The sequence below is a fragment of the Colius striatus genome, chromosome 1 (genome assembly GCF_028858725.1).
Source record: "Colius striatus isolate bColStr4 chromosome 1, bColStr4.1.hap1, whole genome shotgun sequence".
Lineage (NCBI taxonomy): Eukaryota > Metazoa > Chordata > Aves > Coliiformes > Coliidae > Colius > Colius striatus.
Window position 1 is genome coordinate 60,618,973 of NC_084759.1, and position 230,571 is coordinate 60,849,543.

Consider the following 230,571-nt stretch of genomic DNA (forward strand, 5'->3'; position numbering starts at 1 on the left):
ATCCCTCAAAATGCTGTCAAAATGTTTTTGAAAGTTAAAGTCACTTTGTGACAACTAATAATTTTGGAAAAGAGCCTGGAGAATTATGCTCTGTAGTAAAACTGAGTTAATATTTCCAAATAGATGTTTCCTTTTTTTATACAATATCAGCTTTTCTTTAGGAGATTTGACCATATCTGGGTTCAGCATTTTAGAGCAAAGGCTCTTGATCTTTCTCAGCGTTAGATAAAGGAGGAGAGGGGAATCTATCAAAATAAGACACTGAATACAAATATGCTATGTAGCAGACCAATCCAAAAAGATATACTGATGTATTTTTAGGGATGTTATTTCTATAAATGTGATACTAGTACTGCACAAAAGTAACTCAATAAATATAGCATAAGTCAACAACAAAGCTCTACAAAGCATTGCAATATTGTGCAAGCAGGAATGACAAGGTAATTGGAGTTTTGTTATTCATTTTGGTTTGATTTGGGTTTTATCTAATTTATTCATAAAGCAATAAGGTCTGAGATTTTGAGGGTTTGTTTGTATTATTAACCTTATTTTGTTTACTCTTTTCCAATTATGCATCTTTCTCATGTCAGTAGTACCTCTCACAACTTTGTGAGCTGAAAGGCTCACAAAGGTTTGGGTTGTTCTTTTTACCATAGAGACAGCAAACCAGTTGGCAAAGGAGGAACCCATTCTTCCTGTGCTTTTGTTTTAAATGTCAAAAATATTAATAAACTGATAAGCAAATGTAATCTTGTGATTGTAAATACTAGCTGCATGTAGGCAATTTTCTGACAGTTTACCCTCTAAGGGGTCAGTCTGAAGATTTCTCTCAGTAATGCTTTTTAAAGTGTTTATTGATTTTTCTGCTCTCCTCTTGATGTTTGCAGAGTTTTTCTGATACTCATTTTTAGCTTTCCAATGAACTAGTCAAGAAAATGATGAAACTAGCTATATCTTTAGCTCTGTTAAATGTATAGCACAAACAGTTTCAAAAATAGAGTAAAACATTTTCATTTTATTTCCTGCAGGTGTATTTTGGGTATAACAATTGTAGCGTACTTCTGGACAAAAATGACTGCCAAGGTAACAATACCCCCTACATCTTGAGCTTCATCTTCCTACAAGTATTGGATGAAAAATTGCTATTCACTTTAGTAAACTTTTGTAAACTTTAGTAAACTATTGCTATTCACTTTAGTAAACCATTCACATGCATGAGACTGATAGTCCATCTCCTGAAGTCCACTTCATACCACCCCGAGCTTTTTTTCCATTACAATTCTTGAAGATTACTGACTTCATTTGCAGTATTAGGAGGAGTCTGTTTATATTACAAGACATAAGCAAACTTCAATCTTCTTAAAGAGTAAAACCAATTCCTGGTGTTCCTGCCTGCTACATTCTAGCCTGATGAATAATATCCCTTGTATCCAAGTTGGTGAATACAGTATTTTTCTCTGCTTCCTGCCATTAAACAATTGAATCATTTTGCTATGCCTGGTTAAAAAGCTGCCATCTCCTATTAAGTTAAGGGATGTAATAGATTGGTCTAGCAAAGTGCTTTTTAAAGCCTGAATTTACAAAGGGATGCACAAATACGAGTCCCCATAGCCATTAAAACATTGGTGGGTTTTAGCCAAAACATTGGTGGGTTTTATCCTTGTAAATGTCTTTATGAATTCAAGCCTACGTCACATGCTTCCAGGTGCTCAGGTCAGAGGATGCTATGGAATTTCAAAATACAGTTTATTCTTACCACTGTTCAACTGGTAGCAAAAGTGGGGCTATAGATAAAAAAAAAAAAAAACCAAAAGAGCAGCACCAGAGCTACAAAGATTTACTAGTTCTTAAGTGTGTGATTTAGCAGAGGAGCCATGTTAGGTTCCTATCTGCAGGGAAATTTCTTTGTCCTGTGGCAGGGTAGTTTTTCTATAGGTAACTTCTTTTGTGTTATACTGTTCAAAGATTTCTTAAATATAGTAGCTGGTGGTTTAGAAACGGATCTCAATATTTCTTTCTGAAAATCTGTGGCAGTTAAAAGCATATTCTAGGAGAACCAGGCTCCCAGAAACAAACACAAATACACTAGAGATATAATCAGATGGTAACTGAAGCCTTTGAGAATGAGGTTTGTTGATTCTATTTCTTGGGTTTCCTCTGTGTGATTAGATCAGCTCTTAACTGAGAGCCTATGTAGACATATCCCACATTTCTATTTATAATAACAGTCAGGTAACACCTTCCATCTCAGAATATCTGCCCCTGCACAAACATTTTTAGTATTCTCTGAGGCAGAAAAAGGTTAGAATCCCCTTTTTTTTTTTTTTTTTTTTACAGAATGAAATATGGAAATGTGGACAGTCACAGATGAAGCATTTTGCCCAACAAAATATCTGACCAGTCCAGGAATATAACCCAGATAATCTCTTTTTCTTATACTTTAGCCATGGAACCATCTTTCTTTCCTACTTAGAATGCTTTCAGTGTTTTCAAATGCTGCAATTATCTTTTGACTGCTTTCTATTTAAAGACAGGGATATGTACTCAGCATATCTCTAAAAGGCACACCAGCAACATACATTTGTTATGAACAGATTGCTCAGGTTTCCCAAACCTGAAGAAAGAAGTCATTATTATCTTTCTAACACCAAAAGCATTTTAAAAGTCAGAAAACCCTCTTATCCTCAGTATAAGAAAAAAATAATGAACACTATATTACAAATATTTTAGAAAGAAGAGTTTTTCTCATGAAGATTGGAATTCAGTGAATTATGATTACAGTTATCACTATTGCTTTATGAGAGAGAGGGTATAATAACAGCAACATAATCTTTGTGTAAAAGTCTTCTAATAATCTTGTTTCGGAATGTCTTTTCTCCAAAATGAGTTGCTAGTAATTTGAAGAAATTAGATTTGCCTTCAGTTATTTCTTTAGTCCTACAGAACTGAATAGCAAGGATTATTGTCCTGCCTTATACAGACACTATTGGACAACTACCTACCTAATCAAATAATTTAACAAAGCAGAGTTCAGTCCAGGATACCGTACAGGTTTATTTCATTTCCCAGGCACTTCCTCTGCTGGATAAAAACACAACAGAAACCAGAGAGAACTGTTTATCAAATGGTTAAGATGGAAAACATGACACTGAGTAATTCCAGAACAGTCTACTGTACTAAATGAAGAAAGAAGTTCAACCACAAATGTTACAAGAGCTAATACTTGAAAAATCAGTGTTACCTGAAAATCAGATTTTTTCTTGAATTGTCTAATATAATCATAGAATCATAGAATGGTAGGGGTTGGAAGGGATCTCCAAAGATCATCTAGTCCAACTCCCCTGCAGAAGCAGGTTCACCTAGATCAGGTTGCATAGGAACATGTCCAGGTGGGTCTTGAAGACCTCCAAGGAAGGAGACTCCACAACCCCTCTGGGCAGCCTGTGCCAGGGCTCCCTCACCTGAACAGTGAAATAGTTTTTTCTTATGTTTAAGTGGAACTTTTTGTGTTCCAGCTTCTTTCCATTACCCCTTGTCCTGTTGCTAGCTGCTATAGAAAAGAGGGATGTTCAGTTATGGGTACCTTAGGATTTCAGGTGCCTAGTTATGTTTTCCTAAGAGAGAGGTAGTTGTACTTATTGTGGGAAGACTTCACAGTCTGTGAAGCTGTTGGGGGGGAAAAAAAAGTCTGCCTGTTTAATTATAGAATAGCCATTATAGGTGAGGCAGGAATACTGCCATATATTCAGCCTTGGTTCAGGGTTCTCCACTTCCATTTGCTGTTACTATGTAAGGCACCATGTTTTAGGGAGTTGTAGCATTTAACAAGGACAACACCACCACTGCATTTATCTAGCCCATACTTATTACCTATGTTGCACCATTGTTGACTCTTTAAAGGTTAGGTAAGTAGGAAAAAATGCATGTTCCTTACAGCCTGACCTGTGCTTATCGATTGAAGTTTGCTGCAGCACAGCTGTCAAGCCTACTGCCAGAGAACCAGGTGACGCTGGTTACTTGGGAGTGCAGCATGGCTCACATCTAGGCCCCACACGATACCTAATTCTACATGGAAAGCCGGGTATAAAGAGGAGACCACTGAGCGCCCAAGGCTCTTCCAGTATGGAGTTAGGGACTTGGGGGCTTATGCTTGTGAGAAGTGACTCTTGATGTTCTATGTCAGCGTAGTTGTAATTCCAAATGACAGACTCCACATATCTTCATGCAAAGGAGTTCTGGGAGAGCTATCTGAAAAAAAAATATGTAGTAAATGATCAATGTTATTAAGTACATTCTAATCACCTATTACGTTTTAAGGATAAATCAATCATTGTTTGGAATGGGCAAAGTTTTCCAGAGAAAAGTAACCTTTTTAAGACTACAACTCTCATCTGGAAATGATGGAAAGAGCAAATAATCATCAAAGTCTCGTTTTCAGATGTCTAAAACCAGGTTGGTCTTCCATAATGTAATTTAATAAAACCATGAGGCCATTTGGCTGCATGATAAGAACAAGATACAGACTACTGGGAGAGATCTCTCCTGGTGAGCTCTCTAGATCATATTTCTGTCCAGGCTAGCTTCTGAAGATGCAGCTGAACAACTGCAACCTGAGAACACAAGAGGAGAAAGATAAAAGGGACAAGTAAAACACAAACACTGAGACATGACATTTGCTAAAACAAGCACCACAATCTGAATCTAATATTTTCTTGCTGTGGGAAACAGAACACCACTAAAACAGATCAGACCTCATGTATGATTGCACAGAGACATTTTCTGTTTGATACAGCAACATACCAGTAAGCTGAGTTACAAACCTGCTGCTACTATCAGTGTGAAACAGTAAAACTGGTAATATCAGTATTCATTTTGTTATAGGGAGGATGGCATAATAATGTGAAAGCAGGTTTATTTGGAATATCCAGCTGAAGTTACATGGCTAGCAGAAGGGACAAGAGCTTCAGTTAGCAGCCCATGTGCTTTTCCCCTAAACAGTGGACATCACTAGTTGTGTGTAATAACAGAAGGAAACGATGGTTGCATCCATGCAAAAGGTCGGACAGGCGCAATCATTCGGGTCTTCAGAAGATCTACGTGCAAAAGATCAGAGGGCCCCGTAAAAATTAGTTTTACATTCATCTCCATTCAAGGAACCGACGCCAGGTGGCACTACAGAAGGCAAAGAAAATGTAGCAGTTGTTAAAATACTAACGCTCACGCAGGCGACCTGTGTGCACCACTCGGATGTTCTGCCAAATGCAGGCAGGGGCACCAGCTCAGGGGTACTGCCATTATTTACTTTATCATTTATGTGAAGCAGCTGTTGCAGATCAGCAGATATGAAGAGAAGAGTTCACACCAGCTAGTCAATAAAGGTTCTGTATGATTTATATATATATATATATATATATATATTTAGCGCAGACTGCATCTCTCACTTGGAAGCAGAGGGCTGCTTGGTTTTGCTTTGCTGTTACAGGATGCATTAACTGTTTACCACATATTCCTGGTTTCTGGCCAGTGTCTGAGACTGCTGCTGTTCAGGCATACTCTTAAGACAGTTCAGACTTGTTCAGACACAAAACTAACATCCCTACATACACCTCAGGGCATGAGCTCTTACCAAACCTTTTGTGCTTCTGCTCAGGCAAACACAACAGCAGCAGTTTAGCTCTTCAGGCTCACACTTACTCATCTCAGCTGTTAACAAAAATAATCTGTGGTGCGGCAGGCGGATGCCTTTCTTTCCTTTCCACTATTGTTCATCTAAGGGAGGAGTATGTGTCATCCTCTCATGAGTGGACCAGAAACTTAGTCCCTTCCTTCTCTCACAGCAAGTCAAGCCAGGCTGATAGAGCAGACTGGAAGCCAGCAAAAATTCTGTTTATAGTGAGACTGCTTCAAAAGTTGGAGAATATATTGGAAGGGGAAAAGCTCTTCCTTCTATATAGCCTGCTCAGGGTTCTGCACTACTCTGCCTCACCCACCAAATCACTGCTTTTAAGGCAAAAGACAGATCTCATGGTGATCACTAAACAATGCAACAGAACCCAGGGACAAGGAATACATTAACATAATAGTGCAGGTTATTTCCCAAAGTGTGTTACACTCAGTGTCTCAGTAAATGAATACATAAAGCACACTGAAGCACACTTTCAAAGATTCAATACAGCCATGATCTAGTTTTTGTATTGTTAGGGCCCATCCACTGTATTACCTCCTAGCATGCCTTCTTCACACGCCTTCTTCACATGAATCCCTCTTTACATGCCACCTCTTCCAAATCTTCCCCAGGCTTCTGAGCAAAATCTCTGATTTACAAAATATCATATCAAAGGCTTGACAAATTCATGAGAGAATAGTGAGTTTCCTTGCATCAAAAGTGTGGCTTTAACCTGTCTGTGACTCGCTTTTGGGGAACTGCCTTCCCTCATGTCTGAGGTTTTGACTTGACAGCCTGCTGTTGGACCACACATGTGCTCTGCATGACCTTGCATTCTTCTTCTCCCCGAAGGCATTAAATATGGAGCAGTCCCATCTGCCATTCTGTTCTTTTGCCATGTATAATCCAGAATAACAGGACTCTGTGGCAGTGGAGAAGAACAGGTTATGAAAAGAGAATGAGCACAAAAATAAAATTTGAAGGATTAAAATTTGTTCAGAATCCAACAAATGTTCAGTGCTTCTTTCAACAGACACCCAAGACTTCAGCTTGTGACATCAGTGCTGGTTGGGTGAGATAATAACATTTAGAATTTAAATATCAAGAGGATATTCCATTTCAGGCATTAAAAAACGGGTTTGCAGAAGTCAGATCTAACTATAGAAAATATAAAACTGTACACCTCCTTCATCTGTTTCCTTAGATGCCTGATAAAATGACACGCTTCTTAGACTGGGTTGATCCCTTGAGTCTATCAATGCATCACATCCCAGCCCTTTGGGATCTGCAAGGGAGCTATGGAGGATTTCTTTCTTTCTTTTTTTCACCTAGATACAAAAATTCTCCAAGTGCATAAGAGGATATGACACTGGCAGGCACGCCACAAAGGAGCTATGTCAAGTCAAAAGGCACAATGTCACATTAGGGTGAACAGGACAAGGTATGCAGGACATCTGCTTTTGCTGGTCTGGTGCGTGAGAACCTGAGGGTGAGACAATAACCTTTAGGATACTCTGCAAGATTCAACTGCTTACCCAACTCTTTTCTGCAGGTGTGAGGGAGGGTCGTATGATTTATTGCATATGTTTTGATGAAGTTGGTAATTTTTTGGTGTGTGTGGCTCATCCACAGGATGAAATGGGTCTATGAAAAGTCAAAGTGTATCATTGCTTTCAGATGATGTGTTCCATCTTGAAATTTATAGCAATTTTATTTTCACTAAAAGTAAAGATATAAACCAGAATTGCATTTTATAACGTCTGGACTGTTATTAATTCTATTTGTACATACTTCTTAAAAACATTAATAAAATTGTGTAAAAAACTTTGATAATGTATTTGATAGAATTTGTAGGATCATACTTAATGTATTTATATTTCTACTAAGAGAAGAGATTTTGAATAAAAGCAGAGAATGCAGTTGGCTGCTGTGACACTAATCTATAAATACTCAAAAGTGATCATAAATTTGAGAAAAATCATAAAGGTTAATATAAAAAGAGAATTTAATATAACAATCGAATGTGAAAAATGCGTTATTTATGATGCACTATGTTTCTCCTATTTTGAAAATGTATTACCCAGTTAAAAGGCAAAGTATGTAGCTTAGATGATTCATTACATATATCAAAGAATAGACATCAGATTTGGAGTATAAGAATATTCATATACTGAAGCCTGTTTGGTAGGAAAAACAAAGCAGAAATACTAAAGGAATTCTTTAATTTTAGAGCAATATGATCATCAGCTTCCAGGATTCCTTGCAGGAAAGCACGAAGAAACAGCTTCATTAGCTCTACAATATAGAAAATTAACATTAACGTCAGATAGGTATTTTTCACCATTATTCACTCAACCACATCATCCAATTTTGAAGACACAAGTATATTTAACTGAGACACTTCCCACAGAATTAAATGCACACATCAATTAAACAGTCCTTAAAGTATCTTGCATGAGTATAACAGAGATCAATTTTAGGTACAGCTGTCAGCTTAACAAAAGAATCAAAAATATTGACAGATTTTTACTTTGTAGCTCATGAAAGTTTGTTTTCCGTTGACTTTGCTGTCTTCTGTGCATCATTGCTGCTTCTCTTTTCCAGAACAGGTCTGTTCTGTTCCAACATCTTTTGTGCTGTAAGATGCCATCGTAGAGCATCAGTATTCTTTCCAGTAAACAGATTCCTCCAGCTCAATAACACTTTTCTCTTGCTTTGTTTGATGAGGCCGAGGTCAGGAAACAAAAGGATTTTGTTCTCCTGATACGGGATATTGCATTGCTAGAGTTGCTTTCAGCAGTCTATCCCGTTCTCCTATTTCAAACCTAGATGAAGTAAAAACTCTCCCACTGTCATTCACAGTCACGTTCTCCCCACTGGTATTCTACAGCATTTTTCCATGCAAAATATGTTCTTCCCTGACATACATTTCCAGAAGTTCAGCGGGAGTTTTAATCATAAATGAAGTAAGATCTATCTGGCCTGCACCAGAGGGGAAAGAAAGTCTGTGCAGAACTTCAGACCTCATTTGGTGTTCTGTTGCTTACCCCCTTTTGTCTACTGACACACATTCACAAAGGAATATAGACAAGTTTGGCCACTTTCTCTACCTGCAGTCCATGTTAATTTTAGAAGCACTTTTACGCTCTTTACCTCACCTTGCCATGGAAATAAAAGTTTTCAGGAAAGAACTAGAACAGATAGATGGGATGGAAACTATTAAGCTGTCTTATTATAATCTGCTCACATTCAATGGGACCTGAACTCAGAGCTCCAGTGTGGGCATATGCTTCTGATACAGCCCAGACCATAGCACAGAGAGGCCGCAGTATGTACTTGTTATGTAACTCTCTGTGATATCTGGTTTGCAAAGTACTTCTTAAAAAGGATGCATCTTGAAACAGTTCATACCATGAATCTTTACCACCAAACTGACTAGTAGGAGAGAGAGAAACAGACTTTCCACAGTAATGCACAAAATGAAATCTGTAATAATATTAAATGATGTTTTAACTATTTTTCCTAAACTTTTCTAAAAACACATAGTTTAATGTTAACTGAAAAAACAAAGGCAACACCAACAACCACAGCCTTTGTACTTTGCTTTAAGTTCATAGACATTTGGAAATAAAGATCACAGTATGATAATAACACCTTCTTTTCCCATTGCAGTTTGACGATGGATTACTGTGCTCTATGCTGCAAGTAATCATCAATTATATCCTATCATCTAATTGCAAGCAGATCCTTCCTTAAATCTTTTGCCAGGAATTCTTGCCAGAGAAGCCTCTGAATCAATCATGCCAGGTTTAGCTCAGTGCTAACAGAATTGTGCAAGGCAGAATATGCATTGTATTCATTGTATGCTCTGAGTAACAGCTACGTGCATCTCAGTAGAAATCACAGAACCCTCTGTAGTTGGTCTGTATCTAGACAGCACAAGCATTATCACAGTGAGCTTTGGCAGCAACGCTCTTGATTTTCACAGGCTGAACTAGACAGTCTGCCATGTATTTGTTTCTATGCATATGTTTCTACTGCAATGTTTTGTTGTTCAGGATCTGATCACGACAAAACAAATTTAAATTAACAGTTAGGATAATCTGTTACCGTTTTCAGAACTTTTAGCAAAGACATGTTTTCCCATAGGGTTTCCATGGCAAAACAGATTCATAATCTCACATTCGCCTGCAGGCAAAGACTTTCTGGCTAAAGAACATCTCTGGCTTCCAATTGGAGAAGCAGACAGGAATGACAAGAACCTATTAGTTACACTTTGCAACGTACTATGTCCTTGTGTTAGATGTGAGATCTGCAAAGTAGTTGGAGAACATATCCTTTTAGACCATTATGCTAACCCATCACATCTCTGCATTCAACATCACTGGAAATGTACTCCTCCTCATGTGAATTTTAAGACTATTGTGTTGAATAACATAGGTGAAGTGTTACTTTATGGTCTGAAATAATCATGTTCTGAAGAGCAGTCATGTGCCTGCAAGAGAAAAAGTGAAACAGCTGACTGATAACAATATCATTGCAGATAAAAGCTTAGGAAGGAATTCTTTTGCCAAATCCTCCCTGGAGAAATAGGAATACTTTTTTTCTGGATATGTATTATTTTATTACTTTAATTATTTATTTATACTTGTTATGTTTCGCTAGTAGGAAAAGTAAGCAAGAATAAGGACAAAGAGTTAAAAGACCTTTAATTAGAGCTCACTGGCAGACAAGTTTTGATGACTCAGACACAAGATGAGCAAGTTTATTTACTGCTAAGGAAAGCTTCTCATCTGTTTTGCATAGTTGAGAGCCGTCCTTATAAAGACCTTGGCCATTTTCTGGGTACGTACAGCTGCTGCCATGAAGACTCTAGGTACTTACTACACAAGTCTGTTTTAACTTTTTATGGCACTGGGACTCTACCTCATTTTCTTTCATAGTCTACATGTAATGTTGAATTAACTCAATGGTGTAATTCTTCTCACTTATGCAAAGCACAGATATGGGCCATTCTGCCTGATTAAAATTCTGCTGTGACCTAATCTTCCTGTAAGGAACACCTCTGAAGATATGCATGTCTTCTGGAGTCTTCACTTCCATTCTGGCCCCTACAGATGTTTCTCTTCCCCAGCTTGGCCCTGGATGCTCCCTGATGGTACTGATGGTACCAGTCATTGCTAGAACACCACCATGGTTACTCCAAGGACAGCGAAAATCCTTGCAAAACTGATTCTGGTTTATATGTGTGTTTGTATTTTCTGGGAATCCTCTAGGAAACAACCTTGGAATGGTCAGAAAGACACTCTCACACACCCCCATCCCCTGTGCAGCATTATTAAAGCAGCATCACACAATGTCAACCAAATCTAAGACACTATTCCTGGGATTCCTACAAGCTGCTTAGATTTTAAACAATAGTAATGCTTCTGTCCTGTTAGAGCTAAGAAAAGACTGAGAGGAGTATCATTAGTCTTTAATGGAAAATTAAAACTGTTTTGAGTCAATCAAGGCACTGTTATGAATGCACTTTAACAGCCATGATGTGGCTATAGGCAAAACAGTCTTAATGGGATAGGCTGTGAGAAGAAAGATCCTTTAGGCCATCCCAATAAATCTTCCCCTGACAGATGACGAACAGATCATCTCTAACTTGGTTGTCTATTTATGACATGTCCTGCTTCAGCTGCCAACAGAAGAGCCTTTGCTGAAGTCTCATTTTGAAACACATCTGAAAACAGTATCAGCTATGATTTCCTAACTGCCAGGGGTGACAGGTATCTATTATTGATGGAAAAGATGAGCTGTGGCAGAACCATCTCTTAATATGGAAACGCTGATCCACATTCCATTAATTTAGAATTATAATTTCTCATATAAAATGAAAATGTTCTGCTCTAGCTGCTACAAGCCTGAAACTAATAATAAAGTTTTTACATTAAATTAATTCTGAACATCTTCCCATGACTATAATGATAGGATTTTGTACAATTGTACATCTAATTTATACACTTTGGAAGAAGACATGTTAAATCCTGTTCTGCTATATGAATTCCTTCCTGCCCTGGCCACACACATATACCCCACACACTACTCTAGGGAAGTTACATTACTCAGAAATACTTACTTCAGTCTGAAAATAGACAGAACAAAACCCATCAGTGAGAATAACTGTATTTTATGAATCAGGTCTCTTTTTTATAATGTAATATCTTACATAGTTCTTCCTATATGATGATCTACTGGAGATTTTTGTTTTCCATCCTTAAATGTAAAGATCAATTCTTAAATTTGGAATGTTTTAATATCATAATACATCAGGGTTGCCTTACCTTAACACCAGTATAGTTACGTTTTTCTGAATGACCTTATTTAACATCACTGTAAATGTGGTGAAACAAGCTGTCAGCTCAGCGCAGATGATTCGTAAAACAAGGTGGAAATTCCCCAAAGGACCTTGTTGTTCTTTTCCACTAAAGGAAAAACTTTGTCATAGGAGCCAGTACCTGCAGGTCAAATGCTTTACACCCTTTTCTGGAGGAACAGTAGTACTGCAGAACACAAGGTTCTAGCTCTCATATACACAGAAGCCTGTGGAACCCCACAGAGATCCTGCACTTTTGTAAGAGCTATAAGCCTTCCTGTTGCTCTTCTATTCCTACCTAGAAATGTAGTTAAAAGTACCAGCTATTCACTATAGATATCTGCATAACTGCATGCCTTTAAAAAGTTCACAGTGTGGGAAAGATATCAAAGGGAAAAAAAAATGTAGCATATGGTGATATTTTGGACCATTCTCCACTGTGTACCAGGAACAAGGTGAAATTGCTTTTTTTTCTCCTCTAAAACTGTATTCCCACAATATTTTTTTTTGCCAGATACAGATCAATTCAAGGAGTTAATTTTTACTTTGAAAACCTAGATTTAGTCACTTTTGCAATTCCTGTCCAGTTAGTTCTTCATAGTACCTTGAGATTCAGTTCTTTATGTTGGATCTAATTGCCAATAAACCAGTAGCAGAGAATGCATATTTCAAAGAAGAAAATCCACAAATTCAATATACAGGACTTTTTTAATGGTCCTAATAGTTCAACAGTTCCGTAACAGCAAATTGAATGCATTACATGGAAGTTTCTGGAGCCAAATGAAGGTGACCATAACTGTTACTATCTTAAATGTTGTATCTAAATGTTCTAACAAGGAGGGGGAACTTCTTTTTTTGCCTTGTGGCCACAGAGAGTCAACATTTATTGAAAAGGTCTTTTGATCCTGCAAAGTGCTATCTGAGTGCTCAAATTATGTTAATTGTCTTCATTCATGTATTAAATAGGCAAAATGTGTTTAAGTGTAAAGAAGAACCATATCATGTTAACATTAAATTAATACCAAGATTCACCTGCTACATTAGTGGTGGCTCTTGCTAGTGGTACATGTTAAGAAATTTTAAGCAGAGCTATGTCTTAACACTTAGTTTAATTCCTCCCCTATATTACGTTCATTTCCTAATCAGCTTTACACAAAGTCATTGAGTCAGGTGAGATGATCTTTTGACATGATGTGCATAAAACTTGTATGCTATTGTAACTCTAACATTCTTTGTGTTCCACTTTTAATCAAGATTTCAATTACTTGTCTATAACAGACATGTAGATGTGATGCTTAGGGACATGGTTTAGTGGTGGACTTGGTACTGTTAAGTTACTGGTTGGACTCAACGATCTTAAGGGTCTTTTCTAGCCTATATGATTCTGTGATTCTATGACTTCATTGCAGCCAGTAGCATTCCAAGGTGGCTCAGCTTTACCTCTAGGAGTTACAAAGATTTACAGTAATTTTCTTGGACTGTGTTAGTGTTTAAGCTAAGCAAGATCTGAAGAGTTTCTCCATTCAAAAAAATAGAAGGTGCCCTGGGATGCAATGAAGGAGCCCTAGCTTGGACAGAATTGTATCACAGGTAGAATACCTCAGGGCAAAAATTCAAAGTTTTTCATCTGTAAAACAACTTTTAAGTATGTGACATACAAACACCTAGATCATAAATCCATATGGTCGTATGCAACTCAGTGATATAGAACATATATCTTTGTGATGCACAGCAAATCAAGATGTATATTATGAAAAGGGCTAAAGTGGTAAATATAAGCTAAAACATCATATAATAGATTGATATTTAGAATGGATTAAGATGCAAGATAAAAAATTCATAAAATATAGTTACAGTAGAGCAAATATTTTAAAGGCTGCCCTGTATAGTACTCTTTTAAACACTTGAATGGATATTCACATGAAATTACAAGTGAGAACTCAGTTAAAATGCATGATCAAATTGACACTTGTCATGGAATTACTGTATAAAATGAATTAGTGGGCTCAATTAGTTTCACTGTTTTGGCATAGCTTTCATAATTCCTTTTTTTTTTTTTCAACTGCCACAGATGTCTATACAATATTATTCACGCTAGGCAGCTGCCTATGAGTTATAGTGGACAGGACAAAAATTTAAATAATTTTATTGTATTAAAGGAAAATTATTAAAATCAATTAATTTTGTTACATTTGCTATTGTGTTGGATTTCATCTCTTTTTAATGGGAGTTTTAAAAAATATATGCAATAAAATAAAAATAACACCAGCTTTCTCTCATGAATGATGAAGTCATTAATTTTATCTTGTTAAAAACAATACTCCAAACAAACATGTTTTTTTGTCTTACAAAACTCACCACTCTCTCAAGTGTCGGTATATATTTGCTAGTACGTGACTGACTTGATTTTAATGAAGAACTATAGGTATTGGATACAAAACTAATTGCACATTACAGAACCACAGAATCTCAAGGGCTGGAAGGGACCTCGAAAGACCATCTAGTCTAACCCCCTACCAGAGCAGGACCACCTAGAGAAGGTCACACAGGAACTCATGCAATTGGCTTTTGAATGTCCCCAGAGAAGGAGACTCAACAACCCATCTGGGCAGCCTGTTCCAGCACTCTGTCACTCTCACAGGGAAGAAATGATTCCTTGTATTTCTTTGGAATAGATGTGATTATTTCTTACTCTATTACATATCATAGCTTTTCAAATATAGTCCTTTTTAAATACTAGGAAAATAAGCTTATCCATCTGAAATATGGTTGGTTACATGGCCTTTACGATGACACATTCCTCTAGCAACAACATAAATGTTCTCCATAAAAAAAGATTCATGATTAATGTAGCTGATAAAATCAAGATGATTTGGTCCAAGACTCTATAGCCATACACTGTTATGTATATTTTAGAGCTTCTCTAACATGCAACTGGTTTTAAATCCAGCCTCCAGTGATTTAAATATCTATTGACTTATGAAGTAAATAGAAAAATCAGCACTGACAGCATGAAGTTACTTTGAAAATGGATTTAACTTGTACTTATCCTGCAGGTTTATACCTCGTTGCGATTTAGCCTCTTCTAAGGCAATGCGAGAGTAGATATGATAAACTCTGTCTTCTAATCTCAGCCGGTCAAGCAACTAAGGAAATAATAGCTTTTACATCTCCTTCTTCTGTAACTGAAGACATGGAACTCCCTTTTCCTAGTGCTAAGACAATACTTCCCCCTGTAAGAAAATTAGAAATTAGTTAGACTTGATTTTGAGAGTTAGGGAAGAATTTGTATGAAAGTATAAGAGAAAAAAAATAGATATAAAACTGATAAAAATTAAATATGTTGCCCAGAGGATTCTGCCACACATTCACATGCACAAAGTGCTATAAGCAGGGGCAATTATTGACATCTGAGAGAATACAGTAGCTCTCATGTTGAATGTTACTGTTTGGAAAGGGAAGAGGGGAGGAGAGGGGGAAAAACAGTTCCCAGTGGCTAGTTGAGAAATGAAGGGCAGATCCTTGGATGTGAGCATCCTCTCCATGACAGCTGGTAGCAGTCACCCTCCCGCTTTCCCTGCAGTGATGCTCCAGGGGACCTCAGGACCTGTCACAGGCCTGGCCAGCTGTTTCTGTGTATGATGTTGTAGGTGATGATTAGGGGGTTGCATGTTGAGTGCTCTGTGCTGACTGGTTGGTAAGCTTTGTGTGGTCCATTATGGGTTTCTTTGGGTCAACCAGCTGCTACAGCCGAGGAATGGGAGACAGGGGTGTGAAATGGTCAGTCTTGGCCAGGGCTGGCCACTATCCAGGAGAGCTCACCATCACCACAGCAGCGGGTTTGCCGAGATGAGGCTGTGGGAATAACGGCACAAGAACAACAGCATAGGGGAACCAAAGGAAATGCACAGAGGCTGTGGGGCAACTCCGGGACAGGACAACACAGCTGGGAGGAAAATGGCCACCAGGAGACCCTTAGAAACGGGAAGGCACCTAAGGCACTGTGCAACACTGGATGAACATAGATCATATACAATTGCATAAGTCACTTCCAAACTAAACTTCGCAAACCACCCATATCATCCTCTACTGCACAAAGTTCACACATTCCATTCACAGTTATCTCTCCATGCCCCTCCCAACCTAAGGCAGAGGTGTACCCTCTTTTTGTTTGCCTATGCTATAACCAGGATATAGTATGTTGCCTTTTCTCCCTAGATTGTGCAAACTTATCACAGAATCACAGAATCAAAATCACAGAATCATAGACTGGTAGGGGCTGGAAGGGACCTCCAGAGATCATCTAGTCCAGCCTCCTACTATAAAGCAGGTTCACTTTGATCAGGTCACACAGGAACGTGTCCGGGCAGGTTTGTCTGCCTTTAAATTTTTGAGCCCTGGCACAGGCTGCCCAGGGAGGGTGTGGAGTCTCCTTCTCTGAAGGTCTTCAAAACCCACCTGGCCGCATTCTTCTGTCACCTGATCTAGGTAGACCTGTTTTGGCATGGGGGTTGGACTAGATGATCTCTAAAGGTCCAACCTCTACTATTCTGATTCTATGATTCTATGATTCTCTGGTTTGGAAACCTCCAGAGAAAGAGACTCCACATCTTCCCTGGGCAGCCTCACAGCAAAGAAGTTTCCCCTCGTGTTCAAGCAGAACTTCCTGTGTTCCACTTTGTGCCTGTTAACCCATGACCTGTCACTGGACACTACAGAAAAAAGACTCAATCAGTCCTCTCAACACCTTCCCTGTAGATATTTTTAGGTGTTGACATGGTCCCCCTTTGTCATGGTTTAGCAAGGAGCAGCATTTTCTTGGTAACAGGGGGAGCGGGTTGCAGTGAAGACCCGGTAAAGAGTTTTTGGACTCTACCCCAGCTCCTGGGTTCAGATTCATCTCCGGCCCGGCTGGGCCAATCTGGCGCCTCTGTGATCGTTATTTAGGGGACGGGAATTTGAAGTGCTGGCGGGAGGTGTAAGAGTGATACAAGATGGAGGCAACCATGCAGACCCCACAGTCAGAGAAGGAGGAAGGAAGGAGAAGCAATAGACCAGAGACCCCTCTACAAGCTGTGGTGAGAATGCCTGCTGTACCCCTGCAACCCATGCAGGGCCATGGCAGGACTGAGAGCCACCAGCAGCTCCATGTGAGTGCACCTGGACGGGCGAGGGACTGTGTGGGGAGACGGCCATGGCCCAGGCCGTGTTGGAGAGCCTGCGAGCCGCAGAGCAGCCCCACATGAGAGGCAGAGAGGAGCTGCAGCCTTTGGGACAAATGCACATTGGAGCAGCCCGTGCAGGGTTGTCGTGTGTGTGAGGTACCCCAGGGACTTGCAGGGAGGACGGGTGTGGAGCCCACCTGTCCTGAGGAGAGACAAATGGCAGAACCTATCAGGAATCGACTGACTGAAACCCCCACTCCCTGCCCCCCTGGGCCATTCTAGGGGGAGGAGGTAAAAACCCCGGGATCAGGGCTCTGAGTCCCAGAAGAGGGGAAGTGTGGCAAGGTGTTCTTAAAGGGCTAGTTGGACTCTTCATGATTGTACCACTCTGTGTTGTTTTATTTTGGTTATGTTGTGGGGTTTTAAGGTTATGTTTTAGTTGATGTTGCATTAAATTATTTTCTGTTTTCTTCCTCAAGCCAAGTAGCCTGGTCTGTTCTGTCCTGAACCTTAAACGGTAATTAAGGTATCCCTGCCCTTTGGCAATCCTCAGGTACTTGAGGCTAATTGTGGTCTTTTGTTCCCTGATGGGTCTAAACCAGACACCTTTCTAAGCACCTTTACTTGGAATCATAAAGAACACATAATACTCATCTAATTATGTCTCTTCTAATTATGTTGTCTTGAAAGCATAAAAAATACGATGCAATTTCTATCCAATTTAAACTGAAGCAATACCCTGGATATCAACACCATCCATAGCACACATAGCAAACATATGGTAAGGCTTCTACCCTATACACATTCTTGTTTAGGCGGTCTTAATGGATTTTTATTCCATTACTTTTATATACTTTTTTAATCCTCAAATCGGCATGTGATGATGATTTCTGTAGTTAAACTTTATACCTTGTGAAAAGGTGTTCTTTGAAAGTTGCTCTGAACTTGCACTTCGGTACTGTCATCTGCTGTCACCTAGTTCTTGTGTCATGAGAATATATGTGAGAAATTAATATTGCTATGCATGAATTTAAAAAATTTTTACTACTCAGACATCTGCCATGCAAGCTGAAATGTCCTAGTGTCTTTCCACGACCTTCCATACCTTGAGTCAACCTCGTCATCCTTTTTTATATCTTTTTTAATACCCTTTTTGAGCTGAAGAAACCAGAAATGCAATACACATGTAAGCCTATTTAAAATGTTCTTCTAGACTTGATAAGTAGGAAAAGGTGCAAACATCACTGAGAACAAATCAGTAATTCCACCTGTCTTAATCTCTTCCTTCTCTCTCATCAAGTATTTTCTTTTTGTCACAGATCAATGTCCCTTAATAAAATGGCAGAATTAAAAATTAGGGCCACAAAAACGATGAAGGGGGTGGAGCAGGTCCCTTATGATGAAAGGCTGAGGGAGCTGGGCCTCCTTAGCTTGGAAAAGAAGACACTGAGGGGCAACCTCATTAATGTTTACAAATATGTTAAGGCCAGGTGTCAGGAGGATGGAGCCAGGCTGTTCTCAGTGACGTCCAGTGATAGGACAAGGAGCAATGGGTACAAGCTGGAACATAAGAGGTTTCAAAGAAACATAAGGAAAAAATTCTTCACTGTGAGGGTGACAGAGCACTGGCACAGGCTGCCCAGATGGGCTATGGAGTCTCCTTCTGTGGAGACATTCAAAACCCATCTGGACGAGTTCTTGTGTGACTTACTCTAGGTGGTTCTACTCTGTCAGGGGAGTTGGTCTAAATGATCTTTTGAGGTCTCTTCCAACCCTTAAGATTCTGTGAAAATTATTCCTGGTTCAATGAAAAGGGAGATAAAGAGTTAACAGCCAGTTCAAGCTTTGTTCTGATCTCATGTTAGTACACTAATGTACTTCAGAAAAATAAAAAATATTCATGAGACACTTCAATACGGGATCATCTAGGCATTGAAACATTAGCCTCAAAGTCTTCCCACATAACCTGTAATAATTCATGTGGATACAAAATCTCAAAGGAGTTCAGGGCCTGCCTTCCACGGGATCTGGTCTGAATCACTCTGTATACATTATTCCATTGGGCGGAAGGCACAGTAACGGCAAGAGTACTTCCTGACCGAGTTTCATTCCTTTATCTCCCCAGCTCAGTACATAACCTGTGACAACTTTTTTTGAAAGATGATGCAGCCTGAGGCTGGGCTACCTACAGACCTCAACTATCTGTGTCACATGTGATGTGGGCAACTTACACACTAGCCACTGACTCATCGGCTGATGTGTCCATTCTCAGTCAGCCACCTGCTGCACTGAAAAGAGCTGGTGCTGAATACTGTGACAGACTTGGATGGGACATAGTGACACCAGTATAACCAAGTGCACTTGGGGTTGCTTTAAAGCTTAGTCTAGTTCTACTTTTTCCCCTAGTCTGCTCTAGAGTTTACCTGGGGCAGGGTTCAGCACGATCAAGCTTTAGGTGTCTACAGTAACAATGTCTGCATATAGTCAGGTGTCTACAGTCCAGTTAAATCAAGGAGTCAGTACAAATGCATGCAGATTATCACAACTGGTCAAATGACACCTCTCTGAATTCACTGCCTGCATTGACTATCTCTCCATTGACTATAGTACTGACTATAGTTCAAACACTTTGTTCAGGTGGAGATTCTTACAGTGCATACACTTACAAAAGTGCAAGACAAATTGCACTTGCAATGTGCAAATGCACTCGCAATTGCAAGTGGTGTACACTTGCATTTAAATCATATGGAAAGTCTGAGGTAAAGTCGAGACAGAGAACACACATTAAACTCTCTGCAGATGTTTGTTCTCAGTTTCCTTTGGCAAGTAAGGAAAAAAATACATTCCAGACAATAAGAAAAAAATATGTTTCTCACCATTAAAGTATCTCTTTATAGATAAAAGGAACAAAAAAAGGAAGTTATTGAAATTTCTGGTATATTTTCTTAGTCTTTGCATGTTAAACAAAAGCTCATAGCATATAGATTTGGATGAACACTATTGGTTACCATTTATTGATTTTTCCATTAACAGCCTATTCTTAGGCTGCTACCATAGAACCTAATATTACAGTGCTATTGTTTGTCACTGCCAGGAGAGATAGAGTTAGCAGGCTAGCAAATTTCAATGCACTCTTTAAAGTATTTTTAATATAATATCCTGTGTTAGTGCTGGTTAAATCCTTATTTATGTCCTTTAGCCCATGCTCTTGTAACAAGATATTGAAGAAAGAGCACTTTTTTGTCTATTGCTTTTTTGTCTGATGCCAAGTGGAAGACATCACGGTTTAGTATCTAAGGTTTTAAGATTTAATGTTTTAAGATCTAAGCCTGTTAGAAATTGAGTGCTGTTTCCTGCCTGAAACTGTTCTACTTGTAAATCCAAAATACAGGAGTATTTTGTATATTTAAATCATTTGCACAAGAGAATGTTTATTAGAAGACTGAAAATACTGTTAGTTTAGAAGAAACAATACACAATGTATACTTATTCTGATGTCCATGACAATTGAGTAGATAGGTAGAAATTTGGATAATTTATAATGCAAAAACATTTCTCATACTTCTCTGTGTCTTTCTCTTGGTGATCTATCAATTAAAAAAAACCCAAAAATCCAAACCAATCTTTTAGGCAACTTTCAGAATTAGTATTCTGATCCCCTAGGACATCTAGTATCAAGCAAAAGAAAGAGTCTATAGTATCCAGAGACTCATATATTCCAGTCTTTTATACTCTATGAATAATTTTGAAGGTGAAGTTGTGAGAGTTCTCATCACCATATTAAAGATGCCAATCAAAGATTCTTCAGAATTTCACTAATACAATGTTGACCAAGAAATATTATTTGGATGAAGAAAAAGGTGTCTATGATTTTTTTTTATCACAGTCTTTTGCATTCTTGCCCACCTCTCTATCAGGGTCCTCTCTGCCCTTCTATAAGGCCTGAACAAATGTTCCAATTTCACCTCAACACAATCAAAGGTTTTAGGCCTCTTTGATCTTGCCTGCACCTGGCTCAGCATAAAAGAGCAAATGTTCTGGATCCTTATTTGCATGTCAGCTACTCTAGCATGCCATATTGGACAGTATCAAGCTCACTCTGTATCAAGCAACGGGATTTGATTTTTTTTCATAGTTTAACTAGATATGAACTGACAGACTCAAGTCTTTCTGTCACAGCAGGGTGACGGCTTGGATATAAATGTATTAGACCTCGTCTTCTTTGCGCTTGGAGCGTCTGGCCTGGTTGGCTTTAGGAATTTCTTCCAGTGGGGCCTTACCTGAATTTGCATGCTGAGGTGTGTCCGACTTCCTTCCATGTTATGCTGGAGCTTTGTTGGGAGTAGCAGTTCCTGGTCTTGCTTTTTCAGGCAATCATTTCCAGAATTACTTTTTTGAAAATTGTTGATGTGAAAGTACGAAGCTCAAGAAAAAGAGACACTCTGGAGCTCTCGAGTACTCAGCTAACTACAACTCTGACTTCTCCTGATTTCCTGTAGTCTTCACTGGCTATGGTCCATGATTTTCCCTCTCTCTATCCAGGCTTAAGGCTGCTGTTTCCCATGTTAAGCCCCAGCGACTTAGGCCTTTCTAATATGTATTTGGTTCCTCCAGTTTTCTTTTCTCTGAAAGGTAAGACAGCACTACACATGATCTTTAGCATTTATAAGTAATGGAGCATGGTGAGAAAGGAAGCATGTAAGAGAAAAGTAGATTTTAAACAAATTTTTACACAGTTCACAGGTATCTTCCTATTCAGGGATCCTTCTGGTCTACCTCTTTTCTACATCTTCCAGACCCTCTCCCTACTCACACCTTCAAGGGCCTGGCCAACATAATCAGCCTTCTTAGCACATAAACCAACTACTTCCTTATCAATGCAGACCAACAGGGCACTGGAAGAACATTAACCCACAACGAAGTTAGTAACTACATTAATAGCTCATTTGGTTTTCTTTATTAAAACTAGGAATATTTAGTTATGGTAAAGAACATTTGTTAAATTGTTACTTATTTAAGCTGAAGTGCACACAGACATAAAAAATATTATCAAATTCCAAGCAAGGATTGTTACCCTGAGTTTCTTCAAGCGTGTCTGTCTTGTATGACACCAATGTAAACCTTGCAAGTATATAAAATCATAACCAACTGAGAGAGGAATGATGTGGAAAGGTCACAAAAGTTTAAATTATGGCCTCCCAAAAATTAAAAGGAAAACCTCAATAGTATGCAAAGTAGCGAAGATACTCTAATTTTACTGACAGTATCAGCACATTTTTTGTATCAGTTTCACTGAGCTGTAGTTTGGCTGAAGAAGCAGGAATTTCTGAACTGAATTCAATTATCTAATTTTAGACAAACATGGTTGAAATCAAGCTATGTACCTGAAATAACCAAAATTTGTTGGTTTGGTATATCTTGGCTTGTGGATACAACATGAGACACTACAAAATAAGCTGCTTTGAAGGAAGTCAGTTCCCTTAGCTGCTCCTCATAAGATTTGTTCCCCAGACCCATCATCAGCTTCACTGCATGTCTCTGGACATGCTCCAGCACCTCAATGTCCCTCTTGCCTGCCCAAGTCCCTCTGAACCCGCCAGCAGATCAACATTCCTGCTCAATTTGATGTCATCTGTAAATTTACTGAGGGTACACTTGATATCCTCATCCAAATCATTAATAAAGATATTAAACAGAATTGGCCGCAATTATGAGTCCTGGGGAACAAAACTGGTGACTGGCTGCCACCTGGACTTCATTCACCACCACTCTTTAGGCCTGGCCATCCAGGCAGGTTTTAGTCAAGTTTTTAATCCTTTCTTGAACCTTAATATCTAGAATATTAAAGAATACAGAATATGTGAAAGTTGCAGCTATATGCTTAGCCTGAAATCTACAGAAATAGTAGAAGCAAAATTGGATGCAAATATTTCTGGAACAATGGAGTAATTGACAAGCAAACTAAGGTAAGTAGAAAATATGCATGTTTTCTAAAGTTGTACAGAAAGGAAAAGAACTGTCCTCTATATTTATACATTTGCTATGTTCATATGTAGAACAACTAATTTTTAAATTTAACTTATCAAAAATATTTGCTTTTATGAGTGCTTTCTATAACCTCTGAAATCTTCCCTGATGCAGAGATTTTCATAAAGGAAAGGATCTCAAATAAGACTGTAAACTCACCATAAACAATGTGAGTTCAGAGGTTGAAAAAACACATATATTTCTGGTCTTCTTCACAAATGCTGACTATCTCCACTCTTCAAGGAACAAGTTACTTTCAGCTCTTTGTATTTCCATCTCCAATCACTGGCAAAACCTTGGTAGCATCACATATGGAATCAAGGTGAAAGTTTGTAAAAGCAAGGAAATGTTATTTGTCTCTTAACTGTATGTTATAATATTTTATACGATTATTATCTGATAGCTAATATTCAATTTAACTTATCAATACACCTGTCTTTTCTAAATGGAACTTGTGTATTCATTCTGGACAAAGCACAATAGTATTTTCCAGTGATCTTTCCACACCAGCAACACTATGCTGGATTACTAAAATTCTATTTCTGTTCCTAGAATATTATTATAGAACTGACTCTTTCTCTCTGGCCTCAATCTAAAGATATGGTTTTAATTTGCATTTGGCCTCTTCCTGTCACATGAGAATCACCACAAAATTTAGCACAGATTTAGCATCAGATTTTCTAGTATACGGAATCAATTCTGATGGCCTCCTATAAACAATATTAGCACAAAGAACAATTTTTTCCAGGGACTGTAGTGCCTACCAGATGCCAGGAGGCTGTTTTTGCCTTCTTAGTGTTCCCTTCCATCAGAGATTTAAGTGATTCTATAAATCTAGTCAAGTCCTTTCAAGTTTTGTTGAGCTTGTATTCCTGGCTCTGTAATGCATCTCAGGGCTGTGATCTCAACTGGGAGTATCCTAGAAAGTCACTCAATTCTGCTGTCTACTGTGAAGATAGATTTTTGTTTACAATCCTTCTTCACAAATAGGACTGAAATGCTCTTTTGAAGCATTTCAAGAGTCTTCTTTCTTGTTACCTAAAAATTCAGATGATTTTGCTAATGCAAAAGATGACTTTTACTGAACAGATTTAGGGAAGCCAAGCAATTCTGAGACATCTGGTTGACCTTACTTCTTCCTCCCCTCCCATTTCAGTTTACCATTGTAGATAAGAACAGACTAAGCCTTTCTTCACCTGTTGAACAGAAGCTAAGCAACAACAAAGCAGGGCATTTGACATATTCTGCAACTGCTCCAACTGAAGTCCTCCTCCTTCACCCAGTCAAGTTGGTGCTGAATCCATCCTTGAAACAGATCATAAGAAATTAAACTAAATGTGGTGACATCAAATTATGATATCATTGATACCTACCTATCAGAAACCATACATGTATGGAGTTTTAGACACAACATCTAAGTGAGAAGAGTGCTGTTATGCCACTCTACAGCTACTTGCCTTTTACCATTAAACCCATGCAAAGTAACTGAGGTCTGCAGGGACACACATTCCTGTTTGCAATGCAGTGCTGTGCAATTCCAGGCTGTGCCATGGCAAATTTTTTAGCTTTTCATTAAAAAAGCCTTGGCATCTTACCAGTATAGGAAGAATAGCTGCAAGCTTATTGAAAAAGGAAAGGATATTTCCTCAGAAAGCACTTTTTTTACCTTAATTGTGAAGGAAATTTAATTGTCTTCATCTTTTCCTGGCAAACTTAGCCAGCTACATAAAAAACAGCACGTTTGGTTTTGTCAGTAGTGGCTGGAATATCTGGAAACTGTATATAGTGCAAGATGTTATGCAGAATCAGATCACTGTATCACAAAAGGGGGGAAATTGCTGGGCAGGAAGGAAGCACAGCTATGCTTTTCTTAGTGAAAATAATACATAACTAAAAGCAGCAATAAGTAGTATCTATTTCAAGTAGTAATGCCTGTGTATTTGAAATAGCAGTATCTTTAAAAGTGTATTAACAGTAGGGCAGCATCACGCTACCTGCTCTTCATTATTCTCTGTCCACTACTTAATATAAAATAAAAATCTGAGCTCCTAGACTAGAGTTTCTAGTGCATTTGTATAACATTACAGGCATATACAGCACCTCAAAACCTCTTTAGGCCTTTTAACATGACTATAGTTTTATTATTGTTACTTCCTTGCATGATGCAGTTAAGTTTTTTTAACAGTATTTTGTTTGTGATGAACACAAGAATTAACCAAATTAGTACTTATATATCTAGTAGTTTGCTATTTCACATAGTAAAAGTGTCAAACCCTGCCTTTACTGTAACATAAAATGTTTCTTGAAAAACCCAGATTCTTGTTGAAGCCCAATTACCTGCTTACTTTACTTTGTTGTATAAACATAGCTAAGTGTGTCCTGCTGATATGAGCAGATGTGCAGCCATGACATAAAATTCTGTTTGTTTGCTTTTAAAATGTTCCGAGTGTAACATAGTATTCCCACAGCCGCCTTTCACCTGCTGAGGATGAGACTCAATAGAAAGTACTATGGCTTAACAAATGCTTTTATTATTCAGGATTTCAGTGCCATTAAGTACTTGTCTAAAAACTACAGAGTTATAATGAAGCCATCCAAATTCTCTTTATGATCACTAGCCTGGGTACTGGCAGCAGTCTAGCCATGGAACTCAGACCTAACATGGGCTGCTTCTTGACTAAAATTAGCTTATAACTCTAACACTTCAGGAATATGTAATATAATGTAGTATTACAGTTGCAGCTACTGTATTCCAATTATTTTTCAGCAGTGAGTTCTTATTTTTTGATATGTAACACACAGCATATGTATATGCACTGCATAGTCCTGTATATATGAAACATATACATATATTTAATGCATCAGCCACTGGGTTATGCTGTATTAGAAAAGTGCCATGATTTTGTACCACCATATACATGTATACAGTGACTAGTACTAAAGAATCTCACTGCAATTAAAACATTAAACGGAAAACAGTTACTTGTATGCATGTGGCTGTGTACATATTTATTATTAATTAGGTCAGGAATTAATTGATAAAATAAAGAACCATTGAATATCCACTTTCTCCTTTCTCCTAATCTTTCTTCTTTCTACCTAGCAGTTACCAGGTCATATTTTTTCATAAGGCTTTGTTTCTCTTTCTACTATCACCATCTTTCACCCTCAAATCGGCTCATTGGGAATCTAACAAACTATTCAGATTGAGAATGTGTGCTGAATGTTTGGAGAAAATTCATTGCAGTTACACCCATGGTAGCCCCTGACATCAATGGGGCTACACAGTAGCAGGCAAAGATGAGAAGGGAGCCTAAGGGCTAAGTATTTCAAGGAAGGAATTCCTGACTCATGACCTTAAAGCATGAAAGCTTTCATAAATCACTTCTCCCACTACTGGATTCTTCCCTTAATATCTTGTCTTTGATGAGTAGCCTGAACCACCTCCTCTTTCCAAAGGGAGAGGAAGGGCACAGTAGGGAAGAGTGAGCCAAGCTGACATTTCTCTTACTCCCTTTTCTATGTATTATGAAAAACTAAGGCAAAAATTTGAAATTGCTCTTTACTCATGTATTTCTCAGTATAGAGGAGGCAAAGTGCTTGCTAATTGACAGAATTCCATTTCAACAGCAGTACGAAAACATAAACAAACCCTCCCACATCCAGTTATAAATCAATACCCATTAAACAACTCATTCCGCTGGGATGATTAGTTCTAGAAATGTCACACAAGCACATGCACTTCCCGGCTCAAATGCACCAGGGCAGGTCTGTGCAATTCAGGACAGCACTTGTACTTTATGTGGCTTTGAATCACAGCTGTATATCCATATCTAGGAAAAGACAGTTATAATCATCTTTCTGTGGTAACACTGAAGATCATCTGTAATGGTGGCATAATTTGAAGCAGTAAAGTGCCAGTAAACAGTCATTTTAAGAAGTATCCTCAAGAAGTAAGATGGTTTGTACTGTCCCACTTCATCTGAGGATGTTAAAACACTAGATTCGGGGGATACAAATCATGCATTTGTCACACTCTGGCCCTTGCTTTCCAGCACCAGCCAGCTTTGCAGGAGTAGTATCAAAATAGGACAAAGTAACGGTGGTCTTGACTGTTTTAAAATCAGTCAACATTGAATAGCCACTGCAGAACTCCCTTAGTATATGTTTCTGTTTACAGAGTATCAAATATTCTTGATGGCACTTAACCACTGGTATTTAACTTACTACCAGATACACCCCTCCTCAACAGTTTCTGGTAGTATTATCCACCTCTGCTGTAGGTGCCCTATCATTACACATCAGTTCCCCTGGAATAATTCCCAACTAAGAATATTTTATTCTGTCCGACATTTATGGATACTGGAAGGTCAAATTCCCTCTTTCAGCAGACTCTGCCTGGGTCCAGCAGTGACTTTCACTTACTGACAGGATGGTATGTGATTTCTCTTGCCACAGTAGCATACTCTAACAAACAGACATCTCAGGTTAGAATCAGTGTAAATACAAAGACAGGAAAAGCTTCCGTTTGCCTAAGCAGACCTTAAGCCCAGTTATATTGAAACATGAGCTTCCTTAGAACAGGTCATCCTGGTTTGCACAGACTAAGATCTCAGAAGAAACTGGTGCCTTGCATACCACAGTCTCCTGGTAAAATCTGTCTCTCAAACTGGTTTTGACCATCTCTCTTTCCTATTCAGCAGTAAATCAGGTGGGTTTCCTGCTTTCAGAACTGACAGTTTTGGAAGTATCATGACAAGGAATGGATGTTGTCATCATGGTTTACGAATCTTTTTCTAATTATCATAGAAGCCATACGCTCATTATGTGAAATGAAGTAAGACACGGAAAAAAAGCAAACTTCCAGTGCAATAAAAGAACACATATGGTGTGGCAGAAAGCTACTTTCATAGTCATACAAATCTAACTCCTCACTCTCAGCAAGCTAGACAAATTTTTTCTTCCTTACAGAATCTGTGAGGAGACCAGATCTCTGCTGCTTGATAGCTTTGCCAATTAATACTTCTGTCCATGGCAGCCTCTATACCAGCCCAGCTCCCCTTCCTGCTTCTCTCCACAGGATTTAAATGAGCAGAATGTTACAAAAGAACATGGAATTCAAGCTTCTGTAATTTTATACACTATAGAGATATTTTACAAGTCAACAGGCCATACTCTGGAAAGGAAAGATAAGACAATGAAAATGCTAATATAATTTTTATTTCTGGTGTTTTATGCAATGCTAATTTTTATTTTTATAAGCCCTATGGTAAAGATATAAATGTTTGTGTTAGTGTATCTCTGTTCTGAAGAAATTTTCTTCCTGGAATTATCAGTTACTTAACTGAAACAAGTTGGAAGAAATTTTTAACAGCAACTTTACTGAAATTATAGGCAAACTCCCACAGGAAAACAAAGCAATAGCTGTAGCCATTACGCATTTCATAGCACGTGACATGATGGAATTGAATGTTGTCATGGTTCAGGGATCTCATACACTTCACTGATTCTGTCTACAAAATGCTAAGTCTCACTATGTTCCCTCAGAGCAAGATTCCCAGTCCACACAATGCTCATCGTGCCAAGCCTCTGCAGCGCTCATCAAGATAAGCCAGACATAACTGCAGTAAGGGAAAACATAGCAGCATCTTAAAGAACTGTTTCTCAATCCAATAAACTGTGGCCATAGGATCAGGTTTTAATACTTGCTACATGCAAAGGAAAAACTTTTGTATAGAACATCAATATTGAAAACAAAGTTCAAAATTATTTTGAAAACATTTATTGGAATACTGGTAGTTTTGCTAATCTGAGAAAATGCTGATGCCTTTTGGACAAAGGAAGTGAAAGAGGTGCAGTCTGTGTCACCGTTATCTATGATTTCTGTACAGGAAATAAAAGAATATGGAAAGAGATGGACTGTGTCCATCCTATTTCCATCCCTGCTGCCTGCATGGAGTCAGCCACAGGCCTGGAGGAGTGAAGAAAGGACCTCCTCCTGGACACCCTCCTCCCACTACCACTCCATTCCTGCTGTGTCCACTCCCAGAGAGTGAGAATGCAACTTCTAAGAGTAACCAGGAGGGAGAGGAAGAGCAGAACGATGCAAATGTACATGGGCCCATTTCTGTGGGACAAGTCAGATTGCCCTAGACTGCAGTGCTGTGTCCCTTTCTTCAGAATTTGTCCTCCATCTGGTTGTAACTTTCAAACTGGAAAATCTGATGACTGTATCACTGTGTATCATTTTTATCTAAACAAAAAGGCTAATTTTTGTAGTGTTTAATACTCCTGGTACTTTATGTATTGATTTGTAACTACTCGTGCTTCCTAAATAAACAGTTATAAAACAAATTGAACACAGTCAGGACAAAAAGCAGATATTCTTGAGAAACCTGAACCACAGCTTTTTTGAAGCCCAAAATGATGATACTGCTATATTTAGTTCCTTACTTGGAGGGAAAGAACAAACCACTAAAAGATTTCTTCCAGCTTCGATTGAAGGCTACATCAGAATAAAAGTAATGTTACAGGTGATATTAAGGTAGCCAGAAAGTAACATCTTTTTATTTACTATCCTTTCAGAGGATCAGATGCTTGTTTGTATTGCTAGACAATATTGTCAAAAAGTATCTCCTAACCTGGAAGTATGTTCTGATGAATACCAGTTGCACTAATTAGTCCACCTAGTTATTAATCACGGAATAGGACAGAAATTTTCATGCATGTTTTGAAAAAGTAATATATTTTTTTTCTTGATATTTAAGGGGGGGAAAAGCATCCCCAAGACATGCAATTTCTTTTTAATTTGACAGTTTCACTCTGTAGAATTGTTAGATAGTTTGACAGGCTGATCTGAACAATGGAAAAGGTTAAAAAAATGGATGTGAAGGTGAGAATCAGACCTGTGAAGTGCTACCAAAAATAAAATGAAGTAGCAAAACAATGTTCTGTCCCTTTAAGATACCAAAAATAAACCTCAATACTTTCTTCATCTAGATCCTGATACTGCACTCAGCTCTACAGTCACAGGAGTCTGACTGTAGGGAGTTCATTGCCGGATTGAAGCACTGAAGTGTAAAATAGAGACATAAGGCAAGGCTAACATTAATGCAAATCCAAAGCATAGAGAAGACAAAGTTCACACAGCAGCAAGGACAGAATATTGTGAATAAAAAGACCTATAGATTCCAGCACTTTCTTTTCTTCTGTTTATTCGCTGCTCATTTGAATTTTTTTTTTCTCTTTGGTTATGCATGGCTGCCACTAATGAGGTTTGTCACTATTCCAACAACAAATATCTCTGAAGGTACTTGTGTGTGGTGTTTGAATGGGAAAAGCAGGTGAGTGAACAAGGAAGTAAATGGAAGATCACATTAGTAACCATAGCAGCCAACAGCATTTCATCCCAGAAGGAGCTTCCTCTGGTGGAGGCTGGGCTTCCTTGTAATGAGTTTAATAACACTGTTTCATAGTAATGGGGCAAGTCTTCCAAATGGCTCACATGATGGCACCTTCTACTGTTTTGTGTCACTAGTAAGACTTTTCTGAATGCCATGCTTTGCCTGATACAAAGGGTTAGTTTGCAGCAACCAGGGACTGGATCTCTCGCAAAGATGTATGTGCTAATGATCAAAATTTCTCTGTGATTCATTAAGTTACATATACTTAGGTAATGCAGATGGACAAATCTTGTTTATAATTGCAAAGAGCTGCCTGAACAGGCAGAAGACTGCAGCCAAATTATTTTTACCTAGGTGCATTTATTTGATTGTTGTCAGATACTTAGAAGCCAAACTCTGTTCTTTTAGAGGAGTTGGTTAAGAAGCTATAGAACAAAGGTGACCTTTGTTAGGAAGGATGTGGGAATTACATTTTGTCATAATGACAGTGCATTTAGCTTTGGAGTATAACAGAGCTCATGCATTATTGCCAGAAGTTAGAGAGGTCAAAGAGTCGGAGACATGTCTCATTTCCACATGTACTTTCTGGAAAAAAAGAGATGTAGACATAGAAGACAAGCAAAAATGATCTTCAGTCTCTAGTGCTTAATCCTCTGTCCTTTGGGCCACTCTACTTCTAATCATCCACTATGAAAATGATCATCACAGCAGTTTGATGATGGATATTTTACTTGTTTTGGCTTCACATTTTGGCTTTGCCCTCAATTTATTAACTGTCCTGGGTAGGTAAGTCCTCAGAGCAGCACAATAAACATTAATTACTTCCTTCTTCAAACGAAGTCCATCTATCACAAACAGGAGGCAGTGAAATGTTATTAAAATAAAACAAAGACTTCAAAATTAGTGTTGCTATCTCTTTGCACAAACAACATTCAGAACGATCTGAGAAAACAGTATTTGCAATAGATCAAAGCACAAACATCTAATCCACGGAGGGAATAATTTCCCTTGTTAATACAAATTGACTAGCTTAAATATGTGGTATAGACACAAGAAAGAGAAGAAGTTTTTCTTTTGATTAGCTTTTAAAAAATACAATAGAGGGAGCAACACAATTTAAAAGCGATATATTTGTAGGGGAAAAGCCAGGAACACTGCAGGAGAAGCAATTTCACTCAAAGCATGCACTGCTTTCTCAAGCAGATGAGTTGCATACAATTAATGACTCTTCAATCTCTGTCCTTTCCTGCTCCATATATGCTGTTTGCATATATGCCTACGTCAACTCTTACCACTTAACAGTTTTTTCAATAAGCATTTAGTCACTTTGGCCAGAAGTACAAGAGATACATAGTCACCAATGTAACAGGAAGAGTGAACCTAAACAGAGGCTAAACATCTTAAAATCTAGAACTCTAGTGCCTCTGATGTGCAACATATTATCAATGTATATTGTATCACCGTTGTGCCTGTGATCACCTTGAAATCCTGCCTTGCCACTTTCCAAAGCTGAGGTGGACTAAACCGCAGACTACCACTGCCTCAAGGAGAGAATTCATCATGAAGTGAGCTGCTGCCCTTGAATCAGTCTCTCAACATTTTCACTGTGATTACAAAAGAGGGTAACTCAGTAAGGATTGCAGAGTAGCAGAAAAAACAGCTGTACATGAGAAGAGTAAGTCTTTTGCACACTAACATACTCACCTTGATGTCTAATGCTACTTGAACAATGAGCAGAACATTTCAAGCAGAGCTGTACTGATATAGAATCATAGAATCGTATAGTAAAAAAAGCATAAAGGATATGAGATTCCGTGGTAAATAGATATAGAACATTTGATAAATCAGCTGGGCAGGGAGGAATAGGCTGAGGCCAGTGATGGATCAGAAGGAATCATTCCACAAGAGAGATATTCCTATCCGCATGACAGACAGCAATATTTCTGTACTACATTTGCTTGATTATTTCAAAATTGAAACAATTCTATGAATAGGAATAGGTAAGGAGAGCATACAGGTAATACTAGGAATTTATTTTCAAAATGAGAAATGAGGAGAAAAATAGTGTGAAGGTATATTCAAAGACAATTCATTTAATAAATTGCTTAAAAGTGAAATACTACATAATAGGCAGAACAGATCCATGACCAATATGATCAAGGTTACATTTTTGGCTTCACTGTTAAGTCACAGTCTGACCTTTAGCAAGCCAGTTCAGATGAGATCCAATAAAGGACTCAGGCACCTTAAGCCTGACTTTGGCAGATTTGAGGCACCTAAATCTAAAACTATGACCTAAACACCTTGCTCCATTGCTTACTAACCCTGCAGGAGCGTGTCACTCCAAAAAGGCATATATATCTGCTGTTTGGTTCTCTCCCTGCACAAACACCTCTCATTCGGCAAGGGTGGGCTATCAGCGCTCTTTCCTGAGCTGCACATTTTAGTTTCCTTTTTGTGGAAATTTGGGTACAAAGGACAGCTAAAGCAGGCTGGGATTTCACCTCCATATGGGCCCAGAACCCAGATCTGCTCCTTTTCTCTGTTTTTCTCAGCAGCATCATGCCACAGTTTTAAAGGGAAAGGTGGAAAAATGGCTCACCTTAGTTTAGGCAGTAGCCAGGAAATGGTAAACATATACCAAATCATGTGTGATCCTTTCCCCTACCCCTGACTGAATGCCAATGAGAACAGGAGCCATGGTTCCCTTTTCACCTAAGAGAACATAGCCAATCTTTGTACCCGCCTGGGATCTACAACCATGAATGGGCTCCAGGCTCTGGCTCTGAGGAAAATGTTTTTTGCAGCCTTGTCTTGGTTACCTAAGCTGAAGAGAAAGTAAGTAGCTCAGAAATATCCCCATGATGATCATGCTCAGCACTGAGCTGTTGTTAACTGTTACTCACTCATTGGGTGAATATCCATCCCATCGAAACCCTCTATATGGTGCACCAAGTAGCACCTCTGGGCACCACACACCATTAGGTTCCTCCATGGAAACTGTACAGATATAGCAGCTTAAAACCTGTGGGAGTAATTACCTGCTTCTACAAAGAAATGACAATTACATTGAAAATATACTATGGTATTCGGATGAAAGAAAGTGCTAAAAGTATTAAAAGAAATAAAATTTTTAAAAATAATTTTCTGCGTATTTTGAAAATCTGCTCTTATTCAAATTCCAGGTAAGAAGTAACGTCATTAAAGGCACTGCATTGATTAAATGTGCAGTCTGAGTAAAAGTGGAATAACTCCTAAAAAGATTTTAAAATATTAATATTCCATAGACTGTTTGGAAATTGAATGGTTAGACAGGGAAGTATCCAAAAAGCAAACAAACAATTTCCTGTTCCAGCCTTGCAGCTTGTGTATTTTGACATTACTACTTTATGTCCATGAGTTAGAACTACAGAATCATAGAATGGTAGGGGTTGGAAGGGACCTTTAGAGATCATCTAGTCCAACCCCCTTGCAGAAGCAGGGTCACCTAGATCAGGTCACATAGGAACATGTCCAGGCGTGTCTTGAAGACCTCCAAGGAAGGAGACTCCACAACCCCTCTGGGCAGCCTGTGCCAGGGCTCCCTCACCTCAACAGTGAAATAGTTTTTTCTTATGTTTAAGTGGAACTTTTTGTGTTCCAGCTTCATCCCATTACCCCTTGTCCTGTTGCTAGCTGCAATAGAAAAAAGGGATGTCCCAACCTCCTGACACCCACCATTTAGATATTTGTAAATGTTAATAAGATCTCCCCTAAGTCTCCTCTTCTCCAGACTAAACAGCCCCAGTTCCTGCAGCCTTTCCTCATATGAAAGACGTTCCATCCCCCTGAGTTTTGTTAACTCATGTAGAATTGCTCAGAGAAAAATTCCTGTCATTTCACAGCTCTTTTTTTTTCCTCTTTCAGTTTCAGTGATAATTTCTCTGAAACAAACTATAACCCCATGTTACAGAAGTGTTAGGTCTGTAAATAGGAGCATGAAAATGGGACGGTGCTGAAAAAAGAATATAAATTATTAGCAGTAACTAAGATAAGAAAATTGTGTTTCAGACCAACATCACTTTAGCACTTGAATAGCAACATTAGCTTGACCACACTGCACTTACTGTGCATTACATTATAAATTTTGCAGTCTAACCACTAATAAAAAATGCTGAACATATATAATGTACCTAAATTAAAGGTGACCTGTACAGAATTGGTCATATGTCCTGTCTCTTAGTATTTATGTGATCATCTCAAATAGTGCAATCTCCATTTTTTCCCCTGCATATATTAGTTGTATTAGAAATTCAAGTACTCTTTGGGTTCTGTGGTGTCCAGAGAACTACTGAATTGTGACAAGAACCAAAGGAATAAAAATTGTCTAGTTTTGCTAGATGATACAGAACGGCTTAGGTGATTACTGCTAAAGAAGAGAATGGATTTTCATAATTATAAAATGCTTTTGATTTTGTAAAAATAAACTTTTTGAGTAAAGTGCTGAAATTTATGAAATTAGCAAGTTCAAATTAATTTTGTAGAAAGTATTTTGCTTAGAGTCTCAATATTAAACTAAGGTGTGCTGAGCAAGTCACATTACCAGAGGCTACCTACAAGATTCTTGCAAAATTGAGTCCTTTTTTACGAACGGCATGAAAACACAACAATCAAGAAAAACGACAGTGTTATCTTTAACAAAAAAAAACCATGGAATAAAGACCCTCTTCTACTTCTGTCCACAGTTTTGCCACCTTCTGTGCATGCCCTCACCTGCAAGTAGTCACGTGTACTGTTTGCAGGGCTGTGATGTTTGGGTTTCAGTCACTAAGGAGAGATTTAACTGTGTCTGCTGCACTTTACAAACTTCCATCGGTTCTGCGCTCGGGCATCACACCCTGCGCCCCACTGCCTTCGCGTACCGAAACCGCTGCCCTTCCTCGCCCCGGCCGCGACGGAAAGGAACGGGTGCAGGGCTACGCGAAGGATATTTTGCCTTTCACTTGGGTTAGACTTGCCGTGAGGTGCCGGTCTCAGCTATTTATACCTATTTGCCGTCTAACAAGAGGCACCTCGTACTCCGGCGAGCCGCCACAGCACTGCGAGCGTTCTCTTCCTCCGGGCACGGACGGGAGAGAGACCCTCAGAGCAGCCCTGAGCAGAGCTTCCCAGAAAGGGCCAGGCAGCCGCTCCCTGTCTCTCTCCACCTCCTCGCCTTCCCCTCACAAGTGGTGCCCGCCTCGCTTCTTCCATCGCAACAGGCGGCGGGGCCGGAAGCGCCCGGGCCAGGGGAACTCGAGAAGGAAAGGAGCTTTTTTACACGCTCCTCTAAGCAGGCTTTACAGCTGCTAATCCGCCGACCGGCCAGCCGCCGGCGCGAGCAGCCGCAGCCCGGGCAGCGCTCGCGAGGGGGAGGCCCCACGCACCGTTGCCGGAGCCCCGCACGGCGCCGCGTGCAGAAAACGAGCGGGGAAAGGGAGGAAAGGGGGCGCCGTCGCGCGCATGCCCGCCCGCGCACTCGCCCGCCCCGCGTGACGTGCGCTGCCGGGGCCGCCCGGCGAGATCAAAGCGGGAGCGGCGCGAGCCGGGGCTGGTACCAGGCGGGTTCGTGCCCGTGAGGGGCCGCGGCGCGACGAAGGGGAACGAAACGCAGGGGGGCGGGCTCCTTTCCGCCCCGCCCGCTGGATAAACCCCTGGGCGGCCCGCACGGGGCGGGGAGAGCGGTGTGGAGGGCGGGCGCCGGGCTATCCCTGCGCGGGAGCCGGCCAAGTCGGCAGCGGTTGGCGGCGGCTCTTTTCTCCGTCTTCTCTCCGCGAAGGTGTTGTGTCGGCGGCGGGAGACATGAGGGGCCGCGGGGCGCCGCGCCGCAGCGGCGGTGGCGAGCACATGGTATAGCCGGGGACGGCGGCAAGTGCCTGGCTGAGGTAACAGCGGTCTGGCAGTGCGAGCGCGGCGCCCTGCATGTGGAAAGTGAGGCGAGCTAGGGAGCCCGGCGGCACCGGCGAGCACCCGGCGGCGCAGTCTTGAGTGCCCGGGCAGCGACGGCCGCCCGCCCGCCATGGATTGCAGCCTTCTCCGGACCCTCGTGAGCCGATACGTGAGTACCGTTGGCCCGTGCGGTCCCCGGCTCCCTTTCGACCGCGCCACAGCCCCAGCAGCGGCGTGGCCAGGGAGCTCTCCCCGGGGCTTCCCCTCAGTGCGCAGCCCACACTGCCCGCGAACGGGAGAGCCCCTGCCGCCCGGTGAGGCGGAGGGGAAGCGGCGAGGCTGCCCGCAGTGGGGAGTCGTGCGAGGCTCCGCGGAGTAGCCGCGGGCTTGCAGAAAGGGCTCGGAAGAAGTCGGTCGGTCCCATGACTCGCGCGGAGGCCGGGGCAGCCTGCGGGGCCGCTGCGCGTGATTTTCTCGGTAAACGGCAGATACAGCGGTTGTTAATGGGTTCCCTGTAGCTCTCTCCGAGGGCTCCCGGCTGCGAGGCCGTCCTTGGCTAAACCAGAACGGGTTGACCTAGGTTCAAAACAGTGTAATTTACAGCGTCTTGAGATAACGTAGTTATCAGGGCAGATAAAACCTCTAGTTTTGTTTTGATTTTCTTTTTCTTTCTCCTTGTTATATTGTTTCAGTCAAGCTGAGTTTTCAAATTCGATTCAAATACACGAACAAATGGCCGGAATAGTCCAAACTTTTTTGTAGGTGTGCATGAGAATAATCAAACACGCTGAACTTGCTGTACTTTGGGGAAAGAGAGTTGCTTTTGCTAGTCAGTCAGCACATTTTCCCCCACCCATACCTTCTGAAAGAGCAAATCAGTAGTGCGTTAGGGTGGATCCAGGTAGAAACGGAGGTGCATTAGTGACTAAGAGTCAGGTTTCACTGAACCCCTAACAAATGTTCAGGAGGATGGTTTTAGTAAATTGGCGGAATGCCATTGAGGGCTTGTACAAAACAAGGACTGGAAACTAGCAGTAGCAGGAAAGTGCAAATTTCTGCCTTTAGATGTACAAGAAACTTTTAAAAAATGAGGAGAGAGAACTAGAATTTCCATGCAGAAACTACTGTGAGGAAACATTCATGCTCTGACCAAGCAAAAGTAAATGCATTTAGGTTTCTGTGTGTCAAGAGCCATCACAGAATCTTAAGGGTTGTAAAGGACCATGAAAGACCATCTAGTCCACCCCCCCACCAGAGCAGGACCACCTAGAGTGTGTCTGTCCACATAATACAGACAGCAGCCTTTCTTCTTGAAGTATGAATGAAGAAAAATAGCAGAGGTTTAAAACAACTGTGGATTTTTTTTTTTTCTGTTTACAGTAGGATAGTTGTGTTGTATGAGGAGAGACTGGAGAAAGCTGCTTTCAGTACTCTATGTTTATGTGAACCTTAGAAAGTGACCCTGAGGGAAGGACAAGTATACTCAAAATATATTGAGATACAAGAGAAACAGGAGTCTCTGTGGATATGCAGAGCTCAGGTGAACTGTGCTGACATCTATTTGAAAGGAGGCAGGATTAGTTTGGGTGTTGTGGTCTGTCAGTGCTAATCTAACTGTTGGATTTAGTTTAAGGGGTGTTTTTTGTGTGCATGCTCAATTCTGGAGCCTATACAAATAGTACATTCATTGTGCATAGAGCATACTGTGGTTTCCTGATCTCTTCTACGTAACATTCTTGATAACCTCTCTTTCAAAGTAGGATTAAGCGTCACATGTGAAAGAAAGAGGCTTGAGAATAGCTACAGTAGTTATTTTAAAATATGAAGATGTACATGAGAGACCTTGAAAATAAAGCACTTGAGCTTTTAAGTTGTGGACTGTCATCACCCTCCTGCACTGCTGATGAGAGTAATTCAGTCTAAAAGCTAAATGAAACATTATTTTATCCCATGTGAGGAAGTGTTCCTATTTCCTACGTCGTGCTACTTTCTGTAATGTATGTGTGCCAATAGGCTATGTCTTAGATAATTGCCTGATTGTTCCAGGCTGCTTTGTATATTTTTCACCTGTTGCTTTTGCATTCATTCAGCTTCTTAGTTTTGAATCCTTTCTTCCAAGGAGAGATAATTTGGAAAAAAACCAAACAAAACACTGTAGTAAATTTCTGTTCATTACTGTAAGGCCGCTAAGATCTGCCAAGCTGATGCATATGTATGTTGTATGTTTTCTTTTTGTTTTTTTATCTCCATAGTTTAACTATTTTTGTACAGCTACAGCAATGAAAATGAAAATTAATAGTTTGAATGCTGGGCCTGACATTGCTGTACATGTGTAGCAGATGTATACGTCAGCAGTATCACTCCACAGCACTTCACCCAAGCTCTGTACACACCAGTAATGCCTTACAAGTGTAGATGTACTTTCCAAGCTGCTTACTAATCAGGGAGACAAGGCAGTGTTGCTTAATTAGGAGAGTTGGATAGGTATATTTAATGCTTATTCCAAGGTGGGCCTATACAACCTTGGGCTTAATCTATACAAAAACTATTCAATGATCAAGGTCCTAGAATCAAGAATTTTTGTTCTGCAAGTTGTGGACTTGTTCAGCTGCAGGTTATTCCCAGAGTAGTCTGGTGGCTGGATTATCCTGAGAACCCTAGCTGATGCAGTCTGGAGTTGTCCTTGTGGTAGCTAGGAGCTCTTACCAGTGGTATGGTATCATCTTGGGATAACAGTTGCTCTGTGGTGTACTAATGGAGGCGTCAAACAGGATACTTTCTAAGAGTTCTGTATATTTTTTTTTTTTCTTTCCTCATGCTATATGTTGTAGGACATAAAGGCAAAAATTCATAGTTGCGATCTTGTCTTGATTGTGAAGGTCCCCTTCCCCTTCATCTTACTGTTGCAGCAATGCAAAACATGGCCTATCTCCAAGGCCCCATGGAAGCATATCAATGACTGAGTGCTGTCCATTTAAGTGGAAGCCAGTCTCCTGGGTAGCATCTTCAAATACTTGTGTACTGTTCTATCTGCATCAAGTGTCATCTTTGTACCTTCCAGGCATTGGAACAGTTTAGTGAAGTAGGTTGAATAAGATACGTGTTCAGCATGCTAGTCATACTGTAGTTCGTACCCCTGCACTGAGATTGTACAGCCTCTTAGAAGGACAGAGGCAGCGGTGTCTATCTCATGTTAGATTTCGAGATTGACATTTTGTTGTTTCACCTCTTTATATCCATCTTGCAAATTTTTTTGAGTTTTTTTTGTTTTCCCTTCAGCTCTTATTTCCCCTTACCATTACATAAACAATTTATAGGACTGTTGGGGAAGAATAACTTTATATTTTGAAAGTGTTTGTTTCACTGCAGTGCAACTGACATGAAGTTCAATGTATTTTTCTAAATGCTTTGTGATCCTTAGAGCTGAAATACAGCAATATAATTTTTCTTAATTGTGTCTAATGAGATTATTCTCTATATTTTACTGCTTCAAACTGTGTGAGCTATAGTAGAGGCACCTTCAAATAATGGAATACAGACATCTTTATGTCCAGCTTTTCCACTATGTGGAACCACAGAATCTGAGTAAGTCTTCTACAATAAGAAAAATAAGGTGAATTTTGACAGCTGTATTGTTTAATTTACTTTCCCAAATGACAGCTACGTGAGGGTTATATGAAAATTGCCTTGGGGGGTACACTGTCACACACTCTATAAAAATATTATGTCTTTCTCTGGATATTACTTTTGCATCAGATGACATGCTTCTCTGTTTTCTCCTTGGATTGTTTGTGCATTCCCCAGGGGATGTGTGCTACCCCTGGGAGGGTGGCCTCACAGCGCACAGCGTGAGAATACTAGATTAGTGTGTACTGTCCTGTGTTAGGCAGAGCCTGCTGTGTCCTCAGTAATGAGGAACTTGTTAGCTTAATATTATGCAATATACTATTTAGGGGGAAAAAAACCCAAACATCCAAGCATACAATTATGAAACCATGTCCATAGTGAGTTTTTCTGTTTTATAGTTAGATTATGTGGGATGCTGTGTGGCTATCAAGTGATGTAGTCTGCCCATATAGCTGCAGTTGCATTAGTTTTCTCTGGTAACTTCTTGCTGATCTGGAGATTTCTAAAGTTCTTCCTCTTTGTGGTCAAGAGATAGTAAATCTTGATGACATCTTTCATAAAATGAATGTGTACTTTCCTTACACAAAATACACATGCACATGTTTTTTTATTTAAAATAGCTGTTTGTAGCTGAATGTGGATGTTCCTGAATATTGCGGATTTCAATATATCCGGGCAACAGGGAAAAATGACACTTTTTAGTATATACTTGTTTGGACACTAAATGGTTGCTAAAACTCTTGCAGCCTATGGTAACAGTCTGTTCTGTATTTGTAAGACAGCTGATCCTCATCAGTAAAATGCTCCTGCCCAGGTTGACAGCTTTGGGTTGTACAATAAATACTACTAGGTCAGAAGTCTGTACTACTGAACAATTTTGCCTGTATTATGTACTATATATAGAGATCCTGCTACTTTATTACTTCTCCTCTTTCAGGTTCTCCTATTACATCAGAATGACAAATCTGGATGTTAAGTATTCATTGCCCGTGTAAATATCTCTAAATGTGGATAGCAGCTGATAAGATTTGCTTCCAGAAGGACCAGTAATTCACTACAGCTCTTGCTTCTGGAAGGCTGCTGGTCTGTTAGTTCCGCAGGTATTTGTGAAAAATCCTTTTTTAGGAATTTGGAAGAAGTGAATTTACAAATGGATACTTTATTTTTCACTTTTGTAGAAGTAGGTCAACTTTAATCATAGTTTGAGAAGATAATTGACTAGCCTAACCAGAAGGTTATGTTAGGGAGTTTTAAGATGTTCACTACTAAATTTCATGGCAACCTGTGGCTTTTATTCATTGGTTTAGACAACTTTGTATTTTTGGTCAGTATAATTCCAAACCTGTTTTCTAATTAGATTTCCTAAGTATTTTACTTGTGTATTTATTCTTAGTAGACATAAATGGATATTGAGCTTAAGGGTTTTTTTTGCGTTTATTGAACTGTGATACAGAAAAGATTTGTAACAGCCTTGACCTGAAAGTCAGTGAAATTGTAAGCCTTGGTTGGTGCTTTGCAATTGTATGTGTCTAAAGGGACTGTCTATTTGTCAAGCATTTCAGATGACCTTCAGTTTTTAATTTAAGTGTAGTTAATACATTTGAGGGTACCCTAGCATTTCAGTTCTTGCTTTCTTTCGCATAGTTGGTAAGCTTCTGTACCCTTGCAAACCAATATCAAACTAGTGCTGTCTAGATGTTTCTTAGGGTGCCTGTTAACATAAACTCTGTTTTCCTAGCTTTCACTTAAGACAAAAGGTTTGTGGTGTTTTGGATTTTTTGTAATTTTTTTTTTTTGTTTTAAATTCCAAGTATATGTTAAAGTGCTTTAAATGTCATGGAAATATATTTATATAGGACTCTGTCTGCAAACTATCCTGATTGTACAAAAGATGCTCCGAGTGGGAGCTATGGATGTATTTACAGATCAGCAATTAGTAGATTGCATTTCTTAAGTGCTTGTTTCTCTCCCTGGTTTGTAATGCACATTTGTTATCTATTGTGCAAGTCAGTGGTGTCACAATGTTTTCTTGAAACTCAAGATGCTTCCTCATCACGTATCTCACATATTGGCATTGGGTACCAGTTTTTCCTGGGGTGGAAAATGCATCAGTGTGCATCTAACAGCAGCATGAGTTAAAACAGAATTCCTATTTCCCCAAGCATTGTTGCTTTATTACTATCTTAATTCCTTTTTTCTGGGGGAGAGGTGGGGTGGAAGAGTCTGTATGGAGTGTTACCTGCATACTTTTCAGCTTGTCATTTAAAATAGGCAAATTTTGAAAGCTTTACTTCAGAAGTTAGTTCTGCTGAACATTGAGTATGACTAACAGGATTGGCGCTTCTGGAAAGGTACCTACCACTTGCGTACTAGTAGTGACTCTTGTTGTGTTAATTCTGGTTTTGTAGTGTGCTCCTAAGGTGTTTCAGTATAATCTAAGGCTCAGAGAAACTCCAGAGACTCTCCTTTCCCCCAACAGTTACTTATTGCTGAGGGGTAATAAACATGGAGAATTGCATAGGCTTTGTTTTTTTTTTTTCCCCCCCTCTACCCCATCAATTAGTTAATTTACACAAGAAAAATATTATTTCCCATTTGAGAATAAACAAATGAAAAGAGGACATTGTGTATGTAAACCAGCTTACCTACCGGAAGCCCGAGTACATGTTAAGAGTTGGTTGCTATTGACTACAAAATATTGCTCATCTGAACTCATCAGATGCTCTCTGATAGCAGTAAACATTGCTTTGGGATCATCTAAATTGTAGAAGTATTTCAGTGACTTAAAATAGCTCGAGAACTTTTAACCCTGCCATTTTTAGCATAAAAAAATACTTGTCTGTTCAGAGATGAGAACTGCATAGCTGCTTTTGTCTTTTGATAGCATACTTTTAAAAAAATTTTTAATGTAGTTCCGCTTTTGTGCCTTTTCTAAAGCACCCCAGAGTATCAATTCTGAAAGCAGGAAGCCTTTTCAGAATCATCTCTGGGAATGGAAGTAGGCAAGATACAATGTAGCACAGTTAGAGCTTAACATCTCTGATCACTGTTTCTCATTTATTCTTTGCCTCTGTCATAAAATAGTAATTCAAACAAGAAAAGTGCTGAGGTGAGGTGCAATTTTCTAATGAGTCTGCTTTTTAAACCCCAGACACTTAGAAAACAGTAACTGGGCTGACAAATGTTCTACAAGGATCATAGCTCTCTGCTGTTTATGCCATCGAGATGGGGATAATAAGCTTATTTAACCTCACTAGCTTTAAATCTGACTAGAAAATAGTTGTGTTTTTTGAGGAGCTGTAACCTCCTTGATGGCAAGATACTTCCTCTGTCATATGCAGATGTGGCAGGGAGAGCAAACCAAGAGAAAACAGTGCTGCAGAAAAGACTGAGCAGATGTTTTAGCACCTGTTATGCAACTGGATTCAACTTCACTGTTTGGATGGGGTTTTTTTGAGCAAAATAGCCTGCCCCTCCTCATCTAAGTCTTTTAGTCAGATTACATTTTCCCAGAATAATGCTGTTTATTCTACTGGTTTCCCATTACACAAGATAATGTATTATTTCTATTTGTATAATTGTCAAGGGACATTTCAGTTGAAGTTTATCCTGAGCTATGAGGCAGAATGACACTAGAATACTATTATCTTCTCTACTGTAATTGCCATGGCAACAGCTGCAGGTAGACAAGGCAAACTAGGATTCTTTTTCTATATCATACAAACAGCAGTTGAGTTTTTTTGTTTCCTCTCAGTCAAACCTCTGAGAAACACAGACATGCTCTGAGTCATCATGAGAAGTATTTTGCTTATTTTTTTTTCCAATTTAATTTGAATTGTGTTGAATGTTGAGTATTTCTGATACTTTATTAAAAATATACTATCTAGGAAGAAACTGTCAGCCTAGCCCAGATTGCCCTAGGAGACTGATGAGATGAGCCAGTGGCTCAGGAGTTTGTTTGGAACATAGAATGGTAGGTGTTGGAAGGGACCTTTAGAGATCATCTAGTCCAACTCACCTGCTAAAGCAGGTCGACCTAGATCAGGTTGCATAGAAAGGTGTCCAGGTGGGTTTTGAAAACCTCCAGAGAATGAGACACCACACCCTCCCTGGGCAGCCTGTGCCAGGGCTACCTCACAGTGAAATAGTTTTTCCTTATGTTTAAGTGGAACTTTGTGTTCCAGCTTCTTTCCATTACCCCTTCTCCTGTCACCGGATGCAACAGAAAAAAGGGATGTCCCAGCCTCCCGATATCTACTATTTAGATACTTGTAAATATTGTTGAGATCCCCCCTCAGTCTCTTCTTCTCTAGACTAAACAGCCCCAGTTCCTGCAGCCTTTCCTCATAACAAAGATGCTTCAGTTCCCTGATCATGTTGCTGGCCCTGCGATGGACTCTCTCCAGAAGTTCTCTGTCCTTCTTGAGCTGGGGAGCATGGAACTGGACATAGGACTCCAGATGAGGCCTCACCAGGGCAGAGTAGAGGGGGAGCAGAACCTCTCTCGACCAGCTGGCAACGCTCTTTGATGCATCCCAGGATGCCATTGGCCTTCTTGGCCATGAAGGCACATTGCTGGCTTGTCATCCCAGAAGACCACAGGCTGATAAGGCATGTAAATATCTTTCTGAATCTGTATCTTAATTTCTTTGTGCACTCATCTGTCCTTAGGACAGGGATGAGATTTACATAGCTCTTCCATAGAGAGAAGTTGTAAGGGTAGTTTAATGCTTTCAGATAAAAAAATGACTATCACAGGAAGAAAACTGGATGGAGACTAAGTCTTTAATGACTGTCTTAAGGTTGTTATTATTCTTATTACTGAAGTGTTCTACACTGCTTCTCCTTCTACTAATTCCTATTTTAGCCATTATTCCTCTATTACATACATGCATATGCATTCATGTGCAGATATATGCACTTGTACTTCCTGAAATTGTATGCAATTCACTTCGCAATGTCAAGAAATAAGATTTACCGGGGATCCAGGTGAGTATTAGTTGTTTTATTTTTAAATTTTTTTATGTTTTATTTTTCCAAAAAAAAGCTGAGGTTGGGGAAATGGGCTTTATACTAGCTCTTCTCTGTGGTTACTGAGGTATACTGTGAAGCTGTTCTGGGATGCTTGTTCTTACTTGTGTTATCATGGTAGTTCAAGCCTGAAAACTTAAAAGTTTTGAGATTTCATAGGGACACTTTTTTTCTGCTTTTCCCTGTAGACTAATTTCCTTTTTTAAATAGGAAACTAGTTACTTTGTTTCCTTCATTTGTCATTAAACCCATCTGGGGTGGGAGGGGTATAGTGTTTCTTTTTCCTGGTGGCACTGACTAATCGCTTTGCTTCAGTCAAAAGAGGATTTCCTCTAACCTATTTTAAATAGAGGATTAAGGACAATTAGGCTCTTCCTCTCCACTGAGATAGGATGTTGTGAAAAACTCTGAAAAGCACATCTCCTGATGTGCCAGTTAAGTTTTGCAAAATTAATGTTAATCAAAATAGTTCTGTGCAGTAGCAAAGAAGAAACTTTGTGAGTGAAGTACTTGGTTGGAGAGAATTGTGTAGATGAACTGGGGAGAGGGAAGGAAGTGAATAGAAAAAAAAACCTGTTTAGCCAGTAGTTTGTTGTATCTAACACTTTTTACATTTTGAAGTAGACATGTAGATGAACTGAAATGGATTTCTTGTTTCTGAGTTCTTGTTATGTGAACTTGGAGTTCATATAGACCCTCATATTTTTTCAAAGTACTATTAACTAGTTGTTTGCACAAGTGATGATAATGAAATACAAATACCAGTGTCCATTATCTGTGCTTCTATAACTATTTTATGCCACTTACAATGAATATGTAGCCTCTCTTGAGGTGGATCAAAACCAGCAGTGGCATTTGATAGCTAATGTTAAACTGCGATACTTGTCAGGAGGTCATGAAATAAACCCATAAAAATATTGCTGTTATTGGAACAAATATGATGTGCATAAGACAGTACAGTGATTGATGTGAGGGGGAAAAATGGTTGTATTTTGGAGATGGCTTATCTAACAAGTCTCTTGTATGACTGGCTTCCATGAAGTGTGGATAGTACACTGTGAAGCTACAAAGATAACCGAATTACCTTCCTTTCTCAGAAAAACTGCTCTTGCAATCTTAAGTTTATTACTAGCAGTTGTGGCTAAGTTACTGACAATCATAGTTTGTTGTGGTTTTTTAGTTTTGTTTCCTGCAGAACACTAGAGAGTTTAATCTTACTTTTGGATGATACTACATCTGAAGAAGAGTGGCCCAGAAAAATAATGAACACTGTTTATTTCATTTTACTTGTGATATTACTTGGAATCAAATAAATTGTCATTTTTCAGACTGGTATAAACGTTTCCTGAATGAGTGATATGTTTGAATCTGATGTCACAAAGCTGACTTCAAGGAGAGCTGAGGACTGGCTGATTCACCGGAAGGCTGTGCTGCCATTCAATGGGATCTTGACTGGCTTGAGAGTTGGGCAGAGAGGAACCTCATGAGGTTCAACAAGGACAAGTGCAGAGTCCTGCACCTGGGGAGGAAAAACCCCATGCACCAGTACAGGCTGGGGATTGACCTGCTGGAGAGCAGCTCTGCAGAGAGAGACCTGGGAGTCCTGATTGATAATAAACTGAACATGAGCCAGCAATGTGCCCTCGTGGCCAAGAAGGCCAATGGCATCCTGGGATGCATCAAGAAGAGTGTGGCCAGCAGATCGAGGGAGGTTCTTCTCCCCCTCTCCTCTGCCCTGGTGAGGCCTCGTCTGGAGTCCCATGTCCAGTTCTGGGCTCCTCAGCTCAAGAGGGACAGAGAACTTCCTGGAGAGAGTCTACTGCAGGGCCACCAAGATGATCAGGGCACTGGAGCATCTTCCTTATGAGAAAAGGCTGCAGGAACTGGGGCTGTTTAGTCTAGAAAATAGAAGACTGAGGGGGAATCTTATTAATACTTACAAGTACGTAAATGATGGGTGTCGGGAGTTTGGGACATCAGTTTTTTTCCTGTTGTATCTAGCAACAGGACTAGGGGTAATGTGATGAAGCTAGAACACAATAATTTCCATTTAAATACAAGAAACTATTTTACTGTGAGGGAGCAGTGGAACAGGCTGTTCAGACTCCCCTTCCTTGGAAGTCAAGACCCACCTGGACATGTTCCTATGTGACCTGATGCAGGTAGACCTGCTTTAGCAGGGGGGTTGGACTAGATGATCTCTAAAGGTCCCTTTCAACCCTACCGTTCTATGATTCTATGAATGTGGTCTTCAGTTAAAATGCATCTGGTGTCTTCGCCTTTGGCTTTGGTTTGACACTATGCCTTTGCATGCCTTCTATCTTCAGATGTAGCTTTTAGGCTGTCATGACTTCAGCTGTGTAGAGGGGCCTAGTATCACAGAATTGCAAACTGTGATTCTGTACGGTATCAAACTGTACTGGTAAATAACAGAAACAGCAAACCAATCACTGGATGCATTTTGAGTAGACTATAAAAATTTGGAGGAAAGATTGTTGTGAAAGTTGATGTCCTATCTATTCAGCTTTTTTTTTTTTTTTTTGAGGAAAAGATATTAGTTAAAACTTAACTGCCATGAAAGCTCTTAAACCAAGCTGCCATTTAATCTTGCTATAAAATATGTCAGGTAGAATAAGACCCTTTCATTATGTGAAGTGTGATATGTATGAGACAGGATACTGCAAAGCCAGGCTGAAAAGTTAACTGACCCGTAACTTTTGTGCTGATGTTAGCAGAAATACATTGTAAATAAGTTCAGGCTGGACATTTGGTTTGGTCAAAAAGACTCCTTACACTGTAAGCAGATTTTCATTGATTAATGTTAATGCTCTTTAGTTTAACACTCAGCATTTTCTCTGTAAACATGGAATGTACTGAAATGCTGTTGTTGTTCACTAGTGTTCTGTGCATGTTATAGTATAGCTGCAACTTCTTTCCAATAAACTTGTGTAGTTTCCTTTTCTTTGTCAGGGGGTTACATTGTGTGATCTAAAGATTAAGTTAAATCTTTCACATTCTAGCCTCCTGACCACCAATATGAACTTGGGAAACTTTAATAAAACTCTTGTGTATGTATAGGCATAAAAAAAAATCACATTTCCCTGGTAACCTCAAGTACTTTAATGTATAAAAACCTATATATAGATTTTAAAATATTTTCCACTCTCATTTTTCAGAACATTCAGTACTTTTCTTCTTTACCTGAAGTAGTAGTCCACTCCTGACTACCATAAACTAAAGGAGTTCTAGGAGTTCTAAAGAAATCCACTGTTTCTTGTTGACTTGAAGGTCTTTGCAGGAATGCCTATCCTCTGTACAACAGATGTATAGCCACATAAATATATGACTGATCTTTAATACCATAGTGGGGAGAAGAGGGGGCAGGTGGGTTAAAGCTGAGGTAAGAATTTTGTTTAATGCCAGTCCTTGAGCACAACTACAAAAATATTTTGTAAGTTTAAAAAAAAACCCAACAAAACCAATCCAAAGCCAAACTCAAAATAACCCACAGGATTATAATAACTTCACCTGTAAATGCTGTATTGTTCATCTCTTAAACAGTGTTATCTGACTGCTTACTATTTACAGCTGTCAAGTGACCAGATGGCCTAATTGATTAGGAGATGCTTGTGTGCCTGTGGAGGGGAGCAGTGAAGGAAAATTATAGAAGCTCTGTCCTCATCCCTGAACTGCATGATCACTTGTGATGGTTTAGCTATGGTTGGATGCCAGGTGCCCACCAAGTGGTAATATCATTCCCCCTTCTAAACTGGACAGGAGAGAGAGAAATATATGAGAACTTTGTGTGTTGAGGTAAGGACAGGGAGATTGCTCTGCAGTTAGTGTCATGGGCAAAACAGACTCAGCTTGGGAAGAAAAAGGCTTGATTTATTAAATGAGCAGTAAGAACAGGGAGATGAGAAATAAAATCACACCTTAAAAACACCCCTCCCTCCTCCAGGACTCTCCTTTCTTCCTCCCCAGCAGCACAGGAGATGGGGGTTGTGGTCAGTTCCTTACAGATGGACTTTGATGCTACTTCTTCTTGGGGCAGGGCCTCCTCACACTTCTCACTGCTACAGTGTGAGGTCCCTCCCACAGGAGGCAGTCCTTCATGAGCTTCTCCAACGTGGGCTACAGTTCCTCATGAACTGCCCCAAAGTGGGTCATCCACCGAGAGAATAGTCCTTCTGGGACAGACTGCTCCTGTGTGGGTCCCCTCATAGGATCAGTGAACTCGCACCCCACAGACTCCTAGGTCCTACCAGGAACTTGCTCCAGGATGGGCTTCCCACAGAGTCCCAGCCTTCTTCAGGCAGTGGGTGGTGGAAAAGCATGTCTGTGTTGCTGCTTCTGGCTGCAGGCATCTGCATCTTGTCATTTCTTCCTTAAACTGATTAAAGGTGTGATCCAGACTTCTCCTCAGCCTCTCATAATATGTAGAAAAGACCAAAGCAGAAATGTTAAGCAGGCTGATGCAGCATCATGTAAGAGCTGTCAGAAGGGACTCTGGCAGCAGACAGAGATTTGCTCTTTTCCCTACTGTTTTGGATAGGCTGTTGGTGTGCTGATAGAGACATCTGCTTTACTTAACTCTTGAGTGGTAAACCATTGGCAATGTGGGTGCGTTCCTAAAAAGTTAACTATTGCTCTGAGCTTGAAGCTGAAATGGGTGAAGTAGTAGTAGCAGGTTTCACTGTGAAGGAGGGTACTGCCAAGTTCTAGACAGTGCTTCTACTTGGGATGCAGTGACATCTCGGAATGATGACTGAGTCAGAGCTGATTTGACAAGTTGCTGACATCCATGGAACAGTGGCTTGTTTTGTGGGTAGCATCTGGCATCAGAAATGGAGTAATTGGGAGAGGAGTGGGAGTTAACACTTTATATAAATGTTGAGAAGCTTTGTGACTTAGGGAATGAGGAGAAATGTCTGAGGGACTACATACTGGAGGGAATGTTACTTAGCCCACCCAACCAATGGGGAAACAACTCAGCTCCTCAAACTAACCCTGTGATATACACTCTCTTGTAGCACTCGTCACATGGCTTGACCTTCCCAAAGTTCTAAGTGCAGTCAAAACATAATGGCTTGAGAAAAAAATAGAACAGCCATTATATGCTTAGCATTTCCTCCCATGTGTATATTAGAACATGATTTATTGAAATAAGAATGCTTATTTCACAGGAATCCTTTAAGATTTTTGAAAGCCTACAGCATCTTTAACCCTTTCACAGGCAATTGTGGGATACTGGTAAAGGAAGATTTCTTTGGTGTAGTGTGAAGGCCACTGTCAAATGCTTAAACATCAAGGTTTTCTCTGTGTGAATGCAAGGTATGCATGATTGCTTTCACTAAGGATATTTGGAGTGAATTTGTTCTGAAAACAATTATTCAAATTTGATATTTCTAAAGCAGGTAACAAAACACGTTTGTTAATGTCAGAGTAGTCTGAAAATACCTCAATCTTTTTAATTACTTCCTTGGAAAGTGGCTAGATGATCTGAAGAGCTCCTTTCTAACCTGCATTCTGATTTTAAAATAAGAACTATTGACTTCTGCTTAATGTTAATTTGAAGGTGAAAATAGTCTCTTGCTTCTTTTGCAGCTGTCTTGGTTTTCATCTCTGAGCAGATGGTAGTAATAAGACAGTCTAGTTTAAAACATGTTCTGTGGATAAAGCTTAAATCTTAAAGTGATAACCTACAGACTCCACAGGTTATTGTTCTGTGCAGTAATCATACCGCATGGTGTGTTTGTTCATTCATGCTTTAAGATTGCCGTGACAGAGGTTCACAACAGCTTCCCTGTGTTCATCTGCTCAGTAAAAACTACTGTACATGGGGCCGAGACTTTAATAGCTGTGGACCTGACCAGTATGAAGTACTTCTCCTATCGTTCCAGTTACAGAAAACTATTGCAGTCAGCTTAGACACATTTATTATCATCGCTCCCTACTGGTTTGAATTGCTCATGTGGCTATTCGGAAACCTCTTCCATTAAAAATGGATTTTTCTTTAACTACTGAGTAATTTGTTAGGCTGACTGATTTGTGTTCCTTAATTCAGGTACTAATGATATTTGGGGAAGCCCTAGCCTTTATGAAAAAGGATGGTAATGAGTAGCTAGGTTGGGAAGGACCTGTGGGTGGGAAACTCTTCTGAAGCCTAGAGACGCCACGTGCATATAAATTTGAAAGCTGCTGGTGTGCAAGTGTCCTGAGAGGCTGGAAGAGAAAAGCTACTAGACTTTAATTAGTAACAAATAGTGTGAAAACACTTGTGCCCTTGAGACTTAAGCTGCCTGGTCTCAGCTTTCATGACAAGGTAGCAGTGTCCCTGTGAAGCACTGGCTGTGGGTGCATGTGCTCTGAGAAGTTATTCTAGAGCTGCATTTAGGTGTTGAAACTAATGTGTATACAGTTTGGGGAATGTGGGAATGGTAGAAAGCAGTCCAGAAGTATCATCAGCTAGCTCTAGATGTCTGTGTAAAGAGATCTACTTAATCGATGCCATTACCATAAAAAGAAGACTGGATCAGGATAATAGGCTGTAAGCTGTTCTTGAAAGACTTCTTACTGGGTTAAGAGGTGACAAGAGTTCTGGAAATATTCTGAGACTTTAAGTGGAGTAAAAGGTGGTAAGGATTATTTGATTATTGGTTTGGAAGGAAAGCATAGAAGTAAAATCTGTTTGATCACAGTGTACTTGACCTAGGTTTACTTAAAATAGTTTGGGGCATGTTAATGCAGTGGGTTTCTGTCTCTGTTTTAAAATACCAAAAGGAGAATGAAAAAAAAAAAAGCCATAAAGATGCAGATGTCAAAAAAAGAGATGGAGTCCTTGGCTGAAAGAGAAGCTCAAGCACTTGATATCACATGCTTGAAGTCATGTGTTTTAATAGGTCCTTCTGTGGTTTCTGAGCTGGTGGCTGAGGGAGACCAACCTATAAATACTTCTCTGTTCTCCACTTTTGTGGTCAATTGAAGCCTATTGAAACTTCTATTTAGTACTTGACCACTAAATTGTCAAATTAGGCCAGCTTTCCTGCTTCTGATTTGAGTTTGCTATTTAAAAAAAAAAAAGAGATAAAGTGAATTGACCAGCTTAAGTAGTTAAAATTCTGAGATGCACTTTTAACAGGTCTCTTCTAAAATGGATCTGGCAGCTTTGGCACACTACTCCAAGAGGAATATTTTTCTTCATCCTTTTAATCCCTTAGTATCATTGAAGAAGACTTCTTTTTCCATACTGGGCTCAGCTTTTCCATCTATTTACATAAAACAAGTGAGCTGTTGGTCTTTGCTAAAAATATTTGTTTTCCTTAACAAATGTTAAAACATCTGATCTCACCTTGCACAGTGCAGGGTTGTGCAGTGTAGCAGCCTTCAAAGCACTGGAGACCTTCCCAAAAAGGTTTAAATTCTAAGCCTGGGCTTTAGCTACAATTCATGCTAGAAACTATTAAACTCTTGTGTCTAACAGCCTCACGTGGCTTGCAAAAGTACCGGTCGTCCAGTTTTGCTTTCTCCGCAAGTGGTTCACGATGCTCTGGTCTTCTGAGTGCTATCTCAGAATAACATAATGGTCTTTAAGCTCGGATGCATCCCCTTCCAGTGCCTTAGAAACTTTAGTACCTCCTCTCAGCTCCCTTTAGTGACACTTAAGCTAGTCTTACTGTGGTTCCAGTCTCTTCTGAAAATCCTTTGTTACAGGTCTCTTTCTACTCAGATGTCCTGGTTCATTGTTCCACAGTTACCCTCCTTGAGCGTGTATTCTTACACCAGTAGTGTTTCCCTGCAGTTCTTTGCCCTAGCTTGTCTGCCTTCTCATATGCATCCTTTCTGAGAAATTACAGGAAATGATTGTAAACTCCAAATGAGTTCTCCTGGCCTAACAGAGAAATTCCCTCTCCGTTTCTCACAGTTGGATCTGAGTCATCTGATCCCCAGCTGACCAAATCAGCTGCTACTGGGTGGTGGGCCTTATGCATGAGAGAAACACTCATTCTCTCTGGTTTTGAAGATCCAATTGCCTTTGGTGCTTGGAGAACTAGAACCAACAAAACATGTTTTTGTTATCTCTCTCAAACTGAGCTGAAGCATATGATTCAAAGGATTATGCCATACTAGGTTACTAAATATATTTTTGCATGACTCTCATACTAAAAAGAAAAACACAATGATAGCCAACTCCAGTAATGATGGGAGTACCTTCTTTTGGTGGACATTAGTGCCAAGACTTTATTTTAGTACTTTCTCAAGTCATTAGTACAGAAAACAATGCAGCTGTCTTGGCAGGCTGTGCTAGGAAAAAGTGCAGTTCCTAATTTAGGGAGTATCTATCTGATTGATGCATTTAAAACTGGCCTTTCGGACTGGTAGCAAAAGAGGACTGAAAGCTAGTGCTGAGCACAGTAGTAATTACCTTATGGTAGCTTTGGGCTACTTCATTCTTTACAATGAGTAAACGTTGGTGTGTTAACCTGCTGCTATCAAGAGAAATGTATTGCAGGATGGTCAGTGTTGCTGCCTGGTTGCCTGTTGCTAGGAAGGGCGTTAGAAAATAAAGCGTCTTTTGAAAATGGTGCCTTGCTGTCCTGAGACTGAAAGCCTTGAAGCTTCAGCCTGGCCTACTAGCTGGAAAGTAAGCTTTGTACCTGTGAGAATAATCTGAAAGCTTTCACAGCCAGCATGATTTTTGTCTTGTCCATGTCTGTTCTGAAAGGTTTTTGTTTATCTGAAAAAAAGGATCTGATGCTTAGATTGAGAAATCTTTGTAGGAGCTATAGTTACTACTTCTTTACTTCAGACAAAACTTTAAATCTGGAAGCTTGTTATCACAGGCACGTGGCTTGCAGAAGACTGTGATACTTAATATTCCCTTCTAACAGTTTTACAGAGAGAGCGAGTGACTGAGGGAAGCATGTTCCTTTGGCATCTCATTAGAGACTCATGAGAAAAATAGTTGCATCTCAGATACCTGGGAGTCCTGGTTGATAATAAACTAAACGTGAGTCAGCAATGTGCCCTTGTGGCCAAGAAGGCCAAAGCCATTTTGGGGTGCATAAAGAAGAGTGTGGCCAGCAGGTCAAGGGAGGTTCTTGGTGAGGCCTCATCTGGAGTCCTGTGTCCAGTTCTGTGCTCTTCAGCTCAAGAGGGACAGAGAACTTCTGGAGAGAGTCTAGTGCAGGGCCACCAAGACTAGATAGAGCATCTTTCATACAAGGAAAGGCTGCGGGAACTGGGACTGTTCAGCCTGGAGAAGATGAGACTGAGGAGTGACCTTATTAGTACTTACAAGTATTTAAAAGGTGCATGAGGATGAGGCAACACTTTTTTCAGTAGTGTTCAGTGACAGGACTAGGGGTAATGGGATGAAGCTGGAACACAGAAAGTTCCTCTTAAACTTAAGGGAAAACTTCCTTACTGTGGGGATGACAGAGCACTGGAACGGACTGCGTGGGGAGGCTGTGGAGTCTCCTTCTCTGAAGGTTTCCAAACCTGCCTGGACGAGTTGCTGTGTGACCTGATTGAGGTGAACCTGCTTGAGCAGGGGGATTGGACTAGATGATCTCTAGAGGTCTCTTCTACCACCTGACATTCTGTGATTGCAGTGTCTGTGGAGTCCTTGCAGAAACCAGTGATTTTGGTGGCTATTGCTGTAGTGCGAGCTGTAGCTCTTGTCAATTGGAGTGTGCTTTTAAATCTGAAAATTGTAATAGGATTGGTAAGCCTCATTGTTGTGCTTGTTGCTTTGAGATATGGTTATATGACTACTGCCAGGACAGCCATGTAAAAAGTTAGTGAAACAGTAGATTTAACATAAGATAGTAACTTTCCTTTGGTGACAGGGGATGGGAAGACAGCTGTCTTGTGGATGCTACACTTGTAATTGTAGGTTTAAGTTTACCGTCCTGAAGGTAGAAATGTTGCTGGCAGAGGGGGATAGATGTATGTTTTTTACATACATGAGGTTTTTAAATACTTGTGACATTTTTAGATTTGTAACATGCTGATGGGCAGCTGTGTGAGGAAACGAGTTGACTGTCTTTTTGATTCATTGTAAAATGTTTTTACTTTTTTTTCCATGTAGAGACAAATGTTCACTTTATGGAAAACTACTTGATGCATGTTGAGCTTAAAGCAAAGGATTAAGCTGTCTTGTGTGACTACTTTGTCCTGGAAAGAATCAGCAGTGAAAGTTAGACTGTGAGCTTTATTTGCCTTTCCTAGCTATTGTCTGCTTGCCAAAATCCTTTAAATGTTTTAAGTGTAGCTTTTGTATTTTTCTAATGCATAACATTTGTATGCAGTGTTTCTTGTGATGATGCCAGAACAGCCATATAGTAAATATTTAATAAGAGCAGTAAAGATTTCTTGTTCTCAGTGGAATAAAGTTCTGATCTAAAGGAAATGAAAATGCCATTCTAAATTATTTATGAAATGCTGCACATAAGGAGATTGGGTTTGTTTGATTCATGATACGTAGATGTCAGAAGTAATGGTCTCAGTTTAGTTAAGACATAATTGGTGTAAGTAGGGTTTAAGCATGCTAAAAATCTAAATAATCCCACTTTTATGGTTGAGAGTGATTTATATCTTCATCCAAGATACAGTACCTGTTGTACAAGTTGGATGTTGGAAAATCTTCTGTTGCTCTGTACTGAAGCTGACTCAATTTTAGGAATGCTGGCTTTGTAATGCTTTTTTTCTGAGAAGCATGATTTGTTTGCTTGGAAGTCTCAACAATGGAACTGTCACTTAAAAAAGAAAAGATGGTAGACATGGCTGTCAACTTTCATGGGAACATGAATTTCCCTTGTGATGTACTAGTATTTAAAGATGACAATGATTATTGGTAAAGCTACAACTTCGGTGTAAGGGGAAAGTGCATGAAGGAAGTGTGGTTGATGCTTTGAGTACGTGTCTGAACATGCAAGAAGTATTCTTTCTTATTTGTTCAAATGGAGAAGTATTCAGACTAGTTGAGACTAGGGAAGGAGTGAACAGAAGTAGTAAGGTGTATCAGGTAAAGGAGAAAAACATTATAGAAGGAAGAAAAAAGTGTCGATGCCCTCTCTCTTGAGACATAAAGCTTGAAGTGCAAGCTCTTGAATGTTTAATGGTTTGAGGCACCTTGTAGCTGGCCCTTTTTTCCATCCTCACTATTACTATTCCACTTCTGTTGCATGGAATGTTGAGAGGAAACTGAGGAGAAATGTGAAGACTTCTTCAGAAAGTATAAGTTTACATACTTCTCACAGTAAGGGCCAACTGTTTGAGGAGGTAACTGTCTGCTGACAATGTGCATCTTTTCAGTTTTGCCATTTTTGTTCGTGGTTTTTTTTGTTTGTTTGTTTGGGGGGGGGAAGGTGTTTTATTTTAGTGATTTTTTTTGTTTGTTTGTTTTTTTTCTGGGGACCACAACTTTCTTCTGAGATGATAAAACTTTACTAGCACAGACTCAATTTTGGAATAATGGGAGACATGTACTGACATGGCCATTACCCAGGTCACGGGAGGTTTTTATATGTAATCCTGGCCTGGTGATAAGCCACTGTAGTTTTTAGAGCATTAAAAAAGAGAATGACCAAGATTGCTTGGCTAACAAACAAGGGCTGTACCTGAGAGGAATAATCCTCTTTTTAAAGTAAAACAAACAAACAAAAAAGAAACATGATTTCTTTCATGCCTCAACTCTGCAGTTTACTTTTGGTGTTGGGTTTTACTTTTATGTATTACAATTGATTTCCTTTCTTGCTTATTATACTCCAAACAAGACTATAAGTTTCCTTTTATAATTTTGGATGTGTCTGGAGTGAAAGTACATTATTATCTTTAAAAATACATGAATGTGTCTAGCAACTTTTAACATAAATATCTTTTATTTAACATAAAATATAACATATAATAACATAAAATATATCTTTTAACATAACGTATATCTTTTATTTAACATAAATATATAAAGGGTGGGTGTCAGGAGGTTGGGACATCCCTTTTCTCTATAGTAGCTAGCAACAGGACAAGGGGTAATGGGATGAAGCTGGAACACAAAAAGTTCCACTTAAACATAAGAAAAAGCTATTTCACTGTGAGGGTGAGGGAGTCCTGGCACAGGCTGCCCAGAGGGGTTGTGGAGTCTGCTTCCTTGGAGGTCTTCAAGACCCACCTGGACATGTTCCTATATGACCTGATCTAGGTCACCCTGCTTCTGCAGGGGCGTTGGACTAGATGATCTCTAAAGGTCTCTTCCAACCCCTACCATTCTATGATAAATTATCCAATTAACTGTCTCTTTAAGGTCTAAAAGGATAACTGTATACTGTGCATGTATGTATACATATATGTAAGGAAACATGTAGATACCAAGGATATAGATGTTCAGAAAAGGAAGTGGAACAGTGATCCATCTCTTTTAGACATTTCAAGTCTCCATATTCCTCCTCTAAATAGCCTTTCCTGTCTCCTTTATTTGAATGTGCCAGTTCTTGGACTTCTGAAATAATTTGTCCTTCTGCCAAATAACAAAATGTGTTTGGTTTTGTTTTATGGATTTTTTTTTTTTAATAATACCTCCTATGTCTACTGCAGAAAAAGCAAATGACTTAACAAAACAAACAACCAGTTTCTGAGTCTTGTCTGATGGAATTAATACTTGGGTTTTCCTGCTTTTGAATTTCTGAGAAAGCTATTTCTTTCCTGGATGTCATGCTGAAGAGCCTTTTATAAGCAGATGTTTGCAGTTCTCTGCTGTCCATTCCTGTCTGTATTTTGAGACATCCTCCTAGTTCTTTTCACATGCTCTGCTGTTCTCTTACCCTTTTGTAGGAAGGCTTATTATTTCCTCCACGCTGGAGGAAAATCCTGTATCTTATGTAGGAGCTTTCCTATCCAGGGCTGCCTTCAAAGCCCATTTGCCACTTGTTAAGCTAACAGGAGAATTGATCTGACTTAAGCTCTTAAGTGGTCTTCACTCTGTCGAGTTCCGAGTTTTAACCTTGAGTATACTTGTGATTCTTTGAAGTGCTAAAATGGGGTTGCCTGTCAGGAATGGAGTTTTATTCTGTTTATGTGCAAAGTAATTTCAGAATATGCTTCTCTTTTAGTGGAGCTTTTTTTTTTTTTGTAATAAAACTGATGTAAGAATGGAACACTAAAATAAAGTGTTTTTCTTGCTATGTTAAACTCCTTGAAATAAAGAGAGAGAAAAATTAGAGGGGAAAGTTACTAGCTTAGTTTTTTTGTTAAAAAAAGCATCTGAGAGGAAGGGTGATGAAGCAGATTTTTCCAAAATGGTTAATGATCAGCTTAGCTTGCTTTCAGTAGAAAGACAACTTCAAAACAGGTTCTGCAGTGAGCAAATGCTTTTCTTGTGGAAGGTGTTAATACTCTTGAATATTTTTTTGTTAATTAGTTGTAAGTGCATGCAGACTTCTGTGTTGTCCTTCAACTTTCTCCATGCTTTCAGTGGACTTATATGGTTGTAGGTCATAAAAACTGTTCTCATGGAAAAGCAGTAGGCAAGTGAAAGAGCTGCAGTTTGGTGTGGAGGAGGAATAGAGTGAAACTAAAAGTGATATAAGACACTCAGTTGTTTATCAAAGCACGTAATGTTGTGGACTGGAATTTAATTAATACTTCAACTAGTTAAAATGTTGGAAGCATTAAACACTTGTCAGTGTTAATTTTTAAGTTTACACTTAAACTGATTAGGCTCAAGAGACTGCCTCAGCCCAGGTCCACAGGTTATTTGTTAGGACACTTTTTGAAAGATGCTATTTCCTGCATGAAGAGGACTTACTCTTCTCAGAAAATCTGGAATGTACCAGGAGTTACGAAGTGTGAGAAACTAAGAGAAGGAATATTGCTTTCCTGGTTGTTTCTGTGGAAGTCCCTGAAGGCTTTTGTTGCAGCACAGTTTGTTTGGAAGATACCTCCCTGAAGAATACACCGTAAAAGTATGTTTTGTTTTCTTGATTAGCAATACTACTGTTTACTGCAGTGCTAACAATAGGCTCATCTACTATTACAGGGATATTGTTAAAAGCCTGATCAGTAGAGGCAACTGCTCAGTTGGTAATGGCTCTTTCCTACAGTGCCATATTTATAACATTATGTCCTAGAGTGGTGTGACTGTTGGCCTTATATTGCTGCAGTAAAGGTGGAGATAAATTGAGAAGGAAAAAAGCCTTGCCTGCTTAAAGAATTAGAAGATGCTTTCTAAAATCAGTTCATCGTTTCCTCCTCTTTATATTTTCTGAATTGAATGGTATTGCATACTGCCATGCCATTTAGTAAAAGGTAAATTCACCCAAGTATGGTTAAGTTGTCTGAGCTTAGAATAAAGCTTTGTTCATGTTCTTGGTAGTTACTGCCTCCTTTATTCAGTATTGCACTCTTCAAATTATGTTTTGATCTTAGAGGATGAATTTCTCACAGTGTATTGTGATGGTATGCACAGATGTTACTGCCTATTTGTATTTTAAAAAGTCCATTTTTACTGCAGAGATATTTCAGCATGTGTCTCTAACGTAATCTTCACTCCTTATGTGTACATGCGGAAGCTTTTATGTTGTAGGGCATCTTATATGCTACTGTTACACACTATGGATAAAGAAACTTAATTCTTTCTATTACTGGCATAGCTTTCTAATTTCTTACAGAATGTTCTTCCCTTTCTCTGTGCTCCAGCAATGTCTGTGAAGCATCCTTCCCTTTGACCTTTACACTGTGAGTGTAAAGTCAGCTTCAAGGGAAATGTGTTGCTCCCATTTCTCCAGTCATGAAACCTGTTACTGAGAAAGTGGAATATGACAAGTGTCTCTCAGTAACAAGTAAACACTTGTTCACTGAAATTTTTGGGTTTTTATCTGAATTGTTCTTGAATATTTTTCTTAGCTAAGTGTCGTGGTTTAGGCCCATCAGGGAACAAAGGCCACGATTAGCCTCGAGTACCGAAGAGGCTGAGGATTGCTCGAGGGCAGGGAGGGCTTAATTGCCGCTTAAGGTTCAGGACAAAACAGACCAGGCTACTCGGTTTTGGGGAAGAAAACAGAAAATAATTTAATGCAAAATCAACCAAAACATAACCAAAATGAAACAACCCAGAGTAATACATCAATGGAGAGTCCAACCAGCCTTTTTAAGAACACCTTCTTGCCACCCCTCCCCTCTTCCCGGGTTCAGAGCCCTGATCCCGGTGTTTTTACCTTGCCCCCCCCTGAACGGTTCGGGGGGGCAGGCAGTGGGGGGTTCAGTCAGTCGGTTTCCGAGAGCTTCTGCCGTTTGTCCCTCCTCAGGACGGGTGAACTCCACACCAGTCCTCCCTGCAAGTCCGTGGGGTAACTCACAAGCATGGCAGACTTGCACGGGCTGCTCCGATGCCCACTCATTCCAAAGGCTGCAGCTCCTCTCTGCCTCTCGTGTGGGGCTGCTCTGCGGCGCGCAGGCTCTCCAACACGGCCTGGGCCATGGCCATCTCCCCACACAGTCCCCCGCCCGTCCGGGCTCACCCACACGGAGCTGTTGGTGGCTCTCAGTCTTGCCACGAATCTCCATAGGTTTCAGGGGCACAGCTTGTATTCTCGCCACGGCTTGCAGAGGGGTCTCCGGTCTACTGCTCCTCGTTCCTTCCTCCTTCTCTGGCTGAAGGGTCCGCATGGTGGCCTCCATCTTGTATCACTCTCCACCTCCCGACTCGCATTTCAAATTCCCGTCCCCTAAATAGTGATCGCAGAGGCGCCAGATTGGCCCAGCCGGGCCGGAGGTGGGTCTGAACCTAGGAGCCGGGGGAGGGTCTTCACTGCAACCCGCTCCCCCTGTTACCAAGCTAAAAGCTGCTCCTGGCTAAACCAGGACACTAAGACAAGTGTAAGCTGCCAGAAATGAATGAAGGGCACTCAATGCTGTCTAACGTGTAATTTAGACTTCTAGAAGATGGGTTTGTACTGATTTAATCCCTTAAGAGTAAATGGCAAAAGCAAAGACTGAGGTATTGTGTCAGGTCTTCTGAGCATCTTAAAGCTGGAAATGGCATAAAACCGATCATTTTATAATCCCAAGAAAATCTGGTAAGTAGGATGACTGAAAAAATCTAAACTGTTAGACATTTAGTAATTATGAAACAAGTAGTTTTTTTACAAAACAAGGTTAGTAAATCATCAGTTTGATATTCTGATTGTGTCACAGTTTGTGGACTGAACTGTGTAAGAAGATACTTATTCATACGTCTGTATCTCAGGAGGCTAAGCTATCATATATACAATTACCATCAGAGAAATTAAAGCTTTATAGAAACAAATAGACACCACCCCAATACAGTTTGATATGTAACTTAATACATTGAAGAGTTCTCATTATTGTGACCTTGGGAGATTAATTAGATCAGTACTAGACATGCTTGAAGACTTATTAAACAGATACTGGTGAATTGCTGTCTTTCCAGATCTGGGTGGTGTGGACAAGTTTATTTCTTAAGCAATGTGAAGGTTAAGTTTGTAGCCTGGCCAGGGTCCTTCAAACTTTGTGGCAACAATGAAAATGTCAGTTTGCCTAGTGAATGCTGTCAATAGACTGGGCTTTCTGATAAAATGGGTCAACTAAAAATGGAGGTTTTAATCTTTCAGCAGGATCTGCTGTGCAGGGCATCAGCAGGTGGCTTGTCCATTGACAGACGGGCAGAAATGGCTGATGTGCTGCAGGGCAGATGAAGCAGTGATGGCAGTGAAAACACTATGGAGTTATTTACCTGTTGTGGTTTTCTTACTACTTGATTTACATTTAACCATTAGCAAGGCATTAGCACTGAAAAAGTCTGTACTTTGAAGACAAGAGAAAAAAAACACATATCTGCCTAATATTCTAAAATGGCTTTTAACCTGTGTTCAAGTTGAGATTTCAGATCAACTGCAAGTAACTTAACAGTGGCTTTCAAAGTGGCAGATGAATACCCAGTTCAAACTTAAGATGCCTAGGTCTGAATTGCAAGGTTTGAAAAGATAGATGGTGTGGTAGTCTAATTTCACTTGCATCATTGTATCAAAACTACTACACCATTCTAATCTCACATGTTCCTGGAGCCTTCAGGTTAAGATTTCAAAGATGAATAAACTGTTAGCTGATGCAATAAGAGCTTGTCTGCACACCCACGGAAGAGGGTAGAGAGACAATGGCAGTTAGAGATGCATGAATAGTACCTTGCCTGGCTGTATTTGGAGGCCCACCCTGGAAGGCATCAGCCTTTAAAGGCTCATCTCCACAAGCCAGCGGACGAACACAGAGGCAAAGTAGTGGGCAGGAAGAACTCAAATTTGGAAGGAACAGTAAACACTGTGCAGGCCTGTCCCAAGGTTATCCCATGAGACATTTGACCACATTGTCCAGAAGTGAAATCAAACAAAATGGATCACTGCCTGAGCACCTCTGGGACTGAGGACAAAAAACATATTGGGATAACACAGGACTTGCTATGGGATGTTTAGGGAAGTAACCAAAGATTCAGAAGAGAGATCTAGGTTATTTGGGGGCGGGAAACAAGTGTGGGGAAAATGAAGGGATAAGGGGACAAAGAAAAGCTGTTTGTGTGTAAACAGGGTGCTTGTTTGTATGCTTATCTGTCCAAGTCCTTCACTTGATTGGTGGAGCCTGTATTGTGTGGTAAATGACTTTCTCTTTTCCTCTGTGTATGAGGCCATGGGTGTAGTGACTGAACTGGGATCAGAAGTGGAAGGACCTGTGTGTCCATGATGCCAGCAACTCTAGGCACTGCAGTGAGAAGTGCTGGCAGCTGGAGTGGCACCTCAGATCACAGAGGCCCATGTCTGTTGTGCCAGTAGCTGTGGAGAGTGTGTGTGTGCTGGTGAGTGTGTGAACACTAGCAAAGTTTAAGCCTGGAAGAGAGATGTATGTGTCAAAGGGTGATACCATGGAATAAGCTGGTTATTGATGGGACCAGGGCAGTCCAAACAGCTGCCAGAAAGTTGGTGGGGTCTGATGTCTATAAGATACACATACCTATGTTTATTTTTGTCTCTAAGGGTGGCACAATAGGGATTTGGCTTCTGAGGGATGGGGAGGACTCCAGCCAGCTCTATGTATGGGCACATGAGACAGTCTGTATCAGCAACTGGAGTGAGACCATGATCTTTGGGGCTTTTCTCCACAGTTGCTGTCACCTGAATATACTGGGATCCTGGGTCTGGCTATTAGCTATACTGCTGGAGGGATCTGCATTGTACATAATGCATAGATATATCTTCTCTAGCAGACTTCTGTCTGATTCAGACTGAAAAAAGGCAGCTGTGGGGCTACTTGTGTGTGAGTGGTCAGTGTATCGATCAACTAAATAAGTATATACATGTATGTGTGCCAACAGGGAGTGCAAGCTGAGCTATCCTCCTGGTTGAACCTGGGGACTTTAAGCTGCGTCAGCCTTCCCTCTATTGGGCTACTGAATTAACCCCCTCACATTGCAAAGAAGAGAGGTATACTGTTATACAACATCTGTTTGTCTTCAATTGTGGGACTGTTCTTGTACATTAATAAGAAGGGAAAAACATCACACTTTGTGTCTTCATGGCATTTATCACGGCTCACTAAAACTCAGCTTCTGTTATTACTTGTTTTAAAGCTATGTCCAGTCAAGTGGGTGAATGTAGTCCTGTGATCTAAAACTATTTAAACTGCAGTCCTTCTGAAAGGAACATTACATCCACACCGAGGATTTATGTACTGAATTTAAGTGAAATGTTAGTAAAGGAGATAAATTAGCATCAGCTGAGCTGACCTTTATTCTGAAGGTGCTTTTGTCTGAAAAAACTCTTGGAAAGGTCCTTTCCAAGAGTGTTCTGTAATCTTGGGGATTTTAATCTCACTTTTGTAAACAGAGTTATCTCTATTGATGACTTTGCCAGAAAACCCGTGGTATTGTTTTAAAACTTTGTATAGCAAGATGTGACAACTCACACCTGGCCTTTCAAGAAACTGAATTTAGTAGTGTAGCTGAGTAGCATTGCGCAAGGAGTGCTACAATACAAGATTAGATGCTTCAAATAATTTAGAGATATTCAGGTTTGCTTTCCTACCTAATGCATGTGTTGTTCTAAGTGCACTCTTTTCCTAAATATCCTTGTAATGTTTGACTGATGCTTTATCTTCTTTATGTTTTTGTTCATGCTCATGCTAATGACTAGGATGTAATTAGAGCAACAAAACAAAAGCAGTTTATATTGACAAGAAACAAAAATGTGTAAGATGTACACCTGGTATCTTAGACATCTTCCTGATTTATAAACTGTACTTGGCTATCTACAGTGCAATACCTGTTACGCTTGGCAATATGGTAATGCAAAGAGTAAAGTATTCCCGTTTAACAGACGTTGAGCATTTAGTCTCAGCAGTTCAATGGTAGCTTTCTACAGAAGCTGCAAAAAGCAGTGAATGCTTCCATGGAAAATAACTAAGTTTTCCCTTCTCAAAAAATTAAGGAACTTATTTAAAGAAAGCAGTTCCAACCTCTTGTTTAGCTGTGTTTTTATTTGGTGGAGTGGGTATATCTTTGAGTTCATGGTTACCTTAAGAGACCTTCCTGCTGGGTGAGGCTCATCTGATTTGTTGTTTTGATTTTGATATCTAGTATAGAGGAGCCTGTGGTAGGCACCGGGAGCAGTCCATTGCCTCCTTTCAACTGCAGTCTGTGCAGTTGGTGAGCAGTCTGACTTTACTTACCTGCTAGGTAGTAGTATTCAGAGTTCATCTTTTTTCTTGTGACTGTTTAGGCTTTTCACAGGCTTGGGTGCAGGTTTTATATGTTGAAGCATGATAAGCTGTGTATGTCACCAGCTCTACTTGGAAAAGTATTTTTGCCGTAGGAGGGATGAGGAATAATAGTGCTCTGAGGAAAGCAGAAACTGGCAGGATTGAGCAGTGTGACAAGCACAATGAAGCTCTTCAAAATTAGAAACTGAGATTTCTGTTTGATTGCTTCTTAAACATTTTGATGCTCAAATATCTCTTCTGGTCACAAGAGAAAGCTGAAATGGAACAAGAATTAAAAAATGAGTTTAAACAGTTTAATTCTGTTTAGAAGCATATTTATTAAAAGTAGTTTGCTACTCATGATGGTTCTTGAACAGCAAAACCAAAAAGCCTCCAAACTCTTGGAAAATTTTTTCTTGCTTAAAGTTAGGCAAAGAATCTTATTCACTATCTTTCTAGAAGCAATTACTCTATAGTCTGACAAAAAATGAACATCCTGTAATCAAATATGTTGTTATTAGTGTAATAAGAAAGCTATTCCATGCTCTACTTGGTTTCATGCTATTAATAAAAGCCTGCCACATCATATTACTTAGTTTGTGAGCTGTGACTTACATTTTTCACCCTTCAAGCAGGCCAAATTCAGTGATCTGATGCCGACTATGTTATTTCATATACAAAGTCAGCTGAAGTGACAGAGTAGCTCCAGGTTATAAAACTGACATTTCAAGAAGATGCAGCAAAAGGCATCAAGAGGCTTTGACAGCTAGTGAACTACATCAAAAATGCCTAACAGAATTGAAGGGTTGCACTATAGTTCAATTTGATGTGATGATAAATGGAACACCAGTAATTTTCTATGTACTAACATTTTTTTATGGAGGCATACATTTCAATATGTAAAACCATAACCCACCCAGAGAGCATATAAGCTCAAATTGGTTCAAGATTGTAAGCAAGGATTATTGATTGCCATGTTCTTGCTTATCCTTAGGCATTTGCTAACAGCTGCTGTTAGTGTAGCCAAGTCTAATTTGCTCTGGTCTGTTACCCTAAGACATGGAATCACACAACCATTTGTGTTAAAAAAGAGTACAATTGTTAACCTAACACTGCCAAGTCCACTGCTAAACCACATAATAGGAGTGGTTATATTAATACTATGCTGTTTGTCATTTCAAGATCCCAAAAAGTTCAGAGATCTTTAATAAGACAGAGCAGCGTAGAAACAGGTGTCTCAGCTTGTCAATTTGAAGGGTTAAGCAATGATCACAGTAAAGGGATCAAAATTGAGCAGAAGGCATGTGTAGATTTGAGGCAGCATGCTGGTGGAGACACTGAAATGTTTAATGAAACATGTGGCTGAGGAAGAACTGTCAAGAGGCAGTATTTAAGAGATATGCTGAGCTGTTGGACTTCTCAGGAACTTACAAAGAGATTGAGGGGATTTTCAGTGAAGAGCTGCTGGGAAGGGTGGGAGGGAGTGGTGAATGGGTAGCTGAATGAATAATGTGAAGATTCCATTTAGTCCCAAAGATTGGAGATTCATTATACCTGTTGTGAAAATCTACTGTTACAAAATGTAAAAAGAATACTAGCTTAATTGTAAATGTTTTTGATTCCTTAAACTGAAAACAAAAACCTGAAAGCTGTAGAAAAGTTTGTGTAGATGATATTTTTCTGGATGATGAAAACCCAAGGAGGAAACTTCTGTCCCTTTTTCTCTCGTCCCTTATTGCCTGCATTTTAATGTATCAGCGAATTAAGTCCTCTTAAATAGTGCATATAAAAATAGACTAGCTGATTAAGTGCAGAGTCTTGTGTGCTTTTATTAAAATGTGTGTACCTTTTAAAAAGGGGAGTAGACTGAAATAACACTTAAAATGCTTATAGCGTCAGTGCGCTCATTTTGAGTAACTTGGTGGAAGGAAGATAATCAATGAGACTGCACTGTCTTGGATACAAATACCCAGGAATTGCATTAGATGACTTGCTTTAGTAGAAAGGTGCTGTATGATTAAGGAGAAGGGCATACAGTAAGATATGTTAATTGATGTGGATTGGAATATGCCTTAAAAGTGGATGCAGGGGTAGCTTGTAGCTGTGCTGTTGACCACATAATCAGAATACTGACAACGTTGTAAAATGCCACAAGACATGAAAGAACAGAAGGAAAAGGTTATCAATTTGCTCTTGAGGGAGCAGGAACAACAAATTTCATAACTCAATGTGAGGGAGAGATAGTTTTTTTGGTTTGTTTGGAAGGGACCTTTAGAGATTATCTAGTCCAACTCCCCTGCAGAAGCAGGTTCACCTAGATCAGGTTGCATAGGAATATGTCCAAGCAGGTCTTGAAGACCTCCAAGGAAGGAGACTCCACAACTGCCCTGGGGAGTCAGTTCCAGTGCTCTGTCACTCTTCTTTGGTCATCTGTCTCAATGAACAAAGAAGAAATTTTAATCTTAAGTATTGCAGAAGATCTGATTCAAGATGCTATTCAGCAGTCATCTCAACAGCACAATACAGATAATGTAATGCCAAGTAATTGGCATTTCTGTATGAACAAAAACATCCCCACTTTTTTGTTGTGGACATAGTCCCTCTTCCTAGAAACTTAAGCAAGCCTCAGACTCGGAGAAGCCAAATAAGAAGCAATGAAGAGGTTTAGCTGTGAAAGTGAGTCTTGCATATGTCATGGAAGCCAGCTAAAGACAGCAAACTGGAGACTTGAAAATAGCATGTATCCAAAAAAAAAAAAAAAGGTTTTTGTTTTTTTAAAAAATCTACTAGTTAAATAGAATGAAGAAGGCTGATGATAGTCCTTCAAAGAACAGAACTTTTATTTAAGAAAATAAGAGGAGGGAAAGTGTGGAAAACTTATTAAACCCCTAAGGTAATATCCCCTATCGCTGTTAGTGGTAAGCATGTGAAGAAGACTGTAGTCTGTTAAGTGACTGGCATGTCAGCAAGTTCTGAAGAAAGGTGCAGACAGGCCACAGGAGTTCTTTGTGGTCATGTTCACTGTGGAAGACTATAGAGTTCTCAGACTGAAGAGTTTCTTTACAGGTGGGATGAGGAGCTGTCTTTTAATTAAGCGTTGAGAGTAAATCAGTAGAATGAATAGGTGGACATCATCTAGACCAGATAATATTCATTCAAGTTGTAAAATAACTCAGATACGGAGCTGTCAGATTTTTAGTTTTAAGTATGTAATCTAGCTTTTTCATCAGGCTGTGTGTGCCAGAGGAGTGGAAGATGCAGCAAATGTGATACCATAGGGGCCTTGGAGAGAAGTGGAACTGGGAGTTTCAAGGAAGTATCATAAATTCTATAAACTCATAAATACAGTAAAGAGATTAAATCTTTTTTTAGCTGGAAATTGTGCTTCACAAAGCAGTTAAAATCCTTTGACAGAGGGAACAAGTATATGGCTGGTATAATGCACTTCAATTTATAAAAAGCATTTGACAAGACCTTCTGCCAAAGGCTCTTAAAGGAAGTCAGCTGTTGTGGATTAAGAGGAACAACTCCCTGATGTATTAATAACTGGCCAGAGAATGAGAAAAGGGTAAGACTGAATGATCGGTTTCCACAATTGTCTTTCCAGGGGAATGTTCAAGGATATGTTCCCTCAGCAGATTCATACATGTTCTAGACAAAGGAACAAAATATGCTGACATTAAGCTAGAAATACAAAAGCAGACAATCCAAAGTTATTTGTGAGATGTTCAAGAAGAATGTAAAAATACAAAGAAACTAGACAGCAAGTAGCTGATGGGATTCAACATTGATAAATGCCGAGTAATGCGAACTGCAGGAAGAGAATGAAGAAAGTTCTGCTTATATGGCTGCCTTAACAGAGTCTTAGTTAGCTGTGATCCTTTGGGAGACGTTTGTTGTTATTGTGGATGATTCTTTGGAAAATGGAAACAAAGGCAAAAGAGTTTAGAAGGTGGAACAGGAAACAGTGTTACTGTATACATCTTTGGTCACTATCTCAGACTCTGAGCAAACCTAGAAAGGGTGATTGGGATAATTACTAGGGCATGAATTCCAATTTAAGGAAATGCTAAACAGGATGAGTGTTGAGAGGAATGCTTGTGGGTAAAATTTAGGCAGGAAGTTCGTGTGGAAAAGAGACCCAAAGGATGTGCTTCTGTGCCTTTTTTCTTTTCTAGCAAGTTTCACTGCTTAATTGCAAGGGAATTTATGGAAAGTTACTTTACAGAATGAGTTTTATGGAGAGGGTTACAGAAGATCTTAGAGAAGAGTCCTGATTCAGTCTTTTCTGAGGGAAATAGGAAGCCCACTAATAGTATGGAAGGTTGGAATCTTAACAAGATACTGTGAGTTATGAAATGGAATGTGTTAGTTTTCTCAAATTACACTACCAGCCCTGAAATTTTCAGTTTTTTCCTGTTTACATTTTTAATCAACTAATATCTACTGAACACGTACAGAACACTTCTTCCTTCGTCTGACCTCTTCTCCCTTGTTACAAAAATGAGTGGTTCTGCATGTCACCTTCTTTCCCAGCCTTGGAGTCTGAAGTGGAGGTGTTAGGTTTTTTAAAAACTATTGGAAGGAGGATACTTGTGGGAAAAGAAATGTGTACACACACTGTTGTTAACATAAGAATAGGACTTTCTACTGATACACTTTTTAATTTTACCATATTGTGAGTAAATGTTTCTGGTAAATAAGACAACTTGAGAACAGTAAGCATATAATATTTCCACTGTGTCTCTCATTACCTTCCAATTGATTCAGGATTGAAAGAAAAAGATTTTGGGGACTGACAAGTACAAGGGTAATACCTTATAAAACACAAGACCAGAGTTAGTGAATAACATAAAAGAGAAGGTACCCAGTAACTGTGGTATGTAAATATAAAACCAATATGGACAGTGAATGCAAACTGATAAATGCCACACTGTAAGTCACTGTAGAGAGACAACTGTAGACACTTGCCTTTAGACTCCATGTTTTGGGGTTCTCTCTCCTCTTTGTTTTCAACTTTCTGTCTTTTTTCAGGGAACTGTTTAGGGTTCTTTCTTTTTTGATATCAATTTAGTACTCCTTACTTTTTGCGGAGTACAAGGTTATGTTTATAGTCAATGTTCTGTTTTTAAAAACAGAATTTAAAAAGGTCTGTTTTAAAATTCAAAATCTTGTTCCTCGTTTTTAGGAACTCTTTTAGGAGAGGAGGAGCAGAGAGAGCAGCAAAAAAACAAGAGTTTTGAACCTTAATAGGATGAAGATATGTGGAAGATGTCTTACTAGTTGCAGAAAGCACGGAAAATTATTTAAAGCAGATGTACTTAAATATTAAACCTAATGGAAGAGATTTCTGAACAGTCTTTAATGCATGAAGGGAGATAAAATGGACATCACTGGTTTTTTTTTGGTGAAAGGGAGAAAAAGCTCTAAACTAACTTTAACATAATTGAGGATAGTCTGGTTAAAAGATAATGCTATATTTAGACCACATACTACAAATTCAGGAAGGGAAAGTGAGGATTTTTATTTACCACGTTATAAATTGTATCCTAAGATAATTGTTTCTGAAAGATTAAAATCTGTTAAAAGAAATTATAATTTGGACTTCTGATGTGCTTGAATCGGTTACAACTGAGGTTATTCTGAAATTTTATGAACTACTGTGTTCTTTTTCTGTATGGAGTAAAATATATAACAGTAGAATGTAATTATTCAACCTAGATATTTTTATTTTTACATTTTGAAAATCTTGATACAATTTTCTGAGCAAATACAATAGTCAGTCTTTGTATCTGGAGATGAGAATTGACCGCCCTCCCTTCTAAACTACGGATGCACTGGGCTTTATGCCTTTAATAGTGAAAAGTCACCTAACTACTGAGAGATAGCTATATCTAGCTTTCTTAAGGGGTTTTTTTTTCCTGTGAAGTTTTCTGAAGGTTGTTATTTTTTAACCTATTTAAGGAAAACTCAAATATTTCCTCTGCTAGTAACCATGATTGGATTTTCAGAGCAGTTGGAAGAACAGTGCTAGTACAGCAATGCTCTTAAGCCTTTTAATGTGAAGAATTTCTTCAAGGCTTTCTGTTAGAGGGGAATTAAATTTCTGTTTAAAGCAGCCTAATATGTACCAGGTCCATATTTTTTGAATATAAAGAAAGTTTTGAAGTCTTTGTACTGTTTATTTTCTGTAGAAGTGATTTACAAATGTTGAAGGTCAAATATTCATTGCTATTCTGTTTTTACAACTTAAAATCTTCCTGTATGAAGATTTTGTTAGTTTGTGTAGGAATTTGGGTGAAATTAGCTGTGACAGGATTAAGATTGCAGAGGGCTGTAACAGGTTTGCCTTTAGGGACTATGACTGTTAGAAATTTAAAGGTAAAAGTGTTTGGCTTCATTTGCAGTTTGTGTGTGTGCCAGTCTTGCCTCTAGGCGAAGTGCTTCATGAAATCAAGGACTGATAATTCCTCATTTGTTTGAATGCCAAAATGTTTTAAATAATGAGAAATCCTGGTAGGTTTTTTTTTGTTTGGGAAGTCTGACACTGTTCTGAAACATGATCACCAAATTACTTCTGTTTATTTTGTCTTTTTCTTGTGGTTTACCATTTACACAGTAAACTACTTAATCCCTTTTCCTGCTTAAGTATTGTTAAAGCAGCTAATGCTGTGTAATGTGGGTCACTGGCTAAAATGATGTATGCAACCTAATTATTATCTGAATAGAAGGAACAGCATACGAAGTGTGGAAGATTGATACACTTTCTGAAAGGTAGGTTTTCAACAGTTTTTGCTTTCTTCATGTTTGGGTTTTTTTCCTTACCTTAAGGCATTGGATGCATTGAATAGTTGAGACTTAAATGCCAAATAATTTCATTTATGGACAGGGTTCAGACTGTTCCTTTTTTTCAACTCGGAGTAAGTCTTGGTGATTCTGTCAGTTTAAGCAGCCATATTATTATTGGGTAAAGCAGGTTTGCATGACTTTCTTCTCATGCCAGTGTAGTGGAAATTATCTGGATAATTTTGTGGTTCACAAAAGGATTAGTATTTCACAGTTAAGAGAACATCTTCTCAAAGCTGCTCTCACATTTAATGTGTGGGAAGAATGTGTGTTTGTATTATTTTTTGATCACTTCTATGGCCCCTTTTTAAAAGCAAGATAGGAAAACATCAGTGCAAGTGAATTGCAGTATTTGTAGCAATGCTTAGAAAAGGAAAACAACCACAGTTGTTGCAGAGATGTTGCTGTCTGTTTACTGGCACAAAACGAAACAAGTCCTTGGAAAATTACAGATAATTTTATAGACGGTTATGAAGTAAATGTCTTATCTGTGTGTCAGTGCTACTTCAAATGGATTTCTGTTGTTCTGTGTCAAATTCTTTTTTAATATGGCATCATATTTACCAAGAGCTTTATTTTGGTGATATATAAATGTGTCAGATTTAATTTAGAAGAAAAGCCATTTCTCGAAAGACTTCTCCCTGTGTTCTGTTTTCTATTTCATGACTTTTCCTTTCCTTCAGATTTTTTTTTCACTTCATTGCAATCTCTTTTGCTAATCAGTAACATGGTGCCATCTCAGATATTACTATTGCCTTGAAGGGCTCAGGAACTGAATGGAAAATAAGAATACTGAGCCTCTTGAGATGGTTCCCTTCCTCAATGTTAAATCTTTTGCTCAGTCTACACATGATGTATTTTTGTTACTGTGCCCATCCTAACCTATTTTCTTTGTTCAGAATACATTTTGTTGAAGCTTGATTTGAATGTCACATCTATTTATTCTTGTTTCAGAGGAAATTTTTCTCTCTGACTATCTCTGGTGAATAGTCATGTCTGAGGGGTGCTTAACAGTGCTAATAAAATTAGGCTGTGTTTTGTAAACTTTGTCTCAATTAAGGACTAAATAAGTTCGTCTGGAAATTTTTAATGGTAACTTTTATATTTGTTGCCATGTCCTCACAGTAAACTTACTGTCTTCCCAGCTCCCTTTGTCATACATACTGGTTTTATGCCTGGATTTGAGTGCGTTACATTCATGTTTGCAGTTAAGATAGTTTATAGGCTCATTTGCTCTTCAAGGCAACGTTCTGAGCCAGTCACGTTGCAGAGTAAGTGCATGTTAGGTAATCTTTTGGTGTAAACTCACATTTCTTAATCTTCTCTTTTGTCTGTTTACAGTACCCAAGAGTTGTACCACAGTCAATAACTCTTAAAAGTTTAGAGAGGTCTAAAACTTCAGCTATTCCTACCTGCAACTACTAGATAAATCAGTTTGGTGGTCTGTGAATCTGGTACTGTTAGAAGCTAGCTATTTGTTTCAAACACACTAGTTATACCTCTCAGTTTACAGATAGACCATTATTATAGTAGAGACTTTGGGAGACTGAATGTGTCTTAAAAACCTCTACCAAACATTATCTGTAAGTCTTCTCAAGGCTGAAGTATATAGCTTTCCATTAGCCATAGTTTAGCAAGTTTAGACAGGTAAGCAATTTCTTGCTCTGATTTCCTTCACCAGAATAACCTATTAACACTTAGAAAATTCAGTGACTACAGCACACACAAAATGTTTCCTCCAAGAGGCACTATTTCCTCTGAGACTGAAGAAACTTATATCTCTATATCTTGAGGCACGAGCTGTGTAATCAGAGCAAGAGCATGTAATGTCTGTACTTATTCCATGACACAATGTTGACTTGATCATACAGGATGAAGAATAGGAGTTGATTCATTTATCTATGGTGCTGCTACGAATGCCCTAACAGGTAATTGGGAAGGAATCACAGATTGCCTTACAGACAGTGATGACTCTTTTTGGGATGCTTCTAGTTCATCACTTTTTTATCCCTAAAAAGGTTCTGTAGAAATTCTGTTGCTAAAGTCATGTAATTGCAATGTAAGTGTAATTACAGGAAGATGTTTATAAGACTTCTGACATCATGCGTCATCCCTGGATGATACTATGGGGATACTCCCAGTCTCAGGCACTGTTTTCTTGGGCAGGAATCCATATGGTACCTTATGGCTAGGCTTTCATTTAAAGAAAGAAAGGCCATTTCACTTGCACTTGTTTTTAAATCTGAGCCTTTTTATTCGGTTGAATGCTTCTACTTGTCCAGGAACTTAAAAATCATTTCTGTAAAAAGGTTAACTTTAGTTGTGGTGGCCCTTATCACAATGGAGTATTCTCACTGGAAGCCACTGATACTTTAATAACTGCAATTATTGCTGTGCAGCTTGAAAACTTGCAAATTCTGGGATTGTGCTATTCTTTCAATTTATTTTACTGATTTTCATGATATATGGAACTGTTCCATAGCAATTAGAAAAAGTTGTACTACTTTTTAGTGTTGAAACAGTTTGGAGAATGTAAAGAAGTGTAGCAATCTTCAGCTTTTAGACTTCAACCTTCCAGTCTTAGGTAAATGAAATAATCCAAGTCTGAGCTGCTTCTTTTTTTTTTTTTTTTTTTTTGAAGAGAGCATTAGTTTTCAATTCTGATTTATTGCCAGTTCTGTTGTCTGCACCACAGATATATCCAGTAAACACATATAGATGACCTATAATCATCTATCTAGTCATATTTGTCAGCAAAAAGTCTCCCAAGATGGAAGAACTTTGTAAGTATAGATTAGATGATCAATTTGATGTTAAGTTTGGTAGAAATTTTCTAGCATAACAGGTATGTCAGGCGACTTTTCTAGGCTATGTTCTATGTGTCATATTTCAAGTGTTTATGTTTTATAATCAAAGATATTTTAGGAGCTTCACATTTTTCCTTTGAAAAAAATGTGCATGTTGGTGACAACTTAAATATTCTCAGCAACACAGCATGGGACTGTGAGTGAATGATTAGTAGTGCCTCTCTCCTCCTTCCTCCTTTGGATGCATTTACGTTTTCTCTTTCCATATATCTAGGTTATGCCAATTTAAACTATATTAAAGATTGAGCAAGTGACATATTGCATAAGATGCTGCTTACCGTGTTACATATGGGAGACTTAACAGCTTATACCATGGCTTAGTTTTCCTTCATGGAAAAGAAACTTTTTTTATTAATAAAAGCTCTTTCTTCTAGAATAACCCTGAATAATTCCAACCATGACTGCTTTTAGATAATGTTGCTTTGAATGATGCTGTAAGGGGAACCTTAAAACCAAGATGGCTTTTTTACCTTGATACAGTGTGGCACTATATTTAATGTGATGCTCTGATCGAAAAGTTTTCTGATGTCGAAATTAAAACTTGCAGTATTTATAGGTTTGTTTTTTGCAGATGAATAGACTTCTTTTTCTCTTCTTGCAAATGTTTATTACAGATTTATACATTAATATTAGTAGACCTTGTTTGTTCCAACAAGTAGGTCTTATTATCTATAACAGTGGTGAATTGTTAATGTCTAATCTCTTATTATGTGATTACTAACAGAGCACAGAGACTGATGTTTGAAATTCCAAGTACTTTGCTTTCTGAAGAAGAAAAAAACCAGTTTAATCCTGTAACAAAGCATTTGCGTTGAGCTTGTGTTAACACAGAGTGAACAGGTAGAAAGATTCTTTTAGATTTCTAAATGGAGCAGTATTTAGCAAATAGTCTGTATATAATAAAGTAACACTACGTGTATCTTGGAATACAGTACATGGGCTGGTGCTTTTTTAATTGTAAGGCAGCTGACTGAAGTATAACATGGACATGAAGTCATACTAGTGAAGGATGGATTTGCATGGGATGGTGGCAAAGCTCACTAGAGAAAGAACACCGTGTTTTCTATGCTGTCATATATATGAAAACCTGTTACTGCACTCTACACACTTTTGACTATGGATTAAGTCATCTTTGCTGCATCAGACTTAATAGTTTAACTGTTAAGGGAAGGAGGAATCTAGTCATAACCAGTTAAAACCAGGAATCTGAGATACAAGTTACTTTCCATCAGTACAGATAGGTCAGGCAGACTGTCATCTACTCTTCAAGAAGATATAAATGCTCATGCCACATTTAAATGAAGGTTGTTACAGTTAGAGGAGTGTTGAAAGAAAAATAATGATGGAGGAAAAAAGTTGCTGTGGTCTTTTTAGATTCTTTATAAATTAATTGATATATATATAGATTCTATATATATTATATATATAGATTCATCTATGATTCTATAATTTTATAAGATTTCTGAAGATACCTGATTTCAAGGGTGAAGTACTTCTGCTGATTGATTTATGTCTTAAACTAAATGAAGGTTTTGGTGATAATGTGGTTGCCAAGTCACTTTTCATCTCAAATATCTTGATTTCTCTCACCATAGTTTATAGGCTTAGATATGGTGTGGCATAGAAGTCATATCAGTTATATTGCTTGCTTTATGCATTTGGTGATGTGCAGTGGAAAGCCGTCTATGCTGATTTGACTTGTGGAAATGTCATTACATAGGTAAGTTTTTCTGATGACCAGCAAGGAATGAGAGTTAATATTGTGTCATCAATTGTCTTTAGAGAAATTCTAAGTGAAAAACTTCATATCAGATTTAATTTTGTCCAGTGGTATATGGATCCCTAGTAGAAGATAGAAGTGATTCAGGTAGTGTGAGGACCTTCAGAAGACTGAAGGGCTTTATCTGAGTTTGTAGCTATTGATGTTTTGAACTTTCCTGTTGTTGTTGTTGTGGGAGGTTTTTTTCCTTTTTTTCCCCCCCTGAGTTTATAGTACATGCCAGATACAAGGACCTTATGAAAGCACGAAATAACGTGTCATTCTATCTGTGTATGGTGTGTCTTCACTCTTGGTGTCATCGAAAAGTTACTCACATTTTGTCAACTTCAAATATGTTTGTTATTTTGTGTAACATGCTTCAGAACCTTCAAAATCCTAAGCAGAAACTAGAATCACTGAGCAGACAGGATTTCTGTGACAGCATGGTTCTTGGTTTGGCAAAGTCAACCTGCTGAATTTATATGGTTAGCTGTGATTTTGTAAATATTGGTGGCCAAACAATCTTTCCCTTGGAAACATCTCCTTTCCTGACTTCTGCTGGACTTGTCTCCTAGTTATGCTTGAAGGCTGGATATTGAAGGTCTTCTGACCTTGGAAATCGATCCACTTGAATTCTCTAAGTGCCTGAGCTAGGGAGCCATTAGATACTGCTCTGAGGTTTGCTTCCTCAACATGTGTAGTTCTCAGTTTTGGTTTGACGTGTCATTTCTCTGTAGTTGGCTGTTTGTGGGGTTTTTTTAATTTATTGGTTTTATTGGAAGGAAACTACCTAACAGACTGAGCTGCCCAAGTTATTTTTTGCTTTAAATGCCAGGCTGATGAGGTGGCTATAGGCACTGTACCAAAACTGTACATGCAGTGTTGGTTCTTGACTATGTCTGATAGTGGGAGAAACACAGGAAAGTATGTTTAGCCAAATGGAAGTGATGATGAAATTGGTGAATTTTTTCAAAAAAGGACAAAAAAGGTATCGTGTTTTTTCCTGTCATTATTTAAAGTTTCTAAGTAGTATTAGTGATTAAATGAGCTATTGGAAACACTTGTAAATACTTATCTTGAGTTTTGGTGTAATTCTAAGCAAGCTTAAGTACCTTTTCGTACTTTTTTTCCCATTTGTCTGAAGGAAAGAAGCAGCAACAGAGGAATTACGTGTTGGAAGTGCATTTGTGTTATCATATTTGGCTTACAAGACAGTGCTGATCTATAGTCTTGAATGTCGATCTAGGGAGATTTAAAGAGAATACTTGAACAATTTTAAAGGACTTGATCAGGGAAAGGAAAGTGTCCTAAAGTGGGCATCTGCTAGTCAATTTTTCTGTATGGAGGCTTGGACAAGTAGTAATAATATATTTAAACTAGCTTTGTATAACTTTTGGTTGATCTTATTTGCATCACTGGAAGTAATTGTAATTACAGGTAGCTTGCAAAGGCTGTGATCTCTTATTCCAACACAAGAGGATGGGACAAAATAATGGAAGTAATACATTTGATATTTAGTAATATCTATTACTTTCAGTGTCTAAAAGGAAAAGTATTTTAATGTGGACTTTCTCATTAATTTGTTCTGAGGAATTACCAAGGTGATTTCTTTTCTTAGTCTAGCCTTGTTCTATAACCTAGGGAATTTTTGAACCAAGGTGATAGGACAATCCGATAAATTTCGTCATTTGTCTGGATTTAATGTAAGCTTCCTGGAGCGGAACTTCTCAAATCAATAGATTTTAATGCTACTTATTTTTGAAGGAAATGGCACCACCCAATAATGACAAGTTAGCAATAAAAGAGGAATAGCCTTTTTGGAGAGATTTCAAAAGAACAAAAATGTTCTTAGATTTCTTTTTTCGGTGTGTGATTATTTTAGACATTAGAACTACTTAACTGATGTTGGAGAGACCAAAACAGAAAGCTGCCTAAATGTTTGAAATACGAGAAGATTTTAGCAAGATGATCTAAGATGCTATCTGCAGTTAAATGCATAGTACTTTAAAGTAAAATACAGTATCAGAAGAACTTCAAACTTTAATTTAGGGAGTTCATAACCTTGTGGCAATTTGAGTACCTGTACAAAAGACAAAGGTAATCTAAGAACAATATAAATGAGTTTAACAAGGCCATGAATACAAGTTACATGTGTTGTTTTAAAAACCCAAACCAAATTGTCCAAATGTCTATTGGGTAAACTGATTTTGCTTAAAGGAAAAGACTTTCCAAGAGTAGTAGTTACAGAGGGGTTTTTTTATAGGTTTGCCATGGGAAAAAGGAAGTAATTGAATCAGTGCAGCGTCGAGCATTGGCATCAGATGCTGAGAGAGGGTCTGCATGGTATTCTGTTATCCATTGTAGTATCCATAGTTTAACTGCTTCAGTGAACAAATCCTGCAGGCTGATGCTGAGATGGATTTGCCCTCTTGTATGTCTGCCTTGGCCATAGCGTGTTGCCTGTTCTCCATAGCCCTTTGGACTGTATGGATTTTTCCCCTGTGTGGTTGGGTTTTTTTCCTGTTGTAAGAGATAACATTGACAAGTTTAATATCTTTAGAGACAGCAAAACTTTTATCAGCTTTAGGATTCTTCCCAGGGACATACATGTTTCTTCTGCTGCCTATTAATTTGGTCTAACCACTTCAATATATAACCCTCTACTTGCTCACTCTTTGCTTTCTACTAGTCAGTTTTCAGTTTCCTTTACTTAGCAAATCCCATTGTGAATAAATTAGGGAAAAGTCTAAAGTGTATGTATTTCACATTCTTTGAACCGAAGAGCTTGTAGAGCTCACTAGCATGGGTGTCCTTTCCTCTGAGATATACCTGAGGTACACCAAGACTGTACTTCCCATGACATAGACACAAAACTATGTATTAGGAGAGTTAATTAAATTGAGAGAAACACAGAAAGTAATATTTCATGCCATGGAACCATAGGCAGCTCAGACAGTGCACATTCCATGTAATTGATGACCTAAAGCAAGTAGCATTAGTGTTGTGACATTAATAAAAGTCACTTGCTATCTTTAAATCCAGATCTGAGTCTATTTTAGACATATTTTGTGTTAGTGTATTATTACATGAGACTTAAATACCTTAAGAGTTAAAATAAATCTTAATTTGTTATGTTTTCAACTGTCAAATAGTTTTGGTCTTCAATGTAAAATAATTTTGTCCTTGAAAGTACTTCAGCCTGCTAAGACAAACTTTAGTTTGTCATGCCAGCTGTTCAAGTTTATATCTTCTCCTTCTTGTTTTATTGTACTCATGATTTCTTTTTTTTTTATGTGATAGAGTATCTGATGATTCCTGAAAAACCTCAAAACATAAAATATGCTTTTGTCACAGAATCAACAGTATTGATATAGCTTTCATTAACTTGAAAGTAGAACTAGTGATGAGAGAGTCTTGCAGGAAGTTTAATTTTAATGGACATCTTACCAAAAAGTACAAATTTGGAGTTTGGACCATTTATCCAGTTTGATGGAAATCAGTTAACCATGAATTTGGTTTTAAGACAATTTTAAGCTTCCTTAAATAATTTGTTAATCAGCTTTATTTAACCTCCTGCCTCGGTCACCAGTTTCCCTCTACTTCAAAGAGTGATTGGGAATATAATTGTTGCCTAGGGTATTAAATCTGTTACTATTGAAATATAGAGAACCTTAAAAATAGTCATCAGCATATATTTTAAAATGGTAGCAGGGAGAGGGAAAATTCTGTACTTCATCAATTGGAAGGCATGGATATCTGTTAAATGATAGACACTTTCTAGCACGGGTTGCTCTGTGGTACCCTGTCCCTTCTATCTCCATTGCCTAGCCTGCTTTCTTTTATGCACACATGAGAAGAGAACACTGAGCAAATGTAGAACACTGAGCAAGTGTAGAAGAGTTCTGAGAGTGATACTGCAAAGTTTTTTTCTGCCACGCACCCAAAGAGAAAATGATAATATGATTGTAACCTCTGTTTACTTTCAATTGATCTGAAGTAAGCATTTTCATCAGTTGGACATAGATAACACTGAAGAGAAATGGTATTTTTATTGTTTCTTTGATCTTGAGTGAAACACTAGTTATTTCACAAGCACTCAAAAGTTTAGCAGATTTTTATACTAAACTTACAGATGGTCAGCAAATTGACTTAACAGTAATTGCTGCTATAGAAATCTAAGCAACTTTCTAAGAAAAATATAGTTCCTACAGGACTACTAGGTCAATGTAACTTCTATATTCGAGACAAAGCAAGCCTTTGTCTTGGTAGTATCTCTTAAGTCTTCTGACTGTGTTGCTGTGTAATAAATGAAAGCACGCAGTTTATTTTGTATTTGTTCCCTCTTCCAGTTGACTTAAGATCTGTAATTTAGTTTTTGCATTGTTTTCACTCAAGATGTTGACTAATATATACAAGTAAAGTAATGGATGTTCTTTAGGAGTTGGTATTTTGACTCTATTTGAGGTACATAGAGTCAAGAGAGGATGCTGTCTAAGTGTATGTGTGCCTGCAAACAAACTCTGTCCTGGACCTGTCTCCAGACAGTGTTTTTATAGCATACTAAGATTATTTAGAGGTATAGTCCTCTGATAGGACTTTTTTGTAGGACTCTTAAATTCTTATAAATTAAAACTGTTACGTGCAAATACTTTCTTGGCATAGCTTCTATACTTTCCTATTACTTTTTTTTTTTTTAAATGTAAAAAAATTAACCTGCAGATGAACCCATTATCTGCTTAATAGGCTTCTGTCAGTGTCCTCACCAAAGCATCTGCAGGTCTTGTTTGCAGAAGTCAGCACTGAGTTTTCTTCTTTCTGTTATATCCTTACTGGAAAAATCCCAAATCCACCTCCAACAAACACCACAAGTCCCGCAGTGTTCTTGGCTCTTTTAATATTGTCTGTAATGTACCTCATTAAGAGTTACAAGCTTTCTTTTTATTCAAAACATTAGCATGTTTAACTCACTTGTGATAGAACTTGCCACGTGATATCCTTATTCCTTTGATATGTTGGGATTCCTCAAACTGGCTGAACATGGCTTAACCTGCCCTTACAAGGGAAATCTGTTGCCGTTTCCACCTCACAGTGCTCTGTTGACTAACAAAACATTCCGACTGCCACCGGATAGCCTCTTGCATAAGCACATAATCAACTTACATTAAGAAAAAAAGGAATAAGTAATTATCTCTTATCAGAACACTTATTCCATTTAAATTCAACTTACACTGGATAACTGACCCCTTAAGAGCTGTGTGTACTAGAAAAAAAATAGCAAAGTATCTCTTTCTCTGCATTAGACCTACAGCAGCTATCCACTTCCAGGGGCATGTTTGATATAGTAACTGATACTGCTGCAGTGGCAAGGGCTCAAATGCAGTCATAGTCTAAGTAGTAAAATACGTGTGAAAATATTTTCTAATTTCCTCACTTTTAGTCATAGCTGCTTATTTTATACAGCAAAATGGTGAGTTTCTCTTTTTCTTTGTACTATATGTCCTAAGACAATTCAAGTCAGAAGCTGTGCCTGCTAATTGCATCTGTATTTATTAACATAGTTCTATTTTATTTCCAAGGAATTGTCCAATAGAATGTTTCCTAAAACCAAGAAAGAGTAATTGTTTCTAGAAGGCAAAAGTAAATTACTTTCCCCTCCAGAAATTACCTCTCTTACTTATGGATTAAATCATCTTATATTTAAGGGGGGCAAGGGGGAAAGGAAAGTATTAGGAAGTAGACAGGAATAGCTCCAGTAAGACATTGTACTGGTGACCAGGGCACTGAAAAGGATTAGTTATCTCATTTGTATTAATACTCCTTGGGCTACCACCTGGGGTTTTATTTTTGGCACTATAATTTTGATGTCTTGCCCCATCTTCTTTGCCTGCAGGTCAACAGCTGGTCCTGCCTGTAGGGATACATGTCCTGAAGTGTGCAGCATATAGTGAAAAACATTTGGAAACATGCAGATTTTACAGAACTGGTAATATGCTGTTCTGCAGGAGTCAGACACTGATAATGAAGGAGGCATGTTTATTTGTGATAGGACTTACATAGGATTTATAGTTTCTTCTGTTACTTTACTGCATTTTGGGGTGGACAAATAAATGAGTCTAGAGCAATGATTTCTGACTTGATTTTGATATTTGCCTTTGGCTTTTAATGTTCTTAAAGGCTTAAAGTAAGAAACTACCTGATAGAAAACGTGTCTGGAATGCCTAGGCTTGTATTTGCAAACATAGTTGTTACTGAAATTCGCCTGGTACTCAGTAAACTTGTGTTAGCTGGTTTTAGATATAACATAAAATTACCTCTCCTAAAGTCAATGAATTGTAGGCATTTGTCTGGCAGTTGATGCAACCAATTAAAATTGGATGTGGAAGTTGTTTGTTCCAAACCTCTACTCAGGGTATGAACAGTTCTGCAGTTTAATTGAAATTTCAAGTCAGATGGTATTGCTTGATAAATCTAAACATTTGAGAACATCTATGAATAAGGAAGCATTAATCAAAGTACAGAATGATGATGGTCATGTGCTTTCCAAATAAGCAATATTTTACAATATGTTACAGTATAGCATGGATATTGGATGTTCACTGGAGACTTAATCTTCTTTTATTTCCTGGAAACAAGGATGTAAAAAAAAAACCATGACAAGCTAGTTCAAAATTTCTCATTGCTTTTCCTAATCCAATTTTGCAGCAACTGAGGATTTGCAATTTTCTTTTTTCTTCCTTGGGCTGATGCAGGAATTCCTAGTCAGAGGAAGAGACAGATAAGGGTGCAATCTTTTCTGGGAACAGATGAGTTTTATTGAGAATAAAGGCTAAATATTTGAAAAGAAAGTCTCTCTGTTGGGACTACTTTTGGAAAGATAACATTAAGAAAGGAAACAATGTATTAAAAATATTATCTTCATTGTTGTACTAACTCAGTTTCTTAAGTATATGTAAAAATTGTAAATAAAATGGAATATTGCTAAAGGAGGAAAATTCTGTGTATTTTTCTCTTTTTTATGATTACTTGTTTCAATGTATAGGTTCTTTAGCCTGTCATACACAGCAGATTAAAATACGTAATCCCAATGATTCTGTTTTAAAGGTTTTTAATATTTAAGTAATGCCTCAGGTATCCTCCTAATTAAAGATGAATTGGTTTTTTTCTAAGGTAATCTGTTGTAGAGGCTACCCACAAGCCTGACACCCTCCACTTGGTTCTTGAAGAACTCCTAGGGCCTGTGATGTACTCAATACATATGTGCTTTTTCAGGTTCACTAGATAGAGGTGTTTCCTGACAGCATGTACTTCATTATTTTTACTTATGCTATGGATTCCCAATAAGTGGAGAATGGGAGACTGTAAACCTTCTGTAAGCTGTTCTTGGCTAATGTTGATTTCCTTTGTGGTCTTCTGAGAAGATGATTTTCTTTGCTTATTGTTGATGAAGGGAAGGGATGGCGGATGAGACTTTGAAGTCCGAGAAACATTTCTTTAATCAATTGGTGAGCTAATCCCTAAAGATATGAGTTAAGACTGGGTTGGATATATTTGTTTAGGGAAAAAGGGTGGAGTTTTTTAGATTAAGATTCCTGAGAGAGTTTTATGGCAAAAGGTGACTATCATATCACAAGCTGCTTTTAGGGGATGATGTATTGTAACTGGTTGTCTGTCCCTCCCCACGTCAAAGAAATCCCTGTAGTAAATCAAAGCCTGGAATATAGGTGCCTTCTCTTGTCTTTATGTATGCTTTTGCTGCTGAAAAGAAACTCTCAACATCACAAGGTTGTTTGACCTTTTCTCTATCAGTGAATGGCAGACATGTGGAGGTTGAGATTAAATTTATCATCTCATCCCAGGCAAAGCTACGTAACTTCTTTTGCCTTTATTACCTAAATCACTGCAGCTCAGAATATATTAATCTCAATGTACAGTACAGTTCTAGATGTAATAGAAAAATCCTTCTTTAAAATAGCCTTGCTTTCTTTCATGAAGGACACACGATTTTGATACATTAAAGTGGAATGTGGATGTTTCTTCTACTATGTGTAAATAAAAGAAGATACATGGAATATTGAAAGCTTTCAAAAGCACGGCCCCCATGTTCTGTAATTGCGTTGATACCAGTCTCGTGGCATTATTTATGACCTTGCATACTGAGCTATAGGTAAATGGTGGAGCATGTGATAGAGATTTTGAAGTGGGAAGTAGCCACAGTGTTTACTAAAACAAAATTATTTGTACTTTCTGCTTCTGATCATGAGATGGTCATTGACATGGAGTCATTGTACTAAATATACTGGAACTTGACTTCAGATGTATTGGACATCCTGTATAGATCTTACTATGCATTCCTTGGCTATCATTAATGCTTTTATTAGTAGTATTGTACAAGTATATCATGTCTACTCAGAACAGCTAGTCATGATGAATCAACTTCTAGTACCTTACAGGTCACTGAATATATGTTGGAAAAAACAATGTTTTAAGTCTTCCTCACTTTGTTATATTGGAAGTTCCCTTTGAGTTATTAATGATATTTTGGTTTAAATTCAATGCAATCTTTACTGAACTATTTTAAGATGGTAAAACATGAAGTCTGGCCTTGATTTCCAGTGTCTGGTCTTGTTCAGTGATTATTTAGGTACTGGAGCTTCTCTGAATGTTTCAATGAGTTTAGTGTTAGAACTTCCTTTTCACAATTTTGACTACTAAGCATTTGCTATTTTGATTTCTGAAATTGGCTATTTATTTACTTGTATGATATATTCAAAGACCTTCTTGGAAGAATCTCATGGGGCAGGATTCTAGCTGGTACAAGTGCCTAAGAAAGCTGGTTGATCAGGCACCACTTCCCCTAAGCACAAGACAGCTGTGTCCCTACAAGTAGAAAATCAGGGAAAGGAGGCAAGAGGCCTACATGGATGAAAAAAGAACTGCTGGAACTACTCAAGGAGAAGGAAGAAGTCTATTTGAGGTGGAGAAAGGGCCTGGGTACTTGGGAAGAGTGCAGGAACATGTCCAGAGTACATAAGGACAAACTCAGGAAAGCTGAAAGCCCTTTTGGAATTAAACCTAGTAAAAGAAGTGAGAAAAACAAGAAGGGCTTTTTCAAATATATCAGCAGCAAAAGGAAGATTAGGGAGAATGTGAACGTACTGATGAATAAGAAGGGTGTCCTGGTGATGGAGGATGCAGAGAAGGCACAACTACTGAATGCTTGCTTTGCCTCAGTCTTCTCTGCCAAGGCTGGCCTGCAGGCCGGCCCTCCAGTCACTGGAGAATAGTAGGGTAGTCTGGAGAATGGAAGACTTTCCCGAAGTGGATGAGAGTGAGGTTAGAGACGTGTTGGGTAAGCAGACATTGACATATCTAAGGGAGCTGATGAGATGCACTCACAAGTGCTGAGGGAGCTGGCTGATGTTATTGCTAAGCCACTCTCCGTTATTTTTGAACAATCGTGGACAATTGGAAAGGTGCCTGCAGGACTGGAGGAAGGCTAATGTCAGTCCAGTCCTCAGAAAGCACAAGAGGGAGGACTTAGGAAACTACAGGCCAATTAGCCTCACTTCCATCCCTGGAAAGGTGTTGGGACAACACATCCTGGATGCTGGCTGAATAGATATGAAGGAGAAGATAGTTATCGAGGGAAGTCTACACAGATTCTCCAAGGGGAAATCCTGCTTGAGCAACCTGATAGCTTTCTATGAGAGTATAACTGGCTGGCTAGTTATGAGTGGATGTCATCTACCTTGACTTCAAGGCTTTATCCTCATAGAAAACCTCAGGCAGTGTGGATTGATTGGTGAGGTGGATTGAGAACTGACTGAATGATAGAGCCCAGAGGGTGGTGATCAATGTCACATAATCAAGTTGGAAGCCTGTGGCCGGTTCAGTTCCACAGGGATCAGTTCTGGGTCCAGTCTTGTTCATCAATGACCTGGATGAGGTGACAGTATACCCTCAGCAAGTTGACTGATGACACCAAACTGGGAGGACCCCTTCCAACCCCTGCAGTTCTTTGATATGTTCTGGACTTCTTAGTTTTTGGGGTGTTTTTTTTGTTTTTTTAATAACAAGTGGCACTATCTTCCAGCTGATTAGTTAATCTTATTTGACTATTTTTTTAGATGTTGCTTACATTTTTTTCTGTCTGAGTATTTATGACAAAGGAAATAGCTAAAAAATAATAATTTTGTTTTAATAGCAGACTTTAAAAGTACAACTAGTAATATCAAATACTCTTATAGTTTACTTTTTATGAATATTTGGTTAGAATATAGAAGTGTTTGTTCTGAAATCCTTTGATGTTTGTAAAGGTAAGAAGTTGTGCAATATTTATTGTACTTCATATTGTTGAGTTGCAAATCCTTAAATCTGTTCTTTGAGAGTGCAAGTAAATATTAAAAAGCTCAGTACATCAAAGGAATTTTCACATAATATTTAATCTTTCTGGAATCCACATTCTCCAAGTGCAGTGAAAGCAAAAGGGATTCTAAAATCTTGTGATTATTGGTGTCATAAAGATTTTTTATGCATTATGAGTAGTGTTACTCATAGTCCTGACATGGATACTCAAAGGTAATGAATGCCCTTCACACCATTTTTAAGTTTAAATCCCTTGTTTTTCATCAGCATAGATTTTAACTTAAGTCAAATTTATGATCCTGTTGTGTTTTGAAAAAATTTAAGTATCTTCATGTTTTTGCATGACGGCTGAATGTGGTATTTCTTCAACACCTGTATGATAGTAGGCAGAAATGTAGAATGCAAGTTGTGAGCTTTTACTTGAATTGAAACATTGCCTTTTCCTCCAAATATGCAACATAGGGCATTGCTTTATGGTGTTGAAGAAGTAATATTTTGTATTCATTTAGTGTTTCAGAGCTGTACTGGAATACTTTTGTATAGTTATATAAAAGTTCATAGTTTGTTGAAAGTCATTTTTTCAAATAGCTTAAAATAAGTGTTTCATAAACCTTTATAACCATCTGTTGTTAGGGTCCTTTCTAGTATCAAAGTACGTTTGTCTGTGGTGATGTTCACCAAACTGAATTTGCGTAGCAGTAGATCTGGTGCTGATGTGCAGCAGAAAGTAAGGAGATGAACAAAGTGCTAGGTAGCTTCTAGCTATGTAATTAATGACTTATTCTGAACAGCCAAGTTACTTTTGAACTATAAACACAAGGTTTCTTCAAGATTAAGTATGCTGGGTTTATGGTGTGACTTTGTAAATAGCTCCCAAAACCAATTACATGTTAAAAAAATGAGATATATAATTTGCAAATTAGACTTCAGGGAGCATGACAAAATTTAACTAAATTTGTCTGAGGTCATTTTGACTAATACCAGGGCTTTCAGGCTGTTGATAAATATACCAGTAATGCAGGAAAAGCTTGTCATTTCTGCCTTACCTGTTGATTTCTGTTGGTAGTTAGGGGGAACAAGTTGAGGACTGGAGTAAGTGAGCAAGATCTTAAATTACAAAATTTGTTCTTGAGGGTGGAAGACTAAAAGGGAGTAACTATGTTAATTGTGCTGCTTTCTGCAGCACTCGTGCTAGTTTTTCTCTCTCACCCTTTTCAGGAGGTATTTGCTTCTGATAAGATTGCAGCCTGACCTCAAGTATGTGTGGTAGCATAGCTACAGACAGAGTGGGAAGCTTATTTTTTTTTATAAGTCTTTGTGTGGCAAAATATTTAACACTTCTTGGTATGAAATAATTTAAGTAGCAAGTTGACACTGTAATTCAGTGTCCGCTACGTATAAATAAAAATGTAAAGATATATAGAGCAATAATGAGTTTACAATAAATATTTTGGTGAATCTCCAGTACAATTATGGAACCTAAGGACTAAAGCATTAGATTATTATGGATGGAACAGTTAATGTAACAGCATTTGAACATACTTTGGCTACTGACTCAGTGCCCTGCAAGACCAGCATTGTTAGATTGATTAGCATATATGATGATACCACAAAGTAGCCCCACTGTGCCCCTGTCAGAGTCATAGTTTCTCTAGCTCTGTATCTGCTTAGGAATGAAAGTCATTTTAAACTCTAACAGGACTGTCAGGAGAGTAAGTAGATACTGCTTGCGGTTGAACTTGTATTACAGATTTAAAAGTCATCACAAGGGTTAACAAGGAAGAAAGGAGATTTTTTTTAGCTGGAAAACTGCATTTCTTGTCATTTCTGTTTTTCTTCTAATTTGACTCTTCCTGTGCTTTTTTTGTTTAGGTGTAGTCATATCATTATTTTGGCCTGAGGGTCCGATAAGACTGTCACCATGTTGCAGCTAGGGCAGGTATAGCACAAAAATAGAGTTGTTCAGTTCTTGCTGGAAGAGCAACAGTTCTGAGTGGAACAGAGGATATGCAAATAATACAATGAATATTAGGTTTGTTTGCTACAATCCTTGTAGCAGCCTTTGTCACTCTGGCCACTTCTGATCATATCTGCATGAAGGCTGATGGTAGAATAATTTACTGCTCTAAATTTAAAGTGTATTTTTAGAATATGTCCCCTTTTGAATAACCTGAAGCTCCACTTTGGAATGACTTTTACTTAAATCTGATCTTTTCAATCTTTCCAATGCATACTGTTTCCATATGCATTAACTTTGGGCTTTTGAAAAGACTAAAAGCAGATATTTTTTCTTGATTTCTTTGTAATAGTTGATGATCTTCATATAAATGAAAACAACTAGTATGGTGTATCTGTGGCTTTATTACTTATTTTTGAATAAAATAAAATAATCTGATGCCTCCCTCCTGTCTCCTCTTTCTTTAGAATCTGTAAAAATAATATTTTGACCTGAAAGTTTTCTTATCTTAAGAATGTTTCTTGATTAATTACTGCAATAGAAGCATTTTCTGGCAACTAAGAGTGTAAAAATAAAGCCCTGCCTTCTGAAGTATCTGTACATCTCTCTTTAAAAGCATCTGTCTTTAAAAGTATCTTTACAGATACTCTCCGGGTTTGACTGGCAGTGCATGCAAAACTTCGTGGTGTTTAGTTGCCTTGCAAAAAATGAAATGGCTTTTATTGTTTTGCAGCTTTTATTAGCACCTAAGGAAGCTGTCGTTTTCACCACAGAGTTTAATTTCACCTGTTGTACTGGAGCTGTTTAGAAATAAACTTGATTTATAATTCAGATGCTAAGGCTGTCAAGTATCATGCGTCTTATGTGACACCTTCCCTTCTAGCTTCTCTTATCACTTCTAGTTGCAGTATAGTTTTTCTCATTTGCCTTTCTATTTGCAAGTGAGACACTCTTGAAAGGATTTCCATGTAACAGTTGTTCTTGACAGGGGCTAGGGAGACATGCAAGGCGGGACACTGTCTCCCTGTCCCACTGGCAGCAAGGAACAAGATGTGTAACAACCAAAGCAGTGGGAAAAAAAAAGAAGTGAATCAAAAGCATTTTTCTAGGTGTCCAATGATTCACATATTTCACAGATCTAACTTTTGCCATCATCCCAGTGATTCCTTGAAATGGTTTGAAGATTACATGTGTGAAAGGAGTAAGAAACTTTGATCTCTATAAATTTTATTGCTACTTTTTGTGGACATAGAGGGAAACTAAACAAGATTCTTCCTCTTGCAGAAAGTACAAGCATCACAAGTAACTGTACCTAATGGATAAATGTGTCAGCGGTATGTGGAATTTAAATTGACCATTTTATGCAAGATTAAGATTTTTCATAACTTGGATTAGTTTTTCTGCATTTCAAACTAAGAATTACTCTTTAGGAGTAACACAGATCATTGGCCTTGTCATCCATGAAGGCAGATGAATCTACTGCTCAAGTATATAGTATGTGGAGTTCAGTCGAAGGTGTGCATCTAATGACATCCCTTACCTGAGATTAATAAATGATGTAACCTGTTAGAAGTAAATAATGTTTTTTCTCTTTTTCTCCTCCCTCTGCATATATTTATGTCCAACATTTTGTGGTTTGTGAGCAATTGTAGTGGTAGAGAATTGTTGGGAGAGACTTGTTTGGGGCTGTTTTTTGTGGTTTCCTCAAGTGCTGCATTTTGGTATTCCATTAAATTAGTGGTTTGATGACATATGTCCATATAGCATTTAGATGCCTGAAATCACTTCCTATTTATGGTAGCTAATAATGAGGTAATCCTTTTTCAGACTATTATACCTGATAGGGGATTTATTCGATAACTGTATGTTTTAATTATTTTGTATGTGCCATTCTGTGTTCCTATGAAACATACAAAAACAGTCTTAACAGCTTTTGAAGTTACATTTACTCTTTACTCTGAGCTTGTTGTATTAATATGAAGGGCTGAACAAAATATGAATGTCAACCGCTCTATATAGTTCTTAGTGAGCTGTGTAACATTTGAAGTCTTACTAAGATCCTTTAAGTGGATGAGAATTTTGCCCTTTATCTCCACAAAGAAATACATGTAAGTTCATGAGATCTTTTTTCAAAGTGGACTATTTAAATTATTAGTCCCTTTCACAGACTGACTAGCAAATATAATGTTATTTTAAAATTCTTTGGAAGGATTCTGCTTTTTATGATTTATAGGTCAGATCTGTCCTTAAAAGGACAGAGCATTTGATTAAGTTTGGAAAGTTCAGATAAAAATTTGCACACTGCAGCACTGTTTGCATAGGGAGATGGCTGCACATTTACCAATGGTGCAAAGTCAAGTGTAAAAGAACAGTTATTCAATACTTTTGGTAAGTGAAGACAAAGATGAGATTATATGATCTTACAGCTTGGTGAATAGCATAGGAGAAATAAAGAAGATAATTTGCTTAAGATATTAGAATGGAAAATTAGTTCTTTTTTTTTTTTTTCAATATAGTGAATTATAGCTTCCTAAGATACTGGTTTCACTCCACTGAATAAAAAATTAGAGAATGATAGAATTTTTTTAGTGCAGAGCTGTTCTAATGTATCCAATTAGATACAAGCAAAACATTCTGTATGTGAAAGTTTTTTCACACTATGCACAATTAGTTCTTCATGGAGATTTTGAGTGATAATACCTGTTGGTATGTTATCCTAAAACTCCAAAGTGAAGGAGCAGCTGTGTTTTTGTTAGTTTGTAATGTTAACAGTACTAATTGTTTTATTCAGATCAAGTAGTAGTGTTTTACAGAAAGAACAGTAACTCTGCAAACTCTTAACAAAGCCTGTAAGGTATCGTGTCAAGTATTTTAGTGTGAAAATTTGAGTTACAGCCTGGGCAAGCAAGACTATATCTGAGACTGAGAATTCTTTGCTGTCAAACCGATGGTTAGAGTGTACCGTCCATTTAATACTCTTTCTGAGAAAGTGTTTAGGAAAAAAGTAGAAGAGAATATTATTCAACAAAGTGTACTCACTGCCTGGCCAGGGGAGATTTTTAGCTGAGTTTTCATCTGCACTTAATGCATATGAACTTATTTTTGTGGTGTTTGCATTTACATTTGTTTAGAGGGAGAATATAGCAAAGACCATTGCTACTAATTATGTCCAAATTACTAGTTCAAGTGAATAGTCAGGAAATGTCACTCAGTGTTTCCATTGATTTCCAAACCATAAGTCAAATCTCTTTACTAAAAACACTTGGAATCTTTCAAGGTCAGTTACTTTTCCAGGAGCTACCATTGACATCTTTCCATCACCCTTTTGATGTTACCTGTTGAATAGTATACCCTCTGTCTTTTCAGTTAATATATTTTATTTAAAGGAAATGTAGATAAAAATTAGCAGAGTTGCATGAAGGTGAACTTCAGGCTAGTTACAGTTGGATTTTTAAATTATAAATAAAAAGCTGCATGACTACTTGAACTCATACATGCGCTAAGGTATAATCCTGTTAACTGGCTCTATGTAGTGTTATGTAAAGATGACTTAGTCTTTGCAGGTCTTTGATTTCTCTATTGCTGACCCTGCTTGAAAGAGTAAAAGCTAAGTAACCTTTCTTCATTGATGTGCCAATGAAAGTAGGTCTCGGTACATTGAGCTTTATACTATAAATAGAGATAGATAATGCAAAGGCTTATTTATGGTTTCTTGGACATATCCTTAATGGACTTAAGTAATAGAACTTAAAAGAAAAAATATAGTTCCTTTTTTTGGCAGGAGCATCAGATTGTTTTTTTTCAGTTACCCTGATGTCTTTCCATAAATGATCTCTTATGTGAGATACTTGAATGTTAAAAGATTTGTTGGATCAACATGTTCGGCTTTGTAGGTTAGGATTAGCAGATATTCTGCTGGTGTTTTGATTTCTCCACGTAGCATACATCCTGACTTATAGGGCTATTTTCTTAAAAGCATCTTTTCCTGCTTCATGAAAGTGAGTTTCCTTGTAGTCATTCTGAATTATGCATGCTACTTCTTGCATTGCCCTGCTACCTTACTGGAAAATGTAGCTTTGTTCTTGCCTACTAAACTTTTTTACACTTGAACTGTGAATGTTTTAGGGGTTTGAAGATGTTGAATTAGATTAAAGTACGTTTCTGTAACATATTGAAAAATAAATTATATTCTGTGCTAGCAGTTAAAATTAAGTAGATATGGTTTTGTGCTTTTGTGACAAATTTATCAATCCATGATAAAACCAAATCCAATGGAGCTAACAGAAGAGATTATCTTGACTTGATGTCCATACTTAAAGTCAATTTTAAAGAGCATTTCTCTAGGTATACAAATTCTAGATTGCAACAGAAGCTTGGTTTACTTAACACTAATACAATGGTCCAACACCATGAGACCTTTAAAACTGATAGTAATGTGGGAGAAGGCTGATAAGGCTCTCTTTGGTATTTTCTGGCTTGACAGGCAGTTTTACAGAGGACTCTTTCAACTGCGTCATGATAAAGACACAGTCAATACTGTGAATTTAAAATGCTATTTTTTAACTAATAATGTCCTTGTTGAGCTGTCTTAGATTAGTTCATAATAAATATCCGAGATAAATTGTTGGTCTGGACCTGTATGGAGGGAAGTTGAAACTGAGGGATTTTTTTTTCTTCTTGTTCACAGATTCATATGTTGAATTCCCATCAGGCCTTAATGCCGTTGTTTCTCAGACACTTAATTATATCAGGAGTAGTCTTCATGTTGCTTTTATGTCTGGAATGTCCTTCCTAAGGAAAAATTAATAAATTTCGTACAATTTAATCTACTACTTGGGAATATCTCACCCTGTCTTGCATTTCTAGGAGTATTATTTGGCACAAGTGTCAGTAAGTCATTGTTGTGGATTGTACATTTAAGTGTGCTGACAAGGTAAAATACATTGTGTTCCAATAAAGTGATTAAAAAGATCCCTCTATGCTAAGAATAAAGTGGGGTAAGTGGAATATGGAAACATTTCCATTGCTTTACTTCCAAAAACATTTTGGCTTGCTGAAAGAAGCTTCTGGTTGTCAGATGCACACTGAATGGCAATTTGTTTTTTGAGTTGTGACAAGACCAGTCAGTGATATAGGAGGAGTTGTCTCGCTAGAAAATCCATATAATTTTTAAGCTAACCAACATTCTTATTTCAGGTCCACACTGGAAGGATGTGATGTGTGAGAAATGTTATGTGTATTCCCAATGAGTCAGGGACAATTACGAGTTTAGCATAAGTTGTGACTAGGCCTTTAGTGTTTCTTATGAACAATTGTCACTTTTACTTCCTTTTTAAGTAGCTTGTCTTCACATAATATTTAAATGTCTCTTTCAAATTATTGGATAGCATATTAAAATGGCTAAGAAAAACCTTGAGTTAACTTTTATTTTTAGTTTCATGCCTAATTTGGAAATTTGGCCATCAGTAGCTTCTAAATGTAATGTTGTCATTTTTCTGTAGTGTGCAAGAATAGTAATGATGCAGGGTTCTTAATTAGCTCTAGTATAAATGTCTGGGAAAGCAGAAATTGCTTTTCTTTAAGTCTCTTAGCATTTTACTTCATGACTACTCAGCTACTCTGTGATTAATAGTTGGAGTTGAATGCATTTTTTTCTGTATTTTTTATGTCCCTTCTTATAGATTTAATGGAGTTTTATTATGCAAAACTATGAACATTTTAATATGGCTCACTTTCGTTTTGCTTGCAGACTCAGCTGTCATTAAAGAGCAAGAGATCTGAGTGAGCAAGCTGAGGTCTTCTCCTGTCAGTCAGAATCCCTGAGCTTGTTCTTCTACTGGTACTGAAATACTATTACTAGTATTTCAAAGAACAGTTTCACTTTGCTGCAAATAAAATACCAAGCTATGGCTGACCGGTCTTAGAGATGAGATATACTTGTCATATCTATATAAACGTTTTAATTATAACTGATTCTTACCACCACATAGCAACCACATAAACACTTAGGCCATTCTTCTTTTCATTTATGAAACTGAAAAGTAAGAATAGTAATTTTAATGGATTTCCTTTTTTGCCTTTAGGGAAAGTGAAGTGTAATTAAGGTGGAATTTTGGCAATTGAGTTAGTTTTATGTGTTTTAGTGGTCTTGAGATTATACCAGGAAGTGTGAGGGACCAGGCGCTGATGGCTATTTGTGTTGATGGTGAACCTGTTTCTGCAGCGGGGTTGGACTAAATGATCTCTAAAGGTCCCTTCCAACTTCTACCATTCTATATGACCAGAGACGTCATAGTTAATTCAGTGTGTGACTCATCTTACTGAAGAAATACTGAGTGAACTGAAATGGACTGTTTTTCCCTTAGTGTGCTGGAGAAGAGAATTGGGTGGACAGTCGGACTATTTACGTTGGGCATCGTGAACCACCTCCAGGCACTGAAGCATACATTCCACAGAGATTTCCAGATAACCGAATAGTCTCATCAAAGGTATTTTCCTTTTCTTATTTACAGAAATCAGCTTAAGTTATTCTTGTTTTCAGGTGTTCTTGTGCTTGTATTTCTTCTGATAGTTTCTATATGTTTCTCAAAGTATTCTCCTATATATGTTTTCAATATATTCTCATATGTATTTTCAGTATATTTCTCATGAATGACCAAGGTAAAATGAAGCTATCTCAAGTGTTTACTGTAGCATGTAGTGGAGTCTTAGAGTTGGACCTCTACTTTTCCACAAAGAAGTAAGAAGGCAAGTTTCATGTGGAACAGCCCTGAAGTAAAGAAAATATTCCAAGGAAAGACCGGCTTTTGTAATCTAAAGCAATACTTAAACTCTAAAAACAGTATGGTCATGTAACAAATGAAGTATCTCCACATTAATAGCACCATTCCCTTTTAAATGCCTATATTGACAGAACTCCATAGAAACACTATTGTTTGAACATATAGAAGTCAATAATTCTTAACTTCCTAGTATTATTATACATTTGTGTCCTTTAGAAACCTTCTGCTTGTCCTCACGCGAACTAGTAGATTTCTCTAAGTTTCAGCAGCTGTGAGCAGTTGGATTGTTGGACTGGCTTGCTTTAGTCAAAGCTTGATACTGCAGTGGCATGTAAACTGAACATTTGCAGCTTATTTTATGTCTAACACACCAAGAACACCAGGTTTTTAATGTGCTTAGGTTTTAACCCTCATGAGCACACATATTCAGCCAATTATACCTTCTCTTCTGGGAAAACTTTCTTTTTGAACAGTGACTGTTCCAATCCAGAGATTCACTTTAAGAACCTTAAGTAGCATTGTGATCTCAAGGAACTGAGTGCTTTTGCAGATCTGCACTTGCCATCCACTAATATAGCAGCAAAGCTGTAATAAAAGCCACCCTTTTCTTAAACTGTGTCTCAAGTTAAATTTTATATTTTACTACCTTCCTTCACAACTTCTTTTTGTACTTCATTCAAAGACAGTATAATAATAAAGAACGCAGTATATAAACATTTTTATTTAGAATGTTTGAGAGGTAGCACAGTAAATAATCCAGGTGCAACACAATCAAACAAGTGCAGTGGCAAATCCTGTGCTGTATATATGAATTTGGGTTGCCTTTTGGATTACCGAAGAATAAATATGTTTTATGGAAATGTTAGTCTCTTGTGACACTTTTTTTTTTTTTTTCATCTTGTATGTCTCATCTGGGATGTGTGTAAATAAAGCAATTGAAGTCATGGGTGATAGTTTTTGAAATTAAATCATCCTACTCAACTCTGCAAGATGTTTGACATCTATTTGTTATGACGTAATTAGTGAATTATGACTTAAACCTGGATTGAATTGAGGATCCCTACTAGCAATTAGTAAATGTGACTTCAACTAGTTCAGGAAAGAGGCTTCACTACGTTTTTCTTTGGATATAAAGCATGTTCAGTTAAACATTTGAGATATTAAAATCTTTAGTTGTGAACTGTATCTGTAAACGATTTTCCATAGAGGATTATTAGTTGATTTTTAAAATTTATATATAAAATGTTTATCAATTTTCCTGTTTATTGATTAGACTTCTTATGCTTAAAAATAAATTGTAAGTCATCTTTATGAAAGTAAACACAGCGGTGATATTTTAGCAGGGAACAGAGGTCATATAAATGCTTTGTAATGTGGAACAGTTCCTTAGACTGCTGAAAGCTCAGTTTTAATGGTAATTGTCTTTATATGAGAACTTTCTCTGTTATGTTGCCTGTACTGTCCCTTTCAGTTATTTCAATGGTCCATCCCAAAGAGCCTGGGCTAAGCACCATCATGACTTGACTTGCATTCATTCTGGTTCTGTAAGCTAGCTATCTCTTAACCTTTCATGCTGTCCTTGTCGCGTGCTCCATTGTAAACACACTGGAGTGGCACCTGCCACAGCTTAGGAAATGCAGATGTAAGCTTCCTGAAGAATGACCAAATGTACAAAATTAAGATGGGAATTCTCTAATTGTTAGAGTAAAATAAAGATATATGCATGCAAGCACACTGTAGAATGTTACTTCAACCATGAAGGATAGTTCCTTTGTCTTTCATCTGTAACTTTCAGCTATGCTTTTATGGGCCTTTAATGCTTATGTAAGAAAATACATGATTGTTCTTCAAGGATGAGGAACTCTGAACTTCAAAGTACAGATTTTGCCAATTTAAGACTGATTTTCTAAAAAGAGTGATTTAATACCATGAGAAAACATCATCAATTAGACTCTCTTTATGTTGCTATGCTAACAAATGTCCTGTCATAAAGCCCTGAAAAAAGACAGCAGCCTGAAATCCTTAGGAAAGTCTAAAGTTTGTATTATTTCCTTCCAAAGGTAAACTTGACCTGACTATGCTTCACCAGAAGTTTCCTGGTGTCAGCAATGTAATAATTTGATTTCAATATAGAGGAATATTTCTTCTATATTGCAGTGTCACTGTGGAGTGTGGTTAATGCTCTGTCTGTTTAGCGACGTATTCCTGACCACAAAGAGTTGTATCTATCTAAACAGAACTTGGCGAGACCAAAATGCTCTTTTTATTGTGTGAATTCAGTTATGATTTTAACAATGCATTACAAAAAGACTGCAGTGAAGTAATAAAAGGCAAAAATTTGTGTCTTTTGAATTGTACATGCAGTTTCCTTATGTTCTAGAAGAAATGACCTTTATAAGGTGGATCTTTATGTTGATCTAACTTTTAGCTACTTCAACTGCCTAGGGTGTTAGCCTTTAAAGTAGCTGTTGTGTGCCCTTGATTGACTTTATCCTATGACAGTGGTGTAGCATGGCAAAATATCATCCGGTAGAAAATCCTAGTGTTTCAATTAAGAAGAAAGAAAAATTAATTTAGTTGGCAGGGAGGTTGCTTGCTTCATTTTTTCCTTAAAAAATTACTTGCATTATGAAAGTATTTACTGATAAATAGACTTGCTATGTTAAAAGGAAAATATGAGAGACTATACAGCAGTAGCAGTTAACAGAAGACAGTGAGAACAACTTCTTTTTCTGAAGCAGGATGGCAAAAGGTTTTAATCTTTAAAGAATGATAAATTACAAAATGTTTTAATACAAAACTTTGATAAGATCCGAACTTTGTATTTTTGTGCTGGGAGTATCCCAGTCAGTATGCTAATCAGAGTATTTGTACATGAATAGTAGTATGTGGATGTACCTGACCAGATAAGAATAGCTGGAGGTCCATCTGGCACAGTATGTTGCCTGAGGAAGAAAAACTAAACATAGAATGGTACATAGAATGGTACAAGTCAGCAAATACCATTTGGTATTTGCTGACTTGTGACTTAGCCATTTGTGAGCCAAAGGTAATTATTTTGTATTCAATAAGTCTTTAATGGATTTCTTCTCTGTGAATTTCTTCAACAGTTTTGGAGCCCATGTCAATTTTCACAATACATACTTAAGGCACAGTTAAACAGTAGAAATGTTTGCCAAAAGAAGCTGTGAACCTTTATTTTTACAACTTTTACTTATTAATTTCAGTTCGTTTTCTAACTCCTGAGTCTGAGAATTATTTATCTTCTTTATTTTGTTAGTGATCTTCCACCATATTCCTTTCCAGACTGACTAACCTTAGTCTGTTCAATAATTGCTTATGTGAAAGCTAGTTCATACCTCTGCTCAGACTTGATTTGTACCTTTTCCCATGCCAGCTATAGAGTTTTTAAGATGGAGAAATGCTCAGAACATTCAATCTATAGGCAAACTGTGCATTTCCATAGTGACATAATGTTTTTACTACTTTTTTATTTGTTAATAATTTCTTGTGTTGGAATTCCTCTTCCTAAACTTGATCTGGTATCTTTATAGAATTGCTATGTTTCAGTGGTCTCATTCAGTAGAGATTTACATCTCCTGTTCTAGCTGAATCAATGATCTGAAGACTAATTGGATGTGTAAATATGTCTCTTGAACAGAGGGGAAGATGCATAGATTTATTTTTTTTTTAAGTGACAATAGGAAGTTGAAAGCCACAAAATGTTTAATTACAGCTGCTTACTGCTTTTGACAGACAATCTAAACAATGAGTCACAAAGAACCAAAGATTTCAGAGATCAGGAACAGCCTGTTGAATGAGATCAGAGACTTCCTGGTGTATCAGAGATGGCTCACAAACTTAAAAACTCCAGGAGCGTTCTGCAGGAGGGCTGTGGTTTGGGGTTTTTTTTGCATAGCACCCATAGAGAAAGCTGGGTTAGAGACTTTAAAAGTCTTTTATTATTTGTTTTTTCAGACTGTGGGTAATCAATATATAGTATTTTGCCTTGATCCTGTCTAGCTGCAAATTTTTACTGTCATAGTTTCATAAAGAGAAATTTTACAGCTGAAAACCCACTTGTTGTCTAGGTCACTAGCATAAGTGAAAGCAGTGAGGCTTCAGCTCTGAGAAGATGAAACCCAAGAGCAGCAGGATAGGACTCAAGTGAAATGCAAAATTGAATCTACAGTGGATGTAGAGTTGTTACTTGAAGAATTTGCCCTAAAATAAAGAGATTTCATTAAAATTATGAAATTCTGACTTGTACTGTAGTTTTATTTTCTGTGCTTTTTATAAAGAATCTAAGGTGAACTTAGACGGGGCAACAATACTATTATTAACAACTTTGAAATGATGTGCAGCTATATTCATGGACCATAAGTGCTCCCGGTTTTGTTTCACAAATAATATTATCTGCTGTTGTCTGCATGTTTCCTTGGGACTTCTCATCCAATACTGATGCAAACATTGATATGTATGAGAATGGCCTGAAACAATGCTGCATGTTGAGAATCCTGTAAATTGCAAGGGGAACTCTAGCTACCTTCAGTGCTAATCTGTTTAATTGTGAGTCATCTCAATCGCAGTGACTAATAGTTAAATAAAGTTAAGTAATTCTGACGTTTTTCAGTGGATGTTGTTGAAATGTTCCTTACTTCTAGCAGAAATTCATGCCCTTGTGCTATACCTCTTCTCTGCAGCCCTCGCTCTGAGTGTCATAAAAGTACAAAGACTGGACCAGGAGGTTTTGATATCTTGTTTTGTTGCCATATTTAGAAGAAATGTTAACGTTGAATCTTAAGGTAATCCTGAAATGCCTCCACCAAGATGAGCCACTTGGAATCCAGAGGAGATTTAGTTTGTCCCACACCTTTCCAAGGTGACACTTCATAACTGGAAGAATTTGTCTTCCAGTCTAGGCCTGTCTAGGATACTGACATAGATGTTTCAAGATTAGTGCAAATACAGCCCTAAGCCATGACATTTGAAAGTATAAAAAGCATCCAAATCCCACAGTGGGAACTGACGTGGTCATGTGGTTGTGAAGTTGATAAATATTTGTATAGAATGCCATGTGGGGAATCAGACAGAATGGCTAGACAGAAATGTACGTGGGAAAGGTACCAATAGAGGAAATGTTGCATGTGCCTTTTAGTGTAGACATACTGATCTGCCCTCATGAGACCGCATCTGGAATACTGTGTCGAGTTCTGGGTCCCTCAGTTCAAGAGTGCAGGGAGCTACTGGAGAGAGTTTGACACAGTGTCATCACTATGATAAAGGCAGTGGAGCATCTCCATTATGATGAAAGGCTGAGAGAGCTGGGACACTTCAGCTTGGAGAAGAGGAGAGTGAGGAGTGATCTTATTAATGTTTACAAATATGTAAAGGGTGGGTGTTGGGAGGATGGAGCCAGATTGTTCTCAGTGATGTCCAATGATAGGACATGATAAGCTGGAACACAGGGTGTTCCAAAAAAAACCATAAGGAAAAACTTCTTCACTTTGGGGTGACAGAGCACTGGCACAGGCTGCCCAGATGGGTTGTTGAGTCTTCTTCTCTGGAGACATTGAAAACCCACCTGGATGAGTTTCGATGTGACATGCTCTAGGTGGTTCTACTCCGGCAGAGGGATTGGACTAGATGATCTTTTGAGGTCCCTTCCACCCCTTGAGATTCTGTGGTTCTGTAGCACACAGCTTCTAGCTTCACCAGGTAATCCACTGTCTCACAGTTGTACTGGCTGAAGGATAATGTCAGATCTGATGCTTTAAGTGTTAAATAGTTACATTTATACAGGCACACCAAAGGAGTGGGAGCTACTAGTAACAAAGAAGAGCAAATCTCAAATGCTTCTGAATCAATTGGATTCTTATGCCAGCTGAGAGATAGCAATATCTGGGATGTGAGTGCATGAGCGTGCAGTTTTTCTACTGGGCACAATAATACAGCTTGGTTCTGTGGACAACTGCCAGCACTTAGAGAGAGGAGGAAAGATCTTGGTGAACCTCCTCAAAGTGGGATTTCCAGGGCAAAGACTCTCTTTAGCTCCCTTGTGTCCCCAGAAGAAGTTGTCTACTCTTCCCCTAACTCAGCCCAGAGTTAAGAGTGATCGTCTGTTCTCTTCAAACAGAGCCTTGAAGTTATGTGCATACATGTGCTGACATCTGTAAGAATGTATTCTTTTGGTAATTGATAGGTGCTATAAAAAGCTGTACATTAAAAATATTGGTCTCACTATAGACATTTTCAAGTTTTGTCTATGTGTTTCAGTCTTTTAAAAACATTGAAGAACTTGAAGTGATTGCAAGATTACTGTTCAATTTTTATTTATTCTTCCCTGAGTGTATTATCCTCAGGGTAGTGCTTTGCAGAAGAGATGAATATCAGCTTATCAAATCTCTACAAACCAGGGCTGAAGCAATGTTTTTTGTTAGACTAGTTTTAAGCAGAAAAAACCAGTCAAAAAGAAAAGGAGTGAAATCAGAGCAGATTAGAAGAGAGGGAGTGACTACTTAAGACAAGTAAGCTCTAACTTAAACCAAGGGGTTGACAGACCTCAATAATGCAACATGAAGTGCTTTTTTCTTACAGCTTCAGCTTTTGATGTTAAGTGATTACTTAAGCTCTCTTTTTACTTAAGGAAATATGTGCCTCTTAAGTAAGAAGGAGAAGCCTGAAATGTGAGGCAAAATTCTGGCCTACAGATACCTAATGAAAAGTTCAAAATGCAGTGTTTAAAAAACTAAACCATTGTTAATATGACCCTATTTAGTATTTTTTGATTTATGGGACTGGTTCTAACAAGGAGGTGTTGGAACTAGAAGCAACATGGCAGTAGCAAGGAGGATACAAGAAGTGGTGAGATGGAGCAGGGGCATCATCAGGAATACTGCTGAGGTATGCATAGGTAGCATTGATCTGGTCATAGTTGTCTGATGTTTTCAATAACTGGAAAGATTTTTATTTTGTTCCTGGCTAATTAGGGTACAGAAACTGCCTTAAATGCAGTTGTAAGGCAAATCTTGTCCTGAGTGGCAGGACATATTCTTGCTTCTGGGAGTGATTATGGTGGTTAAACATTAATCGTCTGTTTGTAGATAACTACTATGAGCTACTGATGGCTGGGGCAGCAGGACATCTGTCTAGACATCTTACTGATCTGTCTTTCTTGCCTACACTCCTTCAAAAATTGTTAATTCTCCCTTTAAGAAGGAGCAGAATAAAGATGTTCTTGGTGTGTCTGAAGCCCGTTGTAATAAAGTGCTAAAAATCTGTCAGGCTGGTTGAAAATTAAGTTGTAACAAGTTCTCTGTGTTAAAGAAGCATTCATTTTAAGTAATACCTCTCAGACCATAAGTAATCTACTCCTAGCTTATTCACATTTATTCAGGTAAGGGAGTTGCTGAGCAAAGGTGCAATGAAAGACCACTGCTTGACAAGGAAAGTAGTGAACTGAAGTTGGGCCATGAGGAGGATCAGGTACTAAGGGTAAAGATGACCATTCAACCTTTTTATAGATTTTTATCTTAACTAATTTACTTGACTTCCTCAATCAAATGTTTGAAACATCTAGTATGACAACAATATGCTGTTGCCACACAGACAAATTAACCCTCCAGGAGATTTAAGCAGGAAGTTATTGCTTAAGGGATTCCATTTTTCTTTTATGAATGGTAATTTGGAGAGATTGTATAAATCACCAGAATTTAACAGTCAGCAAAACCATTTAACATGGAAGAAACACTTGTGCTATCAAAAAAGCTAAAAAGAAAAATGTAGACACAAGATTTTCACTGAATCCTGTATTCATTTTTCTTTCTGAGCAGGCAAATTCATAAGAAGTAAATGCAGAAGATTAGAAGAAAGATAATTTGCCTCATACATTTAATTATTAAAATATAAAATTACTATTGTAGAACAGAGTCTGTATTGTCACAGCAGCCGCTTTGAGTGATCAGGACTGTTGTGCAAGGAAAAATAAGCAAGTCTAACCAGTTCTCATTTGAAATTCCAAGATAAGTAGCAGGGTAGTGGGCAGTGCAAGTAGCATTCCAGTCTGATGAAAAGTATTCTGATTGCAAGATGAGAGCACTTGACTTACCAGCTGTTTCATGTATGCCTGCCTGAGTTTTGTCTTGCTCAGAGGTGATTTAATATTGATGTAACTACTAAGCAGGATAAGTGTTTACTTAAGGCATATTTAGAATAGGCAGTGATTTTTGGCATATGATAAAAAAAGAGTATTTCATTCCTATGTCTTACATATGTCCAGGCTTTAACCCCAAACAAATAAGGGGTTTGTGTGCAACTAAGGCAAGCTTCTAGAGGATCCTTTTCATCTGCAGATGTAACAGAGGTATTTTCCTTCTAGGGCTCTGGCTGTCTTTGCTTTCAAAGCCAAATTCAGAAGATATGTAACACGTGGCATAATTTGCATATCAGCAAGTATCAGTGCAATCAGCCAAAAAAAGGCAAGACACCCTTGTACCAGACAAATTAAGAGAAGCTTCTTAGCCCATCTCCTTTGAAACGAAAGTTACATTGAACTTGGCATTTTATTGTGTGTCCAATGATAATTTGGATAATGAGATAATACAGTGTTAGTTTTCTCAAGGTATTTTTTTCCCTCACCTTTTCATACAGTTTTAGCTGTCATTTTTTTAATACATTCCAATAAGCAATCCTTTTTTGAGCCACAGTAAGCTATCTAAAAAGAGTATGGTTTTACCTGTTGCACGGCAGGGGGAGGGGCTGGTTAACATAAGGTCATTTGTCACTTTTATACAGATTTTTTCCTGTTGAAATTTTTACATTTCTGAAGTTACTTTTATATACTGTTTCTTATATAATTTTATTAAACTTTAAGTAATTTATAAGATTGACAGAGAAATATACAGATCTTTACTCTTGTTCACTGCTATAGTTTAAGGGTTATGTTTTTGTCAAAGCCAAGGAACTGAAGAGGAACTGACAATTTTTGTTTAGTCTGAGTGCCACCACAAAATGGAAGTGAATGAGAAGTGCTGTTTGATGTGACTAAGATGTTTTTAGAATTCGTCGATGCCTTTAAATAAACTGCTCTGTAACGATCTCTGAATGAATGTTGTTGCTAGTCAAAAATTACTTCAGTCCCTAGTAGCAAGATTATCACACTGTATTGATACAATTCCAAAGACACGTGATTGTCAAGTTAAGATTCCCTTTCAGTAAATTATTAAACAAAGTAACAAAAATACTGCTGCTTCTTGTTTAATTGAATTTTCACCTCTCAATTATGAATTTGTTTGGGTTTTTTGAACATAGAACACAAAGGGTATTTCTCCCACAAACGCTCATAATCCATGCATTTGTTTTCAGTACACGTTTTGGAACTTTGTACCGAAAAATTTGTTTGAGCAATTCAGAAGAATAGCTAACTTCTATTTCCTCATCATTTTCCTTGTTCAGGTAAGCTATTGCCACTTTTCAATAGATTTCTGGACTCTTCCTAAAAACCAAATAGTTGAAAAAGTTCTAAAAATGCACTGATTTTGATGACTGAAGAGGTAAAGGGTTGACTTTGACAGCCTTTTAGACTAATGATATGACAAAAGGAGTTTTATTTCATTTCCAAATTGGAAATGTGCATCTAACCTAAAGAGGAATTTACGTCGTCACTGATTTGATGGCAAGGCTTATCTTGATCAAATTGAAAAGAATGTGATTTTTGTTTTTATTTTGCATTGAAGAAACATATAGATGAGTAAGCCTATTATTATAAGTTACTTTTATGACAATTTTTGGTTAGTTTCACTTAATATTATGTTGTTTCTAACGGAATGATGACTTGGCAGAAGTTTTCCAACAGCACTGTCATCAAATCCTGTAGAGAAACTGCAATATAGATGCTTATACAATGCTTATTTAGAGTGGTACATAAATATTTAGTTTTGTAATTGTTAGATAACTAGTTTGCTGCTTTCTAGGTGTCTTCATTCTTAGTCTTTCACAATCACTGAAAGATATTAAACAACAGAAATCTAATTTAAATGCCAAGAGACTTGGGGAGGAACAAAAAAAGTGTGGGCTGTATAATTAGATGGTGAGGTGTATTGTTAACTGGTTGAAGGAAAGAAGGCAGAAAGTTGTAATTGATGGCGCAAGGTCTAGTTGGAGGCCTATGTCTATTGGAGTCCACCAGGGATTGGTGCTGGGACCAGTACTGTTGCGTACATTCATTAATGACCTTGATGAAGGAACAGAAGGCAATGTCAGGAAGTTCGCTGATGATACTAAACTGGGGGGAGTGGCTGACACACCAGAAGGCTGTGCTGCTATCCAATGAGACCTGGACAGACTGGAGAGCTGGGCAGGAGAAATCTAATGAAATTCAACAAAGGCAAGTGTAGAGTCTTGCATCTGGGAAAGAATAACCACAGGTACCAGTACAGGTTGAGGAATGAACTTTTAGAGAGTAGGATAGGGGAAATGCACCTGGGAATCCCACTGGACAGCAGATGATCATGAGCCAGCAATGGGCCCTTGTGGCCAAGAAGACAAATGGCATCCTGGGATGGAGTATATCCTAGAGTGCTGAGGGAACTTGCAGGGATGCTTGCCAAGCCACTGTCCATCATTTATCAGCAGTCCTGGCAGACTGGGGAGGTCTCATTTGATTGGAATTCAGACAATGTAACACCCATATATAAGAAGGGATGGAAGGATGATCCGGGAAATTACAGGCCTGTCAGTTTGACTTAAGTGTCCCAGAAGCTGATGGAGCAGGTCTTCCTATGTTCTATTATGCAGCACATGCAGGACAACCAGGTGATCACACCCAGACAGCATTGGTTTATGGAGGGCAGGTCCTGTTAAACAAACCTGATCTCCTTCTGTGACAGGGTGACCTGCTTGTAGGATGGAGGAAAGGCTGTGGGTGTTGTCTGCCTTGACTTTAGCAAGGCATTTGACACCATTTCCCACAGCATTCTCCTGGGGAAACTGGCTGTTCTTGGCTTGGATGGGCATACACTTTCCTGGGTGAAAAACTGGTTAGATGATTGGGTCCAATGAGTTGTGGTCAATGGAGCTAAATCCAGTTGGCAGCCAGTCATGAGTGGTGTTCCCCAGGGCTCAGTACTGGGGACACTCCTGTTTAATATCTTAATGATCTAGATAAGGGGATAGAGTGCACCTTTAGTAACTTTGCAGATGACAGCGGAAGTGTTGATCTGCTTGAGGGTAGGGAAGGTTTACAGAGAGACCTAAATAGACTGGATGGCTGGGCCAAGGCCAGTTCCATGAGTTTCAATAAAGCCAAGTGCCGGGTCCTGCACTTGGGCTAGAACAACCCCCAGCAGTGCTACAGGCTTGGGGAGGAGTGGCTGGAAAGCTGCCAGGCAGAGAGGGACCTGAGAGTTGGTTGACATCAGCTGAACATGAGCTGTCAGTGTGGCCAAGAAGGCCAATGGCCTCCTGGCCTGTATCAGAAACAGTGTTGTTAGCAGGAGGAGGGAGCCACGCCTCGAATACTCTGTCCAGTTTGGACCTCTCTCTACAAGGACATGGAGATGCTGGAGAGGATCCAGAGGCGGGCTACCAGGGTTGTAAAGGATTTGGAGCATGTCTCCTATGAGGAATGACTGAGGGATCTGGGGCTGTTTAGGCTGGAGAAGAGAAGGGGAGACTTTATGGCTCTCTGTAACTACCTCAAAGGAGGTTATAGTGAGGTGGGGGCCATCTTTTCCCCTTAGTAACAAGCAACAGAACAAGAGGAAATGGCCTCAAGTTGCACCAGGGGAGGTTCAGGCTGGATATTAGGAGGAATTTCTTTACTGAAAGAGTTGTCAGGCATTGGAACGGGCTGCCCAGGGAGGTGGAGGAGTCACCATCCCTGGAAGTGTTTAGGAGATGGGTGGATGTTGCACTTAAGGAAATGGTCTAGCGGTTGATAGGGCTAGCCCTAAGGCTGCACTTGGTGATCTTAAAGGTCTCTTCCAGCTGAAACAATTCTATGATTCTACATGAAAAGCTGTAGTACTTTTTACACCAAATTATGTAGAAAGAAAAACTATATGGCTTCCCAGGACAGTTAAGATTTTCTTAACGTTTGAACTCCCTCTCAGGATTCTACTTGTTTGTAATTATAGAAGTCACAGTTGAGTATTTCAGGGTTTACCTCTTGCATGTATAAGAACAGCTCTTTTTTATAACACATGAAAACAATGACATGCTAGTTTCTAATGCTGTTCAGTAATTTTGCCTCCAAAGCCTGATACTTAGTTAAATTCTTGCAAGCAAGCATTTTTACTAGGTATTAATACCTAAATATTAATGTGATCTAATATGGTATTGTGTCTTGTTATAGCATATAGTTATTTTTCAGATTTTGTTGATATAGTATATATTCTTAAAATTATATTAAATAAGAAGTTCCTTGGCATTTTGTAAGATAGCGGTGAAGCGTCTTGCTTGAAAAATTGGCTGCTTATATTCACAAAAATATAACCAGAAAATATTTGTTCCTTTTGCAGTTAATTATTGATACACCTACTAGTCCAGTTACAAGTGGACTTCCACTTTTATTTGTCATCACTGTAACAGCTATCAAACAGGTGAGTAATTTAGTGAGCAAAAGGAAAACTGAAAAGAACATTATTGTTTTGCATGTCAATTTTTCTTACCTTACTGAAGAATGCCTAAAGAATGATTGTGGTGAGTTTTGAGAGTAATTTTGGTTTTGTTTCTGTAGCTTAAGTAGGTTGCTATATGATGATGTCTCACTAACTCAACACCTTCTATATTATTTTATAATTTTGATGACCTTGTCTTCCAAGAAATTGTTTACATTATTGTGTTGACTCAACATACCTGTGTTGTTTGTTTCTAAATAGCTATCAAGATCCTATTCTGTTTTTCCATGATGACTGAGAATTAGTTTAGTACTAAACTACAAAAACCTGTAAGAGAAATCTGCTCATAGTTTTTGAGGTTTCTTTAGCCTTTTAGGTAAGAACAGATAATAAAAATTACTTTGGTTCAAGACTTCAGTATATTTGTTTATTATCTAGAGTTCGTAATGATAGCTGTACTGCTTTCTATAGGCTAGTCTTTAACGCACATTATTGTATTATCTTGTTTATAATGTGAAAATTAATCCATAAAACAAGTATTTTTTTTAAAAGCTAGTTCTTGCCACATCATTGAGTATAAAAAAATCCTAATAGAAGTTATGTCAAAACAGGATTGCCTAGTACAGGTATAGAATTGTACAGGTTTGCCATTTTGCTTTCAATTTAGTGCTACCAAAAGGAAAAGATTAAGGTAGTTTTTCACCTGCTACCCTAACTGTGCTACAGATGGCACAAGCCCTTAATTGTGGATGGGAGCTTATTGAAAGTAGCTGACTCTCAGATGAATATGGCATGTTTTAATTCACACTGGGATATTACAGTCATATCTGCTTATTATCAAAACTTCTGATAGTACAAATTTGGTCCAGATCAGGAATGAGCTCATGATGTTGATTTAGCCAAAACTGAGTTTGTTGACTTGGTGCTTTTCAAAACATGACATCAGGCCTGCTATAGGAAGATGGAGGATACCTGATCTTACATAAACCTTGCTAGTGCGAAGTTAATTCATAAAAAAATTTAGTAAATTTGAACTAGCAAGTGTGTTTATAAGCAGCCCTTTGCATTTGGTGCCTATAATACTATTCTGCATTTACTGGACCATCTCACTATAGCCACAGGGTAGTTTCTGAAAATTTGGATTCTGAAAATAAGAGTCACAAACAATTGTCTTTACAGTGATTCTGTTATGTGTTTGACTTTTTGCCTTCAGTCCGTTTTAATTATGTTTGCTCCTGAAGGACAGCTGTCAATGTAAGAATTCTATGGCACAGTGAGTTCCCTTTCATGGTTCAGTCATCACTATATCTTCTGGTCCAGACACCAGCCACTTCTTTCCTTCATTTCAGTGAATAGAATGTGAGTGCAAAAGCAAAATCTGCACAAGCAGCTTGACTTTCAGCATCTTGCTGGGCTACTTGGAGGAGTTAGCACTATTCATGGGCACGTGAAAGATCTCTCCTGTAATTTAAAAAAAAAAAAAATGATTTCTGCTGGAAAAAAAAAATCCATGAAGTAGTTGAACATCAAGACAGATTCTAGGTCGGAGTGCTCCTTATTTTAGCTCAAAACTTGTAGAGGGGTGTTTGTTACATACCCATAATAGACTATGATGATTAAAACAACTAACAAAGATGAGGACGTGGTGTGTTATCCTTGACCAGCAGCCAAACACCTAACCAGACTCTTCGTCACTTCTTTCTCCTGTGGAAAGTAAAGGGAAGGTGAAAAGACCTGTGGATCATGTTTGTGATGTTTTGTTAGAGAAAGCTATGCATAAAAGGCAAGCAAAATAAGGAATTTCATTCGCCATCATCAGGCAGATGTCCAGGCACTTCCTGGAAAGCAAGGCCTCAGCACATGTAATGCTTGCCCAGGAGGACATCAGCACAAATGACTGTATTCTGCTGGCTTTCCCTGATATTTTTCGTGCTGAGCACAATGTCACATGGTGTGGAATATTCTCTTGTTCAGCTTGGGTCTATTGTCCAGGCAGTGTCCTCTCAGAGCCTCTTTCCTACCCTCAGCCTAGTGGGCATTTTTTGGGGTGGAGAAAGGTTGGAAAGAAAGTCTCGATGCTGTGCAAGCACTGTTCAACAGTAGCCAAAACACTGGGCTGTTGTAACCAACATTATTTTAGCCAAAAATACAATATAGGTTACTTTAAGAAACATTGTTCTAGCCAGACATAGAGGGGAGGGTAATTTTGATTGTCCTGTAGTAGGATAACTGATTACTTTCACAATCTTTATGTGAAATACAGACTTTTCCTTCATTAGTTTTCAAAGAAACAATAGAAAGCTGTGTTTCCATTTTTTTGCAGTGCTAACTATACACAATTGAGTATAGTAGAATTCAACTCCTGCTGATGAGTGAAAGTTGAGATGCAAATAATAGCTAGTATTTTAGGTATGACTTTTCCACTCTTTAAGATCTTAAATGTTATACTTTAAAGTCTTGTCATTTGGTAGTGGCCTACCAAAGCCAGGATTATGATGTGCTGTGCCTAGTACTTCAGTACCATCTCTGAGTTTTTCTCTCAGCAACTGGTGTAGACTTTGGGACCTGTTTGAGGAGCTGTTCTAGCCCCTGGAAGTACACTGCACTAAGGTTATAAAGACTCTGAGTTTCCAGATTATCTCTGAGAGCATCCAATACAGTGATACTTTTGTTCTACACTGAATTTTCAAATATGCTCCATTCAAAACCCACCTGGGTGAGTTCCTGTGTGACCTACTCTAGGTGGTCCTGCTCTGGCAGGGGGACTGGACTAGATGATCTTTCGAGGTCCCTTCCAACCCTTAAGATTCTGTGATGCTCAGGAGAGTTAGATGTAAAAATGCCATGGGATACAAGTGGCATTTTCCATTTCATAACCACTGGTGTCTTTGTCAGATCATTTTTTTTGAAAATAACTTATTCTGCAGTCTCTTGAAACAAAAATCTTGAGGACTATCTATGTTGTATATAGAGTTTAAAATTTTGACGTAATTGTGTGATAATAAGGACATATGACCACTTTCAGTCATGTTGTCACTTTATCGTCTTTCAGTATGAAGTCCCAGTCACTCAAATGTATTTCCTACACTTTTATCTCCTTAGCGTCTGCCTCTGTAAGTACTTTGCACTTATGCAAGACTCAGTAGACCATGAGCAAGAGGCAATCACTTAAACATCAAAAATGGTTCTACACATTATGAACATCCTTATGCATCAAAATATCTTCATTAAAAGATATGATTTTATTGCCTAATTGTAGCCGTAAAGACTCTTCCTCATATATGTCCAATGTGACTGTGTTATTGATGTGTATCACAGTTTCATTTGTTCTAGTGAGAATATTTCCTCTTCTTCCTTTTATCTTGATCAAGGATAATTGTTTAAAATTTCTGTTACAAGCTAGAGCTATTGTGTGTCTATAACCAAATGTGCATCACTGCATCATCCCATTTCACTGTTTTCTAGGGTTACGAAGATTGGCTTCGACATAAAGCTGACAATGCAATGAATCAATGCCCTGTTCATTTCATTCAACATGGTAAATTGGTTAGAAAGCAAAGCCGAAAATTAAGAGTAAGTAACTATGACTTAACAGATTTTAGGAGGCAGGCTTTATTTCACACTTTTTGTAAAACAAATTATACAGAAGTGTAGTATGATGATGTTGTAGCATTTGTTACATTTAATGGAGTTTAGACCTACAATGTACTAATTTTTAGTTTAAGGTCTCCAAATAAAATTATTTTTGAAGGTGGGTATGTTTGTGCTTTATCTTTGCTTTAACTCCTCTTGTAACTGTTCTGTTCCATTTCCAGTTGTTGGTTTGGAATTTTACTCATGATTTGTCAATTGTCTTTTCTTCATTTTCAGTCCTCTGTTGTTATGCATATTAATAATTTAAGCTTGATTATGACAGTGAATGCTAATGATTTGTCATCTTTATACAACATATGTATATGCATACATACACATAAAACACATTTGGAATAATTTCTTTATTACACATCAAATCACATCCTCTTCATTGGCCTTAAAAATGCTGCGTTCCCTTACTAGTATTTTGAAAGTGACTTTCAGAAAGTAATTTCTACAGATTTTTTGGATTTGGGAGTTTTTTGTGAGCAAATGAACTTTTCATCATTATTTTCTTTAGAACTCAGCAAATTTTAAAGACATTTGTTTGAAATTTTCTTTCTTCTGTTATCTATGTTAGGGATATCTTTTTATGTCCTGCTTTGTTCAGGCATAAATGACTGTCTACAGTGTTCAGAACCTTTCTGCTGTGACCTTCCCTTTGATTGTGATAGCTTCTGCCTAGAGTTTCCTGGTAATAAAAAGTATTAAGACAATCACGTCCATTTGTGTAACTAAGCAGTCAAATATTGCAAATAGAAATAATAAAGTACCACATAACTGGAATTTGTATCCTGTTAATCTGCTGTTTATATTTTTTCAATTTCTCCCTTATTCTTTCTGTTTCGAAGATGGTATTTTGAGCAATGCAATGGTAGGGGAGACAGGCATAGGAGATATTTGCATAGAAAGGGATATCTGTATGTATGGGTAAAATTGTGTATTATGCAAGAAAACAGACTAGATTGTATAAAGATAGATTCCTCTGCACTTAAAGTCCGTGGACATAAGATTAAAGAAAGAAAAATTAATTACTAAAACACAAAGTTTCTTTTTCACAAAACCATATAGTGATTGAGCTTGGCAGGCACCTGTAGAGCTCATCTGGTCCAACTCTCCAGCTCAAGTAGGACCACGAAGAGCCTTGTTGCTCATGACCATGTCCGGACAGATTTTGAATATCTCCAAGGAGAGGGATTTCACAACCTCCCTGAGCAACCTGTGCCAGTGCATATTTGCCCTCACAGTGAAAAGGAGATGGACCTTCCGATGTTTCAGGTTTGGGCCTTTTGCCTCTGGTGCTGTCACTGGGCACCACTGAAAAGAGCTTGTCTCCATCCTCTTCGGACCTTTTACGTTTTATTAAGATGATGTTCTTTGCTAGTACTTCTAATCAATTTGATTATTTTTGCTTATTCCTGCATTTTTTTTTCTTTTGCAGACTGTTTATTAACTTCTGTTTTGATAGGCTGTTGTCTTATAGATTGCTTCTGGCTTACAGGGTGACTTGTATGCTGTGGCTTACAGAGAGACTCTTGCTAGATTAATTAGTAAATTGTAAGGATATTTCAACGCTAAGATCTGTGACAATCAAAAGTAAGAGGACTCTTTGTCTTCAAGAGTTGGACCAAAAAACTTTCTGTTATGTAAATGTTTTTGGTGGCAACTTAAACTCCATGCATAGTGAACATTTTTTTGATCATCCTTGCTCATGTTGTGACGTGTTGTTGTGAGGAGGGATTTATTCGCTAAACTGGCCTCCTGACTTTGTCCACATTCAATGTTTTGAAGAATTCTTATTTTTCCCTTTATGCATCTGTAGAGGTGATTAAACTTGCAGTAATATTGCTGTGTTTTAGGTAGCTGATAGTTAAATTAATGTTGTTTTCAGTGGTGAAGAAAGCTAGTAAAATCAAAATGGTTATGTGGTATTCTTACAGTTCGTTCTAGGAATAGATGGAATCTGTCAACTAACAATTTATTCAAGATAATTCCCTACCAATGGGTTTTTTGGGTTTTTGTCAAGATTTTCACTTTGAGAGCTTGATTATAATTCATCATGTCACCATCTTTCATAATTAATGATTTTGTAGCAAAACAGCATATTCTCCTGAGGATGCATCTTGGAAGAAAATGCAATTTGAGCAGTAGTCTGGTCTGTCAGGGTCTGCTGCAGTTTTGGGATGAAGGCTCTATGTTGTTCAGGCTGGCTCCTGAATATTTGCCCACTCCAGTTCCAAAGCCACCCCTTCTCTGTCTCACTGTGTATCCTCAATGGGTCTGTGGAATGATGCATGAGAAGTCATTTAATCTAAAGGAGAAATACATGAAGAAATTATTCCTTTCATAAATTTGAACATCCTAACCCTTTTTATTCTTGGTTAAATGTGCAGGGTTTTTTTCCCTAGAAGTGGAAATAGAATCAGTGGAATAGAATTTTTGTTCAGAGACTGAAAATTTTTAAGCTGTTTTAATTTTCATACCTGATTGTTGCAGGTATGCTCAACAACTTGCATTCTCCAATGCAAAATGTACAATCTGCAATTTTTCATTGCTAATGGCTAAAAAAAGCCCTTTTCATATCTACAAGAAGTTAAATCTCATTTATTGTCGTCATGCTAGTTCTTAATATGTGTTAGTAAATCTTATTTAAACGGTCACAGTTTTATGTTTAGATGTTATTACTACTGATTATCATACTATTTTCTTAACTCGTGTTACCTGCCTCCTGCCAACTGCTAAGGATTTGGGGATTTAGCTTTATAAGTGTGTCATGAGAGCAATGATAAAGCTGAATCTTGTGATAATAAGTTGCGATAAGCAAGTATATTGAACAGATGTTGAGCTACATGAAAAGCTGCAAAAATAACATTCTGGTGGGATTTTCATTGAAACTTGAATATGCTTAAAGCATATAGTGTATCTTTGCCATTTGTTAATTTCTTTTATACTCCTTTGAAAAGATGACTTCCAAAAGTGTATCAAAGGTAATTTTTCTCAGTGGTTTATAGTATTACTTTGATTGTCTAGTTTGTTTGTTGGCTGTTCTGTGACAATCTAACACACTCGAAGATATTACCTGTGTTCACATGAATAAAAATTAATTTTTCTATAATTTTTCTTTTTTCTACAGTAGCTAGTAACAGGACAAGGGGTAATGGGATGAAGCTGGAACACAAAAAGTTCCACTTAAACATAAGAAAAAACTATTATTTCACTGTAAGGGTGACAGACCAGTGGCACAGACTGCCCAGAGGGGTTGTGGAGTCTCCTTCCTTGGAGGTCTTCAAGACCCACCTGGACATGTTCCTGTGTGACCTGATCTAGGTGACCCTGCTTCTGCAGGGGGGTTGGACTAGATGATCTCTAAAGGTCCCTTCCAACCCCTACCATTCTATGATTCTATGATTCTGATTTGCTTGCCTTTAAATGTCAAAAAAAAAGGATGGACTTCTAGTCATAAATTCTGCTGAAAATGTGTCCTGTTTTCTGTGGCAGACTTGGAATTCTTAGCATTTTCAATTGTCTCTAATTATAATATTTGGAGATAGATGCTTATCTCCAAGAGCCAACAAGAGTAGCTCACATCTCGAGCTACTTTTGAAATGTTTTGTTATATTTAGTCTTAGAACAGGGATAATATCTTCCATTTCTCAAATAACATTGCAAAACTTAATAAGATAGTATTTGAAAAATTACTATCCTGAAAGAAAAGGTAGTACGTGATAAACCTCAGTCATTCCATAAGGTGTAATTCAGTTTTTCAGAAGTATTCCTGTAGTTCTTTACTCTTGTGGTAAAATCCTGGTGTAAATAAAAATTGATGAGTTTTCAAAATACTTGAGTGAACTTAAGTTTTGGTTTTGAAATCTGGTTTGGGCTGCTACATAAATGATAAATACATCTTATTGATTGTATTTTTTCCCTAGGTTGGAGATATTGTAATGGTGAAAGAAGATGAAACATTCCCATGTGACTTAATATTTCTATCAAGTAGTAGAGGAGATGGAACATGTTTTGTTACTACAGCTAGTTTGGATGGGGAATCCAGTCATAAAGTAATTAAATGTTCTGCATTTTCTTTTTAAGGCAAACATGCCTTTAATTTTTTGCACATAACATATAACATCATATAAACATGGCTTCGTGTTTATATGTGTGAGCAGGTACACTAATGTGTCACGTTTGTACCAGTTGACTTCATTTCTCTGTAAGTGTCATTATTTTATGGAAAGTTTTAAAACATATTTATTTGTGGTTTTATCTGTGTCCAGTATAGGCATACATATGACAGAGATAATACATACATTTTTTAAATACTTAAATGCTTTCCTGGTGGCCTGATTTGTGAGTACGCTGGAAGGTACTTGCAAGTAATATGATACCCAGTTAAGAGCATTTAAAAGTGCATCTCATTTGAACTATAAGCTCTTACATAAAAATTTGTAAATCTATATCATGCTAAACTACAGTATATGTGCAGATTAGTGTTTTCTGTATCTCTCTGCTTTTTTTATTTGCACCTTTTTATTTGTTCCAGACTTACTATGCTGTTCAAGATACTAAGTCATTTCACAATGAGCAAGAAATCGATGCACTTCATGCTACCATTGAATGTGAACAACCTCAGCCTGACCTTTATAAGTAAGAAAATAACTCTTAACAACAATTAAATATAAGTATGTCATAATAAAAAAGATACTGTCTGCATCTAGTAGTCAGGTCAGTCTTCCATCCATGCTCCTTTCCTGCAGGTAGTTCACTGGTCTTCTCTAGGACAGTGGTCTCCAAAGAGGGATGCACAAGATGATGCGTTGGGGTGTGTGACAAAAATTTTAGAGCTTCTATTTCGTTTATTAATATAAAAATAATAAATAAATTAAGCTATACTAGTGTTTACTTCTTGACACTGGTAGTCTGAGTCAGTATGTCAGAGTTCCAAGTCACATACAGTTCCCAAGGAGACTCTGAGGGAAGACATGGTGTTTTACAATGCTGAGAGGTTGCCAGTGGGATGCCTCACTTGTTCCTTTGCTTGCATTTTATTGTGAAGTTTTGCAGTTCATGTGTGTCAAGTTGAGTGGATTTATGGATTGTGTTATCTAGTTTTAACTAAAGTAACCTTCACTAAATGGTGAAGTGGCTTTAAAAGGTTCCTGTAGAGAAACGGTGAAGATAATGCTAACAATGCAAGCACAAGCGAACAAGAAAGTGGCAAACATTTCCACTCTCGGTAAAAGCTCTTCATCAACCACATTACTACGTAAAACCAATATCAATCTAATCAGATCTGATAAGAAGTCATCCAGAAACATTTTAAATTGTCAAGACTATTTGAAATGTGGATTTACATCTGCTATGGTTAGTGATGAACCTCATCCCAGGTGTTTTGAGGTATTAGCTAATGATAGTGTGAAGCCATTATGATTAGAAAGACATTTAAAAGATCTGTATATATTTTTAAAAGTAAGAGTAATTTGCTTTGGTTTTGAATATATACATGTGTTATACATATCTGTATGTAGAGATAATTATATGTTCAAAAACCCCTGAAATATTGGGATATATATGCATGAGGATACACAAATTAGCAGTGCACTTGAACTACTTGTTTATTTCTCTTGCAGATTTGTTGGTCGGATAAATGTTTACCACGATAGGAATGAGCCTACTGCAAGGTAGGGAAAATACAGAGTTTCTACACGTTTAAAAACTCTCAGGGTTGAATGAGAATCAACAGTGAGGATTGCCTTTGGTTCATGAAAATTGTGCTGCCTGATCTTACTGGTAGAATATTTTTCTCTTGGAAGTTTGTAGACAGTTATATCATAGATCATAAATATTTCATCTTTTAAATCAGATATATTTCTCTTATTTTATATTTTTATATCTTTATTCAGCTTTAAGTTTTGACATGCATTTAATTTATAAATGATGTTGATAGGTTTTTGACAGTACTTGTACAGTACTGCCCCATTCACATGGGATCTTGGTAACACACTAAATAATAGGAATAGTATCACTTGTGTAGTTCTCTCATTTTTCTTTTTAGAAATTTAAGAGCTTGAACATGCCAAATACCATGTTCAGTTTTACTAGAAGTGTTTGTACATTTGTCTAAAATGTTCGTAATATGTGTGTTCAGGAAGGCAGAATCGAGGGAAATGAATTTTTTATGTAGTGTAAGAGATGACGATCTTATATCTGGCATCTAGAAGGGTGTCTGGCACCTAGTCTGCCTTCTGTGCAAATAGGTTTCATCCTGAAAGACTGATTGGTTTTTTTTCTGCTGAAGGAGCAATCTGTAGCCAGGGACATTCCTTGTCCAGTAAATAGAGGAGAAAAATTAAGCAGTATAAAAGAGGCATGAGTCTTCCCATCTCTTCTGTCTAGGATCTTCTATCTACCAACAAGGAATAGACTTGCTGTACCTGATTTTGTTCAAATCCTTGCCACAAAGAGGCAAAGTAATAAGAGGGAAAGCTTCTTGCTTGGATGATTGATACCCTACACCCCAGCATATGGGGAGCTACTCCATTCCAATGAAGTGTATTCCCTAACTTCAACATGTTTGTAGATAGGTGATTTTTCTGTCACAGTCTGATCTGCAAATTCTGCATGCTGTCTGTCTATGAAACAGTCCATGGTTTTGCACTTACATGGTGTTTTATAGTATATATCATTCTCCAAAGATTTTTAAACTGCACAAGGAACCTTACATTAATTTATCTATGCCTCAATAAAATATTTTACCCATATTTATCCTGATGACTTAAAATGTACACAGTAAATATTAAACAATATCTTATATGCAAAAATACTAAATTGGAAGAATATATTGTCCTATAAGTAATTTTAACGTGCAGAATACTATAGTTATTTTAAGGCTAAAATTGCTTGAATTGGTATTTTTTAACAATAAGCGTCTTACAGTTAGAATAATTAGTTATTTAGCTACATACATATGTTGTTTAAGACATGAATGGAGGAAATTTTGAATTTAATTTTAAGCATCTATATATACTTTTTAAATTTTCACTTAAAACCTTTAAAAATGTCTAGTAATTTTGTTACACAGAATAAAAATATATGAGTAGAACTAATTTCCTGTTTTATGTGGCTTCCACTAGGGTCTGCTCTTTTTCCTCTTAAATGTTTATATTTTTTACTACTTCTCTTTTGCAGGCCATTAGGATCTGAAAATCTGCTTCTTAGAGGAGCCACTTTAAAGAATACAGAAAAAATCTTTGGTAAATATTTCTACTGATTATTTAAATGAACTCTGAAATAATAAGCAAGCATAAAACAAGGTTACAGCTCTACTGTTACTACCAAGCCTATGATTTCTATTGAATAATTTGATTTACGTTGTTTTAATAAGGTTTACTGTTGCTGTAATTTCAGTAAAGTAACTATTAATGATGTACAATGACTACAGACATTTTTTGGGAGGAGGATTGTATAGTTTAGTCTTCAAGGATTAGTGAAAATGACTCAACAAGATGACTGAACTTCTTTCTGTATATCTATGGCTTTTGAACAAGCACGGTGAATTAATGTTGTACTCCCAAAGCAGTTAATGAGCCTGTTGAAAAATTTTAAATCTCTTTTGCTTATTTTTCAAAAGACGGATACTCTGGTGAGATCTAAATATGGCTATTAAAAAAAAATCCACTGAAATGGTTCCAGATCAAATTTAGACTTTCTGTTAGCCAGTGTATTTTATGTGTATGAATTGGCTTTGTTCCAATTTTGAATATTTAGTAGAAATAGGAAGCACAAACTGAGGTATGGTTTTGGGTTGTTTTTTTTTAAATCTTCAAGAAAGCCTAGTGGGAGTAGTACTTCCATTGTAAAAAGCCATTCCTCACTGGTGACAAAAGGAACAAGAATCCAAGTCATCCTTCTTTGTCATATCCAACTTCCATACACCCAAGAAAAGAAGATTGTAGATAGCCATGAACTACTTTTCATGAAATACCAAAATAATGCAACTTTTTATCTGAAAAGAGTATAAAAAGTATAGATTATCTTGCTCTTTTTAATTTTAGCTGTAATCCATAATAGATGAACTAACATAATTAGTCTGTAATAAGCATTTTGGTAAACTTCAGAGGATGGTTTCAATAATTCTGTTAAGTTGTGTATTGGGTAGAGATCTTCCTAATATGAGTGGTTGTTTCTGGTCTGCCTAATACATGCAGTGTTTGCCGTTGCCCCAGCACAATCCATAGCCTAAATTATGTTATCTTTACAATGTACAGATGTGCTGGTTCAGTAGCTGTTTTAAACGCCTCTTCTTGTTTACAGTTTCTTTTAGTTGTTGTATTTAATCTTCTGAAGTTTAGTCTCTCAGTCTATGTTCTGAACAGGAAATTGGAAATATCCTAATATCTCCCTTTTTCATATTATGTTTAATTTTCCTGAAGCAAGCAAAATCAATGGCTGCCTTTTATTCTTCTTGAATGTATCCTGTACTTTAACCATTTCTAGATTTTCTTTTACAGTGTATAACTTAGGTTCTGAAATCAAAGCCGAATGAAAGAACTTAAAAATGTGAGGAGACTTTTCAAAACCCAACTTTGCTTTGTCTTCGATACATGGCAATGTGTTAGCAATTAGGAAATGTGACTCTGGAATGGGATGTAAATGCTGCTTAAAATTTCCCTTTGAGAACCAAGATATTAAAAGCTATTTCTAGTTTTTGAGTATCATCAAGATCTTTGTTCTTTTTCTTCAGACTACAGAGAACTAAAGAGTATAATAATGTAGTGCATTGTACTTTTATGAAGTTATTGTACTGTGAAATCTTTAGTAAAGCAAATTGTCTCATTTTCAGGTGTTGCTATCTACACTGGCATGGAAACTAAGATGGCATTAAATTACCAGGCAAAATCACAGAAACGATCTGCTGTAGAAAAGTAAGAGTTCTAATGTTTATTTTGGGGGTTGAAAACTGCATGTTTGAACAGTGGATAAAAGAATGTTTTGGGTTTTTTTTCTTTTGAGTAGGATATGTTTCATTGATTTAAGTTTAAGAGGTAGAGGGACATAGAATTTGCCTTTATCACTTTTTATCTATCAGTCATATAATGCCACGTAACTGAAGTTCTTATTACTGAATTATTATTAAGCATTTGTTTAAAAAGCCACCTTGATATAATGGTTAACTTTTTAAGATATGGTTATTTTGCTGTTCCAAAAGACTTTTCCTTCACTGGTAAGAGTATACCTACTGGCAGTTTTTCAAAATTATATGCTTCAATATCCTAACACTAATTTTCATTGCAAATGAATTCAGTATAAAGAACTTTTTTGGCGTATTTCACTTTAGATCAACTGCATTAACACAAAGCCTGTCTGTGGCAGGTATTCCGCCGTTTAGCTAGAATTAAAAGTTCCATGCAGATATATTTGATGGGAAAGACAGACAATGTTAACCTCAAGGAATGAGCTGACATTGGTTGCTTACTTTTTTAAAAATAGTTGTTTTCTAGTCCCACTCTGTCTGAAATTATCATCTCTTGAGTAATATGTTCAACCTTGTAAAAAACCAGAGATGTTATTAAGACAAGATGTATTGACCAGCTGATAGCCCTCCTCTTGCAGTGACTGATGCATTGATGATGTGCTTCTATCTGTTGTTATTGATATATAACCCATGACTTTTAGTTCATGCCCATCATTGATGAAATTACAATTTTAAATGGGAAGTAATCTTGCTCTTTCTTTTTTAGATCTGTCTAGAAAGAGTTAAACTGTTGCAGCTACATGGCAAAGTTTTCTCAATAGATTTTTGATATCTATAAAAGTATTTATGTGTTTTTATATAGGTTCTGAGACATGACATAAAAAGATCTGTAGATACAAACCCAGATGCTCTGTTATGGTTTCAGTTTGGTAATGTCTCACATTTTGTAAACAATTATAGCAGTCAACATTTTAAATAGAAAATGAACCTTAATAATGTTGTTAGACTTGCAGCAAATGTTTAGGCTAAAACACAAATCCATAACTTTTTAATAAACTCTTTAGTTTATGTGCTAATGGAATTCTTATTTTGCATTTTTTTAGATCAATGAATGTATTCCTTATTGTATACCTCTGTATTCTCATCAGTAAAGCACTAATAAATACTGTCCTGAAGTATATGTGGCAGAGTGAACCATTTCGTGATGAGCCGTGGTATAATCAGAAAACAGAGCCAGAAAGGAAAAGAAATGTGGTATGGAAATAAATTAAAATACAAAAAAAAGCTTCCCTAAACCCTTAATTTGTAAGAATCCTCCTGAAAAGCATACACAGACTGCTTGCTTACCAATCAAAAATTGTTGCTTTTTTTTTGCTAACAATGATGACAGTACCTTTGTAATTAGCTTGCATATTATGTTTTTGCACTTAAGTTGTATATTGGATTTGACTGATGAGAAAATGTCTGCTTTAGTGTAAAAAAACCTCATGAAAATGTTTTGGAGTTTCCTGTAGGACTCTCCGTAAAAATACCCTTCAAAAATTTATTTTCATGTACTTGAGCACTAGAGACCAGCAACAATGTTGACAGAAAGGACATAGCCCCTACTATCTAAAGTAACAAAGTGAACCCAACACTACAGAAAGCATAATGTTATTTCATTAACTCCTCCCAATCAAACTAGGGGAAGAATTCCTTTTTCACCTGAAATGCATGATGAGCACATGCTAGCCAGGGAAGTTCTAGATTTCTCATCGCTGACAGTAATATCTGAAACTGCTCAGCAGATTGACTACATCTCCAACAAGTCTCCACCAGGGAAAAAATTGAACTAGGTTATGTGTGCCCATTCTGCTGGTGAGAGAAGAAAGGAAACCTCTTCATTTATTAACGATATACTCCATTAAAGTTATGTAATTTTGTAATCTTTGAAGGAGTTACTGCAGTTTTATGGTATTTTTCTGGTAATTTGTGAATGTACATTTTCTTGCTTTCCTTTTTCTCATACACATGTTCACCACTTTCATTAGTTCATAGAATCGTAGAATGGTAGGGATTGGAAGGGACCTTTAGAGATCATCTAGTCCAACCCCCCTGCAGAAGCAGGTTCACCTAGATCAGGTTGCATAGGAACATGTCCAGGTGGGTCTTGAAGACCTCCAAGGAATGAACCTCCACAACCTCTCTGGGCAGCCTGTGCCAGGGCTCACAGTGAAATAGTTTTTTCTTATGTTTAAGTGGAACTTTTTGTGTTCCAGCTTCATCCCATTACCCCTTGTCCTGTTGCTAGCTACTATGGAAAAAAGGGATGTCCCAACCTCCTGACACCCACCCTTTAGATATTTATAAATGTTATTAAGATCTCCCCTCCGTCTTCTCTTTTCTAGACTAAACAGCCTCAGTTGCCACAGCCTTTCCTCATATGATAGATGTTCCAGTCCCCTGAAAAGATCTAGTAGATCTAGAACTTTACATGATGTTTACAGTGATATGTAACTGTTCTCTGTACCTATATATCTGTAAAGAAAATACAACTTTACACCAAAAAATCAGGCCAAATTAGCTGTGTTACAATAAACCATGAAACTATGCATCCTATGCTAAACTGTGAGCTGTGAGAAGTGATGCTTAGTGTTTGAAAATTGTTAGAAGAAAAATAATTTGCAACTATATGTGGTCATCTTTTTGGTTTTGATGGTTCATGAAAAATATCAATATTGTCATCTTATTTCTTTGGCAGTTTCTTCGAGCTTTTACAGACTTCCTTGCATTCATGGTTCTTTTCAACTACATTATTCCTGTGTCCATGTATGTCACTGTGGAAATGCAGAAATTTCTTGGTTCTTATTTCCTTACGTGGGATGAGGAGATGTTTGACGAGGACACAGGTGAAGGACCACTGGTTAACACTTCTGACCTCAATGAAGAATTGGGACAGGTAAATATCATCAAATGATAATTATTTTAACTGTTTCTACCATAACATTTTACTTTAAAGTTGTCACCTAATTTTTTGCAGCTTATCATGCATGTTCTTTAGTGCTGATTAGTTTTCAAAAGAAAATTTTATAATTTCTGATTTTCAGAATAAAACATTCTGATTGCTCAGCCAGTAAGTGAAAGTCAGTTAGGATTAGTTTATTAGAAAAGGATAAACACTTTAATAAGGTACTTCATTCTCTCCATTGTCTTCAGAGGGAGATTATATAAGCATCTAACTTCCTTAGAGATGGATGCTTGGCTAGACTGACGCCAAATCTCCAGACACAGAACTTAATCCAGTAAAATCATTGACTGTCACGCTCATTTTCCAAAAGAAATTGTGTGCTTAGTATTTTGTGTTAAGAAAATCATCATCTTGACACAGATCATGCTGAATATTTTTGGAGAAAAATATTTAGGAGCTCTGTAAATCAAAAATGTTTTCATAAGTTTTCAAATGTGTTTTGACACTGTCGTCTGTAAGATCCTTGTAGAGAAACTGATAAATTATGGGCTGGATGAGCTGACAATAAAGTGGATGGACAACAGACTTCATGGCCAAGTCTAGAGGGTCAGCAGTGCAAAGTTTAGTGGAAGGCTGGGAGCTATCAGTGTACACCATGGGTTAGTATTGGATCCAGTTCCGATCATTAATGATATAGGTGATGAGGACACAGTGTATTCTTGGGACCACCCAGCTGGAAAGCAGCTTGGCGGAAAGCAGCTTGGCAGAAAGCTGGGGATCCTGCTGGACAACAAGTTGAATTGGCAATGTGCCCTTACAGCAAAGAAGTTGAGTAGTATCCTCATTCTTGTTAGAATACTGCTAGCAGGTGGAGGAATGTGATCCTTCTCATCTACTCTGCTCTGGAGAGGCCTCACTTGGAATACTGTGTTCAGTTCTGGACTCCTCAGTACAAGAGACGTGCATACTGGAGGAAGTCCAGTGAAGGACCACAAAGATGGTGAAGGGACTGAAGCAGCTCATGTGAGCACAGACTGGAGAAATGAAGGTTCAGGGGAGATCTTGTTAATGTATATAAATACCTGAAAGGAGGGTGCAAAGATGATGGAGCCGGGCTCTTTTGAGTGATGCCCAGTGATAGGACCAGAGGCAATAGGCACAACCTGTAACGGAAGAGTCCACGTGAACATCAGGAAACACTGTTTTACTGTCACAATGACTGAGATGCCCAGGCAGACTGTGAAGTCTTTATCCTTAGAGATAACTAAAACCTGTCTGGACATGGTCCTGGGCAACCAGCTTTTGGTGGCCCTGCTTGAGCAGGGTGGGTGGACCAGATAAACTCTATTGAGTGCCCTTCAACCTCAATTATTTTGTGATTCTGTTATGAGTAATTATGTCCTACTGCTAAATTTTAAGTGTTGTCCTTAGAATGGGACCCTCACCAGTACTTGACATGATTAGTACCAAATTTTGCTTATTCATTTTTTATTGTACTTCAAATGAAAACTTTGACTGAAAATCCGTATTTGTGGTTATATTAAATGCCATCATAGTGATAGACATGCTTTAATTCCTTTTTTCATGCAACAAGTGTTGATCCCAAAGCAGCACACTGAATAAGTAACAGACCTTTGCATGATAGCATTTTCTTATCTTGTATAAATGTGTTATGGAACTGAGTATAGGAGTTGAGATGAAAGAAATCCTTATAAATCCTATTGACTTTGAATAAAGTTGAATACATTTATTGTGTCCACAGATAACAAACCATCGGAAAATTTGGAAACTTGGCTTTTCAGATTAATTAACATTAGAAAAGTCAATCTAGGAAGAAAATTCACATATTTATTAATTTCTCTCATGACTGAGAGCAAAAATGTGGTTTTGTTATATCAAATGCACAAACAAATGTTAAAGTTTGATTAACGATCTGATGAATACTAAACTGCTTCCTGTGTTCAATTCTTAACCTTACATAATGCTTTCAGATTATCAAAAATATATGTGCAATCTTTATCCAATATAAAAATTGAGGTTGTGCTAATCTAGCTGTTATGGTTTATAGTTCAGGTTTGGTTTTGTTTCGTTTTTTTAAATGTTGTTATCCTTAAATGCTGGGGCTCATTATAAAAGATAAAAGTAATGAAAAATTCAATATCAAGACAAAAGGAGTGTTTCCAGGATAATATCAGTGCTCACGTTCATAACCATATGTGACCGTTAAACCAGAATTCTCATTTAAACTGACATCATTGTAATGGGGAATTCTGATACTACCCTAAGGACTGTTCTCAAAGTAATTGGTCTAAAGCCAGACACATACATTGAATAATGATCCCTGGGAAATGGAATTTGTGTGCATTTTGTTTCCATAAATACCTGTCTTGCAGCATGAAAGGCATTAGAAACTAAAAAGGAGCTTGAGATATGAGTGAAAGTAGATTAAACAATTGTTTGTATGTGTTATGAGGCAAAAGATAGCTTTGCTGATGTTCTGTTTTGATAAAATTTATCAGGGCCCACATTTCTGTGGGAGGTGACTCACAAAAGAAATTGTTGCCTTCCTTTTCTGAAAGAGCCTGAATAAGGATCTTTAAAGAAGGATGTAACCCAGCAATAATCTCAGTTTTGTTAAGAGACATTGGAAAGCTTGTGTTCATATTCCTGCTGTATTTAATTTGTGCTCATTTGCAGATTGAGTATGTCTTCACAGATAAAACAGGAACGTTAACCGAGAACAACATGGAATTTGTTGAATGTTGCATTGAAGGGCATGTTTATGTACCACATGTTATCTGCAATGGCCAAATTCTCCACGATTGTACAGGCATTGATATGATTGACTCTTCTCCAGGGGCAAGTGGAAAGGTATGAGCACGATTCTAGGTTCTTAGTTTTTACACTGACACATGAAAATGGAACTGTGCTGATAGATGTTGTATTTCTAATATTCCCTTGTTGAATCTCACTAATCAAAGTAGCTAACTGCAAGAAATACATTACAACAAAGACATTTTCCTTTCCTATTTTAGAGTAAGATTTGAAGACGTGATAGGAGGTTTCCCAACTTACTGCAGCTGTAAAAATGAATTAACTAAACCCCTGAAATACAGAGCTTTTACTGGTTAAGAGCTAAAGAAATGTGATATAGTTGGTTTCCTTTTAACATTAGCTACAATAGGGAAAGCAAGTCAGGCAGCTCCTCAAAGGGGAAAATGAGTGCTCAGTGGAAACATACTCAGTCATCACTGAGTGGACATATAGCCAGAGAATGGTTTTAATTAAATTTTAATTAAATTACTTTTAAACATGGCTTAATATAGCCACATCTGAAATGCACTACACACAGCATGAATGTGCTGTGGACTTTTTTCTGTGTAAAGAAAAGTTACCTGAAAGTTAAGGCGACTGCATATGTCAAGCGATAGCAGGGTGTAAATGGGAAGGATAATAGTAGCCAGAGGACAATATATGTTTAAGTATATCAGTACAGTCTCAGATCATTCTTTGGACATACCCTTCACTATGGCAAAACAAGACCTCTTAAAATATGTTGATGAGATTCAATAGCTTTATAAAGGCTCTCACCCGTGGCCCTCAGAATGTGATCCCAGTGAATGCTTTATTTTTACATTGGAATTACAGTGACACAAGCAGTTTGTATTGAACAGCACAGAAGAATAAGTCATACATAAAAATGCAGGTAGAACACAGCCAGGTATCTACAAAATAGAAATATCTTTCAGGTGTCAGAAGCTGTCATTACCAAACCATCTGAAGCTTTAGAAAAGTTGTTGTCTCCAGCTGCCAAAATGTCTGCACTCTTTTATATAGCTCCAAGAGGTGTTACAGCTTTGTAAGAAACCGAAATCTGTAAAATGTGTTAACACTTGTGCTCTCTGTGCTATGTCCCTTTGTCTGGACTGAGGACTCTTAAAATTGTACCTTGACTAGTGTTTTGTACAAGTTGTTAAAGTTTAAGCAAAAGTAAAGAAAAAAGCCTTTAGCTACGCCTAGGCATGCAGAGAAGGCCAAAGATGCTCGCTGAGTTTTTTGGACATCTGCAGCTTGACCTTCCAAAAGAAAAGTTTTCAAGGGAATACTTGAAAATGATCACACACGGCAACTATTCCTTTTATTTTTTAGGAGAGAGAGGAACTATTTTTCCGAGCTCTTTGTCTTTGCCACACTGTTCAAGTAAAAGATGATGACAGCGTAGATGGATTGAAGAAAAACCATCTGTCAAGAAGATCTTGTATATATATTTCATCATCACCTGATGAAGTAGCTTTAGTAGAGGGAATACAGAGGTATGTCTGTAATTAGGAATTATGCTTTTTTAATCTAGAGGTCTAGTCACTGAAGTTCAAAATTGTTTTCACCACAAAAATTGTAATAAACTCCAAGTCATCTAGAGCTCGTGGTTTTCTTAATGTACAGTCATTATTCGTATTCATAAATTAAAACCCATTTGGGTTGTGGGTTTTTTTTCTTTTCAGAAGATGGATCTTAAATCCTTAATCATATGCTTAAACTGGATAATTTTGTATTTGTTGTATTAATTCTCTTGATGTGTATTTCATTTTACAGACTTGGTTACACCTATCTAAGGCTGAAGGACAACTTTATGGAAATCTTAAATCGGGAAAATAACATAGAAAAGTGAGTTGTTAAAATACAACAAAATAGACTGAGAAGCTCTTACTGATGAGTTTAATAAATCATCCTTTCCCTATACATAAATTTTTAATTCAGAAAACTCAGAAAGGGTACATTTTAGTAGAAAAATAAATAATCTGCTAAGATTTCTAATTCTAATAGACACTGTTTTTCACTTAGTCTGTTAGTTCAGCAGTATATGCAACACATAATATAACAACAAAAGTGTGGGAATCGTGACCTAATCTAATATTTCTTAATAGTTTTGGGAATGGTGGGTGTTTTCCCTTCATTATATGGTAAATATTTTCTGAAAAGAAAATATGCACTCTATTTGTTGTTCACAAATAGGAGGTTCATATGCATAGAATATTTTTTATAGGAGTTTCAAAGAATATTTAAAACAAATGCTGTTTTTTTTAACATTTTCTTTTAATGTGTAGAATAAACCTTTTAGACCATCATGAGTTATACTTTCAGTAATGTGTAAGTAGTACGTACATCTGTTTAGTGAGATGTACACACTTTTAAAAATGTTACCTTACACTTCTATAGATGTCTGCTAGTTAAGGTTGTTTTATATCTGAGTCTTCACGTGTACTCCGTTAACTAGACAGAGACTCTTGGACACAAATATAAGAACTATGGTTATTATTTTCCTGCCTTTTTAGGGAGCGTGGAAGATTTTTCTTAATGGCTACTTCAGACTTTGGTGGCTCAACTACAGAGTACCAGAGTCAGTGTAATTTGGTGTTTTATGAAAGTACTATAATGATTAGGAATTTACTCCAAAATGCATCACGGTTAGGAGCCGTAGGCATGATCCATCTCCTTGTTAGACTCTGTTGTAGTTCTTAATGAAATAAATACTGTGGCCTTGCACAGGTTTGAATCTCAGGCTGTTGTAAGCACTTAGAACTGACAGATTTTGTTAAAATAAGCAGGTCTATTTTATAAGCAAAATATTAACAGGGATGAATCCTGAAGAGAATGGGGTTAATGACTGGGATGCTTATGTTTGTGCTGAAAAAAGGAAGGTTCTCTTAAGAAAAAAAGAAATAGGTAAGAGTAAATGATAGAAGTACAAGTTCTAAGGCTATGCCTGGGTATTACAGGTAGTTTACTTACTTTATAAGCAGTATAGTGCTCTACTGCAAGGTTTCTAGTCTTCCATTTAAATAAACGATATCAACTGTGTATCCAAGAATACTTACAAACATCATGGAGACAAATTCTGTTTCAAGTAATGGGGAGCTGAGGGCCTCCTCCATTTATTACTTGTAACTTACCATTTCATTCTCTACTACTTCCAAAGGTCATGGCAGTCAACATAAGTTTCCATATTAGTTGTCATGTTTGAATTGATGTTCTCAAAGTTGTAACTTTGCAACTTTACTTTGTAACTTTACAGTTGTAGCACTAGCAATCTGGAAAAGCAGAGTTTTTTAAAAAATACTCTGTTTCTATTTCAGGTTTGAATTATTAGAGGTTTTGAGTTTTGATTCTGTGAGACGGCGAATGAGTGTAATTGTTAAATCTTCAACAGGTAGGGCTCTCACATTCTGTTTCTTCTTAGATGCTTTTCTTTCACTTGAATATATTTTCATGGCATCTTGGCATGCATCAAGAAGAGTGTGGCCAGCAGGTCGAGGGGGGTTCTCCCTCTCTACTCTTCCCTGGTGAGGCCTCATCTGGAGTCCTGTGTCCAGTTCTGGACTCCCCAGCTCAAGAGGGACAGGGAACTGCTGGAGAGAGTCCAGTGCAGGGCCAAGATGATCAGGGGACTGGAACATCTTTCATATGAGGAAAGGCTATGGGAAGTGGGGCTGTTTAGTCTGGAGAAGAGGAGGCTGAGGGGGGATCTCATTAATATTTACAAGAATCTAAATGGTGGATGTCAGGAGGTTAGGACATCCCTTTTTTCTATTGTATCTAGGAATAGGACAAGGAGTAGTAGTATGAAACTGGAACACAGAAGTTCCATTTAAATATAAGAAAAAACTATTTCACTGTTCAGGTGAGGGAGCCCTGGCACAGGCTGCCCAGGGAGGATGTGGAGTCTCCTTCCTTGGAGGTTTTCAAGACCCACCTGGACATGTTCCTCTGCAACCTGATCTAGGTGGACCTGCTTCTGCAGTGAGGTTGGACTAGATGATCTCTAAAGGTCCCTTCCAACCACTACCATTCTATGATTCTGTGATATTTCAGGTTTATCTAAGAGTTAAGCATTTTTCTAGACTTTGTCACTTGGATGGTTTTTTGGAGATATACTTGGCCATTTTGAATTCCATATGCTGTTTCTTTTAGGTGATATATTTCTGTTTTGTAAGGGAGCAGATTCTTCCATATTTCCTAGAGTTAAAGAAGGCAAAATTGACCAAATACGATCCAGGGTTGAACGGAATGCAGTGGTAAGATTCCATTTTATTGATCTATTTGTGTGAAATCTGTGTTTTAAAAAAGAAAATAATATTCTGATCTCTTGCTTGCTCTGGTAACAGAGTTGCCTTCCCAGGCACTGAGATTATTGTATGCTTAAGTGCACACAGACTATATGAGTGGCAGTCTGTGTTTACTCCCTTATCTGAATCCGTCCTCTATTTCACCTTTCAGATGGCAGTTGTGGTGAGATACAAGTGCATTAAATACACACAACTGGATGTTATACCAGAGATCATTAATTAGCTTTTTAGTATGGTGATTTGAATTAATTTTTGAATGACAGAAAGCTGAAAACTTTACTGAAAAATCTCATCCCTACTTTTATTCCGTGTCCTTAGCAATTGTTGTTTGCTACCTTCAATTGCTTTACAAGCTCTTTAAAGACAAAATCTATTAGGGGACATTGTAACAATAAATGCGGTTCTTAGATGGAAATAGGATTATCATTGCAGTTATGCTTGCTAAAAATAAGCTATGAACTGCCTGATCACCTTTAAAAGAAGTTCAGAACTTGTTTTTTCCTAAAAGGTAGTATTTGGAATTGTAAAGTAGTGAATTTTGCCATGTCTAAAAATATGCAGAACCTATTGCAGTGGAATATGACTGCCAATAAGATAAAATTGGCCGGTATTCAGTACTCAAAACAAAGTATTATTACAGGTATTTGAAAAAAAATATTTACAGTATTACCTTCTTTTGTTTGGAATGGAAACTTCGAAACTCTTTGCCAAAATGCTTTGCTAAGCTTTAGTATAGGAGACAGCTTTCTGGTAATTAGAAGTGATAGAGGCTAATGACACTGAGAGAAGTATTTACATATCATATCTGTCCAATGTCTCTCAAGAGAAGAATCCAGACCAATAGCTTTTTTGTCATCCTGGATAATGGGAAAATAGGGCTGTCTCCAACATACAAAAGCTTCTAAAAGAAGGTACAGGCAGCCACCTGCTCTTATCAGTGGTGAGAGTCAGGGAGCTTTTTTGATATTTCTCCTTCTTGGATTGGTAATAAATAACTTAAAGACTTACTGGATTAAAGATTTTGAAGATAAAGTGCCAGTTAAGTGGTGTTGTGAGAGGCAATATATTCCAAGTGGCAAAACTTCCTTTCATAGTCTATATACTACTCCCTTTCTTGCTCATCACTCAGTCCAAAAGTCTGATCTAGTTGGAAACACCCTCAGCTAGACATTAGGTTTCACTTACCTGAAATGATACAGCTGGATTTTCATTTTCAGTGCTTAATGATGTTTTATCTCTGTCTCTGCTGCAACACAACATCAAAATCAGATTCTGCAGAGATACTATTTATATTATTGTTATTTATTCTGATTTATCTTGCCTAGTTATACGTAAACAGAAGAAAATCTTTACTTTGATTCTTCTTTCCTTGGTCATCTCATACAGGCAGTTAGGTTGCTGAGCTGTTCTCTTCTGGAGGATTAAAGTTTGTCCTTCAGGTTGTGACTGCTTTCAGGGCAGCACAGAGTCAAGCTGGCCCATGTTCTAGTCTCTACTATGCTATACTAGCCTACACTATACTCACTTTATTATAAAAGTGAGTTATAGGACTTCTTCAGGTTAATAGTAAAATCATTCCAATTTTTCAAATGTTCCAGCATAAACACAAGCAAAAAGCCTAAGAAGAATTTTCTAAGAGGTATTTTGTTTCTTTTGATTACATTCTTTAGGAGGGGCTGCGAACATTGTGCGTAGCGTATAAAAAGCTCACAGCAGAAGAGTATAGCAATGCACAGAAACTGCTTCAGAATGCCAAGCTGGCCCTCCAAGACCGGGAAAAGAAATTGGCAGAAGTGTATGAGAAGATAGAAAGAGATTTTATTTTACTTGGTGCTACAGCTGTTGAAGATCGGTTAGTACATTTCTCAGTTTCTTATGTTTAATGATGTTACCAAAGTAGTTGAAGACTTTTGTTAATCTTTTTTAGGATTAGAGTTTCATTTGAAAAACTCTTTTTTTGAATCAATTCCATACCCTCATCTTACTAAAGTTACACATGAAAATTTGGTAAGCTAGTAACAATAATTGTCCAAAAATCAGTTTGCATACAATTCATGTAATATCTTATTGAATAAACGAAGGAGAACTTTGAAGGATAGAACTGCAAAATATGTATTGAGGAAATGAAGAAGGAATCTTTAGGTCTTAAAAAAATTAAAAATATGTTAAATCTGAGAGGAACTTTAATGTTTGATATCATTAGCTGGATGCACTGTTTTAATTGAAGTGCTTGTCTGGGGAATGACATGTCTTTTAGACTGTAAATGATAAGTGAAACTTTGAGACCTTCAAAGTGCTCAAAGTGAATTATTTGTAATGTGCTACTCCCCTAAACATTTTTAGATTCACAACTTGGGGGAAATTCTTAGATCTGATAACTTTTATTGATTTTTTTTTTTATTTGGTTATGGAAACTTTGATAAGGACTCTGAATTTCTTATTTCCAAATAATCTACCAATATATGTTGTCAATTGACTTCCACAGACTACAAGAAAAAGCTGCCGACACTATTGAAGCTCTCCAGAAAGCTGGAATTAAAGTTTGGGTTCTGACAGGAGACAAAATGGAGACTGCTGCAGCTGCTTGCTATGCTTGCAAACTCTTCCGGAGAAATACACAAATACTTGAGCTAACTACAAAGAAAATTGAGGAACAGAGTTTACACGATGTGCTTTTTGACCTAAGCAAAACTGTCCTAAGACACAGTGGCAGCTTAACCAGGGATACTTTCTCAGGGTAAGGAAAAAAGTTGAAAGCCTAGAATGGGCTTCTATGCATTTCATAAGCAATAAAGTGATTGATAGATAACTTAAGAGCAAAAACATACTATGCTCCAGTTTCTGTTGTTGAAGTGCGCTTTCCTGTATGGCAATTGAGTACAAACTGGTTACATATAAGTTGAAATTTTCATACTCATGGTTCTTTCTTTGTCACTTTTGTAGTACTGCTGTAAGTGTTAGAAGAAAAATCACACTAACATTATAATTATTTATTCTTTCACTGCAAAAACGTTATTGGAAAAAACAATTGTAAAGCAAAAGAAATTCTGAGTTTTAAAAAGGAAGCATATATGATGTATTCCTTTCATTGGAGTTAGCATGGAGTGTGAGTTTCTTGATTAAGACCAAGACCACATAGAGCAACAATATATGGTCTCTTAGAATCATAGAATGGTAGGGTTGGAAGGGACCTTTAGAGATCATCTAGTCCAACCTCATTGCAGAAGCAGGTTCACCTAGATGAGGTCGCATAGGAACATGTCCAAGCAGGTCTTGAAAACCTCCAAGGAAGGAGACTCCACACTCTCCCTGGGCAGCCTGTGCCAGGGCTCCCTCACCTGATGTTTGTAAATACATCTTCTCTAGACTAAACAGCCCCAGTTCCTGCAGCCTTTCCTTCTCAGGAAGATGCTCCAGTCCCCTGATCATCTTGGCGGCCCTGTGCTGGACTCTCTCCAGCACTTCCCTGTCCCTCTTGAGCTGAGGAGCCCAGAACTGGACACAGGACGCCAGATGAGGCCTCACCAGGGCAGAGTAGAGAGGAGGGAGAACATTTCTCGGCCTGCTGGACGCACTCTTCTTGATGCATGCCAAAATGCCTTTGGCCTTCTTGGCCATGAGGCCACATTGCTTACTCAAGAAAAGATAGAAAACATTTACAGACAGGTCACAGGCAACAATGTAGTACCAAATCTTCCGGTATGCATCAAAATACTTAAAAGTGCCCAAAATTGTGAAGAAATAATTGATCTAGGTGGACCTGCTTTAGCAGGGGGGTTGGACTAGATGATCTCTAAAGGACCCTTCCAACCCCTACCACTCTGTGATTCTGTGACTTCTGTGTGTTTCGAATAATACGAAAGTGAAGCATTACATGGCATTGAAGAGCAAAGAACAGATATAATGCAAATTATGCCTCATAAAAGTAGTAAATTAGGTGACTTGTTTGAAGTTTCATAGCTAGTACACATTACTTGCTCTTTTTTCCTGCTGTGAAAACCTAGGAATTTGACATTCCTATCATCCTAAGATTTCAAGAAAAGAAATTACTGCTCTGTTGGACATGACAATGCTTATTTGATTTTTTTTTTCACTTTTTAATATGGAACCATCAGCAAGTACATTTAATATGCATTTCTAAGAAGTCTGTAGTAAATAACAGGGTAACAAGCATTTGTGATGTTATTTTAGCAGACAATTTCTACAACTGTTTACTTTACAGCTTGGAAATCTGGACTAGATCATTTTTCTTAGATCTTCTTAAATTTTGAACCCCATTGGTCTAATCAAGAACATCTGTATATCCTGTTAAAAAAGTCATTTTTATCTATGTACACATTTAGCTTAAGTACCACAGATCTTAGAAGGTATGTTTAAACATGTTTGTTTTACTTTTCATGCAATGCTGATTTTCTAGATGTTAAGACAAATCAGAATTTTCTGTCTTTGGCTCCAAAGTTGGAGAACGTGCCAAGATAGTAATAATAAAATTCTGCCTGGATGTTCAAATTGAGGCTGAAAATGTTTCACTATAATATGTCAAACATTCCAGTACATTGCCTGAGCTTCGGGATAATACATTTTTTGTAAATAGCATTATATATAAACAATGTGCTCTATTTGTGCCCTTGGTAACAAAGTGCTGAAAATATCTGCGAACTGCTATTACATACAGTGTACAGTACTTCATGTTATTTTTCAAAAACAGCTTGTGTTCTAGTAGTGAAGAAGGAGATGCTTAAACTGCATTAATATTAATAAATTTGATGTTTTCCTTACAAACATTGGTCTTGGTGAAACCATGTCTGTTGCAAACCATTGTACAGTAGTATAACCTTGGAGCACTGGCACTAGAGTACAAACCTCAGTGTCTGTTTATATGAGGCTCACTGCTGAACTGGAACCTGAGACTGCTGAGCAGCGCAGGCAAATTGAAAAGTGCTCTGAGATAACTAGTTTGGATGCCACAGAGAACATCTCTTATAGTGTGAACTGTCTTCCCTAATTATTCAGTTGATGTTACTGTTGTAAACTGTGCTTTGTGCAACCACGGTTACACTTCTAGCAATATCCAAATTATTACAGGTACGCCAGAAATAGATTAATATACATAATGATATTATATGTAACATCATTATTATACTTCTATACTATAATTGCAGGTATACCTGTATGAAACTTAGCCACCACACTAAGTAAAGGCATCCATACTATAAATGTGTACAGTGGCCTTATCTTTCCCGGACAACAAGTCTCCTTTAGCTATTTCCTTCAAATCATAATTTAATTTCTTAAATGCAGACCTCTGGGGGAAAAAAAGGATTGTTTTCCTTATCAAAGTAGATTTCGGAATACGAAAGACCTTTCCCTTTAACTTTTTCCTCTAAATTATGGAATGTGCCACAAAAGCATCTCAGTTTACCTCACTGCAGTTCTTGGACCTCTTTCAAACCAAACTGAAAGGTCATTAATTATACACTCATACTCACTGGTGAAGTCACTGAGGTATCAGATTTCTGTCTTTGAACTGATGAAACACCAAGTATTTTCAACACAATCTAGAGTTTTAAAATGTCATAAATTGCAGTCCTATAGGGGGAATTTCCTCTAGGAATGTATTAATTTTGCAGTATTCCATACTCATCACTTTTTCATTAATTTTCAAAAAAAGAACTATTGCCAAATTTAAAATGTCTATTATAGTGACTCTTTCTTTATATTTTATCCCTGAACAGACTCTCAACCGATATGCAAGATTATGGTTTAATTATTGATGGGGCAGCATTATCATTAATAATGAAACCAAGACAAGATGGGAGCTCTGGTAACTACAGAGAACTCTTTCTTGAAATTTGCAGGAATTGCAGTGCAGTGTTATGCTGTCGAATGGCACCTCTGCAAAAAGCACAGGTTTGTATTTCATTTCACAATTGTTAGCTGTGCACATCTGTAAATACTGGAAGTTAACATTCTATATGGTTTACCATAACTTAGAATGTTATCAATCACTTGTATCTTCTAAAATGGAAAATAAATAAAAAAGGGCAGAGGGTGAAATTTCTACTGTGAAATAGTTTAGATAATGCTATGCTAAAATGACACCAGCTGTGCACCTGAATTTGATATATGTACACGATGTGCAAATTCTAAGGTTGGTATGTGCTGAGGAATGAATGTACTTAATGAACAGAACTAATTGCTTACTTTTTAACCTAACAAGGTTTGAATACTCCACTGTCTGTTGGTACTACAAGAACCTGGATTATTTGTTAGAGTGATGTTTCTTCTTTATTTTTAACATCAGTAGGAAGCCAAAAAAGAAGAATCCAGACAGAAAAATGCATGCATTATCATTTTTAAATACTACCTGACTGTCATGTACTAGTTTGTGTCAAGTAAAATCATATCCCTTCATTACTTAAACATCCCTATATAGCTAAAGAACTTTTAAAGGATGCAGACATTGGAATTTACACTTCTTTCTTTTTTTTTCTCAGTGGTTAGGTACAGTATATATAGCCCTTATTTAATTTAGTAATGTGTTTAGCCAGCACTCGTTAAACAGTCTGGAAATTTGTAGGTTTTTAGTTGCAGTTGACTCAGTACCCAGTTTGCATAAATGGTCATTTATAATGGAGAAATTTGAAGGAAAATTTTTGTGTAGTTTCTATGTCAACAATATTAAGGTATATACAGAGTCCTGTTATCTTAAATAGTAAGAAAAATACTCAGCACAGTTGGGAAAGCAGAACCTTTCCGGCTGTATTTTCAGGGCTTCCTTGCAATTATGTGCTCTGTCTCTGGAACCTTTTTCATTTATTAATACACTCACACAGCATTAAACAATCTCAGCAACGTCTTACTTTCTTCTGTTTTCCTTCCTCCTGTCTACTCCTCTCAAACTAGTTTAGCATTTGAAAAATGGCATTTTATTTTTGGAGCAAATGATTATAATATGAAGAAACTACTATGATCTTTATACATACTAGTTGCATTGGGTAATATTGGGTTTGAGTCCCTTCTCAGTTTCTTATGTAACTGTGTTGATCATTTTTAATTAATTGTACACTCATGCAGAGTAAGCAAACCATAACAGAGAAGAATTTTTAATGCAACTTTTTTTCCAGATTGTAAAATTGATAAAATTATCAAAGGAGCATCCTATCACATTAGCAATTGGTGATGGAGCAAATGATGTCAGTATGATTCTAGAAGCACACGTTGGTATAGGTGAGTATGCTTTTTGGAATGCTATCCAAAACATTTATTACTTAAAAATAGGCAGTCTCAAAAGAATCTGGTCATGCGTTTTATAGTCAGCTTTTAGTGAGTTTACCTCAGGAATTTTAGGAATTGCAGTGATGATCTCTTATTAAATCATTGTCATAGCATTACTCTTCAAATAATTGTCTTTGAAATAGTTTTTCAGTTATTACAGAGCTTTTATTGTTTTTTTCTTTAAGGAATCATTGGTAAAGAAGGTCGTCAAGCAGCGAGAAACAGTGACTATGCAATACCTAAATTTAAACATTTGAAAAAAATGTTGCTTGTTCATGGGCATTTTTATTATGTTAGGATATCTGAACTTGTGCAATACTTCTTTTATAAGGTAGGATAATGCTTATTCTAATTACATAAATCTCAAGAACTTACATGATAATGTCTGACTGTATACAGTTCATGCAGTCAATGTTACAAAAGAGCAATAATTCCATAAAGAGATTTTGTTGAGTGCCAGATGGAAAGCTGAAATGAGATTATGGTTTTTATCCAGACCATGAACTAAAATAGCTTTTATATAGATGTATTCTGTAATCTATGGTGTGTTTAAAAGTAAAATTTGCTTTTTCCTTTTTTTTTTCATCTCTTACAAATTCAGACACAGATGATTCTGCTTTCAGTTCCCTCTACATTCTGCCTCCTGTGGCCTTTTAAGTCAAGGTCAAAGTAGTATTTAAGAACTTAGCATAACTTAATTTACATTGGTGTCTATAAATTCATTGGGATAGCGACATTGGAGGAAGTTGATAATTTGCATCCCACTGTTTAGACACTTATATATAAATGATGGGATCCAACCAAAGTTCTTTCATTAAGCAGTAAAAGATTATACAGAGGAACTTTCAGAAGATAATTCATTTATTTAACTGTATGTTCAGTTAGACACGGATGAATTTTGGAGTCACGGCTAGAAACATCTTATTACTTTGCTAACCAGAGTATCCATGCTTGCCTACCACAGGTTGTGCCTACTGTGGATTGTGCCTTACTTGCCTTGTCTTAACTGAGCTGTGCTCCTTGATCACCAAGTCCATTGCCCTTGAATTTTGAAACTGTAGCTTTAAGTTAATTTTCAAAACAGTTTAAGTATTTTTCTTAAACAGTAGTACTGTTAATCTGAGAGTGTTGATGTTTAATGTATACGACTCTTTGTACTATTCCTGCAGTGTTTGCTATTACTAGTGTTATAAAACTGTGATATCGTACAGCATGTAAATTAGTGCTTATATTTCACTTTGATGACTGTGTTGCTTTGTCTTTCAGAATGTCTGCTTCATTTTTCCTCAGTTTTTATATCAGTTCTTCTGTGGGTTTTCACAACAGGTTAGTTGGTTTTCTTTTTCCCTCACTGACATTTTTTCTTTGGCACTTTTTTAGAAAATGGATCCCTTAACACTGTGCTTCAGCTAAGAGAATGTCTAGGTTAGTTTACAGCTTGTAAAAAGAGCAGCATCACTTTTGTTTCATATGGTTTTCAAGGGCAATTGCAGTGAAGTTACGGAAATGAATGTTATGAATTATCTTAAAAGCAATGTTATTTTTAAAGTCAACACAGAAACCAAAATTTGGAATTGGTAATGGAATGTGAACTGTCTGTGAGAAATGTAGAGTCTGTTAGGTTTCAGCTTATTGTACATAGAGACAATCCTGAAAGATAAGGAATTGAACTGGTTGTTCAATTTTAAAATTCAGAATGAAAATGGAAGACTAAATCAATCTTCTCTGGCATGTACTAGTATGATGTGCAAACTTCAGTCAAATAGAAGCATTCAGTTAGTTCAAAAGAAAAATAAACATGGAAAGATAGAGCAAAAGAGAACTGCTGTTCACTGTAAAAGCACCATTGTTCTGGAGAGGATCTAGTATTTGTCTTTCTAAATTTTTGTTTATTTACTATTCCCCCTTGCTGTCGTCTAGTTTGTGCAGAAAAACCCACGTCATTTCTTTTGAATAAAGAATCAAAAAAACCCACAAAGGAATTGAGTGATCAAAGTTGGGCAAAAAGAAGATTCATTTTGTAGGATTAAATTAGACAAGAGGAGGATTTAATTGGGAGAAAGTAGCACTGTTGCTTTGAATTTGTGGAATGTCACAAAAGAAAAGTCCAGAAGGAGTAAAAATTACAATTATTTTTTTGTCTCTTGTGGTTTTAATTTCAAATGACTGAAAACTGTGTAGGTTTTCATCAAGCATCATTGGGATTTAGATATGAAAGCATGTGTTGATGAAAATTTAGTTTCATTTCCTGTTCTTTTAAGAGCTAGATATCATTTTGAGTAAAGAAGGAGTTTTAACAGCAATTTTACAGCATAAATGATCACCAAATAGGTTTTGGGAAACCAAACAACTCTTTTTATGGGGTGATGTCAAGATCTCTTCCAACCTTTCTGTGATTCTGTGATGTGGTAAATTTGAGGGATATTTACAATGATGATACATACATGGAAAAGTAATTCAGCAGAAGAAAAATATGTTGAGGTGTTCCTTTGTACAGCCCATTAAGTCAGAGCTGAAGAACCTCTGGAGTATTCATCCATGTTATGTAGACATAGAGGAGATAAAAGAGGGAAGAGGGGTGGATGTGTAGGATGGTGGATGCCAGAGAGAAGTTTCTGCCACTACAGGAGTCTACTTTTGTTGAGTTTGGGTAGCTTAGAGCTGATCTTACAGTTAAAACAATGGGAGCAGCTGGTCTGTGGACCAGACTCTTAAATTGATTTTTCAATTGGCCTTTTGCCTTTCAGATAACCAGGGTATAAGCACAGAGCTGTGTCTTATATCAGTAAGCAGCTGTTCAGGTTTATTTGCCTCCATTGTGAAGGTATATACTTTTGTTTTTTTTCTGAAGAAATTTACTCATTCATTTTAGGTAAGTGCCATGCAGTGGATTGTTTTCAAAAATTACAACTAGCTGATTTTGTTCTTTTGCACCTACAGACTTTATACGATACTGCGTATCTAACACTGTACAATATCAGCTTCACTTCCCTTCCTATCCTCTTGTATGGTCTAATGGAACAACATGTCAGTGCAGACACACTGAAGAGAGAACCTTCCCTGTACAGGTAAAATTAATACATTATAACCCAAAGTTTGGCTGTTCAGTTGTGGAATCTTATCTCTGTTATAACAAAAGTCCTTGGGATTTCTATACAAGGTTGCAGGAGAACATCAGATACGCTTCAACAGAAAGGCTGAAGACCACATACACAGTCTATAAACTACAGCAGATACACATGTGTTTTTCACATATACTTACATTCTGCAATCCACACCATTCATTTGCTGCATTAATGGGTGACAGTAAACTAAACATTACTGTTCTGCAAGTCAAAATAAGATTTATTTTACTGTTCTTTGTATTTTAAAAAGGCAGAACATACTGATTCTTCTATATACATGTTTTATTCTGTGAGAAAGAGGACTGAGTGGAAGAGTGTTGTATCCCCTGATGAATACATCATTGTGTGGTTTCCAACACTGTCCTCTGCGTATTGTTGACTCACTTCTGTACATTGAAATTGTGACTAGTTTAGATTCTTAGCCATTCAAAATACAGTTCTTGCCAATTAACTGCATGTGGCGATATAAATTAGGAACAGTGCCCAGTTTTGATCCTTGTAGCTCTCAAACCAGTATGTTTTAGACAGTGGTAACAGTAGATGATCAAAGGAAAAACACTTTTTGATAATATCAGATGCCCAAAGGTTAATCAGTGCACCCATGAAATCAAAGAGGAGTACAGGATATGACTGTTAAAAACCCAACATTCTCACTGTTTTTCTGAAAGCTAACAGAAGTTATTTGGTCAAAAACATTTGCATTTTGATATGTAACATAGTATTGCTGAGCTGCTTTGGGCAGCAGTGCAGTTGTTCTGAGCCAGATTTACACTCTATATTGGTAATCTGCAGGGAGAAAGGACTTCATGTGGTCATCAATTTTGAAAGCACACATAGCGAAAGTATTGTTTGTATTAAATGTTTCTGTGATTCGTTTTTTCATTAAACTGTGTTCTGATTTACTCTGTCTTTTAGGATATATGCCAAGTTGATATATACTCATTCTGTGGGCAACCTAAAGTTGTAATACTTAATTTTTTCTGTGGTAAGAAAATAGGTGCTAGTGAAAAGTTCTGATTTTGAGCAATCAGTGGTTTTTTTTGTGGGTAAATATTCAAGAAATCCAATTTGATGTGAAACTTTTAACTCAACTGCAAAATCTTTGTTTTCAATGTCACACATAAAATGAATAGTTTGTTTTGTTACAATGTTCTGTATACAAGTACCTCCGGGGAAATAAAGCAAAGTCTCCAGAGACCTCTAGTGTTTTCATGTAAAATCTACGGTGGATCATAGCACACACAGCAAATAGCAAAGGAAAAAAATATAGATACTGTCTGTGAAAAGATGGAAAAGTAAATGAGTGTGACACGGGAGAATTTACCATGTAGTTGAAATAAGCAGAATTACAGGCAGCAGTTAAATGGTTTCAGTAACGAGAAAAAATATAGAGGAGATGTTCAGGAAGGATTTAGATGTGAAGTGGTAGACAGCTGTCACGTGGAAACGCAGTGGTTTTTCAGGCAATCTCTTAATTGATTTTCTGTCAAAAAACAGTATGAGTGATAGCATTTGTTTAAGCTTCTTGAACATGCTGATAATGAATGCATATATCTTGTTTTACACAGAGATATTGCCAAGAATGCTTTGCTGCGCTGGCGTGCATTTATTTATTGGACATTCCTAGGAGTGTTTGATGCTGTGGTATTTTTCTTTGGTGCCTATTTCTTGTTTGAAAACACAATTGTGACCAGCAACGGACAGGTTAGTGTTGGATTTTATCAGTCATTCAAAGGTAATTTTCTTTCTTGTTGATTGTGCTATAAGCACAGTTTCATTTTCAAGATTTCCAGCACAGAGGATAACTCTTGTGAGTTATCATGAGATAGATGGGTTATCTGTTTCGCAAAGTCTGAACTGTGCAATAGGAATTCTGTGTATCAGTAAACAGAGGCATAGGACTAGATGCAACTTAGGAGAAATATGTATCATATTCTTTCAGAATTTACATATTAACTTTTCTGTTTCATGCTTAATATACAGCTGCTTCATATCTGATTAACATATCAAGAGAGTCTTGGTAGGGCAGTTATGAATGATCATAAGATCTTAAATATAACAGGCTTTTAAATATTTGAAGTGTTTTAGACATGGCAGCTTAAAATAATCTACCTCTACTTGCTTTGCAGTCACATGAATGCAAATTTTAACAACTTTTGCATTTTATTTGTTTTACCCATTGATATTTTGGTCTGTTTTATTTGTGTGCTTTTTTTTTTCTTTTTGCTACTTGCTTCTCTTCCTATCCTCAGCTAATGACAACCAGCACTCACATGGTAAGACTATTGTGGATTTGTCATGATATCCATTTCATCTTCTTCTGTTCTTTAATTAAACCATTAAAGAGCAGTTAAATATTTCCTGTAATTATTTAAAAATGCCACTTAAACCTAGAGATAGAAATGGTTTTTATTGCTCTTTTGTAAGTACTTAAAATGCAAAGAACTTTATATAGAGTATACAGAGGTGTGATAAAGAGCCATTAACTTAAAAAAATAAGTAGGCTTTTTGCTTCCCTGCATTTTGTTATTTTGTTTTGTGCTTTTCTGTAACTTATATTTTGTTGCTGACTCTCTCTGCTGTAGAAAATTTATTACAGTTTATGCTATAAGTGGCTTGTGGCTTTAGAAAACACCGTCAAATGAAAGAGAAAATAAACTGTAAAATTTTGTTGCCTATATGTAACATACATGTTTGCTAGAAATGTAACATTCAAATATCACTAAACGCCATCTTCATGACAACTGTCAGGAAAATGAACTTCTAGTATATGAGAGAACAACTGTTAGAGTTTTTCCAAGGACAGGATGATTTACTATTAACATAAATGTACACTGCTGTACTTCTTTTTCTAGTACCAATATACACTCTGTTAGATGTTAAAAATTCTCCATTAGCTTGTATTTATAGTTCTGAAAACTTACCTTCTCATACCTGTACACATTTTGTAAACAGCTTGTATTGCAAATATTCTGACTGGGTTCCTTTTTGAAATTTTAGTCTACCTCTGTTGTGGACATTCAATCAAATTCTTCTTGATAAAGTTCTAAAGCCAAACTAGTGCAAAATTTCCAAATTCTGTATGTTTATGTCTACAACTAGATACTTATGTTTATATTTGATGACAAAATGTGTTGTTAGATGAGACATTCTGACTCGAGTGTCAGAGTGGGTTAGAAAATTCATCGTTATTCAGCATGCTTACTTGTGTGTAGGTATAAAATTTAGAGTTACTGAGTTGCAGTTCTTAGATTTAAAGGCTTTAAAGTGTTAGTGTTCAGGAACACTCAGAGATACATAGGTGAGTTCATACATACATGAATGCTAGTTGGTGGCAATGATTATTTCCATGTATTTAAATTTGAAGATTTGAAAAGTTTACTGCAACAATATACTATGATAGAACAGCGAAAGGGTAGAAAACATGAAAGGAGATAAAAGACCTACAGGTAAAACTAATACCATGAATAATAGGAAACTTATAGCAGCCCTCTAGTACATACAGGAAAGCTGAAGAGGGGCTTTAAAAGGGCATGGAGTGATAAGACAAGGGTTATCATAGAATCATAGAACAGTAAGGGTTGGAAGGGACCTTTAGAGATCATCTAGTCCAACTCCCCCTGCAGAAGCAGGTTCACCTAGATCAGGTCGCATAGCAACACATCCAGGTGAGTCTTGACCTCCAAGGAAGGAGACTCCACAACCCCTCTGGACAGCCTGTGCCAGGGTTCCCTCACCTGAACAGTGAAATAGTTTTTTCTTACAAGAAAAAGTTAATGGCTTCATACTGAAAGAGTGGAGATTTAAATGAGATGTAAGGAAGTTCTCTGTTGTGAGGGTGATGAGGCACTAGAATAGGTTTCCTAGAGCAGCTGTGCATGCCCCATCCATGGCAGTGCTCATAGCCAGACTGGATGGAGCATTAAGCAACCTGGACTAGTGGAAAATGTCCCTGCCCATGGCAGAGGGGTTGAAACTAGATGGTCTTCAAGGTCCCTTTCAGTCTAAACCGTTCTATGATACTGTGGTGTAAGATTGTTCAAGTTCGGTTCCAAATTGTTAAAATTTGTACTGAAGTAAAAGTTTTGAATTCTTTTTTCCCTCCAGAAATGAGCTAATCACCATTGCTGCAAAACTAGTAAAAACAGAAGAAAGTCAGTGTCTTTCACTTAGATTGATGCCTGTGCCAGGCTAAAATTTACATACCATTAAGTTTGTTTCCAAACATCATCTCCCCAGGATCTTTCTCATTATTTAGAAATCTGTTTCAGACTATGTGCTATAGAGTGATGTCATTAGAATAGAAAATTTTACTTTTCATTTGTGAGATTTATTTCATAAATGCCTACCTCAATCATTTCCTGGTAAACAAAGCTAAGATGCCGAAGATTTCTCTCTTATTAATGGTTGTTAATTTGTGATATTGCTTTATGTATGCTGTTGCACTTTCAATATGATGTGGTTGGTGGTGTAAAAACGTAGAGTCAGAGATCAACTATGTAAGGAAGGTGAGAAGAATGATTGCAGTTTGTAAATGTCATCTTAATTTACCCATATAATAAAATATAGTAATTTGAAGTTTCCTGTCCAGTTTTAACTGCACTGGTTTTTTTTAGGACGCACAAAATGTTGTAATGATGGCATGACCTTATGAAACTATTATATTACATGTCAAAGTAAAGGTCAAAATGCTGAAGGTTTTCTATAGTTGATCTAATGTTCTGTACACCTGGTCACACATTGAATAATTTCAAAATCATAGAAGCATAGAATGGTAGGGGTTGGAAGGGACCTCTAAAGCTCATCTAGTCCAACTCCCCTGCTCAAGCAGGTTCACTCAGATCAGGTCACTCAGGAATGTCCAGGTGTATTTTGAAAACCTCCAGAGAAGGAGACTCCACACCCTCCCTGGGCAGCCTGTGCCAGGGCTCCCTCCCCTGAACAGGAAAGAAATTTTTCCTCATGTTTAAGTGGAACTTTACTTCAGTTTCTGTCTATTACCCGTGTCCTATCACTGGACACTACAGAAAAAACGTGTTGCCCCATCCTCTTGACATACACCTGTCAAATACTTATAAGTATTAATGAAATCTCCCCTCAGTCTCCTCCTTCACCAAGCTGAATGGCCCCAGTTCCTTTCTCATAAGGAAGATGTTCCAGTCCCCTGACAATCTTGGTGGCCCTGCACTGGACTCTCTCCAGAACTTCTCTGTTACTCGTGAGCTGAGGAGCCCAGAACTGGACACAGGACTCCAGATGAGGCCTTACCAGGGCAGAGTAGACGGGAAGGAGAACCTCCCTTGACCTGCTGGCCACACTCTTCTTGATGCATCTCAGAATACCATTGACCTTTTTGGCCATGAGGGCACATTGCTGGCTCATATTTAGTTTATTGTCAACCAGGACTCCCAGGTCTCTCTCTGCAGAGCTACTTGCCAGCAGATCAATCCTCAGCCTGTACTGGTGCCTGGAGTACATTTATGTAGTTTACCTGGCTTTGATGATTATCACCTTCTTTCTTATACTGTTACTCATCTGTATAATGTGCTGTTGAACCTCCAAGAAATCATGGAACACCAAAGACAGGAGGAGGGAGATAGAGAAAAGATGGTATTCAAGAAGATTAATGAAATTACTGTAGTTCATTTGTAAATCTCAGTGATTTGTTAAGTGTATTACACTTCATTTTATTAAGAAACATACCTGGGATCTTTAGGTCGAGTGCATTGGTTCTGTTTTTTTCCTGTCTATTTGAAATATGAGGTGTGTACCAAGGTGAGAAACCAAACTAATTTGCACTGGATCAATCATATAAGAATTCAGTGTTCTTGCTTGTCAGTTCATGATACAAAGCAATACACAGCTTTAAGAGTTTTATTCTAGATAATTCAAAAAGTAGTGGACAATGTTACCTATAACTGCTTTGGACCATTTTTTATAGATGTTTGGAAACTGGACCTTTGGAACACTGGTGTTCACTGTGCTTGTATTCACAGTTACTTTGAAGGTAAGGTATGCTATATTATATATTATTAATTGAACCTTTTTTAGGACTTGTTTTCTAATTGTTACCTATATTGGTTTTTCTTTATGACCATACATCAATCATTGTATTAGTTTAAATTACTTTAAATACAGATTTTGCCATCTCTGCCTTCTTAACTGTGCTCAAAATTGAAAAGCATTTTTAGATGATTCTTTGTAGAATCCTTCCCCTTTTTCAAAGGATGTCATTTTATTTCATCTCTTGCTAAGTAATCTGTCGCTGCTAGATAGTGTCAACATCATATAATCTTTTGTTTGTTTTTTGTTTGTTTTTAGCTTGCACTAGATACACACTATTGGACATGGGTAAACCACTTCATGATCTGGGGATCACTGGTATTCTACATTATCTTTTCTCTACTCTGGGGAGGAATTATTTGGTATGAACCCTAATATCAATTGAATCACAGATGTTATTTCTGAAACAGTTGCTACAAAGTTCCATATTTCTTTTTTTTGTTCCAAACAGAAATAGTTTAACTTTTATATATTGCAGAACTCCCAATAGTAGTCATATTTTAAACACATCAGTAATGGTAATTACAGAATGCTGAGCTCTTTTTTCACTGAATAGCTGCTAAAATATTCTTAGAGAATGGTATGAAGAGAGTATCAGATCTCAGGCTACCACTGGGGTTGTCTCAGTAGTATCAGTTATAAACAGTCCAAGGGTTGGTTCAAATAGGCAGGCTGACTGAGGCAAAATGTCACAGAGTAAGTCACGTCTATGCAGCTTGGGGCTAGCCACCTATCTGCTCACCTTGTCCTAGAGGGAACTGACTGTAGCAGTCTGGCCTAGAGCTAGGGAGTGGAACTCAAATTGAGGTGGATGACCTTGTGCTTGAACTCATTATCTGCCCCCTTATTTAGCAAAGTAGATTTACCATAGATGTCTGAGCACCTACTTGTTTTGCTGTTGACAAGAAGCTTTTTAAGAATTAGTGTAACTCTTGTACATAGTCAATGTACAATGTGTGTGCTTGAAACTGAAATTTTTGAGAAAGAGATCAGGTTGAAACAAATTAAGTTCTTACTATACCTGATTGCCATCAGGGACTTAAATTTGCATTTCTCACCTGTGGGGTTCGCAGTTACAAGGTTATCTTTTCTAACCTCCTTTGTTGGAGTCTTAAGTTTTATTCATAAGTAAACATTTTGGGGGACCAGAGAGAAAGCAGAGGCTAACTGCTGCATGATGCTTAAGGTGCTGTTTAGTTTAGAGTAAGGATTTGTATTTTAGTATGTCCTTTGCAAATGAGTAACTACCCAAATAGTATTGGCTATACAGTAGCCTCTTTTTTATTTTCCCAAGAAGGTTATATCTGAGTTTCTTAAGCATGAGAATGAAAACTGTTTTCCACATAGCCTTAGTTCATGTTAAAGATGTGACTATTTACACACAGCAATGTATTTTAACTTGATTAGCATTACAGATTGCAAAGACTTCCTGCTAGTTTACAAAATTTGATAGAAACTGTCCTCCTGGTAGGGTGGGACTTACACTGCAGTGTGGCTACAAACTGCCCGTTAATCTTTGCTCTCAGTAAACACTGTCTCTGATTTCCATTGCCATACAGTGATGGCATTTTAATAACCCCACACCTTTCATGGAGATACAGGGAATCATGAAAGCAAAAGCAGTGAAAGTAGGTGCAGATAAAAACGTGGTGAGTAGGTTAGAGAAACCATCAGAGAAGCTCTGGGGAGCTTGTGAGGTAGGAAGAAAGATGTACTCAATGAGCTTTGTATGTACTTTGTATGTATGTACTTTGAGAATACATACAAATGACAGTATATTGGGAAAGTGGAGGCAAGTGATGGATGGGACACTGGGGAGAAAGGTGGAAAATATGTGGCAAGATAAGGAGTAGATGCAAGAGCATAAACAGGATAAGAATGTAACAGTTGTCTTTGAAAGGAGGAGGCAGCTTGGGAAGGCAGGACAGAATGGAAGACAAGAGTATGGGAGTTCTCCCTAGTCAGTGAATGTTTAGATCTTCTTTTAGATGAACTCACACAAACTAGGAAGTTAAACATGTAATATTTCATCAGTGTCATATTTTTTATATGAAATATTGCCAATTTTTTGTGTATTGAAGTGTAATATCTGTTTAACCTTTTTCCTCCTAGGCCTTTTCTCAATTATCAGAGGATGTATTATGTTTTCATGCAAATGCTGTCTAGTGGTCCTGCGTGGCTGGGTATAATTCTGCTCATAACTGTCAGCCTTCTTCCAGATGTTCTCAAGAAGGTCTTATGCAGACAGTTGTGGCCTACAGCAACAGAAAGAATCCAGGTAAAAAAAAATTTCATTGTTAGTTTTTTGTATCACAAGTCTCTAACAAGTAGACATCTTTCAAGGTTAGAGACAAGATCAGAACAGAGGTTTCCCGTCTGTGGTGTGTTATCAGGGATTGTGTACCAGCCACTTATGAGCACTACAGTGAAAGAAGCTGCCTATTATTTCCATGCTGGTATTTACTTGAACTTTGGACAACACTTGTGCCTCCCTACTAGCAGCCATGGGGAAATCAGATGATGAGAATGGTGGGAGATGGGTATATGGTTCAACATGGTTACTGACATGAAGAGATAAGAAGGATGAGGAGACTGGGATCTTGGTGAGGGTAGGTAGGAGGCACTTACATTGGCCTGGGCAGCAGTTGTTACTGTTGTTGAGGAGCATTCAGAGGCACTGCCTACACCACTGAACTTAAGTAATTGTGTTGCATATCAAGTCACTCTACTGCATAAATGAAACTCTAATGTGGACATTTAGGCATTTACCAAGCCAGCTGAGCATAGTTATCTAAAATGGAAAACTAGCTAAAATAAGCTACACTTAAAACCAGTAGGAAGGGAACATATGATTTTATTGAAATCCCTTTAAAGTAGAGATTTGCACAAGCAGTTGTAATCCTATACTACGTACAGCTCTAGACTCTACAGCTGCATGTGGGATTATTGTTGAACAAACCAAGCATTTATAAACTTAAAATAAATGTGATGAACATATAGTGTATGGGTAAGGAATATTACATATTCCTTACCAATCTATGCAATATAACACTTGCTTAGCAAACTATTTTGTACTGATGCTCTTCCTGTTACAAAACCATGTCTATTAAAGCTTATTCTATTAATCATGTTTCCTTTTCTGTATTTCAACTTACATTTTTCCTGTTCTGATATATTATCTCTACATAAATGTGTTTTACTGCACCAACAGGAAAAATATTTTTAAAGTCTGTTGTCTCCTTTCTTCTGATCAGCCTAAAAGGAGAAAGTAGTGTCTAAATACAGACATGCTCTGAGAAAGCTGAAAGGGAAGTTGGGTTCTGTGGGAAGCATAATACTATTCTGGGGCCATCAAACCAACCTCAATAGAAAATATTACCTGTGTTTTGGACCTCAAAAGACTTTCTCATATAATGTATGTGAGAAGGTGAAGGGCAGTAGAGGTATTGAACCCAAAACTTAATGTTACTGTTCTTGCCCTTTTCAACTCATCCACTGCCACTGGTAGGTTAAAATCACGAGTTACCAGTGACTATGTAGCAATTAGTTAACATTTTGATATTTACTTTAGAAGATACTCTGCATTAAGAGGAAAGGAATAATGGAACTTTACTTCCCAGGAAAGTAAAATTTCCCCTCTGGCAAATATGAAAAAAAAAATCATCTCTGGTATCTGCAAAGTAAACCCCTGTGTCGATATTTTGTATTCTTTGAAGGTACAGTTGTAAAAGTGCCCCACTTGGGGAGGACAGGAAAGAATAAAGAATAGCAGAAAAGCATTCCCAGGAAGATCAGCATTCAGTGGTTTTTATTTTGATATCTTTAACAGATGTCTCTGCCATATAAGCACTCGTGGAAGAAGTTGATCTCAGTATAGATTCTGCATGCATAATTTAGAAGTCTAAAGGGAAAGAACGAGGATGAGTTAATCCAAAGAAACAAGAAAGTTATAGCATCTCTGTAGACATTGTGTATTAGTGCTGGGCAATGAATCAGTTGCAAAGCAGGTTTTGGGCTTAACACAGGAAATTCTAATTGCTTTTTTAATATTTAGTAGAAAATCTTTGACTTTTAACCAGATATATCCCTTGTCTTTCTTCTTCCCTGTCTTTGTTTCTTTCTGTCTTCCAATCCACTTTGTCTAAATAACTGCTACCTTGCTTTAAACATAAATGATGTGCACGATTACTTCCTACAATCTTCTGGGGAAATCAGACTAAACATCAGTGCCTTTCTGTTGAGCAGTCCACCATCTTTATGCTTTCTCAGACTTCGAGCAGTCTAAGTTTCTAATGGAACAAAAGGTGACTCTTTTCTGCCTTTCTGCATGCTTGGCCATTTCATTCAAAGGACAGTAAAAAGTTTATCGTCAGAAGTTATTTACCATACTCATCTCCATTTCTGATTCACAGCAGCTGTGTTTTGAAGAAGAATATAGTATAGGTTTTTTTCTTCTTCTGTTAATCTCAAAGAGTCTATGAGTAGTTGTCACAATGCGACACTATCAGTTTTGTCATTGTTGGTACTGAATTTTACATAATGTTTCTGTCTCGAGAATCCAGGGTTATTAGATCCCCATTTTAACCATCGATCTGCGTGTAGGTGAATGTATGTCAACTTTGCATTGTACCTGAGTAAATGGAACAGTTGCCACACAAAGAAGTGATAATTCTGATTATGCTGATGTTACTAGTGTCATACAGACAATGTGGTATTGGGAATATATTAATATCTGCTGTGCTGTAATAGAAGAAAATGCAACTTTTTAATTAATAAATTATTTACAGCATGCATTTTGAAACTGAGCTTTCCTTGTATTCCATTGTATGAAATTCTGTGCTCTTTCTAAATAGAAAACGACTCAAGATCCAGAAGTATATGCCATTTAATGTTACACAAAAGTAGAAGAAATACTGGTAAATCTTGGCTACTCTACAATCTTCACTAAAACTATTTTTTGTTTTAATACTAGGAGACCATTGGTTACTGTTGCAGATTTTATATCTTTATTTCTTAACTAGTCAAGATAAAAAAAATACATTTCCGTTTTCTTTCCCTCCTTCAAAAACATAAGCCATGGGGAAAATACATCCAAAGTTTCTTCACTCTTGAAAATTCTGGCAAAAATTAGCTTTTTAAAGTGCCTTAGAGTTGATTGGAACTGAGCTTTTAAACAATTATTTTTAAACTTACTGCATTTCTATAAGCCATATTCCTTTCTTTGTAATAAAAGAGCTACTGGAACAGTCGAAAAGATTAACGTAGGACTAGCAGCCACCTCACAGGTGACTAAATTCTTGTCAGACAATAACATCACATAAAACCTTTGAAACAATTCTTAAACTTCTAAGTTTTTCAATTATTTAAGAGCCACTCCACTATGTGGCAGTCAGAGGTTTTGAAACGTTACAGATATACTTCTGGGTTTTTTTGAGAGCGCTTTTCAATGACAGGTATATATATATATATATATATATATATCCCCCTATATATATATATATATATGTATATGTATATATATACTTACACACATAGATGTATACATGTGTGTATATACATACATATGTACATACATATGACATACAAGTGTGTGTATATATATGTGCATGTGTATTTATCTCTGTATATTTGGATGAATTCTTGTCTGGTCTTGAGCTAAAGCATTGGTTCTGCAAAAGCTTTGGAGGAATCTGTTGCCTTTTGGTAATTTCGGTCAAAATCTGCCCATTTCTTATATATGTAGTCCTAGTTACTCTCTGGCTCAACAAAACAAGCTGAATTTTGTACTTTAACTGGAAGTTGTGCAGTTGTGAGGTTTTTTTCAGCCTTCACTTTCAAAGGGCCGTGGGATATTTTTTTAACTATCCCATCTATGTTAATCGACTGTATTTCCTTATTCTATATTCTTTCATTAATAGCAGAAGCTCTGCAGCTCTAGTATGGAAAATAAACATTCATTTTAAATTATCCTCTTTTCATTTTTGTAGTTGTCACTTTACAATAATATACTTTATAATTGTGACAGTGTTTCAACAGTCCCAAATGTTTTGTAGCTGAAATACCAGGTATTTAGATTCTGAGCTGTGAATAATTTCTGTGCTTTCATCTCTTTTTAAGAATTATTTTTCTTTTTACTTCTGACTGATGTTTTCTGACTTCACTTCCACTTCAGCCACTAGATCAGCCTTGTTATGAGATCTCTGCCCTCTGCTGCACTTGGGGAAACCCAAAGTTGCACTTATGGCTGGGGAAGCCTCTCTGGGGATTCATCATTCCTCTCTTCTTCAGTGGGCTTAGCTGCTGTCAAACAACTGCACGGGGCTCTTAGAAAACTGCTCACCAGCAAACTGTTGCCGTTGTCCTGTGTTGGGCTCCTCTTCATGGAAAACAAAGAAATGGACCTTGCTGTTGCAATATTTTAATCCTATAGAAGAAGTTACCTTGGTAACTCCCCTGCCCTCTCTCTCTCCCTGTGTATAATGACTGAGCTTTTGTTAGCAGTGGCCCCATCACCTCCCCATGTAGCACTCCTTTCAGTGTACCAGTTGTTCTGAGGAGGAGTGAAGCGAGACCTCCAGTCCTTAACTTGGAATCGATTTGGCCTCATTGTATCATGGGGACCCCTCCCATTCAGTTCAGGTTATTGTCAGAGGGGCAGGACACAGCCCATGGTACTTTGCTGTGGTACAGTTAAAGGCTTTGGACAATAATGAGGTGTTTGAAACTGAATTTAAAACATCCTCAGAGCTGCTCAAAGGATTAACCTCAGCATCTAGAAATAGAAACCTTGTTTTACCCTGGATAACCTTTCTTTTTTAAATCTATTGGAGAACGTCCCTCACTTTTGCAGGACTTTGCTACAATAGTTACATTTGTACCAAATGGTACGATTTGTTCACATTTCCCTCTTGTATTCAGCAAGTGTCTCACAGTTTTTCCTCATCCTTGCAGAACAGTATGAGACATAAAACAGCCCTAAATGCACTGGCGAACAGCGATGGCCCACTTCTTGAAGGAAATCTTTCAGCTTCCGAGCCATAATTAGATCAAAGCTAGGTAACAGTACTGTACGTGTTGCCAGTTTGGATTAATTTCTTATTGGTGAACTGTGCTATTTACAAATTAACTGTTTCCTCCAGAGTTTTTGATGTACTTTATCAATATTGGTACAAAATCATTATGTTTTACTTGGAGAGCCTAGTTTTTCCAAGAGAAGTTCCATACCACAGGTAAGATCTTTTTATCTTGGACGCTTACTCATGTAAGGCAAAGCAATGAATCAATATACCTCTATTATAGTCTTATAAAGACATTGTGTTATGTGTAGGTGTTGTGTGATGTTTCTTGTGTAAGAACTGCAGTCATTACTGCAAAGTGTACTCCCATTACACCATGGTGTAGAATACCCAAAGTCAGAAGTAATTCTCCCACACAAGCAATTTATCCATCATCTCTCATGCTCTTGAATACACATATAGACCAAATGTGGATGGTAAAACAGGAAGATGACCATACAAAAGGAAGTGAGTTACTTGTAAACAGGACTTTGGCTCAGGGAGCTATGGCTGTGTATCTGACATACTACCCTAGTCACATGTTCTGTACAGACCAGCATGTCGCTGCTTCAGATGATGAGAGAGGCATGGTAGTCATGCCAAATACCCATGAGTGGTGAGCTCATAGGTCCTCCAAACATTAGGGCAGCAGAGTGAAGTTCACTGCTTTACATGAATTCCTTGCCACACCACTGATGACATGAACAGAAGAAGGTGCCCTTTTTACCCCTATACATTTCCACCTGGATGCCGTATCTGCTCCAATCCTTTGGTGCTCTCCTGACCCAAAAACCAGCACATGAGGAACTAAGTGAAGGTGCAGAGTACCAATATCTAAAGAGGGGAAATGCAATGTGATATGCTGGAGTGGACTGTAGGGCTTCAAGGTAGGTGAGGGGTGCTTTTGATTTACTTTTAGTGACTGGCAGACAAATAGTAGTAGAAAATGACAGAATTCTTGAGTAGCTGCAGGCACGGCAGATTGAAAGTGCTTGATTTGGAGCTATGTGTAGAAAAGTCTTGATTTAGCACTATGTATGGTAGCTAAAATGCTTCACTTTTTATCTGAAAGAATAGGAAAAAGAGTTGCCATACAGTGCATGACTACCCCTCTGACTACCAAAACAAAATCTGCTAATCTGTTACCTGATAATCTACATTTTTCTATATTAATATTGATATTTGGTCTATAGGTGTGTTTAAAAGAACCCAGGCCTCTCTGCTAGTGAGCAGGCTGGTATAGTTATGCTGAGTTTTCCAGAAGCAGTAGCTGTTGGAAGAGAGCCTTCTGATTGTTCTTGGTTATGTAAGAGTCCTGTTCCAGGCTTGTGATTGGCATGAGAAGTGTAACATTAAACCTCAGCCAAACTTCTGTAAGCTACATTGTTAATATTTATTTTGTCCCTTTTGCTAATATCTTGCTGTAACAGGGAAGGAGGAAGGGAATGATTGAGAATGGAGGATTGATTGGCTTATATGGCATTCAAGGAGAGAATGAGAGACAACTTTGATTTGAAGCATGGTTATGCATTTATATGTTAAATAGCGTTACATAACCTCCATACCTCTATACCTAGAAATTGTGTGCATTTAGTGAGAACCACCAGGTAAACTCACTGGGAAAAGTGCTATGCTAATTCTCTTTTAGTTTCTGCACATGTCCAAGGGTCTTGTCACGCAGCTGTGATGTTACTGTAAGTCCTGAATATTTCCCGAGTGGAGGTGCCAGTTCTGTCAGGGTATGGAGTGACTGTGTGGTACTGATAAATTTTAATGGACCACAGTAGTTTTGTGATGTGTAGTCTAAATTAACTGTATTGGTGCTACATGTAACCTAAGCAAATCCAAAAGTCAGACATTGTTTAGAAGTACAAAGTGCATTAAACCTCTGGAACTTCTATTAGCACAAACAGTAAATAATTCACTCTTTTTGGAAGTACATAGAAGAGTATTTGAATCTGTTCTGTCTTAAAAATTTGCCACAAAAAGTCCTATCTAAAGAAGTTCCTTCATCTGTTCTCTAAAGAGCCTGTTATCAGGTTTAAAGATTATATCTAAAATTATGCCTGGATCTGTAGGTCTTAATATAAAACTAATGATGTTTAAAGTGGTTAATTGCTCAGCAACATAAGGGGTTATACCATTACATGAAGTAGCTGGAGTGGTGATCTAGTTAAAGGCATTATTATACCAAGGGCACAATGGCCCTATGGAAAAACACAACTGCAGACTGTTAGCTCTGAAATAATCTATTTACTGTGTGTTTGGGTTTTTTCCCCCCTTTTAACAGAATGCATCGAGGCACTGTCGGGAGCACATCTCGGAATTCACACCTCTTGCCTGTCTGAAAAGCCCCAGATACAGGAGCAGTGACTGCAGCAATTCCCCAGCAAGAAGGTCTAATTCTCATTCTAAAAAAATGATGTTTACGCACTGGAGAGGCATTGATTATTCAGTACTTCCATCTGTCTTTGGCTATTCAAATAAGCATTGCCGTTCCAGTGCAGGCTACCGCTACAGTGGGTCGGGTTTGGAAACGTCTGTGTGACAGAACACCAAGTCAAGCCTTTAAAAACTGTGGGTTTGTTGATTTCTTTTTTTTTTTTCAGGAAACAAACATGTCACAGAAATATATTAAACTATACGTGGCTTTTGCTGTCTGAGGTAGTCTTCAGACAAACAGGATCAAGAGCTAGAAGTATGAACCCTTCCAGGCCAATAGGCCTCTTTTTATGTTTTGAACTACTGGAGCAATGAACAATCTGCACAGTCTGGTACTGTGAGACTGGTAGCACTAATAATTCTCTTCATCCTGTGTCAAGACTTTTGTGCATTTACTGCTTCTGTCATCTTTAGTCATTTTCTTTGTTACTTGAAGTGCATAGTTTAAGTCAGTGACCTAAATGTTATGATCAACAGTTTTAATTTTCAGCCAGAAGCAATGACCTCAGTTATCTCCAATGAAAGTCTCCTAAAGCATATTTAACAAAGTGCTGTTTCTGATTTTCCTCTGTCCTTTTTCTTTCTTTGCTCTTTCTGTAGAACAAACTGGTGTTTCCTCTGTGCAAATCTCCTTTCAAGAAACACTCTCTAATGTTCACTTCCTTGTAAGTGGCCAAATCAGGGCTATGTCTGGTTTTCAGTTAGTTTTCCCCTGTAGAAAGATAGGCAAAACAATCCTTGCATAGAGTACATACACACTCTATGAAGTCAAGTTGGCTGTTACCTAGGTAAATAGCATCAATGTTAATACCTACTTAAAAATTGAATGTAAGCATTTTGCCTGAAAGGTCTTTGTCCATTTGTCAGAGGTGCAGATTACCCACTGTTCTCACTTCTTATGCCCATTATCTTAAAATATGCTTAGCAGAAAGTACTATACATGAAGCACTTTTTTTTTTTGACACCTGTTTTTGCAAATAAGTGTCTTTCACTATCTGGATTCACTCCCTTAATTTTGATTTTTTTGGTGTGTATATGGTTAAATACTACATTATAAAGCACACAACTGTTAACTTTTGCAAGCAAACCACGAGGTGGCACACGGCTGTTTACTAACAGTTAAACCGTAGTTGTGATATAGAAACCAGTTTGACTGCAAGGATTCTGTTGGAATTACTTTCGGAATGACAGCCAACTCGCACTTCTGTTTTCTCTGTTCCATTTATGTTACCTTGCACTAATTCAACTGTTAGCTGTGTCCTTGTCTTGTTTCTTTAGTCCAGTGTTTTATTTTGGGGTGCAAAAAGTATCTGAAGGATAATCTAGTCTCAGTCGATTTCAGCCTGGTGGTTAGAACTGGTTAGTAACCATAGGTTTTAAATGCCTCCAAGACGACAGCAGCTAAAAGTTCATTTCAATGTGAAAACAAAATACTCGGAATCAGAGCTGCAGCCTGTGTTGGAAGACCTGGCCAAGACATTGTTTATTGACTTCTGAATGGACTAGGGTGGCAGAGAAATAATATTTCCCTTTTTGTGTTTAAAAAAGAAAAAGATGAAAAATAGTTTACTTACTAATTTACCTTTTTAAATAAAAGAAAAATCAACTTACTAGGAAATGTTCCTCACCATATTCCGAGTTATTTTCTTGTTAACCAAACAGTGAAATGTTATTAAAGTGGCCTGAGACAAGCAGAGATTGTGAAGCGAGTTGTGAAATTTTCAGTATACCAAAGATAAGAGAATTTGTCTAACGGTGAGCACCACAGGTGAAGGTATTTTTGCCATTTAACATGTAGCACTTTTAAGTTTCAAAGAATGTCTTCACAGCAGTAACATTTTGAAATACATACATATGCGTCTGGGTGTGTGTACATATACTTGCCATTTGCAGACTTGAATGTTGGTCAGTTAGAACCGTCCCCTACATAAAACACTGGTGTATATATTTTTAAAAAGTTAATATGGGTATAAATTTTATACCGGTAGCAGTGACAAATTTCTTGTGTGTAGTTAACAAATTATTTGTAATGTATTTTTTAGAAATCTTAAAATTGCCTTTGCACTGAAATATTTTTCATACTGTAGCTATTTATAAATCTGTTTTACGCATACATTTGTTAACACACCATTTCTATTTTTTTTAAGTACATGTTTTGAAGGCTTTTTTTATACCTATGAGTTTTGGCCACTTAAATTTAGCCTAGAGTGGAGTTGTGGCTGAATGTTAAAATTCTAATGAATGTCAAATTAGAAATATAGGTCTATTGCTCTGTCAGTCTCACCCAGTAGTCTCACCTGTTGACGTTTTGTTGGTATTTGTGGTAGTGGCAATCAGAGCACTGTACTTTCAGTGCTCTGCTATTACTGCTAGCTTTTTTACTCTAACAGGCCTCCTGCTTTTTTACTTTTCAGAGTTCCATCTTTTAGCCTTAAATAGGGAGATTCTTGCTTGATGTTTTTCAAATGCTGCGTTCTTGTTCTGCCTGCTAACAAAGCAGTTCATTGCAAACTTCATGTAGCCCCATGCTTAGAAATTACTGACAACGTTATTTGGGCTGAAACTTACACAAGTGCTTGGGAAATTTTAGTTAAACACATCTTTTTTCGGAGGAGAAAGAATGTTTGAATTTAAGTGGAAGTTTCTGCTTTGATTTAGCAATACTTTTACCTTTAAACGTTGGTACTGTTTGTTTAGTAAAATAGACCATTTAATGGAAAAATACATAAAACATTAACTTTCACTTCATTCATAGAATCATAGAACTTGATATGCTTTTGCTTCAGTCCTCGTTACTATTGCCATGCAAACTTAGTCTGCTGCAGCAGGTGTGAACTTGGAGTTTCATTGTAAACAGATCAGATGATATAAAGATGAAAATGTAGAAGTTAAATCAAAGTGCATTAGAATGCTTTATTATGGACGGGACACTGCGAGGAGAGAGGTTTTTCGTGTATTAAAAATAAAGAGGAAAAGTATAAAAATCTATATAACTTCCTAACTTGCCTTGTTTAAATTGTTGCAGCTTTAACAGCATAGTGTCTCCATAACTGCTTCTATAAATGTCTTGAAACTGGTAAGCGCTAACCAAATGTATGTGAAGACTTAGAAAGTATTTCGAGCTTTTCAGCCACTGAACCTCATATATTCCTGCAGTGGCTTGTGGCAAAAGATCTGTTTTGTTTCACCATGTACGATAATTGTTTGTCCAACCACTTAACGTAAAAGCTTACAGTTTATTTTCTTGCTTGCATTAGCGTGTTTGTCTTGACCCAACTGGCTTGCAAACATAAAAGGAAAGAAATAGCTTAATTGAGTGACTGCACTACTTTTGTTTTGGAAGCCAGTGGGATCGTCGTGCTCATGTTACTGTCTCTGTTAAAAAAAGCTTTAATGGAAATCTGTGAAAGTATTATGAAAAAGTGTGTGATTCTACTTTGCAGAATAATCAAAAATCAGTTGATCCAGCTTTAATTTTTTTTTTTTACTTACAAAAACTCAGAGACTCTTAATCTGCGTTGTCTGACATAACCTCTGTGCTACGTACACATTGCATTTGAACTGTCCTTTCATGACCTAATGTAAAGTAGAATCTGCGAAAGTTGCTGTATGGGGGCTTGGGGGGTAGTTGCCTGTGCATTACACATTAAAGATGTCTGTAGTCATCAGCACCAAATACTGACACTTCTTTTGAATTGTGCAATTATAGGTGCATTTATTTGAAAATAAATCAGCCTTCAAATCTAATGTTTAGATGATCTTATACCACTTCATTTATTTGATTTGAAGAGTCAGTGTGTGAATACCTTACTGTAAAGTTTCTTTTCAGTGCTACTTTTAACTTTTCTTTCTGTAGATAACCAAATAGAACTTGTTTATATTTGGTCACATTTTGGATCCTTATGTAGAATATATAAGCAGGAGATGTGAATCTGCTTGCAATAAATAGAAACATTCAAGACTGGTTTAAGTTTGCTCACAAGTAATTAAACTAATTCTAGTATGAGTATGAGACGGTTTCATATTATTCTGTAATAAAATGTAAGTAGATCACAGAAAATGGAATGTGTGTGTGATTTCATTATTGAATTTGCTTGCAGTTGCCATTTCTTTTCAGAGAGTATATGTCACCAGCTAAAAAAGCAAGCTAACAAAAAGGTCAGTTCAGAGAAGGCTGGAACACGAGCGGTGTGAGGGATTTGTTGCAAAGCTAATAGAAATTGGTCAGTCCAGGAGAGCTCTGTTCCTCCTACATTGATTGGGATATATGCTCAAGTTCTTTCTAAATGAAACTTGTAAGCTATACATGAGAACCCCACGCACCAGTACAGGCTGGGGGTCGAACTGCTGAAGAGCAGCTCTGCAGAGAGAGACCTGGGCATCCTGATTGATAATAAGCTAAATATGAGCCAGCAATGTGCCCTCGTGGCCAAGAAGGCCAATGGCATCCTGGCATGCATCGAGTGTGGCCAGCAGGTCAAGGGAGGTTCTGGTCCGCCTCTCCTCTGCCCTGGTGAGGCCTCATCTGGAGTCCTGTGTCCAGTTCTGGGCTCCTCAGCTCAAGAGGGACAGGGAACTGCTGGAGAGAGTCCAGTGCAGGGCCACCAGGATGCTCAGGGGAATGGAACATCTTTCAAATGAGGAAAGGCTGCAGGAACTGGGGCTGTTTAGTCTGGAGGAGACTGAGGGGAGATCTTATTAACATTTACAAATATCTAAAGGGTGGGTGTCAGGAGGTTGGGACATCCCTTTTTTCTATAGTAGATAGTAACAGGACAAGGGGTAATGGGATGAAGCTGGAACACAAAAAGTTCCACTTAAACATAAGAAAAAACAATTTCACTGTGAGGGTGAGGGAGCCCTGGCACGGGCTGCCCAGAGGGGTTGTGGAGTCTCCTTCCTTGGAGGTCTTCAGGACCCACCTGGACATGTTCCTATGTGACCTGATCTAGGTGAACCTGCTTCTGCAGGGGGGTTGGACTAGATGATCTCTAAAGGTTCCTTCCAACCCCTATCATTCTATGATTCTATGAGAAGATCTGCATTTCTTCACGGTTATTCACGGTGTGGGGCCCCCAGTGCTATTTCTCTTTCCTTCTGCAGTGTTGGCAATTTAATGAAACTGAATTAAAGATGAAAATAGTGTGCTTTGCCATCAGAGTTGGTCGCAGTGTTCACAGATTCTTACAAAAGAGGCTGAGTGCTCAGAAATACCATCACTGTCTTTCATTTGGTTTTACAATATTGTGGGATTTTGTAGTTTTTAAAAAAAAAAATCTGAAGAGGACATTGACACAGGCAGGCTGTGTCTTGGACAGCCTCCACAAAGCAATTCAGAGCATCAGGTAGGTGCCTCCTCTCCGAAGCAATGTAGAATGCTGAGGCGCTATGCTTGTGTATTGATTTCACACTTCCCATAATGAAGATTTCAGAGTAGTGGTCTTGTAGTTGTATGAACTCTCTATACAAACAAGACAAGCATGTTCTACCCATCTCTGTTTTGCATGTCAAGAGATTTTTTGTTTCTAGTGAATGAGCTCCTGGAGAAGGCAGATTGAGGAGGGAAGGTAAATGCAGATGTTTTTCCCTTTCTTCGTGCAATGAAGAAAAAAAAAGCATAAATTGCAATTACAAATACTAAATTGAAACTGGCTTTGAAAAAATGCCACAATGCAGCTCTATTTCAAGGAGAACAATTTACCTAATAAATAGAAAACTTTGTATTTTGCATGTAAAAATGTTTACTTATTTAAAGGAAAAAAAGGACAGAAAGTCAGTGGTTTTGGAACAGTATTCTAAACTGCATACCTTATGTTTTCCTTTAAGTGATGCTTTTTAAATTATGTTCTTTTAGTAACTTAGATTGTAGAATTAGATGAAAACTGCTGCTTCTATTCTACAAAGAGACTACATTTTTTTTATGCAATCTATGCAATACTGCTGTATAAAATCTCTCCTGAAAGTTATTTTGATGTGAAGTGAGATAGGTTGGAGACAGACTGAAATTTATCGAGTTTGTTTTCTGCATATTCTGATTTCCTCAAGTGATTCTCTACAGGAATTTTGCCCATTCTAATAAAGCTTTGTTGATGTGTGTTTCCATTACGTGCACTTGCAGGGCTTCTCATTTTAGTTTCACTCAGATGCTAAAGCAATAACCACAGCCATCCAAAGGCTTCATTTTACACTGTGAAGTGATAGGACAAGGATAAAAACAAATACAGCCATTAACTCTTTTCATTGTACACAACAGTTTATGGGATGCCTAATGTCTCCCATCTAAGTTTAGATGTGTTTGTCAGAGGATTACAGCATGCAATCTGTTCTTTTTTAACTGGTGAGTCTGCAGTAAATTAATAGCAGTGACTCTTAATAATTTGTGCTTGTTTTCCATTTAAAGGAGACAAATAGGAGTAGTAGTCAATTTTAAACCACCAAAAGGCTTGTTGTTGTTTTCCATTATTCAGTTTGGTTAAGAAATCTCATAGTGTATTAAGCCTTTAAAAATACATACAATGTAGTGTCTTGCTAGCTTCAGAGGCTCCCTGTTCAGATTTGTACCAGGAAGAACTGTTAGCATCCGATCTCCTTAATGTGGGAAAAACTGATGTGCTTTCTGTTCCTAACAAGGAAAGTAGTGTAATAGTTTCTCAAAAAGGCATTTCAACAGTTACCTTGAGATTTTAAACATATTTTGTAAAGATACTCCATATTGAAATGTTAACCAAATTTGACAGCTAGATCCTGCAATCTAATAAACAGAGTTTTATAAAAGAAGGAAAAGAAGTCCTGGTCTGAGGTGTGAGACCATTGAGTAGTAGACTGACTTTGCATTTCAGAAAATACTTCTAACCAAGTAACTAGCCTGGAACAGTATTCTTCGAGGAAGTGCTGAGCAGCCTGCTTCTAAGATGATTATAAACTGCTTACATATAGAAAACTGTCAGTATTAATTAGGTGAAAGGCTAATTGCTTATTCCGAGTTACAAAGAGGTACTGTGTTCCCTTTTATTCTATGAAATTTGTAGCCCAGGTAGAAAAACCTCACCTCCTAAGGGATTCTGGGCACGAGACCACAAAGCTTAACACTGATGCAGTGACACAACTCAGTAACAGCTGGGATTCACGTAAGTCACTCTTTGTTGAAAGTCTGAATTATGTATTTGTTTAGCTCAAAAACAGTTTTTGGGCTTTGTTGTGCTGAAAGGAACTGATCCAGACGGAAAAAAACCTGAAGGTAGTACTGGTCTATGTGTGATATACTAAGTGCTTACTGCAAACACTTAGCTGTCGGAGATGAGTTTGAGACTTCATTTAAAATCTCCTTTTGGAGAGGGGATGTGAGGGTGTGGTGAAAGTTTACATATTTGTTCCCAGCCTAGAAGGAAGAGATTTTATTTTTCTAAACAAGTATTCAATTTGATTACTTCTATTTTCCCTTTTGAAAAGAGCAAAACAAGGAAACCAAAATCCACAGTGTTACCACTTCACGCTAAAATGAGAGTCAAGCTCATTAGCTTCACCCCTGCCCTTCCACATTGCTGTCTGTCTTAAAATTATCTTGATCCTCTTGTTAGTCATCGTACCATCAAGTTCTACGAGCAGCTAAAATGTTCTATAGAGCCATGTGGTAAACCTTTGGAGAAGATAGTTCTTAAAATGAGATTTTAGTCTTAAAGCTGATTGTTTAGTTGAAATATTTGCAATTCTACAGAATTCACAGTCTTTTGCTGCACAGAGGACTTGAACTCATGGTATTGCAGCAAAGGGCTTTTAATACACAGCAGTTAAATCCTGGTACCAGTGCTGGTTAAGTCAGTTGACTTAAATTTAGTAAGTCCCACTGCAGCCATTTCAACAATATTGAGGGTTTTTTGGGGTGTGGTTTTGAGGTGGTTGGGGTATTTTATAGGTCCCTGATCTTGTTTCCTTATCTTAAAAATAAGCAACTCCCAAGTGTCTCTCAGAGAACATGAGCTACTCGTGGAATCATAGACTGAGTTGGAAAGGACCCACAAGGATCACCAATTCCAAACCCCAACTCCAGCCAAGGCAACCTAAAGATCAAACCATAGATCTAAGAGTGTTATTCAACACTTCTTGAATGCCAAGAAGCTTGGGGCCATGGCTGCTTCCCTGGGGAGCTGGTTCCAGTGCTTGACCGTCTTAAATTTTTTCACTGTCCAATCTGACCTTCCCCTGATGCAGTTCTAATCATTCTCTTGCATCCTGTCACCAAAAGAGAAGAGTACAGCACCTCCCTCTCTGCTCCCTGTCATGGGATGGTTGTAGACAGCAATGAGGTCATCTCTGAGGCTCTTACGTAAGCTGAACATAACAAGTATCCTCAGATGCTCTTCAGAAATCATGCTCTCTAGTCCTCTCACTGTCTTTGTTGCCCTCCTTTGGACACATTTTCACATCCTTCTTGTTCTGTGAGACCCAGAACTCTACCCTCCAATGCTACACTGTGTGTAGTCCAACATGCTGATTGAGGGATAACAAAGTGGGGGAATTTGGTGAACAGCAACTGCTTTGACCAGCCAGCAAGAAGTGAAAAAAGAAGTCAATGTATGCAGTTAAGAGATGGTTATTTGAGCACACGTGTTTAGGTAAGTAAAGTGTGTGCATGCCAAAACAAAATAAAAAGCTGTATTAAACTGGGAATTGTCCTTCTAAAGAGTTTGAGTGAGGGTTTCAAACTTTGATGGTTGCTCAACCCTTGTTCTCCCTGTAGGTAGGAAATGGGATACACATGTTTACATCTTCCCTTTCTTCTCTCTTAGCTAGTACCTGAGATGCTGGGGCACCTCCCTTTTCCCCAAGAGTCTATTTTAGTACTTCATGCTTTCTTCAGGAAGAGAGAAACCATTCCTTCTATGTTTGAGCAAAGCATAGTCCCATATGTGGTAAACAGATCTCTTTTTAGTGCTGCCTTGGAGGAGCATTCAGTAGATCTGATCTGGGTGGACCTGCTTCTGCAGGAGGGGGTTGGACTAGATGATCTCCAAAGGTCCCTTCCAACCCCTACCATTCTATGATTCTATGATCTGATTCTATGATCTGAAGCACTACAGTCACCACCACAGTGGTTGTTGCCTTGGCTACTTCTGTACTAGAAATGTTTGCACATGCACACAAACACCACGACCCGCCACCATCATGGGTGTGAATTTCACATAGGAGGTAACCTCTCTTCAACCATCCTCCTGCATACATCTGTGTTGCTTTCCCCAGGTCTCTAAACAAATTAAGATTCAAAAGAAGCCATCCTTTTCTCTACTAAAATTGTACATGTTTTGGAAATAACCCTCTCCCTGTTGAGTCCCTTTATGCCAGTTGAAGGACATGTGGTGTCACGGGATTGTTTCAGTATTTTTTATAAGAAGTTATGATTTGAAGGTACTGAGAAAAAAAAAAAAGGATTTTTAACCGAGTTGGTTGAAAACTACCTGTATCCTACCATTTTGGCTTTTGTGACATCTCACCTGACCACTCACATGTTTGAGGGTCGCCGTGGAGAATTTGGTATTAAGAGTGATAGTATTTATAAGGTAAGAGAAAGCTAGATATTGCAATCTAATAAAAACTATGTTTCAGAAGAGGAGAAATCCTGGCCTAAGGTTCAAGACCATCAAAAGGTCCATTTTTCATATATACCCAAAAGATTTCAAGGTAACATAGAAAACAAATGGGTATTTAAATTCTAATGCACACACCCACACAAGGAAGTTCTAATCCATATCAGACTGCTGTCTTTTCCTCATAGTGATCTGGTTCTGTATCAGGCAAGATTATACCTTCCAAGTAACTTTGGGCAATATGCCATTGTCCTGAGCCCATGTATCTTTCCACTCCACTATAGCCTATCTGAATAACACTCATGCACTCAGCTTTGGCATCTTTTGTTTCCAGATGTAGTTCATGAGAACCATCTGCCAGCTCTTTATTTCCAATTACGAATGAATGCTGAAGTAGAGAAAATTGAGGGATTATCTTAATTTTGCTGGCAACTAACAACCTCATTTGAGAAGGCTCCACCCCTACTCATTGTTTAAGAGCTGTTGCCGTTTTAGAATGGTAAATCATTGGTTTCTAGAAGGTATTCATGTTTTCTCATAAGGTTAATATCCAATCACCCTATTAACTTTTTAACTGCTTCAGTTTCTGAAGGTTTACATTCCCCTTACATTTTGCAGAGATGCACACTTACCAAGTCTCATTTATCATAATTAATTTTATACCTAGGTATTGAGCCAAGACAGTATGTTTAGAATTCTACTGATTTAGGGAGGAAAATGAATTTTGTGCAAAAACCCAGTCTACTGCTGCCAAGTGTTTTAGATCCCACGATAGTCCTGTCATTGATCCACCTTCTCACCTCTGTGTGGATAGTGCAGTTGTTCTATTAAAACACATGGGCTTGGGAATTGGAAAAGTATTAAGAGGAGTGTAAAACTAAATTTCACTGCTCCACAGTAGAATTTAGGCATCCTCTCACACAGATTGACCTGTCAATCTGATGAATGTCCATTTTTAACGTTTGCCTGCAACTCATCTTCTATGTTACCCTTTCACAGCCATTTCACCTTGCTGCCACATTCTTCTGATAGTGTTCATGGGTTGCAAAGCCATTTATTATTCTCTACCATGACGCTGGATGTGGTCCAAACTAGCACTCTCTTCCTTTCTAATGTTTTTAAATGTCCCTGTTTTTGTCCAGTCCCAAATGATTTCTTCCCTTAACTATTAATCTCCATCATTACATTTTGCCTGTTTCATGGTGCACAGTCCAAAAGCCTGATCTGCGGTTTGTGTTTCCTGCAGAACAAGACAGTAGAGTGTATGACTCAAATCCCTTCCTGACATGCTGCACATCATATTTATAGTCGCAGAAACTTTTCCACTCTCTTCTCTCTCTCTATAAAAGCCAAGGCAGGAATTAACTTGGAGCTGTGTATGTGAACAATTCGACATCAAAATCTAATGCAAGAAGCCAAGTGTAAGGTTCAGGTTCTTTAAGCTGCGTATGCGCAATGCAGGTGTCTAAGCACCCACTACAGCCAGCAGAAGATTCTCTGTCAGATGGTAACACTGGGAATAAGAACAAATAGCACCTAGAACATATTTTTAATGATGACATTCAGCCCAAGTCCTTCAGTATGTATTGTATTTCTTTGTTGGGCATTAAAAGTTTATTTACTGTTTAACTTTACTGAATACTAGCACAGTGAACTCCATTAACAATTTCAGTTCTTTATTAAACTCTTGGGAAAGCCAAGAAGAAATCAACTATGAGGGAAAGAAAACATACGTGGCTGAGGATGTTTTGCATTCATGTCCAAGGAAAAAAAAAAAAGACAAAATATTCTCAGTGCTTTCTGTCACTATGACAACATAGACAGAGAGACACACAAAATTGGATAATAGTAAAGGTAGAATTTGAGGCTCTTGCACAAGTCATTCGCTTTGTCCTCCTACATGATTTTTGTTTCTTGTGGCTGTATCCCTCCAATACACAGCTTAGGACTAATCTTATTTAGCTGACAAAGTCTGGACTTTGTGACCTGATCTAGGTAGACCTGCTTTGGCAGGGGGCTTGGACTAGATGATCTCTAAAGGTCCCTTCCAACCACTACTATTCCACGATGCTATGTGTGTGTGTGACTTTGCAGCCTGAAGCTGTGGGATTTTGTAGGACTAAGCATCTTTTAGAGTCTCAGTTTTCTAGCCAAGGAGTCTTTGTCCTTCCATTTAGATGTATTCCACACTTGGGATTACAGACAGATCTTCCGGTCCTCCCAACACCTTTAATGGCTGTGGGACTGTTAATGAGAGGCCTGGCCTGACTCTTACAAACCCAAAAGGAAGGAAGGGAGGAGAGGAAAGAGAATCATATGCTCCACACACCACACATGCATTACAGGCACCAGAAGTCGGAAGAGTCAGATTCTGTGCCAACTACTGAGGTAAACAACGGGACAGATTTTCCATGGCCAATTCCAGCACAAATTTGCTAGAAATCTCACATACTGGGTAAATCAATGTACACAGAGGGGCTTGCCCTGCAGACTTCCCCGTGCCTGTAGGAAACCACCTGTCTTGTGACAGGCACTTGAGGTTATGTTGCTCAAGGAGAGCTACACCCAGCTCTTCCAGGCCCTTTCAGGGTAGCTATGGCAAGCATCAGCCACACGATAAACACCACCTGCTTTGTGCTGCTCTTGCTTTCCACAGTGGTGGCTCAACTGGAATGAAAAAAAAAGCCACAAGAAAATACCTTTCTGGACAGTTTTTAACCCATCTTTTTAGAGCGATATAAAGGAAGAGTCCACCTCCACATTAGCTGAGGTTTCCCTTAGTTTCTGCTCTTGATGCTACAGATTTCCTAGTATCTTCCAATGGGAAAGTCCCTCCAAAACATTCCCCTTTATCAGCTGATTCCCTGGAGATAGTATTCTTCTTGGTTTATTTATTCTTCTTACAAGACTGGAGTGCATCTCCACCTTGTTCCAGTGACTAGCTTAGGAAATCATGGCAGTAAATGGTAGAAGACTTACAAAGAATGACTTCATCTCCAGAACCCCACATCATCACACTGGTTGTGACAATGCCTCAGAAGTTCCTCATTCTACCATCTGGTTTTTAAAGCACAAGCCTGTAGCTGCTTTTTGATCAAAATGAGTTCAGGAAGGGAATCAAAGAGCAGTTGGTGTGCACATTTCTTTTTCCATGTGGCTAATTGGCTTTCTTCCTATTCAATGCAGAGATATCAGTGTGGTGTCTATTTGGTCTCTCCCTGAGTCAATTCCTTTCCGTGCAATCCCATTTGATAGAAGGGCAATGAAGCTGGTGAAAGGTCTGGAGCACAAGTCTTGTGAGGAGCAGCTGAGGGAGCTGGGAGTGTTTAGTCTGGACAAGAGGAGGCTGAGGGGAGATCTTATTGCTCTCTAAAACTATCTGAATGAGGTTGTGGCAAGGTGTCAGTCTCTTATTCCAAATATCAAGCAATAGGACAAGAGGAAATAATGTCAAGTTGCACGAGGAGAGGTTTAGATTGGGTACTAAGAAAGACTTTTTCACTGTAAGTGTTGTCAGTCATTGGAACAGGCTGCCCAGGTTGGTGCTGGAGTCAGCATCCCTGCAGGATGAGGTGCTGTGGGACATGGTTTAGGGGTGGATGTGGCAGCAGTGGGTTAACAGTTGGATCTTCAAGGTCTTTTCCTACCTAAAGGATTCTGTGATTCTGTTACAGCAATCATCCTGTGTTTCATCAAGAACTGTAGTGGGCACAAAAAGGTCATCCAGCCATGACGAGCTGAATCTTCAGCAGAGCCCTTTTGATTAAAATCTAGCTCACTAGAGCCTAAAAGAACTACAATGGGCTACACTAGCACATTCAGCTTGGATTTTCAGCCATAGAATGACCCTTAAATCAAGAGTCTTTCCATTATTCATGGAGAGACTGCTGTTATTTTTAGTGTGTTCTTAGGTTTTGTATTAAGGTAAATATTTCATACCAGAGGAGGAAGAATTTCTGGAGATACTTCACACCATCAGAAAGCAGAGTATGATTGCACAGTGTCCCCTGAGCCTATGAGTCATGTTTGTTAATGTTCATGGTGTAGTAAGGAGATGGGCTAGGTTTTCTAGTAACATATTTTGCTCACATCTTGCAAAAACATGGAATTGTGCAGCCTTCCAGAGGGATTCTCTAACGTCTGGGTTCTTCCTCTTCCTCGTTTATCACATTTCCATTCTATTTGCCAAAAATAAATCTTGCAGCTCAGTGCTTTATTGTACGTATCTCAATTGCTCTAATTTTTATTTAGACTGCCTTTGTTTTAAGGAAAAATGTTTCACATCATTCACTAATTATTGCCACAATTATAAAAAAGAGAATCACTTTCAGTCTATGTAAAAAAAACCCCAAACAACAAAACTCATTTTGAATTTCCTCTTCCCTGTGGACAATCATTATTATTTTATTCTCATCATGTTTCAAAAATCTTCCTAACACACCCTGGAGAACTTCTCCAAATAACAGCTTTGAGGTTTAATTTCCTGCATGTTTTTTCTCAGTGGGTTACTACAATTTTACAGACAGCTTCTAATTCTGTACAGGACGTGGCTTAGGCCAGTTGTTCAATAAAGAAAAGTCTCTGATAGACACAGTTCATGGAATGTCTCCCTGAAAGCCAACCTGTTGTCATTGTTCAGCCCCTCCAGACTGGTGCAGATGGGTACAGCTCATGGTAAGAACTTCTTCCTATATCATGTGGTTAGTTCTGCTCTCATTTGAAATACATGCCTGTAGAATCCCACCAGACCACGTGGGACACGCAATAACGTTTCCCTCTTCAGTTACCTTTGCACACCTCTTCTCACTCCTGACAACTGAAAGTAAATGTGTGCTCTAGAGTGTTCTGGATACATTTGTCAACAGGCATGAGGCACTAGATCAGGAGAAGTCAATGCCTGAACTAAAGGCCCTTCACCTAAAACACTGTGGCCTGGCTTCCTGACCTGACCCCCGACGCACAGCTAGGCCAGCGAGTCTCCAGCACCTTGCAGAGTTTGTCCCTTCCAAGGCTGCAGCCTCTGGGTAACAGATGGGCACCTACAGCACCTTGGCATTTGTTAGATCCTCCTGGGCTTTTCCATCCCAGCTTTTGTTTGAGATCAAAAGTTGTTTGAAGAAAAGAAAAATCATCAAAACTACCCCCATATTTATTTACAGCACGTTCCCACTGACAGGCCACCAGGAATACAATGTAGGTGCACTTGAAGGAGGGGCTCCCTGGTACCATTTTTGACAGAGCTGTAATACTTTGTTGGTTCACAGTTCCTAGGAATTGCACCATGCTCCCATTCAGGATACGTATCTTCAGATATCCCAACCTCATTCCAACTCACTTTTACCTTCAGCTGTTGTAATGTGAAAGCACACATTTGCTCTGGTGGCTTGCTTACTTTATTAATTTCTTCAGGATTCCTAAATGCCATCTGGCCTTGAAAGTGAACTGTTTCCTTGCTGAAATTCATCCTGCTTCTTGGCACAGACAGGACAAAATTTACACAGCATTCTTATAAAAAGCAAATCTTATAGTCATTAATATATCTTATTTAATGCCGAAGAAATAACACTTTTAAAGAAGCAAAGGAAAGGCTATTCATAATTAGATAACTTTCTTCCATAAATTCTGATAGCAAACACAACTGATACCTTCTTTTGAGCAAAGATTTCTGCAGAAACCCTGCTCAATCAAAAAATGGTCAGATCTTCTTGTCTGACTTCTCATTGCTTGAAACCAGCTGGTACCTAAAGTTCTGTTTTGACACAGAACACAGTGGGAATCACACAAGTCAAACCCCTCATGTTTCTTTCTACCAGCAAATAAAGCAGGTCAGGAGCTGTCCTTTGGCAGGGGAACCAGCTGGCACAACACAGCTTGCATACTCCAACTAAACTCTCTTATCTCCTGAAATAGGTCAGCTGCATGCAGATAAGTCTGCTGGGAACAGTCCCTGGCCCACACTGACCCATGGTCAGTGCTGGGAATTGCTCAGAGACGGCTGGTTTGCTGGGACAGAGCCACCCTGAAGACAAACCACTCAGGAAACATGATGGAGGATGATCACGTGCCGCAGCTGAAGCCTGAACCTCAGCCATGTTTAGTTTACTGCTATGGGAGTAGCTGTAGGGGTAGAGATCAAATAGTGCCTACAACACAAAACAGAACTGGAATCTAAATGGTAAATTTTATCGGCCTCCCTTGTGCTTCCCAGACTCTTCTTTCAAAGCTATTTTTGATGGTATCTCCAAATTAAGGCGTCCTCTCTGCTCTTCCATATCATCATTAATTGGTCCTTTTCCCTGGACAACCAACGAGATCTTTTCAACCAACACTGAAAATGTTCTTGTAAGGCAGTGAAAAAAAAAAAGGTAGTTGGTCTGAATCTGCCCTGCCTCTAGTGCCCTGTTTTGCACTGAAATGTGGCAGGGTCACTCTTTCCCATGACATCCTGCAGCGCAGGGTATCTCATGGAGAACAGAGCATAGCTGCTGCTGGGGCAACTTGCTTACCTACTCATATCTGAGGCTCTGTTTGACTCCCATGTTGGGTTAAGCCGCTGTAAGAAACTGATAGGCACCGAAACCTTGTTTCTGTGAGCCATCTCCTAACACTACCTTGGGTCATCAGGTTTAGAAAAGACCATTTCAGGTTATTAAGACAGTTGCACACAGCATATCTCTGCTATCTGGCACGTTTCTAAAAATGAGATGCCTCTCAGTCAGGAAAGTGCAAGAAATACATGGTAACCCCATTTTGTCCTCAGTCCTAGAACACTCTTCCTGAAAAATATAGCTCCCAAAAGCTAACGTTTGGTTATTCTGAATGTAAACCACCAAGGCTGCAGCAAGAGAGGAGAGCGCAGAATGAAAGACTGCTGAGCCAGCTGAGAGAAAGGATTGGAAAAGCCTGTGTGGTCAGAGTTACGTATACATCTTGGGTGCTTCTGCTGAAGCAGCACCCGTTTTCCGTGTGTCTACACATCCAGTGCATGAAAGCACACACTGTGCATTATCCTGCTTAGAGACAAAGTTTTTACTGTTTGGGGATACACAAATAAGAAACCAAACACGTGTTGTTGGTTGGTTGGCTGCTCGTTTTGTTGGTTTTGTTTTAATGATGAGAAAATGAATCCACTTCCAGCTGTTCAGTTGCCTGATCAAGAAGTAAACACAGAAAGCAGTTATCTTCATATACAGACTCCGATAAAAGTAAAATAAACGGCTGGAAGGCAAACGTTGAAGTATCAGGAGCCGTCAGAACCGAGGCCGACGCACTTTCCTGTGGCACAGCCAGGTCCCTGTGCCGTCGTCGCAGTTCCACAAAGGCCGAGGCGACACTCCTACAGGTAGTAACCTTTTTTTTCCCGAAGAAGACCCGCTTTTCCTGGCAACAGACGCTCCAAGACCCTAACTCTGACGTTTCTTCCCGCCAGGCGAACGGCTGCTCTTTCCTACCCGGGCTGACGGCTGCGACACACCGGTGCCTCGCCCGCCTTATGCCGCCGGGCAGCTGGAACGGCCGCCCCGCCGCTCCTCGCAGGAGGACCCGGCCCCACCATGTGTACCTGTGGCAGGCAGCAAAGGAGAGGCGCCATTAAACCCTCAGGTTAGCTCCTCCCCGCCCCCGCCCTCGGCAAAACCGTTAAGGGCCGGCTGCCGCCCTGGGGTGTCCCTCAGGAGGGCACCAGCCGGGGGCTCCGGTAAGGCGGGAGCCTTCGCGGGTCTCCCCGCTCCCGCCTCGGCGGCCCTGGGGTTCGCCCGGGGCTAGGCCGGTCGCTGGCTGCCAAGAAGCGGGCGAGGCGTTACAGGTGTTCAAGGGAAGCGCGGCCGGCGGGCCCGGGGCGGGGAGGAGCGCTCTGCTCCGCTCCGCTTCACTCCCCTTCCCCGCCCGCCACACAAAGAGCCCTCCGGCCGCCTTCCCCAGGAGCACACACAGTACTAGGGAGAGGAGCGGGGACCCTAACAAAAGACAGCCCGGCTCTCCGGTTCCCCTGTGTGCCTGTGTCCCCTCCCCGGCTACGGGCGGGGCCCCGCGGCGCCTCCCCTTCGCTGCCAGCCACCCCGCCGGCCCCAGGGGGAGGTGTTGCCCTACTCGCCCGGGCGAGCTGCTGAGCGCCGGCGGCCGCGGCCACCTGGTCCTCCGGGCAGGGCGCCGAGGTGAGTGGAGGCGGGCGCCTCGTGGCCCGCGGGCAGCACCGCGCCGCCCGCCTTTCGCCTGCCTCCGGGGAGACCACCATCTTGCTAGGGGTAGCGCTCTCCCCGGCGGGCACGGCGAGGGTAGGGCAGCCCTCGGGCAGGGGGACAGCCCGCCGGGCCGCGCCGGGCCCCAGTCAAGGGCGAGGGTGTCGGGGCGCGCCCCGTGCCGCCGCCGGCGGCCGGGCTCCCTCAGTGGGCACCGGCGGGGGCACCTCACCGCTGCTCCTCGGCACCCCTCGGTGGGGGGTTTGTCAGAGAAGGAGAGGCTTTCTCTTCCTTTCTTTCTCTCTTTCCTGTGCCCCCTTCAGTTTCGGTGGCGATAGGTCCGGGCAAGGGGAGGATGCGAAACAAAGGCGAGCGGGGTAACCTGCCTGAAATCGGACGAATAAAGCAACGCGTGCGGTGTTCGCCACGGGATGCCCTCTCCTCCCTGGGCGAGGGTGGCTGGGGCTGCCCCGCTGCAGCCTCTGCCTTGCGCCGTGCTGCTGCGAGCAGCGCTGGCGCCGCTGGGCTTTGGAGGAGATGAATTAAGCATCCCGGAATCCGAGAAACAAAGCGGTCCCCTGGTATGAAGAAGATGTTTGAGACGTGGGGGTTTATCGGCTGGTGTTACCTGCAGTGATTAATGACACGAACTGTAAAATAGGATGTTTCTGCCGCTTGGGGTGTTTATTTACTTTTTGTGTTTCACTGAGGCTGGACTATCAAAATAAATTAGCCAGCTGTGTTGTGTGTAGATTTGCTTTTTGTTGTTGTGGTTTTTTTACTTCTGTTTCCTTTTGTGTTTACAAAAGGAAGGAGGCTTAAGTGTTTGCAATCCAAAAGCCAGAAAGAAAGGTTTGTTTAAAGATATTTTTAGCTGAAAACCTTGAAAAAGAATGTGAAACTTTAATCTTGATAGACTTGGCAATAGATTTGCTCTTGCAAATCCTTTATTTCATTGTTAAAGCCAGTCTGATTTTGCGGTTTCGGAATGATTGAGGATGCGGAAAGTAAAGGCTTAGAGAGCAAATGAAAAGAAACATTTATTTTCTGAAAGATCACTTATAGCTTACCTCCTCGTGACAGTCTTCAAATGTATTTCAGAGTTTATTGGTACCCATACTGGCTTTCTGGTTTGGGGGTTGGAACAGTCACCATTGTGTTCACTAGCAAGGTCTCTATTAAATGTACTTACCCAGCACAAGTTTGGTTAGCATATTGAAAATTAAACAATACTGTGGTAAACAAAAGTGCACATCTTGTTGTGGAATTAGGAGTGGAAAGGCAAAGATTTGATTTGGGTTCCAATTCAAGAAGGTGCTAGAGCACATGCCTAATAAAGGCACAGTCGCAGGGTAGAGGATTGAGCACTCTCTTAGCTCTTGTTGACCAAAGGATTTCTTGTGTTTTGGGCTTGTCTGCTACCACATAACCCTTTCTTCTGCCCGTATTCCTTCAGTAGGGAGGTCTGGGCCGCATCCACAAGAGGTTTTTTTTTTTCCTGTTGAACTTTGAAATTCTTGTGTTTCAAATGGTTCCCAGAAGTGATATGCTTCACTGATTCAGGCCTGGACTATAGGAAAGTAATTAGAGGTTGCACAGAAAGGCTTTTTTTTTTTTAATGACAAATATGTCTGTAAAAATCAGTCTTGAAGGTAGCCACCTGTGTGCACTGTTGAGGCTTAGCTGGAGGTTCAGAATAGATTCCAGATTTAATCATCTTAAAGTGCACATTTACTTGGAGCTTTTAATGCAGTGCTTCTTTCCAGATAAAAGTTGTGGTCAATTGCCATTTCTAAAAAAATCACACTTCTGGGTAAATATAAAATAACAATAAATAATAGTAAGAAAAGTAAATAATAAATAACTTCATCAGTAAGTATCTGCTAAGTAACTATACTGAATAAGTCTCAAATAGAACAGAACTTACCTCTCCTCTCTTAAAGGATCTCATTTACCTTGTGTTTCTGTTCAACAAATTCTGCAGGCATGGGACATTGACAGCGTCCACAATCTCTGTAGATAGGCAGTAGGGAAGGTTTCTTGAGTCTTAGGAAACCTCAGCCATGCCTTTTTATCACCTATGTGTGTTGTGGTAAAAAGCTGAATGCTGAATCTATGAGTCTTGAGGGTTTGGGGTTTTTTAAATGGGTTATTGCAAAATGCTTTTGATCTGCCACAAGCTGGGGTTGGGAGGGAGGAGGAAGAGAAGGGACTTGTGGAGTAGATGTTCTGTGAGCCCTTTGAAACTGGACACCTATTATATGTTTGTCAGCAGGTCGGTGGGATGAAGTGACCCAAGTGATCTCTCAGAGACCTGTGTCCTCTAAGCTGAGCAAAGCACGTACTCATGTTTTATGGTCACTGAACAAAGACTCTGTCCTAGGAGCCTTCTCCAGAGAAAGGTCTTTGAAACTCCAACTTTGGCTTCCAAGAACAACTGCTAATATTATAATGCTTGTTTCTGTGCTAAATTAAAAATAAACAGAACTTACCATGTGTTGATGGACCTTCAGAAAGTAGTATATATTTTACTCCATTCGACAGAATTAGTCTAGGAGTTAGGATTTGCATGCTTGGCCATGGGTACCTCTGAGTTAAACAGATGGTATTTGCATAGTGTCTTCATGCAGGGGCAATGTCTTGAGTTTGTCACAGCTTTGTGTGTGCAATAGTAACACATAGGTGAGATGGGAATTTGAGTTTGTTGTGAGAACAACTTGGATAAGGGCAGATTTATCAGACTGTTAAAATAAGTAGTCAAGCAACGTAACCACCTTGTTCTCCTCAGGATGCTGTGTCGAACTATCAGCTTCAGGCTTAATTTAAAAATGAAACTTAGCTTGTCATTCTCAGGAGCCTTGAGGAAAAATCTCTGAAATGTGATCTGAATGGAAACAGACATAGACTTTGAGTACTTTTAGAGACATGACATTTTAGAGGGCACCATGTTCATGACAGAGTGATTATTTGATTTCTAATAGATGAAGGAAAAATGAATGAGGAAGACAATTTTGGCATGTGGGTGCAATCTGAGGGGGCAGGAGGAGAAGAAATTTAGATAGTTAATTTCAAAAGCTCATTTTTCAGGAATGTAGGTGTTTTGGTGGGAGTTCTAAAGACTAAGGAAATGCTTTTGCTAATACTGATCTCTAGGCAACTAGATTTCTATAATGTGGTGCTTTTTACATTAACACTACTTGACTCAGATTTTCCTTGATCATATTTACTGAAAATAGGGAAGGTCTTTCAGCCACCTTTAGACACGAAGTTTGTACAAAACAGACAAGCACTTTACAAATCCAATACCAGATTAAAGTTAAGAGCCTCTGTTTTTTTCCTGTGGTGGATCCAGAGGAGAAACAGTACTTGTTTCAGGTTCAGATTTTTGAAGGACCTGAAATGCAGCTCAGGTTTAGATGCATGCAACTGGTGAGGAAGGAGAACTTCTGGCTTTATCCATACCTCATTTCATACCTGCAAGCGTTTCCTTGCCCTTGTACTCTGTAGCTCTCAAAAGGGAGAGAGAATGACTCTGTACGAGAAGCTATTCCTGTGCCCATGTGCAGAGTGGTGTAGGAAGGCAGTAGGAAAGGTTGTTGGAGTCTTGGGAAAACTCAGCTGCCCTCTGTAATTAATGTGTGTTTACCTTTTTATTCTTGTTGTTAGATGCCTTAAAAAAACCTCTATGAATCTGGTTTAAGTAACAAAATGTAAACTTTTCTTGTGTGGTGGAAGGAAGACAGCTGAGGGACTTCATCGAAACATTTCAGTATTCCTCAAAAGAGAAATGGCTACCTATAAGATGAGAAGTTGAATAAATAAGAAACTATTTCTTGTGTGAAACACATTGGGGTTTTTTTTTTCATTCCTTTGAAGAGGCCTTGCCTTAGCTCTTGCTGAATAGTCTTGCAATTTCTTTGAAATTGGTATTCACTATATAGATCTGTTGATGATTTCTAATGCTTTCTGAAAGGCTTTTAAATAAAAAGAGAACCTTTATTTTGAAGGACTGCTTAGTACTCAAGTGTTTTCACAGTAAAGCTCTAAATGAACAAAAAAAAAAATTAAATTTATTTAGGTTTAAAACATGTAAAGGTGTTCTGCATGCCTGAGAGAAAGATGAGAGTGTCTGGGGCTTTCTCCCTGCTGTTGTTTCTTCCTCCTTTCTGAACAAAAAGTGAAAGGGTAAGGAGAGGGGTAAAAACCACGTCTCCATAGGCAGAATTTGAGTGCTTTAATAAGCTTTGCTAAAATCCTAAAATGCTGTATTATTTTTATTGCATGCCCTATGTCAGTGGTGTCTACAAAAGTGGGGTTTTTCATCACAGAAATTTTTCATCCACAATTGCCTTGGGCTCTCTCTGGTCACTGTGAGGGCCAATGAGCCTCAGGAGATGTGCATCTCTCTTAGTTGGTGAATGCTACAGGCCAAGTAGGTTCTTAACTCAGACCTCTCAGTTTAATGTCTGAATTTAGCTGGGAGGAACCTGGGCTATAATGTGTGTGTGTGCCTTATGTATTTTGTGCCTTCCTGTTGTGTCATGCAGTGGGAACAAGGATTGGGCAGTATTGCAAAGTGTACAAATTGGAAAGAATGCTGCAACCCAGATACATGCACTTAAAAGATCCTCATCAAAACAATATTGACAGATTGAAATACCCTTCAGTGTATTTTAATCTGTTCTAAAATAAAGAAATGTTAATTAGTACTATAAAGACATTGGTGTCCAGTTTAGTCCAGTTCTTCTGCAGAGCACTGCAAGGTGCAGGTCTGACTTGATCAGCTGCACTCCACTAGCTCTATTGGTATGGGTGTACTGAGCTTGGTGAATTACTAAGTTTAAGCCTATCTGTTTCAGGTCAGATAACATACTGAACAGTTTTCCCTGAAGAGTGTTGGAATAAAGTGTCATTGTGTATATAGAAAATAAGGGTGTGAAGACTTAGAAGTGCTAAATTAGGAGCAGTTTTTCCCTATGTAAGTACATTTTTGGTCCTAGTGACTTAAACGGAGCAATGATGAAAGCGTGGTAAAATGCTGCAGTGATTAAATGCTGAGAGAGGTAATTCACAGGACAATGTGAAAATACAGGACAAATGGTCTTAGAAGTGAGATAATGTTTAAATGTTTGTTTTACACCTGGCTAGAAATAATACCCTACCTCAATTGCCAGCAATTGCTCTGTGTGACAGCAACAGAGGTCCAGTAACAGCGTATGGACTCAGAGCAGCGGGGACCCCAGGAGTCAGGTGTGAGTGCCGTGCTGAAGTGGTTGCGGAATATCGATTTAAGTTTCTGAGATAACTGGATGCCTTATGTAATCTGGTTGCTTTTGAAGGTAATTATTAACCACTCCCTTTGCAGTGCTTCTATTGAATAAAAGGCGTATTTGGGAAGGGGAACTGAAGTAAATTCAATGGAGTGTGTGTGGAGTGATGGAAATAGCAGGACTCTTGCTTTCAAAAACTGCACCTTTGTCTGAGTTTTGTAAGCGATGGTTCAGAAAGCGTTTGCACCTTACTTAGGAAATGGTGTGCTGTGTAATAAAATTACATATTGCTTCTTAGCATTGCATATTAATGCATCATTTGCTCCATGAGTAATTACAGTTTCAAAGCTGAGATCTCATCCATTTAGCATACCATCAGACTTTGCAGACAAAGCATTCAGTGTGCCTAACTAATATTGGAATAGCTGGCAACTATTTGTTGGGGAGATGGTGGCCCCTACCAAGCATTCCTTCTGGAAGTGAACAGCAGCACAGGCAGAGAAAAGAGCTTTTACATGGGGACACAGTGACCTGTTGTACCTACTGTGTTCTTGGAGACTTTCCCACCTTCCCAACCTAGAGCATGTGCCAAAGCTGTATTGTATCCATCCCTGTTTCCATACAGTGGTGAGAAGCTATTATATTTGTCACGTGTATTCTGCCAAGTGCTATGTGTTCCTGTCTTTTTTTCTGTATCCTCATTTAGAATTATATTTTGATAAATTTCACTGAGCTGAGAGGCAGGTCTTTATCTGAGTTTCTGTAAGTTGTACCTTAATTGGTGTCAGAGAGAGGACCCAAGGAAGGAACTGCGGGTAGCCCCAGCACAGACTCTCTGACCAGGACTCACAGGGTCTGAACATCAGAACTGAGTGCTGGCAACAGTCTCAACCAGCTGTCCCTTACCCAATAAGCAATCATAGAATAATTTTGATAGGAAAGACCTTTAAGATCATTGAGTCCAACCACTAACTTCACACTGCCAAGCCCACCACTAAATCATGTCACTCAGCACCTCATCTATATGTCTTTTAAATATCTCTAGGGGCTGGGACTCCACCACCTGCCTGGATGGCCTCTTCCAGTGTCTTAATAACCCTCTCAGGGAAAAAAAGTTCTTCCTAATATTCAATCTAAACTTCCCTTGGTGCAACATGAGCCCATTTCTTCTTGTCCTAACTTGTTACTTTGGAGAAGAGGCACCCCCACCTTGCTACAATGTCCTTCTGGGTGGTTGTAGAGAGTGACTGTGTGTCCTCTCAGCCTCCTCCAGGCTAAACACCCACAACTCCGTCAGCCACTCCTTATCAGACTTGTGTTCCAGACCCTTCACCAGCTTCATTGCCTTTCGCTGGACACTTTCCTACACCTCAATGTCCTTCTTGTAGTGAGTGGCCCAGAACCAAACACAGCAATTAATGTGCGGCCTTACCAGTGCAGAGTACAGAGGGACAATCACTTCCTTGGTCCTGCTGATCTCACTACTTCTGATAGAGGCCAGGATGCCATTGGCCTTAGGCACCTGGACACACTGCTGGCTCATGTTCAGCCAGCTGTTGATTTAACACCTCCAGATCCTTTTCCACCAGGCAGCTTTCCAACCACTCTTCCTCAAGTGTGTAGCATTGTATGGGGTGGTTGTGCTGGATCTGATCCTTCCAAGATCTCCAGTCAGGAGTGAAAGGATCCACAGCCATGACTCAAAGCAGGGCTGTTGACAGGCACCACAGCGGCATGGCCTTGGGTCCTGACACCAGTAGGGACTGAAGGCCTTGGGCTGAACTTAGGTGCAGCTTTTGGGCCCATGAGTAGAGGTCCTGGCTGAGGCAGGTCAGGGCCAGTGAAGTCTACAAGTGCCTTCAGGCTCTGACAAATGGATCCAAGTTCTGCCTTTGCTTTTCCTTGGGTATCTCACCAACTTTGATATCTGAAATCTGATTTAAAACAAAATGGAAGAACCCAAACCCACAGGCAGTATTAGTTTTAGCGTGCAAAACTGAAATTTCGGGAGCAGTTGTTTAAACATGTAAATGTCAAATGGATGTTTCATTCTTGGAGTCTTTTGCTTGGTACATCAGCCTAGTTTTTATTCTGGTTATGAGAGCATTTAGTTGTCTTTGAGTGTTCTGAAACCATAAGTATTATTGTGCAGTATTATTGTGGTGATCCAACTGGGCACATATCTGTCAAAGATACTGTGACTGTTAGGAAAAAATTTACATTAGCTCTTAAGACAAGAATAAGCTGAATTTTTGGGGTGTTTTTTCACCTTTTTATGTTTTCCTTTTTATAGGAAAGTCAATCTTTATGAATGTCTCTGTGAGTTGCATCTCCTCATAAAAATATGAAAAACATACCTAGTGGTTATGTCTCAGTCCTCCCATATTTTTTTCCTCAACTTTTTTGCCCTCTAAGTCCCTGAGCTGTTGTATCAAAACCCAGGTTCACATTATTACTCTTAGAATAAAGATGAGTGGATCAGAAAACAAATTAATTAAAGTAGGATTATGATCATAAATGTGTGTTTCTAACTGTATATTTGGACATAATTATTTCTGGTTATCTTCAAGAGTTTCCATTCCTTAAGGAAAAGCAATAAATTTAAAATTGATTTCTCAAGTAATTTGCTGACTACTGAAGCATAGATTGAGCTACTTTTCAGTTCACTTTGTGCAGGAGCAGGAGAAAAATTGCTGAAAGTTTCTGGGATTTTTATCTCCTTCAGAGGAGACTTCCCCATCTCTGCCCCAGTTCTCGGGGTAAAAATGAGTTCTGGACAGGTGAACTTTAAACTTTTCCAGGTGGCTTTAAGAAGTGAAAACTAATTGTTTGATGTCTCAAACATAAGGGTAATTCTGCTCCCACAGAACTGAGACTATATTGAAGCGCTGTGAAATGCTTGTTTCATTAAAACTCCCCTGCACGTGCTGCTTGTGTACCTGCATGTGCAAACTGGAGCCTATCATTGCACATGGCATGTCAGGACAGTTGCAGAGACAGGTGTAGCTTAGAATTAAGTATTATATACTACATATGTTATTTACAAGTGTTGTAGTAGAACTCTGTTGCTACCTGTGTGGCAAAGGAGGGTGCATGCACTGAGCCTGTCAGCATTAGTGGCTATAGAAGGAGTTGCACAATTTGCTTTTAATTGCATTACCTGTCCTCTGACAAATGTCTCCAAGTCTCAAAGCCTGGAAACAGGCAAAGGGAGGACTAAGGAAACTGTCAGTATAGTGGCTAACATAAAGCAAAATTACTATCTTTAAACTGGAAGATGTACCTTGCAGTAATATTTGAAGAAGAGTGTTTTATTTGTGAATCCTCTCTTCTGTTGAAGCAATATGTGACAGAGAGAGTACTTTATCCTTCATATATAATTTGTGGGGGATCTGGTGCTAAATCACGTAGGAGTCTTCTTTTGGCTGTTTGTTTTTAAACAGGTAACCCGTTGGACCAGATGATGTCTAAATGTTCCTTCCAACCCTTACCCTTCTGTGATTCAATGAAGAGGTCTATAGAACTGCCACCTTTAAATGTAGTGTAAAGAATCTCTACATGTATTTGGAGGTTGTGGTGAGGTGGGTGTCAGTCTTTTCTCTCAAGTTACAAGCCAAAGGACAAGAGGAAACAGCCTCAAGTTGTGCCAAGGTAGATTTGTGTTGGATATTAGGAAAAATCTTTTCACCAAAAGGATTGTTAAGTGTTGGAACAGGCTGCCCAGGGAAGTGGTGAAATCACTAACTTGGGATGTCTTTATAAGATGTGTAGATGTCGTGCTTAGAGACACGATGTAGTGGTGCCCTTGTCAGCGTTGGATGAAAGGTTTGACTCAATGATCTGAAAGGTCTTTTTCCTACCTAAATGAATCTGTGATTCCATTCTTAATATCCATGGTCTGGTGTGATGCTTTTAGTTAAGCTAATTAGCATCTTGAGATAGATACACTAGAAATGCTTGGATTTATATACCTGTAGGACAAACAGGGATTATGCATCTCTTCCCTATCCAAAAAGCATTACATTTACCTGGAAAGATGCACATCTTCCCTGCTTGGGCTTGGCATTTTTGAGTTAGACTTGTAAAAGCTGGTTCAGGTCCCTTGTGCTTGGAGGTTGGAGACCTTTTTTGTGTTGTCTGCATACCCTTTGGAGGAAAGCAAGAACAAACCTTTCTCTGGATATGGTGCCATTTCTGGAAGGAATGACACTTTGCAGATTTCTCATATACCTTTTAGCAACTGTAAGTGTTTGGAAAGTTCAACTTATCTCCTCACATGGAAGAAGTCTTTTAATGATTGTAATTTCAAGAACGGAGTGACTTTTGGTTATTTAAAAGAGCAAAACCACTGTAGTTCTCTGGCATTTGTGTATGTAAATTGAGAAACCTGCAGGTGTTTAAGAACATGTTGTTTCTCTTACCTGTAAGAGAAAGCACAAATAAGCCTGGGAATTAGCTTTTTGTACACTAAGGGAACTGTTGCTTCTTTCTCTGCTCATGGAGAGAGGAGCCTGGAAGGATGTGAATGCTATGTCAGAAACCAAAGCATCTCTTCTTCCTGGCATGTTTCCTTCAGTTAATCTGTTTTTGAAAATTTCAGACTGATGTTTCAGCCCCCTATATCATGGGAATAATAGCATCTTTCTTTTGTTTGTTTGTCTGTTAAAATAAATATTATTTTATTCTTACATTATTTCACTTTTTGGCCATCTGTATTCTGAAGTGTTCTTTCACCTAGTTAAGCTGGGTTGCAGAAGGTATTTTAAAGACAAAATATTGACTCATTCTTCTGAAAATGAAATTCTATTGGTATTTTTTGCCTTTATGAAATTATTATTAATATCAAATGTAAATTGATATTTTTATGTTATTTGGTTATTTTCATGATTAGCTCCCTGACCTATGATTTAAGCATTCTGAGACACTACAGGGGATTCTTGAAGTTTTTGAGTACAATACCATGGATGACTATTGTGAACTACATATGATACCATAAATGACTATGATAAACTATATCATTTTCTTGAAGTCAAAGACAGGATGATCTGTATGTATCTATCAATCTTAACATTATTTGAGCCTTTTCTTGCAAGTAGCTGGATTGGTTTTTTTACTTGCAGAAAATTACTTTCTGTTTGTTTTTAATTTTCAGAAATCAACTTACAGCATTTTCATGTCTGACTACTGGTATTGGAAGTTGATCCCATGCAAAGAAACTGGAAGCTGTAACTGTTTCACAACAGCCAACCAATCTAATGAAGAGAAAGAAGAAGATACAAGCCATCAGGTTGTGGTGTCAGACATCATGCAGCTTGTGCAAGAAAAGCAGGAGGTACCAGAAAGCACAGCAGGTGAGAAAATATAGTATATTTTGACAATGGTCCAACTGGCTGCTGGCTGTTGAGAGGAGGACTGATGGCTTTAAGAATTTTGGCAATGATATCTCATCACTAGCAATGAGAGTAGGGGAGGGAGCCCAAATAAAGGAATAACTTGGAGGAGGGTGATGTCACCACTAAAACAATTGTTTGATTGCAGACAGTGAAGAGTGAAGACTTTTACTCGTGGGGACTGATAATTCCATAAATTAATTGATTAGCAAAAAATAGTCCTCCCAGAGAAACCTGACCTACCTTCCTACAATTTTAAAATCTCACTCTAGAGAAACTGCTGAGAAACAAGTACAAAACACTTCTCACTGTATCACGTTGCTTTTGTGCCACGCACCATAAGCAGAAAACTGTAGTACTAATTCATGGATTCAGGATTTAAGAATACTTTTTTCCCTGTACCATCTGATCTTATATTTACTCATGCAGGAGGTTGGTTGCGTTCATATGTGAACTAAGTAACCTTTGCATTGGTAGTAGTGCAGATGGACAAAAATTCTGTCATTTGATTAACAAGCACATCTGATAGCCATTCGTCTTTATTAACACATCTTCATTTCATTTTGGCAAATGAATTTTTAAAAATCCTCTTAAGTAGTTAGAAAATACCTACACATATTCATGCAAACCTCTCTAAGCTGGAAAGGTGATCCAAAACCGGAAAGCTGGAATTCATTAAAATGCAGTTTTGCATTTAATATACGTTTAGAAGTTGGGGTGTGACTGTTTTGTCATAAAAGAAAAAAACCAAAGCTCATTCTTTCAGTCAAAGTGAGCTAATGATGTTGGTGCTACTACAAAATATTCTAAAAAAATTCTGCTCTGGATTAACAGGAGGTGGTTCTTAGAGTAATTGTTTTATTGTGTGAGGTCTCAGCCATGATCAAAGATTACTTTTGTGGGCAACAAGGAAAGATGCAAAAAATCACCTGCAGAAATTACAGAGGAGGGTGTCAGAAGCTTACAAAACACAGCTTCTGTGGAACTAAGGAGAGTCAGTCAAGAGTAGAAGAGAAAACAGAAGGGAGAGCACACATATCCTGACTTTATCTATTGGCAGTCTTTGGAAATTATGGAAGAAGGTGGACATCTGCTTGTTTTAGTTTTCCTGCTGTCCATATATAACAGAATAAGAACAAAAAAATACAAGCTTGATTTGTGCAGAGATTTAGACTTAACTGGGAGTTATTAAGCAGACTACTTAATGAGCTTGTGCAGTCTCAAGAGTGTTCTTAATCAAACCTCTTGTGAAACAAACTGCTCCTGAAGGTGTGAGCTAGGTGTACTTGATTCCATCTCAGTGCCTTAAGATAGATTAACAAATTTCTAGAAGTTTTTTAGTACAGTGCTTCTGTAATGAAAGAAAAAAACCAAGTCCTGGGAAGACAGGCCTGGAGTATGACATCAGAGCAAAGGTAGTTCTGTCATGTGTCATCGGAAGGGTTTTAAATGGAAATTGCTACCTCTCCTCTCCAGAAATTCAGAGAAGAGCTGTGTTAGGCTTAGATTAAGGTGCTTGTGTATTCTCTGTTGTTGTAACAATGAATCCGTGGTTGATTGGTTGATCTACAAAGCTTAGTAAGCTGTACAGATCAGAATGAGTGCAGTGAAGGTGGACCAGGAACTGAGTGTGTACACGTATTTCATAGGCATAAGACTGCCTATAATAACCTGCATGTACAAGGCTATGCTAATTTCACCTTTTAGCTGGGGCTGCTCTTCTTCTGTCACTAAAGTCCACGTGAAAGGAATATGAGATTTAGTGAAAGAAGTTTTGGACTAAGCTTCCTGGTCTGAGATGTAGCACATTTTTCATTGAGGACTATATCCATGCCAGGCTTGACAGCTGAAGCTGTTAGTGAAAACTGAAAAGCACCTGATAAACTTTGTTTTGACTTGTGTGGTCTGGGAAGGGAACTTTATCAGAGCTAGGCATGAGAAACTCAGTTGTAGATAGTTTTCTGGTGAAGTTATTAAACTTTAAAATCAGTATGAAAGTTCTTTCTGTGTCATAACTAGGTCTGGGGCTAATATTGGGGATTGAATGCATCATTGTGTTTGTGGCAATTTTACTGGATTTTCACTTCAAAGAAATGATTTTTAATTGATGCAATCTGCTAATATTTTCTGACTTTATCAAAGGACTGTTAAATAGAATCTGTTCTGAAAAGAACTGTAACAGCATAACATGATGAATATTTACAATGGGCAATTTATATGTCGGATATGTGGTGGGATAAGCAGTTGTTTTACTCTAGTTATAATACTTGTTCAAATATTTACTTGATTCTTTAATATAGAGTATTTTTGTGGTTGGTAAAGAAAACCATAGTGCCTTGTTCTGTGAAGCTAAACCTTACAGTCTTCTGTCAGGAAAAGGCAGAAAGAGAAACTCTACTGCAGAAAATAAACTCCAGCAATGTTACTGAAGTCTTTCCTCTTCTCTATTTTCAACTTCTGTAAGCAACTGTGAGGGGTATTCGTCTCTTATGCAGACTAATAATTCTTTAAGATGAAGAGCATCTTGCTGCTCTTCTAGTCAAACCATATGTTGCTGAAGTTTTAATGTCTCTGTTCCCACCCTCTCCCCAGGATCCCATCTGGTATGCTATTGATACTATATTAACAGCAATATTTTTACTGCAATGTTTTCCTAGAAGTTATAATTAAGTTCAGGACTTCATTGTATCTAGGAGTTTACACACAGAGAGAACATGTTGCATCTTGGAAGGCTTAAAAGCCTAGCTTCAGAGCGATAAAGCAGCATGCAAAATTCCACTTGAGGCAGAGCACAACCCAGATCACAGAATCTTAAGGGGTGGAAGGGACCTCGAAAGATCATCTAGTCCAACCTCCTGCCAGAGCAGGACCACCTAGAGTAGGTTACAAAGGAACTCATCCAGGTGGGTTTTGAATGTCTCCAGAAAAGGAGATTCAATAACCCACCTGGGCAGCCTGTTCCAGTGCTCTGTCACCCTCACAGTGAAGAAATTCTTCCTTGTATTTCGTGGAACCTCTTATGTTCCAGTTTATACTCATTGCCCCTTGTTCTGTCATTCATTGAGAAGATTCCATCCTCTTGACACCCACCCTTTACAGATTTGTAAACATTGAGGTCACCCCTTAGTCTCCTTCAAGCTAAAGAGCCCCAGCTCTCTCAGCCTTTCATCATAAGGGAGATGCTCCACTCCATCATCTTTGTGGCCTTGTGCTGAGCTCTTTCCAGCATCTCCCTGTCCTTCTTGAACCGAGGGCCCCAGAACTGGACACAATATTCCAGATGTGGTCTCACAAGAGTGGAAGCATGATAGTGTCTGCTGAAACTGTGTGTGCTCTTGCCTCATTTTGGATTGTGTGTGTAATACATCTTTTCCCCTCTTGTCTTTAGAAGAGACTGCAAAATGGAAAGACCATGGAGAAAGGACAGAGGCACAGAGAACAGTCATGAGTCTTTAAAAATAATTAAAAAGTATGTCTACAATTTCTTAGTGCCTGTTATGTTATGCTGGGTTTGAGACTGGGACTTCAGGAGTGCTCCTTGGAGGCCTGTTTGCATGACAACAACATGGGTATTTTGAATGTGCCTTTTCTGTTCTGGAAACGGTCCCCTCAAGGTGATTGCCACTTTTTCCTTGTTTTTTTTTTTTCTTCTCTTCAGTTTGGAATGTTAATATTTTCACATAAGGTTTTTAAATAACCTCCTGCCTTGATGCTAAAGGGATGGGGACACAGAGGAAACCTTTTGTGGTGTCAAGATTTCATAGTGTGATGTGTTGTGAACTGTAATTGCTGATGTTGTAGCAAACAACCATGAGGGTGCTTCAGTCAAAGCTTTTGTGAAAGTTAAGGGACTATCATGACTTCATCTAGGTTTTGTGAAATCCAAACATACAGGTGACTACTGTCTGAAGCATCCCTGGTCCAGACTTAACTGAGAAGATATTCTTCACAAGTAGATTGTTTTTAATAATTTTTAAATTATAAAATGGATATCTTTCTACCATTTTATATGATTGTTAGGGTTTTTGCCTGAGAAATTACAAGGCAGCAGAAAAGGCAGCTGGATGACTGTGATGTGCCAATTCTAACACTTGTGACAGTGCTGCAAAACATATCATCGCTGTTACACTCACAGGTACTTGAAGTGCTCATCTGTTACATTCATGTGCTCTTGGAAAGAAACGTGCTGTCATCTCAAAACATCCAACTACGTTGTTTTCCATACATAAACACCTTTTAGGCACTGCTGAATGGTATTACTGAAGCTGACCGCTTTGACTGAATTATATGCCTAATGCAATATCACTGTCTGGAACATTATGGTCAGGTTATGTTACTGAGACCACTGATGATTCATCATGTACATCATACAGAGGAGGGAAAAAACCAACAACGTAGTGTCTCTTAAACATTTGTACATCCTGGTAACTCCGGTTATACCCTGAACTCTGAGTGTAACTTCAGTTATACTCATGGGCCCCTTGCTTCCACTAGTCACAGCTATATAAATTTAAGATTTCAGTGGTAATGTACAAGAGAAACATTGTAGGCATTTGTTGTTGTGATAACTACAGTGTTTCAAATTAAGGGACCTTCTCTGAAAAATAATAGGAAAAGCTGTTTGGATCAAGTCAATTCTATTCCTTAATATCTACAAATACAGCCTTTAAAAAACCTTAATTAAAAATAATGCTCTCTTAGAAGCTGCATCTATTGATAGCTGAAAGAGTGCCCGAGCATTTTGAGGGAGGACTTCTCCCCCAAAGAGAATATATATTTTCCAAATATATTTGGAAATTTCCTTGATTCTTGTAGTTTTTTGATATTGTCCAAGAAGGTTTATTATACTCAACATCTCACTAAAATTTTAATTTTGATTTGCAAAAGCTTTGTAACCTTGCAGCATCCTTGAAGTAACAACTTTGAAAAGTATTTTTCAAAGGATTACTTATATCTGCTAGTTGCATTAGTCTGGGTTATGTGTAGAAAATGGGATATGAATGGATTTTTGTTTGCAAACTCAAAAAAAAATTTCAAGTTAAGACCAAAATTTGTGAGGCAGTCAGAGATTTCTTCTGTGTTGAGATTCTATATGCAACAGGGCATACATTTTTCTTGGAAGTGACAACATAATGTGCTGTCATAATGTGCAAGGAGGACAGACTTGGGATTTATTTTCTTTTTTCTCAACATAAAACTGATATCACCGTAACTGTTGACAAAGTATTTTTTTGCTGTACACTTTTCTTTGTGTGTTTGATGTCAGTGGATTGTCCCTGAAGGACTGTCTGGATTTTACTGTGAGAGCTTTTAAGTCTGTGTTGAGCTTTCTGTTTGGTACTGGCAGTTTGATTGATGTGAAGTCCACATCCAGTTAAGATGTAGCAGATACTGTATGTTCACAGTTACCATTTCTTGGTGTTTGAGGCTATTTGCTTTACAGTAGAACTCAATTTTATAAAGGAATGTACTTACAGACAGAATCACAGAATCTTAAGGATTGGAAGGGACCTTGAAAGATCATCTGGTCCAACCTCCCCTGCCAGGGCAGGACCTCCTAGAGTAGGTCACACAGGAACTCATCCAGGTGGATGTATTCCTTTACTGGCTGCTGTAGGACTGGTGTCAGTCTCAGCACGTGTTTGTGAGCCAATGTTTTTGTGTTAGTTAAAAGAGCTGCTTTTTATTAAAACTTAATTTCTACTGAAAGAATTTGGCAAATTCTTACAAGTTTAACTCCTGAAAATGAGACACATTTAAAGCTAATTGGAATAATCTAACAATGTCGAAAAGAGAACCTTTGCATGGCAAACCTCATCTGTATTGTGTTGCTGCTCCAAGTAATAGAGCAATGAAATCCCAGCTTAATTAAAATGACTAGGACTCTTTTCAGGATTTTCATCTTTAAGGCTTTTAAGCCATGCAGGTTTACCAGCCTCTTAAATGAAATTAATATTAAACATCTTACTCTAACTCTTTCTTTCCTGGGAATTACAGCAGAGGTGAAATATATAAAAATAACTTCTTATTGAGCTAGTAGCATTCAGTTCAAGAACTTAGAACAGAAAGTCTCCATTAGTGTAAAAAGGAAATGCTTGCTAAAAATGAGCTGTGGAGAGGTATTTCAGTAATGCCAGCAATATAATTCAGAGTGTGTTTGTGTATGTGTGCATGCATATATGTAAGTCTGTAAGTCAGTGCCATGCTTGATGAATTTTCAGTTCAACTGCTGTTTGCTTTCCTACTTGTGTGGATATTTCATACAGTAACAGGGGAAGAATGCAGCTAAAAAAAGATACTTTTTACCAGGCCACTAAGATAAAGTTGAAGAATCTGTGATACCATCTGCAGCTATAGTGAAGCATAAAAAACATTCTTAATTTTTCTTCAAAGTTCCCTGAACACAACTGGGAAAGACTTTAGGGACATGTTCCAAGTACTGTGTGCTGCAATGGCTTATGCTGATCCATCACAAATTTTAATGGTGTATTATGTGCATTGGAAGTATCTTTGCTGCATTATTTCACTTCCTTCTACTTTCCCATTTTCTATTGTAATAAGCAGCCCACACACAGCATTTGTTATTTTTTCCTTTTTTATTCTCCCACTTCCTACAGAGTCTTTTGCTTTTCAGAAAGAGTTTGACTGGGATTTCTTGTTAGCTATGAGATCACGTGAATCCGGGAGGTATAGCTGGAGTTCTGCCAGCCTGACTACCTGCCTTCATTTTGCTGCCTGTTCTGTGCTTGGCAAGCTCCTTGCCAATAGAGAGGCAAACGCCAAGAATTTGCCCAAACACGCAAGGACCTTTAAGATTAAGTTAGAGGAAAGCTATACCTGCTCTGCTATGCCTTGTGTTCACGACACTTCAATGGTAAGATGTGAGACATGTAAACTGGGATTTGTCGTTTCCTCAAACAGTAACATTTTTACATTGCCTGGGGAGGCATGAAATTATTCTCTGGCAATGTTAAGCTAGCAGAAATTAATACAACTTTCTTAGTGTTTTAATATTGTGTGTAGATGGCCTTTTGTTTATAATCTACTTGAAATACATAACCATTTAATCAAAAGAGAGAGTAATAACATTTAGTTTCTTAGAAAAATGAAGAGCTTTTGTGATACCTCTGAATGCAACGAATTGTTCTCTTTTGATTTAAATCATGTTTCACTTTTCAGATATTCTCCATGCAGGATGAAACATTAGGTACTTGCTGGAATTAAAGTAGGAAAGCTTGTCAATACTGTTTAGTCCCTGACATGAGTACCTTTGTGCTTTTGGTGCCTCAGGTGGCTCCAAAGAAATTGGAAAAGTGTCTAAGCAGCAGAATAATTGAAATTCAGAATGGGTTACACGTCTAACCTGTTCAGGCATTCTGTAAATCCCATTTTTCTGTATCTGTAGGCAGTAGCTATCTTTGTAAATCTGCTTGATTATGATGTCTAAATAGGAAACCGAAATCTATAATAGAAACTGATTTCTTCTTCTGACAGAGTAGTGCATGACCTTCAACATCTCACGCATCAGATGTGACCCCCATGTAGGGAAGAGCAGACACATAGGAAGATTAGAGTTCTTCCTTGCTTGCGGCCTCCTCTACTTCTGTAACTGCAGACTCATGGCTGGATTTGGCACATGTTCCTGAGGCAATGAAGAAGCTACAAGGTTTCACATGCTGCTGCCTTAATGTCATTTCAGTATCACCTGCACATCTGTAGGGGGAAAAGTGGTGGGCTAGGCTTCCAACTGGACTGTTTTTTGTGGAAATTAATTGCTTTGCCTCTGTTCTAGCCAATACTCAGATTAGATGTTGGGTTCAGTTGTTGCCTCCGGCACTGAGGAATTAACTCAGAACTGTTTCCTGTAAATGCACAGATTTGCTGGGGTTAATCAGTGCACTCTCTTTCAATGTTTAGAAAGTCAAACCTTCACTACATAGGACAAGGGAGCTTTGAAGGCATAAATCCTGAGAACTAATGAAGTAAATTATTTCAGGGTTTTTATCGCATCTATTTTTGCATTTTACAATATCTGGAATGGGTGTTTATATCCACAAGAAAGATGCACAGAAATCTTCCTGCCATTGAAAATTGGCAGCTATCTAGGAACTTCTTTTTTTCATTATTCACAGGTACAAACTGCAGAGTAGATGCAGGCTGATATGACTGGTTTTCTTTGCTCTTTAAAAATGTGCTGTTTTAGAGTTGACTAGAATTGGTTAAATGGCTAAATATCAAAGGAAAACCTTTTCTTCCAGATAAAGATATTGTGTTTAGTTTAATTGAGAGACTAAAGAGAGCTTATCTAATTTGGATATGCAATTTAAGTTACTTAGCAGTTTTATTTTCTCAACTCAGCTTATCAGATATCCTTAAGCCTATTTGTTGATCCTAAAGTACATTTGAAAAATTGTGATTCTCTAAAAGTATTTGTTGCACGTAATTAGATTATTGCTTGTAGTTCTAAAATGTCATCTAAACTAATTCTGGAATAGATTAATATATTTTCCATTGACCATCACTAAGCAACTTTATATAGAGAGAGGAAAGAAATAAATTTGATATTGCATCTGGAGTCTGTCAGTTTAAGCTTTCTACTGTCAAATTTGTGACCTGTTCTGCAAAGACTTAGCAGGGAAAAGCTACTTTTGCTGATTATTAAGTGTATGGAGGGAGTAAAGGCTCTGTGGTAGCTCTGTGACACCTGTGACTTCCATCCAAGAATCATTTTGGGGAAAAACACAGAAAGTGATGGACTGAGTGGAAAATAAGCTGCTCAGGATTGATTGCTGCCTAGGAGACCTGTCCAAAAGGTGAAGGTTCTGGGGAAACCACATCAATGGCACTTCTGCTGAGCGGGGGAGCAGGCCTTTGGAAAACCAGGCAAGTCTTGCCAGCATGTGTGGATACATGCATAAGGTTGCGTGTGTCCAGAGAAAATATTGGAGACCTCTGTAATGCTGTCAGGACTTGCCAAAAAATCCAACTGAGACAGTGCTGGTGGGCCTAGAAGTCTGACATGTACCATGCTCTTTAGCTGCTATTTGTGCCCAGTATACTCCTTGCTGAGCTTCTCAAAAGGTAGATTAGCCACTTTCACGCAGAATTAATACAGAGGCATTGGGGTTCCGGGCACTGGAGCACTTGCCTAGAAAAAGAGAGCACTCTTTGGTTTCCTCTTCAGCTTAAAGGGCTTATGTGGATGCTCAGCTGCCAGGCTCTTCCCAGGTGAGGAATGCTGTCTTGAAGGAATCAAGATTCTCTAGACCAGAGGACATGGTAATAAGGAGAAACTTAGTTACCTGCTGACTTCTAAAATGAATCTTGAGTTTTGTGCTCTGTTTCCAGTAGCATTTATACATCTGATAATCACTCAATATGTGATGTATAATCCTGTTCTCACATGATTGCATTCTAAAAGAAGTTGTATAGATGTCAAAAGCCAGGCAAGGGCTGTGATTGTGAACCCGGATCATGATGTGTGCCTGTTTCAGCAGGCAAACACCAGTCTCTACAGAAGGGCAGAAAGAGGGATGAAGCTGTGATTTTCTTTGGCTTGCAGAGACTACCAGAAATGCAGATTGTCCTGTATCCCTTTCACAAGGCCTCAATTCTTCTTGTGCTACATTTAGGGAATTTAAACCCCACTTGATTCTGTTATGGAAGGCAAATGCTGGATGTCATTAGGCAAAGTCCTTTGAGATCCATGTTCTTTGCATTTAATAGGTCCACATGTGATCATCTTGTTCTCCGTGAAGTTTTGAGGAACTTCTGGTTGATCTGATCAGTCTGATAATTAGTCACTGGCGGTTGCTTATTTAGTTGATTTTTTTAGTGTTTTATTTTAATCTGTGTAATTTTCTAACAAAGAGAGAAAATAGATTCAAAGAACAAAAAGGTGTACAATAAACTTCATTGCATGAACTTGAAGACTGTTCAAATACATTTGCTGGCAGATTTCCTGTCAAGTGGTTCTAGTTAGCCTGCTGTATCTAATGCTCCTAGATGTAATCTAAATATGTTGTTTCCAAATGGCAACCAGAAGTCTCTGCTGTTCTTTTATCTATCTTTTTGTTGGATTTGCTTTCCTTTTGGAGGGATTAGTAGAGACTAGATGCATATTTTAAAGTTTTATTTCTTTCAGTTCTGGTTTTGCAGTGACCGAGGTGCAAAAATATCCAGAAAGAGGTGCTATATTTTCAGCTACTGTGCCTGGCCCTTTAATCTCTTAAGCAATTCAAGCTTGCCCTTCAACGCCCAGTAGATGTTGCTGTTGAATCAGTAACACTGAAAGAGGGCAAGGGAGGAAAAACCTGCCAGAGCTCAAAAGATGGTAAATATTCTAGTATTTTATCCAGAGAAAAGAGATCTGGTTTATTTTGTTTTTAAATGGAGCATGCATAATGTCTGAATTTGTATATATTGACTTGAGAATCTGCAACAAAATTACACAAACACTACTTATTTATGAGTTATAGATTTAAGTTCCCTTGGAAAAACTGCAGGGAAAGTGAAATTTCTACCTTGCATCTCTGTTATGGCTTTACTAAATATTTATATGTTACACTGTCATCCTAAATCATGTCAGTCACGGTGATATCTCTACAGCATGATACAATTTTGCAAAGCTATGACAAGAGTAGGCATTCCTGTAGCCTCTCTGAATCAGCATTGCTCCTTGAAAGTTGGGGCCTTGCCAATTTGTTGGAGCACCTTTTAGGATGCTCCATGACAAAGGATAGATTTTGCACACTTTTATTGAAGGAGACAAAGCAGAGGAGGCAGGTTGCTTTGGAAGAGAAGACCAAAAGAGGATAAAGAGGAAAACATTGACAAGGTGGCATGTTTTCTTTAGCAGCACATGTTCTGTAAGGTTATGTGTAGAGGAAGCTCCTAAAAATTATTTTTAGTGCAGACTGGTCTTCTAAGAGAGTTTGAGGAATAATTTATTATTGATCAGGAAAAAAAAGTGTGAATGAATTACCAAATAGACAGTCTTACCACCAAATTCTCTTTCCCTGTTCTAAGGGAAAACATCTGCAGCTATTGGTTTCCTTGGAAACAAACTCACTGCAAAAGCTAAATACACTGCACTGAGCCTATCAATTTAACTGCATTTGAGAAGAGTTTAACATGCACAATTGGACTTTTTTACTAGATTTATTTCTCAAATGCTGTGTTATTTATGCTGTTCTCACATAAAACACCTGGTCCGAGGAGATGTGCAACATGCTTTGGATTTCAGACAGAACAAGAAGAAAGGTTGGTATTTGCAAACCTAAACATGGAGAGTGTAAGTGTGTATATATTTACCTAGAGCATCTAGTTTTCTGAACACTTATTTTTAAAGTCTTGTCTTTTAAAGCTCAATGCTATTGTTTGTATATTGTTGCAGTCGTAGCTGAATTTTGGAGATCTGAGAGCTGCTGATAGGAATTCCTGGTACGTTTGCCTCATAATAGGATTCTGGCAGGCCATTGGTTTTATTTGTAGTTTGTTTAAGTAATTCAATATGGGATATATGTATCTGTTGTCATGGATTAGTATTTTTGATTTTCTTTGGGCTATGAGAGGAGTATGATTTCATGTATCGTGTTGGAATATTTTAGTGATGCTTATGATTAGCTTCAGCTGTTCAAGCCAAAACCAAATCTGTGCAACAGTGTAGTTGTGCAATTATGTCAGGAAGAATTAATGTAAAACTCACTTGCATTATTGTACTTTAAGAAAGAGAGGTTTTGTTAAGCAAGTATCGCATAAGAATGAGATTGGGTTTTAGGAGGCATGTTTAACATTGCTTCATGTATGTACCTGGGTCACAAGTAAATAAGGTAGAAGTCACATTTGTGACTGTCTATAAGTAAAATTGTTTCCCATACATACTGGAAAAATATAGTACTGAGAAGACTACACTGTATAGAAAAACACTTAACACTTGTTGACAAAACATTGGCTGTGGCTTATCAAATATTATAGAGACATCTGGCAGTGATTCCATGGTGGGATTCCTTGCTAAAATGGGCTTTAAAATGTTTCAGAACTCTTTTTTTTCTCTCTAAAAGGAGGCAGTTGTTCACATGAAATATGTAAATTTAGTCACTAGCCTCCCTGCATTTTGGATTTTATTCATGAGTGTTAAAGAACCTTTGAATCTGAGATCTTACCATGTTCCCACCACACCGCTTCTGATAAAGTTTCCTGTCTTTGCTGAGGTATATATTTTCAAGAGTTTTCTTTCTAGAAAAGACTTGAAGTGGAGTTTTTTGTAGGCTTTCTTTGATTACTCTTTGCTTTGAGTGCTCTAAGTTACTAATGTTACCTTAGAATGGTCCATGTGCTCTGTGTGTACAAACTGAGCCTATTTGAGGACTGAGGAGATGAGGAAAGCAGGCAGATACTGTCTGTTCCGTGAGAAGCTAGTCTAGTTTTAAATACTGTTTTGTACAGAGTAATTTTTAGCCTGTTGAAACTGATCTTGTAGAGACAAGAACACTGAGAGCAAAACTTTGCAGAAAGAAACTTGAACTTGAGAAATGGCAAGAGTACAGAAGTGTTGTGGAAATCTCACTTCAAACTTTGTTTAGGTCTCAAAACATAACATTGCATGACTCAGTGGATAACAAAACACAGTGCAAGAACAGTGTGATTACAAAGTACCTGTTGAGAATAACAGAGTTGAAGGTATTTTGGATCATCAATTGATGCATCCAGGAAGTTCCTAGTCACCAGTAACTGCAGCCAACATGACAGCACTGTATAGAGTTAGAAACAAACTTATGTGTCATGAGTTGGAATATGAATGTACTATGCTCTGGGGATTGGTCTCTCTGTGAGTCTATCCCTTTGTGTTAATCTTTGGATTTAGGGAGCCAGCTGTAGGTTGCAGTTGTGATTGATTCAACTCAAAAGATGTTTTTTTTTAATTATCCAGATGTTACAAAGCTTAAAAAATTATTTGAAACTGTAGCCCATGCAGCCTCTTATGTATAACAGAAGATTTGTCAAAACCCACTTATTTTAACTGCATTTTAAAAGCAAAGAAAGTGAAAATAAACAGTGTTGCATTAAGCTTGTCACTCACAGAATCTTTCTTATGGATTGGAAATAACTGTAAGAGGGAAAATAAGAAAAAACCCAACAACATTCCATAATGAGAATAACAAGGAAGTGTATACATGTACTGCCTTTGGAAGAAAAGTGTAAGTATAACTATTCAGGACTGTGGTCATTCAAGAAAACTAGCAGCAACACTTTCAGAAGTCCATTTAAGCAAAAATTCAATCTTTCCATTTCAAGAAAGCATGAAATGGTTGTTTGGATGTGGCTTACAATGTAAAGCAGCCTAGATGACATTTTCCTTTTTGACAGCTTTACTGTAATGAAAGCAGAGAAACGATAAACTGAAGAGCCATCATTTTCTTTCATCTAATGAGGTACTGTGCAGAGCAACTCCCAGGAAAGATCAGTTTAATTTGACTGGTTTGGGAAGTAGTGTCTTCTGCGAATAATACTAAATGGAAAAAATGATGGGAAAATGCTGTTTCGTACTCTAATTGAAAAGATACCCAAATCATTGTGAGCTGGACATTTTTTCTTGTCAAGAAATGCAAAAGTTGTAATTGCCTGCAGAAGTGGGTTTTGATGGTTTTTTGGGGGATTTGATTTTTGGGGTTTTTTTTGGAGGCCTTTTTTTCCCTGCTTGGAGTCTCCTGCCACTTTTGACAGGATCTGACCTGGTCTTTCTCTCCTGTGTTAAGCATTCATCAACACAAGTAACTAGACTAAGAAAAGAATTCTGGTTTATTTACTGAGGACTGTATGCAATAAAACGATGGAGGAAGTGGCCTATTAAGGAAACATATGCAGAGAAGTTTTCAAGCTCTGTTGTGAAGGACACAAAAGCACCATTGAAGGAACCGCAGTGAGGGCGAGTATTCAGCAGCAAGTCTAAGATATTCTTCAGGATTTTACCTCTCTGGCTGCAGGCGAAATACTCTTGTGGTTGCTGGAAATCATTTTCCTATTCCTAGATGTTTTTTAAGACTTCTTAAATTTTCCTGTACTTTGTCAAGACAAAGCCAAGTCCTTTAACATTGCTTGGAGTGTAGTTCAGGAGGAAGGCCAGCACCCAGGTCAGAACAGTAAGTTGCCTTGGGGAGTCATGTCTGCCAGAGGTGAGCAGCTCTGTCAGACCAGTCACAAGCTGCATTTTCTCATGTCCTCCATGTTCTCATGTCCCTTGAGTTTGCCCTGTTTCCTTTTCTGAAAAGATAAAAGCTTTCTGTCACCCTAAAGATCCAGTGAAAACTACATTTTAAAAGGTGTACACGTGGAAATGTTAAGATGTATCCCATTAAAGAAAAAAAGTTCCAAATTAAAGTTGACATCCTTCTACTCTGTCCTTTTTCTGTGATAAAACTTGTCAGCCTGTTCCTCAGGGGTACACACTTCAGTTTTATTCTGTGCAATCAAATTGAATAGTCCTGGAAATGTCCTACATTTTTATCCTGAATACTTTTTAGACCGCTGATTGTATTGAAAATTAATAATTATAAGTGACAGTTAAATATCACATTTTGTTACAGAATAATTTCTTGGGAATGGTTTAAATCAGCCCTGACTCTTGAATGGTAGACCTGATGAAGTTTTATGTGTACGGCCAGTTGTTTTGAAATAGTGATTTTTACAAAGTGGGACATGTAATAAAATTTGGACTTTTCTCAATACTCCCAAATCTGAACACACACACACACACACACACACACACACACACACGGAATTGATTTGAAATCCAGTATTTTTTAGGAGGCCTTAAATGCTTGAGCTTTAAAAAGTGTTGAGGGGGAGAAATAAATTTTCTGACTCCTTATCCCGTGTTTCCTTTGATAACAAAACCAGCATGAGAAGAGAAGACGAAAGATGTGTGTTTTCTGGATCTATTTCATTTCTACATTTAAATACAGAATACTAACTCTCAGGGAGAATATGACTATGATGTCTCTGCATCCAGACTCTAATACCTGTTTAATTACCACGATACCTTTCAGTATCTACTCTTCTCAAACAAGAGCTTCCAATTTCTTCTATGTTTACAGTAATGTGATTTCATTTTTTTAGAGGTCTGAGCAGTTTTGTGTGTGTCACCTTTCCTTTAATAATGTGTATGTACATGTGGAAGTGTTGCAAAGAATAAAAATGACATTCCATTTCCATTAGAGCTTCTGTTTGCAGCAAGTTCTTTTCCCACTGACCCATACACTTCCTGTCTTCCATCTTCCTAACTTCCCACATAATGTGCTTCCTTCATCTATAAAGATACTTCCATAAACTTAGAAAGATTGGGTCTTCTGTGGCACTGGTGAAAAGGCAGCACTCATTCATTGCCATGCCTGCTTTCAGAGGAGTGCAACTGCTGGCACATCTGGGTCATTTAGCTCCTCAGACTGGAGAGGGATAGAGGTCTGGAGCAGCCCTCAGCTGAGCAGGGGCAGTTGGAGACGTTACACCCAATAAAATCTTCAAGGCTGTTAGCTCTGCAGGGAGTACTTAATCCCATGTGGCAAAAGAGGACAATAAAGAAGAAAACTGAATGAAGCAGTTACTGGGAAACCTGGCACTCCTTAGAGACACAGAAGGTCAGTGTAAGAGATTCAAATGGCATTTCATTCATTTTCTTCATACAAGTAAGGGAGGACGGGGGAAAAAGAAGACCCTTCCAGTTGCACTAGTAAGTATTGAAACTCTTGATCTGGTCAGTCATTTTAAGTTCACTCAAACTGAAGAGCCTCACTATAGAACCTCAAAGAAGGATGCTGTACTTTAAAACTGACACACAGGATCTAAAATGAATTCTGGAAGAGTTAGTGACTAAGTTAAGCTTTAAGAACTAATCTTGCTTATTTTTTTTTTAAGGAGAGACTAGGTTGCAGTTGATGAGAGGGAAGGAAAGATGTTTAGGAAAGAAGACTTAAAGTCCTGGAAGCTGGATCTAGCTTCCAGTCCTAAAATCCTGGCAAGACTGGTCTGAATGGGAGAAAAGGCCACAAAATAGAAATAAACATATTGCATTTCATCCATCTTCTGCTACTGCTCAGCCATGGGCCTGAGCAGTAGCAGAAAGGAAGGGGAGCACCTATGTAGCTATGAGGTGAGGGTGAAGCTTTTCCCCTGCTGCAGAGTAACTGGTCCAGGTATGCCCTCAGCCTGGTCCTTGTGTGTGGCTAACACATATCCCAGATGAAGGAGTGTGGACAACAGCTGCTGGCATTGTTTTTCTGAATGGTACTCACGCTGAAGACTTGATGGACATTTGGTAAATGAATAAATTAGTAAAACAAGGCATAACCTTGGTAGAATTCCTCTAGACTCCTGCACATCTGAAAGCTTCTTTAGTCTGTGTTCCTGTATGAACTTTGCCCATGCTCTGGCTTTGTACAAGTGTTTGAGTGTAAACATCTATTTTTTTAAAAAACCTTTTGCCTTTTTTTTTTTTTCACTGCATGTATTTGCAGGGCAGTGACTTGTACAATGTGAAGTTCTTTGTATTCCTTGAGATTTTGAATCAAGGAACAATTTTCTCCTTGTGGAAGAGTGAGGTGTTGCCAGAACCAGAATACTGCCATTTCTGCTTATGAATCCCAGTTTCAAATCCCAAATGCTTTACATAATAAAGCCTAACCGGGCTGATTACCAAGAGGACTCAGCCATTCAGAAAAATAAAAGGGAAAAATCCTTTTGCTTCATGAAGGAAGAACCAGTGCCAAGAGGAGGCTGAAATTTTAAAAATGCATTTTCTGTTTGGATCTTTCATATCAACTGTCTTCTCTCCTCCTTCTTTACTTTTTTAAGACTGGAGGTCAGTATTGCTCTAGTGTAGTGGGCATATGTGGAAGTTTTTTGTAGAACGTGTGAGGACCTAGATTATGGAAACCACATTCAATGGGTCTCTTCCCGCTCTGCAGGAGCCCAGCTTAGGTAAGTCTGTCCATCTGCCATGTCTTAGAGCAGCAGTGGTGACGTGGATGCCTGTAACTTCATTACTTACAGCCTATAGAGTTTTGTGGCACGTGATATTGAGGCCATCCAGGAGAGAGTGTGGCTGACTTGCTAGTCTTATTGACCACGTGGTATTGCTGGAAAGCAGTATGGGATGTTTGGCAGGGGATTCAGCTGCATAGCCATAACCATCTGTATGCTCTTCCTATTCCCTTCACAGCAAGCAACGTGGTAGGACCCATGCAAAGCAGCAGGGAAACCTGCATGGGTTTTAATTTCTCGTAGTCCTACTTTATATTTTATAAATAGTATTTTTTCCACTGCAGCTATTCTTAGAAAGGTTAGAATGGAAACCTTGTGGATTGATAATTGATGAAAAAACAAACAAATTGTTGCTTTAGGTGGTCACTTTTCTGTGAGTGGAGGGGAGTTACTGGTAGAGTAAAGCAGGGATTTCTGCCGGAGCTTCAGCTATTCAATAGAATCCTAAATGAGCTGGAAATGTGAAGGAAGCATGGGAAGACAAAATTTGCAAATATGGGAAGTTATTCAAAATAGTCAAATTCGGTTCTGAATGTAGACAGTTGGAGGATAAATCAGTGATGGTAAGTAACCAATCAGTAGAGGAGGTGAAATTAATTGTACAAGAGTGATACATATGAGAAAAGACAACAGTATTCCCGAAGCTAACTGTTACCCTCAGCAAGAGACCTTGACTGACTGTGGGTAGTTCCCTGAAAACAGCAACAGCTCAGTCGGCACTCAGCGTTGGTCTGAAAGGCAAACAGAGCATTACAAACTGCTGAGAGGGAAACTGAGAACAACAAAATCCTTATGTCACTGTGTAATCTCTGCTCTGCCTACTTCTTGAGTGCCATGTCCAGTTTTGTTTGCTTTGTTAGAGTAGAATTACGGTACGCAGAGGCACGGCGAAGGCGGTCAGAGGTATGGGGTTGCTTTTGTACAAATAGGAACCAATTAGTGTAGGAAATTTTCTGTCTGGAGAAAAGGCAATTGGAGGGGACATAATATCACCTACAGTGGAAGTCTGTATAGTCATGAATGGCTTGGGGAAGTGAATAGAGTGTTTATTTCCTGTTTTTTTGTTGTTTTATTTTTTTTCCACTGCTTCACAAAAGGCAAACTGGGGCACCCAGAAAAATTTGAGGAAAGTGGTTTAAACAAAACCAGTTTTTCACAGAGCACATCATGAAATTTTGGAACTCACTGATGACTGGTATTGTGGATATCAAAGTGAAGTTAGCAGAGAAATCTTTAGGAATATTGTAGCAAGTATCTTTTGCTCAGGCAAAACTCATTACATGATTAAATGTTAATGATTTACAGTTACTGCTTTGGCTCCTGACATGAAAGTTATATATTACTTTTAGAACATTTTCTAAATAGCTATGATTTCTGGAATAACTACATAATGCTTTTTGGCTGGAGTTACTTGAAAAATAAGAGAGCTGTGATGTTGCTGTGTTTAAACAGGCTTTGCTGGAGACCACAGCCAAAACCAGAGCAAAGTAGAGTACTGAAGGAAAAAAGATACTGTTGTGGCTTTCAAACCCAACAGAAGTTTAGGAAAAAAAGCCAAAACAACACAAACCTGCATAAATAAAGTAAAATGTTAGATCCATATAGCCCTGGAAGTTGATTGGTTAAATTCTGAAATACATTTGCTCCTTGCTTATTGTCATTGGAGTTTTGCTGAAAGAAATAGGAGTACAGACCATTTGACAAATATGTTTTCACAGCATTTTAACATCTGAGGTAGAACTGAAAAGCTATGTGTTCCTGAAATTTCTTTGTAAAAGTATTTTTCCCTGAGTTATAATTTAGAATGAATTCCTCTATTGAAGCAGGTGGATGCCTGGGACTACTGAAGATTTTTTTGCTAGAAGTGATACATGACCAGAAGTTAAAAATCATCATTCCAGAAGCAGCTTGAATTTTTCAGTAGAAACAATATATATATAAATATTTATATTAAAATAATTACGTTTTACCTGAAAAATTAAAACATCTACTGTGTTTGTAGACCTATGGTGCTAAAACTGGAAATCAGTCCTTTTACTTTACATTTTTAATTTAATGCAAGATGCGTGGGGCTGAAATGGCATGTTTTATTCCCTAATATGATCACTGTGATGATTTGCAGAGATGTGAAGCTTCAGAAACAGACTTGAAGAGAGCAAAAAAAGCAGTAACTTGACTCTGAACTATACTGACACTGTTATTTCCAGGACTGTTCTGATTCCCCAGGTAGCTCATGGTATCTTGACTTTCATTATAAGAAACCTCAGTTGGTTTCTCTTGTTAAGAGATAATTTTAATTAGTTTAAGGTCTGTTACTTTATTCTGACTAAAGATTATTCATGAAACCATGGATGATCCAGTTTTAAACCAGCAGGGATTCTAATCCCACCTTCTGGTTAAGTATATTGGGAATACTGTGTCTTTTTTTCCTTCGGTAGAGAAGGTATATGCCTGAGCTCGTTGCTGCATCACTCCAGACAAGGCTGCCTGATTTCTGTGGATGGATGTGATTAAACAAGTCCATAGTCCCCCTTTTAGGTAAAGCAACTTTCAGACCAAATAACTGAAATGTTTTGTTTTGATGCTGTGCTTGCACCTTGCATGTTTTGAGTTTGTTTGAAGGTGTAGGAAGTATATAAAGTGGCAATGTTGGTATAACTGAGGTTTGACTAGAATATTGGGATTCTCCATTTGTTTTGTACAAATATAAATAGGTGTCATGTGCATGTGATCCTGAAAGTTGACTAGCTGTTGTGGTAAAATTCATCAGTACATTTATATCTTTTAATTTGTTATTTCACTGAAAAAACACCATGGAAAGGTGGACCTTATATATGGGAGGCTTAAGCAGTTAGCTGATTCTGCAAAAAAAGTATGAAATTGATGTTGAGGTAGGACACTCAAGCTGGGATTGAGCTAGTATCTTCTATTGCAGTAGATGCTTAGGAATGAGTATGTCTCCTGCAATTCTTGCACCACTGGGAAATAGTGTAAGCTTACAAGTGAACTTTTGCTGTTCTGCATGGGCTAAAATGTCTTAGGCCATTTTAACTTGCTGCAGTCAACAAGTCCCATTGACTTCCTTGACTTCTGGTGTTCTTCCTGGGCTGTCAAGGTGTGGTTTCAAACCAAGCCTCAGCTATCCATGCACACCCACAGCTGTCCATACACACCTTTCTAGTTCTTTTGCTCCTAGTTCACCACCTGAATGGCCACAATCTGAATTGGTATCCTGGTTTTGGCTGAGGTAGAGTTAACTTTCTTCACAGTGATATTGAAATATCAAAAAAAAGGTGGGCAACTTTGTTAGGAACACTCCAAGAACAACAATTAAGCTTGAAACAATTCACTATTGTATATACATGTCAAAAGCAGAAACCTGAGTAGGATTAATGAGAAGTAGAGTCAAGAAGGCTGCGAGGAGCCTCCTATGCCTGCCAAATGCCAAGGAAACTAGGTGGAAGGTAATTGCGGCAGGGGGAGATGATGACCACTGACTCATGAAGGATCATCCTGTAGATGTTGTATTTCTGTAGTAATACTTTGTTATAGAAAAGCTTGACTAAAGACTTAAGTTTTTTATTTCTATTGATACAGTAATGGAAATCTATATGACACTAGTCATATATAATACCTGGAGCTGCTGTAGGCCTGTCATACTTGTAGTAGAAATGATGTGGGATTTATTTATAAATGAATATTTAGGTATGATCTCAAACAATTTTATTGACAAAAAGAAGCTCAGAGAAATGGATGGCCCTCCCAGATGTTTATTGCTGAGAGTTTGAAACAAGTCATTATAGTTATCCACATATTTTCCTAGAAAGGGCTGCTGCTTTTTCCTGCAGTATGTAGTCTGTAGGAAAAAATCTTTATCCTAAATAAAACAGTGCAGTTTAAGCATACAGGAAAACATCTCTTTTAGCTCTAAAACCATTATTTAACCATTTATTTATTTTAAGGGCTAAAATATGAGAGGGCATAGAAAAAACCAATAGGATGATTACATGACTGGGAGAACTCAGCTGGGCGTCAGCAAAAACAAGCCAATAATGAGGTTTAGTAGGTGTCAAGACAGTCTTGAAAAAGGAAGGTGTTAAAAACCTTGTAGTTTGAAACTTGTAAGACAGTCTACATAAAAGCACTGAAAAGCAGTTGCAAGGACTACAGAGAAGCATTGTGCAGCTTTCAGGTCTTTTAGGATTTTCTGTATCCCTAAAAGTTTTTCAGTGATGGTGTAACCTCTTTAGCAGGTGAAAGTTTACTAGCTATTAGGTTTGCTTTTCCTAGTTATCCTCTACAGCAGTTCTCTCCTATATATACTCCATCCACCTTGAGAGGTGGCAACATGGATTTGGTGGAAATGTGGATTTCATGAAGTTACAGAGACTGATGTGGCACAACGTTTAAGCAGTCAAGCTCCTCCAAATAGTCCAGAAGATGGCTGTGATTATCTCAGTGTTTAAAGGAAATTTGAAGTCTCAGCTTTCAAAAATGACCATTCTGAACCAAACGAGAAGGCATCGTGCGGGCTGATGAGAGCAGAACAGCCTCGGTGTTGGCGGCAGGAAGGTGTTTTCCTCTACAGCTACTCACCCTGCAGCAAACTGGCAAGAAGGTATAGAAAGGAGCCTGGCGTTCGTGTAAGCGTGAGGATGGGGCTTTGAGCGGGCTCCGGCTGCTCGCCCTTCCCTGACGATTCCGCGCAGCCCTTTCCCAGCGCTCGCTGCGGTCTGAGAGAGACTGCCGATACGTCGGTTTAATCAACGCTTCGCATTAATTCTAGCATTGGAGGACTCCGCTGCGGGCAAAGCCATACGCAAAGGAGGGGGGAAGAGAAGTTTTAAGCTGTCATTAACATTCGCGGCTCTGACTTCAAGCAGCGCCCGCCTCACCCAGGCACTGCCAGGAGGGAACGTGCGCCCCTGCGTCCCTTTGTGCCGAGGGGGATCCGCGGGGAGTCATTGAAATGCAGGGCTGCGAAGCGCTGCTGTAGTGCTCTGGTTCGGGGGTTGTTTCTGATCCCACCTCTTTTCATTCTTGGAGCAGGGCGAAGCATGTTTGCCGTGGATTCTTTTTGTTTTGTCAGAGAATGAGATGCTGGCTGAAAACTGAAGAAATGGCCCTAGAAGAATTGATGCAAAGATTAAATGCGGTTTCCCAGTGCGCTGGTAGGAGGAGCTGCTGGTCTTAAATAATGTCTTGTGTGGATGCTGTTAGTGATTTTGTAGGATTTACAGAAGATCCTGGTGATCTGACTAGCGTTCTGTATGCTTGTTCGCATTAATAGGAAAGAAAACGTTAAGAGCTTTTGTCACCGTGTTAAACTTTTGTTTATATTAACGCTAATTAACATTTTTAGTGCTTAGATATTCATGAGGCAAGCTTTAGAAGGTCCTCCTGAATAGTTTCTGGTAGCTGCTAGTCCAGTCAAATACTCTAAATGGGTCTTGATTCTTTTCCTACCTCTGGCTCAACTGTAGCTAAGTAGTGAGTGGAATCACTGATCTACCTAGTGGAATAGGTGTAGTGTGAAGCAGTGAAGAGCTCTGCTAATTGTAAGGCACTGCAAGCCAGTATTTTGGGTGGGTCTAAATTGCACTTTCATGAGGATAAAGAGTTGAATGCATTAATCGTGATAAATGGAGTTACACTGTGTATGGATTAAAAATTGCAGCAGATCTGCTAAAATTATTTTGGTACTGTAGAAAGACTCATGATTTCTCAGACAGTTTCTTGAAAAATGTAAATTCTTAGATGTGTAAAAGTAGAACTAAACAACAGTGTACAATATGGTGATATGTGATTAGATCTAGGAGTGTTTTTCTGGCTGTTGCTCATGCAGAGGTGAAAATGTATTTCAGAATAAAAAGTGATGTGGAGAAATGTGGCTTTTGCATCCTTTGACACTATTTCTTTTGCCCTTTATGCTTAATCTACTGACAGACATTAGAAGTCTTTCATCTTCTTGTCATCTGAGGCAAACCAGTGGTTTCCTGATGCAGAATATTTAAGATAGTTCTCATTACAGTATCAAAACTTGGATTTTTTCTTCCCATTTCCTTGGTCCTCTGTTTCCTAAGGGTGACATTTCCAGCTTTTACAATTTCCATGTGTTACAAGGAGATCAATAGCAAGATGGCTGATGCTGTAGTCTGATGAACAGATAGACTAAATGACAAATGTGGAATGAACAAATTAGCAGCATCAGTTATCTTGGGGTAGGAAAAGAAGGTATTTGACCTTCTCAGTAACTTCTTTTTTTTTTTGGAGTGGTGGGAAGCAAGACCTAGTCTGATGAGAACAAGCGTTAACTAACAAGTAAAGGTCACCATACATACTATTTTCCCCTTTGTTTTTCCAATGCCTTTTTTCCCCTGATAAACTTCCTATTTTCAAAACATGTCTTTATTATATGTTTGGCTATTAGTTTCATGGCCTGTTTTGAATGTTTAAGAAGAAAACCAGCCTGATATTTGCTCGAGCATATTGCCTTTGCAGTTTATTTTAGTAATTCGTACATTACTTTTCCCATTCCCATAAATTGTGGCTGTAGTTTTTCTGAGGCAAAATAAATTTTAAGAACATGTGTTAGAGTTGGTTGGGAATATGGGATTCTTTTCTTCCTGAATTGAAGTAGAAGAAACCTCTGGACTGGCAGCAGGCTCCCTGATTTGCCTGTGACACGCAGCACCTGCCTCTTTGCTATGCAGATGTGGGTACACTGTGACCTTCAGGAAAGCCATCAGCAGCTCTGAGTGCTGTTTTCACACTTGGCGGCAGGCTCCGGTTGTGAGCTGATATTTAGCTTGCTAAACTTGTGTATTTTCCCAAAAAAACAGCTGTTTACAGCCAATTTCATTGTTCATGTGGTTTAGCTGGTCCCTCTCCTACCCCTTCTCTTTCTTCCTCTCTGTAATCTCTGTGACAGTATTCCCAAGCCAAAGGCACCTCTTTTCTACAGCCAGTGCTTGTATTTACAGGTGACTATTTCAGTTTTCCTGTTCTTAGGCTGTACTCTGTCCTTGGGTCAAGTTATCTACTATGTGGCTTCACATACGTCTCTCAGTTGATTCAGAAATCTTTGTAAGCAGAGAGTTCCTTAACAGTCCAAAGATCATGTGCAGGATTTTTCCAAGCCCCGTTTTCAATAGCTCCCTGCCCAAGAGTAATTGAAATGCAAAGATTCCCCTCTCTGCCCCATAGTGTAGCTATCCACCTTCAGTCATGAAGAGATTTTCTCCCTTGTAGGACCTGAGGAAAAAGACTATTGCTCCTCCTTTGCTTGTATTTTTCTGGACCAGCTAAGAATCATCCCAGGTAGTTCTAAACATGTAAGTCAGAAGTGGAATTCCTCTAAAATCCATGTGTGCTGAAAGGAGAGAAGGGAGCAGGTTCAGAACGGAAGTCCCCCCACCTTCTGAGGTGCAGTTGTATTTCCTTTGACCAGGAAGCGAAGAAGCCTGGAACAGCTCAGCTCCCAGCCTAGCATCTCCCTAGTGCCTGAAGTTAGGTACGGTAAATCTGTGTTTGTTTGTAATCTTGTGTTATTGTACCACAACAGCCTTTCTGCCTTTGGCTGCTGTCCCATGCAAGTCCCTTGTGTCAGTCTGACACTGACACGTGCCTTTCTGAGCGACTCATCCCTCACCACTGCACTAGCACTTTCCTTAGCAGTGCTCTGCTCCATCTGCTCTGACAAACTTACGATTTACTCAACACTCACAGTACCCGTGGTAAATTATTTACCTCTCCTTATTCTGTCCTGAAGCTGTGATCCTCTCACAGAATCTCTTGAGTTCCTTCCTCTGCTACATTTTACAAATCTGGACAGCTTTCTCTGGCAAAGCTTTGATTATTTCTCATCTTGCACAGCTTTATCCTCCAACACCTCACGGATACAATATCTTCTGTTTCTGGATACATTTAGCTATTAAGATTATGCAGATTGTGCTCTTCAGTTTAACCATAGCATCCTCTTAATATTCCTTCTTGATTCCTGTTCAAACTAACCTTATACTCTGCAGCATCTTCCTTTATTTTTTCCCACATATGGTCCTCAGTCCTCCCAGTCATTTCACTTGTATCAAATGGCCTCCTGGACTTGGCTGACCAGATTATTGCTTTCCCTGTTTTCCTACAAATCCATAAAACAAGGCAGAGGTCATTTAAAGAAAATCTCTTATTTCTGCCTAAGTTTGGGGTGGTTTTTTTCCCCATTAGAATTGCAGGATATTTTTTTGAAAATTATTATTGATACTTAAAAAACACTCTGGTTCTGTCCATATATTTTCTTTTGCATAATTTCTGCTCACTTAGCCATAGTTTTTACTTTTCTTCTTTTTCAGTTCAGTTAAATTAGATCCTCTTTCACAACTTGCTGTTTATGGACAGGGCTTTCCCTCTGTGTGGAACAGCAGTTCAGAGGTTGAAGCCCCAGTTTATAAAAAGTTCTGGTTTGGGACCACATACATTGTCCCTATTACTGTCTGCCATGGATTTTCTGCTTAGGACACCATTTGCTCTGTCTGAGTCAGAAAGAGCATTAAGGCACCAGCTCTTTCTGTGAGTCACTAGTCCTGTTTGCCTCAGCGCTGGGCTTGGAAGCCTTGTGGTGGTGGTATTGTCTGATACATGCAAATAGGCAATGCAAATCTGACATTCCCAGCCTTAAGCCTGAGGTAGCCCCATTAATAGTTTCTTTCCACCTTGGAAAGATGCCACTATTACAGCTGCCATCTGTTTCCTCAAACAAAATTTTCGCACTCTGCGAAAAGAAGAAACACCTGCAAATCAAAGAAGATAAACATGTATGTAGGCCTTTGGTAAATATGTATGCACTGCTAGTATGTTTAGTACAGGTAGCATCCCTTAGCCGTTTCAGCTTCTGTCAGTTTTCAGTAGTTCTGTCACACTCACAATTCAGGCTAAAACTGTACAATTCACTTCCCTGGCTTTGTCTTCTTGACAGGCGGGTGTTTGAAGTTTTGAAGGCTGGCTCACCTGTCTTGACAAATTAGGAACAGATGTAGGAGGAATGAACTCACATACCACCTCCAAGTGCCCAACATCACTGGAAAGATCTGGCTTACTGCCAGGAGCAATGGGGACACCCTCAGGCACACTGAAGGGACATTATAAAGTTGTGGGCAGCTGGAAGGACCTGTTCTGTATGTGCTCCCCATTCCTACTCTCTTATGAGCTTGTCTGCTTCCATAACTTTCTGTCCTCAATTCTGTTCACTCGATTTCCAGTTTGGGAACCCAAAAAAAGTCTTTCTGCATGTGTCAGAGTACTCTGCATGCGCGTGTTTTATTTGGCAGGCAGACAGGTCTCAGCGTGAAGGGCATTAAATTACTACTTGGCAACTTTGTCAGCTTTCTATGTAGCTGGTAGAGTTGAAGAGATCCAGTTGAGAGCTCTGAAGTCTACAGGTTCTTGGCACATCCGCTGCACCCAGAGGGCATTTAATGGTAGTGGAGGATGCCTCTGCCTGGTATTAGCTTGCTGGCTCTTCATTTCAGCTTTCCTGCCGCCATGTTGAGCTTCATCCTGAAAGATGCCTCCGATTTCCTGGGCCAGAGGATATAGAACAGGTATGCTCTTCCTGTCATGAGGTTTGAAATTTCAAGAATAAGGGTGGGAACTGCAGTTGAATAGACACGATGAAGTAATTAGGAGCGGATTGTTTGTTTTCTATGAGCACTGCACTGTTACAGCTTCTGCGTGCAACTATGTGGCACCCGTTTCTTAGTATATTCTGGCCTAAATCTTTATCTTACTACTGCAACTGCTGAATCTAGTGAAACTGGTGGGAGTAAAGTTCACACTTGCCAGTGGTCTTCTCCTTATTAAAGAGCTACGTTTTTGATAAACTGAGGGAAAATATTTTGGTCAGCATTAAAGTGGATTAAATTTTGGTTTTAACCAAACAATTGTCACTTAAGAATTCCATCCCAAAATATTTCATCTTAGTAGGGTTTTTTTTTTCACATACAATGAAGAAAAAAAGACAGAAAGAAGTGCTCACATGACTATATCCTATATCCACGCACAGTGCTTTTTGAGACTCTCAGTGACCTCTTTTATCATATCATATTATATACTTCAGTCTTTCACTAATTTTAATAGCAGTTGCTGAACTACAGTGGGAAAATTGCAATCTGTGCAGACATCTTTCAGCAGAGAAGCAGGAGATCAGGGAAAAGTGGGCATTAAACAGTAAATGATGGTACATTTAGAGTGGCTTTTCCAGAGGATTGCAGGATGTATAATTGTCAGTCTCCCATTCAGTCTGTGGACTTTGGGTATATATAGATAGGTGTATATATATATATATACACACACACCTTAAGCTTGCAGATCTAGGAAAGCCCTGCCTGGACTTCTTAGTGATTGGAAAGAAGAAAAAAAAAATCCTGATCCTTTAATACACTTTTATTATCACAGTGACTCAGAATACTTTCTTGGCAAGGGTGCTTGGCACAGCTGCCTGCCATGCTTACAACTGCAGAGAGCCAAGCTGCAAGATTACCTCGTGCATATCAAGTAACAGGGAATTTCTGCAGAAAAGGAACAGCAGGGCATGGGGACAGGGGTGTGTTAGGTAACACAGGCTGCATTGTCTTCAAGGTGTTTGCTCTAGGCTGATGTGTCAAGGAAAGCCAGGGAACAGGAGGTGTTTGAGTCACTCACTTTTTCCTTTAGTGAAGCAGCTCAAGTGAGCTACTTGCAAATTTGTTGTTTCTGAGTAATTTCCTACAGCTTTGTAAGGTTTAGAGTAGCTGAAACAGTGCATTTCAGCTGTAAGTTTGAGCCTACTTCTCTACAATATCTGGAAAAGCCACTTTAATTTTGTTTCACAGGTTTTTTTGTTCTACTAAATAATCAGCCAGATATTATTTCAGACAGAAAGAGCGTTGATCCTGGATGCTTTTGTATGGATGAATTTGTATGGATGAATTTTGTATGGATGAATTCCTTGTAGATCTCATGAGGTGAACCTGCAATACTATGTTAGCTGTTTTGACCTCACTTTAAAGTGACCCTATGGGTCATCAGCATAGCTGCATAGCTTGAGCATGAGCCACCTGTCTCACCACATGTAGGAATGCAGGCATTGTGGTTGAGGCAGACTGTCTGGTAGTCCAGCCTGTCACATTGCCTTTAACAGCACTATGAGTGCAGCCAACTCAAGCCTTATGGAATAGTCAGCATAAGGACACAGTCCTGGGCATAGGTAGAGCAGGATCGGTATCTTGGAGGTTCACTTGCTGCGCAGTCTGGGCAGTTTCAGATAGTAGATGCTTTCACTTACAGCAGTCTTGTGTCTTAGTTACATCCTTGATCTGTTTCTGCTGGTCTTTTTGTGGCTTGTGAGTTTTTGTACTAAAGGTTTGAATTTCTTGCTGAGGGACAGGAAGTCCTGTTTGAGTTGTGGCGTACCAGGGCCGTAGAGCTGGCTGTTGGGCGTCCTGCACAGTTCCTTGGAGCAGTGAGGAGTCAGGCACGATGAATCCCACGCAACAAGAGGGAGATATTAAACTTGGTCACACAAAAGGTGGAACTGGCTGCAAGTTTCAACATGAGAGTAAACTGAAATGGAGATGCCTTGCAATACCCATCCCCAAACTTTTCTGTCTTCATGTGTAGCCTAATGATGCTTGAGCTTGTCAGGAGCTGGTGTGATGGGGCCTTAGGCAGGTAAATCTCTTTGAGGACAGAGGGGAAGGCAGCTTCCTAGCAGAATGTGGTGCTCAAATTTTGGCAAGCTGCTAAAGCATGGTGCAGTGTGGTACTATGTGGTTTTGAGGACGTAGACGTGCAATGCTGCTTGACAGCAGTCTGCCTTCTTAAAATGGTTAGTCTGGGCAAGCAATTATTTGGCAAATTGAGAACTACACTGCTGTGCAGTATATAGATAGTTGTTTTCCACCTGTGCTGTTATTTTAGGGGTGTAAGCACGGTCCCCCTTCATGTGCTTAAGGCATTTCCTAAGTGCTGGTCTTACTAAAAGTCTTTCTGTCTTCAGCATTTCGTGTAGCAGGCAGAAAAATTGCACCAAGAAGTGACTGTCCTAGTTTTTTTACAGTCTCAATTCTTGTTGAGCCAGAAATTTATCTTCTTTCAACTCTTGCCTATAGCCTGAAGAATTTAAGGGGAGAGTAGCTTTGTGTAGGAAACAACAGGATAATTGATATAAACAGAAAATAAGAATACACATAGCTTGATGTAAAAAATTACTCTTCAGGCTACAACTTTTCTTATTAAAAATATCAAATGATAAATTAGAGCCTTTCTATAAACAGTCTTGTGTCTAGTTTTTGGGCTGGTCAGTATTTTGTCCTGGGCTGCTGCTTGTCACTCTGTATTACTTAGCCAGTTGGTCCAGTTTGCCTCATGCCACATACCTGTGTTTTAAAAGCGGCTTTGCAAACCCAGCCTTGCATCAGCTTTTGTCCCACGGGGTACCCTAAATGAACCGGCATGTTGCATCGTGACTCATTTGATTCCTCTTTCCTTGTTCACCTGGCATGTGTTATTACAGGCATGACAACTCCTGAAGCAACTGCCATGAAAAAACCCTGCCAAACTTTAATCTTCCCTACAGCTCTGTATCCTGCTGCTACTGAGTGTCTGTAATTGATTATTCCCTGTTTCTGTTATTTCAGCATTTTCAATTTTCGGTCTTAGTGCACTGAAGAATGAGAGACTCATTTAGTGAATTCATGTGGTGAGATGAAAACTAAGAGTGGGTTTGTCTGATTCTCTGCCTGCCTCTGAGAAGTGCCTGAGCTTCTGTGCAGCGGGGCAAAACTTAACCTGTTTTTTCTCCTCTTGCTGCCGTATACTGCGAACTCCTCTCTCCAAGCACCATGTAATTCCTCATCTGGGTTTTGTTTTCAGTTTCCAGCCAAGTCTGTAACATGGTTGTTCTTACCCAATGGATTTAACAAATACAGCTTGATGCTTTCTTTACATAGCGCTTTACCTTTTGGACATACAAAGTACAGTTATATAAAATGATCTATTATAAAAATACTTCAGAAAAAATAAAAGCTCCCACACATACATTCAGTGAAATAGAAAAAAAAACCATGTTTGTGTTTGAGGGAGGGATTTTCTCAGCTTACTTTGAGGACTGGCGATAGTGGAAAAGGAGAAGGAGAACAATGAGGTAAGGAAGCAAAACAGGTGTGTTTGGTTGTGCAGCTTGGATGAGAATAGAAAACTGGCAGAAAGTAAGTGGTATAAAAAGATTTTCTGGATGTTTTGCTTATAGATAGTCAATTCAGTAAGTCATGAAGCTGGGATCCCCATAATACAGGGTCTGTAACACACTGGCTTTATGTTTAATAGTTACGATGTAACATGACTTGCATACACAATGATGAAAATTCATCACCATTACATAATTCATGCTTGAGTAGATGCAGGCTCTAATTATGAGGCAGCTACAGTCAACTCAGAACCCAAACATTTGCTGTGATCCTGGCATAGCTGGTTTTGTCAAGGACAGCCACACTCAAAAATTCCCTTTCTGGATTCCATGCAAAGGCTGCTGAGGCTGCAAGTGACCTGTGGGATGTACTTGGGAATTCTGATAGCAGAGATTTGAAGGGAAAGAGAGGCAAAGATCACATGAGTGCACTGGAGAGAGCAAGAGGACTCCACTGAAGTTGTTGGTGATGTTCAAAGTGGTATCAGCAACTTACAGGAAAAAAAAACCAGTCATTTCCACATCAAACAAATCACTTATGAAGTAATTTAGGAAGTAAAGGTAAGAAAAATTTATAAAACAACACATAACATTCTCAGCTTTCTCATTGTATACTTTCTTAACTTTCTGCTGCTGAGTCTTTTCACCATTTCTCACTCTCAGCTCATGCTTTACTTGCCTTTCAAGGACATTGCTATCTACTTCTGACTTCAGTGCCATTGTTGTTTCTGATTCAGTTCCTTTGGAAAGAGTATACCTGAACTGCTTTGAGAGCACACAGCCTGGAGCAGAGAGAGATATTAATAGCAACAGCTTCTCTCTGTTGTTGTATGAAGGCAGAAGATGAGTTATTTTTGGAAGTGGAGGTGTTTTTCAAAGCAATTGTTTACATTTTAAAATTTAAACTAAGTTAAATTTAAAAGGTCTGTGCTCAATGGCACAGAGGGCTGCCATACATTTTGTATCAGGAAAGTGAAGGTATGCACTAAATACCATTTTGTTAATTTTGCATGGTGTGCTTATCAGTGATCTAAGTTAAAGTAGTACAAACAGTTCACATACAGCATTCAGAAAATCAGGAAGGAACTTTTCTGTATCCTACCGTCTGCCTTTTAAAACATGGAAACAGAACATTTACTCTGGACTTTCTTTGACATTTTTAAACATGCTTTCACCTCTCTGATGGTTGTTTTAGAGTAGTGGTCTAAGACTGAATTCATTAAAGACTCTGCCTGATATTTATATGATGCTGCAGGGAATCTTTATTGGAGCTGGTGAGAACAGGCAGGATTTAAATTTTTATCCTCTAAAGAGGGTAATGTTTAGAAACATCCAAGACTGGTTTGAAAGGAAAAACAGGTATTTGAGACAGTCCTGATGTGCAGCTGCAAAGGCAGGAAGGGATCTGGGTGTTACCCTTTGGCACTTACATCATGTAGAAGCCCCTCCTGTTCCCCCACATTCCCTCAGGAGTTCCTCTCCCATCCTTTCCCATCAAGCAGCTCTTGACCTTTTGCACGTGGACATTGCCTGAGCTGCAGTGTCACTGATGGTTCTCTGGTTTGCATCCTCCCTGAGAAGGAAAGCAGGATCAGGCAGTAGTATGAGGAGAGCATTACAACTCACTCCATATTAGCATCACCCTGGCCTGGCAGCCTTGCTGGTTTGATAACCAGTCTATGAGTTTCTGTGACATGTGAGATGTGTGTTGCATGGCTGGTAAAGTGTGTTAGCCCTATGGCATTAAATAGGAGCAAATGGCATTCAGGTTTAAAGATACTCACAGAAGAAAAGGCAGCAAGGCAACTTGTATACTCGCTGTCCACTTTTTCCTAACCCTTCTCTCTGCTTCCCGCTTCTGACACCAGATCAGCCGTGGAGTAGTCATATTAGGGGCTAGTTTTATTCATTAGCCTCTGCAAGGCCTCGCAAGTGTGTGCTCCTGTGCTGTGCAGGGAGCTTGGAACTTGCTGGGTGCTGTGCAGGACATTTGCAGAGCCTCCCCTTCCGCAGATGCTGCCCTCCTGGCTGTCCAAGTCTGCGTGGCCCACCGTGGCTATCAGGAGCCCTTCATACCCTTGAGCTCAGAGTGCTCCTCAGGCAGCTGCACTGACTGTGATTTACTGGAGTTGTGAAGTACTCAGGATGAAGTTATTAAAAGTATCAGATTTAATTTTATAGCATCATTAATCCCATGGCATTCACAAAATACTTAAAAAGAAGAAGAAAAAAGCTTAGTTTGAAGTATTTATGCCTTTAGAAAGGAGTTTTTTGAGAGCCACAGTGATTTCTGAAGTGTATTGTTAATAACACATTAGGCAATGATTAAGTAAGTTACTAAGCTATGAATAAATGAAACTGTGTTTGTTTTAAAGGCTGGTGATCTGCTGTGCTCTATTTTTGTTATTGAATATGGCACTGCACAGCCTGCCAAGCCCTTTGCAGATGAGCAATACTGCACTCGACAGTTTGCTGCCTCAAGTAACTTGTTATCTGTATTTGACAGAGCAAAAAAGGAAACGTCAGACAAGTGTGTTGGAATTGATGAGGGAGGAACATTCCCGGCAAGAAATAAGGTCAGGCACATCACTGCACAGTACCGTTGGTGATCTTCAAGCAGTTTTTCTAGCTGTGCCTGCTTTCACTTGGGAGAATAAGGGGTGTGTGCCCCGTGGTATCTCTTGGCAAGTCTGGTCCTTTGCTTGTAAAGGTGGGAGTCCTGTTGTGTTTCCTGCCCAGCTGAGTCACCTGTGTTTCCTTTCCTAGGGATGGGGTGGGATGGGAGGGAGCAGGGCGAGAGAGGGCTTGGCACTTAGACATCTCCTCCCCTGATAAAGTCAGGGCATGGCTAGGCTAGGGAAACAGCAGTCGCCCTCATGTTCTTTCATCCAGAGGCAGCCTGTGTGGCCCTTGTTCGATGATGGCACTACGTGAACCTGGATATCTAGGGCTGTTACCTGCTCCTGTTCTTCATCTCAGTTGCTCAACTGAAGTTAGGTTATGAAAAGAAAGATGTGAAATAGCATTTTTGCTCCAATGGTTTAATTTTCATTTACTTGGTTGTGAATTTGATAGGAAATGGCATAAAATATCACATTGGGACATCCCTTTTTTTCTATAATAGCTAGCAACAGGACAAGGGGTAATGGGATGAAGCTGGAACACAAAAAGTTCCACTAAAACATAAGAAAAAAACTATTTCACCGTGAGAGTGAGGGAGCCCTGGCACAGGCTGCCCAGAGGGGTTGTTGAGTCTCCTTCCTTGGAGGTCTTCAAGACCCATCTGGACATGTTCCTATGTGACCTGATCTAGGTGACCCTGCTTCTGCGGGGGCATTGGACTAGATGATCTAAAGATTCCTTCCAACCCCTACCATTCTATGATTCTATTATTCCCAATGCTTAATGCAGAATTGTGGGTTTGTATGATGTAAAGTCAACATTGGTTAGCTTGTTAGGCTCTGACAAGTGTTAGATGGTTAGTCAACAAAATTGCAGTTTCCCAGAACTAAAGTTTCTAATATCAAGCAGTAGTTTGACTACTAATAAAAAACCCCACATTATTGCCACCTAATAAATAAGGCCAGTTTGAAAAAAAAAAACAAAAACAAAAGCAAAACCCAACAACAACCATTTAAAGTAAACTCTTCAATTCTTAAAGCTTTTTGAAAACAGTTCATAGAATCACAGAATGGTAGGGGTTGGAAGGGATCTTTAGAGATCATCTAGTCCAACCCCCCTGCCAAAGTAGGTCTACCTAGATCAGGTCACACCTAGCAGGTCTTTGAAGAGGCCAAAGTCAGTTCACCTGAAATCCAGGGTCACAATCCTGCTTGGTGTTCTTCTTCTTCCACACAGGATATTGAATTCTATCATCTTGTGGTCACTGCAGACAAGGTTGCCTCCAGCCTTCACATCCCCAACCAGGCCCTCTTTATTTGTCAGCACCAGGTCCAGCAGCACACCCCTCCTTGTTGGTTCCTCGATCGCCTGTCACAGGAAGTTGTCATCAACTGTAGGAACCTCCTGGACTGTGTGTGCTTGGCTGTGTGGCTTTTCCAGCAAATATCAGGGAGCTTGAAGTCCCCCATGAGGACCAGGGATTGTGATTGTGAGGCAGCTCTCAACTGTTCATAGAAGGCCTCATCCACTTCCTCCTCCTGATCAGGTGGCCTGTAGCAAACTCCTACAACAGTATCACCTACCTTACACTGCCCCTTAATTTTCACCCACAAACATTCAGCCTGTCCTTCATCCCCACCCAGAGAGAGCTCAATGCACACTAATTGCTCCCTCACATAGAGAGCAACTCCACCTCCTTGCCTCATTGGCCTGTCTTTCTTGAACAATACATAGCCCTCCATGGCTGTGCTCCAGTCATGGCAGCTGTCCCACCACGCCTCAGTAACTGCAATGAGATCGTAGCTCCACATCCGCAACCACGTCACCAGTTCCTCCTGCTTATTCCCCGGGCAACAGAGGGGCTTACTTGAACACACAGGTTTCCCTGGATGGATGCAGGAGGATCCTCCCTGATTTGATACTACCTTAGGGTGGTCAGCCTTCTGCATCTTATCTTGGTGTGCAGCTGAGGGACACTTTGCATTACCTGCCCTACCCTGTTTCACTGATAGACAGGATGTTTTGTCCTTTGACATTTCTCCCCCCACCCCCTAAGTCCTTCAGTTTGAAGCCCTCTTGATGAGGCTGGACAGCCTATTCCCAGATATTCCAGTGTCCTTATAAGAGAGGTGTATTCTATCCTATTTGGGTTGGTCTCAAACCACTTAGCAAACAACATCTTTTGCCCTAGGTTTGCCCTCAGCACGTGGATTAGAATGTTTTCCTTGTTAGAACTTTAGCCACATTTGTAATGAGAACTGTAATTGATTGAAAAAAAGTTTTATTACTAAAAGCAATATTTCAACTGCCTGTTGAGAAATGTTAATTGGAACAAGCCTTTTTTTTCCCCTCAAAATATTTAGTATAGCAAAAAACTTTTGTTGAAAAATTGCTGGAAATTTATGATTAATAGTATTTAGCAAAGTGGTATTGAAAGAGGAGACTAATATTCTTATGAATGCAAATATGTCCATTTTTCAGAATCATGTAAGCCTATGGGAAGGGTTATCTTTTAAGCATGTCAGAACAATCAAATGGTTATCTGAAATTGTTCTTTCATTTCTAAAAACAAGTTAGAGGCATTAAGACTGCTGGAAAAAGAAATAAATCATGATTCCTTCTGCAAGTACCTGACAGAGACAGCATAAGTTATGGAAAGATCCTGATTTTCTGTTTTACAAAACTGTGTCATAGGATGCATGGCTGAAAAGCATAATATTACATACTTAAGGAAGTAATGAAGGTGTTTGCAGGCTGAAGTAATTCCCCAACATTGTTCAGTTCAAAAGTGATTCCTTTGGGAAGATTATCCCGTGTAAAGAATTAGCTTCATTTTGTAGTTAGGGACTATGTATTCTTATCAGCCTGTAGTCATGTAATTTGCACCTGTTTTATCTGACTAACTGCTGCCTTGGCAAGAACAATTAATCACTTAAATTCAATGTTATACTTTCTTAATGTCAGAATTTGAGATAGTTTTTCATGAGCGTGAATGTAATATCACACCATATTTGATTATGAATAGTGGAACAGTGACAGGACTAGGGGTAATGGAGAAGAGCTGAAATACAAAAAAGTTCCACTTAAACATAATTATGGAAAAGCTATTTTATTGTAAGGGTGAGGGAACCCTGGCACAGGCTGCCCAGGGAGGGTGTGGTCTCCTTCTCTGGAGGTTTTGAAATCCTGCCTGAGTGCATTCTTGTGTGACCTGATGAAGGTGAACCTGCTTTAGCAGCGGGGTTGGACTGGATGATCTCTAGAGGTCACTTCCAACCTCTACCATTCTGTGATTCTGTGAAAACTGGAAAAAGAAATCCTCATTTGGCTTTACATAGATCAAGTTTGCTCTTTTGGAAGTTTTGTCTTTAGGACTGGTTTAAATTTATTGTGAAATACCTTTTGAGCCTACCTCTAAATAACATGACAGAGGTGTGGAAGGAGCTCTGTGCCTAACACTAGTACTCTGACTGGTTGCAATGTAGAGAACAGATGTATCCAAAAGCACACCACTTGCCTTAGCCCTGCTTCCATTTAATTGATGAATTCAGATACCTAGATAGAGAAAATTATTTTGTGTAGCATTTTACTACTGTTATGTATTTGCAGAGGCCAATTTTAGTCTAGTAAGTATGATCTGAGCTGCCTACTATGATGAGTGGAGAGGGACAGTGTCCTCTGAACACCCATTAGTGCAGAAGTCAACTCCTCTGAGCTGTATCTGGAAGAGCTTGCACTATCTCTGTCCTGGGAACCATCTGTGGATATTAACCACTTTTAGCTAAAGTTAAAATGCATTTTTAAACCACATGCCATCTGGTGAAACTTATGTTGTTGAAGAAACTTGGTCCTACATTTTTTCTCTCCGTTGCCTTTGGCTTCCCATAATTTCTCCTGCATCAGGCAAGAGATGGGTACCCTGCAATTGTTTGACCTGTTGAACTGGTTCAATTTGTCTATTCAACAGAAATTTGGTTTTTATGGAAGAGAGAGAAGAAGTGTGCTTATTGTCATATGTGCAGTTCGCTCTGCTCCACCCTGTGATCATCTGAGCTGATATGAGGGCAGCAGTGAGAACACACATGGCACTGAAGGAACAGGATTGAGTTAGGACTGTGCCTTCACTAGTGCTCTGCAGTTGATCCAGAGGAGAAAAAGTGAAACTCCTGGTTTTTATGACCATCTACCATAATTTATGTTTCCTGGATTACTTAGTCAAGTCTTAGTCATCTCCTTAGATGTTTTCTTGTCTTGTTTAATACTAAATCTGAACGGAGTATTTTGTGATAGAATATTATGGCTGTTGGTTTATTGGCTGGCAAATTAGAGAGATGCTTCTTGATCTGTTTGTTACAGCACTTTGGGTACTTGATTTCTGCAGAGATCTGCACGGATCTGCCCAAGAAACCCAGTTTCTGGACTGAGACTTTTGACTTCCTGATACCTGTCAGGGTTCAAGTTAATTAATTCTTAGCTCATCATTTATCTTGGAATTCTTTTCAATGGATCTAGTATCAGGCTCTTGGTCTTCCATGTTGCATGAATTAGAAATGTGAGCATTTCTGCTCATTCTGTCCCCTGCCTGTAACTGAAGACTGATGTACTTCAAGATGTGATATCTGTACGGTTTGTTTTTAGACAAATTAGAATTTCACTGCTGTAAAAGGTTGTTACATTTTATATGTCATCACTTATCCAAACTCTTTTGCAAGGTTCTTCATACCTCTTAAACAAATATATGATGCTTCAAGCAATATTTTTGAGCAAAGTTTGAAAATGAATAATTAGAAATTACAGAGAAATTTAGATTTGTAGTATATATAAATCAATACTGGAATTTCTTTAAGTACCACATTTTTAACACACAAGGTGAGTAAATAAGATGCAGGTACAACCAGCGATTGACCTAAACCACTGTGTTTCTGCTTGCATCTTGACCTTGCACTAACTCTAAAGAAGCAAACCTGTGATGGGATGGTGATCAGGAAGGTACAAGGCAGAAAGCTGTCTGTACAGGTTGTGTCTAAAAGTGTTACTTCCAGTTTGACGTTTTGTTGTTACTTCAGTGAACCAGTAAGTTTCTCTTCCTTTCAGGTTCAGTGAATATTACCAGTTGCAATTTACAGTTTTGCCATAGCTGAATGCGAAATTAAATGGGAGAAAAGAGTCTGAAAACCATTATTGCTTAAACTTAAGCACAGACAAAGCATGCATTTTGTTAGTAACAAATTTTAAGTATCTGTAAGTGATCAAGTGCAATGATCAGAAGAACTAGAAGTAATTTCTTTTGTTATGAGACAACTTTTGTTTATTCCATGTCATATGTTGAAAGCTAAAAATATGTAAGCTTTGCCATTTAGCCTATTCTGACCAAGAAAAGCCCAATTGCGTGGTAGATATGTTCAGTTTTGCTAGCCTTGACATCAAACATACTTGTTAGATTTTTTCATTTAGAAGTCTATACTCACAATAAACTTACCTTGCAGTGCTAAAGTATTTATCTCAAATGTTATCTGAGAAAGTTTTTGTCATTTACTGGTTATTAACTTTTTATTTATAATACTGGCAAAGTTAATGTGAGAAATACATATATTTATACTTCCTACTCTGCATATGCTATTAGGTCTTGTTGTCTTTCAGTTTGATGAGAATATATTCAATCTCTCAAGTGTCTTCTTTCAGTTGGAAGAGTGCCTTAAATTATGGATTTGAGGCATACAATACATGCTGAGAAGCAAACAAGGTACATCTAGGTTTGTCTGACTGCCAAATATCTGCTCCTCCAAGGCCTTGCATTTTTTGCTCTATAAGATCATGTAAAAGTAGGTGACTCACCAAGGGATTGTGTTTCCACACCTCATTAAAAATTGTGCCCCATAACAATCAATACTTGTCAAAATAAGATGTAATTAGGTTGTTTCTTATTGTGACATCTTGTTTGCATATCTGCACTGCTCTGTCTCCTATTCTATCCCAGCCTGCATGGTAGGGAACATTTCTTTGTTGATTCTGTCCAAATGGGATGATCCCATGTCTTGCTTGTCTCTGTAATATGCTACAGCAAAACACGTACTCCACGTGAACTATCAACAGCCAGCACTGAACAGCAAGTGCGTGGGCGTTCAGACAGTGCCAGAAGCAGTTTCCCTTGCATGGTAGAGCTGCTCTCTCCTCATATGAGTCCTGTGAAGTTAAATCTTATCTGGGCCTTCTGCTTCCCCATTGCTGCTGTCTTGAGCAGGCCCAGCCTCTTATCTCCTGCCTGAGGTTCATCTGCTGCTCCCAGCCTCACACTACACTTCTCCCAGTGCTTGTATCTCCCCTGCCCTCACTCTCCTTCAGTCCTCACCTGTATCCAACCTTCCTCTATACCCAATTCCTTCTCTTCTGCAGACCTCCTTGTAGTACAAGATGACTTTTTGCTCAACATCTTCCATCACCCAGGCCTAGCCTCCTTTCACCTCATGCTGCAGTCTCACTGACTGGCCATCCGCTGCCAGCTTGTATCCACCTTGTGCCGCCAGCTGTGTTTTTTCTGCTGGGAATCCTTCAGCCTGCCACACCCGAGGATCTTTCTACCAGTGAGAGGAGACAGGGGTTTGTATCAGGGAAAGGAATGAGCTCCTGGCCAGAATCAGCGTTTCTGCAGCACCATGCAAACCCCGAGGCTGAAGGTGCTTTTACTCTTTCCTTTTATTACATCAGAGCTTATGAGCTTAACACATTATGGATAGAAGACAGAATACCTTCTGAGTATGGTGGAGCTTGTTTTAAGTGCTCAAAGGGGTCCTGATGAGCTTGAAGTCAACGACAAGCCATAACGGTTTTTCAAAACCAGAGGATAGAAGGTTCCTAATACAGTGTGGATGAGAGATGTAACTACTTGTCAGGACATAGAGGAAGTGGATCCTAAGTAAAAGATTGCATCACCCAGTACCTAACAATAAAGACTACTTTCCGAAGTCCTTTGTTACAGGGGCCCCCTTCAGAAAAGAAAAGAGATCTTGTTCAGCCAATCCTTTAATGACTATGTCTGTGTGCATTTGGGGAAAGAACGGGGGTCAGATAGCCAGATGAATTTTAACAGAAGGTCTTTGTGTAAAATATATGGACATTAAGAAAGAAATATCTTTTTAATCAGCTTTCCATAAAACTATGAAGTTACGGGGAAAAAAACCCTCAAAATGTAGAATGGTATTTTGTTCTGCATCATATTTACTTTGTAGTAAAGATTCAGAAGATGGTACTTGAAATGTACTTCCATTTTTCAAACCTATTTTTGTTATCTTTTATTTGGAAGAGGTTTTTCAGCCTCATATGTAAGACAGTAAATATGTTCTAAAAGACTAAATTATGAGGAATTCTATTTACTGCACTTGTCTTCATTGTGTGTAGAGGTTATTTGCAGTTGGATAAAAACTTGGCAGTTTAGTATTACTTTTCTTAGTTCTTTATTTCTTGAGCACCAAAATAAGAAGGCATAATCCTTTATTTAAGAAAACTGAATAGAATTTCTAATTGGAGTCTTGAGGATTTAGGATCTGTTCATTGTTTCATAGAACTGTCCACCCATTACAAATGAATTTATAATTTATTCCCCTAGTCCATGATAACCTAATCAGCTGCCAGCACTTGAAAGTTCTGCACTCATGTGGTTTATTCAATTTCAGCCTGCACAGAACAGACTTTAATTGCCTTTCATGAAGAATTCTGCCAATAGGGAAATGCAGCCTCATTCCTTCATTCACAGATAGAAACTGCTTATTCTAGTAGTTCTGAAGTTTTTACAGACTTTAGATCTTTCTTAAATACATTTGCTTTAGCTCTTTTTAATGTCTAAAAAAAATTAACACAGACTTGAAGACTCCTTTGACAAAGGAGTTTGGCTATCATGCTTACAGTTTCTGTTCTGTCTAACAACCGTTAAATATATAATGCTGCACCATTTATCTGCCTGCAAGTGTGTATAACTTGTAAATAATTCAATGTTTTACTTTACCACTTGGCCTCTTCATATAATTCTAAAATGAGGAAGATAAAATTCTTCTAAATTATTAATTCACTGGGAAATTGAAACAACCTATATAAATTAAACACTGAAAATGGTTCCCTTTTTCTCTGTGGGAATCAAAGCAGTGAGTGCAACTGGATAACAGCAAGAGAGATAAATGGGCAAGATGATCACAGAATAATTTAGATTGGAAAAGATTTCTGTGGTGTCATCTAGCTCAACCAGGTGCTCAAAACCAATCTGTTTATTATGGCCACATTCAGTTGAGTCTTGAATGTCTCCAAGGGTGATGTGCAAGGATGGATCCAATCCAGGAGTCCCTTGTGCCCTTGAAGACGTGGACAGGACACATGGGACCTGTTGCCTGGCTAGTGGGGTTTCGTTGCAACCTGCGCTGTTAAAACCTGCACTGTTAAAAATTTTCTCATTGGTTAAAACCTTTCATAGAATGGTAGGGTTGGCAGGGACCTTTAGAGATCATCTGGTCCAACCTTCCTGCCAAAGCAGGTCCACCTAGATCAGGCCGCACGGGAACACGTCCAGGCGGGTCTTGAAGATCTCCAGGGAAGGAGACTCCACACCCTACCTGAGCAGCCTGTGCCAGGGCTCCCTCACCCTCACAGTAAAATAGGTTTTCTCTCTGTTTAAATGGAACTTTTGTGTTACAGCATATTTTCATTACTCCTTGACCTGTCACTAGATACAACAGAAAAAAGGGATGCCCCAACCTCATGACATCCACGATTTATATACTTGTAAATATTAATGAAATTCCCCTACAGTCTCTTCTCTAGACTAAACAGTCCCACATAAGGAAGAGGTTGCAGTCCCCTGATCATCTTGGTGGCCCTGCACTGGACTCTCTCCAGAAGTTCCCTGTCCCTTTTGAGCTGAGCAGCCCAGAACTGGACACAGGACTCCAGATGAGGCCTCTCCAGAGCAGAGTAGAGGGGGAGGAGAACCTCCCTTGACCTGCTTGGCTACACTCTTCTTGATACACCCCAGGATGCCATTGGCCTTCTTGGCCACGAGGGCACATTGCTGGCTCATGGTTAGTTTATTATCAATCAGGACTCCCAGGTCTCTCTCTGCAGAGCTACTCTTCAGCAGTTTGACCCCCAGCCTGTACTGGTGCGTGGGGTTGTTCCTTCCCAGATGCAGGACTCTGTGCTTGTCCTTGTTGAACCTCATGAGGTTCCTCTCTGCCCAACTCTCAAGCCAGTCAAGATCCTGCTGAATGGCAGCACAGCCTTCCAGTGAATCAGCCAGTCCTCCCAGTTGGGTGTCATCAGCCAACTTGCTGAGGGTACACTCTGTCCCCTCATCCAGGTCATTGATGAAGATGTTGAACAAGACTGGCCCCAGAATTGATCCCTTTGGAATTCCACTGGCCACAGGCCTCCAACTCAATGGCCAGCAATGTGCCATTGATCAGCACCCTCTGGGCTCTGTCATTTAGCCAGCTCTCGATCCATCTCACTGTCCACTCATCCAGCCCACACTGCTTGAGCTTTCTGATGAGGATCTTATGAGAGACAGTGTCAAAAGCCTTGCTGAAGTCAAGGCAGATGACATCCGCTGCTCTACTCTCATCTAGCCAGCCGGTTATGCACTCATAGAAGGCTATGAGGTTGGTTAAACAGGATTTCCCCTTGGTACATCCATGTTGACTCCCTCTGATAACCATCTTTCCCTTCATATGTTTATTGATGACATTCAGGATGAGTTGTTCCATCACCTTTCCAGGGATGGAGGTGAGGCTAACTGGCCTATAGTTTGTCCTTCCTGCCCTTTTTGAAGACTGGAGTGACATTGGCCTTTCTCCAGTCCTCATACCCCTTGCTTGTCCTCCATAGATGGTCAAAAATGATGGAGTGTGACTTAGCAATCACATCAGCCACTCAGCACTCTCAGATGCATCCCATCAGTTGCCATTGACTTATGAGTGTCATGTTTCCCTATCTAGCTTGTCCTACTTAGAACATATCCATGTGTAATTATTCATCATGCAGCTGCAAAAATGCAAATTCCTTCACCAAGGAAGCAAGAGGAAGAAGTTACTGGGAGCGGGAATCCTCCCTTTGGCAGCAGTGTAGAGCCAGGTCAAACAAAGTGCCTCTATGACCGTGACTATTTTAGTGTTGGTGCTTGCTGATAAGATGCTATATATGGAATGAGTTTTTCAGTCAGTTACAGCCATAGTAACTGTGTGTCATACAGTGTTTGGTTTACATTTTCAGAAGGAAATTGTCTGTTCATTCTTAGTTGTTGAAGAGCTTTTCATTTTTAAACTTAAACATGGACTTTTCCTAGTCCTTTGCAGTTTCAGACGGTGTAAAGACCCTTGGTCTCTCTCTCACTGTATGTTTAGATCTGTTTGCTTGAATGTCTTTGACAGTGTAACTAAATTGTGTCTATTAGAACTGACTAGCTTATAAGCAGAATGAGGCAAACTAACTCTGAACAGACTAAAACTTTGACTGTCTAGTAAACTGGTGAATGTCTCCCTGGCAACTCCCTTCATCCCAGTTCAATTAAGTGTACTTATCTGTACATGGGGAAAATCCCATTTTGCTGGAGGCCTACATGAGTGATCACCGAAATCAGCCATTCATGAAATCTCTGTGTTCATTAATATTATGAAAATCTCATTCCTTCTCCAAATACGTGATTTATCACTCTTGTTCCCCTACGGCCATTTCGGAAAGTTGCAGTAGAAAACCCACTGTGCTGCATCCTAACAGTAACCTGAGAAAAAATGTAGTGGATTCTTACCTAGAAGCTTTTTATAGCATTTCTGAAAGGTCCCTAAAAGATATTACTTATAGCTACATACCAGCTCTGTGAAGTATTAATAGTTTCTTTTGTGCTGAGTGAATTACTGCCATATGAATTTGTAATTGGTGTAACAGTGCATGCAGAAGAATTTCAAAGCAGCTACTCAACTGAAAACTCTTGCTTTATTAATACCCCATTCATGGAGAGACTAAAGAGGGAGGATTGTGAAATGTGGAAAATAATTAAAGCCTGACAGAGAGGAGGTGAGAGCTGAGCACAAGATCCCATGAGTCCAAACTGCGTGGCAACAGAGAACATTTTTCAGAAGAAGGAAATTACAATAGCAGAGACCAATGGCAGGTAGCACACTCAAAGGATGCTTCTGGCCTGTGGTTGCATAGCAAGACAATATCATCTATTTATGTAGGTGTAGCATAACTTAATGCATAAAGGCAACTACTTACCCTCAGCCCGTTATTCTTATAGGTGTAGCTGACGTGATGGCAATGACCACTGTGTGCCAGAGGGTACCTGCAGGGAATGGCCAGTATGCCTGAAACCATAGCACCTTTGCAGGACATTGTCAACAAAAATAGTTTTGATAAACCATTTTAAGCCACTTCTTTTTTGCTGCTGGTTTTTTTATCTGGTTTACATCAGCATGACTCCATGGTGTGCAGGCACAGCTGTGTAGTGTCATCAAAGGTCCCATATCACTTTGTCTCTTGCTGCAAAAACCTCCTCCACCTGCCCACCACCTGCCACAGTCATCTCCCTTCCATGCACTGTAGTCACAATGCAGCAGTGGAGTACTGAACACAGAGCTGGACAATGTGGTTGGGTGAAGCATGTGCTCATATCAGGCATAGGACCAAAATAATTCCCAGGAGCTTCCTAATCTAAACAGTCTCCTGTTTTTCACATGCTATTACTTCAGTCCAAAAAGGTAGGCCAGATAGCTCTGACAAATCTGTCAGTCTCCACCTGTACTTGTCATTCACTAGGTCATTTTACGTAACAGAACTGAAGTAAATGAGTGAACTAGTAGTGGCAGTTGCTTAATTAGCTGCAAATAGCACAATGGCCTTTACCTGCAGTTTTGGATTGACACGAGGTGCTAATCAGGCTTCTCCTATGTTCACCAGCATAAGTGAAGCTTCTTTACATCTTTGAACTGTGAAACAGATTGCAAGTTGCCTTCAAAAGTTAAAGGGCTTGCATTAAAGGGCAAACTGGAAGTATCTAGACAGTATAACTGTCTTGTTAGACGTTAAACCTCACTTTACTTGACTGATCATAAAGAGTCGTTATCCTCTATCTACTTCTTTGATCCACTGTGATATTCTGAGTGTTTTCTGTTGCTAATGATGGAGGAATGTGTTCCTTTGGAGGTAGGTCAAATTAATTGCTAACCCTCAGGAAGTTCAGATATGCAATATAAGATTACCTAAATTAGAGGGACAGATCTTAGGCTCTAAAAGCTTTTTGTTCTCTTGGAAATTAAATAGTAACACTTCCAGAATATTTAAATGCTAATTTTATATCTCCAATTTTTTTGTTTGTTTCTTCCTGTAAACTGAAATTATGAAAAGCTCTGTATTGATTTTAGGATTTATTTTAGTTCTCTTTTTGAGATTGCTTTATAGAAAGACTGGCAGCTGTGGTTCAGCAGCATAATGTGCAAGTATAAATAGAATGCAAGCTGTCC

General features: G+C 38.6%; 1 protein-coding gene across 5 annotated transcripts; it reads left to right on the plus strand.

Annotated features, from left to right (window-relative positions):
• Positions 1-36,358: 36,358 nt before the first annotated feature.
• ATP11A (ATPase phospholipid transporting 11A) lies at positions 36,359-160,829 on the plus strand. Of its 5 annotated transcripts, none has more exons than XM_061996875.1 (30): positions 36,359-36,700; positions 95,107-95,229; positions 104,887-104,976; positions 108,042-108,122; positions 111,606-111,713; positions 115,703-115,831; positions 116,314-116,417; positions 117,401-117,451; positions 118,959-119,023; positions 120,613-120,694; positions 121,848-121,998; positions 123,485-123,682; positions 126,389-126,562; positions 127,841-128,004; positions 128,285-128,356; positions 129,826-129,899; positions 130,661-130,764; positions 132,486-132,667; positions 133,301-133,552; positions 136,551-136,725; positions 137,943-138,045; positions 138,279-138,424; positions 139,360-139,419; positions 141,034-141,161; positions 142,787-142,922; positions 147,160-147,225; positions 147,540-147,643; positions 149,394-149,559; positions 154,233-154,348; positions 156,627-156,716. In XM_061996875.1, exons 1-29 carry the CDS (start codon positions 36,662-36,664, stop codon positions 154,320-154,322), a joined length of 3,417 nt encoding a protein of 1,138 aa, XP_061852859.1. In that variant the 5' UTR covers positions 36,359-36,661; the 3' UTR covers positions 154,323-154,348; positions 156,627-156,716. The 5 variants fall into 5 exon arrangements, with proteins under 5 accessions (XP_061852859.1, XP_061852865.1, XP_061852873.1 ...); XM_061996881.1 differs by having other exon boundaries at positions 154,233-154,337; positions 156,627-156,670; XM_061996889.1 differs by lacking the exon at positions 156,627-156,716 and adding an exon at positions 154,421-154,515 and having other exon boundaries at positions 154,233-154,337.
• The last annotated feature ends 69,742 nt before the right edge of the window (positions 160,830-230,571 follow it).

Coding starts and splice junctions, on each gene's coding strand:
- ATP11A (XM_061996859.1), top strand. CDS start 36,662: ATGGATTGCAGCCTTCTCCGGACCCTCGTGAGCCGATAC. Junction 121,999..123,484: donor CAGAAAGGAAAAGAAATGTG/GTATGGAAATAA, acceptor TTTCTTTGGCAG/TTTCTTCGAGCTTTTACAGA. Junction 132,668..133,300: donor GCTACAGCTGTTGAAGATCG/GTTAGTACATTT, acceptor TGACTTCCACAG/ACTACAAGAAAAAGCTGCCG.